The sequence below is a fragment of the Camelus dromedarius genome, chromosome 4 (genome assembly GCF_036321535.1).
Source record: "Camelus dromedarius isolate mCamDro1 chromosome 4, mCamDro1.pat, whole genome shotgun sequence".
In the NCBI taxonomy this organism is placed as follows: domain Eukaryota; kingdom Metazoa; phylum Chordata; class Mammalia; order Artiodactyla; family Camelidae; genus Camelus; species Camelus dromedarius.
In genome coordinates, this window is record NC_087439.1 from 9787587 (window position 1) to 10075944 (window position 288358).

Here is a 288358-nt window from a genome sequence, read left to right on the forward strand (position 1 = left end):
CAGTCAAGGTTTCTTACTGAGGTAGATGGGAGAATGAATCTGAGGGTTAGACTAGTATCTGTCTTACCTTGCCAGGCATGAAACATTTTTCTCATTTTACAGAGGAAAAAACAGAGGTCTGTGGGTGAGGGGCCCCTGACAAGACACAGAAAATGACAGATTCCAGGATGAACTGAGGCCCTGACTTCCAGTTGTCTCCTGCTCACACCAGCTGCCTGCAAGCTCGGCTAAATTACATTTTGTCCCTTGATTCCCGCCTGCCAATTACTGGTACTGTGGTCTCCGTCCCTGCGATGCCAGTTTCTCTGTCAGGAACTTCGCTTTCTCAAGACAGGAGAGTTCTCAAAGGTGCGCCTGCACATTCATATAAAGTCTGGAGTTCACTTGTCGCTCATGCACCGTTGCCTCTTCCTGAAGCTCACCACGGTGGACGAGCAGATTCCTTTTTTCAGGACGAAGGTTTGGAATACAGAAAACAGACAGGTGAGGGTGGAAGGCTTTGCAGCCAGAGAAGCTCAGCCGGGGATGGATGGACAAGACCACGGAGCAGCCTGCTTATGTGTCAGACTCCCCCAGAGGCTGGGAGTCTGGGCGCCATCCCAGGGGAACGGGTGGTGAGGAGCTGCGGTTGAAATCTACGAAGAGCAGCTAAAGCTTCATCCCCTTGCCTTCCTTCTCCACCCACAGGGCACATCAGGGGAGCTGTGCCCCAGGGAGGGGGCGCTGAGGGTGTTTGGCAGGTCTTCCAAGCAGCAGATGTGAGGTGGAGCTACCCGTTAAGTGTTTGATTAGGGACCTGCCTCTGCGTGGGGAATGGGGAGCCCGGGAGAGCCAGCGGAGGGCGGCGCAGACCTGCCTGCCCGAAGCGGGGAGGAAGGTGGAGGGGAGGTGCCGGGCCGCTCCGCGGGAGGTTGGCGGTGCGGCCCGGGAACACCTGCTGCGGCTCCGGCCACATGCCTTGGGCTACATGCTGGGGCCTACAGGCCACACAGACGGTCCCGTCCCCGCAGAGCTGGGGGCTTGATACGGGGAGAGAGACGTGCGGGCACATACGCAGTCCGCACAGCCCGCGGGTCCCCAGGGAAGAGCGGACCCTGCACCCACCGGTCACCGCCCGCCCCCCTCTCCCCACGCGCAGGACCGACGCAGCAGGAGCGGCGCTGATCCTGGCCCTCAGGGACCCCGGAGTCAGATCCGCCCCCTGAGCAGCTCCCCGCCCACCCAGTGTGACCTGGGGTCCCCGTGGGGCCGGGCACACCGCCCACCGGTGCAGGGCTCCCCGGCGACCCGCCCCTCCCCGCTCCGCCGGGTGGCCTCCTCGCTGCCCTCTCCAGCTCAGTGAAGCTAGGATGCCGTCCATGGTGAGACACCCCGTTATTTCGTGGACCAGTAAGAGGAAAGAACTGGCAATCAAACTGTGACACCATGATTTCTTGTCACTTAGAATTTGCATTTGTTCTTACTGAAAGACCTCGTTTCATTTTTCGAGGCTCCCATCTCTCCTGTGCACATAGACAAGAGGAAAAGATCAGCAAAGTAGATCAATTAAGTTACTTCCAGAAGTTCTCTGTTTCAGGGTCAGCCCTTCCGAATGCCTTTTAACTCAGGATTGTCTGCTGTGGTTTCTGCATCCTGCACGTGGGGACGAGCACTGTTTGCTCCAGCACTTTCTTCCAAGCTGCGGAGACGGCGTCTGCACCCTTGACAGAAGCAGCCGTCTTGGGGAGGCTCAATGCTGTCACGACGTTGCCTGGGCAAAAGTACCAACGGAGTCTGAATCCCTGGAGACATCATGAAGACATCGTTTCAGCCCTGAGTTGCCCATCAGATCTTAACTGATATTCATCGGTGCTGATTTGGTACTGGGGCTGCAAGCTACAGAATCCGAAGTTTTTGAACTGGCTGAATGGAGAGGGTGGGGTTTGCAGCTCTAAAGATAAAGCTGGGACAGGCTGGAACGCTGTTACCCTGGGTTACATAGCAGTGAACCTGGTACAGGAAAACGGGGCGGGAGGATGGCCGTGTCCCAGGTCTCGGGTTAGTCCCTGGGATGCCCCCCACCAGTGAGGGTCTTTGGCTTTGCGCAGGAAAGAATTCAAGAGAGAGTCACAGTCAAGTAAAAGTAGATTTATTCCGAGAGATGCGCCCTCCTTAGACAGTGTGTAGTCTGTCTCACTCCTAAGGGAGAGCGGCCACGGGGTGTGGGGATGGTTAGTTTTATGGGCTCAGTAACTTCTCATGCTAACAAGTGGGAGTATTACTCCAACTATTTTGGGGAAGGGGCGGGGTTTCCCAGGAGCTGGGCCATCACTCACCTTTTGACCTTTTATGGTCAGCCTCCTTGGAACTGTCATGGCACCTGTGGGAGGACACACAGGTGCAGAGGAGAGCCAGCTGGCCAGGCTGCCCACACCTTGAACCCTAACGCAGACGCAGGGTCCTGTCTGGAGCCTTGCGGAGTTGAAGAATTCCGCCGCTCCATGCCCCGTGTTCCCCATGCTGTGTAACCACTGGCAAGAAGCAGTCTTCGCTGGGAATAAAAAACATTCTTCCAGCCTTTTGTCTCCCTCCAGGGAGTTTTCTGCCAGAGGAAGGGGCAAAGCCACCAGGAAGATGGATTGAGGGTGTGATTCCGGGTGTTGCCTTCCCCGTCTGAACCTATTGTTTCAAATGACCTCAAGGCAATGACAGAGGAGGGGGGTGGGGGTGGGCCGAGGTGGGTAGGCAGAGGGGGAAGGCCAGAGGGAGTATAGAGGTCAACAGTTACAAAACCCAAAATGTTCCAGCTAAAAAAAAAAAATCCATCCCAGTAAGTGTAATTGTCATGGGATTAGTGTCCAGACTATATTAAGATCTCCCATAAATTAGTGAGAACAAGACAAACCATTCAGTCGAATGATGGGCAAGTCACTGAAGAGGCATTGCTCAGAAGAGAAAACACAAATAGCCCATAAACATATAAAACATTGCTCAACCTAATTAGTAGTCAGGGAAATACACATTTAGGCCATGAGAGGAAATTTCACAGCCTGGCCAAAATTTTACAGTCAGAAACACCAAGTGTTGGGCACTTTGCAACAGCGCTGAGGGTGGTGTAAGCTTACAAACCCTGGAGAAAATAGTCTAGCAGGAAAGGGTTAAAGAGGTGCACACCCCATTCCCCTGAGTATATTCCTGGGAGAAATTCTTGAACTTGTGTTCTGAGGGTCACTTGCAAAAAAAATCTTCAGAGCAACCGTGCTCATAAAAAATTGGAGCAGACTGTAAACTGGATTAACCAATTTTTTTCTTTATGTTTTGAGGAGGGGGAGGTAATTAGTTTTATTTATTTGTTTGTTGTTTGTTTATAATGGAGGTACTGGGGATTGAACCCAGGACCTTGCACATCCTAGGCACACATTCTATCACTGAGCTATACCCTTCCCCTGGGATTACCAATTTTTTGTGAGAAAATGTAACACAGAAATACACAAAGCAGTGAAAATGAAATCAAAACAGTCACCTGCATCAACGTGGTTAAATCTCAGAAACAGGATGTTGACAGGAAAAAGTCAAGTTGCCAAAGAATTTTTTTCTATTTATAGAAAGTGCAAAAACGGGCAAACGAAGCCATACATTGTCAAGAGACACCTGACTATGTAGAAAAATTAGGATTGTAAGGGCCAGTGGGGGAAAAGGAGGTTTGTTTTAGTTTTAAATGTCCATATATGGTACATGCACCCTTTTATGTATGATATATGTCATAATAAAAGCAAAGCAAAAGCCAGTGGGAGGTAAGTTGTCAGGCTGTGATAACTCGCACATAGTTTTGAACAGTCCTTTGTTCAAATATGCCCCACAAGGAAGCTAAGTTACTGCGCTACTAGGATGAAAGGCTAGACACGGGGCCTTGACCCTGAGCTCATGCCAGCAGGAAGCAGGCTGCTAAGCCCGACTTATGGCTTCTGGCTGGGGCACGCCCTCAACACCCACCCCAGCTGGAGGACGATGGCTCCCGAAGAGCCTGGTGGAGGACGGAACCAGGATGGCCTGATGCGCTGGACTTGCGCTTGCTGCACCGCGCCGGCAGCACGACTTCAGGGTCTGGTCACGTTCTGGGTCAGCGATTGCAGTGTGTTCCCGCTGTGTCTTTTCTGAATACCCCATTTTCCCTCCACCATCGTATGTTAGGTGTGTTTGAGACAGAGTTCTTGCTTTTCAGTTTTTAGGTCCCTGACAAGCTCCGTCTGCCTGCCATGGAAAAGACTCTGCTCTATGCAGGGGGCCTGGACTGTGCTCTGGATACAATTACTGGCTGAGACAGGAAGCACTAAATGTGTTCTATAGATGGGAAGGCCATGAGGTGGGCAGTAGGTGGCCAAGGAGAAGACTGGAGTAGGGATGCTAGTTGCCCGCCCATATGAACATCTCTTTCTTCCTTATTCAACAAACACTAATTTTATTGTGGAAACAATGCACTTCATTTCAACAACAAAAATTTCATTTAGCAGGCTTCCAAACAAATGGGTTAACCGTGTGGCAAGGTTTTGGCCCATGAAATTAGTGAAATTTAAGTGGCACTCGAGGGAAAGATTCTTAAAAAGAAATCTGATTCAGCTGGCAATTGCCTTCTTCTCTCGTCTTTGGCTGCTTTCTGTTGCCTGGATCATAGACATGAATGCTGGCATAGCAGCACATATCTTGTGATCATGAGGCACCCCTGAGGATAGGAACTGTTACTCACTAACTGTTTGTGCTGCCTCAAAATGTCCACTTTGAAGTCCTAACTTCCAGCATGGCTCTATTTGGAACAAGAAAGTAATTAAGGTTAAATTAGGTCACAGGAATTGGGCCTTGATCTTATGAGATAAGTGTCTTATAGGAAGAGACATAAGAGACCCCTCTTTCCTGCACACACTTAGAGGAAAGGCCATGTAAGAACAAAGCAGCCATCTACCAGCCAGGAAGAGCACTCTCACTAGGAACTAAACTCTGCCAGATCCTTGAATTTAGGCTTTTCAATCTCCAGAACTGTGCGAAAATAAATTTCTGTGCTTTAAGCCATTTTGCTTATGGTATTTTGTTATTATAGCCCGAGCTGACTAATCAGAAGCCAAATGCTAATGATGGTTGCAAGAAAAGGTTGAAAAATTGAAGAATTTTATGGTGAATCGAGGAGGTAAGAAATAGCTAATTCAATGACAATAGTTGAAAACTTCAACTCCTTTTGCAATAATGGATAGAACTAGGTGGATGGAAGATTCTAGCAACACTATAAATCAAGTAGACCAACAAGACATCTATCAAACACCCCACCCAACAACAGCAGAATACACATTCTCACAAGCACACATGAAACATTCTCCAGGGTGGAGCACATCCTAGGCCATAAAACAAGCCTCAGTTTTGAAAGACTAAATAACTAAACTCAGAAAAGAGGAGACATTATTACCAGCTTTACAGAAATTAAAAGGATTACAAGAGATTACTATGAACAATTGTGTGTCCTCCAAAATTGAAATGACCTAGAGGAAATGGACAAATTCCTAGAAACACACAACTTACCAAGGCTGAATCATGAAGAAGGAGAAAATCTGAACCTGAACAGACCTATAACTTGTGAGAAGATTGAATCAGCAATCAAACACCTCCCAACAAAGAAAAGCCCAGAAGCAGATGGCTTCACTGCTGGATACTACCAAACACTTAGAAAAGAACTAACACTAACCCTTCTCATACTCTTCCAAAAAACTAAAGAGGAGGGAACAGTTCCTAACTCACTCTATGAGGCCAGCATTACCATGATCCCAAAGCCAAAGACATTATAAGAAAAAGCAGACCAATATGCCTTGGGAATATTGATGCAAAAATCTCCAACAACATATTGGCAAACCAAACTCAAAAGAGTATTAAAGAGATTATTCACCATGACCAAGTGGGATGTCTTCCTGGAGTGCAAGGATGGCTTAACACATGAAACTCAATCGTTGTTATAAACCCCATTAACAGAATGAAGGATAAAAACTGCACAGTCATCTCAGTTGACCCAGAAAATGCTTTTGACAAAATTCAACACCCTTTCGTGATAAAAAATACTCAACAAACTAGGAACAGAGGAAACTACCTCAACATGTGAAAACCCACAGCGAACTTCATACTCAATGCTAGAAGGCTGAAAACTTTCCCCGAGATTCAGAACAAGACAAAGGTGACTGCTTTCACCACTTCTGCTCCACGAAGCACTGGAGGTCCTAGCCACAGCCAGTGGGCAATGAAAAGAAGTAAAAGGCATTTGAACTGGAAAGGAATAAGTAAAATTATCTCTGTTCACAGATGACATGACCTTATATGTAAAGAATCCTAGAGATTCTGCCGAAGACCTGCTAGAACTAACAAACTCAGCAAAGTTGCCAAATATGGAATTAACATGCAAAAAATCAGTTTGCTCCTCAAGTAACTTTGTTCTGAAGATTCTGTATGTTAGAAACAGTTTTTGGAGGTTTTAAAAATAACTTAAGGGTGTATTAAAGCACTGCAAGAAAAAAGATATTTTTAAAAAATTAAAGATGAGTTGGTAGAAAATCTATGCAAGAAAGGAAATACGGGGGGAGGGTAGAGCTCAGTCGTAGAGTGCCTGCTTAGCATGCACAAGGTCTTGTACCTCCATTAAAATAAATAAGTCTAATTACCTCCCCACCCCCAAAAAGAAAGGAAATACAAAGTATACTAAATCATAGAAATTATAGTTATATAAACACTTAACACATAGCCAAGAAATGTTATACAAGAGTTTAAAATGAAAACAAAATCAACAATTTCTGTCCCACCTACTAATATTTTCCTCAAACAATTCAAAGTGGAATGACTTTTAACTGATAACCAGCTTTGTTACTGTTATTATCTTTCTTATTCTAACGTGGACTTGGAAGACTGGCAGTCATGTGTACGAGGAGGAATGAATTCACAGATGCTTAGGTAACATAGTAAAGAGCTAACTATTATGCTGTCATTTCCCCAAAATACCCAAAGAGAGGCGAGCTAGTCTGGAACAACTGCAGTCCACCACCCATATGGATCGCCAGGTAATTCATTCATTTTTTTGGAGAAAAATCTGTTAGGCATTTTGGTTTTGTTCGTTTGTTTGATCGGTTTGGAGAAGTTTATAATGTTATATGTGATTTAAAAATAGCCAAAGATAAAGCAAAAGCTTTGAGAGCAGCCTTAGAGAAAGGATGCATTCGATTCGGAAAATCAGTGACAAAAAGTGAGGTTACTCTCTCATCAGTAAAGAGGGGAGCCAAACACAGCGGAAGGACACGTTTAAAGTGCTGGAAAAATATCCAGAATTTTTTATTTGGTGACAATATTATTCAGCAATGATGGAAAAACAAAAATAGTTTCATATAAATGAAAACGAAGACAAAGCACTGCTAGCAGACCTGCGCTACTAGAAATGGAAAGACGGTCTTCAGGATGAAGGGAAATAATACCAGATAGAATATTCAGGAAGGAATGAAGGACACCAGGAAAAAAAATTAAATGTGGCTAAATGTAACAGAATGTTTCGCTCAGTGTCTTTAAAGAGCTTTTGATTGTTTAAATCATAGCATTGTTTCTTTGGGGTTTATAACATACGCAGGTGTAACACATGAAACCAGACACGGAGGACGGGCAAAGTTCAGGCAGACCTCATTTTACGGCGCTCCGCTATATTGTGCTCCTCAGATGCTGCCTTTTTCACAGATTGAAAGTTTGTGGCAACCCTGTGTCGAGCAAGAATCTGTGCCATTTCCCAACAGCATTTGCTCACTTCGTGTGTCTTTGTCTCATTTTGGCAACTCTGGCGATGGTTCAGACTCTTTCGTTACTATTATATTTGTTATGATGATCTGTGATCAGTGAGCTTGATGTTACTCTTACAAAAAGATTACGACTTGCTGAAGGCTCAGATGATGGTTAATATTTTTTAGCAATTTTTTAAATTATGTACATTGCTTTTTGGACATAATGCTATTGCACAAAACAGACGACAATATAGTGTAAATATAACTTTTATATGTACTAGGAAATCAAAAAATTCCTGTGACTCACTTTACTGCAACATTTGCTTTATTGCAGAGGTCTGGAACCAAACCCATATTATATTCCAAGTACGCCTGTAAATGTATCTATATAGTTTCAAGGTTCCTGCAATTTACTTGAAGTGGTGTAATATTACTGATATCTGTTTCCAATGTGGTCAGAGGACATGCGCTGCTTGATTTCAGTCCTCTGTAAAAATTTGTTGAGATTTGTTTTCACGTTCAGCATCTAGTTTATCTTGGCGTAAATACCTTGTTTTCCCCTTAATATCAGGAACTAGGCGAGGCTGCCCACTGTCACTACTTGTATTAAACTTTGTACTGGAGGCACTAGCCAGGGCAACAAGGCAAGTGAAAGAAAGAAAAGGCACACGGAAAGGAAGCATCAAAACCGTCTCTATTCTCAAGTGACATGATTGCGTTTACGCAGAAAATCCTTACCTAGAACTCTGCAAAACAGTTACAAGAATTTGAAAGTCAATTTAGCAAGATCACACGTTTCAGTGTGCCAACAGTTGTAAACTTGAATTAAAATAAACTCCAAGTATGTCATCAAAAGGTACACAATCCTTAGGAGTAAGCTTAACCAAAAGTGTGCAAGACCCGGCCCAGTGGAGAGACATCAGTTTCCTTACGGAGAGACTCAATATTGTTCAAGTGCCTACGGAGCCAATGTAGGCTGAGTCATAATCTCATTTTTATTTTCTGGAAACGGACACAGCGGTTCTCAAGGATCCAGCATATCTAAAGCAGTCTGGAGAAGGACAAACACAGCAGACGGACTTTACGCTCCCTGACCTCAGGACTCTCCGTGTGCTTTAGTGACCAGGTCAGCGAGGTACAGGTACAAGATCACAAATAGACCAGATATAACTGCATCCCTGCTTTGACTCACACTCAGTCACTTGATTTTCAATAAGCCATAGTGTCTTCTGTGAGCATCTACTCCCTTAAGAGGCAAATTTTGCTCTGGTTGAGAGTGAGTATCTGTGGGGTACCAGATGACCATGACGTGAAACTGAGCTGCCCAGCAGGAAACGGAGGTTGTCCGATCACTGCACCATCAAACAGATGGGGTTGTGCTCACGCAAGCCCTGGAGGCACAGGTAAGGTCCAGGAGCGGGGGGCTCGCCCACCAGCACGCTTACTCCCCCAGTACGTCCACCCTCAGCCCTCCCCGAAGACCAGCTGACTGAGGAGGAATGCACTGAGCCCGCTCTCTGACCAAGACGCCGCAGCCGGCGGGTCAGCTGCCCTACTCGGTGCTGCGCTGCAGGACGTGGAAAGGGGAAATCTGCCAAAGCACAGAGCTCCAGCAGTGCGTCATCCCGTGACCCTCTGGGTGATGCGAAGAGAGGCTCTCCCGATTTGTGGGAGGTAGCGGGGTCAGTGCTCGGGAAGTTGGAAGTAACTGGACTGAAAGAGGTAATGAGCAGGTTAGAGAAAGAGTGTGAGGATATCCGTGTCTGTGCGAACGCTCCCCGCAAGGCCACCCAGCGCAGAGGAGGTTTGTCATCACCCCCCTCATTCCCCGACCGGCACTTACTGACACAGCGGTAGGGATGGAGGTTGTGTACTGGCTCACCAGCATGGCATTTGGCTGCAACGGACCAAGTGCCCTCAGTATGGCGCCACGCATGGGGGACCAGTCTGCCACCCGGTGGAGGTTGGCTGCACTGGGCACCTTCCACCATGGGGTGGCAGCGACTCCTCCTCAGTGGGTAGACAATTCTGCAAGTGGACTTCCTTCCCTGTCTGCGTCGTATCTGCTGGGCTTACCAGCAGCCTCAGTCACTCACCATTGCTACCAATCAAGTAAAATCTTATTTCACAACATAAAGAAAGACTATGAGCTAATAAAACCCCTGGGATTCGTGGGTTTTATCGGGTACCTGGTCACTCCGAAGGAGCTGGCAGAACAGAGTGGCCGGTTAAAGATGCCATTACAGCGCAAGTAAGAAACAACGCCTCGCAGACTGGTTTCTCTTCAACGTCCTGAATCCAATATCAATACAGGGCCGTGTTTCCTCCCCTTAGTCAGAATCCATGGGTCCCGGAGCTGAGGAGCTGATCACCTCTCTCATGATACCTCTAATGACTAACTCGCAAGCTGTTCGTCTTTACAGCCCCCCAACTTTGGGCTCTGTGACTTTAGTAGTCGTGGTAACTCAAGTCACGAACGTTTCCACTAGAAGAATTAATTTAAACTAAATTTAGTTAGAAGATGAAACCCTCACCTGGCCATCTGGGGACCCTCATGTTACTGAACAAGCAAGAAAAAGAGAGTTAAAGTGTTGACTAGTGAGATGGACCTTAATGTTTAAGAGGAGATATAGTTACCGCTACACAATGGGGCGGGAAATCTTAGGAAGTTTTCCAGGTACGGCTACGTCCAAAGGTAAAAGTAATGGATAACAAAGTAACCCAGCACAAACAAGATGGCTAAGAGCTCAGATCCCTCAGGAATAAAGTTTGGGTCACGTCATTGTGTAAAAAGCCTTTTGGGTGTGAGAATCAGAATAAGATCTGGGGTCAAAGGCCAGGTGTCCACGTTGGGGTCAGATGTGAGGGAAGGAACGGAGGTCATCACGCCTCACTCCACTTCGTACACCTACCTTCCACCAACGTCTGGAACTTTCTTCCTCACCCACGCCACTGGGCCTTAGCACATACTGTTCCCTCTGCCTTAAACGGTCTGCAGATACTCAAAATTCAGTTCAAGTCATACTTCTGAGGAAACTTCCATCCTTGCCTCCCTACCCTGCCCCACCCCAGGCTGGAAGGCGTTCCCTCTGCAGGTCCCACAGCCCCTGGCCTTGCCCTCCTAGTGCTGCGCTACGTGACACAGATACATCCACGCTCGTCTCCTCCAGGGATGGGGGCTTCGACCTGTCTCACACCTGGTGCCTGCCCGGTGGCCAGCACCGCTCAGTGCTCAGGGGCCAGCTGAAGATGGAGCCAAGGAGGCAGAGGCGGGGGTGGGCCCTGGCGGGGCGATGATGTGGCCAGGGAGCAGCCAGAGCTGCCCACCTGCGAGGCAGACTCCAGCCACACAGCTCTCTGATGCTACCAAACCCCAGTCCCTCATAGAACAAACACAGATACTGCATCCAAAGAGCAGCAGGGAGCTGCTACCTGGAATCAGAGGCCAGGAGCCTGGTAGAAACAGATCCAAATGGGGACAGGTCGGGGGGGAGCACACCTCTTAGGTGTGGTCAAAAGGGGCTTGACATCAATAACAAAAGACACTCCCATCACTCAGGAAATTCCAAGGTGTTTTGAACCCTGTGCCTGGAACTGGGAGAAAAGACCTGACATATATATATACACACACATACACACATACATATACATATATATGATATATATATATGCACACATATATATGATATATATGCGTATATATATATATTATAGATTTATTTTATTTTATTATTATTCTGGGGGAGGAGGTAATTAGGTTTATTTATTTATTTTTTTAGCAGCGGTACTGGGGATTGAACCCAGTGTTAGAGCAGGCAGATGGCTAGATATGAGCAGAGAAAGGGGGACACAGAGCAAATGGCAGACATTGGGCAGAAAGGAGGGGCACAGGCCAAAAGCAGGAAACATACATAAGCACCAGGGGCCGGCCCATGGGCAGAGAAAGAAAAGCAGGAATCTTTGGGCTGATAAGGGGCCACACCTTTTGGCCTGGAGACCAACAAAGAAAGGTCAGAAAAGGCAGAAATTTCCAGTGTCAGAATGCAACCTTCTGTTCTTTTTGCCTTCCTTTCAATAAAATTAGCCTTGCAGGTCAGAAGCACCCATCATGCACTGACGCCATGACACTTCTGATCCAGGCTAAATAAGGACAAAAATCCCTCCCCACTGGGGGAAGGTGGAGTTGGGATGATAATCAGGAAATACAACCCCAAGCCCTTCCCTCCCCAATGAACATTCCGCCCATTCATTTTTACACCCTATGTGACTAACTTGCCAAAGAAACTCAGGGCAGCTGCTCACCTGAACCTGCCCCCTCTCCCCCTGACAGTGTACTATCCATCCTTTAATAAATCCTCACTTTACTTTCTTAACCTCTACGTCTTGTCTCTGAATTCTTTCCGGGACGGGACAAGAACCTGGAACACCGGTTGGATCCACCGGCAACACCAGGACCTTATGCATGCGAAGCACGCACCCTACCACTGAGCTATACCCTCCCCCCCACGTATTTTTATTGCATCACAGATTCATAAACATATGTTTCACCGGGGAACTTTCATCCCACACTTACAATGCACCAACATTTTCAATAAAGCTACAGGGCATTACCACAAGCAAATAACTCACTAGGTCTGAAACCACCAACTGTCTTCCAAGGTGGCCGCACCATTTTGCATTCCCACCAGCTGTGAGAGAGGTCCTGTACCTCCACACACTCACCAGCATTTGGTGTTGTCACTGTTCTGGATTTTGGCCATTCTGACAGGTGGGTAGTGCTTTCTTGTGTTAATTTTTATTTCTTTGATGACCTACGTGTGGAGCATTTTTGGTATGCTTATTTGTCATCTGTATATCCTCTTTGACAAGATGTCTGTTAAAGCCTTTGGCCCATTTTTTGTTTGCTTTCATATTGTCAAGTTTTAAGACTTCTTTGTGCATTTTGGATAATGGTCCTTTACCAGATGTGTCTTTTGCAAAATATTTCCTCCGGTCTGTGGCTTGTCTTCTCACCCTCCTGACATTGTCTTTCCCAGGGCAGAGTTTTAAATGTTAATGGAGTCTAGCTTGCTAATCGATTGTGCCTTTGGTGTTGTATTTAAAAAGTCATTACCATATGCAAGGTCATCTAGGTTTTCTTCTGTGTTATCGTGTAGGTGTTTTCTAGGTTTGCATTTTCTGTTTCAGTCTGTGATCCATTCTGAGTTACTTTTTGTGAAGGGCATAAGGTCTGTGACTAGAGTCACCCTTTTGCAAGTGGGTGACCAGTTGTTCCAGCACCATTTGTTGAAAAGACTACTTTGTTCTGCCATATTGCCTTTGTTCCTTTGTTTCTATTCTATTCCATTCTAATTCTTATTATCTCTTTTCTTCCTCTTTCTTTGGATTTAATTTGCTCTTCTTTATCTAGTGTCTTGAGGGGGATACAGATCACTTATCTTCAGCCTTTCTTCTGTTCTAATATGTGCATTCAATACTGCAAATTTCCCTCTAAGCATTGTTTTTGCTGCATCTCATAAGTGTTGATAAGTTGTGTTTTCATCTTCATTTAGGTGCAAATATTTTTAAATTTCTGTTGCAATTTCTTTTTCTTTTTTTTTTTTTTTTGGACCTATATGTTATTTAGAAGTGTGTTGTTTAACCTTCGTGTAATTTTATATTTTTCATTTATCTTTCTGTTATTGATTTCTGGTCTAATTCCATCGTGGTCAGAGAACAGACAGAGTGTGATTTCTATTTTTTTTTAATTTGTTAAGGTGTGTGTTATGCCCCAGAATGTGGTCTCTCCTGGTGATTGTTCCACGAGCGCTTGAGAGGAATGTGTGTTCTTCTGTCTTTAAATGAAGCCGTGTACAGAGGTCAACTGTGTCCAGGCGATGGACGGTACCGCCGAGTTCAGTGATGTCCTTACTGATTCTCTGGCTGCTGGATCTGCCCGCTTCTGACAGAGGAGTGTTACAGTCTCCCGCTATGACAGTGAATTTACTATTTCTCTTTGCACTTCTCTTAGGTTTTGCCGCACAGTTTGATGCTCTTGGTTAGGTGCACACACCGTATAAGTACAGTTACGTCTTAACTTTAAGATTATGGGATGCCCTTCTTTATCCCTGATAACTTTCCAGCTGAAGTTTTTTGTTGGGGCTTATGTGTCCCAAGGGGCTTCCCATGCGGCCCCTCCACATCCTGCTTCGTAGCAGGCTAGCTGTCCATTTGCCAGGTACAAAACCCCTCTCATAAGGAGTCCCAGACCCCAGACCTGCTTGGTAGTGGCCCAGGGCCTGCCCTTTCTCTGTACCCCATTTATAGCTTGTCACCCTCTCTGTCAACCCGGGATCCAGAGCTGTCCCCCTACCTAATTGTCCTTTGCTTCTTTCTCCTTGTCTCCAGTATCCCCAGACTGCCTTGGTGGGGTGGGCACCAGTCTTTGCACTAGCTGGACCACAGGGGATCGGGTGGGACTCAGATGGGGTCATCTGTTCAACAGTCAGGCGCATGTCAATTAACATGGTCGAATAAGTGAATGGTGAATGGTTGAATAAACGTAAACAACTACATAAAGCACACACTGTGTGCCAACCTGTACAACCTGTGTCAGACGATGGAGCTCAGCGAAAGACTGCAAGAGCAGCAGTTCCAAACGTTCAAATGGTTTGTGACCCAAACACTTATTCATGGAGTTCAAGGAATGTGATTTATCCCTGACCCAGGGACAGGAACGTTATCCCAGGAGTCCCCGAGCGCATGGCACTCACTGAGAAATGAGGCCGTGTCATTGGTAGATGGTGACACTGAGGGCTGGGCAGCCTAAACAGAGATGCTGGGCAGACGTCTGGATCACACTTCCAAGGTAGAGCGGCTCCCTCCCTTTCCTTTCATCAGTGTGCCAAGGAGCAGGCAAGCACAATTTTTTTTTAAGTTGTGTTATATTTTATTTTTAATTTTTTGAGGAGTGAGGTAGTTAGGTTTATTTAGTTATTTAATGGAGGTACTGCGGATTGCACCCAGGACCTCCTGCATGGTAGGCACGCTCTACCACTGAGCTCTACCCTCTGCTAAGCACAATTTTAAATAACAACTTTTGTGATGAAAGGTGGGTTTACTGCTCAGACGCCCGTCTGGTAGGTCGGCTTTGCGCTCCAAGACTTCCATTCACAAAGCTGACCTGTCCTTCAGAAAGGCTGTACTGGTTTACATTCCCACAGCAGGGTGGGCGTGCCCCCTCACACACTCACTCACACCCTCCCCATGGGGCACTGTTTTGGCATTTTAGGTTTTTAAAAAATGAAACTATTGTGCACGTTCATGTCTGCTCGTTGGTGTCTGCAGCGGGGACATCTGGGTACTGCGGTGAGGTCACCCCCTTCAGAACAGGAGGCTTTCCTTTCGGAAATGGACTTTGATTTTCTTTGGGTGGAAACGTGCCAATCGTTTCATGAAACAACCTTCCTCACTAAGACTGTCAGCTCTTTGAGGGCAGGATTTCTACTTCTGTTCCTTTATATCCTTCCTGGGCGATAATTCAGGGCTGAGCTCCCTTGATGCAGGAGGCTGATGGTGAAGAAAAGGCCCTGGGGCCGCTCTGGGTCCCGTTCCTCCTTCTCTGCCCAGAGAGACCTGACCTTGAGAGCTAGAGCCAGGCATATCAGTCTTCCAGGGCTGGCCTGCAAATACCTTAGCCAGGGTGGAGGTGGGGGGCTCAAATAACAGACAACTATTTTCTCACACTTCTGGAGGCTGGGAAGTCCAAGGTCAAGATGCTGGCAGGACTGTTCTGAGGTCTGTCCTGGAGCTGACGGCCACCTTCTTACTGTGTCTCAGCGGTCCTTCCTGTGTACACACACATCCCCGGTGTCTCTTCCTCGTCTTGTAAGGACAGCAATCCTATTGGGTTAGGATCCACACTAATAACCGCATAGTGACTGACCCACCTGTCTAGAGCATTGGCTCCAAATACGGTCAGGATCTGAGGTGTTGGGGTTAGGGCTTCCACGCGTGAACTGAGGGGTTGCACAATTCAGCCCGCAACACTAGAGCAGAGTCTGTCACCCACGGGGACCAAGTGACGTGGGGGTTGGGGTCCGTCTGCAGTCGGCTGGGGGCAGGGGTGTGTGTGGACGCTGGGCCCTGCAGGGAAAAGCCACCTTCTCCAGGAGAACCCAGACATCACAAAATCGGACATGGTGAGACCCTGAGGGGGGCCATCTGGGACACGAACTTAAGAGAAAAAGCATCTCATCAATCTGATTTCCAAGAAACAGCTTCTTGTTGGGACCTCAGGCCCCATCCCTTTCCCTCAGGGTTCTGGGAGGAGAGGGCCCTTGGGGCCCCTTTTCCCAGCTGGCTTCCCTCCACCGCCCACCCTGGGGCAGCCTCCTGCACTGAGGGGTAATTTCTAATTTATTTTTAAAAAATTTTTAAATGGAAGTATAGTCATTTTACAATGTGTCAATTTCTGGTATATAGCATCATGTTTCAGTCATCCACGTACATTCATAGATTCCTCTTCACGTCCATTTCATTCCTGCTTCCCAAAGCAACAGGGACTCCGGAAAACTTAGAAACTTAGAAACGACAGGAAAATGTAATGAAGCAGAAAAACCATCCGTGTCCCCACCATGCAAAGACGGCTGCAAATGAAACTCCGGTGTCTTTCTTTATACATCCACAGAATTTTATAGTTGAGATTATATGGTATAAATGGCTCCTGTCTTTTCAAAATGCACGGAAAAGTGTATAAATCATACATGTACAGGTAACGAACGCTTGTGTGTCCACAGAGTTAACACCCGTGTAAACTGTCCCAGAGCGAGAATAGAGCCGTGGCTGCACCCAGAGCCGCAGCTGCACCCAGAGCCGCCACGCCACCTTCCCAGGTGGGGCCCTTTTCCCGGAGACAACCGCTGTCCTGGTTGAAAGGCAGTCTCTCCACTGACCTTCCCTCCTGTCATCTACTGAGTTCGTCAGTAAACACTATGGGTAAGTTTCACCCATTTCTGAATTCTGTATCAATACCATCGTACCATTTATATTTTGTGCGTCCGGCTTCCTTGGCAAATCAATGGGTGTAGTTTGTTTATTTTTATTCCTGTGACACATTGCATTGCAAGAACACACCGCAGTGTATCCATCCGGCTGCTTGGTAGGTATTTGGATTGTTTACAGGGTTTGGGGTTTTTTGGGTTTTTTGTGGGTTTTTGTGTGTGTGTGTGTGTGGTGGGGGGAGTGTGGAGAATATTGTAAATCTATTTAGTTTTGCAAACTGCTAGCCTGTCACCCATTCATCTTCTACAGTGTTTTTTTCTTATTGATTTTCCAGATGTTCCTTTTATATATTTTGATATTGTGTGCTTTGTGGGTTAAATATATTGCAAATACATTTTTGTACTCTCTAGCTTACCTTATCACTCTTTCGAATCCATTCCTAAGTAATAATTGCCTTGTGTCCTATTTAAGGGATCTTCCCTACCTTAAAGTCATGAAGACATTCTCAATTATCTTCTGAGGATTTATTGTTTTGCCTTTCATGTTTAGGCCTGCAGTGCCCCTGGAATTAATTTTTATGTGCGGTGTGAGGTAAGGGTCAAGTTTCTCTCCCTTTTCCCCACATTTTGTATTGACTTGACCCTGTCTATCGAAAATCCTTTCCTTTTCCCCCTGTTTTGCCCACCACCTTTGTCACGTATCCAGTGTCCAAACAGCCTGGGTCTCTTCTGAGCTCTTTATTTGTGCCCTTCGTCTGTTTGCAGCCTGTCTCTTACTGCAGAATCCCAAATTACTGTGAGCTTTGTAACAAGTCTTGATTTCTGGCAGAAAAAAATCTTCCCCATTTGCTTTTCTTCTTCAAGAATAAATGTCTTGGCGATTCTGTTCCTTTGTATTTCCACATAGTGTTTAAAAGAGGCTTTTCAAGATCCATAGAGACACATGTTGACATTTGTGTTAGGATTGTGCTAAAAACGTAGCTCAGTTGGGAGAGAACTGATAACTTTATAATACTCCATCTTCTGATGAACATCTTTCCACTTAGTTCAATCTTCTTTTTTTTTTTCTCTCAAGAATGTCCTTCTACTTTTCTCCAATGAGGTGTTGCCCATTTGTGTTGTTGTGAGATTTATTTCTAAGTACTCAAAATTTTTATTCTGTTGTAAACAGTATCTCCTGAAAATGTTCATTTTTTTGTTTGTTGCCGACACATAGAAATAGTTTATTCTTCCTGAATTTTATATAGTAAATTTACTGAATTTTATCTATGAGTTTGCTGAACTCAGTGAGTTCAGCAAACTCATTATGAAATGTAAGCATCTATCTGCAAAGTCTTTTGATTTCCTATTTAAGTAGTCAATTCAAGCACAAATTATGACATTTTATTCCTTCCTTTCCAACCCTGATGACTTTAGTGTCTTTTCCCATGTCCTTCTACACTGGCCGGGCCTGCAGCCAGCGCTCATTAGAGGCAGCAGTGTTGTCCACCTTTGCCTTGTCCCGGATCTCAGAGGGGAAGCTTTCAACATCTCATCATTAAGTCTGGTATTTTCTCTGGTGTTTTAGAGCCAAATTTTATCAGATTCAGAGAATTTTCTTCTATTCTTAGTTTTCTAAAGGCACGTTTAATTAAAAAAAAAAACAACCCTTTTTATGGAGGTACTGGGTATTGAACTCAGGACCTGGTGCAAGCTGAGCACGCTCTTTACCACTGCGCCTCGCCCCCAACTCCTAAAAGATATGTTTAAAATCATAAATGGATGTTGAATTTTATCAAATGCTGTTTCTATATTTATTAAGTTGATCATGATTTTTCCTTCATACTCTGCTCATGTGATGAAGTTTGTTAAGAGAAGCTTGAAGTGAACATGACTTGACCACTGCACATTACAAGCTTCGGTTGCTACTATTTTGTTTAGGACTTTCGCCTTCTGTGCACGGAGTGAGGTTGGCCGGTAATTTTCCTCTCTCATGATGTCCTACCAGGTTTGGTATCAAGGTTGTGCCGGCCTCCTCGGGTAGTGTTCCCTCTTGCTCTGTTCTCCGGAGGGGCTTGTCTGGGACTGGTATTTTTTTCCTTCTATAATAAGCATTTGGTAAAATGCACAAAGGCAGCCATCGGGGCTTGGGGTTTCAGTGGTGTGAAGTTTACAAATTGTGTCGTCAACTTAATCAACAGCTATGAGACTATTAATGATTTCTTTTTTCTTGCATCAGTTTTGGATCGTTATATTTTTCTACAATTGGTCCATTTCATCTACTTTTCCCCATAACATTGTTATTGTTATATTGGACTTACTCACCTTTTTTTTTTTAAATTTTTACTTAAATAAAATGAGTGTATGCAACAGGATGAGTATTCACAATGCGGTGGTTTTCAGTATATCCACAAAGTTGTCCAATCTTCACCACTGATTCCAGGATATTTTAACTTTCCCCAAAGAAACTCCACGTCCATCATCAGTGACTCCCATGTCCTCCTTCCTCAGCCCTTGGCAACCACTAATCTATTTTCTGTCTCTACCAATCGGCCTATTTCAGACAATTAATATAAATGGAATTATATGACAGTTAGCCTTTTGTGGCTGGCTTCTCTCATTTCACGTTTTCAAGGTTCGTCCATGCTCATCGTCCATCCTCAGCACATCATTCCTTTTACAGTCAATACACGTTGACTGTATAGAAATAGTTTGCTTATCTACTCATCGGCTGATAGACTTCAGTGTTTCCGCTCTGGGGCTCTTGAGAGTAGGGTTGCTATAAACATTATTTCATGAGTTTTTGCTTGGATGTATATTGTCAGTTCTCTTGGGTGAATATCCAGGTTTGAAATTACTGGGTCCTGTGGTAACTCTAGTTTTTTGAGGCATTGCCAGAATTTTCCAAGGTGGCTGCACCGTCTTCTGTTCCGACCAACAATGTACAAGGGTTCCAATTTCTCCGCATCTTTCCGCAGTGTTATTGTCTGCTTTTTTGACTCTAGCCCTTATGGTGGGTAGGAAGTGATACCTCACTGTGGTTTCAGTGTGATTTCTTTAGTGACTAATAACGTTATCGTGTTTTATGTGCTAGTTGGCCATATATATATTTGAGAAATGTCTACTCAGATCCTTTGTCCATTCTAAATTGACTTCCTTGACTTCCTTGTTGACTTGTTAGAGTCCTTTATCGATTCTGGATACAAGTCTCTTATCAGTTACGTGATTTGCAAATATTTTCTCCTATTCTGTGGCTGGTTTTTTTTTTTTTTCCTCACTTTCATGGTTTGTTTTAAAGCACAAAAAAATTTCTTTTAAGGTTTTAATTTTGGTGAAGTCCAGTTTATCTGTTTTTACTTCTGTTGCTTGTGCCTTTGCTCTCCTGCTGCCCAGTAAAACTCATGGAGATTCAACATGTTTTCTTCTAAGAGTTTTATAGTTTTGGATCTTACATTTGGACTTTCAATCCATTTTCAGTTAATTTCTGCATATGGTGTGAGGCACAGATTCAAATGTATTCTTTTGCTCGTGTTTTGCAATTGTTCCTTGTTATCTTTTTAACACCTATAGGATCTCTGATGTTCTTTTTGTTCCTGAAATTAATCATCTGTCCCTTTTCCTTCTCATCTCAAGTAATTTTGCCAAAGGTTTATTGATTTTGAGGTGTTGTTAATTGTATTAATCTTTCCAAATAGCTTTTTGCTTTATCACAAAAAAATTTTTGTAATAGGTTACATGTTTTTTATTTGATTGATTTCTGTGTTATATTATTTTTTCTTCTACTTTGTGTTTACTTGGCTATTCTTTTCCCAACTTCTTGACATAAATGGTTCAGTTATAAATTTTTCACTCTTCATTTTATCTAACATTTGCCTCCAAGGCTAAAATTTTCCTCTCAGTTTGGTTTTGGGCATTCCACAGATGTTGGTATTTGATATTTCGGTTATCATTTAGTTCAAAATATTTTCTAATTTCCACTGTAATTTCTCCTGTTTATTGGGTTATTTAGAAGTGTATTTTAAATATTGTGCTTGAATGGTATATCTTTTTCCGACCTGATTTTCAACTTAGCTAATACTTAATGTTTAGATGTGCCTCTTGGAAACAACATATACTTGTGGTTTTTTAAAATCCAGTCTAAAATATTTGTCACTTCATTGGTGTATTCTGTTTGCATTTATTGTAATTATTTGGATGTTGGCTCAAATGTCACATCTTATAATATGCTTCCTGTTTGACCCGTCTAATGTTTCCTTTTCTATTATTTTTGCCTTCTTTTGAATGGATTATTTTTATTACATTCTTTCCCCTTTTTCTGTTTGACAGTTAGACCTGGTTTTAACTTTATTTGTAAATTTTTCCTGGAGTTTCAAAATAAATCCTTGACTTTTCAAAACCTAATTTTAACCAGTACTATTTTCTTCCCTAAAGCACTGTAACTATTTGGATCCGTTTTATTGATCCGTGGTTGTTATGAATGTCAATTCCATATACATTTTAAACTTTATGGGACATTATGATTGTTTTTTTTCTGACACAGAATCTTTTAGATTTGCCTTTGTTCTTACCGTTCCAATCGATTTGCATTCCTTCCTGTGATAATCTAATATTTGGGATCATTTCTTCCTGCCTATAGAAATCCCTTTAACATTTTTTAAATGCAGGTCTGCTCATGAAGAATTTTATTGTCCTTTGAAATTGTTCTTATTTCATTACCTGTCTGATTTTTTGAGGGGGTTGTCCAATTCTATTACCTTCTGTTTTCTACTGTTTCTGTGGAAAAGCCAGCTAACAGGCGCATCACTGCCTGTTTGAAAGTCATATGTTTTTCTGTGGCTGCTTTCTCTTTGCCTGGTTTTTATGAAGTTTTATCATGACACACCCACATTTGCTTACTTTACTCGCTCTTATTGGCGGGATCAGGACTAGAGAGAGGCAAAGAGCTGCCTCGGACGCACAGCTTAAGGATGTGTTTAACCCTGGGTCGTGCAAGTGTGCTCCCATCCTGGCCTTGCTTCCTGGATGTCGTTGGGGTTTTTAATTTGCAGTTTGATGTCGTTAGTCCTTTTGGAAAATTGTCCGCCATTATCTTTAATTTGTGGCTTCTGCTCAAATCTCTTTGCAGCCTCTCAGGGATTCCCCTTACCCGGAGCTCACACCTGCTCATGGCTTGTCACTCTCACTCTTGCTTCTGTGTCCCCACCTTTGTGTATCTCTGTGCTTTGTGCTTGGTGTGGGCTCCTGGTCTCCTTCCAGTTCACGAATCCTCTTTTCAGCTGTGTCCAGTCTGCTGGTAAACTTACCCCTAGACTTTTTAGTTGCCGGTAAGTTATTTTTCAATTCAAGAATTTTTTTTTATTCCACTGTATTCCTTTTTAAAATCTGATCTATTGGGAGGGAGGGTGTAGCTCAGTGGTAGAGTGCTTGCCTAGCAAGCACAAGGTCCTGGGTTCAGTCCCCAGCACCTCCATTAAAAATAAATAATAAATAGAAACCCAATTAACTCCCTCCAAAATAAAAACATGATATATTGTAAAGTTTCCAGTTCTCTGTAGAAGTTCTCAATCTTGCCTTTTGTCTCTTTGAACATGTTAGATAAGGGCAAAGTCTGTGCTTGGCGCCCCGGGGGCGTTCATCCTTTGTTTCATCTGTTGGTCTTTGTTCACGTTGTCTTAGCCCTGAGTGTGGCAGGTCAGTATTTACTGTGCGCTGCACAGCAGATGTGGACAAGGGCATAAATCTTTTCGTGGCCTAGCTGATGTGATCTTCTGGAGTTTTATGTTTCTTTCAGGAACCTGAGGCACCAACATTTTGGGTCCTGTTACCTCTACCTGAGGGGATGAGGCTGTGAAAAGCCCTGTTCCACATCTCAGCTGTCTTTGTTTTCTCCTCTGAATCAGCAAACACACCAGGACACAAGGGCCCCGAATACAAGGCTCATCTCTCCAGATTTCCATCTTTCCTGCTAATGCCTGGTAACTCCCAGTAATTTTTCACTACCTTGTTGACTCATGCCTTCAATCAAATTCTCAAAATGTTCTGTCCAGCTTAATTGTTGGTTACCTGGTGCTGAGGGCTTTGCCCTGATTTATCTAGTCAACCATTATTAGATAAGGGAACCCTCTCCATCTTTTCAGTCTCCACTTAACCTGATTTGTGAGCATTCCTCCATGTCTTTAAGAACTTTATGGACACGCTCTTTTCCCTGGCTGGATAGTGTTTCATCAAAACGCTGAGCCGTAACTTCTTGAGCTGTTTTCTCTTCAGTTGGACATTGGAGTTGCCCGTCTATTACTCCAGGTTCCCTGTCACAAGTGGTGGAGTCCCCTCCGGTGGGTTTAAGCAGACTTAAACAGTGGACATCACCTTCCGGAGAGCTGGGGGGCCTGGCTGGGTGCCACTGGGCCAGGAACAACAGCAGACAGAGAAAATTGCTTCCCAGATAAAGGGCTGAACCTCGGTGCCCGGCTGCTGTTTGGTGGTCGAGACCCCGGGGACAATCTGGAACCTGCGTCTGAGCTGCCCCTCCCCTCACCACAAGAACCTCATCACCACACGTGGCAGGGCCCAGCACCAAGGGAGTTGGGCCTGGCGGCAGCGGGAAGAGGATCAAGCACCCAGTCCTTGTCTGACTCTGCAGGTGGGAGGGGAGTGCACTGAGCAGGGGACAAAGCCTCCCTTGTGTCTAGGGGCCCGGGGGCTGGAGCAACCGTGCTGAGGTCTTTGTGCTCCCCTCCCCCACTGCCACATGCAGGGAGGGTATCCTCTCAAGGGGGTGTGTGTCCCATCCGGAGCCTCTGCTCAGAGGCAGGTCTGGTCGGACACCGGGCGGTCTCAGGTAGCACCACGCTCCCTGACTGGTGGTCTACAGACGTGCTCTCAGGGGTCTGCAAACTCTCTGCAAGAACTTACAACTGGGGGGTTTCTATGTCTATGATACTTCAAAGGGTTAACAGGAGACTCATATAAATCACCTGATAATGTAGTATTCTGACAGGTTTTTGTTTGGTGTTTTAGGTCTTTTTGGGGGGGAGGGAAGAGAAGGTAATGAGGTTTATTTTAATGGAGGTGCTGGGGATTGAACCCAGGACCCCCGTGCGTGCTCAGCACGCACTCTACCACTGAGCTATACGCTCCCCATTTTTGTTTTTAAATTACGAACTATTTTAATACTGACAAAAACATACATAACATATATGTTCATTACAAGCTATAAAAACAAAACACTCGTGAACCCACCACCCACATTGTGATCCAAGACACCATCACCACCAGGAAAATGTCCATGGAGGCTGCGGAAATCTAGCTCATGTCACAGACACAAGTGAAACAGCTTGTTGTTTCTTATAAATTCGTAAAAGAAACTCAGGTCATCTTCCAGCAGTGGTGTAGGATGACCACGTTTAACGGACTCCCTGCCGTCTGGGTAGTCCCACTGTAATAAACAATTGCTGTAAAGGTTACACAACTTCCCCATTTTCACGTTATAAACGCCTGTAACACGCCTGCACCACACGCTTCAGATCAGTTTTGGGTTTGAAAGCTCCCAGTTTGCGACCTGATCCTCTGTACACAATAAGCTCTTACTAAACATGATTTTATTGATCTGGTTTCAGTTGTGACTGTCCTGGGGTTCTGACAGCTGCCTCCCCAAACCGCACAACTGCTCTTGGGAACTTGTTTCGTATCTACTTACCTGGTGGAGTTTTACCACACAGGTGCCTCTAAAAGACACATGGTTGTTTGTTTTTGGTTATTTTCATCTTAAAAAGTAAGACTCTGTGCTGTCTTTTGTGACTTCCTCTTTTCCTCCAAAATGGTTTCCCTAAGCTTTGTCCTGCTGGTGACGCGTCTGTGGTGCACGCACGATCATGGCTCAGGACGGTCCTGGAACTGGGGCCCGGCTCCCTGCCCCACTTAGTTGGCTTAACTGAGCACCAAGCACAAAGTCGCGGCCAACACAGCGTGCCAGGCAGCGTGCAGGCGCCTTTATTTTCAGGGATTTAAAATAGCCACTCCTGCCATGGGCGCATTCAGAGAGGACACGGAGGAGGGAGAGGACAGAGACTTGCCCCAGGTCACTTGAGAGCTGGGATCGGAGCCAGGAAGTGAAGCAGTGCCACGGCTCCTGAACAAATCGGAAAACGTCTAGCTCACAAGGGGGACTGCCATCCCTTCACTATTTGTTTACTCACGCAGCACCTGCTGTGGCAGGCACCGGGTTGGGTGTTAGGAACACAGAGGGAAACGAGTCCTTGCCCACAGATGTGGGTGGATCAGACACACTGCACGAGCAGATAGAAAATGTGTGATGAGTGCTAGGAAGGAAAAGTGAAGGGACTGATTCAGACATTTCTCCAAAGAGGTAGTGACCTGGCATTTGAGTTGAGACCTAGAATATCCACACAAGTTAGCCAAGGGACGTGCAGGGTGTGTGTGTGTGTGTGTGTGTGTGTGTGTGTGTGTACAAAGCAGGGAGCAGAGATGCAAAGGCCCTGAGGCAGGGAAATAGTTACTGTGACACGAAACAGAGAAAGAGGAAGGCAGGGCCGTGGGTCGGCCTTGTGGGCCACAGTCAAGATTTTGGAATTTTATCCTAGATTGTGTGTGTGTGTGTGTGTGTGTGTGTGTGTGTGTGTGTGTGTATGTGTGTGTGTGAAGCCACTGCAAATGTAAAGTAGAAGTGATAGATCAGATGAGCGTATTTTTAAAAACATCCATAAACCTTCGGTGGGGGAGACTGGAAGCAGCCCCCGCCAAGGCTGTGCAGGTGGGAAGGGAGGGAGGGAGGGAGGATGGAGGGGTCAGTGGAGGCTTGGAGCCCCACTCCACAGGGGTGTGCAGGGCTGGGCGGGGCAGGATGAGGAGGGCCTGGCATCTGGGCAGTGAAGCTATACCTTCGGAAGACCCGCTCTGAAGCTGGGTGTGGAAACACTCCCCTCGGTGGCCCTGGGGCTCCCACATGGAGTGGAGAAGGAAGCTGGGGAAATAAAACATGGCCATGGGGCACAGCAGGTGTGGGAAGGTGGGGCGGGCGCGAACGCCCTGGCTGGGGACCCGGGTCCTGAGGCTGAGGAGGGGCTGGAGGGTTAGATCAGCAGAAGCGGACGTGCAGGCCACTCTCCCCCTTCCTGTCCCGTGGCCTCTCACAGGCGAGCTCGCACCTGGGAGCCCATGGGTGTGCCCTCTCCCACCAGGCAGAGGAGGGGCAAGGGCTGCCAGGAGGGAGTGTCATTCCTCTCTTTCCTTTTAATTCTGTAGTAAGTACAGAATTACAGAAAAGCTGCAAAGGCAGCGAGTACAGAGATGCCCGTGGGCCCTCCATGCAGCTCCCCTCACGTTATTATCTTACAATTGTCGTGTGTTTGTCAAAACTGAGAAATGAACACTGTGATGCGTCTGGAGGAGGGGCCGGCCTGCGGACCAGGGGGAGCCCAGAGGAGGGGCGCTGGGGTGGGCACACTGGGGAATCTTCCAGACATCCCAGGTGGAGGGGCCAGGCGGTCCTCGGAGGCTGCAGGTGGTGGCACTGTCTGGGCCCAGGGCTGGGGCCACAGCCCTTGCTCCCTCTTTGCCACCCTCCAACCCCCAACAGGGCCCCCGGGGGAGGCAGGGGGTCCCGGAGCCACTGGGAACCTGCCCTGGAAGGCTGCCCCTCCAGAGGGGTCCAGGGCCCGACCTAGTCAACCTCTGGGCCGGGTGCTGGCGGCTGGCCCGGTGTGAGGAGGGAACTGGCGTGGAAGCATTTCAGTATTTTGAATACAACCTCTGAGATCAGGTGCCCATTCTCGTGACCTGGGTCTGCTCTCGCCTGGAACCCCTGAAGTACGAGATAATGATCCTAGAGAAGCTGGAGAGGCCGGCAGGTTGGTCGGGGGCCCTGTGGGAAGTGCTCTCCTGATGCCCTGGCGGCCCGAGATGCCCTGCTCCCTCTGCAATTGTATCCTTTCCTCCCCAAATCTGGTCCAGGGACAGCCCACTGGCTGGGGCACCCTGCCCCAAGCCCAGTTCTGTTTTCTGCAAAGCTTGGGACCAAACCACCTGCCGCTCAGCCCCCTCCCTCGCCCACCTGTCAGCTCAGAAGCAAAATGCTCTACACCAGCTCAGCGGCTCTCCTGCACCGCAGACCCAAGCACCAGAACAGCTGGGAATCTGTCAGGGGGCCTGATCCGCCCTGCCAGTGTGCCCCCCCCCACCCCCGTGCCACTCGCAGCATCAGCAATGTGCCCTGCAATGTCAGAAGAGATGTGGGAAGCGTGGGCAGGCAGGGCCGACAGAGGCAGGAGCTGGGGTCCAGCTGTGGCTCCTCTGTGCTCTCAGCCCCCTCTCTGAAATTGAACATGATGGCTCATCCCTTGTCTGCATTTTGGGGCCGTTGTGAACACCAATAAGATGCTACAGGTTGAGAATTCCTCGAGGGTCCAAGTGCCTCACCAATGCTATTCATGCTGCCAGTCAACGCCTCCTACGCCACCCCAGACCGGAGGGGAAGTGGGCAAGTGGGGAAGTGGGAAGTCCCACAGCTTTGGGACTGACAGCAACACTGTGTGAGGGGAAACGCGAGTTCTTCTGGTGAGACCTTTCAGATCCTCCCATGTCAGACCTCACCCCAAGGCCAGCGGCCCCTCAAGGGCAGGCCCCTGGGATGAAGACCGGCGACTGGCAAGTGTAGACAGCGGATGCAGGGTGCCGGGGCTTTTCCACGTTTGCTACCGGATAACTAATGCCCGACTGCGCGCACCCTCCCACGTGGGCCCCGTCACCCTCCCGGCACCTCCACCGGCAGATCAGATTGTGCTCCAGTTTACAAAGGCAAACCCTTAGGCAGGACGGGCTGTGACTCGCCTGAGGGGACCGGGGAGAGCCTGGGACTTGTGATCGGTGTCACTCCGAGGCCATGTGACGAACAGGGGAGCAGGCGGTGGGCCACAGGGGAAGGGGCTCAGGGTCACCAGGTTGGGATATGGAGATGCACTCGGGACAGAAGGCTCAAAATCGTTCTGACCAAAGTCAGGCTCCTAGAAGCGACCAGTGCCCCCGTGTCCTGGCTCCTGTGTGCGGGCTGTGCCCTTTCCGGAGCTCCCTGACGCCTGCCACAAGCAGCAGGGCAGACCCCGGCTTGTCTCAGAATCCAAGGAGACCCCGGTCCTGTGGCTCCAGGAGAGATGGGCCCCTGGGCACTCAGGGCAGGCACCCCGCCACCCTGCATTCCTCCCTGTCCAACCTGCCGAGCTCTCGGTTCCCCGACACAGCCCCCGACTCCTCAGACTCCTGGCCTGTTCAGAGCTCGGCGTAAGCCACCTCCAGGCACGGCGACATAAGGCTGCGCCAATGCGGGAAACCAAAATGAGTTTCATTTATTCTAGGGCAAACTCAAAAGGTTTTCTGTATTGTTTTCTTTTTTAGCAAATCCTAGCACATTATTAACAAAAAAAAATCTGTACATTTGCCATGATACTTGAGAGTGAAACAAATAAAATATAAATACAGATATGGATGTGACATGAGAAAGCCCCAAAAAACAAAACCAGGAAACAAAACCCAACCTGGGGCGTGGGGACCATGCGTGTGAACACAGCGCGGACAAAGCCATTTTGGGGGCTGACCCCTTCCAGACCACCCTTTTTGTCCCCGAACGTCAGCGTGAGCGCAGTCCTGGTGGGGCCCTGCCGAGTTCTTACCACGGCTCTCTACTGTGTGTGTGATGCTGGGTAAAGAAAGGCGCCGGGAGAGAGAGGTTCTGAGACAAACAGCGGTGGGGCGGCCAAGGCCGGCCAGGCGCAGCACACGTGTCCTCGGGAGGCTGCCAGCCTCCCCCTTGGCCTGAAAGAGGCGACAGCAGCTTGACGGGCAGAAGGGCCGGACGACCTGGCCCCGGTGAGTGATCGGCCCCGGACAGCCGGGCAAACGCGGCAGGCAGGCAGCTCTGGGTGCTTTGCTCGTCGCTTCTGCGGCTTCATCCAAGCAGGAGGCCTGCAGGGAGGCGGCATGCGGCCCTCCTGGGCCCGGAGTGAGGGAGGCAGCTCTTGGGGGGGCGGTGGCGGGCACGGATGGGCAGACTAGCCCCTGGTGAGCACACCAGGGGGATGTCCGGCCAAGTTCAAGGTTCTTCCCCAGCGCTGGGTGGGCTGTGGCGACCCAGCGTCAGGGAGGCAAAGGATAAAGTTCTTCTAAGCGCACTGGGCAGGAAGGACCCACAGCTCCACAACAGGGGTGAGCAACAGGCGCTCTGCTCGCTCGAAGAGGGTGACAGAGAAGTCCCCCTGAGACACGTCCACGCATGGTGTCTGTCAGTGGAAATAAGGCCTGGTCCTGCTATGTTCTGAGCCCAAAAGAAGTTAACAATGTCTAACCACCTCAAATGCACCCCTAAATTCCCTCAGCAGCAGCAGTGGGGTACCTCCCACAAGTGCGAGACCCCCGCCCCCATGCACGCACACGGGTGCAGGAAGGCACTCTGGCTTCACTCATCCTCCACCTCCACTTCTGCGCCTACTCCAAGCTGAGACCTAAAATACATTCCGAGTGAAAACAAGCTACGTTCTGCTACGGTGTCTTTGACAGTGGCCAGCACTGGGGCTGGGTGGTGAGTAGCCACATCCTGGCAGCTCCGTCCGCCCTGGGAGCGCAGACACCTCAGCACCCGGCACCGGCACAGCAAGGAGGCTGAGCTGCGTGAGCTTCCAGGGTCCAAAGTGGAACAGTAGCGGGCGAAGACGCCGTGACTGCACTAAGAATTTCCACCTGGCTTTAAGAATTTTACCCAAAATTTAGTTAATTGGACTCTAAATCTTTTATGGAGCAATGAAACCCTCAACAAAAATTTTAAAGCGGTAATTTTCTCATTGAAGAAAAGGAAAGACTAAAATTGTGTTTCAACTCCTGTTTTTCTGTTTTTTTGCCACTCATAATTATTTTCCTTAAACACTATTTCAACAGATGATCAAGGAAGTGCTTCACTCCCTAAAATTAAAAAAAGTTATTGTGATTCTGGTCTCTCTAGGCTCTTCTTTGATCTCAATCCCAAACTGAACAGAGACATCAAAGTGCAGATGGCAGAGCCACCATTTACCAGATGAACCAAGAACACATTAGAACAGAGCGGCTCAGGCCACGATGGGGAGAGGAACAGACAGCCCTACACCTGAGCCAACACATGCCAGGGTCTCTAGACAAGCGCTGTAAGAACAGTGCTCCCCCAAACCCTCGCAGGGAAACAGACAACTGCTCCTGTATCATCGTGAAATGAAGTGATGCTACAACTGACCTTGGCTTTGTGTTTGGATTTACACTAAACTTCCTCCAGGTGGAAGTCGGGAGTGGGGACGGCGGCAGCGCAGGTGTTCGGGGGGCTGGGAGCCTGTCCTGGGAGGAGCTGGAGAGGGAGGTGCCCTCCTAACCCAGAGTTGCGGCCGTCAGCCTCCAGGTCAAACACTGAAGCAAAACCCATACACTCGCTCAAGGCCATTGTCAGGCTTTTACCCATTTCTTGCCAAGACGTGATTCACTTCTCAGTAGGTCTCAAAACACAGCCTAAAACACACAAAACCCTTTCACGGTGTCAGCTGTGAGGTGGGCTCCGCCCCACACGGGCCCCGATGCAGGAGAAACACAGACACACACCCTCACGTCTGTAGTTAACAGAAGAGAAAACGCTACTTTCTACCAAGAGCGGGCTGCACAGTTTCCAAGCCCGCAGCCTCACGGGCTGTGACCTCAGCAGGCCGCACACGGGGCCAGGGGCTCGTCTGTCCTCGTCCTTTGTTCTGTGCGAAGACGCAACACAGGCCTGGCTTCCTTTATAAGCGCACCAGCAACTCGACGCAACGGCTGGAAGGGGTCAAAATACTGATTGTAATGAGCATCCGCGGGCCTCGTGCCCGGCCGGGCGGGTTGGGGCATCGGGAGGCGCCACACCGGCTGCGGGCCCTAGCTGTGCGTGGAGACGTCGGAGGAGGAGCTGCTGTTGCTGTTCGTGGTCTGCGCCCTCTTGATGTACAGGTTGAGCAGCTTCATCTGCGGAGAGAAGACACGCGGTGAGCAAAGCGGGGGCGGAAGGCAGGCAGCAGGGAAGACGCCAGGCCACGGAGGAACAGCAGCCAGAGGCTGAGGGCTCCCCACCCAACACTCACCGGCTGTCGCTGCTCACGGCCCCTGCCTGGAGCCGGGGCCACGGTGAGCAGACCCCTGCACGGTGGGGAGATGGCAGCCCAGGGCTCCACCATCCGTGGCCCCACGCACTCCTGCCCATGGACGCCCCTGCCGCCTGCACGGAGCTGCCCCACGTGCCCGCTCCCTCCCACAGCCCTGCTCAGGAAGTGTGTCCTCCCAGCACCTCCCCTCCTGCCGCCCAAGCTGTTCACGCTGTCCCTGTCCGTGCACCCCTGCCTTGCCAGGCCGGCCCAGGTCACCCCACTTCCTCCTCCGAGGTGCTCCCTGCCTCCTGCTCTAGAACCCCACACTGTGTCTGCACACGTGGTTGGCAGGTCACTCTCGGCTGCCGCACACATGTCCCCAGGGGCCGGCCAGTCCTGTTCCCTAGCTGGGTTTTATGCCACTTTGGGGCAGGATAAGTCTCTGCTTTTCCCACAGGCCTCAGCATAGTGTGAAGAAGGCAGGTTCCCAACACATATTTGTTGAGTCAAAGAGTTTTTAAAGAAAAAAAATAAGGGGGGAGGGTATATAGCTCAAGTGGTAGAGCGCATGCTCAGCACCCAAGATGTCAGGGGTTAAAGCTGGGTAAAAATGAGTTGCTAAACATTGTTAATAGTTATTTGCACCTCAGAACCCCTCATGTGTGCAGCCAGTTGGGTCAAGAGCACAAGTGCAAGCACAGGGAAGAGAAGGTGACGGTGTGCGCGATGTGTGTGGACGATGCGTGTGCACGTCGCAGTTTACAAGCTCTACACCGAGGATCGTATTTGAGCCTCGCCACGTGCCTGTGAGGCAGCAGCACAGTTCTGCTATTTCACAAGTGAAAAGGCCAGGGCCCAGAGCGCCTGCTCAATGAGCCGGTATGAATTCAGACCAGAGTGCTACTGCTCCAGGAAGAAAACAGCCACAGAACACACACAAAAGGGAGTGAGAAAGAAATTACAATGTTTCAGTACAGAAAGCAGACATACACAAAAGGAAACAGTAATGTAGCAAATGAGGGAAGAGAAGGCTACAAGGCATATAGAAAGGAAACAAACACCAACATGACAGAAGTCGCTCCTCATCAGTGATTATACGTGAATGCGTTAACTTCTCCAACCAAAAGACAGAGACTGGAAATATATATTTAAAGAAATGAAAACATGATGCAACTATATGCTGTCTACAGGAGCCTCACATTAGACCCAAAGACACAAACAGGTGGAAAGTAAAAGAATGGGAAAGAATATTCCACAGAGACAGTAACCAAGAGCACAGGGCAGCTACACTAGGATCAGACAAATGAGAGTTTAAATCAAAAAAGGTTCCCAGAAACAAAGACGGACATTACAGATGAATGAAAGGTCAATACAGCCAGAAATGATAACATTTACAATTACACATCTAATAACATGCCATCAAAACATACGAAGCAAACATTGACAACATTGAAGGAAGAAAGAGTTCTATAATAATAGTTGGGAGACTTCAATATTCTACTTGAGAGAACTTGAACAACACAACAAATCAACTAGACCTAACAGACAGATACAGAACACTCTATCTAAAAATACACATTCTTCTCAAGTGCACATGAGACCTTCCCAAGATAGACTATATGTCAGCCACACATTAAGTCTCAATAAATTTAAAAAGACACCACACAAAGTATCTTCTCTGACCACAACCAGATGAAGTAAGAAATCAGTAAGAGAAAGAAAACTAAAAAATTCACAAATTTGTAAAAACCGAACCACACATTTTAAAACAACCAATGGGTTAAAGAGGAAATCACAAAGGAAATTAGAAAATATCTTGGGATAAGTGAATATACAACATACCAAAACTTATGGGATGCAGCAAAAGCAGTACAAAGAGGAAAATTCATAGCTATGAACACATATTAAAAAAGAATGACCTAGATCAATAATGTAACTTATCTTATCTTAAGGAACTAAAAAAAACAAAACAAAACAAAAAAAGAATAAATTAAACCCCAAGCTAGCAGGAGGAAGAAAATAATAAAGATAAAATGACAAAAATAAAGAACAGAGATAAGTGGAACAAAAAACAGAGAAATGTTAACAAAACCCAAAGTTGGTTCTGTTAAAAAAAAAAACAAACAACTGACGAATCTTTAGACAAGTTATCAAAAGAGAGACAAGTCAAATGACTAAAATCAGAAACAAATGTGGATGAGTCAATTTACTAAACTCAGAAACATTACGGCTGACTGTACAGAAGTCAAAAAGATTATAAGAGAACACCATGAGTAAATGTACACCAACAATTCAGATGCCCCAGACAAAATGGACAAATTCCTAGAAACACAAACACTAAGCCTGAATCACAAAGAAAGAGAAAATCTGAACAGACCTATAACTAGTAAAGAAATTGAGTCAGTAATCAAGAGTCTCCTGACAAAGAAAAGCCCTGGACCAGATGGCTTCACTGGTGAATTCTACCGAACATTTAGAGAATGAATATGATCCTTCTCCATTTTTTCCCAGAAAACTGAAGAGGAAGGAACATATCTGAATTCATGCTATGAGGTCAATACTGTCCTGACTTCAAAGACATCCCATGTTTATGGACTGGAAGACAATATTCCTGTGATGTCAATACTACCCAAAGCTGGATATAGATTCAACAAAATCCCTATCAAAATCCCAATGAGGTTCTTTGCAAAAAGTCTTTTCACATATAAATAGTGCTGGGAAAACTGAATATCCATACAACAGACGAGTGACGTTGGACCCTTACCTAACACCACACACAAGAATCAACTCAAAACGGATCAGAGACCTGCATTAAAAGCTGAAACTATAAAACTGTTAGAAGCTTCACAATATTGGATTTGACAATGATTTTTTAATATGACACCAAAAGCACAGGCAAAAAAACAAAGAGCTTGGATTTTATGAAATTTAAAAATTTTTGTGCATCAAAGGACAAGAAATTAATATCCAGAATATACAGAGAACTTCTACAACTCAATAACACAAAACAAACAGCAAAATTAAAAAATGGGCAAAGGACCCGAAGAGCCATTTCTCTGAAGAAGATACACAACTGGTCTGCAAGCCCATGGAAAGAATCTGAATGTCACCAACCATCAGGGAAACAAAAACTACAGTTAGAGGTCACCTCACAGCAGCCATAAGCAAGGCTACCATCAAAAGGAGAGAGAACAACAGGTGTTGGGGAGGGTCCTTGTGTGCTGTTGGTGGGAATGGAAAATGGTGCAGCCACTCTGGAGGACAGTTCGGTGGTTATCATATAATCCAGCAATTCCACTCCTGGACACATACCCATAAGAATTAAAAGTAGGGTCTCAAGGAGATGTCTGTGCCCCCATGTTCACAGCAGCATTGTTTCTAACAGCCAAAAAGCCAAAAAAGGGGAAACAGCTCACATGTCTGTTACTGAGAAGTGGACATGTGGAATGCTGTATGTACATTCAGAGAGATTATTCAGGCTCAAACAGAAAGGAAATTCTGGCACCTGCTACAGCACAGATGAACCTTAGAGAACTCTACGCTGGGCAAAATAAGCCATCACAGACGGACAGACACTGTGCAGTGGTCACACACACACACACACACACGAAGTCCAAGGCTGGCGGAGGGGGACTGGGGAACTATTAGTTAATGGATTTCAGTTTTCCAAGATGGAAAGAGCTCTGGAGATGGATGGTGGTGATGGCTGTACAAGATGACTGTATTCAGTGCCAGTGAACACTACACAAAAATGGTAGAAAAGACAGAAAATTTTGTTCCACGTATTTTACAAAAGAGAGAAAGAATAGAAAAGAAAGCTTGTTCAAGCTCATACAGACCAGAATCCTGATCCCAAAGCTGGTACTGCGGCCCTGGCAGTGAGACACCCGTCACGTGCACCCCAGAGGTCCTGTGGTAACCCTGTGTCAGGCGTCTCTCTCCAGAGCCTGGTACCATTTGGGAACTTCTATCAATTACCCACTTTGGGGGCTGGGGTGAGGGGGCTGCTGGTTTTAGGAGACGTGCATTTCAGTCTACAAGATTCATATTAAAACAGCCGAGTTATTATATCTACAAACTGCAATGGCTGGAAGAACTGGGGTCCCAAAGCAGAGAGGTGTCAGGCCAGCCTCCCTGAGCCCTCTGAGCGGACTGAAGTCGTGCAGGGGTAGGAGGACGTGGGGCTCCGGCTGTAGAGCAGGGGTGAGATGACCCCCGCACCTGCTCAGCCCCTAAGGAGGGGTCACGTGAGATCACAGCACAACTCCCTCACTCAGGAGAGTAAAAAGGGCCAGAAAAACCAGGCTCTGACCGCTATCACTTTTGGATGAATTGTCCCTCTGTAAATACTGTCTGGGAGGTCCCTGCTGCCACCAGGAATTGCCTACAAGTCCTGATGTAGGCAGGAGAGGGGTCTTCCTGGCCCAGCACAGCACCTGTGCGCACAGTCAGGGAAGGGCCGGGTGAGGGCCGGGCAGGAGGAGAGGAGAGAATGGGCTCCAGGGACACAGCCCCAGTCACTCATGCACACCCTCACTCACTACCGCCCCCAGCTGCTCACCAGTGGTCCCACCAGGGGACATGTGGCCACATGTGGAGACACCATGGCGGTGGCTCCTGGGCCTGCAGGCAGCAGTTGGGGTGCTGCCAACCTCCCACAGCACATGGGACAGGATGGCCTGGCTCACACAGCAGAGCAGCCACAGGCCCCGCACTGCAGAGCAGCACAGCCAGGCTGCCCAGAGCTCCTGAGCTGGGATGCTCACCAACCGTGTTAAAGGAATGTAATAGAGGAACAAATCTGACTCCATATTGGATCTGTTCTTTTAGTTTTAACCACTGTGCCCTGTTGTCTAGGCTAGCTCTGCACTTTCTGTGAAACAATGTTGCCTTTAGCCTGAAATATACAGAAGAGCCTACTCTCCGGGCTCTGACCTTTAAGGATGTTAGCACTTCTGCACTTATGTAGTTGCAAAATAGAGAATAACCTTTGTTTTGTTGGAGGTTTACAGGGACACCATGGCCTGACCTACATGGACGGCTGCAGGAACAAAGAATTCCTACAGCAAGAAGTTTGCAACAACAAACCACACCACCTTCCCTGTTTTTTTGTATAAAAGGAGCCTGTATCCTGATTGGAGCAGGATGGTTCTCCAAGACATTAGCCTGCTGTCCTCTCAGTCTGCCAGCTTTCCAAATAAAGTCGCTATTCCTTGCCCCAACACCTCATCTCCCAATTAAATGGCCTGTTGTGCAGTGAGCAGAACGAATTTGGACTCGGTAACAGGAACAGCTCTCCGTGAGGACGCTGCAGCGCCAACTGACTCCTCTGCTAAGGAGGGAGCTGGGCACTTCCACTTTGGGATGTGCCCTTCCAGCAGGCGCCTGGGTGTGGCCGAGGCCCTGCCTCTCCTGCCAGAGCTCAGGGGTCTCCACCTGCTTGTGCTTGGCCCGCTCTCAGGTCTGAGGTTACTTTAAACCCATAAGCACTCTGGCCACACTCATCTTCAAGGAGCCAATAGTCATGCTCTGCCTGACTCCAGAGCACCCTTGAAAGAACACAAGCAGCCCAGGAACAAGAAGCCGGGCTCTGGAGTGAGACCCGAGGTGCCCTGGGCAGGTCACTCGCAGGCTAACTGTCCCCCTCCCACAGGGACGCTAGCACAGGAGCTGGCAGAGAGCACAGTGCCCAGACCGGCAGGGCAGGTGGAGGGCCCGCCGTGTGACCCTCGCGGGTGATGAGTGAACGTCCTCACTGTCACTGCTAACAAGGATGGCCGCACAGCGCCCCAGTGACTCCCTGGACTGTCGGTCGTCTCACCTGAGAAGAGGCCCAGGAGGACCCGGGCGCGGACGAGGTGGGGGCTGTGACCCGCCCACTGCACATACCTTGCTCCCCGTCAGCTGCGCCAGGTGAGGTTTCAACTCTTCTCCGATCACGGAATAAATTGCCACCAAGCAGAACACGCTGGCCTTGCGTACGCTGCTCTCCGTGTTGTCGTAGCCCTGTAGGCAGAGGGGACAGGAGGACTCGCCCACAGCCTGCGACCACCAACAGTCCCACCAACCCCCTTCTGGCTCCACTTGGATGGATGCGTGGGTGGCAGCGACGGGGCCACACCTGTGCTCCTCCGGGTCCCGAGGCCACACTCAACACGCCCAGGGGCAGCAGCAGGAGGCCGGGCCACCACCAGGGCGTGGCAGCCTCAGCCACAGCATGAGGTGAGACGCAGAAGAGAGAAGGAAAATTAACAGGAAAAACCACCGGCTTCTCTCACACTTCTCCCAGCAGCAAAGCAGTCCGCACATGTGAAAACCCCTTTAAAGCAAGCAGAGAGGCATTGCCCACTCCTGTGGGTAACCTCCCTGCTGTGCGAAGGCCTCTGGGGCATGTCCAGTCCATGGCCAGCCCACGGCCGTGGTCACATCCTCCTCAGCTGGGCCCCTGTCCCCCGTTACCCCACCACACCCCAACAGGCCTCCCGGCTCCCTCCCCACGGCCCTCAGGGCTTTCCAGCCTTTGCACCCTTCCCTCTGCCTGGGACCTCCAGTTCTCAGTTGTGTGTTGAGCCAAGTGCTCAGCAAACAGCAGCATTTATTCAATGTAAAGCTGACTTCCCCCTCTTCCTGAGACCTCTCTCTCTGAGACTCCCCCTGCACCTCCCCAATGCTGACTCAGCAAATGGAGTGTCCCGTGTTGTCTGTCTGGCCATGCTGGGTCCACAGCAGGCTGAAAACTCCCTGAGGAATAGTAGAAAACACCTTTTATCTTCCAGAGTCTATTTAACTCGATGCCTCAGGCTTACAAGGGCTTCAGTGTGTAAATATCTGGTGGACATATGAGCAATTTGAGTCTGTCCACGGCCGCTGTGCCCAGGGCTGGGCTCCCAGACATGCAAGAGGGCTCACTGAACGAACAAAAATGGACGATCAAATGCGTTTACAGTAAACAGGAAGCTCCTTCTGCGAGCCACAGGTCCTGGCTGCCGGGAAGATGTCCCTGTATGCCTGGTGGAGGCAGCTCCCCTTGGGCTCCACCCTACATGGGGCACCCACCTGCAGCAGGCCTGGGATGATGTCCACGAGGAGCTGCAGCAGGGACTCCTTGGCGATCCGCTCAACGACTTTGGTCTGCATCTTGATGGCGGCCAGGTTGATGGGGTAGTCGGCCGTCTGGATGATGGGGCAGAGCACTTTGATGCACTGCTCCGGGTGGATGGAGCTGGCCAGTGTGGACGCGGCCTCCTCTGCAGCCCTCACCACCTGAAACACAGCCCCGCTGGGTGAGCCCTGTGCACTGCTGCCGACCCCAGGCCCAGTGCAGGGACTCCGCTTAGAGCGAGCAGCAGCCGCAGCCTCCCACCCTGAGACAGCCGCAGTGAAAGCAGAGTGGGGGATGGGTGGGGCTGCCCCATAGTCAGACCGTGGGGACACTAACACCTTTCTACGTAGGAAGTCACCGTCCAGGTGTCACAACACACTGGTCAGAAAGCCCAGTGATGCTGACCAAATGAGGAAGTTTCAAACTTGGGGTAAAAATGAAAGGGTCAGAAAATACTTGACGATTTCATAGATATACCCAAGCTGGACAACACTGATGCAGAGGAACTTAAAACACCACTAGGTGGACAGACGGGCCTGGGAGATGGACCGGGAAGTCCCAGCAGCACCACTTTGGTCTCGACAGGAGCAAACCAGGAACCTCCCAGCTGCACAAGGGATGCAGAGGCCACTACCCACCCAGACGAGTGGCCACTACCCACCCACACAGTGAGACCCTCTTGCAAGGTTCCCTCCCTCCTCCATCTCTCTAGGCCCTGTTATCAGCCAGATCACGGTGAGCTGCCGGCAGACAGGTCAGCTCTAAGCTGAAAAGGTCCCCTTACAAAACTCCAGGGATTCTGGGTGTCGCCTGCACGAAGCATTCAATCAGACATATTTAATGTAAGGAGTTTTTCTGCAAATACTGCACTTTGCGGTGGCACGTCTGAGGCCCCTCTCCTCCTAGGGTCTAAGCATGTCCCCCGAGACAGGCACCGTGTCTGGCGAGCCATCAGGGAGGCCTCGACTCCCCCCTGTGGGCCAAGCTCCCAGCTTCTGGCCAGCTGCCCGACTCAGAGGGAACTGCAGGTTTTCCCCGGGTTTCTTGTAACATAAGAAGCAAAGATTACAAACGTAAGCAAACGCAGGGCAAAGTAAACGTGGCGAGGAGATGGGGAGGACACTGCCTGGGAGGCATGCTGGCCACACGCCAGACACGTTCAGGAGGGAGCGTGGGCTCCGGGTCACACTCACTCACCATGAAGTGACCAAAACCCTTCCCCTTCTGTTAATTTTGCTACAGTCTGGTTAAGAAACACAGGAATTCTTCCTTTTCAAAGTCTGCGAAATAACATGTCAGCTCGGAAAAGCACGATTTCCTTATCTAACGCTCTGAAAAATGAGAACATTACTCAGGACATTGATGAATGTTTGCTTAAAGATAGAGTTTCCCTGAGAGCAGAGAACCTGTCACGACCGGGACTCCACGCTTTAAGTTCACAGACCCTGACTTGGCTCTGTCACAGACGCAGCAGACGAGCACAAGGTCAGGAACCCTGGGCCCAGGGGTTCACTCGCCTGCTGTAGCCCCCCAGTCACTCAGGAGCCACGGGAAAGGCCACTCCACCTATAGGAAGACACACAGGGCGGATACGGGACTCACACGGGGACCACGTCTCCGGTGGAGGAGTGGCCCTGCTCTAAACCCCAAGGTGGAAGGTGGGTGGGCATGAGGCAGACCTGAGCCCAGGCCCCGGTCCTGGGGTGGGGTGGGGTGTAGAGAAGCTTCAGGTTCAGAGTCTGTGGACTCAAGTTTCAGACCTGGCTCTGTCACCACCGAGTGAGCAGGACTTGGGGGAAATATCCTCTGTGTCTAGGCCTCAGTTTCCCTCGTCAGTAAAATGAGGGGGACCCGAATTAAGAAGTTTTACTTTATTTTGGATCACAAACCTCATCTTCTACCTGTACTCGATGAGTGCTTTGTCTGAAAAACGCACACATACAGGTTCACAAGGCAGAGCTGAAGGACATGAGTGCTAACAGCACAGCCACCGCACCCTGCCTGGACGGGCAGACCCGCGGCCGCACCACTGCCCCAAACGTGGGACGGTCTTGGCTGGGAGACTCACTCTGTCCTACCCCAAGAGGTAGAATTAGGGCCAACAGGGAAGAATGTCAAGGGGTCCCCCGTCCCAGAGAACGCTGCAGACACCGGGCCAGCCCTTCAGGACCCGTGTGGGAGACAACGTAAGCCTCAGCTGGGCAGGTGGATGGCACACAGTTGGCCCCTCCTCTGCGTCTCCAAAATCCACCTCTGCAAACCCTGAGGTCTCCAGCCTCGGGTGACAGTGACGGCCCCCAGTGTAGACACACATGATCCAGCCAACGCAGCAGCCCAAAGACACAGCTGCAGCCTTACTGGAGTTTTAAAGTTAACTTATCCAAGTTTAAATAGACTATAAAAATTTTTTTATTTTCTTTGGGGGAGGGGGATAGGTAATTAGGTTTATTTATCTATTTATATTACTGGAGGTACTGAGGATTAAACCCAGGGCCTCATGCATGCTAAGCATGTGGTCCAAAGCCTTTTAAAGATACATTTAGAGAAATGTAGTTATATCCACTTTACGTAAAATTCAAAAACCTTGACTACAATTCCATTAGAATTGATCTACTTTCTGAGTGGAAGAGGGTTAAAAAGCACCTTCAGTTTCCAACAGCGTCAGTCCCGCAGGCAGGCCCTCCCCCAGCCTCACTCCTGTAAGAGGACTTCAGACCCCCGGGCATCTGGCCCACAACCACACCGCCAGTGAATGGGCAGGAGCAGGATGCGTGTCAGTATCCTCTTAATGAAGCTGCTGTGGTTCCCAGTAGTGTTACTTCAGCAAACTGCAAACTCAAAGGTTCTGATGTGATGCGGTGGCCCTGTGACTGCTTCCTGCACGTGAGCGGCCTCTCTTTCCATAAGAGGCCCTCTCTGATGCCACCGGAGTCACATCTGGTGCTAGGAGGTGGCTGCCCAGGGAGGGGGACCACCCCCTGAACAATCCTGAGGTGTGAGAGGGACCTCTGACTGGGGCAGTCGGTTCAGCAGAGCCAACCCAGGCATCCTCTGAGTCCGTGCCACCCAGCTGGCTGGCTGCCTCGGCTGCTGCCCACCTCCGGCCACCTCGACTGCTCCAGCCCCTCCGAATGCCCAGTGCCCTGCTCTCTTGGCCACACGTTGATCCTGTTGCTTTGACCTTGACTGAACCACGGTTACCTTGAAGTCTAAAGCCGTGCCCCCTACCCCCCCCCTGCTTCTAGTTAGAAAAACACTCAACAGAGTTTGTGCCACCGGAGTCAGACTGCGGCCAAGCACCTCTGAACTTTTAAATGACTGCATAGGTTTCTGGTTTTGTCTTTTTGTTAAAAAAAGCAAAACTTACAAAGGAAATAGGGCCTCTGGCCAATCCCCAGATTGGGTCCACGGAAAACTGGAGCCTTAGAATCTATGAAGGTTTTGGTTTGTTATTCAATAACCACTCGCATTATCCTGGGGCTGGAGACACACAGATAAGTGTCGAGTCCACTCCCTGGGCTAACAGACAGGAGAACCAAGGTCCAGAGGAGTGGAGTGATTTTTCCAGGTTCACATAGCCCTTGTTCTCCAGAACCAACCGACACGCCCGCTGCCCCGAGAGGTTTCTGGGGGCTGTTCTGACGTGAGGGGTCCGGCTGTGACGTGTCGACAGCGATTCTAACCGCTGTCGGGGGCAGAAGGCCCGCTCGCAGAAGTGCTTTCTCCGACACAACCACTGTCCCGGGGCTGCCAGGCCCGCAGAAGACACGCAGCGCGGCAGGTGGGGCAGAAGCCAGAAAACCAGTCCCCGAAGAGTTCTCTTTTTAAAATAAATTTAGCCTGGCTTTGCTCTTTTAATTCCCTGAAGTTGTAAAAAAAATAAAATTAACTAGAACAGATTTCAAAACAAAACCCCTGGAGACATAAGGACGGCTGTTTCATTTTTACCTAAGAGCCAAACCTCTGCAAAGAAGCCCAACCACCGTGGCCAGGTCCTGGTGCCCGAAACACCAAGACTCCTGGGAGTAGGAGGTGCCCGGTGACCCTGGACAGCGGCACAAACACTGCTGCATCTTTCCCTTCAAAAGGCAAACGTAATAGAATATTCACTAACGTGGCCAAGTTCAGCAAAAGCTGAGCCTAATGATCAGAAAGTCTCAACCACAAAAGATGTTCAGATAAAAAGAGCTGGTGCTTCTCTCAAGTTTAAACAGAACATTTACCAAGTACTTCAACATTTGGGTACAGTGACTGGAAGCAACAGCCTTTCTTACATTAAATGTGTATAAAATGATTAACAATTAGTATATTAATTGTTTGCCAAGAAACGAGTGCCTCTGAAATGGCTGTGTGTTTTACAAGCATGTACTACGTCACTGTGTGTGACTCTCACCAGGCCACGCTTACGCGGGCCACAGAGAGGCAACCACGCTGACAGTTCTGCTGCAGAGGGGCAGGTGCTGGACAGAAAACCAGCTTTTCTGTCTCCAGAGTCACCCCTGCACTGAGCACAGAATCTCATTCGTAGCGTCAACTCTCCTATTAAATCCTATCAATGAAGGAGAGACTGTACCAGCCCTAACAGACTGCTAGTTCTAAAATAAGAATAGTTAAAATTAATGGAATTTCTCTGAAGAACAGAAAATGGCACTAAGACTTTAGAGGGCCACTACCAAGGCCTTAGCCCTTTAAGACGCTTGCTAATGGCCACACTGCTGTAACCCGCAGCAACCTCATGACTGAGCTGCTGACACTCAACAGTAACTTTATTTACTAGAAGGATAAAGACAGACAGTCGGATAATGAAAGAAACTTACTTATTCAAAGAGAGAATACTAAGACACGTCTAGTCTAACATCAACTTTTAAAATAAAACTCTAAATTGGTACCCTGCTTACTACAGATCGCCGTGTTAGCGTAGGATGGATGATGCCTGAGGCAGGCCTGGGGTCTGGGCTGTTCCCACAGTGTGAGCAAAGTGTTCTGCAGGCATGGCTCCTCTTAAATAAAAGACCCTGAGAAACTGCCTGGCCTACAGGTGACGAGATAAGCCGTCCTGCCTTCCCTAAGGGCTTTTGTGACAAACTTCACAGAAAAGGCATTTCAAGAAGTCCCGCAGTCGGAACCGCAGAGAGCAGGATGGCGTGGCCACTGCAGTGGGCAGGGGAGGCCTCTTTCCGCAGCTGTGTCTACCTGTCGGCCATCTTCACCTCCCGCTGAAGCCTGCTTGCCTCTGAACACAAAACCACTCGGTCTGATGAGAAGGCTGTTCCAGGAGTGACTGCCCGGGAGGAACACGCTTTGTTTTTCTGTCTGACTGCTTCTCCCATAGTCTGCCTCTGTCTGACTAGTGACCACTTTGGATCCTCCCCAACAGACGTGAGTGATGTCTGGATGAACGTCGGATGTACCTGACGAGAAAACACAGGGCTAGAGAAAGACTGTGTGTGATGCTAGCCTGCCAACAATGGCCAGCACACAACTTTGTGTGCATCAAGCTTTTCAGCCTTAAAAACAAAATCAAAGAATGGAGACAGATCGGTAAAATAAGAGAAAGCCAATGAAGAAAAATTTTAAAGGAAAAGAGAAACAAAAACCTAAATATACAGGCGCCCAACTCAGGAGCTTCTGGCAAAGCGACAGATAGGGTTTCATAAGGAAAACCACAAGGGCACCAGTCAAGGTGAGCCTGAAAGTATGCAAAGCAGGGGGCCTGCCAGAAACGCTCTCCTGTCAGAACACGTGTTTTCTCCACCTGCTTTATCAGGTCATCAGTGACAGCAGCGTGCAGACCCTTGGGTTACAAGAATTCCATGGCAACTGAGTGCGGCTAAACACGCTTTAAGTAGCAGCAGGTACTTTCTGCTTTTGTCCCTTACGCAATTCAAAGGGCTTCACACCAAACAACATTCTCTCCTAAGTTTCTCATTTTGCAGGGAAAAAAGCAAAATGTCTCAAGAAAACAGATTAAATGAATTATTTAACTGTGGTTAACTTATACTTCTTGGGGTCCACTGTCAAAGTTCTTAAGTTCAAGAACAGGACACCCACTTAAGGACACATCTTCCAAGGGGATGCTCACAGCTGCCACACCCTGGACGGCTTAGTTCCACCTTAAAGCCAGATTCTGGGCCCTCCCCTGTGAAAACCACCGCCATCAAGTATCTGTGAAAGAATGTCAACTTTACTGCGTTTTTTTTTTTAATCATGTATTCTCATTAAGAAGAAGCTACCATGGTTAAAAAACAAACCAAAAAAAGAGTCAGCACAGGCCAGCAGCCTCTCAAAAGAGACGTGCAACCTGGTTCCCACCTGGTGTGTCACCTGACAAACGATGGCGCCTCCTGGACCCTCTTCCCTCGCCCGGGAATGACTACGCTGACTCTAAGTGGAAAGTGTCTTGTTCAGACACGAGTGACTGTCGTCACCAGTGCACAAGTCAGCTGGATTTTGGAAGAGCAAGTTACTGTTGACAGCACACCTGTCACTCGTGTCCCTGTGCGGTGCCAGGACTGCCGGGTGGAGGTGCCTCCGCAGAGCGAGACAGCCTCCCCTGCTGAGCCTATGGTCAGTTGGGGTGGGTGTCCAGGCAGCAGCTCCACAACTGATGGAGAGACCACCAGGATTTAAGAGCCTGATGCTCCTGTGGACACGGCTCTCATCACAGCTTCTTTCATTGCAGTGAGCTCCTAGGGTCACATGGGAGCCACGAGCCTGAACTGAGCCGGTGGCTCCATCTCACCTGGGGCCACGTCCCACGGTGCCGTCCACCAGAAGGGCGCCACTGAGCTCATCTTAACGAGGGTCACCCCTCTTCCCCCCGTCTCTGGAGCTCCAGATGCTCGCAGGACTGGCAGGCAAGTGGGCGAGGGTCCCTGGGCTGCCCCACATCTACACGTGTGCTGGGGCACAGAATGGCATCCGTGCTGCCCTGACAGGCGCCCAGGGGCCGGGGGCCATGGCACGTCTGGAGCCAGTGGGGGAGATCATCAGCTGGTGTAGCATCTATGTTGTCAAGCCGTGGGCCGCACCAGACGTGCACGTGAAGCCGTGTGCTAACGCCCACCTATCTGACACACAAGGGAACTGAGGCTCAGAAGCTGCCATAACTTGGCGAGGTTCTGGAGCAGGAAAGCGCTGTTCTAAGACTTGCCCGCCTCTACCTCCTGGCCAACTCAGCTGCCAGTGGGAAGCACAGTGAGAACCTGATGTAGGATAGCTGCGACAGCAAAGGGGGCTTCACCCTGCCATGCCCCGTGGACTTGCAGGAAAAAGGGACTCCCTTTCCCTGCTGCCCACAGACCATCTGCCCAGCGCGCCGGGGCCCCAGGCCTGGCTCACCTCTTTGTGGGAGTCTTTGTGGGCTTCCAAGGTCTTCATGATCGTCAGCTCGGCATAATTTTTAAACCTTGCAGGCTGGTTCCTCAGAATTTCCCGTAAAACTCTCAGTGCCAGTGCCCGGATGGAATGCTGGAGCACAGGAAAAAAAGATGTCAGCAAACACAGCAGTCGGGCACCTCGCAGACACTGTGACATGGATCCAACGCCACTGGACACAGGCTCTCCAGACAGCCAGCCCTGTGAGTGCAGGCCTGTGGTGACCATCCCAGACCCCACACCTCAGAGCGACCCCATACAGGCTTCCCGAATGAGTCAAAGGAGAGCAACGAGGCCGCCACACCAAAGTTCAAGAGGCTCAGCTGTGCAAGGGACCCTCCGGTAAACCCACGGAAGGACAGGTAAAAGGCATCTGCGTGCTTCACCCATGTGGCCCGGGAGACGTGGACTCTCTCAGGGCAGCTGTAGGTCTGTAGTGACCCCTGACCTCCCACGCGAGGAGTCACGGGGAGGGAATCTGCACAGGCCTCAAGCTGTCTGAGGACCGAGTCATGCATCTGGAGGAGAGCCATTCCAAACACAGTCCTGATCTCGGTAAAAGAGACGGGGTTTACGCCAAATAGAGCCAAAAAGTACATCCTGATTCCCTGTCACTCCCCTGTACGATTCACACGAACACGCCATCTACCTGCCCTCCACCTGACACCACTTGTCCCCCAACAAGCCCGACAGCAGACGTGCTGCAGCAGCCAACGTGTACTTTGTTTTAAGAGTTAATGCAGGTCTTCTGTCACTGCCCCTCCACCTCTGCCCACCCTACACCAAACCATTAATCCCAAGCCAGAAAGTGATCAGAGTCACCATGATGTTTGCCCATCTGCCACCCAAGCTGCCACAGCACTGTGACCCTGGGCAGGACCTTCACCACGGGCATGTCAACCTCCTAGAAACCTGCCTGGCCCTGCCCCTCAAGCTGCTCTCCACACGTAGCTTTGTTTCTCTTTGCCTACGGAAGCCCAGAGCAGAGAGATGACTGAGGGAATCCCAACACCTATTCCTGCTGCCACATGAGGGCCCAGTGGCTCAGGTGGGAGAAGGCAGGCTTCAGCAGAGCACTCACTCCTGCAAGAGTCACCTTAGGTGCGTGTGTACAGTGCAGACCGGGCGGATGCAAATGCCCAGTGCGTCACATCCGAATGTCAGTGTGGAGAAGGTTTTTTTGTTTCACAAATAATAATGGGCAGTAACAGACAACAGTAATAATCTACGCGTCTGGCCCCTTTCACCTGACCAGTCAAGGTTACTGAGCTGTTAACATGTGCAGTGGAACCAAGTCGGACCTGCATGGAACAGTGGGGCCTTCAAGAAAACAAACCTCTATTTCTCAACTGTACATGACACACAAGTAAAACTCGTGAGGAAAAAAGCCCGTCATAAAAACCCCATTCTGTGCTAACAAAGTGGGAGGGAAATTTGTTACAGTGACCTGATGCAGGAACAAGTCTCCCTCAATGACCAGGAGCCCAGTTCCCGGAAAACCTGCGGCTCACCAGGTAGAGGCCTGTCTCTGACAAGGAAGTGACCTTGCTACGTGGTGCTCAGAAAGTCTGGAAGTGTTGGGATGTAAAGAGGAAGCACAACCCAGAAAGGAAAGCGGAAGCCACACCCAGCAGGAAGCGGACTTAGAGGTGGCAGCCTGGGCCCTCACGTCTTTGTCTCCGAGCGTCTCCAGCAGCAGGAGCAGGATGGTCTTGAAGTGCTCCTCCCAGACGCCCAGGCTGTCCTCCCGCGTGACCTTGAGCAGCTCCAGCAGGGCGCCCTTGCGCTCCTCCACGCGCTCGTTGTGGTTGGACAGCTCTTTCAGCAGGTCGGCCACCAGGTCCGAGTGGTCGATGGGCACTTGTCAGACACACAAGACACAGGTTACTGTGGAAGGAGATGCTCAGCCTGCTCCCTGGGCCCCAGCCCTGCCCTGGGGCGCTGGCCCCGCACTCACCCTCGGCAGGGCGCCTCCCAGATCCCGCGGGGCGTGACGACACCAGCCCAGCATAGGCGTCAGTGTCTCAGCCCACCTGACCCCCTGCTTTCCCTCCTACTTCGCACAGGGACCGCTGCCTCCTCTTCCCAGCTCTGTGCCCTGCACATCCCTACATGCACCCTCAGTCAGGCCCCACTGGGAACAGCCTCTCACTCCATCAAATCCACAGGGTGCACTCATCTTCCTCAAGGCCCTGCACCACTGCATCCGATCCATTAATGCCCAGTCCCTCCTTGAAGGCCTGGAGCCCAAACACACACCAATCAGGGGTTCAGGCTACCCCCAGACTGTCTGTTCAGGGCACAGCTGCTTGCAGGGACCTGACTGAAGTTCACATGGCAGAGAGACACATTCTTTCTCTTTCTGTGTTCTTTTTAAGAGAATCCAACTCTGAATGGTAACTTTAAACAGAAAGGATGAAAATACAAAGAGAAATCATCAGGAGCCCCAAATTTATATCTGCTTATTTTTTTTAGCTTCTAAGATTGGAGGCCGTACGTGTGTTAGGGTCCTCTTGTTTCCCTCGACACCCTACCTCTCTCTCTCAGCCTTTTTGTGTACAGCTGGTAAATACAGTACAGCCAGTGCCCTAATCTCTAGTCTGTCCAACAAACAAGTTAAGTTAAACGATGCAGTGATTCCATGAGCAGTGGAAGGAACAGCCCACTCCTAGAAAGCGTGACAGGCACAGCCTCCCTCTCGTCTGTGAAACAGGCCTGGGTGCAGACGGCAGTCCACAGCCAGGGACCGTGCTCTCCAACCCTGCAGTGACTCTGCTCCTGGACGGCTGCAAGCCTCCTCCTCCCTTTCAGGGTCCATCCACCCTGCCCGACCCACAGAGACAGCGCGACTCCTTTATCCTGACCCACTAAGCCTGGCCCCCCCCACTGCTGCGATCGCCACGGGCTGTTCCTGACAGGCCTTGGGCTCTCAGGCCGCCTGCTGCGTCCCTGGTGAGCCACACGCTTCATGCCACACGGCAGACATTCAGTGAGTGCTACCTGTTTACAGCTGTGGTTCGAGGTTCTAACCTAACTCTTCACTCAGAATTGAAATGCAACACGAAATGACAGGCTTGGAAACTATACATACATATGTATGTGATTTCTAAAGAGTAACTATTGAGTGGAAATGAACCAAAATATGTGGACCTTACAGAGAAGTGAAAACAGGAAAACTCAGGTCCGAGATACAGCGCCACCCCAGCAACGTCAGACCCGCCACCACCAGAACCCCCACAGCCCACAGACCCCTCCCATGCGGCCAGACCCTCTGCCAGAACCCTCCCATGTGGCCACAGCCCGCCGCCACCAGACACCCCACCGCCAGACTGACCTCCGCGCAGCTGTTCCATGTCGTCGTCGAACACAGCCTCCTTGAGCGCGCTCTTGTCGTAGGCGCCTGCGGGCTCAGCATAGGGGTACGGGCTGTAGTCCCGTGCCCGCGGCCCCGGGAAGGCGCGTGGGGGCTGGGTGTTGAGGAGGGAGGTCTTGTTGTCCAGGGCCGTCCGGCCTCCCTCCACCACGTCGCTGCTGCCCCGGCCCTCACTGGCCCCGCCGTCGCGGCCCACCTGGAGCACAGCACGTGGTCAGTCCCGGGGACGGTCAGTGACCTTCCCTGCACATGTCCACCCGCGTGTGCGGCACCCAGACACTACCCCTGCAGTCGGCCCCTGCCCCCAGGACAGCCCCCAGTGCCTCAGTCTGTGAGTGATTTATCATAAACTGCAGTCAAGGGAACAGGACAGGTGTGACACCTGTCCATTCACCAGCTTACACATGCTGCCTGGTATTCCTACCTGATGATTAACTGTACCCCCCACGTTTTTTGACAGGTTAGTAATGGGAGACTCTGCAGGGTGGAGGTGGAAGGCTGTTCACCCCATATCCCCAGGGCCTTAGGAACCCCGCTTCTGTCACCGACAGGAGGGTCTTCCCTGAGGCCCTGCCAACAGAACACCAACGGATACACTCTCCCCGACTGCTACCACCAGGTCTAAAGTGGCCCCCCAGTGTGTCCTCATCGCCACAGTGGGGGCTCGGGGCCCCAGCAGGCCCTCCTCCCTTGGGTAGTTCTGACTTCACTCCAAGCCAAAGAACAGGTCTTTAATATTTTCTGAGTATTTTTTCCTAATGTATTCTGAATCTTGTCTTCAACAATTTACAGCTGAGGACCTCCAGCCCTGCGGTCACGCTTCTGACCTTCACTTTCGGGGCCTGCTCCCCCGGCGCACTCTGGCCCCCATGCAGGTGACAGAGCAGGTGTGGCTGGAAACAGCACAATAGGACGTGACCGCAGAGCAGTGGGGGCACTTCCAGGTGGCCAGACCCAACTGGGAGGACCATGGCGTAGTTTTCACTTGTGCCATTCACAAAATCCCTCTCATTTTGTGCTTAGGCATTTGTTTTTACATTTATAGTAAATATATATATATATATATATATATATATATATATATATATATATATATATGTCACTTAATCGTTTAATTTTTAAGTGCACAATTCAGTGACATTAAATACACTCACAATGTTGTGTAACCATCACCACTAGGTTATATTCTGGGTAAAACTCCCTCATATTCCACAACCAAAACTCTGACCCCACTAAATAATAGCCCCCCTCCCAGCCCTGATCACCTCCACTCTACTGTCTCTGACTGTGATGAGTCCTGGGGCTTTGTACACTGGAACCACACACTTCTGTCTTTCTGCGTTTGGTTTATTCCATTCATCACAGTGTCAAAGTCTGCTTATGTTGTAACACGTGTCAGAATCACACCCCTTTCTGTGGCTGAACAGAATTCAACCGCATGTGTAGCCACACTGTGTTCATGCACTTATTTACTGATGGAGACTTGCGTTGCTTCCACCTTTGGCTACCGTGATCGAGGCTGCTCGATCCCTGGTCCACACACACCGGTCTGGTCCCCGGACACACACCTGCAGGGACTGCTGGGATGCATCTGGTTTCGACACCTGCCCCCCCGCCACCCACCCCCACCAAGACTGTTACTAACATAGTTGCTAAGATAAAAACGAATATAACACACATATAGATATGAACAAAGTAAGACTTCATAGGGACTTTTGGTGTAAGATGTCTCATGGATGATTTTAATTTTTTCTTTGTAACTCTCTTCTACAAGTAAAATACGTTATTACTATAATGAAGAAATTATTTGTAAAAGGAGAAAGAGTTTTAAAAACTTCAGACATTTAAAAAATAAAGCTTAACTATCCTCATACTCATCACCTGTAACAACAACAAACTTGCCTTCTTAACCTTGTGCACCACCTGGTCTCTGTGTACGGCAGACTTTACAGAGTGGGAGTCCGAGGACCGAGGATCATGCAGTTTGCTCTCCTCACAGCGTAAGCAAGTCCCACGTTAAGGACGGTTTTTGTCACTATAATGCTTAACCACAGACTATTTCTTGTGTCCTATAACAGTTACTCAACTACTCCCCTTCTGCCGTCTTCCCTAACGTTTTTGTTTCCTGCGACTGTAAGTAACGCTGAAATAAACTACTTTGTGGAAATATCCACTTTCTCCCCTTTGCCGAGTCCATTACTCAGCAGAGGCTGCCCAAAGTTAGACCAACAGACAAAGGACATGGAATGTGGAATCTCCTCCATCAGATGCAGCCTTGCTAAGCATGTCCCAGGCCATCGTCTCTCCCGGGTCCTGAGGTCCCTCCACCTGCCGCTGAGTGCTGTGCCTTCCACTGGATCAGGGGAACGATCCAGAGGGAAGAGGGGCCTCACACGCATAACGCTGCCCACCCTGCTCCCCAGACCCTCTCCCGCCAATGTGTCCGTCGCCCCAACTGGGTCTGCTGGTCAGGACCTCCCCGGAAAGGGGGACACTGGGCCCGACTCTTGTATGTTCAGCGCAGTTTTAGATCTACCCTAGCTTCTTAGTAACACCTGGTCATCAGTGGCGGAGACGTCACTCTTCAATGTCACTTCCCTACCCGGTGCCACATCCTCTGGCGGGAACAGCCTCTGACACACGGTACCTAACTCGCACCAGCCCGGCGGCCCCGTCCCTACAGCGCTCCCTACTTCCTCCCTTTCACCTTCCCGCACGGCATTTTAACTGTGAAAAACTGGAAACAAAAGTAGGGCGCGAGGACGTGAGGATGGTCTGTCACAGAGGAGGAGCTGTCGTCCGTAGGGACGCCGACAGGGAGGGCGCCCGTCCTACACTAAGCAGGAACACAGCATGACTTCTACTTTGAAACACTCCACACACACCCCTACTCTATGGATGTGGAAGATACACCGAAAGGAACAGGAAAACACACACGGAAACGTTAGTGGTGTTACCTCCAAAGACGGTGATTTTTTTCTTTTCGCATTTTCTAAATCTCACATGCTGGCGATATATTGAGTTTTATAATCAGGAAAGTAACAGCTCAGTCATCCAGCTTCTCCTGGGGCCTCGACTGTTCCTGGCAGGATTCTGATTCCCTAATCAGGTCTGCACACCTCCCTCAAAATTCCTCACAGGCACTTTGGAAACCTCCGCTGTCCTCACCACAGCCAGCGCCCAGGCCTCAGGCCCCAGGGCAAGTGGGAGTGGTCAGCAGGAACCCCCCCACTCCCTGCTAGCTACGGCCCATCCGCTCCACCAGGGCCCACAACTCACCCTCCCACGTCCCGAGGGGCCTGTGTCCCCAATAGCCCACCGTCTACTGCGGAGTCAACCCTTTCCTCTCAACTGGCCCCTCAGCCTGCAAATAGGTCAGGTCTCCCCCGTGTCAAAGCCCGAGTGACCCCCACAAGTCTCTCCAGTCCATACTCAAGTCACTCCTCAATGCACCAGAACCTCATTTCCACTCAGCTCTGCTCTGAACTCTGCCCACAAACTGCAACGGACCCCGGGAAAGACTGAGCCTGGAAACTGCAGACTGAAACTGGGTGTAAAGTCTATTTAAGAGAAAGAACACGGAGTCCAAACGGGCCCAACCTCAAAGAAAAGGTCTTGGATCTGCATCAAAACGCAAGTAAGCGAATGTGTGTTCCATGTATTTTGGATTAAAATAGTACATTTGATGCGGACAGGTTAAAAAAAAAGACACACCCCACCCCCATCTGACTTGACATTCCTGCACAGACCCCTGCTGCTGGCACGTCCTTCCTGAAAGTTCCCCTGAGCCTGCGGCCCCACCTTCCTCCCACCACCTGCGGTCCCTCTTCTACCTTCTCCTGCTCTGTCTCCCTCAGGGCTGATGCTCCTTAGGACCCGTCCTCACCTCCTCTGGGCTGGTCTCCCCCACTTTTCCTCAGTCACCACCCCAATCAGAGACCTAGACACAGTCTCTCACCCCCGTCCACAGCCCAAATCACCTGCCGCACCTCAGACTGCTCTACCCACAGGTCGACTGGACATGTCTGCTCAGTGTCACAGGTCCTGCAAGTCACACGCATTGGGCCCCGAGCTCGTCTCGCCCGAGGGCTCCTCTCTGAAGGAGATGCTGTCTCACCGAGCTGCACCTGCACCTACTCAGGTTCTCTCCTGTTTCTGCCCGTGCCCCACTCAGCCCAACTTTCTCGAGGACTGGTCTCCCACTCAGAGTGGGTGTGGCCATGTCATGTCCCTGGTGAAAAGTCCTTCAAAGACTCTCCAGTAGCCCCAGGGTGAGGTCAGGACGTTGGTGGCACCTGGCGGAGTTGCCAACAGGGCACTCAACTCCGCACTTCAGTTACCCTGTGCCATCCTATCCCTCTGCCTTCCCACAGGCCCCTCTTGGCTCCAGCCCACCCTCCACCACCCCCAACCCCCACACTTCAGCTCAGAGGGTGAAATCATCTCTGCGCAGATGCTTCCTGGGCACCAGGACCGGCCCTGACCACCCCTGCTGCACCCCAACTTCCCGCGAACCAGGCCGGGGTCTGGTGTAGACTTACTACTTTTATCTCAGCACAGAACAAAAAATGTCCAGGGTAAGTGAAAGCAAACTGAGAGAAAGGGCATTTAACATTCTTCACCAAGATAGCTGGGGGTTACTGAAATTTCGTAAAATTGCCTTGGGCGTCTGAAAATAATACTGTTCTAACTACAAGATAAAAATAAATTTGAAGTTCAGTAATTGCAGTGGCCAGTGTTTAGAACTATCACTTAATTGACACACAGTTCTCTCAGCCGGGGTGGTTATTATCCTTGATTGAGAGAGACCTCTGTCAGCCTGGGGGTACTTACGATATCACAGTCTTTTTTGCCATCCCTTTTAATTGGCTCGTTCAAATCCTCCTGGCTTCGAAAACTGAACTTTTCAATGGCTTCTGTCACTCCACGCAAAGAACTGTAGATTTCCTCAGAGTTCAGGTTCTCCGTGTCATAGTCCAGCATGCTAAAGGGCAAAGGTACTTTGTCTTAAATTGAGGTGTGGGTAGAAATTACTTCTAATAGTTTACAGATGTATGAATATAAAGACAGTTTCTGTAGGTGACGTGGAATGAAAAGGAGACACCTTTTGTTAAGCCACCAGCCCTGGACACAGGAAGAGCTGGCGGGAAACAGTAGTGACAGAAGAAGGCACGACTCAGTGACCACCAGTGACAACGCACGAGGCAACGACAGTGGAAAAATGACTTTCGTATCTTGAAGATGGAAAAAAGGAGTCTTGTCGTTACTGGTCTCAAATGTACAAATAAATTAGAGGAGGAATGGGCACCTTTGTTTTTTTTTTTTTTTCCACAGAGGGGATGTAATTAGGTTATTTATTTGGTTTTTCAGTGGAGGTACTGGGGATTGGACCCAGGCCCCTGTGCATGCTAAGCATGCACTCTACTACTTGGGCATACCCTCCCCCCGGAACAGGCACTTAAAAAGAAGGCTAGTGTTACAAACAAATTTCAAAGGAGCAAAGCACGTGACCTCAAGGGACTGGGTGGTGTCCCTGCAGGGCAGAGCCCTGTGGCAAGAGATGCCGCAAAGTCAGGCCCTCCCCACCGACAGGCTCCTGAAAGCCCCTGGGCCATCAAACTCTGCCAGTTTGTTTGGGCATTTACAACAAAAACAGACTTTGCACACACGAGGTCCTGGGTCCAATCCCTAGTACCTCCATGAAAAAACAATAGTAAATAAACCTAATCCGCCCCCCCACCACCAAAAAAGCAGATCTTGGGCAGATGAGTCGCATTTCCAAATGAGAATCTAAAAGCACTTCAAAAAGCAAGGAACAGTTTGTCCCTTACAGAAAAGTGACGTCAACTGCTGTTCTTTTAGACACTTAGCACAGCAAAACATGAGGTAAAGCAAAAATCCTAAATAGCCTCTAGGTGTGATGCAGTTTATGAGCAAGTGACCTTGAGATGTCTGAAAAGTCCATGGAAGCAGACAGGAGATCCCACGAACAAAAACCACCACTGTCCCTCACCAAGAACTTAAAAACAGAAGGAAAAGCACGGGGTGGGTACTGTGGTGTGAAGAAACCGGAACATGAAGACGCAGCCAACCAAGGGCAACTTAAAAACCGTGACTGAGCTGAGACGTCACTGGTTTCATGAAAAGATCAGGTGAGCTGCTGTAATGTAAAAGCAGAGTCCTGGGCCACACTGGAGACTTTGGGGGACACTGCCAAGAATTTCTGGCTGTAGGTAGGTAAGCATTCGACATTATGATGGAGGGCTAAAGAAAAGCCATCTTCCTGTTGAAACCAGGCACTCACTGGTGGGACCCTTCCTTCCCAAGGGCAACGGAGCCCGCCTGTGTGTCCCTGTAAGAGGGGGTTCCTGTTTACAGGGCTCCCCCACAGCCCCCCCACACCTGTCCCTTTTCTGGGATCAAGGGTCTGGGTGGATGAGTGAGACAAGATTTGAACAGCCCTCACTTGGAGTGGCCAGGACCCCTACTGACTCGGGGCTGACAAGCCAAGTGTCTTCCGAGGTGGCGCTGGAACTGAATCCGATGTCACTCTCAGAGATGGAGGCTATTTGCCTAAAACCGCAAAACTGGCCCAGATAAGAGCCCACTCTTCTTTCCTGATGAATCAAAGAAAACACGCGCCCCAACTGTACTTGGAGAGCTCACAGAAACACACGCCAACTCAAAGACTGGCTCTGGCATCAAAGAAAAAGAAATGTGAACCCGAGCACGTTTACAGCTCAAATTCCATGCACACACCAATGGGAGGCGGAATCAAAAACCTGAACAGAACTCAGGATTCCAACCCCTTCTAAGTTCACAAGGTCATCCGTCTGAGGCAAGATCCCTGCAACGTGAAGGAAGCACAGCCGAGGAGCACAGGGCTCCCTGACCGCTCAAGAACCCGCACACCAGCTTACGCGGGAGCAAGGGCATTTATACATCCGGCCAGTACGCTGTGTTCGTACGTGAGGACTGACATGACTTAAACAGAAAGTACGTACACAAGATGTAAAAGGATGCCTTAAAACACTTTTCATCGCAACAACCAAAAAGAACAGCACAGCTCATGCAGAAGGAAAAAAAAAAGGAAAGGATGAAGGATGGACAGGAGACGTCGGGTGGGACGTTCAGCTTTTTAAGGGATGTCACAATATTATTTTCCAAGTGTCGCTTCAGAAAATGTCAGCTTTCACAAAATTCATCTCATTCTTAACCTGAACTTAAATCTTAAAGTATTTCATTTCAGTTCACATAACTTTAGCATGATAGCAGCCTCTTTTTAAAATCAGAAAATAAAGGATTCTGCCAGTTAACATTCCTCCTTCTTACTTTCAATTGATAAACCCACTCAGACTTCCAATTTAGAAGTGTAAGACACATGACCCAGAACAATCTGGCAACACTTCTTTCAGACTCTCTAGCTTGAGGTCTGAAGACCTCCTTGGTCTGAAGCTCCAGGAAAGACAATGCTACTCTACTTGCTATTTTGTGTTTTGGCATCTGTGTTCTTTCAAATCGACACCCATGAGCCTTCATTTTGGAAGGAAAAAAGGAACCCAGGTATGCCATCATCAGGCAACCACAGATAATGCGGTCCCGACCAGCAGTACGTGGGGGAACAGAAAGGGACGAAGCCCCTGTTCTCAGCAGAGACGTGGCTGGGTCTGTCACCTGCCCCCGCATTCTGTCTTGTTTCAGCTCCAAGATACAATCCTTCGGGTTAAAGGCCAGGTCCTGGTTGCCTGTAAACACTGTGATTAGACTCAAGAAAGGCTCATAGGGTTCTTTAGATTAGGAAGAGTTGCTCAATCAGCCACTGTTCACTGACCTACGGTGTCACCCAGTGCTGGGGCAGAACGAAGCTCTGGACGTGCCCTGCTGGGAAGGGTCCAGATCACGGGGGCAGGCGCCAGGGAAAGACAAACTGGAGACAGGAAGTTTGCCTTCAGAGACTTTCTTCCTTGTTATTTTCTAGGGAAAAGATACTAGGCATGGACTAAAGGTAACTGTTTCTTGTTGTGAAATCAACAGGGTCTTGGCAGAGACGGATATAGCCTCCCTCTTAAGTTTTCTATAACCAGTAGGTCTTCCAGGTGTCAAGGTCTCCAGTCACCCCTCTGTCCCTCCGCTAGTTACCACAAGTCACAGCTAGTCACCAAGCACTGGCTGGATGACTGCACACACGACAGCTCTGGGAGCTCAGGACCCAGGAAGACACGGAGGCCAGCGTCCTGGGGGGCAGGCAGTAAACTGCTCGTCCGCTCTGGGGCCTGACTGACCTCGTGGAGCACCGCGGTGACGGTGACGTGCCTTACTAGCCCTGGGACGGCAGCCGCCTCACTGCCGCAACCTGGTGCATCCAGACACTCACTACGGGGTCCTCCAGACACTCTACAAGTTACTTCCAGAGCTGAGCTGTGAGTCTCAAAAGAAAGATGCTGTTAAAACATTTTGCTGACTTGTTCACCTTGGACGGTTTCGCTGTGTTGAGGATTCTAAAGCAGAAGGTACATCTGTGCAAAAGCCATCTCCCAAGCTTCAAGACTAACACACTTATGTCGTTGCAACCCCCTCATAGAGGGTACAACCTCATCTCCACTGCAGGAGGCGGCCGGGCCGCTCCAGGCTCTGCCCGTGTAACTAGGGTCCAGGGAAGGGCTTCTCTGACCTCTGGGCCATAATAAACAGCACCTGGGGACCCTCCTCTGTACCACAGACTCAGCGTCTGCCATGACTCCTGCCCCCCCCCCGACTTCCTGACACGGCATACCCGATGGTGTGTGAGGGCAAAACAGCTCATGCTGAGGGCAGGGTTTCCTCTCGGGATCCGAGTCCTTGTGAGAGACATCAGGCCACGAGGCCGAGCACAGGGCTGAGAGCTGCGGGTGCAGAGAAGGGCAAGGCCCCTGTGCCACTGCGTGCGGACCCCTGAGCCCTAAGCAGGACACGGGACACTACCCACGGTGGCCCTGGCGTCAGGCTTTGCCCCAGCACTCTGAGGGCTGCGCGCCACGCTGAGCGGCCTGCCCACGGGCGAGGTGGTCTCCGTGCCCGTGACACAGGCTGCACTCGTGGGTTCGACAGACACCACGCACCTGCTCACACTTCTCCCCAAGGCTCCACCCCGCTGCTCAAGGCCAAAGCAGGGGCCACACCGGAGGCAGGAGAGGCTTCCCAGAGACCTGAGACAACCCTGGAAATGCAATAATATTGTGACACCTCCGACGAGCTGACAGCTGGCTGTTACCTGGGAGAGCAAGAGAGCCTGAATGTCTTGTGGGAGGGAGCAGGGCCGGGCTGAGAGGAGGGAGGCGTGAGCTTCGCCAGCCCCGCGGCGCTCCAGCCCCACGACCGACTGCAGTGGGCAGAGGGCAAAGTCAGAGAGAGAAACGGAGGGCGGGGCGCCACGCTTGGGTCAGAGCCCCGCTCCTCGACGAGGCTCCGTCAGAGTCAGTACCTCACCAGACATAGAGAGAGAACAGACTGCGTTTTACCATTCAGTCCTCAGGGAGACGTCTTCACTCCTTCCCCACCCAGCCAAGCATTTACTCCTCAAATCACACGGGACTTCAAGTGTACGAGAGTGTGTGTGCTTCCATGGGCACAAGTGCGTGGGAAGGATGTCACGAGCACTTACATGTGAAAAGTATGGATGTTTACTTTCAGATACTGCAATCAATTATTTTAGAAAGAACCAAAGAGGGAATTATGGGCCTTAATTCAAAGGGGATGACAGGGAGGACAGTGGGAAGACCAAGCACTCGAGCACAGACAGGTGCCCAGCCGGGACCCCTGGGGCTAGTCCCTTCAGAGAGGACAGCAGCACCCCTGGGGCCAGGAGCCGGGCCCTGCGTCTTCCGTTCCCATCGCAACACAGGGTCAGAGCTCATCCAGATCACCGATCCCCACTTCCACACAGCGCTGATAGGCTGGGCTGGCCTGGGCCTGACTGCTGCTGTGATCCTACAGATCCAGGCACACCGGGACCCGAGGTGGGGGCCAGACCCCGAGCAGCACCGCCACCAGCCATGCCTGTGCCGAGGAGAATAGTGCAGAGGACAGCCCTGCAGCCTGACGGAGGACTGGGTGCCCCAGCCGGACTCTGCGGCCAGGAGGATGGAGGCGGGGGCTCCCAGCAGCCTCCACTCTGGTCCCCTGATGTGATGACTGTGAAATCCAACCCCAAATCACGTTGACTGCAGGGTCACAGAGTATCTACCTACTCAGGGCCCCACAACACGTTCACCGAGAATGTGCCGTGGACCAGAGTCAGGACCACCACCCACTTTTATCTCAAAAGGAAAGGGCTTGCCCGAATTTCTGAAGCCCCTAGCAACCCTATGTTTCATGTGACATAAATCACATTGGGTAAAATGAGCTAAAATAGAAACAGGTGCTTAGTGACCAAACGCCCCAGGCCATGTCTTCTGTCCACACTTGCCCGGAGAGTGTTCACCTGCTGGAGGAGCGGTGATTCCGCCCTCCCACAGAAACAACAGCTGACGGAGCGTTTCACACACGTCTGCCCTCTGAGCTATGGCCTCTCCACTAGTACTGGGTTGATAAAAATGAATTCCTCACTAGTGACTTGTTTAAAAAAAAAAACAACTACCAAATTAAATGTGTCCATCATTTTAGAATATTTTATTACTACCATAATCTGAAGGTAGAATTTTAGTACTAAAAAAAATACTAGTTCTATTTTTGATACTCCAAATTAGATTAAAAACAAATAACTGGCAATAAAAGGCTAACATCACATGATCAAGATGATTCCAAAGAATAGCAGGTCATAGAAGATAAATGTTTCCAGAGCACTGCTCAGAAAAATAGCTGAGATTATATCCAGTAGAATCTATCACCTACTCAGAATGTGGTAACCTAGTATGTTCTCCTCTTTAGTGCAAGAGTTCATTTCTTTTTACAAATCTCCTAGTAGAAACTATGTGGCCTATTTGAATATTCCCAGTGATATGACCACACAAGGCAGCTTTTCCTAATTCTGGACGGTTTCAGTTGTGAGAAAAATCATTTATTCTGTTGAGTTCAAGTTGGCTAAGGCCGTTCTGGCTAGTTACACACTGACTGAGGGTACGTTGTTTAAAAAAAGAAACTATACAACTAATTCCTGAAAGAAGGAGTCACTGATAAAATATTTAGGCTATAGTCGGACTTCCTAATACTGAAAATAATTCTCATTTCTTCCACTGACCTGTGGACCTAAGAGTAAAAATTCAGATCAGACCAGTTAAGAATGACTGGTAACCTGGAAAAATACATTAGATTTTTAATTTGGGGATCCATGAAGATTAATACTTAGCCAGTTGTTACCTCTGATAGATTATGCTAGCAGCCCCCACCAGCCTTTTACTTAGACTATTAGTACATATAATAATAAAACACTTAATTTGAGTTTTACCTTTTGTTCATGACCTAAAGAATGTGTTAATGAAGTAACTAGAAGATAAGACACGTGAGCTGTGTGTTGTGGAAGAACAGATTACTCACATTGCAGAAGCGTCACTTCTAAACAGAAGGAACAATTTACAGAGAATACTGTTTTCCATAAAATTCTCCCCTACCCAGAAAGAGAATGCTATGATTTTACTGGCAACACTGGGGTCATTTAAGACAAGCCATATAATTTATATCCAGATATTAACATTTAAAAGACAGCCGTTTGAGCCTCAGTCAGACTTGGGGAAAGTCGAACATCTTCATTAGCTTCTGGTCTCCACTAATGGTACTCGACGTCCCCCTGCTCAAGTCAGGACAACACAGCCATATCTGGAGACACCACGCCACACTTCACTCCACCTGAATACAGCACCAGGACACCTTAGGAGGTACCCTGGATACCCAGTATATTAAACATAAGGCTATGTTTAAACTAAACATAGTCCACACACACTAGGACACTATAAATACACAAAACAATTTGTTTCTCCAAGAGAGAAATACAAATTTGACACATCCCAAAATATTTATATGATAACTTGAGAAAGGACAGAGGGGTTTGTAAAACCCCTGATCATTTCAAAATCTAGATTTAAAGGCACTTATGTCTTGAAATCCTACTAAAGAGGTAACTCCTAAAGGGATATGGCATACTTGTGGTATTTTCTTACAGTTTTCAGATCCTGGTGTCAACAAATCGAGAGACAGCTCTGATTCTTGTTAGTGGCCCCAAAGATTGGTACTTCCCAGAGATAAGCATGGCTTATATGACTCTGACAGGTGCAGGCAGTGGGCTCTTTCCTAAAAAGTGGGCCTACAGGGCCACGCTCCGCATATGGCCATGGGAAACCAGCACACAGCAGGGGGGTCCGAGAGCTGCTGTACAGGGCCCGCTAAAGGCTCTGGTCTCCAGACAAAGCCTTTCTCTTTTTAATTTGCTGCCTCGGACTCTGAAGGCCAACATTCACATGGTCCCAACAGAAGTCTGCAATGCTGATCCAGTCTCTGTCCTCGGTTCTGAACCTACCCTCCAGAGCCGCATCCTGTGGCCAACGTGACCCCAGGTGACAGCAGCCATGTGTGGGATGGCCACGTGGTGGGAAAGCCACCCCAAACTATGCGTGGGCTGATTACATGATTGCCTTTGATGACCGAAAACCTTCAGGGGTTTCTATCACATACAGAATAGGTGATGAGTCTCTAAATGGTTCCTATGTGGAACAGTACTAAATGTTACCTTAGTTTAAAAATCTTTAAAACATTAGGAAGTGTTTAGAGCTAGAAGAATCTCAGAAACCACGCATTTCACAATACCAGTTACTCGCTTTGCCCAAAATGACAGAGTTCAGATCTGGTGAGGAATAGGACCCATGGCCTCCCGGTGCCACACACTTTGGGGACTAAGCTTGGTCTAAAACCCTAGAAACAGGCTGACGGCTGTTGGGGTGCTTGCGTTTCCCACTCTGTTGAAATGGCTTTACCTTGGAGACAGGCCCCCATGGGAGCAGTTGGTGGGTGAGGTCAGGGGGCTGGTCCTGCTGGTGTGTCGGGACGGAGTCCGGCCGATCGTGCTGCTCGGGGAGCCCTGGGCGAAGGTGGGAGAACAACATCACACAAGGGGTCAGCACGGCACAGCCCCACCTCTCCCGAGCCCTGGGCCCACATGAGGCTAACTGGGCAGAGTCTGCACAATCAGGGTGCTTCCTCCCAGAGTCGTACGGCCTATTTTAAGTGCACACAAACCAGAAGTGGATGGAGAACTGTCGCACAAGCACCCCTAAAGCTGAGTGAGTGAGGCTAGCTGTGCTGGAGCAACAACAGACAGAGTTACCACTTGTATCTTCACAGTGCGACAGAAGAGGTAACTGAGTGACTGAATGACCGAGTACAAGTCCAACTGAACAACCTAACCTGAGAAAAAGGCCGTATTTAACTACCAGGTGTGTTCACTCACTGGGAGAGTGGCAGGGTCAGATGAGGCCCCATGCCTGAGAGCCACCATCACAGAGAGAAGAAGCAAGCCACCACCCATCAGCGTAAGTTCTAGACAAGGGATGGGGTCACAGGGCACTCACCACACTGGTGTTACTGGAGTTCTTGAGGTGGTTATGCAGGAGTTTGGTGGCACCATCCTGGAATGTTTTTGGCAAGGCACCAAGTAACATTGTAAACTCAGGAGTGTTCAATTCAAACAGAGAGATTAGCACGATTTGTGCTGCCTAGAAAAAACATGATTAATTTCTGTTACTACGATTGCAAATCTTGGTCAAACGCTCATTAAGATTGTTTTTAAGAGGAAACTCTTTTGTACCACTAGAATAATAAGAGGGCATCTTCACCATAAGAAACAAAAACAAACCACACCTGGAGAAAACAGTGTCATCAACCGTAACTAACATATAAACTTCAATATGGCAAATAAGCCCTGCTTCATTCAACAGCCTGGGCATCAGGTCCTGTAACTTCTCCTTAGCTGTCAAGTACTCGGAACAAAGCTGGTAAATATGTAAATCAAACAACCAAAGATTTTTAAAAGACTTAAGGACTATTTGCTCTAATACATTAGCACTGGACAAGGCTCCCAGGGTACCCTGGAGAGAACAGGTTTTTCTTTTTGGGGGGGTGTAATTAGGTTTATTTATTTATTTACCTATTTATTTTTAAACAGAGGTACTGGGGTTTGAACCCAGGACCTCATGCACACTATGCACACAGTCTACCATTGAGCTATGCCCTCCCCTTTAGAGAACAGATTTCTAAACAAGCTACCACTGGGTTATCTTGAGAAACCACTTTTCTTAGTGACTGAGAAATAATTAGAAGAAGAGAGAGCTAAAGTACACCTGAAAAACTCGTACTTTTACATCTATGCATTGAGGCAGACCAGATTTATATGGTACTGTTTTTTATCAGAGACAACAGGTGCAGGACTGCTTGTCATCACTTAGCAGCAATGGAGGGGGAAGCAAGTGGCTACAGCGGCAGCACCGAGGAGACGCAGAGCCCAGTGAGTTAGGTGCTGCTGGCGGTGCTCGTGCTTAGGCTGAGGGGTTAGTTATGAGGGCTTCGATTTGGAAAAACTATGCCAAAAGAAAACTTTAGTAACTACTGACAGGCATTTTTTACAAATGTCTAAGAGCCAAAAGAAAGGAAAACATATGAAAATCATTATGAATATTATGAAAACATTTGGAAAATGTTTATTTTTCCAAAGACTGTAATTCTTAGGTTTGCAATAATTATTCTAAATATCTTCCCATGATACAGAATATTACATAAAAACATGTTCGCTGAGAAATGCTTTAGAAATAAACAAAATATTTCAGTATTTTTATAACATTAAAATTAATTCTAGGTACAGTTAAAACAAAACTACTATTGTGTACCTGGAGAAGGGGAAAAAAAAAACCCAAAGACCCAAATGTATTTAACCAAAAATAAAAAGTGATTATAAATTTTAAAATATCAGTAGAATAATATTTTTTCACATTCAAAAACTATCTTCTAAAATGTCAAAAGCATTCATTAAGCACAACATTGGACAAAAGGATCTTTTTCCCCTGGTCATTAATAGCCTTTGCAAAAATTAAGTCATAAGGGCCAGTGTGCCTCCATGACACAGGCAAAAACCATTATTACCGATTGTGCTAAAACACATTTCTATATTTCATTATGGAAACATGTTTAATAAATCATTATCTGAAAACCTGTTTCACCATCAATTTAACACATTGTTAATACAAATTGTGTATTTGTATAAAAGCAAATTCCCCAAATCATGCAAAGTAACCTGTGCATTAAAAAACAAACAAAAAAATAAAAAAGTTTTATTAGATGTTAGAAAAAAATGCATGCAGAAAACACCACACTTCAGAGAAGGAAAGCAGCAGTCTTGAGTTTTGGCAGGGAAAAAAAATCAATGTCACCAATTTAGTAAGAAAGCTTAAGCACTTATTTTTTGTTGACTGAAAGTGGCATTAGAAAATTATACAATGTATTACATTTGTGAATAGTATGTTTTCACGTGGAATGTGCCACTGTCTTTAGATCTAATTTCCTCCCAGAATGACAAGATATCTAACACTACAAACCTCCTTGGGGTTATTCATGAAGCAAATGATAAAACTGGGGATCTTTCAGGAACAAGAGGGCTGCCACGTGGCAGCCCAGAGGCTGCGCTGCTTTGCATCAGGGACTCTGGTCCGATGGGAGGGGGAGCGGCAGACAGCCCCTGCTGACCCACCCGGAGCCTCCTCTCAACAACCCTGAAATCAAATTTTGCTTAGAAACCAAAGAGAAAGAGAGAATTCTGAAAATATAACTAGCTGGACAGATAGTACATGTGTTATTTATATGCAGAAACGACTATAACTCATTTGTGTGTTCTCCAAAACACAAAATGTAAATGATTTTACATAGTTTTCAAAAGTAGCCATTTGGCTTAAAGCTGTTTTCAAAGTAAAATCTTTTTCTAATATGACCCAGAAATGGATAGAAATGCTCATTTGAACGTATTATCTGTAAAAGATCTTACATCACAGTTGGAAAAGGAATGAGATGGTGATGGTCCTAGAATATTCATCTGCAGGTAGACGTTTCTAACGGAAAACTCCAGGGCAGTGTACCTGAAAGATTGGGTGGCGAATTAAAAGGAAATGATCCCCACTGATGCCCCTGCAGTGGAATTTGGGGGTGAGGGAAGAAGTCCTTCCAATCTCACTGCTCAGGTCTGGAAAGGACTCCCAGGGCTGTCAGCCGCCTTGAGTGCTGTGTACCTCAGAGCAGGGAAGAATTCTTCCAGAAGGGAGGTCAGTTAAACTCTGACAAATGCTTCAGTGTTGGTACTAATCAGGGAAAATTTAAAACTTGAGAGGAAAAGGAGTTTTCTCCTTTCATTAAACAACTATTACTGCTCTCTTCAGATTGTCATTAAAATTGCTTTGGAAAATCACCAAAGTGAAGGTATTTTGGAATCTTCCGATGTATCTCTCCTTTGCTAGTTCGTTAAGAATTGGCTAAAATTTGGCCAAAATTTGGCCCACTTCTTTGGGGAGGTAGTTAATCACACGACACACCAAAGCACAGACGTGTACACGGGCAGGCACATGCACTCTCCCTCTCTCACACAGTGTTGTATTAATTTTAGGTTTCTTCAAAAAAACCTCCTCAGTGTCTTCGCAAGGATAATCAGGATTAATAATCTAAAATGCAAACAGTGACGTGTCTCTTCAAATTAGTACACAGTTTTCAATCTACCTGTTTACAATTTTCTTCCAAGTTTCCTTCTCCAGGCCCAGAGCAGGTTGAAGGTGACCTAGCAGGGAAATCGCCACCTGCTCGACCACGCGGGAGGGGGGACTGACAAACAGGAGGGTGGGAGGACTTGGTCAGAGACAAGAAGCAAGTGCTTAAAACCATGGTTATCTGTAAGCTGTGAAAGCATTCAGCTTTGTTTCTGAAATCATATATATAGAGAGAGACTACAGAATCTTAAAGTTCAAGAATAATAACCATAGGAGTAATAAGAAACCACAGTGTCTACCAGCTGTAAACCTCAGTCATTTGCTAAGTCGCACCCTCCCTGGAAGCAGGAGGAGTCTTGCTTTACAGGATGAAACGGAAGATCAAAGACGCCAAGAGGAGACTGTAAGGAGGCAGAGGCATAGTTAAGCGGAGATTCAAATCTCACTTGATAGTAAAACCCTTGGCTTTCAGATTTAGAGCATGCTGCCTCTATAATCAGAGACTTAAAATTGTTTTCAATTAGAAATTTCAAACTTTGAAGGCTATCTGTATACTCCTCCTGCTCCAGGCCACAGCATTTTTATAATTTCCAGTTTCTTTGCCTTTCCTTTGTTTCCCACATTTCCCAAAACATCTGGGGGCTAAACCTGTTATTTCATTTGACAGAATAAGTGCTCAGTGTCGGAGAATCACATATAATAAGGAAATATGCAGGGATTCTGAGCCCTTAAATATGAACAGACTGTTAAAAATTCTGTTGTCACGACCATGTCCCCTCTGACTGGTGGGGAAACCTCTTCAATGTGGGAAAACATGTGGGTCTCACTTTGCTCCACAAACTGCAGCAGCAAGACCAAAGCAACCCTCAAATAAGAAGAGCCGAGGTCACAAGAGCAAGCAGGGTACCATTTACGTTTTAATACTTTATTGCGATGAGTCCTCCCAACAGTGCCCAAAGCTAGTGCTGTCGTTGCTGTTCTAGGTCCTATTTCATGGATGATAAACAAGAATTCAGAGGCAAATTACTTGCTCACACCTCCAACAAGGAGCGCAGGCAGGTCACTGGAGGTCAGACCCAAGAATCCACTTTCTTCTGGGAATGCGCTGTATGATCTTATTATGAACACAGTGCACGAAGAAAGGTCCAGTGTACTTCTGTATAGTTTGGACAACACGACTAGCCAGGACTCCCACACTTAGAAACTGAAAAAGGTCACTTTGGAAAGAGGAGTTACAGTCTGGATGGGGCTTTTCCATCCAGCCCACTCCCTCCAGCCAGGTAAGCACACCTCACCAGGGACTTGGCTAGTGTCTTCTGTTTTAGTTGTGTGTCTTCCCTCCTTAACGTCTTAAATATTTAAACACCCTACAACACTCTAAAATAGAAAACACCCACAACACTGAGACAAAATGGGAAACAAAATATCAAAACTGCTGAAGTCCACAAATCAGAGTTGTATCAGCTTAAAATGTTTCTAAAGTGCTTTCACAAATACGGTCTTAACACTTACGGAGAGTGAACTGCACGCCTGCAAACTTCCCTTGTATTCTTGGCATAACATTAATACTCTCCAAGGATGAGGGTTTCCTGTATAGATTTCTGACTGCAGGGCTCTTCTGGTATTTACAACATAACCTCACCCTATTCTTTTCTTTTTTTTTTGTGGTAATCTTGCACTATTCTTTTTTTTTTAATACCACTTTTTACTGAAATATAGTTGATTTAAAATGTTGTATTAGTTTCTCATGTACAACAAAGAGATTCAGTTATACACACACATACACATATTTTCAGATTCTTTTCCATTACAGGTTATTACTCTCTGTGCTATTCAGTAGGGCCTTGTTGTTTCTCTATTTTATAGATAGTAGTTTGTATCTGCTAGTCACAAACTTAATTTATCCCCCTCCTCAACCCCTGGTAACCATAAGTTTGTTTTCTATGTCTGTGAGTCTATTTTTGTTTTGTAAGTAAGTTCATTTGTGTCATTTTTAAAGATTTTATATTTAAGTCATATCATATGGTATTTGTCTTTCTGCCTGACTTATTTCACTCAATATGATCATCTCTAGGTCCATCTGTGTTGCTGCAAATGGCATTATTTTATTATTTTTTATGGCTGAGCAGTATTTCATTGTACAAATACATCAGAACTTCTTTACTCAAGTCTTCTGTTCATGGACACTTAGGTTGCTTCCATGTCTTGGTTATTGTAAATCGTGCTGCTGTGAACATTGGGGTGCATGTGTCTTTTCGAACTGGAGTTTTCTCTGGATAAATGCTCAGGAGTGGGATTGCTGGATCATACGTATTTTCTATTTTTAGTTTTTTAAGAAACCTCCATACTGTTCTCCAGAGTGGCTGCACCAATTTACATTCCCTCCAACAGTGTAGAAGGGTTCCCCTTTCTCCACATCCTCTCCAGAATCTATGTCTGTGGACTAGTTAATGATGGCCATTCTGATGGGTGTGAGGTGACTGGGGTTGTATTTCTTTTTTTTTCTGATATTGATCTGTAACTTTGTCCTACTCTTAAGAAATTAAATAAGGACACCAACAGGAGGACTTGGTTCATGATCACAAAGTGCTTTCAAATAACCAAGATTTCCCTAGCACGTCATACAATGTTTTAATAACTCTGCAAGTGATAGATGAGGCAAAATGTAAATTTACTTAAAATAGATAACTAAGCATATTTTTAGTGTATTAAATTATCCAGGTAAAAATGGTACGTTTTATTTCTTTACAGCTTCAAAATAAATGGTAACAACAATTCTGAACCTTAGAGAAGAATTTCACTCTCAATTTCTAAATGTTTTCATGTACTTAATACATTCCTTGAGACCATCCTCCAACGCATCTCAAGCTCCTGGGTAAGGCAGTGGCAGCACTGCCAGTGGCATCCATATTTGTATAAATACCTGGTGGACGGAACATCAAAATGGAGCACAGAAGTGGAAGTGACTCTCCTCCTAGGGAGGTTTAATCTGCGGTGCCCAAATGCACAGCTGTGGGAGGTGGTTATGGGGCAAAAGAACACGTGTTTGAACACTACGCTCTAACACCCCATTTGAAGCCAGTTAACAAGGGTGTACTAGCGCCCGCTGTGCTGGATGTGCACGGCTGAAGGTGTCTCGGATGGCAGGAAAACTCACATGCACTCAATACAGAGATGCATCTGCTAAGCTGAACCTCATCACCTTTGTGCAGGCAGGGAAAAGAGCTCCCTATTTAAGGAAGAGCTACAGAATTACCAAATAACTAACTGTGGAAGACTTATGCCAACCCACGGAAAAAGAGACCCCAGGATTCCTTCCTCCTGGTGTCTGAGCCTGGTGTAATCCTCTCCCCTCGAGTGAGGCGGGCTTGTGAATGTGATGAATGTCACCCCCACTCTTCTGCTGTGAGGCAGAAGGTCATGAAAGTGCCTCCAAATCAGCTGACTTCTTGTTAATTCTGGGTGGGTCTGACCTAATCAGGTGAGCCCTTAGAGAGAGAGTAAACCAAGGTCTCCTGCTGGCATCACTGCACTGCCTCTGTCCCCCCCCACCCCGTACGTCTGATGGGGAAGCAGCTGCTTTCAGGATCTCTCCACCTGCGGCCTCCCACCATCTGATAATGACTTTTTTAACCCTACTTGGAGTCTGCTAAGCTACTCAGATGTGTAGATGAATGTTTTTCATCAAACTGGGTAAGTTTCAGGACATGACTTCTTCAAACGTTCTCCTGCTGGCTCTGAAGCAGTAAAGTGCCGGGCTGAGGAGGCCACGGAGGGATTGCCAGGGCCTCCGTGAGCCGAGGACGCCCCCTGCTGACAGTCGGCCTGAGAGCAAGCACCGAGGCCCACCTCCAGAAGAGTGGACAGGCCAGGGACCAGGGGCTGGAAGACAAGACAGGAGACTGAGCACAGAGCCCAGAGGACATGTGCCAGACTCCCGATCCACAACGTCGTAGGACAATAAATGTGTGTAGTCTCAAGCTGCTAATAAGTTTATGGCAATTTTTTAGGTGACAGAAAACTAATACAGAGGCCAAATACAGGGCATGGCTTTGAAAATGATGGCTTCAAAATGTTAACTTGAAATTAAATCATTTCTCCTTGGGTATTTATCATTCATTAACTCATTCAAAACAGTTCTTAAATGCCGACTTTGTTCCTACGGATGGTATGCGAGGTGCTGAGCAGGGCAGGAAAGCGACAGCTGGAGAGCGGGGAAGGGCCCGGGCGCAGCAAGGCCAGGCCTCGTCCTGAAGACACCAGGACGACACCTGCAGTCTATGTGTCTTGAGGCTCAGCCCCAGGGTCATGGTGTGAATCAGGGGCCTCAGCCCTGGGCACTGGAAATCAGCCAAGTGTGGAGGGAACCCCAGTCACACACAAAACAATGACCCTGCTCCCTTCTACACCAAGTCAGTCAAACTGCTTAGGGCAGAGCACAGAATCTCGGCTGACTAACTGCAGCCGGGACTGACAGCGACTGACGTGAAGGTCTCCAGGCTCCTCGGAAGCCCAGGATTACGTCGCAGGGCGCAGGCTGGAGCCGCGCCTGCAGGTGAGGTGTCAGCGGTCCTCACCGCGGGGAGGGAGAAGGGAGGGCAGGCCAGGCTGTGTGACCCAAACAGCTGAAATTCAGTGCTGAAGACCAAACAGTAGACGAGTTAAAGTCACAGGATTTCTGGCAATAACTTCCATGTCCAAACCATATTTGACTGGAGCTGGTACTAAAGAAAGTTGAGTGTTCTGGTGCGCCACACTAGGTACGTCAAGGGAGAAGTTCCTTTAGTGTCCTGATTAGAACAGTTGGGACAATAAGCCCTAGTTCCAGTTTGTAAATGGAGAGAGAGGGCATGTACAGAGAGAGCAGACACAGTGATGGAAGTGAGGGGTCCCACACAGGCCCTGACCATGATGACGTGCACACCTGAAGTGCATCTCAGCCCCACGAGGGCGGGGGGTATCTAAGTCACCCTCAACACAAAACACACGTACACGTACGTGCCATGACTAAGGCAGGAAGCTGCATTTGAGGCTCTGTGCTTATTCTGTGCTTCTGAAAATTTTTCCACAGAAATATCTGCATCTGACTTTTAAACCAAGCAACTCATTCCACCCCTATAACCCCACAGCCCCCAATTCAAAACAGGATTAGTGGCGAAATTACAGTTGCCAGTGAAATGCCCCTTTGATAAATATTAAAAGGTTTTAAAAAGGGTCACAAGTCAAAGATATGAGATAATATTAGGACAATAACTGTGGATGGGTGCTTTAATAAATTGCCCTCGTTCCTTTGGCCTTGAACAACTTAGTCCATACGACATGACGGATGTGAGTCAGAAGGGCAGGGACCACCCCAAAGACGCCATTCAGGGAGCTGGTCCCCCGCCTCAGATGCCACCAGAGAAGGGCTGCGTCTGCAACTACACCAGCTCGCTAACACCCTTGCCCTGCCTGGACCCACGTGGCCCAGGTTACCAACTCTGCCCCGAGGCCTATTTTGGCGGGGATGGCTATGGAAGGCATATAGTGCAGAAGAAAAAAAAAATGCAACGTTCATGACTCTACATAAATATTCAAAATCAAGCACTCTTAGTCTGAAAGCAGACCTGACATCCGGTTTTTAAAAGTAACTTTTAAAGGCCTGTTAGTTTATATATAAAGTAAAGAATGACAGCCATGTGTGGAATTCAAGTGTAGCAGAACATGGCACAGACAGGAGAGAGCAAGAGAAGCAGAGTTGTAACTCACACCTCCTGTGTGCTGGCAGCGTGTCGGGAGTGCCTCACGCTGCCAACATGCACGAGCCCATCCTGTGACGGTCCTAAAGCAGGAGGCTCCTAACAGAGATACAGGACCTGTGCCCCCTTAACCACGGCCCACGCCTCTCAGTGTGCCGTTTCAGGAGAAACCAGCAAATGTTTCTCTCCTGCGGATTAAAACAAGCAACAAAACAGCACCCCGGTACCCGACCCCACAAGAGTTCAGATCCTCATTCTGAACCTCAAAGAAGGGAACCAGTGGAGCGGAGAGCACAGCCCGTGTCGCAGGACAGGGGGCAGAGGTCTGCGTCGCTGTGCAGGCGGTTTGCCAGCTCCCGACACACACCTCAGAACGGTCCGCAGGTGGAGCTGGACTTCAGCTCCCTGGACATACCTTTCTCACGTCCGAGCTCTTTGGTTCTGTCGTCCAGGTTATAATTCTAGAAACAGCGAGCCTTGTCTCACTGGAGTTCACAAAATCTGTCGGGTCCATCTGCCTGGCGAGGGACTCAATGTACTTCAGGATTGCAACTTTGACCTGAAAGAGCCAATGATTACGAATGTTAGGCGTACTTTATCAATCTCTGAGCGGAATTTACCCATAGAGAGTAAGAAAAGACTGCGGAGGGGACACCTGCTTTGTTTCTGCATGGGGGCATGGAGCAGGGAAAAAGCAGGAGATGACAGGTTAACTGTGAGAACAGGCTGGGGTACAGGCTGACCCGCCGTGCACACAGCCGGGCCTGCTCCTCACAGGGGCCGCACGACGCATACAGGGCAGGAGGAAGCACAGCTCTGGGCCAATTTCGGTCCCAGCCCTCCTAGGCCAGGTTTGTGCAAGGCAGCGTTCATGGTAATCATGCTAGTATTTTGCCCTAACTTCTCCACTGACGTCTCAAGGGTTCTGACCTCGGGAGGAAAGGGTGGTTATTTACTGGCCTATCCAAAACCTGCAGAAGTTAATGACCAAAGAACAGACGATGTACAGGATGGAATTCAAGTTAATAGATCCTCCTTCAAATACAAGTCTTGTTATTATGGGTGTGATGGTACAAAATGTGACAATTTTCATGTGTTACAATGTTAGTATTAAAAACATTCTAATGAGACACCTATTTCAACACATTAAAATTTTCTAGTTAAAAAGTTGTATAAAAATGCTCACAGCAGATTTACTCATAATAGCCAAAGTTGTCATGTATAAAAGAGTATATTTTAGGCATACATGATTTCTAGAGGTTAAATTGTAACGATAAATAGTTACAAACCTTGAGGTTAGGAGTTTGAGTTTGATCCACAATAAATCTCATCAAAATGTTAAATTGCTGATCGAATGGAAAGGAGTCCCTAGGTTTAAAAAAAGGGGGGAAAAACATTTTTAAGGAAAGATTTATAAGAAACATAAAATCATGTAAGAAAAATACACTTGCGCATTACTGTAATATATGTAAAAAGCAAGCCAGTTTACACTTTTTAAGTATCTTTTCATTTTCTATAAACACTAAAGTAATACACATTATATATAAAATTCAGAGCAAGGAGATCTGACTGTTAAAGCCCCAGAGCACATGAATTGGGTGGGGGCTACAGAGGGACCCTGCTTGTCCTCTGGGGTCTGACCACCTGTCCAGGCACCTCCCTGAACACTGCTCACGTGAAAACACGTCCAGTCCCAAACCCAACTCCCACATCCCACAAGGCCGTCTGCAGCTGACCTTACTTAAGCGAAGTGCACTGTTCCCTGTGGTCCCAGCTGCGTAACTAGGCTCTCTACTGTGTTGTCACTGCAGCAAGGTGCTCAGGGGACACACACAAGGGACACCCCAGCCGGCTACAGACCAGACACGGAAGTCTGGGGCCCCATGAGCCCATCTCCTGCTCCATTTCTTGACGGCTGTTGACCTAGCTTCTTGTGGTCATCTCACATTCTGGATCCGGTTGAACAGCCCTGAGGGCTCCTGGCTGGTGGAAGTCAGTGCTCCCGCCCCCAAACGCTAAGATTACTAGCAGTAGTTTCAGGTTATGTGACGGAGCCCTCCTGGCTCAAGCAGACGTGCCTTCCACACCAGCAGGAGCGGTAACTCAACGCAAATACCCAGTACAACTGCGGCCTTCTTTAGACACCCCTGGAGACCTTGCTCAGCGTATGCAAGTGCAGTAAAAAGCAAAAGGATGTAGGTACAAATCTATAAAACTCAATAGGACTGATTTGAAATTTAAATGAAACACCACAAGAAAAATACAAAGTGCACAGCAGATCCGAGGCAGAGTAGTACCATCGCTATAATCACTAATAAGAAGGAGCCCGGACCCAGCGGCACATCCTTTCTCCCACTTAAATCTGTAGCCAGGAGGCTGAGAGGAGCACTCCCAGAAGCAAAGCAGGTTCCAGAGGATGGGATTCAAGGGACTCACTGGCTGTCAATTAAAGAAACAAGGCTGGTGCAGCACACATGGAGGCTCCCATCCCCCAGCGGCCAGGCAGAGTGGAGAGCACGTGTGAGCACCTGGTGTCCTGCACCTGAAGGCGGCCCTGTGTTCAGGCGCAGCCACAGAACGGGAAACTGAGGCTGACTCTCAATCAGTAATTGGCCACCGCCGAGGTCCCTCCACTCACTGATGGGTCGAGACAAGCCTAACAGCTACAAATCTCAGCTGCCAAGAAAAGGAATAACCAACACGCTTCAGAGGTAATTAGGTGTGTTGGCTTTATTTTTACTTAATGGAGGAACAGGGAATTGAACCCAGGGCCTCATGCATGCCGAGCATGTGCTCTACCTGAGCTACAACCTCCCCTCAGGATAGGATTCTTAAAGGAATGAAGTATCCAGGAAAATTAAGGAAAATAATTATACCCTCCTATTAATCACCAAAGATGAGAACTATCACCTTAATGTTTCCATCACCCCTAAAAATCTGAAAAGGATCTTACACTCATAAACTCACCCAAATTATAGAAGTGATCTACAAGCTAAGTCTGGTTTACAAATGTTTTATTTGGCTTTCACAGTATCATTTTATAAAAAAAAAAAATCTTGACTGCGTTGCCTTAATGTACATTTCTGACCTTTCTTGAGAAGTCTGGACCACTGGGCCCACATCCCCACATAGCCACAGCTCTGCAGCTCATCACGCAGCCTTCCTGCTGCCACTTGCCAGCCGAACCAGCTCAGCCCATGAGCCAATCTCTGCCTAAACTGTCAGAAGTCCACCAGGAAACTGAACACGGGAATGCTCCATAATCCTAGTAACTAATCATCCAAAGGAGGGATGGTGTATGAAAGCGTTATTGCAAATACAGCATGTTACACTGAGTTCACTGTAAGTTAAAAGGGGAAGTCTATTCAGGTAGTAAATTCTACAGCAGCACAGATTATACAGATCTACAGGGTCAGGGACCAAAGGAAAAGAGCTGGCATCAGTGTGGAGGAACAAATGCATGCTGCGAAGTCAGAGCCATCTAGACACGTGCATGGTGGGTGATGACTGGCAGTGTGATCCCGTCCATGCTCTCCTGCAGGAGAGGGATGTGTCCGCAGGCTGGGGCAACAATGGGGCAGATCACAGAGCAACAATCAGCAATCCTGGGTTCTAGTGCCCAGGCTGCCACCAACAGCAAGTGCGACCCTGGGCAAGTCAAGTCCAAGTCACTGCTTCCTCACCCTACAGAAAAATGAGGAAGGTCCTTTCTTCTAAAATTCTGTGATATCCAGTAATATCCCAGTCTGGAGAAACTGGGCCATATAAAAGTTATTAAGCTGATGACAACTGTCTGAGTGATCTGAGTCATTTGTCTAGTCTTGTATAAGTTCAGTAATCTGACCCATTCCCCCCCATCTCCACCAAGTCACAACCCAGACTTTACACTAACAGAGGCTGTGGATGGGAACCTATGTTACACAGGAATGGAACATTTCTAGTGGGACTTAACAAGACACTGAGGTGTTAAAAATACTAAGGTCTTCAGAGGATGTAAACAGATATTCTAAAATTTTTTTTTTTTTGAAGAGAAGAGAATCTCTCATTTTGTATATTTTTTACAGTTGTCTTAGGCATTCACAAAAATAATGCCAACTCAAGGAAGGCCTGGGCACTGCATCTTGTGGATTGCTGGGATATTTCCACAAATAGCAAGAGAATGCAATGTGGTTATTGAGTAAGAAAGTAGGTCTTGTAATATCGCAATGGTCTAGTTCCCATCCCACCAAGACATCTTCCCAAAGACGACATACAAATGGCCAAGAGGTACATGAAAAGGTGCTCAACATCACTAATTATTAGATAAATGCAGATAAAAACTACCATGAGACATCGCCTCACATCTGCTAGGATGGCCGTTATCAACAAGACAGGAGATAACAAGTGCTGGTGCAGCCACTGTGGGAAACAGCACAACAGTTCCTCAAGAAAATCACAGCTAGAACTTCCACAACATGATCCAGCAATCCCACTTCTGGGCATAAATCCAAAGGAAAGGAAACCACTACCTCAAACAGCTGTCCATGTTCACTGCAGCATTATTTATAGTAAGACATGGAAATAACCAATGTGTATATAGGTGGATGAATGGATAAAGAAAATATGGTGCATACATACACTGGAATATTATTCAGTCATAAAAAAGGAAGGAAATCCTACCATTTGTGACAACATGGATGAAACTTCAGGGCATTATGTTTAGTGAAATAAGCCAGAAAGACAAATACCATATGATATCACTTTTATGTGGAATCTAAAAAAAAGTCAAACTCATAGAAACAGAGGAGAATGGTGGTTGCCAAGGCTGGGGAGGGGGAACGGGAAGATGCCGGTCATAGCGCCCAAACCTCCAGGAACAGCTGTGACATGAGGAGGTTCAGGGAACCCAGTGTGCGGCATGGTGACTCAGGCACAACACTGGGTCACACACGTGCTAAGAGAAGGCTTGCCAGATGCACAGCAGCAATGGTAATCACATGGGGAGGGATGTATAACTAACACTGTAGCGGCCGGTCAGCAACACACACATGGTCAGACATACACATCACACACTTCAGACCCACACCCTCTAAAGTGTCCATCATACCTCAAAAGCTGGGGAAAATGACCCTGCCCCAAACACTTGCCTTGTGACATCGAGAGCCTTCTGAACTTTTGCTTGCACAGATCCGAGTAAATCTGCTCCCATTTTCTTAAGTAATTGTGTGAGAAGAACAAAAAGCCAGTCCTGCAAGTCATCCTTATGAATTATTATAAAATCCACAAGGGTCTCCAAAAACATACTGAAAACCTGGACACAAATGAAACCCAAAGATTTCACATATTTAATTCATCATTTCCTCCAAATTTTCCAAAACAATAAAAATGCCCACATTGGCTTTGTCCAGACTCAGAACTTAGGTTAACACTGTTAACAACAGGACACATAAAAGAAAACAGATAAAGGAGAAAGGACTGGGACTTACTCTCTGTTGTGAATTCCACCGCAAACCAGCCATGCAAGGAAACAGATTCCACGTTAGTCCAAAGTGAATTCATACCACGTTCATGCAGTTTCTTAAAAAGACCTGAAAAGGCTACAGACTGATAAAATACGCTCCCCTCCCCTACATGCCTTTAAAATTCAGTACAGAGAGAAATCAACTTCGCTGAAATGTTAGTTTATTCCTGGAGGCCAGTCTTTCTTTCTTTAAAACTTAGCCATAATTCTATACTATTATTGCTCATTATCTAGCGTTCAACAAATACTATTACAGGATGGGAAAAACAAGTTGTGTATATATGGCTTTTCCTTTTTGATGCATTTACACCTACCATGATGTATGCCAATTCAGATGTTATAAAGTATTATCCTTATAAAAAGATACTATAAAAGCCATACTAATCTTTACAAAAGATTATGGCTTAGAATAGACACTGACAGGAGACACTCCTCTCACACTGCTGTGTACCCATCACTGCTGTCTGCGGGGAGCACAGTGCACAGTGGGCAGCCCTGAACCGACTTCAGAGGGAGAAGTGGCAGCACTTATCTTGGTTAACACATCTTGTTTCGCTGGGACAACCCAGCATCACAAAGCTACTCAGTGCCAGCACAGCAACTATTAAGCACCAGGAGTCTCCCAGGAGACACCTCAGGAAAAAGTCCATGACCAGCTGTGGGGTTCCTGGCTTGGCTCAAAAGCAGCTAGCAAATATTTACTAAACTGAGACCTCCAAACTCACTGTACAAGAGCCTTCTGACGGAAACAAATTTCCTTCTTTATCCTCACATTCTGGGTCTGAATCAGCAATCTAGAGGTGACAGGTAATAGAAATTTCATCAATGTCCAAAACTGTCTAATATCCCTTATGCTATAAATCTTATGCTTTAAAATCTGATTGTGTTTTAACACTACCTTAGAGAAAATCTTGATAATTATATCTCTGGATATCTACATGGCCCTTGAATGCTACGTTTCTTGAATTTTATTAATATTGCTACTGTTAAGGTTGCTGTAAGGGTTGTAACAGGAACTTTAAGACACAACTTGAGACGGATACTGAGGAGAGCGGCTGCCCCAGCAGGGCCCTGCGTTCACTCTCCTGGCTCCCGAGCACCAGCAGCAGGCCCCAAGTGGGTGCAGGAAGTGCTGGGTGGGTCTGACAGCTCGGGGACAACTCCTACGGGAATAGAGGGCAGGATGAGGGAGAGCATGTTCTCGGCCACACTTTCCGGCGACCACAGGTTCCTTCTCCCAGCAGGTCTCAGATAAGGCTATTTTTACTCAGAAAACTATGGCAGGCATTTAAGATTTGCTCATGCTGATTTAAGGTTCTCTCAATTTCTATAGTTTAGTTTCTGCCCTTTACCTACCCTTTAACTTTCCTGGTTTCTTTCTCTAAAACCATCTAATAGCCTCCAAAGGTTTCCCCTATGACAATGGTATTTATTTAAAATCCAGATCCCAAGTAAACTTCTGCCAAGGGTTCTGCCCCCAGTAAGGGCCACGTCCCTCACTTGTGGGTGTCTTCCCTCAGCAGGGGTCCCTTGTCAGACAGGCAGCCCTCAGGCTCAGTGCTCCCCCTGGCCCTAGGAGGTGTGGGCATCGCCTAGCAAATTCTTAGAGGCCGCAATTCTATGTGGTTGCCCAAAAAATTCATTTTATGAATACTTTCATTTTTCTACCTTGTCCTACAGAGACAAACTCTACATGGGATACAAAAAAAATTACAACCTTGATTATTTTCTTCACTACTGTAACTCTTATAATACACTGCTACTTTCTAGCACCTAGCCCACTGTTTGGCTAACAGGAGATACCCAAAATAGCTGCTGAGTGAACGAAAGACTACATCTGGGTCTCTCCATGCTAACTTGTACTTGAAACACGTTATTTAACTTGAAGCTGTACAGACATTTGAAGTTTCTAAGAATTCCATTTTCAAAGGATGCAGCATACAGTATTGCTGAAATTGGCGTTAGACCTGTAAGGTTTCAGCTGCCCTGGGGGAATGACCTCGCACGCGTAAGCAGTATGTGACGCGGCTCACACGGACATGCAGGGGGTCATAAGGACACACAGTTCCCAAACCTTACCTTGCTGTGAGGGTCAGCAAACATTCGGGTGAAAATCTCACACAATCTTTTCAATTCTACTCGACTAGAGGAAATGAAATGGAAATAAACAAACTCAATATTTAATAAGTCAACACTGAAATGAGTTACAGCTTCTTTAAATCCTTTTATTTCAGTCAAGTACACAAGCTTTATATAACTTTTATATCAAAGTTTTGTTCACAAAAGATCGATTTAAATTTTAATTCATGATGAAATTAAAGAGGAATATAAAATAAGATGAAAGTTTTGCTCTCATTTTAAAATGAACCTCAGAGAGTGATTACTAAGTTCATACCTGTGGGCGTGGCAAAGCCACGAGCCAAACCCCTCATGTCATTTCAGGTCAGTTCCCACGGCCACGCTGAAAGGCAGTGGGGTAAAGCAGGACTGCCCGTGGCTGGGGCCAGACAGACCTGCACTTTATCCTCAGTCCTGCCACAGCCAGTCCTCTGCTGCCTCTCTACCCAGTCCAGCAAGACACAGGGCCAGGGACTGGATGAAAGACGAACACCTCCTCCCTGGAGCCGCAGCCAGGATGATGCAGACACCCTGGTACTGGTGCCCTGGCTGCCTCGTCCTCAGCTGAACCCCTGAGTCCCACTTCCACTTCGAGGCTTGGTTAAAAAGTGTCACCTTCTTCCCCAGTCATCACCCCTCATCCACAAGAGACAGCTGGTTCAACGACCCTCTGACATTACAAACGATGAAATTTAGATCAGACCAATACTAATCAATAGATTTCTAGAGCTTGTTCAACTGGTACTTGGTGGACGCTAAGAATCAAGAAAGTGGGACCACCAGAATGAAGCAGGTTCTCGAAGAGTAATGATGGTAAGCCACCTTTGGTGTTTTCTGACAGATCACTAGAGCGTCAGAAGTGACCTGTGTTCCAGGAGTGACGACACCCTCAGGCACAGAGTGGAATCACCGGGGGGCTAAGGTGCAGGGGGCAGCAGGGCCAGGCTGCCTGGGCAACGCGGTGACGCACAGAGCCCACCCACGGCCACACTCATCCAGCCTCACAATGTATCTTTAAAAACAATTACCCAAAGAGTATAGTTTACTGCATTTCAAACATCTCTGTAACTTTAAGATTCATCTGATAATCAATGACTTACTAGTACTGTCATGGTTCACTAAGCAGCCTTTCTTCTTAGTTATGAAATACTGGTGTGTCAATGGTGCCTCCGAGCTGCTGAAATATGGTAAGAATACATACTTTCCTGGTATGTGTAATAACATGCTGGTTTTAGAAAACTGACGAAATATACAAAGAACAAAGCAAAAACAACCAGTTCTAGAGATAACACTGTTACTACTTTGGAGCCCTCCATTTCGGTGTCTCTTTACTCTGCATATTTATAAGCTACAGATACGCATACGGGTATCAAAAACTTCAGACCAACAGTGCTAGCTACTAGCATCTACTCATGACCTATACCAACCTACAGAGTTGCTTTGTTTTTTACCTAAATGGGAAACTGTCCCAAGATTTCTCCAGTAACACTCACTGGACAGACATGCACCGTAAGAGAATCACATGTTTCATAATCCTAAAAGGTGGCAGAGCACCTCCCAGATGCTCCCTGTTCTCCAGAGGCCAGGACCACGTCAGAGTCGCTGGCGAGGTCGTCCGGCAGGAACCGGCAGCTTGGGTCTCACCTCAGCGTCCGCTGGCTCTTCAGCAGGTTCTGCAGGCCCAGAAGCCCCTCCTTCCTCTCGGACCAGTTGGAACTGGCACAGTGGTTGAGCACCTCGGCCACGTCCTCCGTCTGCCGCAGGTAGTGGGGCACGCCGCCGTTCCTGGAGCCGTATGAGCGCTCCGAGCACACGCTCGAGGCGTCGCTGTTAGCGTCGTCGTCTGAGTACATCCCATACGGCTCGTACCTCCTCCTCACCGGCTTCTTCTGCCAGACCCGAGGGGGGAGAATGGATAGGTGAGACCCCTGGGGGATAGCAACAGACCTGCAGGAGGCACACGCAGGCACGCAAGCATGCACACGGGGTGGGGGGCGAAGTGGCAGATCCGGCGGTGCAGGGCCGTGACGGGTGACCCGCAGGGAGGGTGAGGTGGCTCTGGACAGTGTGCAGCGGACTCCTCAGTGAGACAGACCAGCCAGGAGACCCAAAGCCTCCCGATCCTCCTGCTTCATTTCATCCCTGATGTTATGAAACAGCCCCTCTCACGGGCTGGTTGTGAGGGTTGCATGGATTATGTGCCAAGTGACCTGGCGCCAAACCCGGCAAGGACGTGTGCCCACCAGCCCTTCCCAGCCACAGGCCACGGTGCTGAGCATGGCCCATGCGCACGTCTGTCTGAATGTGTGTCCTTCCTTAACAGAGCCTAAAACTGCTACGGTAGTGGCAGAGTGCCCTATGTAAAAGGCTTCTTAACCTTATGTGAACCGTTTTTATTAAGGACTTAAGAGTTTTACAGCACAAATAGGCCCCCTGGACTATGATCCTTGCTTCACTCATTTCCCTGCATGTAAAACTGTAGGTGAGACCCCTAGGTAGTACAGCAACAGCTATGTCAAGTAGGTAAAACCTATAAAGAAGGATTTCTCTAAGAGAAAATAAATAGTTATTGGTTCAAGCCACGCAAATGTAATTTCCAAGACTGTGGCTTGTACACACATCGCAGCTTACTCAGGACAGCTCCGCAGCGTACCTACTGTCCCAGCAGGGTCACTAACAGTACCTTCTCACTCTCAAAAGTATCCTTGTGAGGATGATAAATTATATGATCATCTTACTTACACATCAACTAGAGTCCTAAAACAAGAAAAATGCTGAATATATCCATTCATGAAATAATGATGATATACAAATAGACACAAACAAGGTTAATAAACAAAATGAAACACTAATGGGAAAAGGGGCAGGGATTGATATTAAAAAAACAATACCAGGACAAATGTGAGAGGTGACTGGTTCCAACACTAACAGAAGTGTCACTAGTTTCAACAAAATCACAATTCAGAACAGAATTTCTACACTATGCTATATTTTTTGTTGCTTTTTACTAGCTCCTAAAGGAAATATACTCACAACAGAAAAAAAAAGGTTGTAAAACAAAAGTTAAAGCACTGGTACCTTGCTCCTGGAGTCTCCTAACAGCTGTAGGCAGGAAAATATTGGAGGATGGGGAAAAAGCATAGAGAATTATGTCAGAAGCATATGTGGGGATTGTTCTTGCAACAAAAGTAAACAGCAAAACATATCTTAGCAAACCAAAAACATAGGTTAGCAAGCAATTCACATGAGCGAGCAATAAAGGAAGCGTTCCCACGGGCACGCCCTGCAGCCTGCACCTCCTACGAGACCTCGGTGCTACCCCTCCCCAGGGCACTGAAGTCCACCTCCATGGTCACCGTGAGCTCTGCAGCCCCGCCTACAACAGACTGCCCGGGATGCCCCTTCTGGGAAGCAAGGACTGCACGCTGTCTTCGGGGTGGGCGGCTCACAGACACCAGCGGTTTGGACAGAAGGGGTTAGGGCAGCCCGAGCTCAGGGGAGCCCAAGCCAAGGAAGCCGAAGTCCTCGAGTCCCACTGTGTCTCCTGCAACACAGCCCCTAAGGCAGCCCCCAAAGAACCGGGAGACCCCCCGCCGTAACCGGGAAGGGAGCACCGTCCCACCGTGGCTTGTGCACTGTCACTGTCTACCCCCAGACTTCCACTTCCTAAGGGCTCAGAGTAAGGAAGAAATAGTTCTAAACACTGACACCTGGAAGGAAAAACCATTTCACAGAATTTTGCTCCAGCTCGTGACCCTGAAGTGAAATTATCCCGAACTCCAGCACCTGCCAGAAAAGAGCCTTTCTACACACGCGGCTGATGAGCAGAGCTGGCAGCTGCCCACGTGGGGAGACAGCAGGAGAGTGGAAAACCGCCTGCTCAGGGATGTCTGTCAGAGAAACCCGACAGCAAGAACAGGTGAGACAGAACCAGGAAGGGGTCACGGTCAGTCACTGCAGCCACAGACTGTAACATTTTGATCAGACGAAAAAGGGCTGGATTTAAAACCTCAGGGTCTGAAAGGAGGATGTTATCATGCCTTTTTAATCAGAAGAGAAAAAAATCTTAAAACCGTACAAGCAAGACCAGAGATCAGACAGCTCCAAAGAACGTCTGTTTTAAATGCTAAGCACAGAACCCAGAATATGCAAGAGGCTGTCTTACTACCAGCTGAAATGCATCTTGAAGAAGCAATCTGATCACAAGCAAGTCTCCTAGGAACTTTTTGCTATAACCACAAATTTAAGGACCTCTGACTACTCACATGGATTTTTTAGAGATTACTTTATAATGATGCCAAAACAAATTCCAGGACTCATACCCTCGAAGAGTTCATCTTAAAACCTGGGAAAGTTTCCTCAAACAATGATTTAAGGACTCATTTAAACAAACCAGCATAAAATCATATCGAACAAGTAGTGAGGGTAATGGGATCATGCGAGATTTTCAAGCCACACCCTCTATTTCGTAACGTCACACAATGACACGTCCAGGCTGTGCCAGCAAAGCCTGTAAGCAGTGAAGAGAAAGAAGGAAATGCTGGACAAAACATGGATAAAAAGGAAAAAAAGAAGCCCAGTGACATCAGAACCTCCCTGACCCGGAGCGCAGAAGAAACACCTGGTGCGGGTAATTTCTGTAAGGCTAATTTTCACATACATAGAGATAAAAGTTTAAGAAAGACTTAATAATATAAATTTACCCAATATTTACACAGCTTTAAAAAGTGTCAAGGATGATTTAATAACCTGAGTTGGAGGAAACTTCCTGTTAAGACAGAACATTGCAGGCGAGTCATCCAAAGAGGCTACATACTTTGAGACTCTTACCAAAGCGTCTGCAACGGCAGCTTCCAGATCCGTACTCGTGCTCAGAACTCGCAGGGCGTTCACAGAACTAGGAACTCTTCCTGCCTGGCCAAACCCAAACCGGTCTATTTAAAAAACAAAAGCAGAAGATATGTCATTTTAATTCGAATTTTTCATTTCTTTGCAATGGCTCCTGCCCCAGCCCACCTGCTGGACAGAGGCACTGAACTGCCTCGAGCCAATCTTAATTCAACTACACTTGACCTCTAGTTTTACCTGTACTTGACCTGTTTACCCGTGGCAGGCAGCATCACACTGAATACTCATAGCGCATCCTGATAATGAAATAGTTCTTTAAAGGTGTTTTCTTTGTGAAAAGTGTGGAGACTGGGGGGCGAGGGGCGGGGAGCAGGGGACTTATTATCGCAGGGAACTGGGCTACGAGTTGTCTCTGTTCATCTATTGGGCATTCTCTCCAGAGGCAAGTGGCCCTGATGTTTGGTCAAATGAAACAGAAAGCTTCATGGTTTGTTAAATGAGTTCTAATACAATATAGTAAAGAGTTAAAACTTGAAACAGATACATTAAATTGATCTCTGCAAATCATTAGTATCACTACTGTTTAAATGTTATAAGCTCAATTAATTTTAGGTACTTGATCATGATGTGTCACCAAAGGTTTTCAAAAATCAATTTATTAAAAATCCGTAATCTTCATCATAAAAAGTTAGCATCTTCATGCAAAACATTAATCATTCAGATATTAATTAATATAAATTTTTCCTGAGTCCCTCAAAGGACTTTTAAATGACAATCTTTATACATGTAAGCAAAATGGACAGAATGAAGAAATTTCAAATAAATTTTAGCAGTTCAGACAAATATTCTAAGCTTGTCAACGATCATGGACAGTGAAGACTAACTTTTTAAAGTCCCATTAAGTGAGCCGACCAGCCTTCCTTAAGAAGTGCTGAGATTAACACCATACAGGAGAAATCAGGGTGAACTACACGTCACAAGTGCAACACTAATAACTGGTAAAAGATGCTTATTTAAAATGCTAACGTACAAGAAACCTTTGGAAGACAAATGTTAAGATAAAAAATGCTCTCTCTTCATTAACAAGTAAGACACTGTTTGGACAAGGAAACTCTCTATTAGCCATATTCTAGTAAAGAACCGTTTAGAAATAAAAGCTAGTATCTGCTTTACATGCATTGATCTTTCCTATAAAATGATGTATCTAAAATTTTAGGTATATAGTAAAACATAACCTACAAACTGGTGAACTCTCAAGTGTCTAAAGTGTTATTTAGCGTTTCTAAAATGTCAGTTTTGGAACATTATACCTTCCAGTGTCACAGAAAGGGAAACATTTTAAACACTGCTAATCAAAAAAGTTATATAGTCACAAATTTTTATAAACAAAAATTGTACGTTGTACTATCCCCTTTTTTAATGCACTTGGTCACACTGAATATCTTCAGTACATGTTTAAAAAGTAATTTAATGCACAATGTAAACTACAAAGTACACAAAACAATTATATCTATATGTATATAAATTATCAGTTGAAATAGGAAGCAGTTGTAAATCTGAGATTTATTATGCACATAGTTTTACAAACGATCTTTGTTCAACCTTTTCTTCCATTAAAAAAGGGTAGATAGTAAGGGATTTATGAGTAACAGAATGAAAGTAATTCCATTATAAGCCATTAAAAATCACCCAGCATAAACTTAAATAAAAACAGAACCTAAAAAAAAAAAAAAAAAAAGAAAGAAGAAAAAGAAGATCTCATGCCAGCAATTCTTGCTCCAGGGATAATACTGATTTTTCAGACACAAAATTAAAACTGTAAGAACAAAACAATTATCCTACGCTTTCCAGATGCACACAGCTTTGGAGAGGGAGAAAAAGTACACTTGAGGTAGAAGATCTTGAGAGAGCTATGAAAAGAATACTGTGAAGATTCTACTTTCTAGTCAGGGACTGCAGACCGTGTGGTACATGTCATCGGTAAGTGGGCTTCAAATCTGAGGGGAAAGCATCTGCTGGGTCTTTGTTTTCCCAGATGGGGGGCGCTCCACACCCTCACTGCTCTGGTGCTACTCGTGCTCCAGGAGGTGGACACACATGGCCGGCCAGTGTCTTCGGGGAAACTCACGGAGTATACACAGTAATAAGACGCACAGGTGGCTTCATTGGAGGCAGAACAGAGAAACTAACTCAATAAACTGGTAGCTGTTACCACCTACATCTGTGAATTAACAGTCTGGGCCTTACTCAGCTGATAAAACATGACGTGGAGAGCTGAGACGTCACTGCGTGCTGACTTCGGGCCCTGTGGAGAACCAGGGAATCCTGGTGATGTTCACGTGGGGCTGAGACAGAGCTTCCCATCTGCAGGTTGCAAAGGTGACCTTTGGCCTGACTTGATTATCCCAACCATGATTTGTTTTTCCATTAAAGTTGCAGGATAATCCATTTAGTGTTTTAGATATGAAATTATGTACGCTATAATTTGGGACATTTAGTAACAAAACAGTACCTCCAAATGACTAGAACCTGACCCTAGTAACTAGCATTAATAAACCCCACTTTGTTGGGAGCAAAGACTTCGGAGATGGCAGGCTCTGCTGGATGACACCCACACCCCACCTCCCCACGGGACACTCATGATGCCAACCAGGGCTGTTTTTCTCGGGGAGGGGGAAAAGGAAGGGAAGAAGTGCTTCCCCATCTTTCTGTTGGTTCAACATAAATACGAACACTGGAGAGGTGATGTTGCTAAGCAGGTGGTAGAGCACCTACAGCCTACAAACAGAGGCATCAACATTCAACAAGGTGAAACGTGGGAGCACACAGGGAGACAGACAGGGTGCACACATGCCAAGTGCGGCCAACACATGGGAGCCAGGGACAGGACTGCGCGGGGGTGAGCGGCGGTCATGCAGGAGCACTGTTCACCTGGCTGCCCCGCAGAGTCAGCGGTGGGGAGGGCACTAGTGGACCTGGAATGGCGTCGAGAGGCTGCAGTGAAAGGAAGGGCAACACCCACAGGGTTAACACACGAGCACCAGACAGGAGACGCCACACCTGGAGGGAATGGCTGCTGCCAGCAAGGCCGCGTTTCCTCCCCAGGAGAAATGGTGTTGGACACTGATGGACAGCACACGCCAATCCCGACTCCACGGCTGCCTCAAAGGCACTGCCCTCAGGGTCCCAGGCTCCAGTGACAGTCACGCCATGATGGGGATGTGCAACCCAGAGACCAGCAGGGGTCACAGGGCCGGCTTAGCCTTGGGGAGGGCTGGTGGCAGGATGGGCTGGAGGCAGGATGGCCTGTCACTCAGCTGGCAAGATGCTGGTACATGATGGTATGCCACCATGCGGCCGAGAGAGCGCGGATGTTCGTAAAGCTGTCTGAACAGGGATGGGGATCCACGGGAGGGTCCCTCATCAGTGACCTTGCTGTGTACCTGCCGCGGCTCCAGTTGTAGTCAGTCCGCGGCCTCCGTGCACGGGCACCTGCAGTGCTCAGGCTACGAGCACCGGCCCCGCCGTGCAACTGGGGCAAGTCCTGGCCTGACCAAAATGGGCCTCTGGGCAGAGGAGAGACTCCTGCGTCTCCGCTTCCTCACCTGTAGCCCCCACCTCTCAGGAGTTAAGGAGAATTAGAAGAGATTATACATTAAGCATTTAAAACAGTGCTGGGCACAGAACAAACGGGGGGTAAAGGTTAAGTGTGAATTCCAATTTACACTGAGACACTGAATATTCTTTTACCAGCAAGTACTCATCATAATCACATTAATTCATCAACCTAAGAACATACAGACTAAACTCCATCGTCAGGAGAAGAGAGTAACTTCTAGAGATAATTAGGAAATACAGACTTGGTTCAAAACAGGAATTTACTGACCAGAGTGCCTCACAATGTATGGTTTTTCTTTCCCTCAGGGAGAAAGCCCCAAAGATAACATGCTTCCATCATTACTTGGAAAGAGTGTGGTGGTCAAGTCAGAGGGCGGGGGTTTTGCAGCACTGACACCTGGCAATGCCGCTCTTCCCACCCTCCAGAGTACCGGGCCCGGCACAAACTCTGATACACACGGTTGTTTATTTAAGCTCATGTCTCTTTCTGAAACGTGCATAGCTGTGGAATAAGTGGCTTTAAACAGCAATGGTTAGCTGGTCAATAATGACAAATCTTCACCAGCATGCAAAAGGAAAAGAAAATAGGAAAAGAAAATTCCTAATTCCTCAAGGTGCACAAAAATAAACCAGCAAGCTCTGAGACCTACATATTATAAAATAATCACTTAAATAAGGAAACTGGTAAAATATTTTGTTAAGACTGAACAGCCAACTATTCAATTACTGCACAAGCACAACAGTATTGTATCCTGATAGTGTAAACTAAAAGCAGCGTTTAAGCAATACCTGATCTGAAGGTTCCTCATAAGGTCCGTCCTTTGGTTCTGTTTCAACAAATATTCTACAGCAAACCTGTCCTGCCCTGAGTCCTATGTCACGTTCTCAAGCAAACACCCAACAACGGAATCCAAGGTGGACCCACTTACACCCAGACCTGATTTACAGCCCTTAATTTCACCTAAAAGTTACCACTATAACCATTCAAATGTGCATTCACACCATTAAAATGGCTCAAAACAATTTTTTAAGAAAAATACAAACTTAAACCCAATATACAGTCAGTGAAACATAATTACGCCTAGTCCTTTTCTTTTAAAAAGAGAAGGTTGGCTATGTAAACTGACTCAAGGGAGCGCTAGCATAAACTCTCACTGATTAATACGGGGTTGAGAAAGAGAAGTAAGTGACTGAGAAAGTAAGAAAGGAAAATTCTGATTCTCCGAGGGGCCGGGAAGCTCCCCAAGGGGCAACGACCTCCTGGGATGTCTCTGTGATCCCCGGTCCCAAGGCCACGACTCAGGACCATTGTCGAGCACCTGCTCTGCACCCAAGCTCGGTGAGGCCTCTCATGAGGTGTCCAAGACGTCTTGGAGGAACAAGTGAGGCGGGGATGAGACAGCCTTGATGTCAGCCCTGGGTGACTGACGGCGTGATGGGAGGATGGGCCGCCCTGCCATCTCAGTTTTGTCATCTGTAGAACAGGGATGAGGCTTCCCAACCCGGAGGGTGAAAGGAAGCCACGGGGTGGTGGGCCTCCTGACTGCTCGGAACAGCACCAAAAATGCGAGTGCGGTGGCCATTCTCTTTGGACAAAGCTTTACAAACAGATTTAACCCCAAAGACAAAAAAGCCTGGTCTGAAAACTGAGCTGAGCAGGTGCTAACTCCTGCCCTGACCACACCGAAGACACGTGCTGATGGGGGTTTTGCTGGGAAGGGAAATGTCTGCATCCACACCTCCGGCCTCGGTAGCAGCAATTACACATGTCAACGCTCGGGCTGTCACCAAGACTCTGTTCCAGGGGTTCCACGAGGCCCTCAAGATGCCTGGTCCACAGACCACACGCTGGGCTGCAAAGGCCACTTCCAAGGACAATGACAGAAACAGCAGTGCATGAATGAAATAAAAACAGTGAACTGCCTCTAAGAGACAAAATAGCCATAAACAGACTAACTGTTCACTTGTACTATTTGGAAGGTCAAATAGTGAACAAGGATGCACACATACACAGCCTTAACTTAAAGGAAAAATCACCAGTTCACTCAAAAGAGAAGCATGTCTGCTGCCCTGATCTGGAGGGCTCTGAGCTAAGGCCTCAGGTGCAGTGCAGCAGCTGGCCCGGCCCTGCCGAGGCTCCGGGCTAATTTGGTCAAGTCTCACACAGGTGTCTTCCCACCCAGTCGAGTGACTTGTCCAGAGGCTCCTGCTCATTTACCCGTTTTCCCAGAACTTCATACAGGACAACGGGTCATGAAGAACACAGTCTAGATTTTGATTACTGGTAGATCCTGGGGAGAAGGGTTTGACATTACAAGGCGAGAGAGGCAAACATCAAGGCCTCAGGCCTCTATTCTTCCATCGGGACATTTTTACACTGGAGAGACCAGTGAAGTAATCAGAGTTCAAGCAACAGCTGAGCAGCCAGGCCCCAGTTTCACACACAGACTTGGATTATTAAATGATTCCTACCAGCCACGCTCATCATGAGGAAAATACACATCTGCCCAGCACTTAATATGCCAAAGAACTAGGACACAGTTACTGAAAAAACAAAACTTTCCGTGAAAGTTATCAGTTGACAGATGTCTTTGAGCATTAATAATCTGCAAAAAAAAGGTTTATTATATGTACATTTTAGAGAAAGGCAGGCCTATTAAAACTAAAAAGAAAAGGTAACGTCAATATTCCATAAAGGATACGTTTCTCTGTCTTGTTTTTCTTGAATATTAGAAATTGTTAAAAATATGAATTCTGGCTGCAGGAAAACCCAAAAGGGATGGTATGTCACGCCAGCAGCCCCAGCCGGCACCCAATTGGTGAGCTGAGATTCAGCACTTACAACACCTCATGGCCACCCAACATTGTAAGTTTTAGTCCTGGGATGGCAGGTCACAAACATTAACTGGCCTACTGAGCCCAGGAAGAATGAGAATCTCATTAATTATCAGAGGGCGTCACAGTTTTGTCCTGTGCTGTACACCTAAGCAGTTTAACAAAAAGCCATTTTTAGACTTCTTTAAAGAAAGCACTGAAATGGTTTGTTTAACCAAAGGCAAGCTCACATCCATCTGCTTGCTCCGGTAGTTATCTCCTGAAACTGAGCCGTTAAGTCTCCTTAATGTTGCCATGGCTTTGCCTTTTGTTTCTTTGAACTGAATCGCCTACAGTCTGACTACCGGTCAAAGTAAGAGCAGGCTAGAGGCTGGAGAGCTCCACTCTTCAGCAGCGCTGTCTCTGGCCAAGCTCTGCGGGCTGCCTGGAGCCACAGTCCCAAGTGACGACCGTCAGTGAACTGGTGCTTTTTCCCTCTAACATGTAAAACTGGAACTGCCAAAATTCAGGCATGCAGAGGGGACAATGGAGGGCGACTAGGGCAGAGGGAGGCAGAAGAGGCTCATGGGACAGCGGAGAAGGGAAGCGGGCCGTCCCGCCAGGGGGCGCACAGGTGCGCAGGTGCGCGGGGCGCGCAGGGGCGGGGCTCTAGCGGGGGCGGCGCCTGCGCGTACTCACCGAGCGGAGCGAAGCCCCGCGCAGGGCTGGTATCGCGGCTGCTCTCACGGCTGGTATCGCGGCTGCACCCCTGACTCATGCTGGGTCGAGGGATACGGCTGCTCCGCGCTAATGTGCAGCATGAGGGGTTTCAGAGAAGGTGAACAAGTTTAATGGAGACAGAAAAACTCACAAAACGTCATCACATTCCGTTAATGTAACCACGACGCCCTCCACACCTATCCGGGCTGAGGCCTCACTGACCACGTGCCAGTGACAAGAGCAGTTTGGATAAAAACCCCATTATGCTCCCTCACAACCTGTGAATTTTAGTGTGAAGGTGAAATGACACCTAAATTTAAGAAATGAAAAAAAGGAAGCTTGCCAAAGAGCAAACTAGCATCAGAAAATACAAGATAAAAGTCTTCTAGAGATGGTCTGTTTATTACAGCTTTAGCAAACTTCTCCACAAGAGGATAAAAGACCACAGTCATTTTCATATGCACTGGGTTCTTAGATAATTTAATTTGGGTTAAAAAACAGAACACAGGCTCTGGTCACTGAACTCTGAACTCACCTAATTAGAAGGTCACTTCCCCCAGCCTGGCCCTCTTCACAAAAAGAATTAGGACTCACACAGCCACACTGCCTCCTACTTCAAGTAAGTGTGCGGCTGCTTCAAACACAATTATCTAAGCCAACAGATACCAGGAACGGGGCTGCTGTTCCTTTATTTACTGGTGTTGACAATCATCCCTGCTTTTTCTATGGGAACCTAAAAAAGATCTGCCCGCCATCCCTACAAGGCCCCCGCTAGAACAGCCTTACACCAGGGTCTGCAGCGTGCGGACTGATAAGGATCTACTAATTCTGGACTGGAGAGAAATGTCTTTCTCAGAAATTTTGGAAAAAGCAGACTTGATTCACTGATGTAAAAAACAAACATTGCAATGAGCAAAGCCTATGGTTTCAGAGCAAAGGCAGATTTATTATATGGTCAAACTGTAACAAGAACGTCTCATAATCAAGACCCTAAAACTCCCTGACAGAAGGATATGGAGGTAAAATCCAACCAACCCCCTATGGTCTCTGCTCAGTGCCAGAGGTGAATCTGACCCTAAAGGGACGTAAGCAACGTCCGCATGCTTAGGTCTGCACTAGCAAGCAAGGCAGAGTCAAGCGCAGGAACGCCACCTGAGCTGTCAGTCCAAGCAGAGCCTCGTGTGGAGTTCTCTAGGAATCCCTCAATTCGCCTTCGTTGGCTAGAGTGACACGGAAGCACTGAGCTTTCACTCAAAGTGGCAGTGATGACCTAATCAGCAATTCCTGATAGCGTTCTCAACAGCTCCTACCACGAGGGCGAAATCAAACCCTCAAGACACCCGGAAGTATCACTGACCCCATCAATACACAGAAAGTTACAAAACCTACAAAGCAGTACTACGTATCCTCAGAGGATCAATGCCACACCTCACTTAGGAGGTGCCCTCTCCTGTCTCATACTAACTCACCAGTCCGGCCACCGAGCCTCCATGTAGGAAGGTTAGAAAGAGAGGGTCCCAGCATTTAAATAAGAAAGGTACTGTGAGGTAAAGTAAAAAAGCAGGTCCTTCTGAGCTCCTTGCTGAAAGATGTGTGAAAATCTTGTCTTATTCCACTGCCCACTCCGAAACAATCAGGGGGAAGGTACAGCTCAGTGGTCAAGCGCTGCTTAGCATGCCTGAGGTCCTGGGTTCCATCCTCAGCACCTCCATTTAATAAGTAAATAAATACATAACCTAATTACCCCCCCAACAAACAAAAGTACACGAGGGAAAGATGTACACACATCACGTGTAGAGAAACAAAGACAAACAGATTGTCAGAAACAATGCAAGTAAGAATACAGTGGAATAATGTTTTAAATACTGAAAGAAAAAAACTGTCAGCCTAGACTTCTATACCAAATGAAAATATCTTTCCAAAATGAAAATTTAAAAAGTTTAAAAACAAAACAAATGATCAATAAGTAATAAAAATACTCCTGATAGTTTTCATATGTGCACATGCTTGGTTGACCATTTTCTTATAGTTCTTGCCTAATTATTCTGGGTCCGCACCTAGCTCTCCTTTCTTCCTTAAATTTACACACGTGTAGCAGGAATGGGAAATCTCTGCTGTCTCCCCAAGCTGAGCTTGCTCTGTGAGGACAGTAAAGAGCACGAGAAGGACTAAGCAGGTATGATCTGAAATAACAACCATCACAAATCCTATCTACCCTCCTAGGGTCTCACTCAGGGAGAGGTCATGCACCCATTAGTGCAGAAGGGCCCCTTTAGCATATGGCTAGTAAGAAAACCTAGAGAAAAATAATTGTTTATAGTTCTAATTGTCCCAAGCTTCATTAAAGTATATTTAGTGGTTATATCAACATTTAAATGTTGGATAATTTAAAATACAAGACAAAAAAATACCCACTTACAACATTTCCAAAGACCCATCTACAGGGAGGATTTAAAATAAGTATACAAAGACTAATCAATCAGGTGGTCAAAACTAAAACACAACAAATCAAATCAACCTGTCCCTTTGCAGAGGGCTGAAACCGAACACTCTGAGGATATGTTATGAAGGAGAAGGTGTAAGAGGAGGAAGACACGGCAAAAACAGACCTGCCGTTCGAACTGTTTAAAGACCGCATTCCTGTAAGTCCTGGAGCCCTGGGCTTACACAGAACACAGGGAAGCCTTGAAAACATCACTGGTTTTCATTTCTTGAGCAACACTACCTTTATAGTGTTTTAAGGGAAATTCTGACTCTTGTCTTTTAAGGAAGGGTCCTCCCAGAACTCACATCAGCAGCAGAGCACAAGAAGAAGAATGAAAACTCACACAGCAGTTAAAGACATGGGACATCTCTCTAGTCCAGACATTTTCACGTTTTGGTCTTGCACACAGTTGTCTAGTTTAACAGCTAAAATTGATTTTTTAAATTCTTTTGCAAAATATTTTTAACCAGTAAACCTGAGAATACTTTAAATACATATCCACAGAAGCTTAGGGGCAGAGAGCCTAATGTCTTCATGGCCTTTTCAACAGATGCGTTGGGAGAAGAAGGGAACCAAAGGCAAATTTCCAAAAAGAAACTGCCCAGATGTCAGCTATCCGTGTAACTGCATCGCAAGTCCCAGAATGAAGCCATGTACACAGCTGTTCTCTCTGGTTGGACAGTTTATGAAGGGGTAACTGCTGGGAAAGCACCCAATGGCAGTGTTTTATTGTTTCCTGGATGTCGAACAGGAATTACCTCTGTTTTACTCAAGAAACCTTAAGTGCTAAATAGGAAGAGCTCTGACATTTTTTATCACAGATGAGATGGAAAGATTTAGTTAAAAAATATTATTTCAAACAAAAAAAAGGCATAGTTGAACCACACATAATTTTCAGATAACTAGTAATTAATTCTCAGTGCAAATTTCAAGCCTAGTTTAGCTGTGATTAAAACTATTAATTGGTTTGGGGATTACAGAAAATGTTCTCAAAAGATGCCCCTACTTTTTCTTGAATATTTATATGTAAAGTTGCTATACAATGAACCAGATGTTTAGACACACAGGTATATAGCCAGTATATACTAAACAGTAAGAGAAATACACAGTCTGTTACAGAAAAATGCAAGTATGCCTGGCAGGAAGAAGTGGAAAGATGTACTTTACTAATATATATGTATTTTATACCTGTGTATGTGTGTCCTCACAGTGTATAGGAATTTAGTATCTTCTTTAATCAGAACTGTATCTATGACCTCACAGCGCCACCCATAACTCATCTTAATGAACATCAAGGAAACAACCTTCTTCAAAATAATGTTTCAAATAAGAACTCTTTGGAAGGGAACAGCTCCTACCTGCTTCTTACTGATGGACATTCCATGGTACCTCTTTTAAAGGCTTATTAAATGCTGTCTTTTCAACCACCCACACAGCAGACTTCATCGTTAAAACCAGAGACGACCAGCTGCGAGGTCCTGGTTATGTAAGACAACCAAGGGTGGGTTACTTCCCAATTTCAAGACGAAGATAAAATGGCACCTTTAGTAAACATAAAACTAAAATCCTATAGAAAAGAATTTTTTAAAGCATGAAACTAATCTGGATTGCCAAGAAACATCCTATAAATTTAAACAATTAGCTATAGGAAAGGACAGCTGAAACCTCAAACCTACATCTGAAATCTAATGCATTTTCCAGACAAAACCAGGTCCAAACACACACATGCTACAGCATCAAATCTGAAGTGTAGATATTCCGGTCATGACATTTTTTCTGGTTGTATCCACATTACTCACTACTGTCGGATCCAAATAAACTCATCAGAGCTCAGGGACCACGTTACATAATGCCAGCAGACAGTTGGCATCGTGCAGAATTAACAAAACCACTGCCTGATCACGTCTCTCCCTTGCTTTGGAAACGCTGGTCAAACCAAATTCTGTTGATTCTACCTCTGGAGCACCGGCTTCTCGTCGCTCAGGCAGCCTTCCAGGATCTCCATGAGCGGGGCACCCCCAGCTGCTCTGCCCTCACCTCCCACACTGCCCTGATGGGCTTCCTGCGCTATCAAGTGGACCAGCAGCTCCCCCGACCTGACCGCTTCTGCACAGGCTCCTCTTTGCCCTAGGACATTTTTCTCATATCTCCCCACGCCACCTAAGGCCACCTCATACCTCATCCACACAGGACCTACACTGGGAAGGCTCCCCGAGCAGGACACCTGGGAGGACTGTGGCAGACAAGGGCCCTGAGATGCTCCCTTCCTCCAGTACCAGAGCACCATCCCTGCCAGAGAATCTGTCGACAGTCTCACATCTTTACTTCTCCAACTACACTGCGTTTTTTTTTTTTTTTTTGTGGGGGGCAGTAATTAGGCTTATTTATTTATGTTTTTTTTAAATGGAGGTGCTGGGGATTGAACCCAGGACCCTGTGCATGCTGAGCACATGCTCCACCCCTGAGACGCAACACCCCCACCAGTTCTTCAAAGTCAGAAGTTAACTCTGTGGAGGTTACTCTCCCATCATAAGGTCTAACAATGTGGCTAGCATGTCGTAGTAGGCACTCAGGTAAGAGCTGTTGAGGAGATGAAAGAGTAAATGGGGAAGACAGGCCAACAGGACTGAAGAATACAGCACTCTGATTGCACACTGAAAGCAGGTGAAAATATAAGTATGAACACAGATTTTTCATAATATATTTCAAAAGACTTCTAACTTTTTTATTTAAAAGGTAGCATACAAATGAAATTTTAATGAATGGCTGTTGAACTGCTGAGCATAATTCATATAATCCTACATACTATTACAAAGAAACTAAATACTATAACACAGAGCAAATATTCCATGTATCTAGGTTTCCTCTGTTCTATGCTTTTGTTTGAACAATATTAAGTCAAAAGTAACTGTACATAATCTTTGACCATAAGTTTTACCAATAAGGTTAGAGAAAATCGAAATGAAAATAAATGTGGACCCTACAAATTGCTTTTGAAAATTTATATAGGTTAATGGCTATTTAGTGCTAATTAGTGGAAGAAAAATGAAAAACACCGGTCCCAGCTGTGAAGAATACAATCCTGCCCGTTCCCTCAAATTTTAATTGTTTGCAAAATGACCCTGAAACGTAAAAGCCCACACCGATGTAATTCTTCCCCATCAGTTTGAAGACTGAAGACTGAACATGCCATGATCTGCAGAAAGAAGGCTGAAATGTCTTTTTAACACAAAGTGACATCCCCAATTCAAAAACAGATCTCAATTTCCAACAGCAGACAAAAGCATTAGATTATAATCCAAATTATGATCATGTGGGGAACGTGTTTCAGTCTTTGAGAAACCTTACCTAGTCCTATTCGGTTTGGGCTTGTTTCCCGGCTACACCCCTGACTCCTGGGAATCTTGCTTCGTTTTTCAGAAGAGGGTGTCACTGGTGGGCCTCTTGAGGAGCCCCCAGCAAGGCCGCTGTAACCACTTCCCAACAATTTCCCTGGGGAACTTGATCGGCTGCCAGCTAAAAATGAAGCAAAACAAAACTACATGATGGAGGTCAGTCCAAGAAGAAATTACAGTAATTTCAGAAGCCAGTTTATACATTACTTTGGATCAAGTACTAAGAGAATTTTATATAAAAATAGCTTTCTAGTTAGTATTAGTGTCATTTTTTTTAAACATAGGAGCATAAAAGAACATCAAAATATCATTAAAAATATTTTATACACTTTAAAATTACTGGTGGAATTCTACAAAAATGCAAAATTTCTGATTCAAAAAAACAGGCTCAGGTTGAGCAAAGCCTCCCTGTTCCACAGCAAGTTTCCAAACAATCACAAAGGCAACAAACCTTTATGAGAGACAAACAACATATGAAACAAAACAAAATAGAATAGAGTACTGGAAAAAAAAGATATTTGACACTGATAAAAGAATAACTGTCCTTACAGATAAAATAATCATGAAGCTTTATGCTCCAACTAACACAGCTTTGAGCTATAAAACATAAAAATGATAAAAAAATACAGAGGGAAACTGAAAAGGCCAGAATTACTAATATACCTCTCAGAAAGTCTAATTACTAGTGAAAGATTTCTGTACTACTTAGAAATTGACAGAGCATGCTGTCAAAATTATACAGATATGTATAAACATACCTCCTACATACACACACGTATAGTCCAACAAACAGAATACACATTTTGTTCACATTTCCACACATGAATATTACAAAACCATCTGTGGACTAAGCCTCAAAGGAAATCTCAAAAACCTACAAAACTGGAAATTATATAGTACACATTCCCTGAGGTGTATGCAATAAAATTAGAAATTAAAAAGAAATAATACGATTAGTAATTTTTATAAATGGCTAAGAGGCTGGATACCTATACAACCATTTTTTTGTAGAACAAAATTCTCTCTTAAAAGAAAGCAATGAAATTTTAAGGATTATACCAATATACTTAAATGGCAGTCGTTAATTTAGAGAGATCATCTCACTAAGTAGAGAAGGCAATAAAATCGCACACATCAAGTGCACATTATTACGTACTAGGATGAAATGGTCCAAAGGTAAAAACCTTTGAAATAACACTTACCTGGAAATTAAACACACAAACACACACACCCCACCATCATTCAAATGAATCACTCGGTGACTACTTACAAACATTAGTATTTATAGTGACTGAACTACAATTTAAGTGAAATTCACTGTAAGAATTACCAGCACACACTGCCATGAGGAACCTGTCTCAGAATCTACTAATTTTGCCCATAAAATGAGTGCACAGGTAAACTATTAAGCTATATAAAAGGAGAAAAGAAATCCATTTCAAACTCTAGAATTTGAACATACAGGAAAAAAGCAGAAAGGTTAACTAAGCTCATTATAAAGAGAGAAATTAATATTGTGCAAGGAACATGGGGTGAGGGGGAATGCCCCCCGCCTCTTAAAAAAAAAAAAAAAAAGGCAATTAGCGAGACGGCTTACCACCAGCAGGGTTAGCAGATCTGGATCCTTGATTACGAGAGCGGACCAAGGACAGGCAAAAAGTGGATTAAGAGACAATAACACAATACAGAAGGTCAGCATGCAACACAGCACAAATGTCTATGTTCACAAACACATTAGCAAAAGCACTATTTTTCTAGGTTGTGCTCCTTCTGGTCTACCTTTGTACACATCATCTGTACTAGCACGTACTTCAGATCTGCCCGTGAGACACCTGAGGGCCTCCCACGTGCCAGACACAGTGGGTGCAGGGATGGCAGGACAGGCACCTCCAGCTCTGGGCACAGGGACGGTGCCCACTGCGCAGGAGGTGCTCAGGAAACACCAGCAGACTGAAAGACTGCTGCTAATGGGTTTCATCTCAATGTCTTACGCCAGCTCTCAGATATTTAAATCCTCAACCATTTAAAAAAGGCCAGCTGTTAAGGGCCTTAAATCTAACAGTAATGAAATCTACTTACTGTTAAACTAGAACTATGAATGCTAGTATGTCTAACATTTGTAAAAAAAAAAAATGTATTCATATTTACCTTCTATTAAAATAATTTTTAACAATATTGAATGTACATGCATATGGTTAAGGTCCAGGCTTGATCATTTGCTGCTGTTGTCTCCTTCTTGTGAGTGGAATTTGGTGAGTAAAGTGAAACTGAGGAGTTTTTAAGGTGGAGCCCTGAGGCAAGGTGCATTATTTTTGTAAGACTGAGACATTAAGCCTCTATCACCCCCACCACAGGAGAGCCGTAGTTTCACCATCTCTTAAGCAGAGGACCCAGCGCGGGGCGGGCCTGCTGAAGCCAAGGCCAATGAAGAGCAGACACAAAGAAACGTAAAACTCTGCTCAATCCTCCCTCCCCAGGAAAGGAAATGAGCCCGTACAGCTCAAGGTCAAAAAAACCCCTTTTTTCCCCAACTCAATTTCAACATACTGACCCATATTCAGAGTCTTGAACACTGTTTGTCAGGAAAAATTTCTTTGCGATGAGACCTGACTCACGTGCACGAGCCATGACTGTGGCCCCGGGCATGACCAAGGCGCCACAGGAGAGCCGGAGCCGGGACAGTGTTCCCAAGGTGGGCGCCTCAGGACTCTCCCGGCACAGCCTCTGCTGTGTCACCCAGCAGCATACTGAAGGCACCGGCCTCTGCGTCAGACACGCCTGGGCTCTGCAGCCACACAGCAAGATGACAGGCCTGGCACTTTCCTTCTGGAAAGGCTGGAGCTTGTGAAGATGAGAGTTACCAGGGGGACACGGAGAAGAACCAAACTCAGGCATTCTAGACGTCTCAGCGGGCACCTAAGGGCCGGCCGTAGACAGCTGGCTCCAGGGAAGCGGAGTCCTCCTCCGCCAGGTGGCCTCACATGGGGGAACCTTGACCCCCAGCTCTCCCCACCACAAAGAGAAAGGAAGCAGGGGCCCCAAGGTCACACAGCCCTGTGTAGTGGGGACATGAGACACCAGGTGACCTGAGAGTGACCTGGATGCATCTGTGTCCCTGGCTGCTCACACGGCCCACAGTGACAAACCAAGGGACAACATGTGTAGAGAAGCAGTGGCGGGAAGGAGGGCTGCTGCGCAAGGGCCACACTGGCGAGGAGGAAGGGCAGAACACAGATGTTCACGCAGCAGGTGCCAGAGAGCTGCTGATGGCTGAACTGGGCACGACTGGACAGAGTGCAACAGGACCGCTCGCTAGCTCTGCTCTGAACCCTGGGCTCCCAGCGGCAGAGCGCGGCGCAGCCCAGGGCGTTCAGAGCCCCACACATGGGTTTTCCCTCAAGTCGATGGGAATCCCATCAGCTTTTCAACTGCAGGATGGCTGTTGGATCAAACTAAGAAAACAGAGAGCAAAAAACACGTCTTACGCTGGGACTGTGAAACCACTTTGGCGCGGCTGCGGCCCCGACTGTCGGAGGGCGTGGCGGCGACGTTGGTGGCGCTCCCGGAGCTCTGCCGTCGCGTGCGGATCCGACCTGGAGACACAGCAAAGACAGTGCTTCCACAATGTCTTTAGGACGCACGGCCCACTCAAGAAAGCCACACCCCACCCTGAGCAAGGGGTGCCGAGTAACCTCCTTTGGGGAGCAGGTCTGCCCTCCGTGGTCCCGGCGCCCCCGTGCTCGCGGGTCAGGCAGACCCGACAGACAGGCCAGGAGCGCCCAGCCAGTCATGACCCTCAGCTGCTCCTGTGTCAGTTATTTTCGCACATTCTATTTTCAGGTGAGGAGGTGATAGCCATTTGACGGTTTGTTCCACAATTATTTTTTCAGATTATGTTCTCTGTCGTTTACTATCTATAAACCTGTCAAATTTTCAAAAGCAGAAAATAGTAGCTGTCTTCTTATGAAAAATACTATAGAAAAAAAGAGTAAATGCAAAACCAAAACAAAACAAAGCAAAAATCCTTCTAAACTCAATAATTTAACAAAAGCCTACAGCACCCTGGATGTGTGTCTTGATGTGTAGCCTTGTTTTTTTAAAGCACATTTGCCAGCAAGTTTCTAGGCTGAAAAGATGGAGTTTATTAAAAGAATCAGTATTAGGAGGAACAAGACCTAAAAATAATGCAATGTCACAAGCATTTATTTGCCACTCTAAGTAAAGCAATCTGTTGACTCCAATTATTAAACCATGAGACTGTGAAAATAAAATGAATTCAATAAAAATGAGTTCAAAAATGCAAAATCATTGATGGCAATCTTGATTAAAAATGAAACTTTTTAAAATTTTGCTTTCAAAGGGGCAGAAAATGCCCCACCTGCCAAAATTCAATCAAAATAGCAACCTGACTGGGACACACAAACCAATCTGAGCTCCACTGGCTTCCTACATTATTCAAAAGCATGTCTCCCTCATGAGTGGGGAAGCTTCCAGAAAGACATTACAGAAAAACAAATCCCAAGGCTTGAAAAAGGCTCAAGAAAGGGAGTTAATAAAAGACAGCATTGCATTAAAAAAAAAAATTAAAGCTAGAATCAATGACTTTTAATAGCAGCTGAATGACAGACGTACAGATTCTAGAATCTATAATTAAGAGTATACCATATATCACACTATGAGCTATGTACGTGTGAACTCAAAATTCTCACACCAACACAAAGTAATTACTTGTGTTTTACAGACGAGAAACAGAGAAACAAGGGGGCTGATCCGTGTGTCCAAGGTCACACTACTGGTGCAACCCGTGTGCCTGACTGACCTGCGAGTCTGAAAGCTCACTCTCCTGGGAAGGCACCCAGTGCCATCAGGGCAGTCACCACGGCAGCGTGAACGTGAAGACACAACTCAACGTCTTAGCGTACGTTTATTACACAACATTCAGGTCACAGAATGGTTTTCTAAGGAAACAGCTAAAACAACAGCGTCTTTGCTGACCTGCCGTGTTCTCCCTCCTCCACCACTGTCTGGTGATATGATCCGAGACCCCTGCTCATCACCCCCTTATGCCCTTATGTTTTTAATAAACATAGTTGCACAACCAGGAAACAGATGACACTATTTTGTATTTTTAAGTCACATTACAGGGAATGTACTTTTCTACAACTTACTGTTTGGCTCAACATTTTATTTGTGAGGTCGCTGACAGAAGTGATTTTTCAGCAGTAGGTACAGAAGACCCATTTCACTTCTTCCACAAGACCAATGAAGGCCCACACAGATTCACCTCACCCTCCTGGTTAACCTGCAAAGGCTGCTCCGCAATCTGTGGAGCTTGGATGTTGCGTCGCAGGCCTGCTTCTCAGCGGCCCTGTCTGCCGGCAGCCCACGTGTGCCCCCTGCAACCCGCGTGCCGGCTCAGCTCCGTGCAACAGCACCCCTGCGGGTAGGGCAAGTCAAGCCGCTTCTTTCTCAGGCCCTTCGCTCTCTTGCAGACGCATGTGAAGATACAACGAAAAAGTGTGCTGGAATTCTGACTGGCATTGTGCACTTTGGGCTTAACTTGGGGGGAAAAACAACTTTATGATACTGATCTTCCCATTCATTAGTGCTTTCTCTTTCACTTTCTCAAGATCTGGCAATAAAGCATCATAATTTTTCACAAAAGTCCTATTCAATTTTCATAATTTTTTTTTCCAAAATGCCTTATTTTATTACACACAATATAGTTTACTATATTTTCTGACTTGTTGACAGATAAGAATGTAACTCCTATACTTTGATTGTAACTCTAGGAACCTTGCTAAACTTTTACGACTTCTGCTCATTTGTATGCAATTATTCAGCATTGTCTAAATAGAAAACCAAACTATCTACAAATAAGACTTCAAGTTTTCCCTTCAAGCTCTGCCTTTACCCTGCTATCTTGGACACGCAGTACCACACTAAAGGGAACCACGAGGGGCATTGCTGCTGGCAGCCACGTTGTAAAACATAATTCTGGAATTTCACAAAAGTAGGTTTCAATCAGTTAAGAAAAACTCCTTCTAATTGCTAAGAATTTGTCAAAAGCGTTTGTGGAATTTTTAATGCTTTGCCTCCATCTTCTGAGACAAGAGGACCATTCCCCCAGGTGTGCTGAGTGTAATTACACGCTCACATCACCAAGTGTCCAATTCTGGCCCTCAAGCTGCGCACACCAGTGAGGGAAGCACTCCCTCCCCAAGCACGTGGAGGACTGCAGTTGTCCAACGCCTCCCTCTATGCGTGTGTGGCTGTCTGAGCATGGCAGGAATTTTTCTGATCTCTTTTCTATTTTGAGTAATTAATTAGCTTTTGTAGGGGGTGGAGTTTTAAGTACTGATTCAAATTATTTAGAGTTGTCTTACAACTACTCAGGTTTCTTGTCTGTCTTGAAGAAACATTTTTGTTTCTTCTAGAAATTTGTCCAATTTGTTTTAAATTTAACACAGAATTGTCAGTTTCCTCCTCCCCTTGATCCACACTTGTACCTGCTTTATCATTGTTAACAGATTATCTATACCTACTCTCTACTTCAATCCACCTTCCCAAAAGTTTGCCTATTTTATTAGTATTTTCAAAGAATCATATTTTATATTTCTTAATCCTCTCTAGAGAATGTTTAATTCCTACTTCATTAACTTTTACTCTTACCTTTGTTATTTCCTTCCTACCCTTCTTTGGGTTTATTCTGTTCTTTTTCTAAAACACTAGAAACTAATTCAGCCTCTCTTCTAATATAAACTTAGGGCCATGAATTTCCCTCTGAGCACTGCTTCTGCTTCATTACACGAAGATTAACATGTAGTTCAACATACTGTGATGCTTTTTTAAAGATACACTACAGGATCTCATTTGCTAATGTTGCTTTGGAAAAATAAGTTAGTTCCACACTTCCCACTTTACAACAAGAAAAACAGCCAATGGACCTAAGATTAAAATGTCAAATATGAAACCATAAAAGTTCTAAAAAAAAAAAAGGAGGGGGGGTACTTCCTTTGTAACCTGTAGTGGAAAGGCCATTCTAACTAGGACAAACCTAAAAGCCATTAGAAAAGATTGATAAATTAGACTACTTTTTTTCTCAAGATGGTAGAAAAGAAAGCTATACGCAAATTCAAGAAAATGACAAACTGGGAAAAATTATTTGCAATTCATGTCATAAAGTGCTAATTTCCTTAACATATAAGAAGCTTACAGGAATCAGTAAGAACTTCAACCACCTGCGGTGCTGGTAAATGTTTAGCAGTTGGCAGGAGATGGGTGGAGGTGGGAGGGGGGGGGTGGGCGGGGTGTGTGTGTCCTGCTGACTTGTGGTGTTTCACAATTTCATTGGTGTAAACCTCCCCACCTTGGCCAATCTGACACTACTGGTGTGATGTCAACCAGTTTATAAAATTCCTCACAATTTAACAACTGGCTCTCATAAACTGGTTCAAGCCAGCTCCAACTCACCACTGCCACAACTCAATACAGAATGGTAGAAGGCTAGGAACAGTTAACAGAAGTAGAAATGGCTCTTAAATGTAGGAAAGAATGTTCAGACTCACAATAAGAAAGAATGTTAAAATGACATTAATCTGTTTGTCACCTATGAGACTAGTAAAAATTCTAAAATTTGCTAACATTTTGGCATGTAGGAACAGGCACTCTAATTCACTGCTGGTGGGAGTGAAAATTAATACAGCCCTTACAGAGGGCTATTTGGCAAAATCTACCCCAATTACAGATGAATGCACTTTTTAATTCAACAATTCCACTCTGGCTAATTTGTCCTCCCAATATTCTTGTATCCATGCAAAATCAGATTTTATAAAAGGTTATTCATGGCTCTGGAAACAATCCAAATGTCTATCACTATGGGACTGGCTGGTCAGGTTAGTCCATACAGTGGGACGTATGTAGTATATATAATATACAGATTAACAGCAGTAATAGTGAATGAAGAGTTTCACTACCCTAACACAGAAGAATCTTAAGATACATAAGTGAAAATAAGATGCAGAATAGTGTGTAAAAACACTACCTTTTACATGAAAAAGAAAGGGATAAGTATGATTTTTACATTGCTTCTATATGCAAAGAAACTCTGGATAAAATGAAACTGAGAGCAGTAACATGCTGTGGTTGAGGGAAGAGGGGACAGGCAGGCAAGTGAGAGACAAGACGGGAGGGAACTGACTACTTCTTAATGCTTCCTGCGTTTGAACTGTGTGAACGTGTTACTTCTCCAAAATTTCTGTTTTCAGAGGAAGCAGGATACAGCTCAGTGGTAGAGTGTGTGCTTAGCATACATGAGGTCCTGGGTTCAATCCCCAGCGCCTCCTCTAAAAGTAAATAAATAAGTAAACCTAATTACCCTGCCTCAAAAAAATTTTGTTTTCAAATACTGCCCACTATAAAGATGATTCAGCAAATACTCTTTAACATGTGGGCAACTATTATTAGGGCCATAACAATTTAGGACTATTACATCTTAGTGATTTATTTAATTTGTTCTTATTATACAAAAATCCTCTTTATTTCTAGTGAAGCTTTCTGCCTTTTTTAGTCTGTTAAACCTTCAATAATTTTCTTTTACCATGTATTTCACGCCCTTTGTCTTTTACTCATTTGTAGCCTTATGTAAAGATTTGTCCCCTTATGTAAAGATTTGTCCTTTTAAGTATCACATAGCTAGATCTGTTTTAAAAAATTAAGGCTAACAATCTATTTTAATTGGAAAGTTTCGTTCATTTGAGTCTGTGCTTATTAGTTATATGTAATGCTTTTTGTCTTCATTTCTCAGATTCCTTTTACCCTTTCTTTCCTCCTTTTGCCCTAGCTGTTTCAGAGAGATGCTTTACTCTCTTTAAGGTAACAGTCGCACAGATTAAAATATTAAAACCACAACTTCTACTTAAATCATACTTTTGAGAAGAGGGGGTATTTTAAAGATCCCTTTCTTACAATAAACTTCTTTACCCTGAGATCACTGTAGACTCAGATTCGACTGGAAGACGTAACACAGAGAGCCAGTGTGTGCTCTTCACCCAGTTTCACTCAGCAGTAACATCTTACACAACTATTGTGCGAATCAGAACAGGACACGGACGTCAGTAAGCTCCACCAATCTGATTCTGACTCCCCACTTGTATCTGCATTTACACCCGGGCTTTCTTTTGTGGGTGGCCTCTCCCCTCTGGCGGCCTCCACCTTCAACAACAGTGGAAAATACCCAACCCTAACCTTGTCACATGCTGTCCCCACCAGGCTTTCTCTTCTCAAAATCCAATCAGGTTAAACATCCTCACCATCTTCCGTGGGGAGTAACGTCTCCACGGTTTCCAGCCCTGCCCTTCTGCACCGCTCTCCCATCTTAGTCGTGAGCTGAGTCTGCTACACTGAGTCTGCTCTTCAATTCACCTGCTGAGCTCTCAATGTTAATAACTTACTGTATTTTAATTTCTACAAGATCCATTTGTTCTCTTTCAAAACCTGCTTGGTCATTCTTTATAGTTTCTTACTCCCTTGTCTTTCCAAAATTTTCTTATTTCTTTAAATATTAAGACAATGAAGTGGTTTTTTTCTTGGGGCTTTTGTGGGAATTCTTTAAGGTCCAGACTGAAGTTGAGTTCTTCCAGTGAGGATCTATGTTTGCTTCTGCTCACGGCGTGTGGATGCAAGCAACCCATAGCCACTTTAAAATGATTTAGATGAGGTAAGAATGCATTAATTTTCCCCAGAACTTCGATGTCCATGGTCACCCCTCAGTGTCCAAGGGGACTGGTTCCAGGGCCTGCCAGGGACACCAAATCCACGGATGCTCAAGTCCCTCAGCTGCCCTCAGTATGCGCGGACCAACCAACCGCAGATTGCGCAATACTGCACATTTACTGAGAAACTCCACGTACCCGTGGGCCCGCAGTTCAAACCCATGTTGTTCAAGGGTCAACCGCAACCATCAACTCTCTCATGAGAGGTGTAATAGAGAATATAAATGCTCCTTCTCCAAATCCCCAAAATTACTGACCATAACACACTGAAAGGTAACCTGGAAATAAGCTTTTGTCCAAAAGCTAACCTTTTAGTCCTTTACCAACAATTTTTTTCTGATTAGCCATCAGGGTTAGAAGGGCTACTTGATGTGTGTGGTAAGAAACTCCCAAAGAATATTTATTTTTCTTAACTACTGTGATAAGGGAGTTGCGAGAATTCAAATGAATTGTCCGATTTTTGAATTTAGGAGCATCCAACTACTGACTCAAAACCATGTTTTTGCCGCCTAACGATGAAAGTACCTAGCTCTCATCTCAGGAGCTGGAGAGTGAAATATTTAACAGAATTAGTAACAAATTTTTAAAAGGCTCCTGATGATTCCAAAAATTCAAACAGGAAACTCATGATGAGATGCTAAGTGGTACTTACTGCTGCCTGTTTCTAATGAGCACGCAGGGTTTTCCTGAGCATCCCTGCTGAGGGTCATGCCGCAAACAGAAGTGACGGCTGAGCAGGGCGCCAAGCCACAGGCCTTCCAGGGCCGCCCATATTTCCGTCTCATCACCACACAAGGCCCAAGGCTCCGACTGGCAGACTCTGCAACAGCCTGTGCAGCCCTGGGACGGGGCCAAGGCTCGCTGCGTGCCTCGACACGGTGCCGTTTCTGCTGATCCCGATTCCATACAATTAAGGGCCCACCTTCTCCCCTACCTTCCTACACCAGGGCCAGGACACTTACTGTTCTCAGCCTCCTGCACAAGAATTGAGGAAGCAAACTCCAGACCTTGCTCTGGTCTGATAAGAAGAAAACTTATATGTATGTATATGCAAGACTGGGACATTGTGCTGTATCCTAGAAATTAACACATTGTAACTGACTGTACTTCAATTAAAAAAAAAAAAACCTGATAGGGAAAAAGTTTAAAACCTGCCCTGCTGGGCGGGATAGCAACTGACTTTCGGTCTGTTGTACTGGTATAGGAGAGCAACCAGGGAGTTCTGGAAAAAATACATAATTTCCCCTGTAACGCCCTCACTTTTCACTTCACTACATTGTTGAATTCTGCCCTCCACTTCCCATGCATGTAGGCTTAGGAAATATTTAGGGTCACTTTTTTGAGATGGAGAAATATTTACTTATGCCCAGCCTCAGTCTTCTCTCACAAGCAAAGTCCTCACCATGACATAGGTCTCCTGTTCACTTTTCATTTTGGAAACTGTGACTTAGAGAATTTACCCAGTCCCAAGAATCACCAGTGAGGCTTCCTGAAAATTCCTATTCCCTGGCTCCTTCCAAACTTAATCAGAACTTTCAGGAGGAAGGACCCAGGACTCTGTTCTTTTAGCAAACATCCAAGTAATTTTTATGGTAAGTATGAAGAACACCCATCTTGAGACTATGCTCATCTTTAAAAAAAATTCTGCTCCTTATTTTTCCTGTATGAGTGAGCCCCTTAGGAAGTAAAATCACATGACCTGCACACATCAAGATAAGACCCAGTCTCCTCTGCTAAATAATGTAATGGAGTTTTCTGAGCTATATTCTCCTAATAAATATGATGTTGACCAGGCTTTCGGGACTCTGGGTCCATGAAATCTTGAGTCCCCTCATCCCATCTTTGCTCTTAAAAAAAAATAATAATGTAATGGAGAAATCATTACCCTGAGGGCTGCTGGGCCTAAGCCATCACCCTAAGTGGAAGAGGTCTAACTGTAAATTTCAGTTATCTGAGATGTTACCACACTCACTATCCAGAGACTTTGCAAAGATGATCTTGTCTGGCACATGCTAATCAGAGACCTGTACAGACAGAAACAGCCATGCCTAAAACTCAAATGATGAGTGGACGGCTGAGAGTAAATGAATGAATGGGGATGTGTCAGTGATACAAATAAAAATGTATTGTGTAATTCAGAAGCTTTGGGGGAAAGTAAAGTATTTTCTTAATGTCTAGAAATTATTTGGTAGAAAACCTCTAAAAACCCTTAACCTGAGCAGTTGACACTGAAATTTATTTTCAAAACAGGAAAGGCAAATTCTGGGAGGCCCACAAAAGCACAAAGTCAAGGGGAGGAAACAGAAGCTAAGGTTGTGCGTCAGGCGGGACACAACCACCACCCCGACGACCGTCCACACTCCTCCCCGGCGAGGGCTCTGGGTAAAAACCACGGGCGGAAAACTGGTGCTAGACTCACAAGAACAACTGAATGAGAAAGGAGAGGGGACGTGGGTGTGCAGAGGCCAGAGTCCAGTGGAGATGGAATGGAGAGCGGAGGGGCAGCGTGCAGCGTGTCATGCAGGGACCCCGCCCAGGAGGACAACAGGCGTGAGGACAGAGGACGGTGAGAGACACACCTCGATCACAGAAACAAACCGCTTACCCTCCGCCTTAGTGGTAGTACCATCTTTAAGCAAATTAAAAAACAAGGGAAGGGATAACAGGGAACAGTTAGTAACATTAAAAAAATTAAAAAGCAGAGTGTTATTATTAGCTACTAAAAAAGCAAAAGTACAATTTAAAATAAAATTAAGAAGGAAACAAGTTCAATAGCAAAGCAGAGTCTGCAGCAAGTCAGCGAGTCCATCACCTTACACTGAGACCAGCTCAGCAGAACGTGCTTCAGAGCCCAGGCCTGAAGGGCCACCCAGGGCTGCACCCCGGCCAACACAGTGACTGTGCTTCTGACCTAGCTGAGCCCCATCCTCTAAAGAGGTCCTTTTTTTCTTGGAACAAAGTACCAGCAGAATAAGAGGTGAAAACTAACACACTGAAGAGTCACCCAGAGGACAGAGGCGGCAGGAAGCTCTGAGAAGCGGGCTACACACCGAGCAGCCAAGCCGCATAGCTCGGTACCTGAGTCAGGGCCCGCGGACTCCGCATCTCCCCTCATGGCTCTGGACTCTAGAGGTTTGGAAAAGGGTCATCAGCTGTAATGCTACACTTCTGCACAGACGGAGTAATCCTAACAGCTTCTCAAGGGATTACGTATACTTCAGGGCTGATTTTTTGGGCTATTACTGTTTTGGACATCAGGAAATTCTGAGAATCAGAATACTCCAGTCATGTCCTTAGAAGAGGTGACACCAGGCTGAGACATACCATCAGCGCATCTCGAAGGTCGGTCCTGTACCAGCCAACCAAAGGCCTGAGTGCTCACTAGCACTGGGGGAGCCATGTGGTCCACAATGGAGTCGTCAAATGTGCACAGAGAAATAAAAGTCTTTCTAGAGCTGGCTTTTACTCAAGTTTTCAAGCAATGACACAAATCCTAATTACAAACACTCTAGGTGGATCACAGGCACTGAAACAGCTGAGGAGCAGAACCCGATCGACAGTCAGCAGGAGCGCTGCACACAGCAGGGTCCTGACCTGTCTGCCACTCAGCGACAGTGTGCACACGGGACCACAGACACCTACGTCACGAGACGGCCGCTACACGACAGGACAGGGGCTCTCAGTAGGCGTCTTCCCCACCTAAATGTGTCTACTGCGAGCTATTCCCACTGGGAGAACAAGGCTGAGTTAACAATGTTGCAGAACACGCACTCCACACCTTTTAAATCAATCGTGTTTCTATCAACCAGTTTCTTCCCTCCCAGAGGATAACAGCTTACAAAGGACTTGCACATAATTTCACTTATCCCTACCACATATCTGAATTAGGTGGTTATTATTACCATTAATTCATGGGTAGAGAAAACAAATTCAGAGATAACAAGGTTTAGTCAAGGTCACCAAGTACTAACCACCAGGCCTGTGACCTTCGGTGTTCTCTCAGTATGCTTCTGTGCTCAAAACACTTCCAGAATATTACTTTTATAACTGACTGCAATTAGTTTCTAAACCACGCAAGTTACTCAGTCTCAATGTTTCATCAAGTTTAACCTGTATTCATTTCATTAAAATCCAAAATAAAACTAACCCAGCCAAGTCTCCAGACTTAAGCTTCGATTAACTTTGCCCTAACAAAAATAACGTGAACTAAACTATTAGCCTCAGTGACAGTAGCTGTTAAGTGTCTGCTGAAAAATGGACACACAGACCTGCCACTCTTTGGGGTACCGATTCTTTGAAAATGGTTCCATTAGTCTTCCGGGCTATCACCAGAGCAGGTCCTGCTCCTCCCAGGAGTCGCGTGGAGACCACACTCCTCTGTTCAAGGTGAGGCTGATGACCGGATCCCACACTCCTCTCTCGAGCTGCCCTGCCTCCCCACCAGGCCACACCCGCAAACTGGGGACTACGACCACCATCCCCACGTCTCTTACTAAACCCTGTGGCTCTGCTGCCACTGTGTCAGGAAGGGGAGCCCAGCTCTGTCGACGCGGGAGGGGCTGAGGGGGCAAGCTCAGGGCAGACTTGTCACTAGACAGGGCGATCTCCAGACTCAGGCAGCTGCAACCAGTCAGCACAGTTACTTACACTGAGCTATTCGCCTGCAACAGGGGAACTTCCCCAATGACAGCTTTGACACCTGCCGGATAAACAAGTCTGAGAGAAGGCTAAGCGTCATCTTGCACAGCAGCACTGGGGGAAAGGACCATGGGCGTTGGTTACCTAAGGATGCGTAGGACCCTGGAGGCAAGGCTGCGGCAGAGCTGAAAGGTGCAGAGCCGGGACTCGAGGAGACTTTGGACTTGGCGCTGGCTGCTGCGTTCACATCAATGTCACTTCGAGACCGCTGGAGGGACCCAGTCGTTGATGCAGATTTGGTGCTGACCGTAGAACCTTTCGTGGTGAGGAAGGACATGTTAGTTTAAGGACCACAACAGAGTGTTAACTGTACATCGCTGAGACGTGTTCTGCTTTTCTTAAAAACAAACATCAAGTTTTAACAAAGGCTAGAGCACTGGGCATTGAAGACACTTCAGCCACGGTGAAGGGATCACAACTGACCATGACTGCATGCACCTTTGTAATCGAAGCCCGTAAACCTCAAGAAATGAAACACCCTGTGGCCCCTACAAGTAGTGGCAGTGACAAACTGCTCACATCTGGCCAGTTTCCTCACCATGTGGCACAAAGGTGTCCCCCTCCCCAGATGCCTCCCCTTCAGGAGCCATTCCCCTCTCCCACCGCCAACAGACACCTGTCCTCACTCATCCTCACTCCCACCAAGAGCTCCGGGCCCAGGGCCTCACTGTCTGTGCCGTGAACCCACGAGCTGGAGTGGGGAGGGAGGGAAACTTCATCTGCTGGGGGTGGTGGGAGTGCAGGGCAGAGCAGATACTCTGCAGGCCTGGGAGGGGCCAGAGAGCATGTGGCCAACTGCCAGCAACCCAGCGGCCTGAGCCATGCAGCCCAGCTCAGGTCTGGACGTACACACAGCCCAGGGTAAACAAACACACATGGCCCAGGTTACACACACACACACACACACGCACACACGGCCCCTGCAGTCTCACCTCTGGAGGTGGCGCTTCCAGTGGGACTTCTTTTGGCGGAGAGCGGCCGACTGAAAATAAAGGTTCACATGTGCATTTTACCTGCATTAACACGAGGACCATACAAGACAAGAAACTGCGATAATGAAGTTACTGCGGAGACTGTGGACTCCCACAGGCATCTGGACCCCCAGGTCAGGAAAGCCTCAGCATTCCCCTGTGGACTGTCTCCTAAGTGCGCAGACAGGAGTCTCAAACACGGACAGAAGTGAGAGTCAGACGGTCACATGGTGCCCAGGTGTGAGGGCCGTCCCTCTCCTGCTCACCCCGACTCAACTCCGACATTCTTGGAAGATGCTGAGAGTAATCCACTGACATTACTCCACCCTGTGCCCCAGGAGTGCCACATAAACAGGACTGCGAACTACCTGCGGCAGAGATCAAGGCTGCTGCCTTCTTCCTGCTCCCTGAGGGCCTCTGAACTGAGGGGACCGACAGTAGCACACGCTCTGAGGACACGGGGAGAGCCTGTGTTCTCATGCAGCCAAGTCCCAGACCCCAAGCCTCACACCAGCAAAGAGCACGGCCTCCTTACTTGAGACTCTCCTGCGAGCTAGAAGATGAGAGGTCAGATTGCGGCAGAGACACGATGCTGTCCGAGTTCTTCAGGTGGGACTGCAGGGCCTTCTGGTAGGAGGACTCCAAGCTGTGGTACAGGTGCTCTGCTTCCCGACTGAAGTGACTGTGGAAACCCCAGTAACACCTAGGGAGACATGCCACCTCCTGTCACAGCCAGCGGGCCACACAGCCCTCCCGCAGCCCTGACACCGTGTGACACCACACGCGACTCGCAGGGCCGTCCGGGCTGGCAGGAGTCCTATCCTCATGGCTGACCGGTGCTCTGACCCTGGGGGTGGCTCGGCTCTGCATCTCAGCCTCCTCCTCAGTCAGGTGGAAACTGAAGAGCCTTCCGGCTGGAGTGCGAACACATCTTGGGGAAGACGGAGCTACAATCTCTAGAACTACACTGAGAACCCAAGGGGTCAATCACAGTAGTGTTTATACGACCGGACACTCACTGATCTGAAATGCAGAAAACTGCTTTGGGTAACACGCACAACAGAAAACAGAAGAATGTTCACAGCTACTTGAAATCTGCACTGCGTTATGACTGAACAACTGGAAACAATCGGGGAGGGGACAGGGTGTGAGGTGAGGCAGCTTATTAGCAAATCCGTCCCCGATGGTTGTCACAACCACTAACTATGCCGCCCATTTGGTAGGATCCACTATGAAGAGACTCAGTGCTGAGAGAGGGTCCGCCAAAACTCGAGCCCAGGGGCTGAGTTAGCAGAGGCACAGCCAGAGCAGCGGGCGTGGCCCAGGGGTAAGGACCGACTGGAACCTGTGTCGGTTGGAAGAGCTGGTCAACTACAGAAGCATAGAAGAAATAGCCATGGGCAAAACTGGGCTATTTACCTAAATGCTGCCTGAGAGACAGAGAAAGTCTCAGCATCAAACCTCTGCCATTTACAATTACCACGGCAAAATCACCCCCAGGATGGCAGTGGCCGTGGGGTCCACAGCTCCTCGACTGGAGCACCACCGGTCCTGATGGCAAAGTGAGCCCAAATGCTCTGGGCTGACCCCAGCCTCCCTCACAGGGAGTCACACGTCCCAGGAACCCTGTGGTGCCCACGGATGTGAGCACAGGGAGAACCCGTGGCGGTGACTTTCATAGTAACTCAACAGGTCACTCTGGAAGAACAGAGCTCAGTGAGTAAGAGAAAAAACAGAGCACGCCTACTAGCACTTTCCTGACTCGCGTGATTATTTCCCACAAATTTAAAGAACGTTCTGTTGTCGATCTCAGTCCCATTTATATTCAACAGTATCAACCAGTCTTTCAGGCCTGGGCACTGAACAACCCTCAGAACAAAAAACTAGGGAATATTCTGAAATGGCCTTTTGAGTCATATTTAAAGCCATGATTAACAAAACATGTTCGCGTCACTCAGTGAGCTTCGACAAGGCAATCCGGACCACGCACCTGGGACGCGACAGCAGTGACCCGAGCCGGTGCTGTCAGCAAACACTTACTTTCTGGCCTCCATCCTGGCTTCAGAATCGGCATCGTGTATTCCTTTCTTTATTGTTTCGGCTAACACTGAAATATGTCTAGATATTTGGGAAAGAAAGAAAACAGGTGTGAGAAATAACTTAAAGGCAACGTGGGACCCAGAAGCCTGTACCAGCGAGTCAGCAAACGGGGCAACAAGAACCGCCCACAGACCCTCTGACTCCAGGCGCCCTGGCCCACGCCTACCCTTCCCTGCTTGGGGCCAGATGACCCCACTCTCGTTTTAGGAACGGCTGATATTTCTTATTTGACGTTTCATTCAACGGCTCCACGTTTCTTTCAAACATACTAACTGAGCTCAAGCAAAACAGCCTGTCTCCCAGGTCAGCACCAGTTCCTACAGCAATCAGAAGTGTGATGACAACCCCAGCATTGAGGCTGCTCCTGCATCTCATCTGTGTACTTGAAGAATGCTTTCCAAGCTCCTGTATGTCACCAACACTTCTATGAAATTAAGTAACCATTTTACAGAGGCGTTCCCTTCAGTTATGTTCTCCCGTCGTTGAGAGGGACTCATCCAACTGTCTCACGGGATACTTACCGGTCTGGAGAAAAGGGCCAGTTTACCTGCCTCACTCCCGCATTCACTCTGGAAGCACTCAGGGAGGACCTGCTAAGGTGCCAGCGCTGAGCCGGGAAGTGAACAAACACGTGCGGCCACGTCTGAGCTCTTCACGCTTCCCTGTCCCATCACTGTCCCTGCACTAAACCCCACAGTCCACTTACACCTGTAAGTTCCAAAATTATTACCAAATAAAGGGGATACAATACCTGGGAGATTAAAGAAGAGGAAAATCTTTTTGAATGTGTGACAATCTTCTAGATTCAAAGTATTTTCAGATGAAACTACCTCTGGGAGGCTGGCTTTTCCCTCTCTGACCAGGGCAGCGAGGCCTGGGCTCCCAGGCCAGTACAACCCCACTACTGGTAACACGCTTACCACTATGGCGTCAAGTTCCTCCCACACGACACAATGTACCACTCAAACTGGGTGGCACAATACCCCCATCTAGTCTCCAGATTTAGCTCAGAAAGAACAGGCACCTAAAACTGACAGGAACTAAAAACGGCAGAGAAAGAACCTCAGAGCAGACACAAGCTTCTTCAAGAATTCTGCCACAATCCTACATTTTACCACGATGATGTGACACTCTCCACAAAACAACCCGGATAAAGGGAAAACTGCTGACTTTCCGACATGGAGGGATCAAAAAGAAAACTTTCAAATGAGTGAAATTCTGTCAAGGATGTAAGTTACCCCTTCCCGCTGAGAGCGGTGTTAAACATCCGCCTTGTTAGGACTGACGGGACGTCAGGCAGCAGGACCGGAGCAGCACAGAGCAACGCCTGGCTGTGCCGGTCAGCTCCCCTTCCACACCCCGGACACGCCGACAACACCATCACCACTAACCCTTCTGCCAGGAGGAGGTGCCTCACATCAGGAGAAATACTAGCAGCAGACACGCAAATAAATGTTAGATTGCTTCACTCTTACAGAAAGTGGCCTGGACCCACCACTGAGACATGAAATCCTAAATCCACTCAGAAGGAAAACCCAGCAAATCAGATGCTCACCTTTCCAGTGAATGTGTCTGCCATTCTTGTAAAAGTAAATCTAAAAATTCAAAACAGCGCCTGAAAATTGCAAAAGAAAATTATATGTAACTTGGTCATTTAGTATGTTAGTGAAAATAAAAGCTTTTTTCTTAAGTGACCCAACACTACTTTTTGTAATTGGTAAATTTCCTCTAAGTTTTTACAATTTAAAAAATGGAACATAAAGATGGAACCAGAATTGACTGAAAACCAAAGCAAATTAAAATAACCAAGCATCTATGGTGGCCAAAAAGAATAATCACAAGATACAGGGACGGGGTACAGGAGTTCCCTTGAGATCAGGACCCTGAGCTTCACCGCACTGTTACTGAAAGGGTGTCTGCCCCACGGCTATCTACCACTACGCTCACTAAAATAACACACGACCACAGACGGACACACACAGACCCATGCACGCTAAAGAACCAGGGATCAGTCTTTGTGTTAATTTCAAACAGTGTCTTGCACAAAAAAGGTAATAAATGAACAAACAAATAAACAAACCCTGAAAAACAAAGTATTTAACAAATTTTCCTACCAAGTGTTTACAACAGATTCTTCTCTAGCGGCTCAGCTGTTTTCCTCTCTTCAATCTTTCAACCTCCTTTCTTTCCCAGCCTCTTCGCTTCTGGGATCTGTCTTGGTCTGATTTGTACCCAAAAACAATTCTGGCCTCATCTCCTTTGGATTGTATCACCAGTCTGGGTCCCACCTCTTCATAATTTCCCTTTTCTGGACTCTAGGACGTCTGTCTCCGCAGGACTAGGTCTTACTAGATTTGGAACAAATCTGAAGCCAATCTTCCTCTAACGACCAGTCTCATTCCCGGGATATTCCCAACTCAAAATCTCAGAATCCACATGATTAATCAGTCAGGGAATCTCGACTGAACTCTTACCCTCTGCTAGATGCTGGAGATACAATGGTAACCAAGACACACTCCAGGAAGCAAGACAGACAAGACCAGCTCCCAGGTTCTGGTAGCACGAGCGCCCTTGGAGAGCCCAGTAGAACCCATCAACCCAGTCTCAAGGCTGGTAACGGGGCTGGGGCTCTAAGCAAGCGCTCTCAGGAAGACACTGACTGTGGCCATGCCCTCTCCCCACCGTCACTCCCCCTGCCCCGACCTAGGCAGTGGTCACCCCACGTCCACCCTCTCCCAGGCCACTGCCTGATGTGGGCTTTTCTTGTCTCTCTAACACACATGCCTGTATTTATCTGTTTCTCAGTGAACACCACCATCTTTGGAGCTAATTCTTGCCTTAAATGTGCTTTACAACAACCTATTTAATCAAAAATATCACCTGTAAACTAGGTTTTGCTTTCAACTTTTTGGACTAAATTTACTTTCCAGACAATTTAGATCACAGTCCTTCAATCCAAAGGCATTAATCACAGCAATCTTAAATAAAGATTAAACATTTCAAACAAACATTTTTTCATGAAGGGAAATTTAAAATTTGTTTTGGTTTTTTTAAAAATTCAAAAATAATGAGGAAACTCTTTAAAAATTTACCTTCTAACTGCAACAGACTTGGAGGTGCAGTTGCTCGTTATGACAGGTATTAGCCTGGGGATGTGTGTGTGCTGTGGAAAGAGCAAAGGACAGAGGTGAACACTCGCCTGAAAACACAAAAATAAGACAAGACTGAGATAACGACTTCTGTATTCACCTCTCTAAAGCACCTATATATTCAGACTGGAATTTCACGGATATTGCCGAAGGCCATGACAAAATTTACAGAGCCAAAACAGACAACAGGTCTAAACAAGTCTAAAATCTACACACATTGCTGGGATGAGGTCTAAACCATCTGAGCAGGTGAGACCTAAGTGCCAAACGGAAGACTGTTCCAGGGAAATGTGCAATAGTGGCTATCAGTTTCATGCCTGAAGTAGGCAGTGGAAGCAGTAAGAACTAAAAACAATACAAAGTAAGGCCCAGTCACTGTGAATACTCTGAACAGACTGCAGGTAGCATCAGCAAGCCCCAATTTCTAGGGCTGCTCTGGGGAAATGGGACTTGACGGTGGGGAGAGGTGAGGTGAGGGACTTCCATCAAGCCTTTGTGAACTATCAGGTTTTACTGAAAAATGTGTATGTAAAATACTTGGCTAATTAAATTTAAACAAGTGTTTTGAAAACTGAAGATATTTTGTTTGTAATTAAGTGGGGGAAAAGGCCATACTGTATGTGCAATGTGATTCCATATATGCAGTCCCTCAAATGAAAAATGACCACCAATATTTACCACCTGCTTATTCTATGTATGGCCCCAAACTATACTTACCCGAATGATTAACCTAATAGCTACAACACCAGAGGTGGCCATGACTTTGGCACTGTTTGGGATTAAATTAAAGATGGTTGGCATAATGGCTTCTGCTCCATGGTCAAATTTATTCCTCAGGACTGATGACAGATGCCTGCAATAGGAAACAGATGCTGGGCTGTAGTTACAGTTCTCATAAACGGTGTAGCATATAAATGTCTTAATGTTTTAGAGCCTTTGTGTAAAGTTGTCTAAGGATAAAGGACAAAGGTCCAAGTAAGAGACTTTAAAAATGCTTCCAATGTGCATAAGAGGATTGGCAAATAGCACTAGCCCGAGAGTTTGTTCTTTTTTTTCTTTTAAATAAATGACTTCCAACTAATTACTTTTTCTTCCTTATATAATGTTTTTATTTTTATTTTTTAAACTTTTTTTATTGAGTTATAGTCATTTTACAATGTTGTGTCAAATTCCTAATTACTCTTAAAGTAGTGAAAAGCAAACAAATCGATCACACACTAATAAAACACAAATATGAAAAAGCTCCCTCACGACATTTCTCTTTCATTTTTAGCACATAACATTCAGGCTTCAACATCTGACTGCAGCCCAAACTGTAAGCAGCTGCTAAGCCCCCTTGCCATTGCTGCTGCTTTGAGTGTCTGACACAGAATTCTAGACACTGATACTGGTTTGCTAAGGATACAATTTTACTGCAGTAACGTTACAGCTATTGTACTCTTCTAGAAACAAAAATTCAAATAATCACGCTATACTCTGCCAGCAAAATCAATGAAAGGCTGAGAACAGGAGTTTGTAAAATTTCACGTTTCCTTCTATTAATAACTGCTTCAAGTTTAAGATAGAGGCTTCAGAGCTAAACCACTGAATAAAATTTAAAATCTGTCACACTTAACGTAACTGGTCAGGAAGTACTGTTAAGTCCCAAAAGAACAGTAACAGGAATGGGCCTCGAAGATGCGTCGGCAGTTACACCAGAGACCTGTCGACAGCCCGTGGGCCCGCGCTGAAGCACCGCGAGCCTGGATGCCGTGGTCCTTACCCCAGCGTGATGCAGGCCTCCCGCACCACCTGAGAGCGCAGGTCCTTAGCAGACAGCTTAAAGGCTCCGTCGAGAAGACGCAAATGTTGAAAGAAGTTATCATAGTCAGCAGCACCAGCCAAAAGTAAAGATCTAATCTTTTTTAGCTAATGGGACAGAGAAAATTGAGAGAGAACAATTCTCAAAACAGAATAAAGAGGAGCCAGCAAATATGAAATGAAAGTTAAATTGACACGGCAACAGTTTTCCAAAAAGAATTCAGCCAACTAAATATTAGCTAATATACTGAACAAATCTATGTACTGCAAATAAGAACAAATTTTTAAAAATTAGTATCTATGATAAATACATAACAATTCCATAAAATGTGTTTTTAATGGGAAATGTTTTAACATATTTACAGATGCTGTGATACTAAGATAAAGCTTGTAGAAGCTCCTCCCCTAAGCCTCCCCCCGCCCCCACTCCCACTGCCATTTATTTAATGAGTCAGAGGGAGGGGCCATCCTACTGTCTCTTTCACGGTGCCCCCATCACGAGGTCTGATCTCAAACAGAACCCATTCCTCTCCTTCTTCCTGCCAGCCGCACGATGTGAAATAAGGTGCAACCTCAGGTAAGACACACCCTTCACTCTAATGTCCCTTCTCTCCAGTGCTCACCCCACTGGTTTTCATTAACCCACAATAGAGGGGACAGAGGTGACATGAGGACAGAAAGGAACAGAGGGCACAAAAGTCAGTAAAAGGCCGATCGCTGGCCAGTAGTCCCAGAGTTAAACCTGCACTCAGGTAAGTGGTGGTTCCTACTGGATGTCCCACTGGTAGGTCTTTGTTAAAAGTAGATACAACAGGAATTAAGTTGGCATTTTAAAAACAGAAGTGAGGTAATCTACTAAAAAGGTGAAGTATAAATATGGTAACAAATGTGGTAGTATAAATAATAAATACGGTAATTATGTTTAAAATATTTACTACGTAAAATTCATTAAAGCTGTACCCTAACTTCATAATAAAGTATTTAAATATCTAATGGAAACATGGTCACGCGAAGTCAACAGCTTACAGCGTTCACTCTTTGCTCCCAGTCATGCTTGTCATCAGATAGTATTTCCCTAATCTTGTTTATGGACTCCTCCAGGTCTCGGCTGGAATAAATCTGTAAGCAATGTTAATTTACAATCAATGTAAGAAAATGTACAGAATAAACAAAGATTATTCCCTATTATTTGAAGCCACGAATATTTAGAAAGTACAGTAGAGGAAATTATTTCATTTTTCAGAAGGACCTTTGAGATAACATCTAGATGGGTTTGTCTTAGATTGAGCTTTTTCCCATTGAAAGCACCCACTCACTAGATCTGATGTCCAAGTATGGGGAACCTTGCCTCAAAACGGCTTTACTACAAACTTAACAGATGCTTCACGTACAAAAGAGAATGAAGCCTACTGGGGAACCGTCTGTGATGCACAAGTCATTTACTCCTCTCAGCATTTCTGTGACATTACACAGGCACACCTGTGAGACACTGGCTGCATTGCTGTCTGGAGCCGACCCGGCAGTCACACGCATTTGTCTGGTTTCCGAGACTGTAGTCTATTAAGTGTGCTACTGCACTGTGTCTAAAAAAACAATGTGCAGACCTTAATTTTAGAATAGTTTACTGCTAAAAAATGCTAACCATCATCTGAATTTTCAGCCAATTGTCATCATTCTGCTGATGGAGTGTTTGAAATATCATGAGAATTACCAAAATGGGACACAGAGACATGAGGTGAGCAAATGCTATTGGAAAAATGGTGCCAAAAGATTTGCTCGACACATGGTTGCCACAAACCTTCCATCTGTGAAACCGCAGCATCTGCAAAGCGCAGCAAGGCAAGTGCAATTAAAGGTGGTCTGCCTGCACCTGTGACTTCAAATGTTTTCAAGTTCACCTTCTCACCTATCCTCACGCCTTACTCATCAGACATTTTGGAGGCGCTGGGTGGGGAAGGCCAAGGACCAAGGACGGGACGAGCCCAAGGGGTCCATGACCTGACTACATAGTTGCACGTGGCAGGGCGGGGGCTGGGCAGACCTAGGCGGTTTAGGGCCCCAGCACCAGGGTGCAGTGTCGGCCGAGGACAGGACGTGAGCCTGAACCAACCAGATGACTCTGAGGCACAAAGCAGTGTAAATGTGTGGCTGTCCTCCAGCTTCCACAAATAATCTCTGCTCATCTGTCAGGTACATAACTGAAGCATCAAGTGTTTGCATAAACTAAGATTTCATGAAAACATTCTTTATAGCTTCAGACACCAAAATCCTTCTAATTTACAAATTTGTCTTTCTAAGGAAAATCCCTAAATAAGCATGCTTCTCTGTTCTCTCTTCTAATCACTTATTTCCCCCCTTTATGTGACCTGACCCCCAAGCTCACTGCTAGAGCAACTTCTCTCCAGTTCTTGCTGAAACGTCATCTTGGGCCATGACTTTTGCTCTTCACTGCGGCTCTGAAAGGCTCCGAAGTTTCCTAGTCTGCAACCTCCCGTCTCCTGCAATCTTGAGTCAAAATTACCCTACCCAGTAAGAAACTCCACGTATTGCGCATCTGAAAAGTGAAATTTGCAGAGTAAGTGCATCCTTGTTTTAGCCAAACTAACCTGCCTCACTCACCTGCACCACAGGGACGTCATCAAACGCTTTGATAAAGTCCTCTTCATCAACGGCTCCAGCCCCTTCTTTTGCAGCTATGAAAAGATTTGCTATTTTATATATAAACAGTGTGCACTAGAGGAGTCTGAATATACACAATCAAAATTGTATTTTGGAAGATTTGTAACTTTTTTTAAGTCTTAATAAAAATTTAGTTTTGTGGAATTGACAAACATTAGTGACTTTCAGCATCGAGACAGCAATTTTACAATACAACATTTAATTAGTTTAAAGTCATCTAAAGAGACTACTTGCTTAAGAAGGGCCAGTCTAGACTTAAAGGAGTTAGATGGTTTATGTTATATTAATGTACAAATAGTTTCAAAGATTCCTAATAAATGTATAACAAAAATTCTAATTCCTCCCGTAATAAATGAAAATATGTAACTGTTAGGAATCTAGCATAACAAACTTGTGAAACAATCAAAAAGATCAAAAGTATTTAACAGTTTCACCCCAACTTTATATTAGACTCAAAACATTTTCATTTCCTTAAACTTTCATTTCCTTCAATTTTCATTTTACACATTAGTTGCGAGTTTCCCCCGTAAAGCTGTTTTAAGAGTCTCTTCAACTTAACAGTTAATCGCTATCACCTGGGAGAAAGTCTTCTATTTGCTAATATGAACTTCACTTCACACATGCAAATCCTGTGACATTTTATCAGATGTTTTTACTTCATAATAAAGGTTTCAAAATTGTCCTCCACAGTCACCTTGTGACCTTCAACGATCCATACTGCCTAGTTGAGTGCTTTTCCAGAGCTTCCTGCCAGACAAGGGACCTGGTTTCTGGGGTCCTGACGGATGACTCCAACAGAAAAGGCCTTTAAAGACGACTCCTGGCAGTGGTAAAGCATCAGCCCCTTGGTGAGCACTGTGCTGCACGCACGAGCCAACCGCACACGGGCAGCAGAGCACACAGACACGGTGCCCTGCGTCCGCTGTGCGCTCGGCCTGGGTCCCCTGAGCACCTGTCTCCCCGTGAGACGCAGAACGCTTCGAGGGACCCAAAGACCAAGCACCATCGCTGAGCCCAGGAGCCTGACCAGAAGGGGCAACGAGGAAATCCTTGACTGTGGTGCTAAGCAAGACAGAAAAGATGAGAACAGGGCCAAGGGGCAGCGGGTAGGTATCTCCACGTAATCTACAGAGCTGGGGTCTCGGGGAGGGGAATGGGGGAGAGCGGCCTTGATCACGCAAAAAACAAGTACTGACACACGCTACCACGTAGGTGAATCTCACAAACACGATGCCAAGCACAAAAGACCACATTCTGCAGGACCCCACGTCTGTGGCATTTCCAGGACAGCTCCCTGCACAGACCAACACAGACCAGGGCTGAGGGAGGAGGAAACGGAGGGGACCTGCATAAAAGGGACAAGGTTTTCTTTGGAGGGATGAGACTGTTTCGGAACGAGATCAAGGTGGTGGTTTCACAAGACTGTGAATGTGCTAAATGCCACCAAGTTGTTACCTTTAAAACAGTTAATTTTATGTTGTGTGAATTTAAGCTCATCATCAAAAATATAAATTTTTAAAAAGGAACACCACCACGAGCTTAGAAAGAACAAGAATGACAACAAAAATGGAAGAAACAAGCACAGCTCCACCCTCTGCCGTCAGAAAGCCCCTCTGCCAAACACAGAGACGCCAGGGGACTGTGTCAGGACACCAACGCTCTGGGGCCAATTCAGGGAGCAGGAAAAGGCCGCAGGAGACAGCATCCTGACACCGACCCTGACCGCAGCTTGAAGTCAGCTCTCCAGCCAAGCTCAAAAGCCCAGTGCTAACAGTAAGCATGGTTCTAAAAGCAGGGGTACTTGATGTTTTTTTAGAGGCAAAAAGCAGGAAACTGGCCTGTGAATTTACAACGTGACAGCAAAATGAAAGCTGTGTGTAACAAGGACTCAAAACTGTCTAAATTGGGGGCTGGGTGAAAAGGGATTTAGGGCAGAAATCCTTGTGAATAAACTTTCAAAGCTCCAGGGAGCTAATCCTGACCATTTACTAACTTAACATCCACACTGGCCTCCCAAGAACAAAGCCACTTGTGTAGGAACAACACATTTCAAGGGCAGAAGGTGCAACTTGACATCTGGATAATCAATCATGATACACAGACACTGGTAAAAGGACCCACAGCAGCTTCGGGCATCGCTGGAGCCCAATAATCAAATAATGCCTTCAGCTGGGGGGGAGGGGGGCGCTCTCCCCCTGCCCCTTAGCTATCTGTCGCCCCGCAGGCTCTGCCTGGACAAACTGTGCTGGCCCAGCCCACAGCTTATAGCACTGACAGCAGAGAACACCGGTGGAAACACACAGAACCACCCCATGTCCGCAGGGCACGTCTGTGGGCCAACCCCAACCGCCACCTGGGCTTGGTCTCACCTGCAGATTTGGACCCAACAGTGGATGAGCTGACCCTGCGGGCGGTCCCCATTCCAACGCTTCTCCGTGCGCTTGGTGGGGCTTTGGAGGACGTAGAACTGGCAGAGGAGGGTCTGTTACCATCCACAGAATCCTCATCATCAAAATTTTTATCTGAAGAGTAAGCACAGAAATCATTTTTTTTGTTTTAATTTTAAGTACTTCTTCATCTGAATCTAAAACAGCAACTAGGCTTGGAGATGAATGACTGGCCTGCTCCTGTGGAGTCACAGGTGACGGTCCAGGGTTTAGAAGAGCCTTAGGTGGGTTCAGAGTGCAGCCAGAAACATCTTTGCTTCCACGTACCTACCATGCTTTCCCACCCAACCTTGGAAAACAGAAAACCATAAAGAGGAAAGCACTCACTGAACCACCACCTAGGCACAGGTAACTTAACATTTTGGCATATTTCTGACCATTCTTTCATGCATTTTCTAATAGTTAACATGAGACTATGTATCATTTTAGAATACTGCTAATTTCAAACCTGTCCACTTTACATAAATACCCATGTTAATGGTCACATGGTACTTTGTGATTGGAAGATGCCACAAAGGAAAACACTTCCACTGTTAAACATTTAGGGTGATTCTAACACCTTACTGTTAGAAATAATATTGCAACAAATACCTTTCTACTTGCACTTTTGACTTTTTAATGATTTTAAGGAAAAAAATTCCTAGAAGCAATATTACTGGGTCAAGAGTATAAAGGTTTTTTTATGTGTACTGCAAACTTACCTTCAGAAAGGTCATGTAAGTATGTACTTTTCCTGAAAGTTCAAAGAAGTGCCCATCTGGCTACACCCTTGACAGTAAATAATTATCATTTTTAAACTTCAACCAAAATTTGACAGACAAAAAAGGAAAAAAAAAAAAACCTTCTTCAATGTTGCATTTCTCTTTTGAGTGAGGTCGAGCATTTTTTCATACGTTCATTAACTTCTAAATTTTCTAAACAGCAGTAGATCCAATCAACACTCTTCAAGTTGCATTTGAAATTAAAAAGAAAAAAGATCTTTGGGCTCATAAAAATGAACATATTTATGTACAGCATTTTGAGGACACAAAAATCAAAGCTGTCAGGGCACACTGCAGAGGACCAGGGATTGTAACACATGTGTGGGTCACTCAGGAGCTAAAGAACGAACTCAGGAGTAATTAAAGACAAAAAAGAAAACTAGCATCCGTAGCTGGCAATATTCATGTCTGAAAAAGGGCATTAGATCTTTACCAGTAAGTCTCAATAACTGTGGGCCAAAAAACAGATACAAACAACAACCTGCTTTTCCTGATGTAGTCGCTTCTTGGCTAAACTATCAACAGCCAAGCCTCATGTCTACTCAGGACCCTAAAGTTCCTTACAACTCACCAACAATCCACTTCAAAGTACTTGGCTTCTTTTACTCCACTTAAGAGAGAAAGCACACACTTACAAACACATACCACTATGCAGATTAGCTTTACCCAACCTGCCTTTACATTTCCCAGGTCCCCGGTCAAGCTACGCTGGCTCTCTTAGTCCACGCATCAGTGTCCCAATGATTCAGATGTTCAGTGGTCTGTTAGCACAGACTTCCCCACGCAGATTCAAAAGTGATTCTTAAACTGCAGGGAACACCAACATGGACCTCCCAAGAGTAGAATTTAGCTCAGTATAAAGGACTGGGCGCCCGCTGAGATGGATCCCAGCCTTGCTTCGGAGGGCGCGCTCAGAGCATCTGTCATCACCCACCACGCTGCGACCCCATAACCATTACTCTGCTCAGAGTGGTGACAGCTCTGGGCAGTGAGAAAGGCAAAACCACGAGTGGGGGAGATGAAGACACTCCTATGCTTCACTCAAATTCATGGAAACTGTTTAGTTTAGTTGTTCTAACACCAGCAGGCCTGCCATTTAAAACTGCACTCAGTTACTGAGGATTATTTTTCAATGGACCAATTTCACCGAATTCCTGGGATTCCTGTTTGCAGCAGTGATGGATTAGCAGAGACCTAACCTCTTACTAGAAACCAGACAGAATGTGTAAAACAACTACTTTTAGCCAGTAAAGGAGGCAGTGCAAACTGTGATGCCTCAGAGAAGGGGAACAGTGAGCTAGAGCTATCCCATCACCCCAACTTCCTGCCTGGAGACAATTTCCAGGCCTTCAAGTACAGGGAAGGGGACCCAAATAGAACCTGGCAGCCTTGCTAAGTTGAGAAAATGAAGATCAGAGTTCAGGGACGCCGAGGTAGCTGAAGTTACAGGGCAGAATCCTAGAAAAGAGGAAGCCACCCAGAAAAGAGAGTTCTAGCAATGGACTAGGTTCTAGGTCATGCATGTGTGAGTCAAATTCCACTAGGGGGTTGGGGTGGTGGAGGGGCAGGCAAAAAATGACCAGGAGACTGTAAACTGAACAGCCCCCAAAGTGTACATGAAGTAGGAAGGTGTTTGAACACCAAAGTTAAAGTGTCCTCAGGGGCTCCCCAGAAGCGGTCAGTGGAGACCCCACGGAGGGTGGGCCTCAGCAGCAGGGCTGAACTGTTTCAGGAACAAAAGCTACACCAAACCTGCTCTATAAGAGCTGAAAACAGGCCTCAAGGGTATCAGTCTGCAAGTGACTTAACTGTGTTGCCAAACAAAGCATAACATTCTTTAAAGGAATATAACAAAATGCAGACGCTCAGTAAGGTAACATTCACAGTACACAACAGCTAATCAAAACTTCATTAACAGAGAAGCAGGAAATGTGGCTCCTAATTAGGAGGAAAAAAAGAGAAAAACATCAGAAAGTAGCAGCCAACTCAGGAATGACGAAGATTATGGAACTTGCAGGTAAAAACATTGAAACTGCCATACCTATGTTCAGTACTAAAGGCACATGTAGACAGAATCAGAGAAAAAGGAAGATTTTTTTTAAAAAAGGACCAATAAAACATCTAGAAATTAAGAAAACATAGCTGAAATGAAAATTTCATTGAAATGGGATTAAAAGAAGATTAGACACTGCGGAAGAAAAAAAAAATCAGGGAATGTAAACACAGAGCAGTAAAATTTAACCAAAATTAAAGCATACAGACAAAAAAAAAAAAAGGCTGAAAAAAAAGAAGAGAAATAGCATCTTGAGACCTGTGGGGTGACAGCAAGCATCTCCCAGGCAGGAAAGGATGAGCACCCATGGCGGAATCAGAGGGAGAGCGACACAGACACACTACACAGAGAGGCCGTGGGCGCCAGCACACAACAGAATGACACTCTGAAAACGGTGAAAGCGAAGTATTCACCGAGAATTCCGTATCCAGCAAAAATATCTTTTCAGAATAAAGGCTGAACGAAAACGAACTCAGACAGACAGAAACACACTTCAGCAGCAGCAGAGCTGCACTCCAAGAAACGCTGAAGGAAACCTGGCTTCCCATTATGAAGAGCCTCGGTGACGCTAAATATGTAGGTAAATACAAGACATTGCCCATATTCTTATTACTGTAAAAGTAACCCTTTAAAGCAGAAGAAGACACTCAACCCTCCTGAGAGCGGACACACAGTGAGGGCCCCGAGGATGGCGGTCGGGGACCCGCTGCTGCACTGACACCACGCCAACAACCCGGACAAACTGAAAGAACCGAGCGGTGCAAACACTGTCCTCAAAGAGCTTCTGGTATAAATGTTAAGCTGCCACAGATGTCACGTAGCGGCGTCCTGCACTGAGAAGGCATGTACCTAATCACTAGTATCTGAACAGAAGCACCTCTCAAAGAACGGAGGGGGAAAGGCAGCCAGTGAGGGTTTTTAGTACTGAGCTCTGCTCTGCTGGTCCCAACTCAGGCTTTCTATTCACCCATCGGAAACAAACCCAACAGGCTTCTTTATCCAATTCTCTGGCCAGATGAGAAGTAACTAAACAGAGGAACAGTGAGAAGGGGGAGCAGGAGTCAGGCCAGTGGTGTTAACGAGAAGTGACAGTTGCAAGCCTGACAGCTAATCACAAACTATAAAAAGCAAAAACACACACAGAAAACCCCAAACCCAAACTGTGGAGCCATCAGCACCAGTGCAGAGGCCAAATCACATTCACATGCACAGCGGTGCTCACACCTACAACACCGTGCCATCAAGGTTAACTTACGTTCCCTGTGATCTGTGTACTAACACAGAAAGTAATTCACGTTTTCTAACCAAGTAAGAAATTCAGAACAAGGAAAAGGGTGTATTCATTTTCCAGATTAACAGCTGGACACACTGCTTAAATTCAGAGATATCTGGTATGAAATGGTGTTTGGAGGATGGAAGCTAACTGAGACCACTGTCTGAAAAGTAATGCACCATCTAAAAACAAGTTTACCCCATGTCTTCCAGCTTTGGGGACACCAGGGATTAAGATCAAATTCAAAAGGCAGTTAGGCCCTCAGAATGGTGCTCGGTGTCAGTTAACCGGGTTGGACTTCTCTCACGTGGAAGGTGTGTTCCTCACTGGGACAAGCAAGCTGTGCTCGCACTGCACTAGGGCTGTACTGTGACCCAAGGACCGGTCTGCGAGGAGGCCTCCTGGGTTTCAACTATATCGATCCATACTGAACTCTGCAAGTCACTTAAATTCCCATTTTCTTTAGGTTTTTCAGCTAAGCAGACATCTGTTAGTATACAGCCTCTTTTTCTAGAGCTTCAACTAAGGCAAAAACGTGTGAGAGTTGAGTATTTTTAGCTATGCACGCCTGTGCTATTACATCAATTTAAAACTTTTCACACATTCAAACAACATCTGTTACACAGAAAATGTTCTTAGAGAAGGAAAACTCCCTGAGCCTAAAGAAATAATTAATTCTACCTCCGGCCACCACTGCAAAGACCCCCACCTGAGGGTCACTTATGCCGCATGACAGATGGGGGTGGAAACCTGGAGGGAGCTTACCAGAGCCCTCAGTTCCTTTAATCCTTCAGAAATCCCTCAAGTTCCAGTCCCCCGTTACAGCACTGGGACGAGACTTCTAAAAACAACTCATGAAATTTCTACAGGGTGACACTAACTTTCATCCAAGTCTCCAGTACCCCAAGCCTGGTAACTCAGTCAGTAGGCACAGTGTATCCAAGAACCACGGACACAAAAGAGAATGTAAAACGTGGAAGAGACAGGACCCTTCTGAAAAAACTCAAAGTCCGCAGTACAAAACAGCATTCATGAACTCAACAGCAAACAAGCAGAATTCTTACAGTGGATCAAGTCAGTGAACTTTACTGAAGTCTGGAACTGTGGTCAAGATGCTGGACAAAGGTTGGAGAGGGACCAGGGATGGCACAAAGTCCCCTCAGCAGTCTCAACAGACTTGACTCTGCACATCGTAGGGAGGCCTCCAGAGCCTCAGAGCAGAACTCTCACCAGGCTGGTGAGGGTGGAGGGGGGTGTACAAAGCCAGGAGCCCCAGACAGACTGTACTGGTCCAAAGTCAGCAAAGACCCTTCCATGCCCCCTTGACCACAGGTCTGGGTACGCGAGTGGCAGAAAAACACATCTGTATAAACACTGACATCACATTGGTGTTTAGAACTTGGAATGACAAGTTCTGGATTATACTCTCTATTTAGAAAATGTGTACACTCATCCAGGAGGATGAACAAAATGTCACAGACACTGAGACACGTCTGGTCCCTGTCCACCCACCAGGAAGGCCCTCTCGTCCCCTGGGCAGGATCTGCCAGGGCGAGTGCAGTGGGGAGAACACACCTCGCCTTCCAAAGCAAGACACCCAACTCTGTCCGGGGTCGGGGTCCCTCTGTGGGAGCTGTCGTTCCCAACAGGCTGCAGCTGGGCCCTCTCCCTGACACCAAGTCACTCACAAGGGAGAAGAAACGTGGCGGCCCAGCGACTGAAGCTCGCCCTCCCAAGAGGAGGCTGTGTGGAGACCGGCGACAGGTCCCCAGACCTCTCTCTCTCCAGCTTTCAGGCTAAGCCGTTGCCGCCTGCAGGCGCCGCCTGATGCCCAGCACAGCCCCGTGCAGGGAGCAAGCTCGTCCTGAGACCCACCCAGTACCCAGCACTGTGCACCCGGCCACTCGGGGCCTCCAACCCCTACCTGGGAATTCGCTGTTCAAAACAGAGCAAGCGATACTCAAGCTGGCAGTCCACACAAAAGGTGTCAAAACCTGTGAATGGACAAACTGTCCTTCGTCCACCTGTTTTAGTTTTCATTGCTTTTAAAAAAGCTCAAGGCTTCATTATATAACAAAGTCAAATGATGCTATGAAAACATCTGAGGGAAAATGAAGAAAGGGAGGTAAATACAACCCCACATATTTTTTAACCTTCGTGATTTCCTCCCAGTCAGAAACACCTTTACTTTTTTCTGATAAAACCTACATCTATTTTTAAATTAAAAGTCAAAGTTCTCCTGTATCATCACTCCCCAAAGTTAAACTGCTCACACTGCTATACACGCATCTCCAGACTGTACCGCACTCAGACCTAACATGACACATACATGCACAAAACCTGTTTTGTCCACTATCAGCATTTAATAGATTTTTTTCTGTATTAGTCTAATTCATTTTTAAAGACTATTACTACACTGCAAACATGAACGATATTTAATCAATCACCTGTTTCAAACCTTTCGCCCTCAGAACACCGGGGCAGTCCATGTATTTAAAGGTCACGACCGCGAGCAGGCACCTGTGTGCACGTAACTGGTGGGGTCTGCACACTCTCCTTTGGTCGCCTGGACAACCCCAGGAGGGACGTCTCCTCATCACTCTGCTCCAAAAGTGAGAAGTCTTAGTGCACCCAGATACAATGTGCTGAAGTCACACAGCCAACTCAACGGTGGGGGAGGCCAGGACTCAAGTCTGAGTCTGCCTGACCTGAGATTCTGCATCTGAGCCACAGGGTCACTACCCACTAGTGAACAGTCCACATAAACGGGCTACTACACACTGCACGTGGTACTGTCTCTGTTTTATTTTATTTCATTCTTACAGTAGATGTTTGCCTGCTTAGGAACATTATTTACTTAAGATAATTTCTTACACACAGAATCATCAGTATCTCTTAGGGATACAGACACAGAAAGCCTCAACAAAATACTGGCAAGTCAAACCTACCAACACAGAAAAAGAATTATCACTGTGGCAAAGTAGGACTTATCCCAAGAATATAATGTTGCCTTATCATATAAAAATTAATATATCACATTAATAAAGTAAAAGACAAAAACACATGCTCAGTAGACAAAGTAAAAATATGACAACAAAAATATGAGAAGGGAAAAAAAAACCTTCAGGCTAAAAACACAAAAGGGATTAGAAGGAAACTCTCTCAACCTGATGAAGACCATCTACACAAGACAGAAAGCCTGCTATTAAGCCCATATTTAATAATGAAAGACTGGATGCTTTCCCCCTAAGACTGGACAAGACGCCCACATGCTCACCACTTCTTTACTCAACACTGTACTAGAGGTTCCAGCCAGGAAAATCAGCAAAGAGATATCCAGATGGCACATGAAGACCTAAAATTATCTCCATTGTTCACAGACGACAACCTTTATGTGCAGGAAGTTCTAAGAGTTCACTAAACAGCTCTCAGGACTAACAAGTGAGTTCGGAGAGGTTGTAGGATGTAAGACCAATACAGGATAATCAACTGTATTTCTGTACATCAGCAATGGGCAATCCAGAAATGAAATGAAGATTCAATTAACAACAGCATCAAGAAAAATAAAATACTTTGGAGTAACTGTAACAAAAGGAAGGTTAAGACATGTTCACTGAAAACTACGTAATGTTACTGAGAAACGCGAAAACCTAGTCAATGGAAAGACACCTTACATTCATGGGTCAGAAGAGTACACAAAGTCACTCTGCTCATCATCCAGCCCCGTATCTCTTGCCCGTTTGTCCACATGAGCTTTCACTTTTAACCAAAGCTGGCTGGTGCCTAGAGGTATAAAGATGCAAACTAGCATCCGCATGGGGAGTACGGGTATCCCCCTCAAACCACTGACACCGACCAGTCCTGCCTCACAGCGCTCTGTGAGAAACACCCTTCAACGTCCATATTCTGAAACAAAAATTCCTCTGCCCTGTTGACAAAGTTAAGAAATGCTTTTTACACACTGGAGTTCAAGGAGTTCAGATGTTGTAACCTGGCCGGAAACTCTGGCACACTTCCCAGGACCCCAGCCTCCCCTGGGATCACATCTTGCCTCAGGGAACGGGCAGGACTCCGGCCCAGCCCAGCTTAGAGGCTCTGCCCCAGCCACCCCTGCAATTCATTCTTTCTGCAGGACCCGGAGCCGTGTGAAGGAGCAGGCCAGGGCCAGAAGGCCTCTCAGACACAGGGCCCCAGGCTCCCCTTCTCAGCTGCACACTTGGAGGGAGCTGGGAGACTCCTGCACCATATCAGAGGGACGCTCTGCGGATCAGACACACACAGGTGCAGACGGAAAACCAGGGGCTCTCAAGAGTGTGGGCTCTCATACTCCACCACTGTAAGTTTTCTTAGCGTTCTCATGACAAGCACACAACCAGTTCAGGTCACACAGCAAGAAGAGAGAAACAGAAAGCCTCAACCACCTCCCTGCAGCTGGCTCCTAGCCATAGGGTCCATCTGCCCCTTGTCAATAAGCCTTGGGATGGTCTCAATGACAGTTTTCCCAGGGTCCCAGGAAAGACATGTCATTCATAAGGTAAAGAAAATAGCTAAATTAGGAATCTGCTTCCACCAAGCGGCATCAATATTTTAAATTCTCCCTAAGCCCTCCATGGCTGCCCTGTAACCTGGAGGTTCCAGTCCAGGGCAAGAAGTCCCAGAGATCTGACTTGTCCCAAAATGCTCCCTTGGTCACCCCTGCAGTAAGGCTGGACGGGTGTCCAGAAGCACCAGCCTCCTCTCATGGGCTCCCAGAGGAGGCCCCACCCCGAGGACTTATGCATACCTCGTGCTGCCTCCTGCCTCTTCTCTTCAGTGTTCACTCTTCAAGTACAGCCATGTGCAGGTCCTCTGCTGGGGGCTGGCACACAGACAGGGAAGGCGTGGCTCTGGTCCGGGGGTCCCAGGCCAGTGTGGGACAAGGACGCACAACCAGCAGCAGCTGTGAGCCAGTGTGATCTGTCAGTGTGATGCTCCACTCAAGATGCGCACAGGGTACGTGCCACTGAAGCCAAAAGGACCCAGAGCAGGGTAAAGAGAGTGGGACCACGTGAACTCAGAAAGGGTTTGTTGTGCCCTGCAACCCACCTGCGATGTGACTCTCCATCTCCCGTGTCTGATCCTGGAGGACTTAACACTAACCAGAAGGTGAAGGGCTTTAAATGCGCACACACCATGTACAATTTAGGGACACGTCAGACTGCCATGCTTAGGGAGTACCCAATGAGAGGGGAACACATAAAGACTCCTCCAGGGCAGAGGCAGGAGGGGCAATTTCTGACAGGGGCAGTGAACAAACTAGCCAGCTGCCCTCTGCACACAGACGGTGCCGGGAGCCCACCGTCCTGGGACTCTCCCCACACCATGTCCAGCAGTCTGGGTCACTGAAGCTGGCATCTCTTGACCACTCTGGAGGCCCAAACTAACTGACCCTGTTAATACTATGCCTTCCACAAAGACAGGAACCTACAGCCCCACAGCAGAGCTCAGGTACAGAAGGTCAGCCGTGCAGAGCGACCTCTCGACACACCTCACGGAGATTATGAACCCACCAGCGGACGGGAACACACACACACTGCTACTTCACCGCCCTGTGTGTCCAAGAGCCCAGGGTGAGTGAGGGAGACCGGGTGGACCGGCCCTCCCGCTGGAGCAGCCGCTGAGCTGGCAGAGACCGACAGTGGCAGGTTCTGGTGAGTCACAGAGTGCGCAGCCAGACTCACATCTGGCTTCACTGTTAAAGACCACCGCTCCCAGACATCTGTACGCTAAAGCCTTAAAGTCTGGAGAGATCCAGGGTCCAAGAAATGCAGGAGAGCCTTCCCCAAGAGCACCTCTTTCTCCTCCGGGCTTCCACCGCCTGCGGGGTTCCTCTACAGTGCCCCCACTGGCCACCTAGCCCACGGTCCACCAGCTGGGTGGGGCTGGGCACTTAAATTAGCAGTTACTTGTACGACTCTCGGTTAGATGCCAGAGAGGGCTCTGGAATGAAGACACTCCTCGCACAACCTGGGATCCACCACCTCCAGCCCCTGCACAGAGCCTAGTGGAGACTTAGTTTTACTCACTTCACTACTGACTCCTGTGTTATCCAGCCATGACTTTTAGCTACTTTCAGGCTGCTTCTCCTAGGAAACAAGATTATCAGAGGGATTGTCATGAGATTACACTAAATCCCATGAAACATCGATCAGTCAAGCCCAGGATAGCTCAAAAAGAGACTCTAAGAAATAACTGACCACCATCGTGAACAGAAAAATTGTGGTCTTGTTTTAAGAATTTAAAACAAGATCCTTCCTAGGAAATATCTCTGAGGAAATAAATGTATCAAGAGTATGCTTGATTTTCTCCAATTATTACTGTGTTTTGTTTCTCTGGTACAATTTTCATTCAAGTCTAAATAATTCCAGTTTTACAATCTGAAAGATTAAAAGTCACATTAGAGTTGATGATTTTCTATGGTTTTAATAAAAATAAGGCCTTTGGATAACTATAACACACACACAATTAAAACAAATCTACTACCGCCAAGGCCTTGGTATCTTTTATTGAACTTACTCCCATCGCTACTTGGAGTTCACAATGCTGTAATTATTCGCATAATTAGAAAGCAAACAGTAATATAAACCAAGAATAACTTGTTTCAAAATTTCAAAGTAGTTAGCTTTCTAAAATTCTTTCAGTTCCATGCAGGTCCATTAACTGCTTACAGCACTTGGGTTTGCTGCTGTCATTTGCCTAGAGAATTATCCAGACTGAGTCCCTGCGGGCTAAGAGCCTCCCAGACACCCTGAAGCTGGCCGTGTGAAGCACACAGCTGCAGGCTGAAAACCAGGAGCCAGCAGGGGGCAGCGGGGGGACACCAGCATCCAGGGCTGCGAGCCGGTCCAAGTAGGTACAGCAACACTACAGAAGGTACGGGGATGTCCTCAAAGAGCTTATTTGGTAACTGCCCTTTCATGCCGATCAAGTACTTATTTTCCAGCCCTAAGAAGAGGTTGGATGAACACACCAACCACACCGCCATCACCTTCGCCAACCACCGAGGTCTGCCCGCCATCACCCTGGGCTGCCTGCAGCAATGCCCATGTCCCAGGCCAATGCCCCACACAAAAACACATCACCCAGTTCACGCCAAAGACGATCCGCAGGGGAGACTTTCACACCTAAGTTATGAGCACGGACATCCTGCGCTCCCCTCTGTCTGCCTGTTCAGTCAGCCTTGCAGGGCACTTCCAAGCACACTGGACAGGGGCGCAGATGCTTGTACCCCTTAACAGACCCACAATCCAGCTCAAAACTGTGCTCAGACCCTAGAGGCCACCTTCCAGTAGTAGACGGGGGCTCCTGGAAGGCAGTGGGAAGGAAAAAAGGAAAGAGACAAAAGAAATTGGTGGGGAGGAGGAATAAAAATAGAGGACAGGAGAGGATGGATGCTCTTTGTGAAACCCTGATGCATGATAGAGCACTGGCTGACCTGCGGACAGGACAGCCCCGCCGATTTACGGGGGGATGGCAGGCCAGCTGTCCCCGCTCATCACCCTCTGCCTCCTGTCTGCTCAATTCAGCAACCGCAGGGGATCCACTCCCTTTAGACGCTGTACCGGCCCTGGGGATGCCACCCGCCCACAGGAACTCGCAGTATAAAAAGAAGGGACATTTGTAAACACAAACATGACAAATAACCGGAGATAAGGTGATGCAGGAAAAAGGACTGCCAGAGAGGAGTGAAAAGGCAGAGGGTGGGGGAGAGACACTGTGGCCAATCACAGCACAGGGCTTTAACCAAAGGCAGAAGGCTCCCCCACCCAGGCGAGGGTCCTCAGGCATCTCTGCTGTGAACAGGGAACTCAAGAAGGAGAAAGGGTGGGAGCAAAGTTCCAGTTCACCATGAAGCAAGTTTCCAATGAAGTAAAGGATGCCTCAGACTAAGCAGCAGGGTAGAGCTCACTCCTTCAGCAGGAAGAGGGGTCCTCTATGGAAAAGGTCCCAAGTCTCGGTAATCCTGTGGGCCTAGCCTCGCGGTCACCAGCACGTGGAGGCAGCCGTGGGACAGTGTACCCCACCCGACAGGCTGCAGGTGACTGAACATGGTGAGCCACACTCAAATGCAATGTTCACGTCTGTACGAAGAAGCCCAAGTAAACTAAAGACGCCAAAAATGAATTTTAAGATAGAAAAGAGCGCCTTTCAACTGTTGTTTTCTCCAATTTCATTTTTATAAAAGTCAAATGGACATACTTATCCGGCCTTGAAGCTGGTTGTTAGAGCTCACGGGGCCCATCCCAACTATCTCACCATTTTGTCTGCCTTGCTCAATTCTCTCAATTCCGAAGTCAGTGAGTAGATCTGGTCTGAACATCTGGGCATCTGTGCCACAGGGGCACGTGGTCCAGCCACACAGTGTGGTCAGTGAGGGGTGGGCTGGGCTCCTGTCCCACGCAACCGGGAAGCACCTCTGCGTGCATGCATCACAGTGGGTGTGCCAACGACAGCCCCTCATCTCAGGGACTACACTCCATGCTGCATGCAGGTTCTGGCATCTCCCACACGGAGGGGAAACAGCAAGTTAGTGTGAGGTGCCACAGAGAAGATGAAACAGCTGCCAGGGCTCGATCTTGCCCATGTGCCCCTAATCTTGGGAGGTAGCCCAGACAGTGGGGGAAGTGCAGAGACTCCCAGGGGCTCTTCAGGCTTCAACCTTCTGGCATGATCTCTTAAGTTCAGATGAGTTATTGAGCTTCTCCAAGCCTGTCCCTTACCTGGAGAGGGAGGACCATTCACATATCTGTCACCTGTGTCTTCACAATGTCTTTGCAGCACCCACCCTGTGCCAGGTCCTGAGCCGGACGCTGACAGTTCAGGGAACAGAGCGGCTCCCACTCCCAGAGCTGACAGCCCGTAGCCTGGCAAGTCTTCCAAAAGCAAACTCCGAGGGGCACCAGTGCGCAGGGAGGGGCTCCCCATGGAGGGTCTGCCCCCAAAGAGAAGCCTGAGAACACAGCAGATGCCAGGCTTGGAGACGAGGAACGTGTCCTCGTGGGGCAGTGTGCATGGAGCCCCGGCAGCTGTAGGACTGGCGCATGAGCTGCGCAGGCACAGACTTGCCCGACGGCGCTGGGAACCACCACTCCGCACGCTCAGAGCAGCCTTGAACATCCTCATGGTGGTAATTACAGTAGGGCATCCACACTGCTACTTACTCCTCACAAAAGTACTCAGGAATATGGCAGAAGCATTTATTTTAACATATTTGGACTTAAATTTTTACTATTTCCCAGGAAAGGAGGGACTTTTAGGCAACTTGAAGTGCTGTGAATAAAGTTTGTATATCAATGACTGAAAACTAGAAAGTAAACTTTCATAAATCAACAATTAATATTTCAATGCCTTAGATAATCTCTAAATGTCGTATTAACAAAAATCAGTGTATTCTCTCATTGATTTCATAGTCTTTTCTTCTTTTGATCACATTATGTATTTCACTTAAAAAATTTTTTTAAACCAGTCTTTTTTTTTATGGGGGTGGAGGAGGTAATTAGGTTTTCTAAATTATTTATTTTAATGGAGGTTCTGCGGATTAAGCCCAGGACCTCATGCATGCTAAGCACATGCTATACCGCTGAGCTATACCCTCCCCACTTATTTCACTTTTGAACTTGCCCTAAAAAGGTATTATACTTAATTAACATCAAACCCAAATCCTACAAATACCAGATCTACACCTTGCGTTCTTCTGGAAATGTCACTGTAATTATCACTGTACCAATCCTGACCCAATTCTCCCTGACAACCACTATGCAGGAACAAAAGCAAGTCAGCTGGAAACATTCAGAGCCAAATCTGGAAAAGTTTCCCTACCAGAACGGTATCTCAGACTTAAAGGTGACTGCAAGGGCTGTTAGTCTCTTGCATGAGTGACTGCATTCTCAAGAACTCAAGAGGGCAAATAATCATAGTTTTACAGAAGAAGGCAGAGAAACATGTTAATTTAAAATAAACACCTACATTCTCATCAGTCTTAATCCCCTATATTAAAGCCCCAACTCTATCCAAGAAATAAACCCACCTGAACCAAACCCACACACAAATACAATCCTAAATTCAAGTGTCCACAACCATGATCCTCTCTCTACCCTCAAACCTGCTCATTCTCGCAGACCCCTCCCCTTCAGCTAGTCCTCCCACCACTCACCCAGCCAGCCACCCTGCCCCATGCCCACACACCCTCGTCCTGGCCGCCCCTCCCCACATCCAGGCCCCTGCCTGATCATCGCCAGTGTGGCCAGTGCTACTTCTAGCCACCTCTCATGCCCACACCCTCTCCAGTCCCACGGAGGCTGCCTAATTCAGGTCTTGCTCATCTCTTAGGTGGATTTGTTGCCAAAAGAATCTCCTTACTCTTTGCCTTTTTAAAAAAAAAAAAATAAAAACAGATGTTTTAAATACAAAGGCCATTAACAAATAAAAGCACATAATCCCACCAATCAAATAACCTCTGCAACCTCTTCCAGAAGAACAAAATCAATGGATTTGTAAACATGGTTAAATATTTCAAATATTACCGGAAGAAAGCAAAATGAGAATAAAAAGCTTCTCTACCACCTCCCTTACTACTTTCCAGTTTTGTTCTTAATAAAGTTTTCATTCTGGAATAGTATTAGTGTTACAGAGAAGTCATGAAGACAGTATGGAGGCCCCACAGACCTCACACCTAGCATGAGTGTGGTACATTCACTACAGCGAGGAACCAATACTATGCACTGTCGTTAACGGCAGTCAGCAGTTTATTCATGCTCCTTACTGTTTCCTCCTGTCCCTTGCCTGCCCCGGGCCCCACCCAGGACACCACAGCACACCGAGTCCTCGTGTCTCCCTGGTTCCCCTAGGCTAGGACAGCTTCCCAGACTCCCTGATTTTGACAGTTTCAAGAAGCACTGTGGGGTAGTTGACAGAAAACCCTTCCACGTGGGTTTCCCTGGGCTTCTGTCATGCTGAGACAGGGCGCAGGATTCTGGAGGACGACCACGGAGGTACCACGCCATTCTCACCAGGTACCAAGGCACACGCTATCAACAAGGTTGCAGATGGTGACCCTGGTCACTGGCTGAGGCTGTGTTTGCCTGGTCTCCCCAGTGGGTCTCTCTGAGAGGAAGTTACTGTGCACACAGAGTCAGAAGTCACCCTTCCCACTCTGGGGCGAGGAGGCCACAGGAACAATTTAGACTGGTTCTGCACAGATGTCTCCTTTCCCTAACATTCCATCATGCACTTATATCAGTGCAGGCTCCCAGTATGTTTTATACTCTGGGTTATGATCCAGCTCTACTTTTCTCATTAGCCAAACTGCTCTAGCTTTAGCCGCTGGGAACCTTGTCTCCCGTGACCTTGGACAAATCTGCACTGTTGTTCTGTTCTGTTGGAGTGCCTCCCCACTTTCTGGTGTTCGAGGTGTGCCAGGCCCCCTGTGTGCTCCCTGCTGCAGCCCTGGAACCAGCCAGACTCCTGGAGCCTGCTGGTGCTAGGACTGCAATCTGGGCACTGGGCACTGTCTCCTTCTAAGACAGCTTGCATGTGTCTGATTCTGTATCTTCCTTCTTTTAAGGGAGCTTTCCATATCTAACCAAAACATCAACCACAGCATTTTAACCCTAAATCCATCTTTCACTCCCCATGAGACGGAGTCCCCATGTCCTGCAGGACAACATTGATGGGCAGGTCCTCTACCAGCTGCCTACACACATCACCCCACTCACTCCTCACAGGTGCGGGCATTGCTGGGGTCCCCAACCTGGACATGAGGACATCAAGGCTGACAGTGGCCGCCTGCCCCGGGGCACACACCGCTCCTGCAGCACTCACCCCAAGTCAAGCATCCATTTGTGATACAATCACTGAGACCCAAAACCACTCAAAAGACTGGTGACACTTTTTGGATGACTTACGCCTGTCTGCATCAAAGTGAGAACTATAAGGAAAAACTTGGAAATTTCTTATACAGCTAAATTTATTTCACTTATTTCAGACCAGCCTTTATTCTAAATTTTCTTTTTCATTTTTTATATTGGTGATACTGTTCCTTGTTTTTTGAAATAAGAGACGGTGGGGAGAGGGGTTTGTGCATTATTATTTTTGTTATATTTGGTAAAATTAAGGTGGTCACCTTGTATCAGTCTGTCTATCCGCTTTTTAAAATTTAACTCTTAGAAGCAACGGCCTACAATAAAAACCTCGGCTTCTCGGATGACATTTCCCCTCCAGGAATAACCAACTGCTTTAAAAAAAACAAACATCCTGTTTGTGGGAAAATTTCCGATCCCAGAATCCCCCCTTCCCCCACCCATCACTCGGCAAACAACTGATCAGAGATGTCACATTTTCAGTGTCTGAAACGCTATGTGTCTAAAACAGGCTAGTGTCTGTTTTCATAGTATCTCTCTGGATGCTTTCAGTTTTCACTATTTCCTAAGGCAGCTACTGAAAGCGGCACAGCTTCAGACTCAAAGAAACAAACAAAGCCACGGCTTTATCTCAGCCGCAGGGAGGAAGCGCTGAGCTTGGTGACACAGACGCTGGACAGAGGATTGGCCTAAGGCAGCAAAGTCCGGGGCCACTGGCCTGACGAGAGAACCTGAAACCTCCGTCCCTGCATGTTAAAGCTGCCCTGCCTCCTCCTCGGTCATAAAACAAACAAAAGGCAGGAAAGTGCTCTGAAAACACTCCACACACAACCGCAGCAGAAAACCGATGATGTCACGTTGTGCAGCTTGTTAACAGGTCCCTATTAATCAGGGGCTGGCAGAGGAAGATTCAAACACGCCACTGCTACGAGAAACGCTTCTAATCCTGCTTTCCCACGATGTTCAAACCCAGAGCCATAGGCTTTCTCCATGGCCTCCAACATAAGACAGTCAACCCCAGAATCATTTCCCCCGTTGTTAAAAAAAAAAACAACCAAAATACAGAGGAGGACAAATGCTATTTAAAAGTAACACACTGTCAAATCCTCCAACGAAGGGTTCTAAAAGAAGTCACTTCAGAACATGAATTATTTAACTCTCCTGCCCGGCTATTGATTTCCTTCTGTAACTCAACCTAGACACAGAACACTGTAATGAGGGCTGAAATAAAAAGGAACACCACCGCTATACTATATGCTTTAGACTCAACTTTAAAATACAATTAACAAGCATAAATTCCGCATCTTCCAGCATGACTATCCTCAGCAAACTCAACCGAATTACGTTTAAGAAGATACATACAACTTAACAATCTACTACAAAGCCACACAGAGCAAAGGGGGTGGACGTTGGCCAGTCTCCCCAGCAGCAGGACACAAATGAACACTTGCTACCGTGCACAATTTACCGTGTGATACCTGTTTCAGTTGAAGAGCTTGGAAATACCGTTCAGAGACCACAAATGAAAAGGCTGCCCCTGGGAAAGCAAGGCCATGAGACAGGTTGTTCTCACTGCTGCGACAGCACCCCTCCTGCAAAAAGACCTTGTTCATACCCAACCCTTTCAAACCATTTCAATGCACCAAAACTGGAGTAAAAATTCCGTGGGTATCAGTCATACTTTTGGGAAACAATACTTCTTTCCTAGTTTCCAGTTTCATTTTTGCATTTATAAATCCAAATCTTTAAAAAGGGAAATTTTTTATACAATGATTCATTCTTGAGACAGAAACAGCATCCCTGCTCTACTGTGCTTTATGTGTTTTTTTCTCTACCCACTATTGGGAAGTCTTAGAAATTTCTAGCTGGTAGATTCCTTTCCAGACAGCCTATACTAACAAATGTCTTGTAACTGCAAAATAATTTCTTTTCATGATTCACATGCTGTGAATTCAAGAGGGCAGAAAAAGATTAAAAGCACATAAAACAACAGAGGCTGATGAAAACATAGCTACCCTGAGCTCACTGTGCCCACTTCCCTTCTCCAAGACCGTGAAGGTCAACATTAACGTTAATACAGCTGTAGGTACACAATTTTTCCCTACCTAAATGCCAACATTCATAACAATTATTTTCCTAAGTTTCATACACTATTTTTAGTTACCAAAGCACTTATATCTTAATTATTTTATATCCAATAATTACAAACTTTTCAGAATATATTGTAATAGCCTACCTTTTCCAGCGGTCATGGCTGTCAGTGATCTCAGTACAAATAAAAACACTGCTCTGAAAGCTATACCTCCTCACAGCGACTTAAGCATCAGCGAACTCTCCACCCACACGACTTCTCCAGTGTGATCCAAGCACCAGTGACAACTGCCACCCTATTCCAAGATAAAAGTCTAGACTATACAGAACAGTGACGTGTTTAATGGGTGGTGGTGGGGGGTGACCCTTCTCCATCTGACGTTACCCACATAAGAGAGCCTTCTTTAAAACTGGTACTAAAATTTTCTTTAACCAACTATTGGATTTTCCTCTGGGACAACAGGGAATGTTCTTAACAGAAACTTAAAATATGAATAAAGTCAAAAGGCTCTCTTATTTCCACAAAGATGCTGAAGTTAAGCTGGCATCAGAAACAGCCTCCTCTGGGCTGTTTTGGGTGCTGGTGGTCTCAGCACCGCACCCTTGCCAGTCTTGTAACACATGGTCTCTGCAGCCGTGACTATGGAAACACTCTTCTCAGATACACAGAACCAGAATCTCAAACCGCGCAATATGCAGAGTCGAATAAACAAGCGGGGGAGGGGGTGGGAACCTTTTTCCAGCATCCGATCCACTTACTCAGTCATTGTTTTTAAAGACTACACAAGATCATAATGGCAGCCGGTTTCCTTTTAAATGAATGAATGCTCTGTCCCAGCTAAACTGGGCAACAGTTCAGATCTTAACCTGACAATTCATCATCTGTCTATTTGTTTTCAGACTTGTATTTCTCATTTCCAACAACTTAAATGATACCTAACATTTTTCAAATTATATAATTTCTTAGTAAAAGAACATAAGGCAGGCTGCATTCTGCAGCAAAATGATATCCTAGATAACAGTTATGGATAAGAGCCAGTAATTTTATGATTATCTGTCATCTAGCCTATGGTTTTGCCAGCAAATAAGTACTTTTTCTTTAGCTACAGATTTATTACGAAATTTTCATAGATTTAACCGGCATGATACTTTCATTCTTTCCTCATAAACATGTGAGCTCTGCTTAAGAAACTCCAAAGCACGCACATTTTTAACCAAATTAATATCCATGCGCCTCATTTCAATCACATCCAATTAAAGGTCATTAAGCGGCTACAGATAAAGGACAAAGACTAGTCTATAATTATGGGCTCTTTCATGCTGAAAATCCAATTCTCCCACAAGCACAGGCACATCTGCACCGTTTTTAAAAATGTACACAGAAAATAATTTACTTTTTGAAACCCATAGAAGGAAAAACTGTAATTTTTGCTTCAAGGGGTTTGCTAATTATATGGAGATGGAAAAAAAAGAAACAACATATTCTTAACTCCCATATTCTTGCCATTCAAAGCTGAAAGGCCCTCGGGTAACCTAGCAACAAAAAAGAATCATATAAAGATGAAGTGTTCTGTTATAGATAGGACGCTCCTTTCCAATGGCTACTTAGACGCTTTTCCTTTGCTGTTTTAATCGGAATTCTCACACTTTAAAAATAATTACGTCATTGGAATTTATATAACCAATTACACATCTCAGGACATAATTTTGCACATGTCAAGAAATATAACTCAGTACAAAACCTGCCTTTACAGTAATGGTTTCTTTCAACTTAGCTCAAATCCAGAGCTTTTCTTTATTACTCGAAGGAGCATTATTGCTCACAAATAATAACAACAACAAAAAAGATAATTTGGGTTTCACCAAAATTAAAAAACTTTAGATGTCAAGGAAATCAAACGATAACCCAGAGTGGTAGGAAATATCTGCAGATCATGCATCTGATTAGTCTTGTACCGAGAATACATAAAAAACTCTTACAGCTCAACAACAAACAGACAAACCAATGTAAGAATGGGCAACGGACTTGAGATTTTCCAAATAAGATCTATAAATGACCAACCAACACAGGACAAATACACTCAACGTCACTAGTCATGAGGGAACTGCAAATCAAAATCACAGTGAGATACCACTGCACACCCACTAGGGTAACTATAGTTTAAAAAAATAACTTTGTTTTTTGTTTTGTTCTGTTGGAGAGGACATGGAGAAACTGGAACCTCACACCTTGCGGGTAGAAATATGAAGTGGGGAAACCACCACGGGAAGCAGTTGGACAGGACCTCAGAAAAAGGACTAATTCTTCCAACAGAATTACCGTATGATCCAGCAATTCTACTTCTAGGTCAGCTCTCAAAAGAACTGAAAACAGCCGTTCAACAAAAACACGTAAACCGGTGTTCAGCGCTATTCACAATACCAAAAAGGTAGAAACAGTCCAGCGCTCATGAGTGGAGGAATGGACAGGATAAACAAAACGTGGTCTGTCCACACGATGGGATATTATTATTCAACCACAAAAGGGATGAAGCCATGATGCACGTGGCAGCCTGGACCAACCTTGAGAACATGTTTCAGGTAACAAGCCAGACAGAAGAACGTGGTCTGGTTCCACTTACATGAAATGTGCAGAAGAGGCAAATTCATAGAGAAAGGAGATTTGGGCGGTGGGGTGGCAGAGGGGGTGGTTCGGGAGGTGGGGAGGTGACAGGTCAAGAACACTGGGTTTCTCTTCTGTGGTGTCGAAAATGTCCCACAGTCGACTGTAGTAATGGTTGTACTTGTAAATGTACTAAAAATGACTGAATTATATATTTTAAGCAGACGGTTATACAATATATTAATTATACCTTAAAAACAGTTTTTTTAAAAAAGAGCATTATTGCTAAAGAAAATGTACATTCAGTTTTAAATGTGTACTCCAAATTAAGTCAAACCTCTAAACAAAAACCCAAGTGCACAGTACAAGAGTCACTCTCAAGCAACGTTTTTACTTAACAGGCAGAGTGGGCCACGCAACGGGGCAGAGAGGACAGAGCGTGGGTGTGAGCGCCAGCCCTGTCCCAGGCGCTGTCCCAGACACCGACATACGACATCTCCAAGGGCGCTCACTCCACGAAGGAGCAAACCGACTCTCATGGGGATTACACAGCTCATGCCAAGTCACAGGGCCAGTGTGGCGGCGAGAGAGGAATGGCGGTCCCAAGTCTCACAGCCGCCCCTTTAGCCTCTGACACCATCCACGCTTTCTGTGGGGAAGTGGGCACCCACGCTCCAGTGTGAGCCATCACGCTGCCACATGGCCACCACGTATTAAACGGACGCCTGTCAGGTCCCTCCGCTGTGGACAGACTGTGCACCTTCACCAGAGGGGGTCTGAACAGACACTTGTCAGCTCAGCCTGGAAACACAACTGTGGACACACGACACTAATCACAAAGACAGCCTTCAGCTGAGCAGAACCTTTGCCCAAAGGCTGTCATCATTTTGTCTATTTATTCAACAATATTTATTACATACCTACCACATACCAGGGACTCTCTGAGGCACTAAGGATAAAGAAGAGAATGAAACAAAGGTCTTGCCCTCAGGAATAAACAAAAAATGTTTTTGTAGTAATATACATGAATAAGGAAAACAAGGCGGGGCAGGGCAGAGAGAACCCAGGACACTGGATGTGCTCTTCCTGACGGCCCTCATAGTGATCTGCTCCTGCAGCAAAGACTGAGTGGAATCAGGGCGATGTGTCACGATGCCCAGAGGACAGATGTCTCAAGCAGGAGGCATAAGCACAGAGGCCCTGAAGCAAGAGCAGCTCAGAATGTTGAAAACCGGCCCAGAGAACTTGGGGAAGAGCAACACAAGGCGACCTCAGAGCGGTGGCCTGCACCAGACCGCAGGGCCGGGTGGGGCTCAGTGAGCCGTGGGATTGGAGGCCTCTGGAGGGTTCGGAGGACAAGGATTAACACTGCTGAGCTACACTCTGATCGCTGTGTAGAAAACAGACCCCAGGTGCAGGAGAGAACTCAACGAGTTCTTGCTGGGGGCCACTAGGGTGCAGGCAAACACCTACTGGCCCAACCAGAGCGGCTGCCACACTGTGAGCCCTAAAATCTAGATGTATTTTTAACAATAAAGCCAACAGGATTAGCTAATGGATTCAGTGTAGGTTATGAGAGAAAGTCAACGACAACGGCACCATTTCCAGCTTGGGAGAGTGGAGAATGGAAGCTAACGCTCAAGACCTGGACCCTTATCCAGACATCAAACCCAGCTTTCAGAAATAGCATCGAGCATAAGTATCACTTAGGCTAAAAGTGAACTGAGAAAGCACAAGTAGAATGATTGCTTTTTCTACTCACCATTTGCAGATTGTATCATGTTTCCAGATTTTTGGACTTCATCAAATTTTGTAAAAATTACATTCAACCTGTATGGAAAAATATATATATAAACTATTAACCAGCACTGCTTACAATTACATTACACACTAAAGTGAAGCTGAGTCTCACCAGTAACTACACTAAGAGCATTAACACCAACAATAGGTGAGCACTGACCTAAGGGCTCCATCTGAAAGAGCCCCTATCTTGGGGCAGCTGTATAAGGGATACAGGTAATAACCACCCCCGTTTTACAGGTGAGGAAATCAAATCCCCTATTGAAGCTGACATAGTCAAGGAGGAGATACCAGCCCTAAGAGCAGAACCCAGAGCCCAGGCTCGCAGATGTTCTGTTAAACTGACCAACTTCTCTACACAAAAAGGATGCTCGAGGAAGGTGTGTACTTCTCCTACTTCTGTCTAAGCACAGACTGCTGATTACTGAGGATAAAGATTTCCAAAATGCACTGATATCACAATACAAAGGCTTTTCTGTGACTTTTACTTACTTTTAAAATGCTATAAATAATCCCTCTAAAAATAAATGTCGTGACTGGATAATCTTCAGCTTAAAAATCTGCATGACGTATGTTTTCTATTAATGGATCATTTTCACCTTGACATTTAAAAAGAAACAAAACTCTTTAACTAGTCCAAATATTCCATCCTAGTGACACCAAAAACGAGAGGAAAATTGGTGGTGGGGAGTGGGGGGAGTCATAATCTTACCTTGTAGGAAAAGTCAAGAAAAAAGGACCTTTTGCAAGTGAACATGGATATACTTGTAAGCATGAAGGTGGACATTCCAAAGTCACGTGCTTCTGTGTTCAAACCCGTGCTGCCCGTTTCAGGGGCCAGACTAGACACTTCCACACTTTCTTACAACCAACCTGTCATACAAGCTCCACTGTTCAAACATGTGTGTGTCCCTCCCACCCAGAATGGACGCCTGCTGGGAGCAGGGGTGGGCTCTGTACTGACTGGCATTCTGCACACACCAAGAATTGGGTCACACAGGAAAGTGACACCCCTGTGTGAAGGAGCTGGGACCTAGTCCTGCCCTGCCCTCAAAAATGTGGAAAACGGGAACATGGCACACTCCAGTCCCAGCTCCAGCATCTGCTCATTCATGGGGCCAGCACATGCTGGAAGCGGAACATGCCCACCCTGAGCTCCAACTGACTTCTCTATTCTACTGCACTCAGCATCCGTCTCAGAAACGGGGGGCCAGAAGTACTCCCCAGCACGCGGAGGCTAGCCAAGGGGATGAACCAGCCTGATACCCCACCCTCCCCACCCTCTCTCCACAGCAGTATTCACCTTTTCAACCTATCTTCTTCCATCCAAGCCCAGATGCAGCCTCAGAGCCTTCCTGAAAACTGCTCCAAGCACCTTCAACTAAGTCAGCACTGAATTACCTATTTGTCATCTCAGGACCAGATGAGTAAAACTATCACTCACTTTCAAATCCAGTGGTTACTAAAAATCTGGAAAGATTCCTCAGAACCAATTTCTTATGGTGTTTCCATCACCTTCCCTTTCATAAGTAACAAAAGTCCTCAACGGCTTAACAAGCTGTGAATCATGTCACCGCACAGGGTGCCAGGGCATGCCCTGGCCACGCATCACTTTATTGTGTCACAACTGCACCTCTGATGTGAACCTGCCTACAGATGTGCACTCAGGGACAAAGGATACCTCCATCTGGTGGTTCCTACAGTTACTGGGAGGGTGAGCCTCTCTCCTTTCCAGGAGAGAACTCACCATCACCACAGCGACCACGGACCCTCCATAGAGTCTGCAGATCTCATTGTGGCCACACCGCCCACAGCTGGCAGCTCCAACACCCAGGTAATGAGAACACTGACCTTCACTCAGAACCCTTGGCAGGTGCCTCCCCTCTGCCATCACAGTCCTCTTCAGAGCTGCCTCTCCCGCTCAGTAATACCTAGGCCATGGCCCCTTGAAGACTGCCACCCCAAGAGACCAGTCCCTGGCTTTAGACAGTCTAACACAACAGAACGCTCAGCACGGCCGCTGCCTCCCAGCTCTGAGCACAGCAATTAAGATGCCTCTCTTGGGACCTCTCAATTTGCACAAGTCTAAAAGGGTGAGTTTTATATGATCAAAGACACTGAGGATTACTGAAGCCACCAATTTTTTTGCATTTTTTATTTTAAATTTTTAGATCTCAAATTTAAAATAAATTTCTTTACTAGTTTGACAAATAACCAATACCATTTCCCCCTGGTTTTTGTGAATTTAAGTATTCAACTCTTGAATGCAACTGGTGTTTATTTTACTATAAGATTTAGATCTAATTATCTCTTCCTTGAATATTTTATAATAAAAGTTTAAAATAATTTCCTAAAAGCAAATACTAGTAAATTTCATGGTCAACAAGCCCTGCCCACACACTCAGTCTCCTACTGGCTTTTCAGGCTGCTACCTTTGACCACGAGCAGGCAACAAAAGATTGTAAGATATAAAACAAAGCTTCCAATATGAAAAAGGTGGCCAAAATGAATACGTAAATACCCCAAAATCCTAATTTAGAGGAAAGAGACTATGAAAAGTTTTAAAATATATCATTTATACTTCCAAAGAGATGAAAAAATATTACAATCATGAAAGTAAGCAGGGGAGGAGCCCTTCAAAAACGCACAAGGATCTCTGAAAATCTGCTCCTCCAAAGAAGCAAAGAAAACACTTGCAAAATCTATCAAAATCAAGTCTTCCAAAACTCTGAAATTAAAGAAAGGCTTGAAACAATCCAAGGAGCATTGTTCAAGAAAAAGGGCTGAATCCTGATAAGAACAGCAAGCTCCCCATCACTCTGCGGAGCCCTACTTCCACCCCCACTCACAGGCTCAAAGCCAGCAGCCTCACAAACCCTGGGAAGAGCCGAGCAGGTCTGGAGCCCCATGAAAAACCCCCAGGCCCAGAGGATGGTCACTGTGTGGCTGGTCAGGCACATCCCTAGCCCCACTCCCAGGGCTCGTCCTTACTTGACCCGACTCAGAGCACGCTCAGTGCGAGACTCTGGTCCCTAAGGCCACAATCAAAAAGAATCAGCAACAAGTGTTCACCGTGGCAGCTGCCTGAGACAGCAAAAATAACTGAGCAAAAACTTAGGGGGAAAAGCTGGAGGGTGAGTGTTCTCGGGAAACCCTGGGAAGCGCCCACACACTCCGGGAGTCTGGAAGGTCACAGATGCGGCAAGCTGACCGTGAGGTGCTGCACGGAGGACAGCAACTGTGCGGGCTGCCTCTCCGTGTCCAGAAGGCAAGCCCCACGGGCACAGGGCCTCCAGCAAAGGCCGGGAGGTGCACCGCGTGGCACTCTTGTCCCCACCAGCTGACACTCCCCCACCCAGAAGGGACCACAGCGCTGCACATACACGTGAAGAGCAAAACGACAAACACCAGCACCAAACCTGCAGAGATGGGGAGAGGATGAATCCCAAAGCTGCCTCGATGTAGCATTTTAAATGATCAGTTTCAATAAAAAATTTTGAGACGTGTAAAAACACGCCCATACACGGGGAAAAATCAGTCACAAAAACTATCCTGAAAGGAAGCTCAGACCTCGGATTTACTAGATGAACACTTGAAAGTAACTATTAATATGTTGAAAGAACTAAAGGAAATTATCTCTAAAGAACTAAAGGAAACATTAAGGACCAAAGTCTCATCACATAGAGAACATCAACGAAGACAAAGAAAACGTAAGAATCATGTAGAAATTCTCAAAATGAAACTAAACATTCAATGAACAACTGAAATTAAAAATTCACTAGAAAGGCTCCACAGTGACTGGAGCTGGGAGAAGAAACCAGCAGCAAAGGTGAAGATGAGTGACACGGTCATGTCTGAGAAAAGAACAACGAACAGGAGGGAAACAATGCAGAGCCCAGGAGAGCATCTTCTTATGACCCCAGACGCACGATGGGAATCCCAGAGGAGGAAAAGGAAAAAGGACAGAAAGAACACGCGAAAAAATGATGCCCAAAAACCTTTCAAATTCATGAAGCTCAACAAACCCCCAATAGGATAAACATAGAGACCCAAACCTAGACAGGCAAGAAGCAAAGAGTTCAAAGACAAGACAAAGAGACTACCTTGAAAGCAACAACAGAGAAGCCACTCATCACATGAAGGGCTGAGCTTTCATCTAACACAACGGAGGCCAGACAGCTGTTGGATAACATATTCAAACTCCTGAAATTAGAAATCTCAACTAAGAATTCTATACCCAAGAAAATTATCCTTCAAAAATAAGCAGAGGATGCCCCCAGGCCAAAGATGTTTCAGTCTTTACATGACGTCACATCACCAATGTAATAAAGCGCAGACTTTGGCAGGGGGGGGGGGATGAAGGAGAATTTAAGTCATTTCTAGACAAACAGAAGATAAGACTCCTTTAGACTGAAATGAAAGAAAACAAAGCAAAAACCCAAATCCACATGAAGATACAAAGAACATCAGTAAAAGTACAGTCAACCTTCCACATCTGTGGGTTCCACATGTGCGGATTCAACCAACCATTGACCAAAAATATAAAAAAAAAAAAAATTTTGTTTTAAAGAAACTTCCTGAAACAAAAACTTGAATTGGTCACATCCAGCAACTATTTATATAGGATATACATTGTATTAGGTATTGTAAGTAATCTCAAGGTGATTTAAGTATACAGGAGGGTGTGCGTGGGTTGTGTGGAAACACTACACCATTTTATATAAGAGACCCCTCGGGGTCTCCATGGACTTCTGGCATCCGCAAGGGGTCCTAGAACCAATCCTCCTTGACAAGAGGTGATTAAGACTAAAAATGTAAATATAAAACATAGGTAAAATATAAGGCAGAGTGTAAATGTGTATCTTTGTTGTTAACTCTACTCTGGTCCTACAGGACTTACAAGGAAACTGCATAAAGCAGTAAGTACGTAACAGAGTACACTCCCAGCTTATAACATACGAAGATGTAACTTGCATAACAAGAACAGCAACAGAGAGGAGGGGAGAAAACACAGCTATGTAGGAATAAAATTTTTAATATTAAAATTAAGAATAATAATTCAAACTAGACTGTGGTTAAGGTGTTACTTGAAATCCCCAGAACAAACACTTAATAATTCCAAAAAAAGAACAGTAAAAGAAACAGAAAAGAAATTAAACTGGGACACTAGAAAGTATCTACTTAACACAAAATAAGGCAGTATTAGAGGAACAGAGACACAGAAAAGGCATGACATATAGAACACAAAGAGCCAAATAAAATAGCAGAAATTAATTCTACCTTACCAGTACTACATTAAGCACAAATGTATTAAACACTTCATCTAAATGGCAAACTGTCAGTCTGAATAAACAAACAAGATCTAACTATATGCTAACTACAAGAGATTTATTTTAGACACAAAAACACAAAATTTGAAAGTAAAAGGATGTAAGAAGATACTCTATTCAAAATGTGCTCAAAAAAGACCTAGAGTGTAGACTTCAAGACAGAAACTGCTACCAGGGACAAAGAAGGACAGTCTACAGTGATGAAGGGGTCAGTGTATCAGGAAGATGACAGTTACACAGGCACCTGGGACAGAGCCCCAAGATGATGAAACAAAGCGACAGAACTGAAGAGAGGAGGAAGTGACTCAGCAGGATTAAATGGACATTTTATGACAGACACAGAACACACGTTTTTCTCAAGGGCACATGCAGCATTCTCTAGGACAAACTAGCCTCAGCAAACTTCACAGGACTGAAACCACAGAATACAAAAATCATGACGTATGCCCACAATAGGATAAAACCAGAAATGGTAAAGTCACAAATAACGTAGAAATTTAACAAACAGCTGTAGTAACAAATAGGTCAAACATGAAAACAAAAGGGAAATGAGGGGAAGAAAGGGATAAATTAGGAGTTTGGGATTAACAGGCACACATTACTATACATAAAATAAACAAGGTCCTACTGCCCAGCACAGGGAACTATACTCAGTATCTTGTCATAACCTGTAATGGAAAAGGATCTATGTATGTATGTTCAACTGAATCACTTTGCTGTACATGTGAAACAATGTAAATAGACTACATTTCAATAAAAAATAAAATTAAAAAGAAGATAAAACATTTCCATCACCCCAGAAATTTCCTTCTTGCCTCTTCTGAGTCATTCCCAGGCCCTAGAAGCAATCACCATTCTGATTTTTTTTTTTAAATCAGATTAGTTTGCCTAGCACAGAACTTCATTTAAATGGAATGACAGTATATATTCTTTTGTGAAAAGCTTCTCTAACTCAACATGCTTTTGAGATTTGTCCATATTGTTGCATGCATCAGTACTTCATTCCTGTTTATTGCTGATGAGTATTCCATTGTATGAATATACCACAGCTTATTCATTCTTCTATTGATGGCCACCTAGACTATCTGCAGTTTTTGGCTTTGAGACATTTAATAACCAAAAACTTCAATATACTATACGGATATGTGTCTATGTATGTGAACCTCTAATGTTAAACTTCTTGTATTTCTGGGATAAACCCCACTAACTCAAGATTTATCATCTTTTTAATACATTGCTAGTTTTGACTAGATTTGACTTCCATTAGGGTCTTTGCACTTATGTTTAGGAAGAATTTTATTTAAAACTACTAATTTCTCTTTGAGCACTGCTTTAAAATTTAACATAAATTTTCATATGTTGCATTTTCATTACCATTCAGTTCAAAAATGCTTCTAATTAACCCTGTGATTTCTTTTTGACCCATGTTTATTTTAAAATATTATGTTTAATTTCCAAATACTTGAGGTTCTTCTGGGCATCCTGTTAATACTTGTGTTTAGTTTGGTTGTGCTGAGAATTTACATAATTCTACATAAGTTTTCAATAAATTCTTCTGAGATGTATAGAGACTTTATATATATATATATATACACACACACACACATATATATATATACATACATACATACATACATACATACATACATATACTACATTTAAAAAATATATGGCTTTCTGCTGGAAAAAAGGGGATATCAGAAAATACTTGGAGATGAATGAAAATTAAAGTACAACATACCAAATGAAATAAATCAGAGAAAGACATACTGTGTATCACTTATATGTGGAATCTAAAAAATACCACAAACTAATGAATATAACCACTCCCCTCTGCCCCACAAAAATCCAGGCACACAGATATAGAGAACTAGCAGTTACATCCTTTCATGATAAAAACACTCAACAGACTGAGAATAAAATTTCCTCAACCTCATAAAGTCATACAGAAACCCCACAGTTAACATTATAATTAACGGTGTGAGACTGAAAGCTTTCCTTCCAAGACCAGGAGCAGGACAACGCCAGCCCTTCTTACCACCTCTACTCAACATCTTCCTGGACGTTCTAGCCAGGGCTTTTGGGCAAGAAAGAGAAAAGGCATCTAGATTGGAAAGGAAGAAATAAACTTTCTCCAGAAGAGATGACATATCTTGTATTTAAAAATCCCGAGAAGGCCACAGCATAACCATTAGAACTAGGGAGAGTTCAGCAAGTTGCAGGATTCAAGATCAATATTGAAAAAATCAATTCTATATCTATACATTAACAATGAGCCATCTGAAATTGAAATTTAAAAAAATTCTGCTTACAACAGCACCAAAAGAAAATCCACAGGAATAAATTTAACAAAAGAGGTGCAAGACTTGTCCACTGGACACTACTAAGCAATTGTTGAAAGCAATTAAAGACTTAAAGATGGAAAGACAGTCCAAGTTCATGGACTGGAAGACAATGCTGTTAAGATGGCAATATTTGCCAAATGTGTTACAGATTCAGTTCCTACGAAAATTCCAGCTGCCCTTTTGCGCAGAAATTGAAAAATACACCCTAAAATTCACAAGGACACATAAGGCACCCAGAACAGCCAGAACAATCTTAAAAAGAACAAACTTGGATTTCAAATTTTACAAAGCTACACTAATCAAGACCGTGTGCTTCCAGCAGAAGGGCAGGCGTGCATATCAATGGACTAGAACTGAAATTACACAAAGAAAGCTGTACAGTAGGGGTCAGCTGAATTTCAACAAAGGTCCCACAAAAATTCTTTGAGGATCAAAACCACAATGAGAAACCCATTAAGGACAGCTGTTTACCAAAACAAAATAAAACAAAGTAATAACTGTTGGCAAGGATGAGCAGAAATGTAAAATGGTACAGCAAAACAGAACAGTGGTTCCTCAAAAAACTTTACCATATGATCCAGTAATTCCACTTCTGGGCATATGCCCGAAAGAACTGAAAGCAGGGAATGGACCAAATATTTGTGCACTCATTTTCACAGCAGCCGTACTCACAGTACAAAATCATGAAGATACAAATGGGAGAGAAAAATAAGAAAATCAGAGGGCTAACCAGCCCAAGCGGTCATGGCATTTTCAATGAAACATGCTGAGATGTAAATGACACGCAGTTCCCAACTGAAAGGCCCTCCGAGTGCACAGCACGAGAAACCGAAGTAGCCTCCTGGCGTCAAGTTTCAGACAGACAGTGTGGACAGAGTCGAAGCTACGGACCCAGGAACTGGAATGACTGGGCTTCTCACTATAGGCCCTGAAGGTTGGATGCCCACGGGGCATTCGCGTCAGGACTGGGTGAAAAGGCCTTCCAACCTAGGCTTCTAAACCCTGACCACCAATGTCAAGTGGAATAAATATACTCTCAGACTCAAAGCAATGTTCCTTCTCCACATCTTTCCTCAGAAAGCTCCCAGAACACAAGCACAATGAGACACAACAGCAAGAAAGACACGGTCCCCCAGAGTGAGCAGGTTCACCTGCAGAGGAAGGAGACATGAACGTCAGGATGGTAAAGGGGCAGCGGAGGTGGCCAGTGGGACGAGGACAGGCCCAAGGAGAAGACATCACCGGGCAGGACGTAGACGACGACACAGAAGGAAGGAAGGAAGGCAGTCTCCCGGGAAAACACGGGGCAGGGGGTGGGTCACAGTTCACCAGCACAAACAGCAAGCAGGAACGCAAACCACATGCTGTCCTAGTCAAAACCAAGACAGGGCCCTGCACGGGGGAGGAGAAAGCATGAGCAAACGAGGAGGTCAGGAGGGAAGAGATGACATCCACCCTGCACAGTGTGGAGTGAGGTTCTCATGGTGACAAACCGAAAAACGGCAGCAGGAGCACAGAACTGACAGACAGAGCAGCAGATACAGAGCATCCACATCAACAGCGACAGCGACAGCGTCTGCCTCTGACATACGGGACGGCCTCTTCCCAGCGCACCTCACGAACCCAGCCAGCTCTCTGCACAAACGGCTGACAGGAAATAAAATTTACAGACAAGAGAGGGTATTCAAGAACACACTTCTCATCTGCCTTTGCCCTGGGCCCTCCCTGGAACACTAAAGCTTTAACAAGCAAACTGTAAATGATAAAGTTTCCATTCTTCCCTCAACAATACAATCGTTAGATAATCATGTCTTGTCAATGTAAATTTTTTATAAACAAGTATTATGAGCACTAGTCAAAACTATATGCTCACAGGGACAGCTTACCAAGTAGGTACAACCATCCGCTGTCTCCACAAACTAAATTACCTTTGGTTCTACACCAGCCGTTGTGTCAGGAGCCTGGTCCCCACAAAATGGTTTCAGAAGAACTTTAACACCAGTGACCTCTTTACCAAAGCGTCACAGACTAAAACACACCACACTGAATGAGGCATCTGCCGGCACAGCGGGCGGCAGCGCACGGCCACTGGGCCGAGAGCAGGCGTCTACGCAGGCAAAGCCACAGGGAGGGGGGCAGGGCTTCATTCAGTTTCCTCGGTTGCCAAGAATTTTTCACAAACCTCATACGGCGATATGGCATCTAACAACAGACAGCTAGAAGCTAATCGTGTAGAATTTGCTTTCCGAACACATTACGTGTGTGAACTGTGAAAACACTTTGTGTACAACCATGCAAAACGGCCAGATACTACCCCGACTGAAGCCCACTGCTCAGCTATACCGAGACCCCATGGGGTGGCGGGGGACCCCTAAGATGAAGGAGGTTCTGTTGAACATCCTCACTCTATTCTCGGGCTCAGTATGATTTCAGCCACCAGAGGACACACCTGAATAACAACTAAACTCAGGGCCCCGCAGCATGATTCCAGCTTCTACAAAGTGAGGCTCAAGACGTACACGTCTCTTCTGCCAGCTGAGAGATGGACACAGAAAACTGCCACTTAAATCAGATGACTGCTCTTCCTAGGTCGCTAGCTGGGTATTAAGGCACCCGCTCCATCGCCGGTCTCTTAGAGATGTAATCAAGCCTCTCCTCAAACAGCTCAATGAACACACTCTAAAGAGGACATTTTTTTCCCAGAACTAAATTCAAGTTTTAGCAAACATAAGCAAATTCTACAATATTTTATTAGTGGTGTGGAATCTTGCTGAGCTGTAGAATCTACTATCTTCACATAACAACAAAAAAACCCTGTCACGATGTAATTAAGTCCAGAATATTCAAGCATTCCAGTCAGCCCCTCGGAGACACACATACACTTAATTTCCTGAACAATGGTAGGAGAGCTTTAAATAAATGTCTTGTTTCATGCAGACGTATCTCCAACCAAATCAAGGTGGCGGCCTTGTGTGGTCAGATCTTAGAGTGCTGCATCTTAGGTAACTGTCTTGTTAAAAACACAGAAACATGAGGTTTCTGTTCCTTTCAGTAAAGTTTCTGAAGAACTAAGCCTAGTTTACCAAGCACTTGTGTCTGACTGAGTTTTATATCAACGGCTATAATGGACATGGGTCCGTTTCCCTAGGACCACCCTCTCCTCTTGGACGAGAATCTGTAGGAAGGATTTCAGGTTACATGGCACAGTGGAAACTCTCATTTTTTTTCACAGATGTCCAAACTCTTCTGTACTTTCTAGTATTTTTTTAAAAAAGGGTGGAGGTGTTGCTAGTGGGGAAAAAACACATGCCCAGGAGTCTGGAAGAAAAGGGTCTAACCCAGCTCTGGGGGCTCACCTAAACCCCTCCCAGTCTGCACTGGGGCCCCAGACCAGCCCCAGGGTTACCACGCTCGGGGAACTCACAGTGCGAGCATCACAGTACACAGATACAAGGGAAAGTCAGCAAAGGGGAAAGGTGCGTGGGGAGAGCCTGGGCAGCGGTGGACTCCATCTCCCGGCGTGAAGTCACACAGGTTGCCCGGTTCCCAGCAGCGAGAGGCCAGCGCGTGTGGAGTGCTGCCCACCGGGAAAGCTCGCAGGCTCTGAGTGCAGGCTTCATCGGGGTGGCCACACTGGCACCTCTGCCACAGGCTCCCAGAAGGAGAACAGGTGTGCAGCTCAGAGACCCACCCCATCCCACCCTGTGGAAGCGGGAGGAGGCCCCCAAGATCCATGTTCCCAGGAAGCACGGGCTGACCCTGCAAGCGCGCCTCGGGGACAGCGGACTGGGGCCCGCGTGTGGCCGCTCTTCTGTGCCCACCCCTCTGGATCTGTCTCACCATGTCATTCCCCCGCCCCCTGAGCTGCAACCCCCACATACGACACATGGCTCATACCACGGACAGTGGTCCATCCACGGCCGGGCGCCACCGTGAGCTCCGCAGCGCGGTGACATCCCTGGAGCAGGGAGGGTCTTACTGCTTTCCCAACGATGATGTGCTGTCATACTGAACCACCTCTGCCTCCGGCCCTGCTCTCCCCGCTCACCTGTGCCCTCAGCTTCCCTAACAGATGGGTTAGGACTCCTCAGCTCACTTCCTCCCACCTGTTCTCACCATGTTCAAAGGCCACAAGGTGCAGGTTTATAAGATACAGGAATTAAAAAGTCCTCTTCTTCAGGGGGTGGGGGTGAGGGTGGGGTGGAGCTCAGTGGCAGCGCTCACACTTGTAGGCACGATGGTCCTCCATCCCAAAAAACAAAAAATCCACAAAACTGTTCTGGGTGAGGAAGTCCTGCTTTTGTGGAAGTGGAGTGAAAGGGGCCCCAACAAGTGTGATCTGGACAAGATCAATCCTCTAACTGTACATTCCGTCAGTAAAGTTATCACAACCAAGTAAGTTGTGCAAACCAAGACGGTAACTGAAAAAGAGCAGGGGAAAGAACAGAAGAAAGGAAAAAAGTCTGAACTCACCGGGACTGCGGCAATCCTTTTTTACTGAGATCTGCCCTCACACGTTCTCCTACATGTCTGTAAATTTCCACTAAGCTGTTTATTGCTGCATCCCGAACCTAGACGTAAAAGAAGACATCTTACAGCTGCACCTCCTGCTGTGGACACCACAGGCTGTACAACACCCCACGTTCACCACCAATTACCAACGCAGCTGTGCGCACAGCCCCTTACCGACGCTGGGCTGGTGAAGCCACGTCTGACAGTGCTGACTCTGTGGGCACAGTTCTAAAGAGCAGAAAATTTAGGTCCCAGCCCCATGCACACGTTCAAGTCCACACCCCTTAATGCTCTCCCTCCTTTAAGATGATGCTAGAGACTAGAATTTTCAAACCATCTCTCCAAAACAGAAAACACTACAAACAAATGAATTATTCTAAAAATAAAACATCACGTAAAGCATTCAGGATGTAAGTCATTTAAACAAATATTTAGTGAGCAACAAAAAAGGGGTATATAGGCTACACCCGGCCTATTTTCAAGAAGCCCACAGTCCTAAAGGGAGATGGGAAAGTCCACGAATTCTGCACTGAGCACAGGGCAGGATGTGATCAATGTTACACAAGAGCAGAGAGAGCTCACACAGCTCAGGGGAGGGGGCAGCAGACCAGAGGACACCAAGAAGCACTTTATGGAAGAGGAAGGAAGCTACAACTGTGCTTAGAAAGACAGCATCTTACCAGGTAAAGCTGGAATGAGACAGGTTCCAAAGAAAGCAAGTAAGCAATCTGGCCAAACACAGATATGAACTAAGAAAGAAGTAGCAACACATAAGGCTCAAGGAACAGAATGGAAAAAGAGACAGAGAAACAAACAAACCTGGGGAAATCTGAATACAGACTGTGTGCACCACACATTACCGCTGTGTCAGTGTTACGTGTCCTGGGTGTGAGAAAGACATGTGACTGTATCAGAAAGTATCCTCGTTGTTAGGAGATATACACCCAGGTATCTAGGAGTAAAGTACTTTCAAGTGATCCAAGGAGAGAAGTCTGTCTCTGTGTGTGTGAACACGTGTGTGCACTGCTGAGACAGAAAACAAACGTGACAAAACGTTCAACAGCAAACGTGGGGTGCACCCCTCTTCCCATCTTTCTGCAGGTCTAAAATTCTGCCAGTAAAAAGGCGGGAAGAAAAAGGTGATTAAACACAGTGGGCTCAGGGCCAGCCGGGGAGGGCCGAAGGGTGGGGAGGAGGAGAGAAGCGCACTTAGCGCAGGAGGCAAAGCTGGAAGCGCAGCAGGACCTGAGGTTTGTTTCAAGCAATGAAGTAAAGAGCAAAGGAGAGAGGAAGAAGCAGGGAATAAACAATTTTCAATTCCAAGCGCTGCAAGCTACCCCTTCATTTACCTGTGGCATATGACAGGTGATTTTCCTACAATTTTCCCCCTTAGGATAGAAAAAGGCAAATCCTAGGTTCTATTACCCTCTCATCCCCAACCTTATGCTGTGGACTGAACCATATCCCCTCCCCAAATCTGTCTGTTGAAGCCCTAACCCTGGGTGTGACTGCAATCAGAAGAGACAGGTCTGTAAGGAGAGGAGATGAGGTGGAATGAGGTCCTGAGAGCAGGCCCTGATACAACAGGTTTGGTGTCTTTATGAGAAAAGACATGGGGAGTCCGAGAAGGCGTCTGCAGGCCAGGAAGAGGGCAAGGCCCTCGCAGAACCGATCGAGCTAGCCCCGACCCGGAACTTCCGGCCCCCAGGCTTAGGAATAAGTCTCCGGTCTGAGCTGTTTTTGTCACGGCCACCTGAGCTGACTGACACAGGCATCAGTTTACTTTGTAAAGGTAGTAAGCGCTGGTGTTAGGACACATCTTCATACTGAAACGTGCACACGTTACAAAAGTAGCCAGCGCCACTGTGTCCTGAGGATCAGCACGAACGCATGACCTGTGCTGGCTTCTGGTGCTGACATCTGCTCCAGGCAAAGCAAACCGCCCCAAGGAGCTCCTCACAGAGCGCCTGACGCCCTGTCTGCTCCTCAGAAAGTCTGGGCTGCGAGGATTTTAAGAGACTCAGGAGGAGAATTACTAGCCCGAGAGTCAGTGTGGCCCAGGGTATCTACCTGTCTCTTAGGAGCTGTGGCACCTGGGACAGAGCATTTAAACTCTCTTAGTCTCAATTTCCTCCTCAGGAAGTAGAAAGGTTCTTCGAGGTTAAAAAAAATAATTCATTCAACAAACATTTGCCTGCCTGCTCAGTGCCAGACTGAAATGCCCTGCGGCCCAGGCAGGTAGCATGATAGCGAGGGGCAGGCACCTGTGAGGGACCTGCTGGCAGAGAGAAGAGGGATGTGATGGCTCAGGCATGGGGGCTGCCACCACTCAGCTTTGTCACCTCCTCCACTCTTGAGAAAACCCAGAAGAACAAATCTCCCCCATGTTAAATCACCCAAACTCCAAATGTAAAATTCGCCCACTCTGCAAACACGTGAATACGTACCCTCACCGACACACAGGCTGCAGCTGACTTCCAGGCCTGCATGTGTGACCTGTGTCTACTCAACACGATGGCCAAAGGGACCAGTGTTACTCTGTCCTCTAGATCAACATCCTCTACCCTTAAGTAATTACTCCTTGGGCTTGGAAGCTACAGGGTCAGATAGCATTTAGGGTTTACACTGCCCCAGGTTCCAGCCTCCAGGACAGCAGACTCCCTGGCACTGCCAGTGTACAGTCCAGGTGAGAGGAAGTTCCACTGGAAACAACCCGGTCCAGGCTCGCCTGCTTCTGTGCTCCAGGTTCACTACGCAGAGGAACCCCAGCATCTCAGCAGCAGACAAGAGCCCTGTAACGTGAGGTTCCCCCTGCCAGACTTTATCAATGAGGGCTTTATGGAACCTGCCACCTTCCTCACAGGCCACTGCTGACTGGGACACGGAGAGCAAGGAGGCTGACCAACCCCTGAACAAACAACACACAGGGTGGGGGTGCGACCCTCCACCCACTGAAAACCCACACCTGCCAGGGACCAAGCAGCACTGTCCCTTCAGGCTAGTGAGGGCTCACTCCATGCAGAGAAGAGAGCAGAGGGGCCACCACACTCCCGAGACGTGTGCTGTGGGCCACTGGGCACTGGTGCTGGTCATCTTACATGATGACCAGAGCTCTACAAAGATAACCAAAGTCCCACCCACCCGTCAGAGACACACAGTAACGCCCAATGCATCTCAGCTGCCCACACCAGTGATTCCCCTCTCACCAGGACACTCACCTGGCTGTTTGGGTCTCCCAGTAAGTTACATATGTGGGGCACTATCTTGCTTAGTGTCAGAGTATGTGCTCCCGAGCTGAAAACAAAAGGAGGGGGGTGAGAACAGGAAAGAAAGATGCTCCTCCACCCTCTCATGCCTCCCTCTTCCCCTGGCCCAGTGCCACCACACACCAAGGCTCCCGGTCCAACCACCCCACCTGGTTCCAATGCAGACACAGACCCCTTCCGCCCCTTTGCACAGAGGTCACAACTGTCAGTGCTCTTCTCTGGCGAGTCTCCCCCTTGGCACTCGGTGCCCTCCCTCCCCGCTCCGCCTGGCCCCAACCTTTCCCAAGGCCTCGCCTGCCTCACACAGGCTGTCCTGGCACTACTGTCTTGCCCTGGTCAACTTTAGTGTCAACTAAACTGCAAGTCCCATGGGTCCTCCCCTAACTCCCTGTGCGCACAGCTCTCTGTTGAACAGACATTCAGTTAACAAGCGCTCAGTGTGAGAAATGGCTGCAGAGGTTCCGAGGGAACACCGTTCTGCTGCACCTTTTCACCACCATCCACGCTGTCACAAACATCCTCTGTGAACACAATGCTCTCTGGTTACTCCCTTAGGATTCTCAGAAGTGGGACGACTGTGATCAAAGGCTCAAGCATTTTTTTTAAAAACTTCAGATACATGTGGCCAAATTTCAGGACACTGAAAAGGCTAGCACATGAAGAGGAAAAACTTTACAAGGTAATATAAGCATTATAATCTCAGTTTTGTTTTTTGAAAGTAATAAAACTCTAAAGGCTGGAATAAAATGTTAACATGTTAAGAGTGATTAGCAGAAGGTGGTAGGATTACAAACAATGATCATTATTTTTATGTAAATTTCTGTGATATACACAGTATTACTTTCATAACCAAAAATGGCGATTCATAAATTTTAAGAAAGCCTCTCCTACAAATAAGAACGTGAAAAATGTCCAACATCAACAGTTATTAAAGACACACTGATTAAAACCACAATAACATATCATTACATACGTATGGTTAAAATTAAAACCAGTGATAACATTTGACACAAGCAATCATATATTGCTGGTGGTAATGTAAAATGGTACAGAAAACTCTGGAAAATAGTTTGGCAGTTCCTCTTAAAACTAAAAGTGAACTTACCAAATGACCCAGCAATTGTACTCTTGGGCACTGACCCAAGAGAAATGAAAACTTATGTTCGTGCAAAAACTGATACATGTGTGTTCATAACAGCTTTCTGTGTAACAGCCAAAAACTGGAAATTATTCAAATATCCTTCAATAAGTGAATGGTTAAACAAACTACCATGTCTACACCAGGGAATTCTACCCAGCAACAAAAAGAAATGAACTACTGTTCACGCAATGAGATATACACAACCTCAAGGAAATCAGGCTGAGAGAAAAAAAAAGTCGACCTCAGAAGGTTACATTCCACATGATTCCACTTACAGAACTTTCCTGAACCGAAGCACAAATGGGTGGCCAGCAGGGGCGCGCGCGGGGAGTGGGGTGGGGATGGGGCATATGGACCCTGTGGGCAGCAAGGCTCCTTGGACGCGGTCAACACCCACTTCTTGGCAGGACCCTGCCCCAACACGGGGGCGCCCACACCTCCCCACACAGCTCCCCACAACCCGCCCAGACTTACGCATTGAGTGTGGCAACGAGGCAGAGACAGGTGCCTTCCCGGGTGCGGAAGTTCTTGTGCTTGAAGCCGCCCAGCATTCGGTCCCATACGTACTGCGGAGGCAAGTGTGTGGTGAGCGGGGGCAGGGGCCCTGCAGCCCTCACTCAGCACTCAACCTGGACTGCAGGGTGGTGGAGGGGACCACAGCAGGGGCCAAACCAGCCCAGCCTCCCTTGGCCCCTCCGTCCTCTCAAGAGCAGGCCAACAGATGTATGCCAGGTTGGGAAAAGTCAAAGCACCTTCCTTTACACACCTGCACTGAATTCTCTCCACCCCAAACCCACTCACTTGCTGGGTGAGGAAGTGAGACCAAACCAGGCTGGGGGAGACTTGCCCAGGATCCCAGGCTCACTCACTTTTCGGGCCTAGAGCAGCGGAGCCCACCCTTCCCACCAGAGAAAAACCTGCTCAGCTTTGAAGGCCATCTGGGAAGGCTGCTCCTGATACCTCCCTACCCACCCAACAGTGGCCAGCAGGACCCCATCCCCATGCCTGTCATCCCAGTGGCCCCAGCTCACAAGGAAACAGGAATGAGGGCTCCTGCCAGGCCCCTGATTGCCCAGACACCACAGCCACACCCTCTCAGAGATGCAGAGAGCTCGCATTTAATGGATTAAACCAAGTGCTCAATACCCATGTTAAGTCCACCCATTTATCTAGAATATACCTTTTGCTATTTATTATTTACTGAAACATCCTGCGGGGGGAAGAGGGACCACATGAAGTGCTCTGGAAATTTTCCTCTGAAACTCACTGACGTGACGTCATGCAGGACCGAGCACTAGCTGGGCCCAGAACCCCCTGCCTTACCTGGGGACTAGCAGCTTGATCCATGATCTTCAGCAGCAGAGTCTGGTCTTGCTCCCTCACAGAGTCCTTAGCATCTCCCAGTCTGTCTATCAAACTCGGCAGCACTGGAAATCAAAACACAAACTGACTGATCAAAAACAAAAACCGCAAATTGATCAAATGAAAACTTATTTGGGGGTCTATGGTCGACTAAGTTACTTCAATCAACAAGACACCTCAAAATCCTGGCCTACAGTATGACGCCTGTCATTCTAAAACCACCAATCCTTGTAACTCTATACTCCTTGCTCAAATCCACAGGAGCTATTGTAAGAATCTGCAAAAATCCTGTGCGTGGACACACCATTTATTTTCTTCCTCACCCCACCTTCCTCCAGGCAGCTCCCAACACATTTTTAAGCTGATGAAATGCTGTTAAAATGGATGTCAATGGAAGAACCTGGCAGGAAAGAGTCGTACAAAAGGAAATCCAGGTAGAGAGGGGCTCCCTCTGAATCTGCTTGTTGGGAGAAGAAACAGGCACTGTGGCTCAACATCTCTTTTACCTACACTGTGTTTCAATGTTGCACAACGCACATGCACCTCATCAGACAGAGTGCAGCTTCCCGCTTCCTCCCCAAGCTGCCTGGGGCCCCTAGCTGCTGCTCCAAGGGCACTTCCTACCAGATGTCAATTTACTCTGCTTCCCCTGAGAGTCTACAAACATTTCTTTTACAAGAGGTAGCCCTGAACAACTCAGCTCATTTAGGAGGAAAATAGAACACTAATAAAATACCAAATTTCTAAAAGTAAGGGGGATTTTTATTTGTAGATGGAGTTTGTACCAGGGTGGGAAGAGTTCATGACCTTATCTAAAGGCACACATTGACCAGAAAGTTGGCACAAAGGAACAAATACAGGTGTACCAATTCTATACGGAAATATCTGCACAAACAAAGCCCCTTAGTGTTTGTATTCTCATTATGAAATCCCAGACCCTGGGAATTAAGACATCTCTTAATATGTGAAACTGCAGTTACTTTCATTTCATTTTGCCAACATACTGATTTCCTTAAAAAATAAAAAGTGATCATTTATGATGACATTTACAATCAAAGTGAAAACAGTAATACCAAAAATAACCCGGAGAAAACAGAACTGTCGGATCTGCAGGGCTCAGGGACAAGGGTGACTTGGCTGACAGGAAAGTGATAGCTAATTCGTGTAAGAAATGAAAGAATTAGCAGTAATGATTGTAGAACAGGGAGGTGGAAGCAGCCAGCGGTAGGTATGAATGGGGGAGGGGTCGGGCCGCTAAGGCTGGGAGCGAGGGCAGCCCCAGCAGGCAAAGCCCGTGTGAGGCGGCGGGGTGGGCTGGGCTGGGCTGGGCTGGGCGCGAGGGTACAGCCAAGCGGAGGGTCTGGGGAGACTGGGGAGAAGGCGGGGATGCACACCTGCGCGAGCTCACCTGTGCCGATCTGCGCCTTGAACCGATCCTGCAGCCGGGTGACCAGAGCGGACAAGATGTCCATGCCCAGGAGGACCACCTGCAATGGGAAACCCGGCACTGTGAGCGGCCGGCCGGCCGGCGGAGGTGGCCCCCAGCTCCCAGGACACCAGCGCCTCGGGCTCCGTTGCTGCGCTAGAGCCCTGGAGTCAGCGTCGCGGCCCCGCCCCCTGCACGTATGCAAATCAACCCGCGGCCGGCGCGTGGCCTGCTGGGTAACACCGAATGGCCTGTCTGCGACCTCCAGAAGCCTCAGAAAAGGCGGAGCTGGTGGTCTGCTGTGGGGGCTGCGGTTCGCACATGTGTGCCAGCAGCCAAGGGCCGCGGCAGGGCTCCCCGGCTGGTCACCACAACCGTACCCCAGATTGGTGCTCCCTACCCGCAACGCAGCCAAAATTATCACCAACCATCCTTTTCTTGGGGTTGCGCTACTGCCCGATGAGCGCTTGGCGAGGGTAGTACTGCTAACGCCTAACAACACGCCCGCGTCGGTAGGGCTCTGCTCTTCTCGGCGCAATTTTTGGAAAAAAGAAAAACCTCTTTTCCACCAGCTCAGGGTCCAAACGATAGTCTGACAAAAAACGTGGGTATTACACGAGGCCCGCAGAGGGCGCTCCAAGCATAGCATAGCAACACGTATTATCACCGCAGCTCGAAGTTCCGACTCATATGTGTTCAGCTCTACAGTGTTAAGGCCCCAAACACTTCTTCCCTAGGATAAGCACCAAACCGACAGGATCTGGGCGGTATCTGCCCAGAGAACGCCGAAAATGTAGACTTCTCCACTCAGCTTTGAATCCACTGCTTCGAAACTGAAGTCAAAATTTGATCAACATCACTACAGTACACAAAACATCTCTACAAGTGATTAGGTACTTGAAGATATTACAGGACAGAATTGTTTTAAACTTGTATAAAGAGAACGTTGGTTTGTGGACAGGTGTGTTTCAATGTTATGGTATGAAACAGCTGAAAGTGACTTTACTTATGAGCTACAGAGGATTCGGTATCATGCTTTAACTTCCCTCCAAAGAGTACAGTGTGGAATTAGACCGGGACAATTTTACACTGGAAAAATCTCAACAGTCATACATCATGTTGGCGGTATGTATGCTTCGTAAAGTGATCAAAGGCACTTTAGGGCTGTGATCCTTTGCCTCAAAACATGTAAGCCCAGTCTAATTAGAAGAGTAACATCCAATTACAATAGAGAGACACACTACAAAACGCCTAACCCATACTCCTCAAAACCAAAGTCATCAAAAACAAGGAAAGTCAGAAACTCTCACACAATTAACTGTAATGTGGTATCCCGGGGGGATTCTGGAATAAAGTACATCAGATAAAAATTAAGGAGACCTGAATAAACTATGGACTTAATAACAAACATTGGTTTATTAATTTTAACAAATATACCATACTAGTGTTGGCTGTTAATGATATATAATGGGAAACTGGGTGTGGGATACATGGGGGGCTCTGTAATACCTTTGCTATTTTTCTATAAAACTAAAACTGTTCTAAAAAATTAAACGTTATTTTTTTTAAAGAGCAGCCTATCAGTTTGGAATTGGCTTTTCCCCAATGAAATCTTGAGCATCAGTACAGCTGCACTACTGGTCCGGGTGGAAGTGTCCTTCATTACAGAAATAGTAACAAGTGCCTTCAGTGCTCACAGTCCCCTCACAATCACTCAAGACTGAGATGTAAGAGGCAGTGCTTTTTCAGACATGACAGCCATGTCGGGGAACCCCACCTGTGGAGTCAGGGACTGACCAGGGCCGGCCAACCTATACCCTAGACAGTCAAGTTCCCCAAGTGTCACCCAGAGAGATGGAGGGAGTCCAGAGATCGTTGGGACAGGGCCGGGCACGCAGGTCCTGAACATGCAGGTGGGGGGAGGCGGCTGAAGAGCTGGGGGGTGGGGATGCAGCGAGGAGGTGGTAGGGGTCTCAGGCCCACAACCTTGGCTAGGCCAGGAATGCTGCATAGCCTGGAGCATCTCCTCTAACGTTCTACTTAATTTCCTGAGTGTATGCTGGTTCTTCCAGCTAAACTCCTTGAATGGAAGGAATAGGATGCTTTGTATTTTCTCGGAATTCCTATTACGTATATATATAGCACAATACTAGGTAAATGGTAAGTGATCAATAATCCCCTACTTTACTGACTAATAATGAATTAGTTTGGAACAGATGTGTTCCCAAGTCCAACACAGTTCCTTCACCCTACAACTTTAAAAAGTCGTGATAATGGCTAAGTAACTCCGACCAACCCTCAGGCTGAAAACAACTAAAAATGCTGGACTATCATATAAAGGGAACACTTGCTTCAAAACATCAGAGAACTAAAGAGGCACAAAAGAATTACCAGGTCATGAAAAATAAGAAAACTAAAATCCAGAGACACAAGCCTGGAGCAAACAGTCTACTTTTGCCCTGGGGCCATTTATACACTGCAAAAGGGCAAAAGACACACTGAGAATTACTTCTGATAACTATCTGAATCTGGGAGAACAGAGGTTCCAGAGCCCTCAAAGACTGGTGGCCCAGAAATCCCCCTACAACTTGAGTTGGAAATCCAAATAGCTGTACCTTTGGAGAGTGAACTGGAAATAAAACGGCTTCCAGATATACAGTTTCCTACAGACCAATTTCCAAAATCTGGGTGACCCAGAAAATACCAATCTCTAACAGCAGATGTAAATGATCTTACTACATTGCTGGTGCCCTAAAGCCCCTGGCAAACCATTTCTGGATGGAGAGAGCATCCTCCTACTTTAGTCATCAATTTACTTCTGTAAACAATTCCCAAATACAATGTCCAAAACAAAACCAAAGATAACCAGGCACACAGGACAAGTATAACTGAAGTCTAGAAACGATGCATATAAGAGTAACTGCAAACAGATGTTAAAATAACAATTCTTACTCTGTATAAGAAGACAAAACACATGAGTAAAATTTGGGGGTATGACTACTTTTGGAAAGTGATATAAATATTTTAAAGAAACAAACAATATAATGTCCAAACTAAGTACTCAATGGATGGGCTTACAAACACACTGGACATAGATGAAGAGGGAATTAAAAAGGAAACTAAGTCTGCAGAAAAAAATCCAGAATGAAGCCCAGAAAGACAAAAGACTGAGAAATTCAAAAGGGCACGCAAGAGACAAAGGATAGAGAGACAAGAACTAACAGAAGTTTAAATGGAGCTCACAAGGAGAGGTCAGCAACAGTGGGTAAAAAGCAATCACTGACACCCATTTAGATTACTATTACACGAAAAACAAAGCCAAACATAGAAAGAGAAAACAAGTGTTGGTGAGGATGTGGAGAAACTGGGACTCCTGTGCATTCATTGCATGCTGCAGTCACTGTGGAAAATGGCATGGTGGTTCCTCCAAAATTAAACAGCGTTCCCATATGACCCAGGAACTCCACTTCTGGGTATATACTGCAAAGAAGTGAAAGCAGGGATTCCAACAGATTCTTGTACACGCAACACTCCAAGCAGTATTATTCATAATGGCCAAAAGGGGAAACAGCTAAATTTTGATACAAGTGTCAAACCAAGCATCATGATTGATTAAATGCTGGAAGCTTTCCCTTTGATATGGAGAACAAGACAAAAATTTACATTTATAATTTCTTTTCAACATTGTATTTGAGGTCCAAGCTAAAGCTTTATGGTAAGAGAAAAAAATGAAAAGTATAAAGCTCACAAAGAAGAAAAATTGTCATTAATGGAAATTATAACTATCAGTAGAAAATCAAGAAGACCTACAAGTGTATTATAAAATTAATGTGAGTTTACCAAGACTGATTAATACAAAGTCAATATACAAAAAAAGCAATTAAATTTCAATACCAAGCCCCCAAAAAGGAAATTTTTAAAGTTTCCAATTTTAATTGCAAAAAAAACTAACACCTAGGAATAAATCTCTACCCCAAAAGCTATGGAACAATAAAAATAAAAAGACTAAAATGAATTGCGGGGGAAGGTATAGTTTAGTGGTAAAGTGTGTGCTTAGCATGCACCAGTCTTGGGTCCAATCCCCAGTATCTCCGTGAAAAATAAATTAATAAATAAACCTAATTACCTCCCCATCCCTTAAAAAAGTTAAATGGAGCGATCAACTACAGACTGGAATACTCAGTATTGCAAAATTTCCATTTTTCTGAAATTGATCTACACATTCAATAAAACTCCCACTGAAAATCCCATTCAATAAAACTCCACTCAAAATCCCAACTATAATTTTTCTTTAGGAACTTAACAAGTTGATTACAAAAATCTATGTGGAAATGCAAAAGACAAGACAAAAGGTGATAAAACATGCTCCCAGCTGGACATCAAGATTATAAAACAGTAAGAATTAAGGCAACGTGCTATCAGTTCAAGGAGAGACAAATATAGCAATACAACAGAATAAAGAAACTGACTCATGCATAAAGGGGCATTTTCTTTCTGACAAAGTAGGCACTACAGAGCAGTGAGAATTGGACTGCTCTTTTAAATAAACACTCCCTGAGTTAACTGAATATCAACATGGAATAGAAAAGAAATTGACTCCTATTCACAACATATATACAATGAATTCCTGGTAATAGATGTAAGTGTGGAAAGTAAAATAATAAAGCTATTAGAAAATGATGTAGGAAAACAGCTTCATGATCCCAGAATTGGGGAAAATATCAGGATTCGATCAACACAAACCAGAAGAGAAAGACTGATAAACTGGACCAAATTAAAATTAAGAACTTCGGTGTACAAAAACACCCCAGGAAAGTAAAAGGCAAGTCACTGGTAAGAGATATTCATAAAACAAATTTGCAACAACAAGCTTGATTCTAGAATATATACAGATCTACAAGCCCATCAACAGGCAACCCAGTAGAAAAATGGCCGAAGTATTTCAACAGGCATGTCACAAAAAATATCAATGTTTATAAGTACACGACAGTTGTTCAATCTCCATTAATCATCAGAGAAATGCCAATTAAAATTATGAGACAGCACTACTTACTCCCCTGAAAGGCTAAATTAATGGCTGACAAGATCAAATGTTGACAAGAATGGGTTACTACAGAACTTTCACACTTGCTGGTCGGAATGTAAACTGGTACAACCAACACTTTAGAAAATACCTTGGCTTTATCTGCCGAATTTGAAGATACACATATACAGCTATTTCGCTGCTAGAAATATGCCAACAGAAATGCATGCATGTGTACACCAGGTGAAATGTACAGAAATGCTCAGAGCAGCACTATTCTTAACAGCCAAAAACTAGAAATCTGTGTATGCATCTCCTATATGAGAAAGCTGTTGTTTTCATACCAGGGAATTCAATGATCAGTGAATACAAATGAATCAAAGCTACACTCAACAATACACATAAATCTCATAACAATGAATGAAAAGGTCAGATACAAAGTATATACACATTTGAGTAAGTTCAACTACAAGCAACATTCACTGTAATTTCAGGGTGCATATTCAGATGTAAACTAAAAAGAAAAGCAAGAAAGTGATTAGCAGGCAAGTCAGGAGAGTGGTTACTTGGGGGAGAGCCTGCAATGTTCCAATTCTCCTCAGAAGCAATTAAACAGCTGTTAGCTTTACAACAACTCATTACACTATGCCTTTGGGTTTTATGCATTTTCTATATATAGTTCACAGTGGTTTTAAGGTTTTAAAAATTACAAAAGTGGGACTGATCCTGGACCACTCACCTATAAGCCTGTGACAAGTGGCTCAGACCTCATCTCTGCCTCACCATCCAAACCACAAGTAAAAGCACCAAAACGGAAGCCATGACAGTTCTCTTTTCAAGGCAAACATCTATCTGCTCAGTGATCAAAGAAAGACTAAATCTTCCTAGAAAAAAGTCAGTAAGGACAAGCTACCTAAAGAACAGGTCATTTCTTGAGCCTTAGAAGACTGGATTGGCTGAAGAAAAAATGGTATTTTGCACTCATATTGTACTTTATTGTTTTTTATTTTACTTTTTAATTGAAGTATAGTTGATTTGCAATGTTTCAGGTGTATAGCAAAGTGATTCATTTATACTTATATTCACATATATTGTTTTTCAGATTCTTTTCCATTATAGGTTACTATAAGATATTGAATATATTTCCCTGTGCTGTACAGTAGGTCCTTGTTGTTCATCTGTTTTATATACAGCAGTGTGTACCTGATAATCCCAAAGTCCTAATTTATCCGTCCTCCCTCCTCCTTTCCCCTTCCGTAACCATAGTTTGTTTTCTGTCTCTAAGTCTATTTTTGTTTTGTAAATGAGTTCCTTTGTATCATTTTTTTTCCAGATTCCACATACCAGTGACATCATATGATACTTGTCTTTCTCTGACTTACTTCACTTAGTATGATATTGTCTAGGTCCATCCATGTTGCTGCATATGGCATTATTTCATTTAATAGCTAAGTAGTATTGTGTGTGTGTGTGTGTGTGTGTGTGTGTGTGTATCTCACACAACTTCTTTATCCAGTCATCTGTCGATGGACATTTAGGTTGCTTCCATGTCTTGGCTACTGCAGTGTTGCTGTGAACATTGGGGTCCATGTGTCTTTTTGAGTTAAGAGTTTTCTCCAGATACATGTCCAGGACTAGGATTGCTGGATTATGTGGTAATTGTATTTTTAGTTTAAGGAACCTCTATACTGTCCTCCATCGTGACTGCACCAAGTTACATTCCCACCAACAGTGTAGGAAGGTTCCGTTTTCTCCACACCATCTCCAGCATTTTTTATTTGTAGGCTTTTTGATGATGGCCATTTTGACCAGTTGTACTTCACAGTTTTTAAGGCACTTTGGGATGAATTTGAATAATCTCACAATAACCTGAGATGTGAATATATTATCCTTATTTTGCAAATGAGGAAAATAAAGACAAAAGGGGTGAAGAGTTTGTTCCTTCTTTCTGAGAGCAGATCTTTCCTCTGCCCCCCACCCTAAAGCTACTGTTTACGTGAGGAGAGAAAGGAACAATCAGAGTAGTGAGCCCAACTTCGGCAATCATTCAAAGGGATCAAACACAAGCACAGAAACACAACAGGCGACCTTCACTTAAACTGGGCTTTGTCCTCTGGGGTTCTGCTGTTGTCCAAGTTCTGTTTTTAAGTTCTAGCTCCCAATAATGTGGCTGGGCTCGGGGAAGCTCCCTGCCTTTACTGGATTCTGTTCCCTTCTGGCTCTCAGACTCCTCATCGGCTGTAAAATGCCTGAGTTGCTGAAAGCACCCTGCATCACTGAAAAGACGCTGGTAAGAGCAAGGTGATTTTATCAGAGAGGAGGCAGAAAGAATCCGTAGAAACTGCACTTGCGGGTTGAGCCCCCCTCTTCCATTCTAGAAGTTCATTCATGCTCTTGAATACACAATGCATGGTAGCCTTGCCAAAAAAAAAAAAAAAGAAATTATACACGCCTACACACTTAATGAATTCACTTATGAAGAATCAACCAACTTGTTCCAGTGTAGAAAGCTTAAAGGCAGGATAGAGAAATCAAAGTAAACTCTCTAATTTCTTCTAACTTCCAGCCTCTCAGAAAACAAAGAGGCGTGGGAACTGGGCGTGAATTCTCGGTGCTGGGGAAGCCAGCGTCTTCCGTACTGCCTCCTACTCACACCCAATTCTGATTTCAAATTTCACAAGCAGGCAGGACCACACTTGGGGGAAACAAACTAGAAAGGGTGAGGGATGAAAATGAAAGTTCACAATGGAGTTCTTTCAAATGAGGAATTCACTACTGGGCCAAAGGCACTGATGAAAAACAAAAGAAAGAGAAAACCTAACATTCATCCATTCTTCTGTAAATGCTCCATTAGGGTTCACATCCTACTCTAAGATTATCAATTAATTTGACACCATCTCTTACTGAGAACTAAAATGGTCTAACTTCTATAATTAGGGCTTCTTCCTAACTCAAAATCACTGAAGAGGAATCATTGAAGGTTTCAGGCAGAAAGGACTCAGACATCCTCCTGTGCTTGGCTTCCTCCACCTTCATGACACTCTGACCGCCCGGACTCACACCCAGGTCTGAGGGCCTCCAAAGCCCCACTCTTTCTAAGGTGCTGTGGAGGGACGGATGTAGCTATCAGAGTCCAAAGGTACACCAAGCTGAGGACAGGAACCCACGCACACATTCCTCTCCACCTGGACTCCTGAGAACCCATCAAAATTACAGTACAAAGATTCTTTCCAAAACAACCCAGAGAAATGGGGGTAAGGCGAATTCAAGTGGCCATCAAAAATGAAAATTCTCCCCAAACAGAATTCCAGAAGAAGAAAGGGGGGAAGTGCACCCCAAAATCTGCTCCAAAGGGGCCCCGTGGGGATGAGAGCTCACCGGCCTAGATCCTGAGTACATCCGGGCCCTGTGGGCAGCCACAAGGCACAGAGAAGCCAGGACAGCGGGATAAGCAGGAGGATGACAGGTGGACGAGGGGCCACCAAGGAAGGGGAGGCAAGCGGTATAAGCAGGGAGGGCAGGGAGAAGGCCTAGGAAAAGGCCAGGCTGGGCGCCCTTTGCACAGCAGGCTCAATTCTGTCTAACTCCATGGTGAGCATTACATATTTGCCTCTTGCCACTGGACTATGAGTAAGGTAACCAAGTAATTTATCATTCACACTGGGGAACTCTGGGTTTCAACGGGAGTGCTGTTAATAACAACGTCTGGACAATAGGAATAAACGGGAATGATCCAGGCAAATGGAAACGTGGCATGCGTCCCTCAAGGCAGGAACTAGCCTTAATCTGCTGTCCTCCCCAAACCAATCAGTCATGTTGGCTGAGCAAGTGACATGACTACTTTCTCCAGTAAGTCAAAATGTGCCAAAAGCCATTCGTGAATTGTTCCTATAAGGGCCACGCTGCTGAAAATTGCAGGAGGCACCATCACAGCCATATGTGGCAGGTGCAGTCCTGAAAAAGGAGGTAAACTTTTTAATTAAAAAAGCAAAAACCTCTCCAAATGATCTTTGACATGAACCTTGTCCACACCCACAGCCAAGTGACACTCTGCTCAAAAGCCATGTCCCCTTCCCCTCCCACCCTGAGCTGGCCCTGTCCTGGCTGGGCAGGCCCAATGGCTGAGGCCTCCTCTCCGCAAGGCCGCCTCTCTGCCATCCCCCCACCCTCCATCCTCCAGCTGAGCAATCAGACAGGAGACCTGCAGGCTCCGGTCTGAGACTTAGAGCCATGCTGAGAGGCAAGTGCATGAGAACAGGAAGGTTCTAAAACCTGTTCTCAGTCCTTCCTTCCCCATCTTGGGGTCAGCTTGTCCTAAGGCATCAGCACGGAACGGACTAAACAACAGCCCAGGATCCGTTTCTTTTCTGAAGAGGAAATGCCCAGAAAGCACAGTGAAGGTCTCCGGCAGGGGTGTTTCCGGGAAGGCCAGAGACCTGCCTGCGGGAGGGCTTGGCACCGGGTACCAGAGCCAATGCTCCTCTCGGGGCTGACAGCTGGGAGCCTATTCATGGACCTCCAGCACTCTTCTCATATTTCACTGGTTTAATCCAAGCTACCAAGTAATGCTCCTCAGAGCGGCTCATAAACTAGTCAGGTGCCTCGGAAGCAACTTCTCGGCCCTCCCACCACGAGGGCGGGGAGGGGCCACACAAGAAGAGAAATGGAGAGGACATCTCTGGAATGTCTGGCCAGACCGCAAAAGGCCTTGCATTTCTTGGGTCCTGTTATCAGAGCACGTGTTACGGGTATCAATCTGAATTCTCATTCTCATAAATCCTAGAATTACTTTATGAACAATACAATTACACTGTGTTGCAACATGGTCCAGCCTGCGCTATACTTGGTGTCAAAAGTCTGTGAAATATAAACATTTAATGGAAGTGACCTGGGCCTCTCCTCTCCCTGTTCTGAAAGGCTCTGATTCCCAGTGGAACTAGGATAGAGCTAACAAAGGCACCGTTCGTAAGCCTATGCCTCAGGTGTCTACAGACAGGGCATCCTTAGCTCGGGAGATTCAAAGTTCCACAACAGCAGGCATGCAGAGAAAATGAAATCAGTTTTTACCTTAAGGACTTACTGTGTACAAAGCACAAGCTCAAGTTTAAGTCACTCTGAGATGCCACTGCTAAGTTTGGTACTAACATCTGCATCCCAGCGCCCAGCGCTCAGGCTATTCCTCGACTTTCCCCAAATCCAATACCCGACTCCAGCCTCAGGTCCTCTCACCACACTGAACTGCGTTCTAGTCACCATGCCCGGTGCCCAGTATGCTCAGACACCACCACAACTGCTAACAGACACCCCAGAAGCCTGCTCAAAATCCTTCAGTGCTTCCTCATGGTTTGTTTAAAAGCCTGCCAGACCCCTCGGTGTGGCTCCTACACTCCAAGGCCAGGCATCAGTCTACGTTCCTGGGAGGGGGTTACAACAGGAACCAAAAAGATGGCCGTGAGGATGAAGGGAAATAATCTGCCTAAAAGAGCTCAACACACGCCTATGGCAGAGAACCATCCAACAAATGTCAGCCTTTCCCCCGTCCCCAGCCGCCTCCTCACACCGACAAGTCCCTGAGCGCCGCAGGGCCGGGCCCTGCTCCAGTGCCGGTTCACGGGGCAAGCCCCACGAAGACCCAAGCCCCAGAACTTCCGTGGACCCGGGAGGGCAAAGGGGAACCTCCCCTAGTCCAGCCACACAAGCTTTGCCCTTAGATGCTCACATCTGCCTGCCAAAATCCTGCCTGCCTTTTAAGAGCCGGCTCCAGGGCCACCCCGCAGGGAGGGGAAGCCTGGCTCTGTGGGCGTCTCTCTTCACGAGTCCCCTGTACCATCAACACGAGGTCCTCATCCACTCTGCTACCATCCCTTGTTCGGAAGCAGGAGTCTGATGTTCTCTCCTCAAGCTCTGCCACAACTCACGTTCTCAAAACAAATTTGTGAAGTGGGCAAATAAATCTGTAACCTAATTATTCTATCATCATCCTATGATTCAGCCAAGAAACCTAAATAGAAATCTCGATTATAAAAAGCTATTAAGAAAAAAAAGACCAAAAGACACCTGCACCCCAATGTTCATAGCAGCACTATTTACAATAGCCAAGACATGGAAACAGCCTAAATGTCCATCAACAGATAACTGGATAAAGATGTGGTATATTTATACAATGGAATACTATTCAGCTATAAAAACCGACAACATAATGCCATTTGCAGCAACATGGATGGGCTTGGAGAATGCCATCCTAAGTGAAGCCAGAAAGAGAAAGAAAAATGCCATATGAAGTAGCTCATATGTGGAATCTAAAAAAAAATTAAAAATAAAAAAACAAACAAACAAAAAAAAACAAAACAGAAACAGACTCATAGACATAGAATACAAACTTGTGGTTGCCAATGGGGAGGGGGTGAGAAGGGACAGACTGGGAGTTTAAAATTTGTAGATACTGACAGGCATATGTAGAATAAATAAACAAGATTATACTGTATAGCACAGGGAAATAAATACAAGATCTTGTGGTAGCTCACAGTGAAAAAAAAGTGACAATAAATATATGTATGTTCATGTATAACTGAAAAAATGTGCTCTGCGCTGGAATTTGATACATTGTAAAATGACTATAACTCAATAAAAAAAGTTTTAAAAAAAAGAAAGAGCTACAGAGCCCCATGCAGCACCAACAGTTCAATGATTTATCTCAGCTAAGATGTCATAATGGCCCTTTCCTCACGTGACCACCCAGCCGTGACTCCTTAGATGGGTGGGTGAACTGGAAAAGCCTCGAGGGACTGATAAACTCCTAAGAGTGCTGTGCTTTTACACCAGTGAAACAAGAAAGAAAGACCAAGGCCTTCTTTTTCTCAGTACAAAATGCTCACTGAAAGGCATGAAGGAAAAGGCCAGAAGGGTCTACACACTTGCTCAGAGAACTTCACGATGGGAACTTGCTCTTAGGTTTGTGGGCAACAGGGGAGGGGGGCTCATGAAGCCCGGGTCAAAAAGTTCAAGTGCTGTCTCTGCCCAGCAGGGTCGGAAGTCCCAGTGTCCCTCCCTCGTGGACCCCTGGGGGCCAAAGCACCAGAGGAGGCAGCCGGCAGAGCCTTGCGGCCCTCTCTGTCAAACAGTCCAGTCCATTAACGACTGATCCTAAGAAAACGCACAGTGCCTCTGATGGCAGGTGAGGAGCGTGTCACTCTGGGAGACACCTCTTTACCAATCACACAGCTGAGCCGAGACTCCCCAGCATGAAGCCAGAAGCAGGCCCACAGCTGATCAGAGGATAAGTCTGCCCTGAAAGGTTTCTCAGGTAACTGAGGACTCAGCCCAAATGTCTAACTTCCCATTTAGTTCACAGAAGTCTCCCAAACGTCACGGACATGTTATCACAGAGAATATTCTGGAACTGAACCTTTCTTGAGGTCTCAGGGTCACTAGTACAGAGTCATTGTGCTGGCTCAAGTCCAAGAGCTCCTTCCCAGGGTCCTACGAGGCCTGGCGACAAACCACAGGTCCCTGGCTGTCTCCTGCTACTGAGACACTGCAGGAGATCAACTTCTAGTTGTAGTCCGGGAGGCAGCAGAATTTGGAGGGACAGAGTTGATCAGGCAGCCTTCTGGTGCCTGGGGCTGGTGTCATACACCCTTTAAGACAGAGGATCTGAAAAGGCTGCTTCCAGAAAAGCCACGGGCCTTCCAGACACATAACTATTCAACTCCTCACAATGTTCATTTCCCCAGTGAGTCTGCCTGCAGAGCCATCATGTCCTGAGCATGGTTTCAGGCAGTGCAGACTCTGCAGTTGAAAGAGACAGGAAAATACATCCGAGCGGAGGGACCTCAGAGACAGCGGCAGAGTGTCCGGCTTCAGACCAGTTGGCTAGGGAGGGTGGGAAAGGTTTCTCCAAGGGTGAGATCTGTGCTCACAACATGACCACGGAGAGGAGGGAAGCCAAATGGCCACCAGAACGGCCTCAAAAGCACGTTCTGGAGACAGAAGGGCCAGCATGGCCGCAGCAGCAGGGTGGGGATAAGGCCGAGAGACTAAGGGGCAGCGGCACAGGGTCACTTACATCCTAGGGTACAGTTTTTAGTTTTATTCTAAGTATAATGGGAAGATACTGGACAGGGCTGGGATGGTAAGTGATAGAATTCAAGTTATGATTTAAGGATTATTCCCAGTGCTGCACGTACTAGAGGCTCATCGCGGCCAATCTTGTATTTGAACATGTTGACATGACAACACTGCACCGTGGTTAAAAGTGCAGACTCTGGACCTGAACCCTTCTACTTAAGCTGCGTAGCTTTGGGTAAATCATTTCCTCTGTCTGCCTCGGTTTCCTCATCTGCAAATTGGAGATAAACATGAACATCTCGAAGTTGTTGTTTTAGCTGCAGTATCAAGGACAAAAGGAAAAAAAAAACGCATCCAAGTACCCAGACATCACTAACAATGCAAGTGCTCGCCCCCAAGAAGCCTCTGGCACGTCGGTCAGTCTCTACACGCTTTCCCTGCGAGAGGAAACCGACAGCTGACCCTGTCTTGTTAACAAAGTAGAAAATGTCCCTCCTTTTTCTTGCTGAAGCCACAACTCAGGCAGAAGTATGCCCAACATACGAAGGACAAGTCATGTCACGCTTAGCAGGACAGTGTGTGTTAAAGCTGAAGGCGGTCTTCTCTTGGCTGGGAAAGGTTCTCCTTCTCTAAACAAAAAATACTCTGTGGCTACAGTTCCTCACACTGGGCATCTGGGCAGAGTCCCACATGCCTGGCGGTTCATTTTCTAGCAGCTGCAGACAGGATCTAAGGAACTCTTAACAATGCAGGGGCTGCCAGGCCTCCTCTGTCACAGAGCAGATGGAGCTCTGAGTGCAATCAGGAAGCCCAGCTCCCCTGCAGTAGGGGGCGGGGTGTGAACGTATCCATATTTCTTCTACGCTGTCAAGACTAAACTATATTTCTAGATTTCCTTCAGGGTGATCTTCTATAACACTTATGATTTACTGGTTGGAATTTTCTGGCAACAAATCACAATATAAAATCAAGTTGTAAATTACTAACAAAGGTTAGAAAGGGTGCCAAGGCATTCATCCAACCAAAACTCATTTTCCAGATTTATTAGAGAGGAAGGAAACAGGACGATTGCTGGCTAACCCCCGGGTGTCCCCTCCTGATGCCCGTCCCCACCTCCCTTCATCCTCACGGGAAATGAAGGTCACCCAAGGGCTTTGGGGGCCCGTTAGAATCCTCCTGCCTTGCAAGGACATTCTACAAACAGCCCCACAGCTAGTCCCTTCCCCAGAGCTGTACCACACCAGGGCACAACTAAGAGAGAGGACGCTGTCTTAGTGACTCTTCTAAATGGCAAGGCAGACTACACAAAATACAAAGGAAAAGAAAAAGCCATTCCAAATATGGACAAGCAGGAGCTACTTATTAACAGTTGAACAGAATTAAATTTGACAAGAATTACTATATGCTAGGTCCTTCTGTGCAAGCAAGGGTTCAGAGACACAGAGAAGTAAAATAAGGCCCTCACCTGCAAAACACTGACAATATAATTGACACAAATGTGCACGTGGCCACAATTTAAGGTAAAACATGGTCTGGCAAAAATGAAATGTGGTCTATGTGCTGTGGGAGCACCAACCACTGAACAAGTCGTCTCCACCGAGAACTCAGCTCCCTAGACACCACAGCACTTCATCGGAGCCTTCAAGCAGGCGAAGGAGTCTGACAGGCCAAGAAGAGGCCGCCAGACAGAGGACAGTCAGAGCTGGAAAGTCACTAACTCGCAAAGGCCCTGGGGGGAACCATCACAAAATTAAAACAACGAAAACGGCAGCCTTGAGTTGCAAAAGCACATCTCAGGGAGTCCTTGTGCTCCGTGCCAGGCTGGGAGAGGGCCGGGAGGCTGAGCTAGCTTCCGTTTTCCTTCCGGTACCTGGTGCTTCCCCTGTGCTGGGATGTCCGTCCGTCTGCATCTCATCAGCAGGGCAAGGTGCCTGGTGAGCCTACTCTGGGTGATGCTGAGACTGCCCACTGGGTCCAGGTGTCCTCACTGCTCACGGCTTAGTAGCAGTTGATGAATGTTGCCTAGATTATTTCACCAGAGAGCAATAGCACAGTTTTCTAATTCTGTCGTTGCCTTTAATTCTATTATTTATTAGCTGTACAGAAGAACTTTGCCTCATCAACTAGCTGGTTACTCTGGAATACATTTGATATAAGAAAGGCAAATTTGCTTTATTCTTTCCTTCAGTTTATCAATTCTCAGAACATGAGTTGGTGCCTCCCGGCCTCCAAAGATGTCCAAAGAGGGTCTTTTTAGTAATAGCCTAAGTAATGAATTTAAACATATTTGTTGTGTTCATTACCTCACATTTGAGCATCTTCCTGATGTCCCATGAGCCCTTTCACGTCATGTCACAGGGGCACAAAGCAAATTTCAAAGGGCTGTTTCCCAGTGGAAGGAGTGGGGGTGCCTTAGAGAAATGGCTGAGTGCAGGGCGAGGCGGGAAGCATTCAGGATGGGCTGGGGCGGCTTGTCAGACGTGAGAGCAGGAGGCACCCTCCCCGCTTTCATCCTGTGTGTGGCTCCCTGCTGGAGGGCGGGCTTCTGGGCCACAGGAACTGTGCTCTGTCTGGGTGAAACACACTGGGTACCACTGCTCTTCGGGGACTTCTTCCAAAGGCATTCACACATACAATTATAATTTTTTAAGGGAGAAGTGGTAGTAAATGTTTCATTTTTAGTTTCCCAAATTTAAAATAGGGTTGAAAATATGGTTTTTATGGTGATTAAATGGCGTAAAATATTGAAAGCAATTATCATAAGATTTGGCATCTAACTATACATTCAAAACCTGTTAGAGCTCTTTTTACTTTTTCCCCATTTGAAACCCACAATCAGCAATTAAACAACCCTCACTCCTGTCAGTCCCTCCCTTCTCTTCCTTCATTTAGTTGTTTGTTTACACCTGACACGTTTGTTTCATTTTAAAGTCTAAAACAGAATGCAGTCTTCACGAATACAGCCCCATAATGTTCCTTTTGAAACAGATCTTTTGTATGTGCAGAATTATCCATGTCCTCAGATGGTAACACTTGGGCTGTGACTGACGTTTTTCACTCTTGTCAGAAAACTCAGCATTCTCCAGGCCCAGGCTTCTCCATAACCTACTGTTAAGAGGACTGAAGGGGTTGGTGCAGCATGTATGCGACTCCTTCATACATGGAATCCCTTCTCTTCTTGCTGCTTTTGAGAAATTCAGACATTGTTCACACACCACAGAACTCATCCTCTTAAAATGTACAGCTCAGTAATTTCCAGCACATGCACAAGGGTGCCCAGTCACTACCACTATCTAATTCCAGAACATCTCCATCACCTGAAGAACCCTGTTTCCCATCACAGTCACCCACCACTCCCCCCTCAGTCCCTGACAACCACTGAAGAGGCTATAACTGTGACTACGGCTGTTTCATTAGGAGAGGGCACAGGGAGATTCAATTCCTTCTCGTTCAAAGATCTCCATTCTAGTGGCTTGAAGTACAAAAAAACATGCTTCAGCAACACGTGTCACTATGAAGTGATGAAGACAAAGAAGCATTTTCCCCTTGAATTATTTCTCCTTTTATGATAAAGCAGAAATCAAATCACACAGCCAGCGTAATCAACTCTGAACATTTGGCCATGGCATATTTCAGTCTTCTATCTCAAAATTCTGACGCAAAAACAAAATAAAATCTAGTAACCACCAAAAATAGATAAATGTTTTCAAAAAGGCAGTAAATTAAGTCATTAAGATGAGCTAAATTCATACCAATGTGTGCTCATTTAGCTGGCAAAACTTATCAAAACAGTTCAGGTACTGAATGCATAACAGATTTTCTACAGATTTTTATCTTTTTAAAGCAACTAGATAAAATGTTACGGGAAGACTGTAGGGCTGACGCAGTTGAATATGCTTAGTGCATTCTTGATTCTAACAGCAATACTGCCTGGGTGTCAGCCATATTTTAAATATGAAAAGTTACTTTATTGTTACCATAATTCCAAGAGCAAAATTAAGGAATTGCTATAAATAGTGATTCTCCTTAATTGTGGATGTGCAACTGTGTACCAACCAGACACTGCTTTTTGCCACAAATCCAGCCTCTCTCCACCTCCTTATGTAGCAGACGATACAGTCAGTACACCATCCCTATCACCTCCTAACATCTTCTCAGAAGCGGCTGTAGAAGGAAAGCTTTAAACTTCTGTTTCCAGGGAGAGGGCACAACTCAGGGGTACAGCGCGTGCCTAGCATGCAAGAGGTCCTGGGTTCAATCCCCGGTACCTCCACCAAAATAAATAAGTAAGTAAGTAAACCTAATTGCCTCCCCCTGGAAAATAAATGAAAACAACCATTAAAAAAAAAAAACACTTCTGTTTACAAAAACAATATATACCCATTGTGGAAAATTTAGAAAATACAGAAAAAACAGAAAGAAATCTATCATTTCATGGTCTAGATTAATACCCCTCAAATTTTCACATGGCTCTTTCCAGATTTTTTTCTACATACTGAGTTGAGTAGAGTTCCTGCTGTATATAAATTTTGCACTGCCTTTTACATTACTCCATCAGCATCTCCCTGTGTCACAAGAAGTCTCTACAAACTTCTGCACGGAGTACACCACCTTCTGGATGAACGTATGGAAATATACACACACATATTCTGATGCTGGGTATGTGAGATTTTCCCCAACAGATGATTTGTTATTCACCATGCACATGTTGCTTTCATGGACACACAACACAAGCAGGGGCGACACATTTTCATGGTGGTTCCAAAGGACTTGGTTATTTCCAAATGACTGTGAGGCAGAGTCACCGCCAAAAACCACACTCCTGTCTGAGAAGAAACGTCACCCACATCACCGGGACTTTGGAATGAGCAAACAGTAGGTCACAAATACTTTACACCACTTAGAAAAGAAAGGCCATGCCCTTCTCAGTCAGAGACATCCTCTCCTCAAATGTGCAGGCAGATCCCTCCCAGAACTCCCATTTCTCACCCCAGGAAAGTGAGGAAAGAAGATGCGTTCTGTTTGATGGGGTCACTCTGAAAAGGGATACCTTACACGACTGGCCTTGAATTTTATCTTGAAACTGTCTTCTCAAGGCAGACCAGCATCTCACAAAGGATCCACTTGGGAAAGAAGCCAGCTCCACGTTGGTCAGACAGCAGGTCAGGACAGAGAGGAGAAGTCAAGACTCCAGGCCCACCTGCAGCCACTGACCCAGCCAAACGCATACACACAGAGACCTACCTCTCTGTCTCAGCCCAAGCGCATATTAATTTTTTAAACTAACATTAAGACAGAACTTCTCTGCCGAAAAATTTCAAAGAGTCCAAATCAAATACTAAAACAAAGCCAGCCAGAAAAAGTACATGAACTTCACCCCTGCAGAGTCTTCACTTTAAAAATGAGATTGCTTATTTCTTTACCTGACCTGCTGTTCCACTATTACCAAGCTAGTTTCGTCAGGTTGCAGACCTGCTAGTTACTCTCTCCCCCAAAAGGCCCTTTTGTTCTCAGCAAGAAATAAATGTTTTCTTCCTAAACTGGGCTCTAAGGTAATCAACATTCTTCCTCTGGCTGCTGGGACAGAATGCTCATCCCCCTCAAGTCCTCACCTGTGGACAGCAAGCCATTTCCCAGTCACTGTGTGGAGAGGCTCCCAAGCACCTTCTGAGCTGCCCCTGAACAAGTGAGTACAGCCTCAGATCATGGTGAGGCTGAGTGAGGGGCTGTAAGGCCTTGCCAGCCACACATCCCCATTCACGTTACAGTCCTATATTCTGTCCCGAACCCTGAGGAGCCCCAGAGCTCATGAACCTCTGAGAAGTGGGTAAGAATAATGCACTGGAAAACCTACTACTGCTTCTGACACGGGGTAGGGGGTCAAACACCTGGTGACTCTTTGTGACGTTCAGTTCCACAACAGCATTCATTCATTTTAGCAAGACGTGCAAAGCTAACACTTCTAATCCACTTCTGACTTCACTCAAGCAAAACCATCCTGCTCTGTTCAGAGTGCCCCCAAGTGCCCACGTGGAGCCCAGCAGGCCAGCAGTTCCTCACCCAAGTCCCTTGCTCTTCCTGCTTGAACGGACTCTCCTTTGTTCGATGCTCATCTGAGCAGTGTCTTCCAACACTGAAAACCTTTTCCAGTGTTCTGGGCTCGCTCAGAGTCGCACGTGCGATAAGGCGGACTCCTCCCTCCTACAGCCTGGCTGAGAACCAACTGCCTGAAGCTACTTGAGGTTTTAATGGCAGGAGATTGCATGTCCCAGGTGATTCTTTATGTCCCACCAGAGATAACTGCTTAGTTGTTTCCGAAATAGTGGAAGGCAGGAAGGTAGGAGGCAAAGAAAGAAGAGGTGGTCATCTTGTTAACGGACAGAAACATCCAATCATCATACTGTGCGCCCGGGACTAACACAGTGCGGGGGTCAGTTACACATGCGTGCACGCATCCATCCATCCACGCACGCACACGTACACCCATGAGCGCACACACATGTGCATGGTTAAGTCCTAGGGATGTAACGTACAGCATGATGCCTATAGTCAACAACAGTGTATTGTATACTTGAAAGGTGCTAGAAGAGTAAATCTTAAAAGTTCTCATCCCAAGAAAAAGAACAGGTAATTATGTGAGGTGATGGATGCTAACTAGGTGTGCTGTGGTGATCATTTCACAGATCCCTCCTCTGCATACCTGAAGTTCACACACCGCTGTATGTCCCTTGTACTTCAATGAGGCGGGGCGGGGCGGGGGGTAAGATTCTAGAACACGGCCCCTCAGAGACCATGCAATGGAGCACTCCTGTCGGCGCTCCATTTCCAGAAGTGCGTCCCCGCCCTAAGCTGGGGCACCTAGTTTTGCAGCTGCAAGAGAAAGAGATCAATTTTTCCTAGAGAAAGAGCTCAAGATCTCAGTCTACAGAAATAAACTCTTCTCCCAAGGCACAGAGGTGTCTCTTCACGGCAGAGGAAAAACATGAGCTCTTCTAGATGGTTCCCTGCTCTCCACTGACAGCCTGACCACTGCCCCTGCTCCTTTATTAACAAAGTCCTGGGCAAAAATGAGCATCTAATTCGAATAAAGCTGACTTGTGTAGAGAACTGACACTTCTGAGAGCCCTAAGTAGTCTTTAAAAAAAGAAACTGCTGGTGGGAATGCAGTTTGGTGCAGCCACTATGGAAAACAGTGTGGAGATTCCTCAAAAGACTAGGAATAGACTTACCATATGACCCAGGAATCCCACTCCTGGGCTTGTATCCAGAAGGAAATCTACTTCAGGATGACACCTGCACCCCAATGTTCATAGCAGCACTATTTACAATAGCCAAAACATGGAAACAGCCTAAATGTCCATCAACAGGTGACTGGATAAAGAAGATGTCGTATATTTATACAACGGAATACTACTCAGCCATAAAAACCGACAACATAATGCCATTTGCAGCAACATGGATGCTCCTGGAGAATGTCATTCTAAGTGAAGTAAGCCAGAAAGAGAAAGAAAAATACCATATGAGATCGCTCATATGTGGAATCTAAAAAACAAAAACAAAAACAAACAAACAAACAAAAACAAAGCGTAAATAAAGGACAGAAATAGACTCACAGACAGAGAATACAGACTTGTGGTTACCAGGCGGGTGGAGGGTGGGAAGGGATAGACTGGGATTTCAAAATTGTAGAACAGACTACACTGTATAGCACAGGGAAATATACACAAAATGTTATGATAACTCACAGAGAAAAAAATGTGACAATGAGTGTGTATATGTCCATGAATAACTGAAAAATTGTGCTGAACACTGGAATTTGACACAACATTGTAAAATGATTATAAATCAATAAAAAATGTTAAAAAAAAAAGAAAGTAGTATTTTTAAATGCTAGATGTCATAAAAAAATTTTTTCCAACAATGAAAAATTTACTGAAGTAGAAATTAAACATTCCCTTCTCCCTTAAATGCTCCCCTCCCCCTTAAAAATACTTCAGTAAGTTTGGCACATGCCAAACCATATTCTTTTACTAAAATTCCAGTGTTTTTATGGTATAATGCCACTTGTTCTGTATCTTTAAAATGTGAAGTCTGAATCATTTATGTACTGATGTACACAAATGTTTAGCAGCATAAAACTCCCCACATCCATCAATAAACACAAGGTCTTCCTCCGGGCTCATCTCCCATTCTGTATTTCAAGCCATTTTCATCCCATTTCTCTGGATTCTTTGCCATGGTCGTTGTCATAGGCTCTCCCTAACCTAACCTGATAAGAAGATAACGCAGCGGGCTTGGCCAGCTCTTGGTCACCTATTCACCCCAGATGCCATCTGACAATTTCCCCTGTCCAAAAAACTCAAGCTGGTGAGTTCTGTCTACAGGAACAGTGCAGCCGAATACCTGCGTCTCACTCTGCGCTGTCTTCTGTTTCATCCGCTCTCCATGCTCTTGGTCCCTTGCAGAGTGTCCTTTAACACCCCGCTAAATCCAGGAAGACATCTTGTTGTCTGCCTCTGATACTCCTCTCACAGTTGTTACAGAAACCTACAGGCAACCCATCTCTCCACTTCCGCTTTGGCTGTTCACATTATTTTATATTCACAAACCATGTTGCCTTAAATTCTTTATGAATATAAATGTACCGAAATAAAACTAATTTTAAACAGTGTTTTCTTTCTTCACAGTAGTTCCCTTTGAAGATAACTGTCAAAATACACACTTAATTCCTGCTATACATATAGACAAAGGATATACAATTCAAAAATACATGGAGCTTCTCAAAAAACTAAAAACAGAATTACCTGGCAATTCCACTCCCGGGTATATATCTGAAAAAAACAAATACTAATTCAAAAAGATTCAATCACCCCAATGTTCATAGCAGCATTATTTACAATAGCTGAGATGTGGAAACAACCTAAGTGTCCATCAACAGACGAACGTAAAGATCTCGTGTACATATACAATAGAATACTACTCAGCCATAAAAAAGAACTATATTTTGCCATTTGCAGCAACATGGATGGACTTGGAGGGCATTATGCTAAATGAAGTAAGTCAGAGAAAGATAAATACTGTATGATATCACTTATATGTGGAACGTAAAAATACAACAAATTAGTGAACATAACAAAAAAAGAAGCAGACTCACAGATACAGAGAACAAACTAGTGGTTACCACTGATGGTGAAGGGAGAGATCAGGGAGTGGGAGGTACAAATTACTGGGTGTAAGACAGGCTCAAGGATATATCGTACAACACGGGGAATTCAGCCAATATTTTGTAATAAGTGTAAATGAAAAGTAACCTTTAAAAATCATTTAAAAGTAATATATATATATATATGGAGCCAAGTAATAAAGAAAAAGTGATGGAATTAGAAAATTACCCTTTGGCATCCCAATAATTATTTTAGGCAAGAATGATCAATGGATACTAAAGCTGTAGGTGAAAGTCTGACGACAAACAGGATATTTACATAGTCCCAAAATATCTCCCCACAAGATGCCTACTAATTATAAAAGGGAAAAATACCAACTTTTGGAAGCAAACTGGGAAACATCTCTTTCACCAGCAAGAGTAGGAGGCAATGAGGACACATCACTCCCTTAATCCAGTCATGAGAAACAGCAAACAAGCTCAATGGAAGGACGGCACAAAATCAAAGTGTTAAGTCAGGAAGACAAGCCCACCCCGCTGATGGCCTGCTCCAGGGGAAAGGAGACAAACCAACGCAGCCTGCGACCTGGTCTGCCCTGGGACCAGGGAAAAGCTTTCTTTCTTTTGCTGTAAAGGACACTAGTAGGACAACAGGTAAAATACACGTAAGATTTACAGATTAGGTATTAGTGCTCTGTCCATCCTCATACTGATTTAAATGCTGGTATTAGGATTATAGAAGTGAATGTCCTTGTTGCTAGGAAACACAGGAACATATAGGAAATAGAGCCCCGTGCCTACAACTTACTTTCAAACAGTTCACAATGGAAACAACACGCACACACAGAAGATGAAACGAACAAGTGGTGAAGTACTAACACATGGAAACTCTCTGCACTGGTATTTCTGGGTTCTTTTGGCTTTTTCTTTTTCTTTAAGTATAGTCAGTTCACAGTATTGTGTCAATTTCTGGTGTACGGCACAATGCTTCTGTCATACATGAATATACATATATTTGTTTTCATATTCTTTTTCACCACAAGCTACTACAAGATATCGAATATAGTTCCCTGTGTTGTACAGTATAAACCTGTTTATCTATTTTATATATACCAGTCAGTATCTGCAAATCTTGAACTCCCAATTTATCCCTTCCCACCCACTTCCCCCATGTTAACCTTAAGTTTGTTTTCTATGCCTGTGAGTCTGTTTCTGTTTTATAAATAAGTTCATTTGTCTTTTTTTTGGTTCCACACAAGTGATATCATATGGTATTTTTCTTTCTCTTTCTGGCTTACTTCAGTTTTAGAATGACGATCTCCAGGTCCATCCATGTTGCAGCAAATAGCGTTATTTTATTCTTTTTAATGGCTGAGTAGTATTCCATTGTATAAATATACCACATCTTCTTTATCCAGTCATCTGTCAGTGGACATTTAGGTTGTTTCCATGTCTTGGCTATTGCAAATAGTGCTACTATGAACACTGGGGTGCAGGTGTCTTTTTGAATTAAGGATCCCTCTGAATATATGCCCAGGAGTGGGATTGCTGGAACATATGGTAAGTCTATTTTTAGTCTTCTGAGGAATCTCCATACTGTTTTCCACAATGGCTGCACCAAACTGCATTCCCACCAGCAGTGTAGGAGGGTTCCCTTTTCTCCACAGCCTCTCCAGCATTTATCATTTGTGGACTTTTGGATGATGGCCATTCTGACTGGTGGGAGGAGATACCTCATTGTAGTTTTGATTTGCATTTCTCTGATAATTAGTGATATTGAGCATTTTTTTCATGTGCCTATTGGCCATTCATATGCCTTCATTGGAGAATTGCTTGTTTAGGTCTTCTGCCCATTTTTGAATTGGGTTGTTTTTTTTCCTTATGAAGTCATATGAGCTGTTTATATATTCTGGAATCAAGCCCTTGTCAGTCTCATCTTTTGCAAATATTTTCTCCCATTCCATAGGTTATCATTTTATTTTGCTTAAGGTTTTTCTTTGTTGTACAAAAGCCTGTAAGTTTAATTGGGTCCCACTTGTTTATTTTTGCTTTTATTTCTGTTGCTTGGGTAGACTGCTCTAGGAGGACATTGCTGATCGGCTATTTCTTTGAGGTATAATTGATATACAACACTGAATTAGTTTCAGGTGTACAACACACAGATTCGGTGTCTGTATACACTACAATGATCACCACAATAAGTCTAGTTAACATCCATCACTGCATACAGTTACAGAATTTAAGGTTTACTCTCTCACCAACTTTCAAATATGTAGCATAGTATTACTAACTTCATCCTGCCAAATGCCACATACCTCAGACTTATTTATTTTGAAGTCAGAAGCTTGTACTTTTTGACCCCTTCACCCATTTTGCTCACCCCTAGCCCCAGCCTCAGGCCCCCACCAATCTGTTCTCTACATCTGTGAGCTTGACTTGTTTTGTTCAATTCAGATTCCACATATAAGTGAAATCATACAGTGTGTATCTGCCTTCTTTTGTCTTAGTTCACTCAGCATAATGTCCTCACAGTCCATCTGTGTTACAAATGACAAGATTTCATTCACTTCTATAATGAATAATATTCCAGTGGATATGTGTGTGTAAATATCTTCTTTATCCATTCATCAGTGATGGACACTTAGGTTGCTTCCATATCTTAACTGTAAATAATGCTTCTTTGCACTGTTTTCTGAAGCTTTCCTACAGGACTATTTTCCAATATAAAGTTTAAAAAGTGTGTATTTTCATGATTCTATTAGAACCAAAAAACTGTTTTAAATACAGACCTTAAGTATTTTTTTTATTAAAGTACAAAATGAGGTACTGATGTCTCACTCAGGACCCAGTCTCCTAAAGTCATCGTTGTGAACTGTGGGGTATATTCTTACACTCTTTTCTTTCCGCTCTGCTGAATATGCTATTAATATTGTGGCAACATTATAAAAGTTTCTTCACGTCCATCAAGTGGTTCCCAGCTGTAGAATGAGGCTAATCACAGGGTTATGCAGGGCGCATCCCTCCCGGTGAAGAACAGACCTCGAGCGGTAAATGTGAGCACACAGCAGCTACCCATATCCACCTCAGGGTTAGCACCAGAATCCCACCCCTGCTGGTTCTTTCTCCTTTGCTTTGACATTCAATTTACGGTTTCTACTATTATGTGTATCCTTACTTAAATTTTAGCTTTCTGAAATAAGGCAAAGCATTAGTGAAACCCTCCTACCACAGGGGTCCTTCCACCAGTATTTACACTCTCCTTCCAAGTCCCGCCCACTGCTCTGCTCAGGGCTTTATTATCATCACAGTTCAAGGAGTCAGATCTCATTACAAAAGACCCCAGGCCTCTGTTCCAGGGTCCAGGCACGCAAACACAGGCCCACAAGAAAGTCACTTTCCACAGGCCTTGTTATCATTTGACCCAACAAACACGTATCTGCCTTGTCTAACTTCTACTGGCCACACAGTACACACCTAGCACTACTGGCCCCCATGTACCAACAACGCTATGCAGCAGGTATCATCAGCCCTGTGTTACAGGTGAGTAAAGTTACTTCCTCAACAGTTTAAGTGGAAGAGCCAGACAGGGATCCTGACTACACTCCAATGTGAATTATTTCCAGTACACTTTGCTGTCTTTGCATAAACATACACACGTATTTATAAAGAAATGCCATTAGATTACACACATTAAGGACACCACTGTTATGTCACAAGCCACATACATTTTCTTGAAATAACTTCTCCTGAGGTTGTTGGTTTTGTTTTTGCTTGCTTTGGCTTAGTACTGCTCACTGTAGCTTTCCTACTTACAAGAAAGGCACTTGTCTTTTTAAATTATACCCAGAAAAATTCACCTCTTGCAACCAACAGGCTAACCCTGCAGGGCAAAGCTGGAAAGAGTGACCAGCCCTGACTCACTCCTTGACAGCAACAGCAAGCAGACAGCCAGGAAAGAAAGAGAAGTCACTTATCTGAACCCAGTCCTCTTTCCTGGCTCTCCTCACAAGTTCACAAGGTGGGAATAACAACCTCAATGAAAGCCAAGGTTTTGGAGATAAAGGGAAATGCAAGGAACCTCCTTATCTCTCCAGACCTTCCCCTCCAACCCAGAAAGGGCTCCTCACCGGGGCAGGGGTGACTCTGTGCTCTCAAAAGAAGCTGAAGGAGAGCCTGGCCCTCCCCCAGCCTATACAGAGACCCAGAAAGGGACCGGCAGGAAGGGATGAGGCTTCTCTGCACCCTTTGCACTCATTCCCTTGGCCTCTTCACGGCCCTCTGTTCAACTCTGCTCTCCAGCCAGGCCTCTCCAACCAAGCACACTGTGTAACATTTTTGATTCTGGACATTTCAGCATTTCCAGACACTCCTAGGATGCAGCTCAACGGGTATTATTTCCTATCCTACTCTGCGCACTGTCCTCTCATCTGCCTGGCCGGTCCCTCCTTAGACACTGAAGACCTAACGGTCTAGGGCGGGGACGAGGAAGCCCTCGGGTAATCAGGAACCTAAAAATCTCAAATACAGCACCAGGATGGAATCCACACAGATCAGATCTAGACAGCCCTGGGCTGCCCAGGCACTGTCCAGACACAGTGAGGGAAGGGACGAGCCTGTCTTTCCCCAAGGGACACCCAGCCCCCAGTGCCATACCCAGCACATGGCAAGTGCTTAGTTTACTGTTGCATAAATACCTCGGTTTAAGTCCCAGAAACCTTAATTACTAGCTCATTGCCTTAAACAAGTTACTTGATTTGAGCATCTATCTCCTCATCTGTTAAACAGTATCTCATAGGGTAATAAATAGTAAGTTAAAAATGAACACACATTTAGCACAATTTCTGGTACACAGTAAAGTCCCATAACCATGGGCCACGATCATTACTCTACAATATTAAATACAAGTCCACAATCACTTCTCCAAACTCTGGCGGCCAGGTATGTTTTGGTATACAGAATTTTCATTGTAGAAAGACAAAAATAGTGCACACAGTTTCAGACAAACAGATAGGGACAGAGATATTCCCTTGAGCAGAAGCTGGGCAGCAATCCACAAACAAATATATTAACATTTTTTTCAGCAAAACACGCCCTAAGCAGTAGCCTCATATCAGTTTACTTCAGGTTCAGTGAAAAATGAAAACCCCTATGTTGTGGATTTGGGACCCACACGCGGTCCCCACCAGGATGCTGTTCCCACCGAGCCCACTGAGTGTGCGAGTGACGCCCATGACACCTTTGAGGCCTGCACTGTGTGAACGGGGGAGCCGGGAAAGTCTCGTCGATTCCCTGTGGCTGCCATGGCCAAGGGAGCAGGCTCTCACATCCCATCCCTTCTCACCTGGGGGGGGGGGGGTATGAGCAACAGGAGGTGTATCTGGAGTTGACTCCATCACCTTTCCTCTTCATCAAGTTTTAATCAAGAAAACCAGGAAGATGACACTAGATCAGTGAGGGCAGTCATATTCAAATTTTTTGGTTGTAATTTGTATTTTCAGTAACTAAGTCATCTCGAAAAGAAGCCTTATAAGCAAGAAGAGCACCTCCCACCCCCAGCCCCCACTGCTGCCCACAGTCACTACGACAACACAGAACACTTACTTCCAGCAGCACCCTGGGGGCTGAAATGCACCCCACGGTGCAGCCCTGGGTGTTCTGGCTGTAGGAGGTCGTTACCTAAATAACCAACTCCTCATCCCTGAGAGGACCCAGGAAAGTCCAAAGCCAGCTTGCGGCAGACAATCAGTGCCCACTGACCCAAAGGAGTGTGAGTGACGGAGCCAAAAAGGCAAGTTTTCCTGAAATACCACAGAAGAGGCTGCAAGAGGAAACCGCATTCCATTCAACCTAAATGATGCTCCCCACCCCCCAAATGATCCGCAAACTATAAGCCTTACTCCTCTCCCAGCTGAAGCACCACCGGTTCCCACCAGTGAAGAAAAGGTAGGTACACAATAAGCACTCAGCGCTGGTGCTGGGTCGGGCAAAACTGACCCTCCACCCGTTTATGTAAATTGAGTCTTTAACCAATACAGCCACACTCATGGATCAACATGTCTGTGGCAGCTTCCACATTATAATGGCCCAACCCAGTGGGATATCTGCAAGACCATATGGCCCTCCAAGCCTAATATATGTACCATGTGGCCTTTACAAAAGTTTGCTGACCCCTGTTCCTATGAGAGGAACACTGGCTAGGAAGTCAGAGACCTACATGTACATCCCTGCTCCGTAATCACAAGTAGAAATTACCTCATAGTTCTCGGTGCTTACAGTTACTTCATGTCTAAAATTAGGATGCTACCATCTACCTGGAAGAGGTGTTATGAAGAGTAAATGAGACATTAAATGCATACAGTATTAAATAAGCAAGAAATAGTAGCTATTGAACTGCAATCAAAACCAAATACAAATCTGTCTACCATGTTAATACATACTCAAATGTAAAAAAAAGAAAAATTCTCCAATGTAAAGTAATTCAAGCTCCAGCCAATGATGTTTTAAACAAGACCTTGTGCTGACATTCAACAACACTCCCTGTTAGGAAAACGAGTAACAATTCCAAGCACTGTTGTTTTGGGAAGCCAAAAATTTCTTCCCCTTTCTCTTCTTTTTAGTCCTTAATTTAAAAACTTTCTTTTCCAAGAAGCCAAGCTTCAAAGTATTGTTCAACATTATAGTGAATCCCTTTGATCTGTAATATGTGAAACACATCAAATAAAATCTAAAACAGAGAAGGAGGACATAGCTCAGTGGTAGAGTGCGTGCTTAGCAAGCATGAGGTACTGGGTTCAATCCCCAGTACCTCTATGTAAATAAATAACCTAATTTCCCTGCCTCCCTCCAAAAACTGGGGGAAAAAACCCTAAAATGTACCCCAGGCTCTGAATAAGAAATCTTGATCTATGATTAAGGGGGAAAACAGGTGTGGTCCCTAAAAGACAAGTCTCCAGAATTGAGCAGAGCAAAAGGACCTGCGAGCAGCCTCTCGAGTCCTGAGCCCCTCGGAGCCTGTGCAGCAAGCAGGCTCTGGGCCCCAGAGGCAGGCAGCACACAGCAAGAGCTCAGAGCATGGAGCTCGGCGAGATGAGAACCCAGATCTGCCTGCAAAGCTATCTGTATGAAGCCCTATAAGGTATCGGAGCGTCATCCAGTCACAAGGACCGGTAAGGTGACTTGTTCAAACTACACGGAAGAGGTAGCAAACCTTGTCTTCCTGTCTTTCCTTCCCACCAAGCTACCATTCTTAGAAACCACTTCATAAAAGGTCAGGTCTTAATCTCTGACTCCTTTGTGACGCTGCAACTGTTATTATTAAAAAACTACCCAGTCATCAGATTCCTCCAACGTTCCAAGTTCCGACTTCCTTCATCCACGCATCTCTCTCCTGGCGCCCACCCTACGCTGCACCACCTGCTGTGCCAGAGCCCGCCCCCAGACCCTGAGCACCTCGAAGACACAGCCAGTCTTGTGATGACTGCTAGTGTCTGAATGCCTGGGACACGTAGGCAGTGATGACTGCACACAATCTCACTGAGCCCTTACAGTGCAGCAAACTGTGGGTTACTTACTCAGCATCCAAGTTTTACCTCAGTCCCACCCCTGTCCCCACGGGAGTTTGCTACTGCTCTAGTTTCCCTCCTTCTTGTGGCCACATGCTTCCTTCAGGGGAGGCTGGAACACGAGATTAAGCATGACAGCTGAAAGCCACCACGGACACCAGTCTGTTTTTCAGCAATGCTGCGGTGGACGTGCAAAGCCATCCTGGCCACTGTGACGTAAAAAAGACCTGCTGGGGAGCTTCTGAGAAGCTGGAAGGAACAGGTATACACTTTTCTTCCCCGACACTGCCTTAACCATGTGGACTTCCCAAATGCTGAAAGGAAAGGATGCAATCTCCTTATAGTAACTGCAGGTGAGCTGACTCAGCGTTACTCTCAACCAGAAGCACCCTAACACGCAGAGTTCCGTGCAGCTGTGATTCACACACAGACAAGGTGATGTCACAGGCCTCCAAACGCAACAGGTCTGTCACCTCTCCCTGTGAAAACACCGCCCTGTCCAGCACCTGTACCTGGCACACAGGAAGCACTTACTACCTTCTGATAAATGAATAAACAGATGAATGAAATAGATAAAATTTAAGCTCAGCTTTCAAAGACAATTAGGATAAATTCTATGTCCCGTTGGTCTTTGGAACCTGAAGCATCACCTCCAGGCATCACACAAGCCACAGAAGAGTCCTTGGCAGCCCACGCTGCTTCTGGCCAGTGGTGCCTGGGCCGACTTCAAACAGTGACCCAAAGTGAAACGCCAGTTCCATCCCCCAGAGAAAACTCTTAAAGGGCCACTCACCAAGGTCTCCTGACCCATTCGCTGCAAGACACAACATTCACTTTAACTTCAAGGCTGCAAATGCCTGTAAACTCTCCAACACAAAAGCGTCTCTTTATCTATTCACTCGGCCTTCACTCAAGAGTGCTAAAGGACCAGGATTTTTTGATCTCCAACAAAAATCAAAGAAAACTCTTACTTGCTAGAGAATGAAACATCCAAAAAGCCACAAGATGACCGAGTGTCTTACTGGAAGTGAAGGAAATCATGCTGACTGCTCACAAAGGAGTTTTCTGAGGCCCAAGTGTGATCCACCAGGGCACCCCGGCCACCTCTAAGAACGCCTTCTAAAGCACGCTTACCTTGTAGTTGCTAGAGTTCACCCAAGAGGTAGCAAGTCCGTCCACAAGTTTATCTAATAAGGTCTGGTCGTGCTCAAGGTCAGCAGACCTCTGTCGGTCTGAAAAGTGGTCTATAAGTTCTTGGCCGACCTGCAGCCGTTTCCCCACGTCCTTCTGCAACACCTGTGCCAGGCAGGACTCCATGCGGAGCTCCATGGCGGAACTCGAATCCAGGTGCAGCTGAAGCTAGAGGGCAGTCAGGGTGACACCCTTGCTGTACACGTGCCCGGAGGTCGCCTCTTTGTTTGCTGTAGGTTCCTGAGAGCCCTGCGTCAAAGATGCAATCCGGGGAATGGCAGCAATGCACCATGTGTGTCTGAAGAGCAGCTGGCAGGATATTAAAAGTCCAACTTAAATAACTAGTAAGAGACGGAGAAGCGGGCGGCAGAGCGGTGTCCCACGACCGGGTCTGAAGTCCTTCATCATCCAGCAGTCCGTTCTGAAGAGTGGGAGAGGAGAAGAGCACATCAGCACAGGTAACCACACACTCTCGTGTTCTGAGACACTGAGTCCAAGATAAAGCAGTTCACGCTGCGGCATCACTTGTATTTATAGTCACAAGTGGCGTGAGAGCATGAACGCTTGGCACCATATCAGAATAACGTAATCATTATTTTTATCAGGAAGAACATCGAAGCCCAAAGCAAAGAGCCACTGAGTGTCACAGTTGGTGGGTTGATGTTTTTTTCAATTTTCCAGCTTGTAAATGTGCCAGTCAGGAGAGCAATCTTCTGCTTTAGCTAGAGTATTTATTTGTAGCTTACACTTTGCCTCCCACCAAAAAGCTAACCTCGCTGTGTCTGAATCATGTAGGCTCTGGAGCTCTCTGCCTTACTCTCAGGGTCCTCAAGAACCCCGTGCCGAAAGTGAGGCGGGCCCACAGAGACACCCCTGACCAAGGTGGCGTCGGGTAACGGTAACCAAAGTCAAAGGCAGCACTGACATCAAGCTTCCCGAGCAGCGGCTGCACAACAGGATGAGGGGGCAGGGGTCCCTGCCGCCTCCTCCAAAGAAAGGAGTGACAGAGGGAGAAAAGGAACCAGGCTCACACTCTGCTCAGTGACACAGGTTCTCCACTGACAACAGCACCACTTGGGCTGGCTGTTCTGTTACAAAACCAGGAGGCCTTAAAATCATGTCTGTGGCAGCGCAAAACATAAGACATGGGAGAACTGAAACCACTTTCATCACACAAATCCAACAGGCCGATCGCTCCACCTACAGCTGCCGGAGCAACCGCACACATCTGTCTTTTCCATTTCTTATCTCAATTCCTTTCATGCTGACCCAAGAAGACTCACAGAATACCTGTCTTCAAGATGCCGCACCTCCATGACATCGTACTAAACAGAAATAGTCCTCACGCCAACAGGAAATCTGAACTCCTGAGTCAACCAAGATTATAATTCAGTGCAGGGTAGCTCTTCATCTAAGCACAGCAGTTCTCTGCCCTTCTAGCACCACCCCACCACCCTCCACATGACAGTGCCACGCTCCTCCCAAGTTCTAATGAGAGACTTCTGACCCCACGTCAGTCAAGTCCCTCAGAAGGGAACCTTCCTTCAAAGTCCTGGCACATGGCCACCCTGCTCCACTCCCCCTCCAGGACAGCGACCACTGACCACTCACCAGCTCACGCAGCTGCTCCTTCTTGTGTGGGAGTGAGATCTGCTTTCCAGTCATTTCCATACCCTGGAGCTAGCCCCTCCCTCATGAGAAAGACCCTCAAACACACAAAAGCAGCTATCACCCTTCACTTCAAATTTTAGTCCAAACAAAATATCCCAGGGTCTTAATCAGGGCCTCTGCCTGGATAAGGAAGGTGCCAGTGATACAGGAAAACCAGAGGACCAACAGAACCTTTTCCTTCTGGGCCCAATAGTAGCCCAAGAAGCAGATGAACAATATCCAGCTGTAGTAGATTAAAAATGGCCACCAACTCTTTGCTTCTCCGCCCCCACCAAGGTAGGGTCTCAGTTCCCAACCCCCAAGAAATCAGCCATGGCAGAAGCCTGGCTCCTGGAGTGCTGGCCTGGGCCACACCACTGTTGGGGAGCTGATGGTGCACCCTGGATGTGACACGAGAGGCTGCCGCACGCAAGACGTGTGCGTGGACCCACCGGGGTCCACTCACCCTCTCACATCCAAGGAGACAGTGGAAAACCACCTAGTAAAACCACAGGAGTATGAAAAACAATTCACTGTTGCTCGAAGCCACCAGGTTGGTGGTGGTTTGTTCCACACTGAGAGGTAACTGACCCACTCCTTCCCTAAGCACCGATAGTCCATTCTCAGGGAGGAGAACCCACACCCTTTATTCCTTCAAGTCCACACTAATCTGTGATGGTGGTAACAACGCCACTTCCAAGCATCACCACGTGGTGCCCGGTTCTATGTTAAATGATCCACATACACATCTCTAATTCCCCAAGCAACTCTGTAGAGTCGCTGTTGATGTGCCCAGCGGACAGAGGACAAGCTGAGGTAACGAGAAAGTTGCCCGGCCAAGACGTTTACCCTCCCCACCTCCAACCCTCGTGAGTACCAGGCCGGCCTAGTTCTGTTCTGACTCAGGGAAAGGAGGTCAGACTTCATGCTTAGCTAAGAACGACTTCAGACAGTAACATAATTATACAAAGCCTTCAGAAAACTCGGAAAATAAACAAACAGGAGGAGGAAGCGGAGGGGCACTTGGGGGACTTGGAGAAGGAAGAGGAAGGCTTGGAGGAGGAACAGGAGTAAACCTCTTCCCTCCACCCACATCCTGCCCAGGTCCCCTCCTGGGGGGTGGGGGGTGACATGGACACTGAGGCCTGAGGTCCCCTGGAGCCTGTGGCCACGGAGTGTACCTGTAGCTGAGCCAAATGCAAGCCAGGTCTGCGGTGAGCGAGCAGTACTGGACGGCGCTGGGCCACAGGACACACAGGACTCAGTCCTCCCAGGAGCCTCCCACCCTCCTGGGAGCCAGTCCCCAGAGGGGCCCACACCCAGAGCCACCTGATGGTAGGGTGATGTCAGAAGTCACTCAGAATGGAATGCTAGTTCGTAGTTTAAAAAAAAGTTCAACTTCCACATATTTTGCCAAAATAATAAAAGAAATGTAAAAATGACAGAAAGGAAAAGGCAGGTGAGGTTCGAGTAGCCAAGCACCTTTTCTCTCCTCATTTACGTGGGGTAAATTCTTCTTCTTAAGTGCTCTCTTTTAGCAAAATTCACTATGAAAGCTACAGGGCACACTAAATGTTACTGTATCAGTCACCTGGAAAAAGGGCACATTTCCAGTATTTCTGGAAAACGCCCCACTGCTCTCAAACTTTGTCAGGCCCTTCCATCGCTCCCTGCCACCTGGACCTGGTCTCTAGGACAAAGCAACAGTAGGTCGAGATGATGGTCCTTCGGCCACTCTCCTTCATAGCACGCTGGAAGGCAGAAGTTAGCAGAGTGACCTTCACCAGAAGGACAGCCCGACCCTGCTGCAGGCCCACAGAAGGGAACTGAAAGTGCCAGGTCCCAGGAGAATGAAGAGACTCACAGTAAGAAGCCTGATGTAACCCATGCACAGAAGACGGCCTCAGTACCGACTCCGCCACTTAAGTGGAAACAGGGAAGATGTAGGCTCCACTTACAGCAAACAAGATTAAAGGTGGGAAGGGCTTGCACAGGGCATCTTTAAAAACAGCTCCTCTCTCCCCTTACGTATGGCAACTCCTCCAGGACACCTGGGTACACAGCCACAGAGTGCTGACGACCGAGGACGGGGCAGAGAACGGAACCCATTGTAAGCGCTGAACTTCTCAGTCTACTCCACAAGACAAGGTAAAAGGAGGACCTAAAAGTAGGTCTTAGGGACTGAAAATAACAGTGAGTGAACATTTCTTATATGTCTACGGACGGCTGGGCTCGGCTGGGGGGTCCTTCCGCTCATCTCACCTGGGATCATGCACACAGCTGTCACCTGCCAGCCCGACTGGGGCTGAATACGCCACCACTTCTGCGGTGGCAGCACTTGCACATCTGAGGCGCCGATGCTGCTGGTGGCTGGCCCTCCTGCCGCACGTAACCTCCGGTACTCAGTAACACTGTCTCCTACGCCTTCTGTGTGCTTGGAGCTTTCCAAGATGGCAAAGGGTCACATTAAAGGGCCTCTCAAAGCCTGGGATCCAGAACTTGCAAATCACTTCAGCCACATTCTTCTGGTCCAAGCAAATCACGAGATTAAAGCCAGCCCAGATTAACAGCGTGAGGAAATGGATCCTACCAATTACTAGGAGCCCCAACATATTGTAGCCATGTGTTTCCACCTAACATTTATGTATACAATGGGTATTTGTAGAGTGAAGAGATGGAATGAGTAAATATATTTGTATTCTGTTTATCCATTATCTCAATTACTTTTAGTTACTCATCTTTTATCACATCTTACCACAAAAGATACAAAAGAAATAACTAAACTCTATGACTTGACTTGAAAATGCTGCCAGTTTTCTTGGAGAGAGTAAGATACACATACTCGCAGAAGCTTGTTAGTGTAAGAACGATACACAAACACGGGACGTACAACCAGTAGGCTTCACAGGGAGAACGCTGACCATGACAAACGAGTACTATGAGTAAGTACCGCAGGAATTCAGAGACAGGATGGAGCAGGGAGGCCTGCAATGACCAAGTCAAAACTATTCAGACGAGACGCAGTCTGAGCTATGCCCTGAAATGTGCACAGTGCAGTGCTGTGTTCCCAGCAGACAGACAGGACGTGCACACAGGGAAGCAGAGGAGGGCAGGGGGCTTGTGAGTGGCTGAGGGAAGAGGGGGGGTAGAGGCAGAGCGGCCGGGAGCCTTGGGAGGCAGGTCAGCATTATCGCTCCCACTCTGAAGCTCAGGTAGGTCAGGCTAAAGAAACAAAAAACCCACCCTGCCCAAGATTTTAAAGCTAATAACTTGTCAGACAATAACTGAAAACCAAACCCGCCTGGCCCCCAGGTCTGTGTCCTTTCCAGTGGACTGCAATACTATGCTACGGCCACACTGAAAGTCCAAGGCATGGGCACTTGATAACTGAGACAGGAAAATCTCACGGAGCTGCAGCATGCGGGGCATGAGAAGCAGAGGGTTAAGACACAAGGAAGAAAATCACAAAGGACTCAGGCAGTCTTCATAAAATCACACTCCGTATCGTGGCCTCGAGAACACAATTCAAATAGCCACATCACAAATCTCCCCAGAAGATATGTAGAAAGCAGGCGTAATACGTTACCAGCCAACTTTGAAAGCAGGAAACCAGCAGAGCTTATTCAGCCTGAGTCAAAAGGAGTAGGATTCTATCACTAAGACACATTTTTTTTTGCATTGTAATGGTTTCTGTAATTATGGTCTGGTCTGAAAATTTAAAATGATGCCCCACCAGCCCAAGTCTGCTCCTCCTCTATCTCTTTCCCTGTTCATCCCACTTCTCTCTCCTCTCCCGCAGCCCCTCACTGGTAATTCACCCTGTGAGCCAACGGGTCCTGGGTCTTCAACAGGACAAACACTGTGCTAGGCTAAGTCCTGGGAGTCAGACTTAAGACCTGGCCCAGGCTGAGGAGATCACTGTCCGGAAGGAGGAAAGGGCAGAAACGCACACAGTTGTGATGGCACTGGGACAAGGGCTGGCTGGGGCTGGGAGAAGGCGTGGCTGGGGGGAGGGGGATAAGATGCAGCTGGAGGGCACTCAACTGGGACTTTTGGGAGAGACAGGGCACCACGTACAACCCCAGCTTCCCCCCAGCCTGCAGGTCACCCCTCACTCACTGCAGACACAGCCTCCAGCCTCCCAGTCGCCTCCCCTGCCCGTTCTCCTTTAGTGAAAACTTCAGCTTCAACACCCCCGGCTGAGCTCTGCCCTCTCAGTCCACCTGTCTCTCCGTTCCCTGACACATCCCGCAGTCACAACTTCCCATCCTCCCAGCTCTTCTGTTCAAACATGTTGCCCTAAACTCCTGACTCCAAAACCCCTTCCCCACTTCACTTTCCTTTTAGTCTGGATTAAATTTCACAGGGGTGTTACATCATTAATTGTTAGAGAAACACAAATCAAAACTATTGATATCCCCTCACCCCAGTCAGAATGGCCCTCATTAAAAAAAGCCACATATGATAAATGCTGGAGAGGGCACGGAGAAAAGGATACCCTCCTACACTGCTGGTGGGAGTACAAATTGGTGCAACTATTACGGAGGACAGTATGGAGGTTCCTTAAAAAACTGAAACCAGACTTACCCTATGATCCAGCAATCCCACTCCTGGGCGTATATCCGGAGAAAAATATATTTTGAAAAGACACATGCACCCCAATGTTCACAGCAGCACTATTTACAGTAGCCAAACATGGAAACAACCCAAATGTGCATCAACAGATGACTGAATAAAGAAGCTGTACTCTATTTATATAATGGAATACTACTTAGGCCAAAAAAAGAATGAAAATGCCATTTGCAGCAACACTGGAGATTATCATTCTAAATGAAGCCAGAAAGAGAAAGAAAAATACCATATGATTATCACTTACACGTGGAATGTAAAAAAAAAAGACACAAATGAACTTATCTACAAAACAGAAAGATTCACAGACACAGAGGCCAAACTTATGGTTACCAGAGGGGAAAGGGGGTGGGGACAGGATAAATCAGAAGTTTGAAATTTGCACCTCTTGGGGAGTGATGGAAATGTTAGCTATCTTGATTGTGGTTGTGGTTTCATGGGTATACATCTATCAAAATCCACAAAACTGTACATCTGAAATGTATAGTTTACTGTACAGAGATCATACCACAATAAAGGTATTTAAAAAAAAAAAAAAGGACCATAAATGACAAACGAAGGCCAGTGCCCAGGAGTGTTTTCCAGAGGCCTTTGTCTTTGAATATCTAACAATTTCGGTGGGAGCTAAAACATGGTTATCTTCCTAATGTTGATAATCTTTCTTCATCTTCATGGTTCAAGCAAGAGCAAAAGACATCACAGGGAGACCTCAAATTTCTAGACAGTATTCACCCTTAGTCACAGCAGTAGAGATCTCACATTTCTTGGTATCAAAGTATATTACAAACTACAGTAATCAAGTGTTGTACTGCCACAGTGACAGATACAAAGGCCAGTGGAGCAGAGCAGAGGGCTCAGGGATAAACCCTTGCCTATATGGTCAAATAATTTTTGATAAGAGTGCCAAGATCATTCAATGGGGAGAGAACAGTTTTTTCAACAAATGGTACTGGGAAAACTGGACAGTCACATGCAAGAGAATGAAGTTGGACCCGCACTTAACGCCATATACAAAATTAACTCAGAGCAAGTCAAAGACCTAGGCATAAGAGCTAAAACCATAAAATTCTTAGGGGAAAAAAAAAACACGGGGAAAATCTTCATGGCACTGGATTTTGCAATGATTTCTTGGATTTGGCAGTAATTTACTGAACATGACACTAAAAGCACAGGCTACAAAAGGAAGAATAGATAAGGGAGACTTCATCAAAATTAAAAACTTTCATGCATCAAAGAATACTATCAACAGAGTGAAAAGGCAACCCATGGAATAGGAGAACATCTCTGCAAATCATTTATCTAGTAAGAGACTGATATCCAGAATATATGAAGAACATCTACAACTCAAAATACAAAACAAAAACCCTCACGCACCGACTTAAAAATGGGCAAAGAACTTAAATATATTTCTCCAGAGAAACCGTACAAATGACCAATAAGTGTATGAAAAGATGCTCAAGACTGCTTATCATTAAGGAAATGCAAATCAAAACCACAGTGAGATATCACCTCATACCCATTAGGATGGCTGTTATCAAAAGAAAAATAGCCCATATGTGGAAAAATTAGAGGAAAAAACAGAGTATTTTTTTAGAGAGCTTCATTTACAGTTTCATTGTCCTGATAGAATAGCTATTTTCCCTGTTTGTTTACTAAACTAATGGAAAACACATCACTAAACCTGAACAACCCCTTATATAACTTTTAGTAACAGCATTATAGAGATATAATTCACTACCATTACAGCTACCCTTTTAAAGGATATGTAATACAGCAGTTTTTAGTATATTCACAAAGCTGTGTAATCACCACCACTATTTAATCCTGGAACAATTCTATCACCCCAAAATGAAATCTCGTACTTTTATAGGTTCACTTTATTTTTTTATTTTGTGCATTATGATGTGGGTTTTTTTTTTTGCAGGGGGGGTAGTTAGGTTTATTTATTTACTGGAGGTACTGGGGATTGACCCCAGGACCTTATTGTGCATGCTGAGCACACGCTCTCCCCCTGAGCTATACCCTCCCCCCAGTACTCCATACCCTTTAGCAGTAACTTTCCAACTCCCTTCCTAAAACAATGAAAACCATGAACAGATTTGTCTACTCTGGACTTTTCATATAAACGGAGTCATAAATATGTGGTCTTTCATGCCTGGCTTCTTTCACTTAGCATACTATTTTCAAAGTTTATCCATCTTATACCATGTATCGGTATTTTATACCTTTTTATGGCTGAATAATACTCCATTGTACAGTTAGCTATACCACATTTTGTTCACGGTACCCATTTTGCTGATGGGTATTTGGGCTGTTTCTACCTTCTGGCTATTACACATAATGCTATGAACATTCCTGAACAAGTTCTGTATGAACAGATTTTCCACTTTTTTTTGATATACAAGTAGAAGTGTTGACTAGAATACAGGACATGGTAACTCTATGTTTAACTTTCCAAAGTACTGCCAATGTATTTTCCAAAGTGGCTACCCCATTTTACATTCCCAATACTTGGACAGTAAGTAGCAGTAATCTTAATGATGATAATCTTTTCTATTGTAACCATCCAAGACGGTATGCAGTGGCATCTCAAGGAGGTTTTGCTGTGCATTTAAGGACTAAGGATGCTGTTGAGTTTCTTTGCAACGACTTGTTGGCTATTCGGACAACTCCTTTGAAGAAATGTCGAATCAAACTCTTTGCTTATTTTTTTAATTGGATTGTCTTTTTAATTTTTATTTTAAGAGTTTTTCTTATTCTGAATAAAAGTCCTTTATTGGATATATGACTTGTAAATATCTTCTCTCATTCTGTGGGGTGTGCTTTCATTTTTTCGATGATGTTCTATAGATGTCTGTCCCCTAATGATTTAAGACTCTATCTGCATCTAGACCACACATTTAGACCACACTTAAGAAAAAAACTATCAATTACCTAAATCTTAAAGTTTTCATATTATCTCCCACTTTTTATACTGACTACTTATTCCACATACATAATTATACATATATATATACACACACATAAAAATCAGGTCTCCCCTTGAAAAATACTAATATCAGTTTCTAGCATCATATTAAGTGTTGGTTTCTAAGAGTGAAACCTACTAAAAAGATAAGCAGAAAAGAGCATATATGCCCACATGAGAACAGGTTTCTGAAACATGAAATCTCCAAATTTAGGTGAACAAGAGAAGAGAACATCTGATACGTCATTTGATAGCCTGACAGCTGACATAGCCATCCCAAATTTCCCAAGGGAGCTGGGTTACACCCAGTTGGAAAAAAAGAAAACCCTATTAAGTACCGGTTATTCAATGTGAAGACAGAAGGTGTAAAAAGCCTTGGGATATAAAAGCTGGGAGAGTTTTTCTGTTCCTGAATAGAGAAGTCAAGCTATAACAAAGTAAAGCAGTGGAGTTTACAGTTGGGGTTTCATTTCAGCAATTTAAAGTAAGCACAGGTACTTCACATCTGAAACAGCATTTCCAGCTCACTAAGCAATCACACAAACGCTGCCTTCTTCATTTCCCCACAAAGCCTCTGGAAGACTGTTACTGTCTTGCCTGTTCGATGGATTCAGAAGCAAAGTAACTTTCAGGGTCACATGGCAAGAACGAAACAGAATCATTATTTGAACCTGGGGTTCTAACTCCAAATGTGGGGCTATTTCCACCATGTCATAGCCAAGAATACACAAAGGCCTCTGAGTACTTTAGCCCTGTGTACATATAATTTAGGAAAAAGACCTACAAAGGAAGGACATAGCCACACAGTTGAGAAAGGAAGAGCCTGAATGGGGAGGAGCAGCAAGCCTCCGTAAGTGGAGAACAAATGGAGAAGGAGAACCGTGCACATGCCCACAAGTCAAATGAGAACAGCAATCTTTAGTTCAGAGCTTCGGTATTTCCCACAGATGCCAAAGGCATGACCAAATATAAGAAATGAGACAGAAAAAAGAGTGATATGTAACATGGGGGAAAATAGGTAAAGGGTGAACAGAAACTCCATACTATTTTTGCAACACTTGTGACTCTATAATTATTCCAATGAGAAGAAACAAGTGAAAAGATGCACAGGAGGTGGACAGGCCCTTGGTTGTACTTCCTAAGTTCACTGAACACCCAGTGTGCCAGCCCATCTGCCAGACAGCACCCTCAGTGAGCTCCAGATCCACGGGGGTGGAAAGACACACGGACCATCTATTCCAACACAGTGTATCAAGGTGCCTTCCTGTCTGGTGAGCTACTTGTCTGGTGACTCTTAAGCAGATGGAGAAAAAGGCAAGAGCACAACAGTGAAACAAATGTCAGGGCACCAGAGGGGAAGCCGTCTGAGGTGTGCACTGGCGTGAAAACGCACACTCTGCTTACTGTCACGTCCCTCGCTTCCCTTCCTTGCTCTAGCAAGACTCATACAAATGCTGAGGAACTAGGAAACCTATAGTCACAGAGCCCTCAAAGATAAGGAGTCCAGTGCTTGCTGAAGGAAGAAAACCAAAATGAGGGCTTTAGGGATCATTTACTCATTGACAAATCAGATCTTATTAGGACTGGCTACAAGTCCTCTCAGTGCCACACAGTGGGCTGGCAGAGGAAAATACTTCATAGCATCAGCTGAGCAATGACAAAGACTCTGAAAACACAACGTTACACACTGCTTCCTACCCACACCCATTCAATCACACGTAAAGCATACAGACTTTAAATCTGTACTTTACGAAGTGTACACCCAATAGCTAGGGAAAAGCCGCTATGTTTCTCAGATCAACAATAACAGAACACTGCTGTTACTAAAATGATGTTTTTATATTCATGTTTTATAGATTCTGGTAAAAACTCCAAAAGAAAAGCACAAGAAGAGATCCACGCCGGGGCTATGTTAGTACATACTGAACTGTACATACAGATGCTCAAAGCAAGCAAAGTGAGCCGTGACTGCCTCAATGTGTGCCCAACATTGACTGTTCCTATTCATCACTACCGTGGTTTTCTTTACAGTACCAAAAAACCCTAACACTCACTCTAATCCTACATTTAAGAATGTAAGTGAATATAATCAAATACACATTTTAATACTGCTGATGAGAATAAAGTTCATAACTACCTAGGACAAGTTGGAAACATCTATCAAGAACTCTTAAATATACACTTTGACCCAACAGGTCCAAATCTAAGAATTCATCTAAGGAAATCATCTGTCAAGTACACTAGAATGTATAAAGTTGTTCACTGTAGCTGTTTGTGAAAAAATTTTTAATGAAACTAAATGTTCAAGAACAGGGAATTAGGAAAGAAATTACAGTACATCCAAGCCACATACCATGCAGTCACTGAAAGCCAAAGTAAAAATATATTCTTACTGGCCTGGAAAAAAAAATCTACCATCAGCTTAGTGAAAAAAAGCAAACTAGAAAACAGTATTCAAAATGTCCTTTTTGTTTATAAAATAAAAAATAGTCACATATTCTTCATGCATAGAAAAAATATGGGGAGAAATAAACCAAAACAGTAACATTCTATTTTCCGCAATGAAAATGTACTATTTATATAATTTTTAGAAATACATGTCAAAAATAGCAGTGGTGCCAACAGAAAAACGCTGCAAGCCTTCCAGATTATCTGGAAGACCACTTAAGAACAAGACACAGCAGTCGCCTCTGGAAATGGGGTGTGGAGGAAAGATAAAGAGAATAGAGGAAGACACATTTCACTCTCTATTCTTGTATACTTTTTAAACCATGTACACAGTATCTATTCAAAGGAAATATAAATTTTAAAACGTTTTAAAAAATGTTAATATTCTTTCTAGCAGCATAAGCATACTGTATTCAATAAACAGCAGAAAGTTACCTGTAAATTCAAATACAACTGTAATCCTGAAACCATAGGCAACATCAAAGAATTGAAAAAAGTTGAAAAAGCCAGTTACTCAACGAATTGTCCATTTATAGTATACTCATCTCTAGAAAGCAGCATTGGTACTACCACCAGGGAAACAAAGAGTAGTTCTAAACCCCCTTCAGCCATCAAATTCTTGCAAAGCCAAAAACAGAAAAACAAGTTAACGAGAAGACAAGAGCTCAATTCATCTTCATTCATTAAACTATAGCCATGTTTTAGTTCAAAAATAAGTGTATGACAAGACAGAGTCATATACTTCTACAAATTTACATTTTTAAGTGCATTAGCTATAGGATCCTCTTATCACAGGCCAGGTTTTGCTAAATCCTCTAAGAATGGATAATATCAACTTATAGTTATTTATTTATTTGTACACATACAAAATAAATTATTGTAGCATTAGTCTTTGTAGCATGGTTTTATAAATGGGAAAGATTAGAAAGAATGAAGTGTTCCTCGAGAGGCCTGGGGAAGTCATCGAATGCCACGTAATAGCACTGCTCAGCCAGTCATCATTTAAAAAAAAAAATGAGGAAGCCTTTAATGTACTGACAGAGACTGATTTCCAAGATACATTAAGAAGGGAAAAAAGCAAAATTCAACAGTCTACCATCTGTACAAAAAAGGAGAGTAGGGGGAAGACAGACAGATACTGATATAGACATGCGTGTTTTCACATGTACAACTAATAACACTGCTGTCTCCAGGGAAGGGTACTGGCTGGATGGCAGGGCAGGAGGAAACCTAAATTTTAAAGTCATGTATACGTATTATCTGTTCAAAAAATAAATACCTTATAACAAAAATTTAATGCATTTAACCTGCAGTTCTAGTTCTTTCTGGGTAGCTTAAACAAGATGAAAGGAACCTTCACTTACAACTACAGCAGATTTAAACTTGCTTATAGTAAAAAGGTTCACAAGATTACCCTCTAGGTATTTTTTTTTTAAATTACAGCCAATAATGCATGTGACTACAATAAAAATCATGTAATTTGAGGATTACCATCACTATCCAGAAGCAATCTCCATAGCAATTTCCCAAACACACAGTGACTAACCCCTCCCCACAAAATTCCAAAATTGAATCACTGATAAGTTGATGATTCAAGTAAAGATCTGAAAACAGAAAAGCCCTAATTTTATTAAGGCCTGGGGTGCCTACAAGATGTTAGTTTCAACCCTCTCTCAGCAAGAGTGCTTTCTTGGCCCTCATCTGTGGCCACTTCACACAAATCAGACCACGGGGTTAATTCGGTCAAGAGTCAGGCCCCTGGTCCTGTGGTCACAAGCTAAGTCTCCACCAAAACACCCCTCTTGTAAAGGCAAGGCAACAAACAGGCCCCAGAGTGCACAAGAAGGGGAGTGTGTACCCAGTTCAGGGCCTCACACCCTTCAGATCAGAACAGGAAGGGACACAGCCCTCCCCTCTTCAGTCTCCCACAGCAGCACACTTACCCTAGGATCATAACCATCTCCCTCCTGGCCCGCCTTCCTTAGGGGCATAGTTCTTTGGGAACAGGGCTAAGAGACTCCCTCTGTTCTTAGGCACAACTGTAAGGTTTGCTGAAGAGTCCGATCAAAGTACATAGTGCAGAGGGGTGGAGGGTGGGAAGGGAAAGACTGGGATTTCAAAATTGTAGAATAGATAAACAAGATTACACTGTATAGCACAGGGAAATATACACAAAATGTTATGATAACTCACAGAGAAAAAAATGTGACAATGAGTGTGTATATGTCCATGAACGACTGAAAAATTGTGCTGAACACTGGAATTTGACACAACATTGTAAAATGATTATAAATCAATAAAAAATTGTTAAAAAAAAAAAAGTACATAGTGCATTTTCTACTAATTACCCATATACACCCTAAAATAACTCTTATTTTAACGGCAGTGGTTTTCATTAAAGGTTCTCTGCCTATTCTCTCTGGTCCATTTCTCATTAACGCCCATGTGTACACTCCCTGTACCCCCTCCAGCCACTCATCCCACCCCAAAAGACATCTAGCAATCAAATCACTACAAGATGTTCCTAATCTTCCCTTGCTCAGTCATTCATTCATGATTCCTAAAATTACTACTACACAATTCACTACAATACTACACAATATCGTCACTTTGTCTAAACAAATGTCTCCTTGGCAATTTCAGAAATCTACTCCCAATTCTGAAATGAATGAGAGAATGAAAAGCTTTCCATCATGCTCACTTTACAAATGCAGTGACAGGCCAAAGGCAATCTACACGGCACCTCAATCACTACCAATGGCATGTTCGCTCAGCAGCAGGCCAACATACCCACCATTTGCCCAAATCCACTCCACAGACAACAATGTGGCATCCAGACCACTTCTTTTTAAGGGGCCACCATCCTCAGAAGGGGATCCCATGTTGGGAATGTCTCATGAATGATAAAAATGCTTCTTAAATCAAATGTTTTAGATAAAGGTACAGATTCAGATACATAACAGGCCCAAATTCCCCTAAATAGGGCCAGAGGCAGCAAAGAAAACAGCATCTCTCCCTCCCTGGCATGAGCCACTACTCCTGAGGGAGTTCAAGCTCTTGCTGAATCACTTTGTTGGCTGGCAGTTATCTTGAAAGCACCTTAAATGTTGGATTTGCTCTGGCCTCTCTGATGTTACGTTGTTTAGAACTAGATAATTAAAAAATAATTCCTTTGTTTTCACTGTTACTAATAAGGATCTACTGAAATAAGCAATGGACGAATAACCAGTATTTCAAAATTAAAGTGTTACTATAACAAGATGCTAAGAAATACCTACTTTGGAGTCATAATCTGCTAGAAAACAAAATACCAAAGGCCAACTTTTAAGCTGAACCTTCCCTTCACTGACATCTGGACAGTAGATTACAGAACAGACTCCCAAGGGAGATCTGATTACTCAGGACAAGTAACATAAGACCCTACTGAACACTAGAGAGAGGGATGGAGGGAAATCTGATAACAAGGACCCAGAGAGATCAAATACTTCACTAGTTAACTTTTGGGATTTCTAGGCAAAAGAAGAATTTTCTAATGATATTTAATTTTCTTGTTAGAAAAATAATATACACTTATTGTATAAACGTAATAATTTGTAAAATTTTTTTTACATTTTATTTTTTATTACTATTTTTCCACTTAACAAAGACACTGGGGATTGAACCCAGGACCTTGTGCACACCAACCATGCACTCTACTGCCAAGCTATACCCCCACCTTCCCCTTAAAATAATTTTTAAAACTAACATTTGTCAAAAATGAAAAGGCAGGGTCTGGGTACACAAAATTCGCACCTAAAATGCATACAATTCCCAGGTGAAAACTCATCATGATCTTAAATAACAACTTAAAATATTTTGATCACCATGAAAGGAGCCCCGTGAGCTGCAACCTAAGTGAGGCTTATCCATAAAGCTTACGTCACAAACAAAACAATTCCTAAGGCGCCAGAAAGACCCAATACTATTATCAATCCCCACATTTGGAAAAATGATGTAAAAAGACGTGAATTTAAAATCTTAAAGAACTTTATGATATACTGATCATTAATCTTTTAAGAATAATTTTGCACAATTACACAAATGTATTCACAAAGATCTATGTTTAGCTTTACAATTCAGCCAATAGAAGTTAAGCACATTGCCTGCACAGCACTAGACTAGGCCCTAGCGTGCCGGGGGCACAAGAGAAGGGTGGAAATCGAGAAGCAAATCTAATATACCGTCTACCCTGAAGGCCCTTACAATCTATTTCTGAGCACAAGACACTTGAAAGTAACCATACAAAATGCAAAGAAAGAAAGGGAAGTCACATTTACTAAGTATGACCTCTGTGTCAAGCAGCAAAGCTGTCAGACACACAAAGCATCCAGGTATACAGCTTCAAGGAAGACGAGACGGTGGGTCTGGGGGGTGCAGAAGTTGAGGATGGTAGGCAGTGAAGTCAAAAACCCAAAGAAAGATATAAATGCCAATGAGTGATACGGAAAACAAATAATTAAAGTTTTTATTCGTCTTCAACAAATGGTGCTGGGACAACTGGATATCCACGTGCAAAACAATGATGTTAGAGCCCCATCTCAAATTATTAACAAAAATTAATTCAAAATGGGTCAACAATCTAAATAAAACTCTGAGGAGAAAACACAGGAGTAAATCTTCACAACCTTGGATTTGGCAATGGATTCTTAAAAATGACACCAAAAGCATGAGCAGCAAAACAGATTAACTGGACTTGATCAAAATTAAAAACTTCTCTGCACAAAAGGATACTCAATTAAGTGAAGACAATCTACAAAACGAATGAGAGAAAATACCTGCAAATCACATATATCCAGAATATGTAAGAACTCTTAAAACTCAATAACAAAAAGACACACAATTCAATTCAACACTGGACAAAAGATTTGCATAGATATTTCTCCAAAGATTCACAAATGGCCAATAAGCACATGCAAAGATGCTCAAAACCTTAGTCATTAGGGAAATGCAAATCAAAACTACAATGAGTTACTAATTCATACCTACTAAGATGGCTATAATTTTAAAAATAGGAAAATAATAGGTGTTGGCAAGGATATGGAGAAATCGAAACTCCTGTGCATTGCTGTTGGGAGTGTAAAAAGGTACAGCCACTGTGGAAAAGTTTGGCAGTTCCTCAAAAAGCTAAACATAGAATTACCACATGATCCAGTAATTCTACTCCTAGGTATATACCCAAAAGAACTCAAAACAGAGACTCAGAAATCTGTGAACCAACATACATTACAGCATTAGTCACAAGAGTCAAAAAGTGGAAACAACCCAAGCTCCATCAACAGATGAAGGCATAAATACAAATGTAGTACATCCATACAATGGAATATTGCTCAGCAATTAAAAAGGAATAAATTCTGACACCAGCTAGAACATAAATGAGCCTTGAAAACATGCTCAGTGAAATAAACCAGTCACAAAAGGATAAATATATTATTAACTCCACTTATATGAAACATCCGGAATAGGCAATTTCACAGAGAAAGGAAATTAGCAGTTACCAGTGGCTGAGGAAGAGGGGGGATGGGGATTTACTCCGTAGTGGAGCTTCTGTTTGAGGTGATGGAAAAAATGTGGAAGCAGTTGTTTTGTGCTGATGCACAATGTGAAGGCCATTAATGCCACTAAACTATATTCTTAAAAGTCGTTTTAATGGCATGTTGTAGATTACATGTATTTTAACACAATAAAAAATCAGAAGAAAAAAGTTTATATAAGGTCTTCAGTAATCTGGATTGTCCAAGGGCAGATTTCGAATAAAGGCCTCAAATCTAAAAGGGACTGCAGGGCACCTGATCTGACCCTCTCAGAGACCCAAGCAGGAAGCTTGCATCTCCACCTCCTTCCTGACTGACCAAGAGGCATCTCCAGATGCTGCCGGGTGCCCACTGACCTTTCATGCAGGAAGAATAACCTTGCTGCAAAAAACAGAGATAAATGGAAAGGAAGCTGAGGAATCTGAGAGCCACCCTCTGCTACTCTGCAGCTGCACGACGTGGACAAATTATTGCACTTCTCTGTGGGAAGAGGGAAGCCCCTGCTTCCTCTCAGTATAAAAGGAGAATAGCACCTGCCTTTAAATGCTGCCGTAAGATCCTGCAAAAGTTCACTATCACACCCAGCCTAGGGCCTGGCAGATGTGGGTGTTCAGTCTAGGACGCCTACTGTCACCCTCCAGCCAAGCACAGGCTGAGCAGGACATGGCTGTGGTCTGGAGAACTCTGACTTATCAGAACTTAAATAAAACACAGCCACAAGCACAATGGGGAGACTTCAGAGAAGGACTGTTTTTATGCAGTTCAGCTCCTCTTAGAAAGAGTGGCCCATTGTTGGCAGAATGAACAGCTAGTCTCCATTAGGAAGGCGCTGCTGCACGGCTCACTCTGCACAACAGGCCTCTGTTAGCACGTTCAGAACAGAGTCCCGCTCCACCCACGGGAGAGACATGCTGGGGGACGACACTGGGCAGAAAGTCAGCCTGAGGTGGTCCTGCGGCAGCTCTCAAACTTCCGTGGTCCCAGAATCACTTGGGAAATCCATGAAAGATGTAGATGCCCCAACCCCACCACCAGACATTCTGATTAGTAAATACCTCAGGCAGGGCCCTTGAGCACAACTGTTTAAAGAACACTTGAAGGAGGGCACAAAGATATTGTAAGATTACATTCCAATGATGACAAACCGACCCCACAAAACAAAGGCTGCACCTTCCTCCACGCCCGTTGAGAAATGCAGCAGCTCTGTTCTGGAGGGAGCAGAAACCATCGTAGAGAGATCCCCTGTATGTTACAAACCGCACACAGGTGGTTCAAATAAAAGCCTGTCATTACCACTTACTCTTTTTAAAAATAATTACAAAATAAATAAAAACAAAAATAAAGCACCATTCTTTGCCTCTCATGGTAACAAAAATATGTACTTAAATTATATTACCAGAAGTTGGTAAATTTTTGTCAAACACCCTTAGATTGATGGGAAAATTAACTGGTACAACTTTTTGGTCAGCAATCAGGCAGTATGTATCAAAAGTCACCCAATAATCTCACTTCTTAGCACATATCCTAAGGAAACAATAGAAAAGCTGCAAACTACATGCAAAAAGATAGTCACCATTAGAGTATATGTAATATATTTAAAAAAAAAAAAAAGGTAGCTGCACATCAAGGATCCTAGTTAACCAAAATCTGCTCTATCAACTCAAATGACAAAGCCAGTAAAAGTGAAAATGATGTGTACTACATCACTACACGGAATCTATTCATAAAACATTGAAGACCTAAACTTATAAAAAGCAAGAATGTACAGACATCTTTAATGGGAGATACACTAAGAAACAATCTTGTGCTGGGGTGCCTTGATATGGTCTTCCCCCTGGCCCCTCACTTTCCTGTATTACTCACTGTTAACAGAACCATGAATAAATTTAACTGATTTCGTCTACAAAGTTAAGTGGACCACAGTTACACAGAGGTGGAAAGTGGATTCACTGAACTCTGCCACTCTGAATGAAGATAAACTCACCCAAATGTGTCATGGTACAAGATGGCCACAGGCCAGTCCTAGATCTTTTTCACAAAAAGATAAATTTTAAAAAAAAATTATAAATCTTAACAGATATGTTAACTATTAAGCCTTATATTTACATTTTTTAATAAGCAAGTATAAACACACCAAAAGATAGGAGGAAACCTGGTTGGTCAGCTATTCACATGGCAAACAGATGAGAAGACATCACAAACCACAATTTCAGTACGGCGACAAAATTATGCAGCTCAGAGACAGTTTACATGAAAAGAACATGAGGCTGAGAAACAGAAGGCCCAGCTCTCTTCCCAGTCAGTTCTGGTCCCATTCCTGTGACATACTGGGACTTAACTTGCAGGTCTGGGTTTCTCATTTGTAAACTGATAGGATAATGGACTGGAAGGGAACAAATAAGATTATGAATGTAACAGTCCTTTGAAAATCCAGGGTTTTTCCCCCTTAAATCTGGCTGTTAGTATCATGAAGACAATTCTATATACGTAGCTATGAAAAAGTGTACAGTGTTTAGGCAATAACTCCAAACTGGTAATGAGTGAGTGCGCCTCCCAAGGGGCCTGGGTCTGCAGCCAGGCCTTTCCCTTTAACTGCACTGTTCGAGTCTTTTAGGACAATCCATTCATCTACTACTGGATCATTTCTTTAATGTGTAAAACCGAATATAATCACTGATAAAATACAGAGTGTGGTATTCGCAAACTGAGTTTTTAAGAATTATCTGGAGAGTGTGAAAACTGTGGCTGCCCAGGCTCCACACAGACTTAACGAATCAAAATCTCAGAGCAGTTGCAAGTAAGTAAGGCCCAGCCATTTGTACCTTAAGAAGTTCCCCCAAGTGATTCCCATGGCTTGATTACCGTTCTTACCATCACACTTATTAATATGAACTCCCACCATGAACACGATGGGAACACCACACATCCACTTAGCTTATACCAGCCAATATTCTCAGCACCTTACACACACTATCTCACTCAACCCTTACACAACCATTAACACCACCCTCCCTTCATCCTCCTTTTATAGACAAAATCATTAAAATACGGAGACCAAACAGGCCCATAGCCCAAAGCCACACAGGGCTAGTAAATGGCAGAGTCACAATGCACAACAAAGTTTGAAAATCCTCAAGTCCAATAGTAAGCAGAAGATACCACAGTGTTCTTACAAACTCCCAGAGCCTCAAGGATGTAGACAAGAGTAAATCACCAGGTGAATCTTCAAAGGAGGAAGGTAACGGGTACAGAGAAATCACCACAGACGAGACTTCCAGGCAAGAAACAAGGGGGAAGTCAACAAAGGTGTTATGGAAGAAATGCTGCCTTCTGAGTGTAGCTGAGCTACATCTTTAGGGATCCTTGAAGGGAGAGGAGGGGGCTGCCACAAGAATCTGGGGAGGAAAAACACTGAGGATGGCAGTAGGGTTCTGAGCACAAAAGAGGCAGGAAAGCCCTGGGGTGATGAAGACAATCAGGAAACAATCAGGAAATTCTGCGCTAAAAAGAAGAGGCCTTTAGGTCAGTTAGTCAAACACACACTCCTTATGTAGGCTGACTTGCTTGCACTGGGTAAAGAAAGGTTAGTTTACTTTCTTAAATTGTATTTTACAAACCAAATACTGCAGCACCAATGATTCTGTTTTTAAACACTTGTTATTTTCTGCTACAGTCTACTCTTCACTATTTGACAACCAGACTTGCAGTTACCAAAACTGGCAGTTTCAATAATTCATCTCTGAGCCTAATGTTTATCATCCTTTAAATGCTTACAATATTTACTAGTACTATGAAATAAACGTATTAATAATCTAAAAAACTACAACTTTCTAAGTGGAACATTGTCAAGAACAAATGGAGTCTCAGGTCTGAAAAACTCTCTCACCCAACTTAGAAACTGTGAGACTGAGCCACCTAAAAAAAGAAAATTAACAAAAGACTGAAGGAAAAAAATCTAAATCCAAAACTAATTAACAAAATATATAACACATGTGAATGATAAACTTAACAGTCTTCTAGCCATTCATTTCTCAACATCTCTGTCAAACTATTTTAAGGATCTGAAATGTTGCTCTATAAAAAGCAAGTTCCCATCATCTGAACTACACTTAAGAGATTCTATCACAGTAGTTACTGAAGCTTAAAACACGAAGCCTCAGATTTTTGCTTCCTGTTAGCATAAAAAAAATGCCCAACTCTTTCACGTAAAGTTGAGTCTGTGGCCAAAATCCTGCCACACAAAGAGATCCAGGTTTTCAGTTTTAACACTAATGTAAAGTGCAAAGGCCTTTTTCTTACTTACCACTTAGATTGTAACATGGAGATACAATATTTCACACCTCCACCACCAACAGTCTCTTCAAAGGATTTCTCACTTCGGTTAACTTCAGCTGGAAGAATACAAAGCTATGGCTGAAAACTCCTTAATAAATATAAAACTTCAAAAATCTAAAACTGCTACACATTAGCTGATAAACTATGAATTACAGAAACAGATTTAAGTTAACAGTTGCTAAAAAAAGGTGAAATGACACAATTTTACAAAGATGAGTAAGCAAATAGCTCACCCAAATTTAAATGTTCTTAGCAAATGGAGAAGATAAAGTAGTATTCAGTAAGTCTGGGGCACTGTAGTGTCATTTTTCTTATCTATACGGTCTCTGCATCAATGTTACTATTCTCCACTCCCTTGATGAGAAAAAGGAGCCCACTGCCCAGGATCCCTCAAACCAAAAGCACAGTAAACGTCACAGTAATAGTAAAAGCAACAATTTCTAAAGCCATAATTGGCCCGGACTCTGGCTCCCAACAGGCATACGGCAGCTCGCAACTGTTTTCTCGCTTCTGACTCTTCTGCACCACCGCCTCCCAAAGGACGAGTCTGAAGCTCTCACCGCCACCTCTACAACCAAAGTATCATGTTCACGGTTCCACGAACGGTCATTATTCAATGTACGAAATCCCGACGGAGAAACTCACCAGGTGCAACGAAACACGCCTTAAGGCTCCACCTAGTATTTCTAACTGTGGAAATAAACAAGTATTTTTAAAGCATTATGTAATAAGTTAGCCTCTGGAAAACCCCACACTCATCCGAGCGGCTCGGAAAATGGAAGGAGAACGCGGAGCTCCATTGTACCAAGCAGTCTAATGTGCCGGACCGCACACTCCTCCCCGTCTCGGCGTCCCTCCTACACGGAGAACAACAAAGGCAAGTTGAGGAGGCTGCCCACGGCTTCTCTCCGCGCGGCCCGCGGCCCCCGGCCCCCGCGCCCGAGGAGCCCCCAGGCCGGCCCGGGCCCCGCCGCCCTCGCTTTTGTCCGGCCGCCGCCCCCCGCGCCCGACTCCAGCCCTTTCTCCTCCCCGCGCGCGCCCGGACCCGCTGCCGGGGTTCCCTCCCTCGCCCCTCCCTCGCGACCCCGGGCCCGCGGGCTGCTCCCCGCTGCCGGGCGGGGTCGGGCACACAAAGCCGCGCGTAGCCCGGCCGCCGCTCCCTCCGTAAGCGGCCTGGTGCCCGCGTCCCAGCCGCCGCAGACAACCTCCGCCCCGCTCCTCGGCCGGCTCCCTCCTCAGGGCCAACCCCTCCCCCAGAGCGCATCCAGGAGCCCCTGACAGCGCCGGGCCTCGCGCCCATCCAGACTCGGCGCCCTCACCCTAGGGAGGGGCGGGAGCTTCGGGACAGGGGTCTAACCACACTCGCCCTAGCCGGGCACTTACAGCCAGAGTACAGGCTGCCGGGCCGCTGCAGAGCGGGTAGCCACCGCCTTCTCCTCCACCCCAATGAGGTTAAGCGCTCGGTGCGGGGATTAAAAAGAAGACGCCCAGAGCGCCTGCGCAGTGCGGTCCCCCTTTTTCCCCTTACCGCCAGCAACCCGGCCGGATCATAGAGAGTGTAAGCCGAGACCAGAGAGGCGGCTGCTTCTCTATGGTAACGTCCCGCGCAGGAGCCGGCCTGGCTGCGCGGGCGCCAGGAGCCGCTGCCCCAGGGACTTTGGGCTCCGGGGAGGACGTCAGTTGGCCCTGAAGCGGACCCGTAGGGCAAAGGTTCTTTAAGGAAAGGGGGCCCCTCGGGAATGGCTCGGTGAGCAGGGCGCGAAAAGGCAGGGCGTGTAGAGCTGAGGAGGACCAGGAAAGCCCAGGTGAATGCCGGCCGGCCGGGACGCCCTCCGGCAGGGTGGAGGTCTCGCACCTGAAGGAGCAGCCTCTCACTTCCGGGTTATCGCGCCCCGTAGGCCCGCGCGGCCGTGGTTCGCGGATTGTGCCTTTCGGCTTCCCGTACCGTGGCTTCCGGCCGCTCGCTCCCAGTCCCTAGCCGGCGCGTTCGCTGGAGCCGGAAGCGCAGCTCTGTGGTGGCTCTTGGCCCTTCTTGAGCCCTGCTGGCGCCGTGTCGGCCCGGGGACCTCAAGACGCAGCCAGAACACCTTTTCTACTCGTGCGCTTCCACGGATCCCGCGGCTTCCGAACCCTCCCGCTTCCCCTTGGAGTACGTGTGGGGGAGCCCCGAGGGTTGACCCCGCTTGTCGCAGGGCTCCTGTCAAGGGTCCCAAGGGTCCCGCCGTCTTGCCGCGTCCGGTCCCTGCGCTCGCGTGGAATGTGACGCTGAAAGTTTCTGTGAGATTAAAGACTGCTTCGCGGAAAGCACTCATAGTGTGAGTTGGCTTCCCTCCGTCCTTACACCCGGGGCGCTGAACTGGGTGGGGGCTCTGGGTGCCGAGCCCCGTGTTGCTAGGGTGTGTGAGTGGGGAGGGGGCGGGAGAAGCGAGGCTTGGGCCAGGCCCGCCGGGCAGGCTGCGGTGATGGTTGGGGGCCGTGCGTGGGCGCCTCCGTCTGAGGCAGAAAAGGGAGGAACTTGGTGTGAGGAGTAGAGGTGACATGGGGGTGGGGCTCCTGGTGGGATCTAGAAAAGGTGACGTCTTTGGGGCTAGAGCAAAGCGCCTTTTGAAAATGGATGGGTGATGATGAAACAACATTCCGGAGACACACCGTGAGGCAGCGGCTCGGGAGGGCGTGGACGTTGTACTGGGAGTACAATGGACGGAGCCGGCTGAGCGAAATGCAAGAAGAGAAAACAAACGGGACGAGTGGGAAGTACGGTTCATAAAGAGGATGGGGAATTTTTTATTTTCAGTTGTGGTGAAATACATATAACGTAAAATAAACCATCTTAACCAGTTTTCAGTGTACAGTTAAGAACATTCACGGCGCTGTGCAACCATCCTCAGAACTCTACTCATCTTGGGAAACAAATTCTACCCATGAAACAACTCCTGGTTCCCTCTCCCCCAGCCCCTGGCACCCACCATGCTACTCTGAATTTGTTCAGGTTCTTCCTATGATTGGAATCAGAGTATTTGTCCTTTTCTCACTTGCTTATTTCACTGAGCATAATGTCTTCAAGGTTCTTGCATGTTGAAGGATGTGTTAGGCTTTCCTTCCTTTTTAAGGCTAAATTGGAGGAGGGTGTAGCTCAGCGGTAGAGTGCGTGCCTAGCATGTATGAGGTCCTGGGTTCAGTCTCCAGTACCTCCACTAAAAAGAAAAAAAGTAAACCTTTTTAAAGCTAAATAATATCACTGTATGTATATTATGTAGGTATATTATGTGGTATACACACAGTGGACCTTTCGGTTACTTACACCTTTGGCTACTGTGAATAATGCTGCTATAAACATACGTGTACAGATATCTCTCTTGAGACTCTGCCTTCAATAGGATGGGGGATATTTTGAAACCAAGTAGGTAAATCCACATTGTTTCTGGACCTCCATGAGGGTAGTAACAAGGTGGAAGAGTTATTTTAGAAAGTGACCCTGGCAATGGAAACTTGATACATACTCCATTTATAAGAGGCATTTGTGGAGGCTTTAAGACATGCAACTAATGTAAATTACTGACATGTCACTGAATCCATCAGAAACAGCCAGTTGTTATTAACCACATATTAGAAGTGAGAAAACCAAGGGTCTGGGTTACCATTGAGCTGAGGGGAAGCTCACCAACCACAAGTGATCAGGAGCTTGTCAGCCACGGGCACTGGCCATTCACTGGTTTGGACAAAGATGTTGAAAAAACAATTTACCTGTGTGAGAGAGGCTTCACATGAGAGAGAACAGGCTGACACCAAGGACTTTCATTCTCAAATTACTGATACACATAAGGGCTTAACACAGCAAAACTGCATCTTCCAAGGTCCCTAAAAGGACACTGGAGTTTGATTCCAAGTCTGTTCATTGCCTTTAAAAAGTATAAAATGCAAGGTAAGCATATCTTTGTATATAATAGAGAAATTAATGACACATCATGCCCTACTCAACCCTTCATCTTTCATATTGGATTCTCCAAAATCCTGGGGAACCATTTAAAGCAATGATCTTTTGGCAGACGAAGAAATCAAGGCCCAGAAAGGAAAAATGATTGAGCCGATGTCACGTGGCTGCAACTAAAACTGGAACATCCAGAACGCCTGCTCTGTGCTTGGGCTCCCGTCTGGTAGTCTGAGTGAGCAGACAGCCTTTATTCAACAGGTCATCTTCCTCAGGGATCCACACCCAGACGCCCACGAGGCTGGTGCCAGTTCAACAATAAGGCAGAGAACAGAACTGCATGATAAACAGCAATCATTCACTCAGAGACACTGTGTACTAATGTACTAACTGTGTGCCAACCACTGAGCAAAGCAGGAAAAAAATCCTTGTTCTTAGAGGAGATGGAGAACAAAGTAATAAAGTATATACTACGTTAGTATTATGGGGGGAAATGAAGCTGGGAGGGGAATAGGGAGCTCTGGGGAAAGGGAAAGAGAAGTAAATGGAGCGAAGTTCTGAAGGCGGCAGAGAGCAGGAAATGTCCTTTCTCCGGGAGGTAGAGAGAACAACAGGCACAGAAGCTGTTCTGAGACAGGAGGGTGCCTGCTGCACTCAGAAGTGAGCGGAGGGCCATGTGGCAGAAGCAGAGTAGGGGAGGGGAGTGGGAAGTGAAGTCAGAGGTGAGAGGATGCCAAATTGCGGCATTAAAGGGCTTACGTGAGTAAGATGAGGAGCCACTGGGAGGTTTTAAGCAGAGAAGAAAGATGATTTGACTTCTATTTTTAAAGAATCAGTTTAGCTTCTGTTTTGACAGGAAGGGCATGACTTAGGAGGCTGTTGAAATACTGCAGGTGGGAGAAGGATGGTGAGTTGGGAAGAGCGCAGGCAGTGGAAGGGTTAGAAGATTGTATATTCAGAGAGGATGGCACATGGGATTTGAGGAATCCATTGATGGTAGGGTGTGAGAGAAAGGGGGATCAAGGGTGACTCCTAAGATTTTTGGCCTGAGTGTTTGAAGAATGGAGTTGCCACTTACTCAAATGGGAAAGACTGGGCAGAGCTAGTTGGAGTGGGAAGAGATAGGAAAGTCAATTTTGGAGATGTTACGTTTGGAGTTCCCATTAAATTAACACAAGAAATTATCCGGAAGAAAGTTAGCTGTGTGAATCTGAAATTTAAAAGAAAGGTCCAGGCTGGGTATGTAAATTTGGATGATATCAGCATTTTGATATTAAGTGTAGGAAGAAACTTGAAAAACTTACCTAAAGACTGAGCCCTCTAGCTTTTAGGGATTGAGATGGTAATGAAGCTAGGAAAGGACAGAAAGCAGCCACTGAAATAAGAGGAAACAAGGAAGAGCAACCAAGTCCATTAACAGTCGACCCTTGGAGCGGGGTTGGTTCCAGGACCCCTCAGATACCAAAGCTCAGGGCAGTTAAGTCCCTTATATAAGATGGCATAGTATTTGCACATAACCTAAGCACATCCTCCCATATACTTTAAATCATGTCTAGATTACTTAAAATACCTAATACAACATAAATGCCACGTAAATAATTGCCAGAACATGGCAAATTCAAGTTTTGCCTTTTGGCACTTTATGTAATTTTTAAAAAATATTTTCAATCCCTGGTTGGTTGAATCTACAGCTGCAGAACCCAAGGACCCAGAGGGACTACTGCTCTGTACAGAGGATGGGCTGTAATTGACTGTTGGCTGTAACTCTGCAGTGGCAAGGAGGAAAGCCTGATTGGAACTGGTTCAAAAAAGAATGGTAGGAACGGAAGTGGAAAGAGAGTATAGATAACTTGGAAGGAGTTTGGCGGTCAGGGTAGTGGGGCAGAAAAGTGGGGTGATAATTCAAAGTGATAGGTGGGGGCAAAAGACTAGTTTTTGGGTTTTTTTAATTTTATTTATTTATTTTATCTTTTTTTTTTTTTAAACGGAGGTACTGGGGATTGAACCCAGGACCTTGTATATGCTAGCATGTGCTCTACCACTGAGCTATACCCATCCCCACCCCCAAAAGAGTAGTTATTAAGTTACTTAACATCCACAAATATTTTAGTATTTCTAACAGATAACATTCCTTTTTTTAAATAACCTCATTACTATTATCACACTTAAAAAATTAACAGTACAGTCGTCCCTCGGGATCCTGCAGCAGATACCAAAATCCACAGATGCTCAAGTCCCACAGTCAGCCCTCCAAATCCGAGGTTCCACATCCATAGATTTAACCAACCTCACATTGTGTGATACTATATGTATTTACTGAAAAAAAAAAACAAACGCTTAAGTGGACCCATACATTCCCAACCTGTGTTCCTAGTCAGTCTTCATATTTCCCTAATGTCATGATTTTTTTCTGTTCCATATGTATTGGGATATAATTCACATACCATAGACTTCACCCATTTAAAGTATATAATTCGATAGTCTTTAGTACAAATAGTTGTACAATCATCACCACAACCCATTTTGGAACATTTTTATCACCCCAGAAAGAAACCCGATACTCAGTAGTAGTCACTATGCAGCTCTAGGCAACCACTAATCTACTTTTTGTCTATAGATTTGCCTGTTCTGAACATCTTACATAAATGGAATCACGTAATATATATGACTGGCTTCTTTCACTTAGCATGTTTTGAAGGTTCATCTATATGGTAGCATGTTACATTCCTTCATTCCTTTTTGTCATATAAAATTCCATTGTATATACATATATAATATACATATATGCCATATTTTGTTTATCCATTCATTAGCTAATAGACATTATGTTGTTTCAAACCACTTTTTGGCTATTTTACGTAAGAGTGTTCTGAACATTCTATTACAAGATTCTGGGTGGAGATACGTTTTCAGTTTTGGGGGGCATGTACTTACGAACGGAATTGCTGAACGCTATGGTAACTCTATGTCTAACTTTTTCAGGAATGGCCAGACTGTTTTCCAAAGTGAAGGTGCCATTTTACATTCCCACCAGCAGTCCCCATCCTCACCACCACTAGTTACTATCTGCCTTTAAGATCCCCATCCTACTGGGTGTGTAGTGGTATTTCACTGTGGTTTCGATTTGCATTTACCTAATGACTAGGTGTTGACCATCTTTTCATGTGCTTGTTTGCCACCTTGGATGTCTCATCAGAGAAATGCCTATTCATATCTTTGCCCATTTTTTAATTATGTTGTCTTTTTTATAATTGAGTTGTGCAAGTTCTTCATATGTTCTGAATTGAAGTCCTTTATCATATATATGATTTGCACATATTTTCTTCTATTTAGTGGGCTGCCTTTGCACTTTCTTGAAAATGCCCTTCAAAGCACAGTTTTTAATTTGATGTCCAATTTATGTTTTTTTTGTTGTTGTTGTTACTGTGGTTTTGGTATCTAAGAAATCATTATGTAGTCCTGTTTTCTTCTCAGCATCTTACATTTGGGCTTTGACCCATTTGGAGTCAATTTGTATATATGCTGTGAGGTAGGGCTCCAACTTCATCCAGTTGTCCCAGCACCATTTGCTGGAAAGCCTATTTCTCCCTTGAATTGTCTTGGCCCCCTTGTCAAAAACCAACTGGCCCAAAATGTACGTGTTTATTTCTGGACTGTAAATTCTACTGCATTGATACGTGTAATCTTATGCCAGTACTATACTGCATTAATTATATTACATTAATTATTAATTACTGTAGGTTTGTAGTAAGTTTTTGAAATCAGGCAACGTAAGTCCTTCAACTTTATTTTCCGTTTCTGATTGTTTTGGCTATTTGGGTTCCTTGAATTTCCATATAAATTTTTCTATCAGCCTGTCCATTGCTGCAAAAAAGGTAGTTGTAATTTGTATAAGAATTGCACTGACTCTGCAAATCAGTTTAGAGAGTATTGCCACTTAACAATATTATGTCTCTGATTGATGAACATGGAATGTCTTTCCATTTATTTAGATCATCTTTCTTACTTTCAACAATGTTGTATCATTTTCATAGCATAAGTTCTTCAATTCACTTGTTAAAACTATTCCTATATGTATAAATGCTATTATAAATGGAATTGTTTTTGTACTTTCATTTTCAGAATGTTCACTGCAAATATATAGAAATATAATTTTTACATTTGTTTATATTCTTCATTCTAGTCTATGAGCATATATTTTTGTAATTTTTCAAAAGTCATTCTTAGAGGTTTTGATAGCACACGTCTGATAGCATGCCCTAACAAAGAGAAATCACCAACTCTGAGTAAGATTACTCTCTCTTCCAGTGATTCAGTCAGGCAGTATCTTCCAGTCTAGGTTAGCCTAAATACTTTGGTAATAGGTACTTACATCTAAATAGACAGCTGTACTTAATCTTCTTCAATAATCTCAGTGAAAAAGAAAATATTTAATGCCTACAGAAATTAAAATTCAGGAAGAACAGCAGCAATATCTACTGTCCACATCCGTGTCGGAGCCCACATGGAGTCTGGGTTCGCAGTGCTTGGGGAACAGTAGCCTCTGTGCTGGAGAAGTGGTGTGCGAGGCAAAGGCAGGCGTCTTTTGTATGTGATGAAAACCGGAGATTAGAAACAAGTTTGCCAAATCCTGCAGGTAACCACTCCCTGGAGTGCAATTACTCTTATTACCTGACTTACAGGTAAGTGTCACCCACTGGCGGAGGCAGTGCGGGTGTCTGGCTTACCTCTCCCGGGTTTCCTCACCTGGCAAGGTGTTCTGCCTCTGCCCTGCCCCTCTTCAGACACCACATGACAGTTACTGGAAAACTGGGAGAGTCAGGGGAGCCCTCACAGCTGTCCACTCACTGTGTGACCCAGACAAGTCACAGAACCTAGTCATAAGCCCCAAAGTCATTTCATCTTCAGTGGAGAGGATAGTTCTAGTTTCCAGTGTTGTCACAACTAGAGAAACTGGTATTACAAAAAGCCACTTCTCAGGACCAGAGGCAGTGTGACAGTCAGTGTTCCCACCGTGAGACAAATCCAGGTGGTTCTGTGGGCAGCTCGGATGCAAAACAAATGCTCGAGTAGCCCTTTAGACCTCACCTGTTGCCCAGGGTGTCATAATCTGGATCTGTTCAGGCTTTTCGAAGACCGTTCCTCACACCTAGTAGGGACAGAGGGCACATTCCAAAAAGTAACCCAACATAGAGTTTTAGTTTTAGGACTCCCTTTTGAACTGCCATCCATGAAGCCTCTCAGGCAACATTGGACCATGCCAGTTTACAGATCGACTCTTGTGCCTGCAGCCCAATCAACCCATCCTACTATAAAGAACTGTGTAGAGGCATTCAAAATCAAATGAAGGGGCAACTTGCTTTCATTCATGCGTGATCCATTCACCTCTCCTTAGTCAGAACTTGACTGGCCCTGGGTATGCACAGCTGAAAAGATACAATTTTTACACTCAAGGAGTGAGTATAGTATGAAAAACAGAAATCACTAGACTATACTGTTATTACAATTGTGGACCATAAAGGGGGCCGCTTAGCAGGTATGGATGGGTCAAAGAAAGCTGAGGGGGAATAAAGGGACTGTTCTTGAGCTAAACCAAACAAAACACTGAAACTCACCGTTATGACCTGTTCAGATTCTCAGAACTAGAATGATGATTTAGACTAGTTCCCATTTGGACAGGGTTTATTTATTCTAATCATCTCAAGCAGCTCTAAATATTTCCATTTTAACAAGTCATTTAGAGTTTTACAGATACTATTTCCAAAAACGGGATATTTTGACATGTGGACCATCACACACACACACACTCTCACGTTGTTGTCATGCAGCAAAGTAAGAAATGAGTCCATGAGCTAGAGCAGCGTGTGAAAGAAACTGCCCTCCTTTGACTGCTTTAGTAAAAAGAGCAGATCCTTGTCTGTATTTGTTCACTTATATGAAGAATAAAATAATCCCAACCATCTACCATAAATCACAGGGTATTACCTGACTGCACACATGGGAATCTTTGACTTGAATTACACAATCGTGTTTCTTCTGTTTTTGTTTTTGCCACATTACATCATGTAGTACTTGGAATAGAGGTGGGGTCTGTCACTCTGCCAGCTTGCAGTTTAAAAAGTTAAGTTATGCCTTAAGAAATTAGCAAATTTTAAAATTATTTAGAAGATTTGTGTCTGCCGTATTTCCTACCTAGTCCTATTTCTTTAGAGTTTCCTATAACTGGATGAAATTCTCTTGCCTTCGGCTTGCAGTAACTCAAGTCCTCTTTCTTCTTCTCAGATAAGCTACTTACATTCATGTGTGTTTTCTAGTTTTCATTATTACCTCATCGAATTTTTAAATAAATCATAACATACACAGTATTAGTCTGTTCACAGTCACTAAACTAATATGCTCAAATGTACTTTATCAGTCCTCCAAACGGGCCTTTGCTGTGCGCAGTCTTGCTACGGAACTTCCCTAGCTCCATCCTCTCTCCTGAACTTGGCCCCACTGCCGTCCTCTGTGCCGCTTACCGCACTGCGCTGACCTTTGAGTCATCTGGGATGGGGCGCCCTCCCTGCCCGTAAGTGTGTGGTAGTGAAACGCCCCTTGGCCCTCTCCCTCTTCTTTCTTTTGAATTCAGACATCACACGAGTTCAGCTGACCTTAGTTGCTTTCAACCTGTAATTCCTGACTCCAGTGGGTAGTTGCCAACTCTTAAAACTAACAGGTTTGACTAGAAGCTGTCAGATTTTACTCCCAGTGAACTTAATATTTTACGTTCATAGAAATTCAAAGATAAGATTATACTTTTCTTATCAATGGACCCTCTTTGCCCATTGATAACAGTATCCAACTTAAGCAAAGAGTATTTGTACCATACCTCAGAAAATAAATTCAATTCCTCTTAGTGCCAAGCAGGGGAGAAACAGGGACATTCTGCTGCGTAGAGAGTACACACCACTTCAGGGGGCTTATGAGACAACTGCTGGTGTAAGTTAAGGGGACAGTGCTAATCCACATCTCGGGGCACGTGGGGTAAATTTGACTCTGCTCCTCCAGCTGGGGCACGTGAAAAGTATGACATCCTTACATGTTGTCCAGAGATTTGGGATCACTGGTATTTATCCAGCCAGCTTGATGGGAGTAATAGAAGAGAGAAGTTTCAGAGCCAAGGAATTTTTTGACGGAGCCTCAGATTCTGCCTTAGAATCGTGGAGAGGTAGATCAAGACAGTCCCTTAAAGGTTATTTAATCCACTAGCCTTACTTGACTGAGAAACTGAAGCCAGAGCAGTTAAGAGATTCCCTTAAGGTCTGCTGGTTAGAGAGAGATTCATAACTGGGACTGGCGAGTCCTGACTCCATTCCAGGAGTCTCCCAGCTCGCTGGTGGTCACCCTGACAGCCCATACTCTGAACCCACGTTCCAAAAGTTATCCTGTACCCAGCTTGTGAATGCTCTTTTCTTTGAGAATTAGGCAAACAAGTTGGAATATTTTAAAAGGAAAACCCTGGTTCTGAAGTGGGAAGAGGAGATTCCTGTACAGACTTGCCAACTGGAAGCCAGTACTTGGATTCCCCAAGACAAAGGAGAGTCTTAGTCATGAGGTTAAAGCTGCAGACTCATTGCATCAGCTGGCTGAGAGCAGACAAGCTTTTCTGGGAGCAGTACACTGAAACAGGGACTGAATAAACGAGTGCATGGAAAATTGAATTGGGAGTTATCTCACAACACTGGGAGTTACAGTGTTTTTGTTTGCTTGCTTTTAATGAAATCTTTGAGGCCACAAAAAAGAATAGGAACTATGATGAACCCTTTGTCTAGCCTCCCCCATCTACAGAATTTGTGCTTTTATTTCCAAACCTGTTCTTGTGTCTTTCCCATTCATAAATGTACCCATCAGTGGTACTAGTATTTTTATATGTTAAGTTTTATGTAAATGCTGTCATATTGTATATACCTTTCCACAACTTGCTCCCTCTTCTTTTTTTCACCCAATACTATGTTTTTGAGATTTACACTGTAGATAGTAGGACAGCACTAATTAATTTATTTTAACTACTCTATAGTATTCCATGATATGAATGTTTTAACATTTATCTAATCTCCCATGAATAGGCATCCAGTGAGTTTTGACAGGTTTTGTTTGTTTTTCAACCCTGCCACTGTAAACATTTTTATAAAACTCTTCTGATACATGAGTGCAAGTTTCTCTAGTGACACTTATGAGGTCTTGGTGTGTGCACCTCCTCAACTTGACAAAAACACCTCAGGAAGAACGAACGGAATACGAGAGTGCCCAGCACTAGCACTGCACGTTTTCACTACTCACTAATTTTTCACTAGTATTTTTTGCCACTCTGAAGGGTGTGAAACAGTATTTCCTGACGGTGTTAATTCGCGTTTCCCTGCTCGCTCATGGGAGCGCTGGTGATGTGGGTCTCCTTTCTTGCCTCGGCTTCTTTTTCAGGCAGGCTGCTCGTCTTTTTTATTACTGATGTTTAGAAATGTTTTACAGTCAGGTTAGAAATCCTTCATTAATTACACACAGCCAGTATCTTCTCCCAGACTAGAACTTGATTTTTCACATTTATAATGGTGTCCTTTCATGATCAGATTTCTCAAGTCTTTTCTTTTTTGATTTACGCCTATTGTTTCTTCTTAAAAAAATCTCTCCCCACTTAAAGGTTATAAAGATACTCTCCTATATTTCCTTCTAGCTTTTTAAAATGTATTTATTTATTTATTTTGGGGAGGTAATTAGGTTTTATTTTATTTATTTATTTAAATAGAGGTACTGGGGTGAAACCCAGGACCTCATGCATGCTGAGCATGCACTCTACCCACCGCCTAGCTATTTTAAGTTTTGTTTTTTACAACATTTTTTTAGTCACCTTTTATACACCTAGAATCTACTTTTGTGTGGGGTGTGAGGTAGGAAATTAATGTTATTTTTTTCCAAATCGACAACCCACTGTTCTGCAACCTTTCCTTGAAACTGCATCCTTTTCTCAAAGAGGGGGTAATGCCACTTTTGACAAATATTCAAGATTCTCTATTTGTTCCATCAGGTTATTCTTCCTTCCCTGTGACTTAATGTACTGTCTATATTGTTATATTTTTATAGCGAGTCACCCTATCTGGAAGGTAGGCCTCTGCCTGCCCAGGAAACACACTGGGAGCTGGCTGTACTTGAGCTCTCACCCGAGTCCCACCCGTCCAAGAGGACGCACACTGCAGGGAGGAGGACCCAGAAAGAGGCTGTGGAGCATGTGAAGCGTGTCATTAGGCAGTAACTGAGTGGGAGGTTGGAATCCTGAAACTGGAGATGAGTATCCAACAGCAGGGAACTGTGCTCTGTGGAGACCTGCAGGTTTTCAGAGAGTGCACACGTGTGTCCCATGAGAGATCCAGGCCTTGCGTGCCTGCCTACAGAAGGCCCTGTCCTCAGTCAGTGCCACCAAGTAAAACAGCAGCAACCGGGAGAGGAGTCCAGTTGATCCCAGTGACCTTTGCTCTGATAGATAATCAACAAGGTCCTACTGTGCAGCACAGGGAACCATATTCAATATCTTGTAATAACCAATAATGAAAAATAATATGAAAAGGAATACATAAACATATGACTGAATCATTATGCTTACACCAGAAATTAACACTACATTGTGAACCGACTGTATTTCAGTAAAAAACAAAACAAACAAAAAAATTTGCTCTGAAAACGAAGACAGCAATTCCATTTATAATACCACCAAGAAGAATAAAATACTTGGGAACAGGTTTAACAAAATAAGTAGAGAATTTGTACAGTGAATATTGTTGAAAGAAATTCAGGAAAGCCGAAATAAATGGAAACATGTTGCATGTTCATGGACCAAAAGACTTAATATCATTAAGCTCCTCTCCAAATTGATCTACAGATTCAGTGCAATCCATATCAAAATCCCAACTGACTTCTTTGCAGAAATTGACAAACTGGTCCTAAAATTCCTATGGAAATGCAAAGGATCAAGAAAGATGAAAACAATCTTGGAAAAAGAACAAAATTGAAGGACTCGCTCTTCCTGATTTCAGAACTTACAACAAAACTACAATAATCCAAACAGTGTGGTACTGTCTTATGGACAGACATACAGAGCAATGGAACAGAATTAAGAATCAAGAAAGAAACCCATACATCAATACTCAATTGATTTTTGACAAGGGTACCAAAACAATCAGTGGGCAAAGAATAGTCTTTTCAACAAATTCTCTCCCATAGACCCACGGTGACATCAGATCATTTCCTCCTATGCTGTCCTCCTTCTCACTCAGCTGACTGGGCGTTTCCCCCCTTCACACGCCCTTGGTCACTCAAGTCTGCCCTGATCACTGGGCATTTCCCCCAAGTGTAGAAAGGGGTGAGGCGGGCCCAGAGACCCTGTCCTAGGGAGACAGTAGTCACTCTGGGGGGGTGGTCACCTCCGGCCAGCTCTCTGGGTGCCAGGCACTGCTCCGTGATGGGGGGGCGAGGGGCATCATACCGGAAGGTGCATTTACTATGCATCTGGGAGGAGCACAGACCACTCAAACAGTGAGGTCTCTAGTCTCCCATCACCAGGGCAGGCAGGTCCAGTGAGCATCCATGGTGGACACAGATGAAGAACTCTTTAAGTTGGGGCAAGGAAGACCTGGGAGACTGGCCAACTCCATGCCTTCTTCCCCTGATCCAAACACCCAGGCTTCTGGAGAGGAAGGGCTGGACCCTGCAAGCCCATGAGTTCCTGCAGGGCCTGAGAGGGCCCAGCTCCCCTACTCGCTTCCCAGGGCTCCTGCCTCCACCACCGGGGCCCTGGCTTTATGCAGTTAGTGCCTGTCAACTTCATTTCCTGGGATGGAACAAAATTAATCCAGTGAGAAAAGAAATAAGAGCAATGCCTTTGTTGACAGAGCAACGTCCCCCAAAGAGGAAGATGAGCTACTGAGAAACATTTCCATTGCACAAGTAGAGGAAATAAGACAGTAATAAGTAGCTAGTGTTGACTGTAAACAATAGGGTGCCAGGAGCTAGGATAAGAGATGGAGGCGAGTGAGAGCATACCCAGCAGGGGTGCCTACAACAGTGTGGGCGCCTGGTGCGGGGAGTGCATGTGCCAGCATCACAGTTCAGTGAACCTCAGACACCCCATTATTTCCTGCACCATTCAGAAAGAAAATGCTTGGCCCACCGGATTTCAACACACCATTGATGATGCCTGTGGTCAGATTCAGCCATGGGGATAGAACTGCCCGAGGGAGAGAGCCAAGCATGGGAGAAGAGGGGAGCGTCTTCACAGCACCCTCTGTCTCCTCGTCTCTCCTCTCCACACCTCCCTCTCGCCACCTGCTCGCTGTCTGGAACACCTCCAACCATGGCCACCTCAGCAAGCTCCTACTTGAACAAGGCATCAAGCAAGTGTACATGTCCCTGCCTTTGGGTGAGAAAGTCCGAGTGTGTATGGCTGCGTGGACAGTACTGAAGAAGAACTGCCCTGCAAGGTCCTGACCCTGGACTGTGAGCCCAAGTGTATAGAAGAATTGCTGGAGTCAAATTTTGATGGCTCTGGTACCTTTCAATCTGAAGGCTCCAACAGTGACATGTATCTTGTCCCTGCTGCCATGTTTTGGGACCCTTTCCACAAGGACCCCAACAAGCTGGTGTTTTGTGAAGTCTTCAGGTACAACCGAAAGCCTTCAGAGACCAATGTTAGGCACACTTATAAACAAATAATGGCCATGGTGAGCACCAGCGCCCTGGTCTGGAGTGAAGCAGGACTACACTGTCAAGGGCACAGGTAGGCACCCCTGTGGTTGGCCTCCCAGTGGCTTCCCTGGGCCCCACGGTCCACACTACTGTGTGGGAGCAGACAAAGCCTATGGCAGGGCTCACTGCTGGGCCTGCTTGTATGCCAGCATCAAGACGGGGGCATGCATGCCGAGGTCATGCCTGCCCCGGGGGAGTTCCAGATAGGACCCTGTGACAGAATTGACGTGGGAGAGCATCTCTGGGTGGCCCGTTTCTTCCTGCATCATGTGTGCGAAGACTTTGGAGTGATCGCTACCTGGGGTCCTAAGCCCATTCCTGGGAACTGGATTGGTGCTGGCTGCCACACAACTTCAGCACCAAGGCCATGCGAGAGGAGAATGGTCTGAATACACTGAATACACTGAGCAAGTGGTAGCATTACCATATCTGAGCCTATGATCCCAAGGGGGGCCTGGACAATGCTCAGTGCCTAAGTGGATTCCACAAAACCTCCAACATCTACGACTTTTCTGCTGGTGTGGCCAACCGTGGCACTAGCATCCGCATTCTCTGGACTGTTGGCCAGGAGAAGGGTCACCTTGAAGACCATCGCCCCTCTGCCAACCGTGACCCCTCTGTGGTGACAGAAGCCCTCATCCGTACATGTCTTCTCAACGAAACTGGTGATGAGCCATTCCTGTACAAAAACTAAGTGGACTAGACTTGCAGCCATCAAACCCTCCCAATTCAACATCCCGCTCCCGCTCTCGCCCCCTCTCAACTGTCATAATAGGTGAAACTCAGACGGCGGAATATCAAGGTCTGTTTTTATTCAAAAAAAAAAAAAAAAAAAAGAACTCCTCAAGGGAGAAGGGCAATAAGGACCAAGCACAGATGAAAAATGCACAGTCAACGGCAAGCCAAGGGCGCAAACAGGAGGAATTTATGTTGCACAAGTTTGGATGCTAAGCGTGACTGGAGAAGTTTGAGACAGGCTCCCAAGTAATCAACAGCAAATTGCGGGGATCTCTGAGCCTGGGTCCTGTTGTCTTGTTCCCACCAGTGGGGTCCTCTTTCTTAACTTTGTCCATGAACGTCTCAAATATATAATTATTGATTAGAGGAGTGATGCTTTTCAGACCAATAGCAGCACAAAAGTATTTAGGAGGAAAATAAAAAGAATACCGTATGGGAGTGTCAAATTTTTCCAAAGCAGAGCAGATGATGAAGGAAACTGGTTTGTAACTTCCAGAAGTTTTAAGGCAGAAAACATCTTGCTCTAGAAAGAAAAAAACAGATAATGAGGAGACAGACATTGGAATTAGACTAACAGGTTTTATTACATTTTTTAAAGTTTTTGTCATTTTCTTTTATTGAAGGTGTATAGTTGATGTATAATGTCATGGTAGTTTCTGGGGTACAGTAATGTGACTCAGTTATTTATATATATATGTATGTATTTATACATATATAGGTTGTTACAGGCTATTGAATATAGCTCTCTGTGCTGTGCAGTAGGACCTTGATGTCTACCGGGCTAACCAGGGTTTGAATCCTGACTCCAGTGGCAAAGCCCAAGCCTCTAAGCAGAGTGAATGTCATACAGGATCATGGGCTTGGAGAACAGCTGGAGGACTCCAGGGTTCCTACCCTTGTTCTCCAAGATGAAAAGGAGCAGCTTTGGAGGAAGGATCTGACTCTCTTATTATTTAAAATGTTTAATGCAAAATAGAGTAAGTTGCAAAAACTAAAAGGGCAATTGTAGAATCTCAGGGCCGGAAATGAGCTTAGTTAGATGACCTTTTGCAAGGTCACTGCCACACGGGAAAATCTAGGGGTCCACCCTAAGCTTCCAAGGGTGTGGCCCTGTGTGAGAACACGCCCTGCTGGGTCGCCCTCTCTTCACCTGAAGCCAGGACCCTCCGCCCTGGATGGCACGTTTTCTCCTTGGTTTGCTGGCTCCTGCGCCTTGCCCTGACCACACACCAGAGTGCTCCAGGCCCCCTGCCTACACCTTCTGAGCTACTTACTCTCATGGCTGTAACCTGAGTTCAGGCTCCCGCTCAGAAATGCAGCCAACATCAGGCTTGTATCTCTAGCTGCACCAGTCCCTGCCCTCCCGGGAAGCATCTTAATGCAGCTCTGTTCTCCCAGCTGCTCTGGGCAGACGCTTCGTGTCCGACTCAACCCCTTTCCTCTCAGCACATGGCACAGTCAGAAGCAAGTCTCATCCACCTTCAGGGCACATCCAAAGTGTGGGCACCCTCTCAAGGCCACCCCACCACCACTGCCAGGGCGTCGGCCTCCTCCTGGGTGGCTTCACAGACTGTTCTCATACAGCAAACCCACCAGGGCTTCCCCCTCACTCATGGTCAAAGCCACCAGTTGACAGTGGCCCCCAAGGACCTGCCCCATCTGGCATCTCTTTCCTGTCCCTCTTTGCCAAAGACCTCATGTCCCGCCACCCTCCTCGCCGGCGCTGCTCCAGCTAACCCTAACCCTAGCCCTCAGAGCAAGAACTACCAGGCCTGCGCCCACCTCTCGGCCTTTCCACTTGCTGTTCCCTCTGCCTGGAAAGCTTTACCTCCAAGATCTCTGCATGGCTTCCTCCCTTCATACCTGAACGGGTCGCTCTCCAATGTCAACTTCTTTCTTTTTAAAAAATTTTTTTTCTATTTTTTCCTTTTTTGTTTTGTTTTTTTCTTTGCTTATATTCCAATGTCAACTCCAAAGTGAGGCCTTCCTGAACACTGCCCTTAAAAGGGCAGACCTACTTTCACCCCTAGAAGTCCCCGTCCGCTCCTTTTTATTTTTCTCCGCAGCACTTACCACTCTGAGCCACAGTATAGCTTCCTTTACTTCTTTGATAATTGCTTGTCTCATGAAACTGATATGTCAGCTGCAGGAGGACAGGGATTTTTGCTGCTTTTGTTGACGTCTAAACCCCAGTGCCTGACACAGGGCAGGGACTCACCGGTGTGTTCTGAGTGGGTTAGTTAAGGAAACGGGTGGGATGTGCCAAATGGGCTCAGTCCCCGGGGCGGGAGGGTACCTAGAGCCTGGGGCGGGCGGGGCAGACAGAGGAAATGAGGATATGATAAACACACAATGCAGGGGAAACGAGCAGAGGCTCTTTCTTCAAGGGCCTCGCAGCTCTTCCAGGGGAGACAGCACCCACTTAGAGACCCCAGCGGAGGGACACAGCTGCGAGACCGAAGCGCAGGGAGCCCCTGAACAGGACAGACCGACCTGTCATTCTGTCACTTTTGCAACCATTCAGATTTCTGTACTTTTTGCATGTATTACCTATTCAGGCAATAAACTGGAAAAAATAAAAATCATAAGTAATGAGCCAAATGAGTAACCTGTGCCTTTATATGGTTGGTTCTACGTTAACATCAAGTCAGACACCTGGGTAAGTACAGATTTGCAAGGTAGGAAACACTTAACGCAATTTGCATTTATAAAACCAACTTGTTTGAATTTTTTTATACCAGGCATGCATCCGTAGTGACTTAAAAAAAAAAACAAACTCATTAGAAAAAAGCTGCAGTATTTATCATCCAGCTAAGTGTTAAAGCAGAAATAGAAGAAAAACTGACACGTTCGGTCAGAAGAAAAAATTGCCAGTGATTATCCTGTATCAGTGCCAAAAACCATCGGAATAGCGTCTCCCTTGGACAATTAGGATCGGTTCCTTCCTGCAGAAGTCATCCTCCACCCCCGGCCCCCTCAACGCTGTAGCACTTCCCTGTGGAGCTTAAATCCCAGAACAGCCGCCTCACTCAGGGCACATTTGCTGTGGAAACTATGTTTGGAAGTATCAGGTGTCTGACTTCTTTTCCTGGGCACACGGGCACTTATTTATAACAGGGGAGATTCTAAACTTGGCCCCTTGTCAGCACAGAAAAGTAACCACCATAGCACAGCTGCTGACTCGCCTCCTCCATTCTGTGAGCACAAGCTGAGGCAGAGCAGGCCGCCCAGACGCTGGGAAGCAGTTTATGGAAGACAAGTCCGGTCCCAGGACAGGGCACACGTGTAGACGGACCTGGGAAATACTCTAACAGGGTCAACAGGACATTAACTCCCCATCTGATGGGAGCCCTAACTGCCCGGTTATGTTTATTTACTCATTCACTTATTTATTTTGGGGGGGGAGGTAAGCATGTGATCTACCTCTAAGCTCTACCCTCCCACCAAAGCGTTATGTTCTGTTTTTGTTTCTAAGGGGAAAATGGCCAAAAATATATCACCTACAGCTATAACTTGAAAAATAATTCCAAATGTTGAGATTTACTAATTGAAGTAGAAAAATGCCCCCAATCCTAAGTCCAGTATTTACTTTGTACTTATAATTCGAGCCTCATGAATAAAATATAAGACCTAAATGAGCACAGAAAGTGGAAAAGAGTAAAGACTTTGAGCAGTCGGGGCAAAAGATGGTGTTTAGAGTGATTCTGAGAGTAAAGCAAAGTTCTCTTTTACGAAACTGTCTTTGTAAATGCAGCCCCCGGGGAACAACGGATCATAAAGCCACTTGCCCATGATTATTGCATGACTGCCCCCAGCTGTACTTGTTCATAACTGCCACGCACCTTTATGAGCTCAGTGTTGTCATGGTCCCCGTCATCGGTGTGCTGCACCACTGGGGATCATAAGTCCTTTGGCAAGTATTACGCCCAGGACACTTAAGCACCTTGCTAGGTCATTTCAGAGTGCAGTGTCTAGAAATGGGTGCCCAGGGTGCACATGTAAAATGATGCTCCCAGGGAGGCCTTTAAAAAAAATGTTCACATGAGGGTGGGTATAAAACCCTTAATAATTTTGCATTTTTTTGCCCATCATGTGAAAGAGTGGACTGTGTAGATTTTAAAGGCTGGGATCTGCTGCCACCTCGTGTTAACATTGCTGTCAGTCATTTCAAAGCTGAGCTCAGAAGAAAGGAACTGTTTCTTCCTCCTCCCTCCTTGTCACCCGCCCCAGTCACTAGGCTTTGGCATCTTTGCTTTTCCCCCTGTCACTGCAGTCTAGTTCTCATGCACGTCCTGCAGGAGGATCAGCTTGGTTGGCTCATATCCCATCTCTGGGCAAATTATTTAAGCTCTCTGGGCTTCAGATCCTCATTGGTCAGATGGGAACAGTAGTATCTGCTTCACAGGTTGTTCCGATTAAATGAGCTGATATACTGAAAACACTTCTGAGAGTATCTGTCGCGTGCAAACACTCCGTAAGTGTTAATTGTTATCGTGTAGCTCATTCCATGCAGAGTCCTTAACGGGAATACAAGTGTAGAAGACAGTCTATTTCACTTTCCATTTTGTGGTCAGAAGGCAGAAATTAGGTTCCATACAACAATTTGCGCCGATTACTTTGAGAAGTCTATTCTGGCTAAAAAATTCTTTCCAAATATTTTCACCCCGTTTGTAGCTTATCTTTTGGTCTCTTAATTGTAGAATTCCATGCCTCTCCTGCTGACATGTGCTAAGACACATCACTGCAGTCAATCATCTTCAGCCCAAAGAAGCTGGAGGCCGTGTCATCCCACAGCAGTTAATCCGTTCAGGATTTTGAATAGGAAATTTCCTTTGCACTTGTATTGAGGTAGCCTGAGGCTGGAATCTGCGTGGGTGTGGAGGTCACTGCACCCTAACTTCGGACATCACAGCATGCAAAGCGACACATTTCCTATACTCAGACATTGGCTGTGCTCAGTGACTTCAGCGCCACACAAGTTTCTAATATACGCAGTGCTTTGACTTTTAATTCTTGGTTGAGTTAATTGACTTAAATTCATTAAGAAACATCAACTCTGCAGCAAAAGCTCATTTCCACAGCCATTCAGTGTTCAGTGACTGTTGGAGGTTCTCCTCATTCAGGAATCCGCAATTTTGGCCCTGAAGCCAGGTCACCACTGCTAAAGCCAGCAAACTGCTGTGTGGGAGGGCAAGTCAGGATTTTGGCTTCTATTTCTCCCCCGAAATTCCCGGAACTGATGATGGCTAAGCCCACAGCAAAGAAAGTACACCAGCGACACTCTTGGTTCACTAACACATGAGAGGCTTACATGTATTTTTTTTTTTAATTTTAGGAATTTATATAGTTTAAAAAATTAACATACAGTAAACTTAGCATCTTAGGTTTGTATATTTTCCAAGTACTTGCTGTTGAATAATACCAACAGGCTTTCAGCACCACAAACTCTGCATTTGTCTAAGCGTTTCTCTGTTCTGCAGTTTTACCACCATCAATTGCAGCACATCTTGGAAGATTCCACTCCAGGTTGTACTGAATTTTTTCTCAACTGAAATTATTTTTGCTTGTAGTTTTCCCACACAGACCATGCAGAGGGCTAATTCTGTCATTTCTAGGGTGACAAGCCACCTGCGTCGGCCTGGGACCAAGGGGTTCCCGCAACATGGGACTTCCAGCACTCAGACCAGGCTGAGTTGGTCGTGCTTGCCCATCTGTCTTAGCACTGGTTTTCTGAATAATCAACTGAGCGGTATTGGTAACATCTTTCAACCCATCAAGCGCCAAGGAAAAATATTTAGTATCATTTGCCTCATTTTTAAATGGACTGTTTGTGTTGCTTCCTTCTTCCAAGCAAATATTCTTGCTCAAAGATTGCCTCTCTAAAAGTTTTTTACCTGGACATCTCTCTTCAGCTGCTGCAATCTAACAGTGTAACTACCTCATCACTGGCAGATGGCTATCCTTGCTTGGCCATCAAGTAAGCCACTTGGAAACTGTACAGCCTCGTTCTCGTTTGGGGGCGTCAAGAAATCGTGTGCTGAGATAACCCATTTAAAATTCTACTTCTTCCAGCCTTCACTTCCCTGTGAGTTGGGGACACTGTGATGAATGCTTGCTGAGTCGGGAATGTCATTGTATGTTGTATTTTGTAGCACAGCCAGAGGAGGGTCACTGCAAAACAGACACAATGCTTTGCCATCTAATTTACTAAAATACTCCACACCCCACTGTGAGCTTAAGTATGCTGTTTGAAGCCCACTTTTTCTTGTTTTGATGTAATGGGTATGGACTGGTAATAAAATACATAAAATTCATGGTACCACGACCCTTGGGGCAAAGTATGTCACGCTGGAAACACACCACTGCAAATCCCAGAGCTGTCAGTGGCAGGACTCAGCTCTGAGGACCACACGTGGTCTCCATTGCAACTAAACCACAGCACCAAAGCAGCTGGAGACAGACAACATGCCAGTAAACATAGCCGTGGTCTAACAACCCTATATTCGTGGACGCAAATGTACATTCCATACCATCTTCACGTGCCATGAAATTTATTTCTTGACCTTTTCAACCATTTAAATACGTGAAACAAAACTCTGCAGTGAGTGAGGCTTGGACCACAGGATTGCTGGTTGCCTTGTGGTTCATAAGGTGACCCGTGATGTAGTCAAGTATGGGCCACATGATGATTTCCACCTCCATAAAATGCAAATTACTTAAGGTTATCACCTGTGGGCTTGCACAGTGGTCACTGGCATCACAGCCACCTCACGGGGGCGGCTGCCCTAAGTGCCCAGCTTATAGCAGTCTTTGAACAGCTGTTGTACCAATGAGACTGGGATTTACATCAGCACAAGCCTGACCTAATGTCCCATCTCCTGTGAATGGCCAGCCAGGCGGCCACTTCCCGTCACAGCAAGCGGCTGCCTGGAGGCCAGCACGAGGGGGAACGTCATTTCACTGTGTCGCTGACTTACTAGCCGCCCCACCTCACGGCAAACACACAGCCTGTAAACCGCCCGGCCCCACCTGAACCTTGTCTGTGGAGTAGTTCCTTTTTCTTTACAGCCGTTAGTAATGATCATATAGAACTGCAACACACACTCACGCCTCCAGGATATTTTAACTTCCCACTTAAGAATGCACTTTTACATAGCTGTGGTCGTCCTGATTGTACAATTTATCTTTTCACCTTATTTGCTTCATATTACTGCATAACTTGCAAATTTTATTGGCTGAGGGGGCCTCCATTTGATTCCTGCCTGATTTCCTCCCTACAAAATCTGAAAATCAAACCCACTCCATCTTAACAGATTTTCTTCTGAAGATCCTATTCTAGTCCACAGGAAAACATTCTTTATACATACTTCTTATAAGAAGCTCCATTTCTTAAAAGAAATACCCATTGCCACGATACATGCTAAAGACAGAACCACTCTTCCAGGGAGTGAAATCCCCTGGGGTATATTAAACCTCCCCTGCATGTTACGTTCAGTGATGATGGCGAGGGAGGGGGGTGTACCCTGTGTAGGTGGCCTGGCCAGCTGGCAGGTCCCAAGTCCCACCTGCACACTTGCAGGTCAGGGAGGGGGCACTACCAGCCCACCCTGCTGTACATGTGTGTGTGACTGCACGTGCCCCTCATGGGATAAAACATGACCAGCTGCACGCAGAAGCTCAGCTGGTGCCTTCCCGGAAGGGTAAACCAGATGGCTTCCAGGTCAAGTCCAGAGATGGTTCAAAGAGAGAAGAGGAGCTCTGTCACTCATTCAACAAATACTGAACATGTTCTGTGCCAGCTACTCTTCTCGGGGTAAAGCACGTTCTCTGCATATACGTAAAACCAATTGTTTCACATGTTGTATCAGAACATCTGGCTCAGTATCTTATAAATTAAATATTTAACAAATATTACATGAAAAACTGGTGGCGATGAAAGTTTTTAAAGAACCTGAATGGCCAATACAAAAGCACACTTCAAGGGCATCAGAAACTTAAAGTTTTGCCCAAGAAGGCGAAAACCAACTGTTTTACTTCAAGACTCCCAAGTCCCACCTTCACACTTGCATACAAACAAAACATAGAAAAAGTTTATTTGGCGGTCACCGCTTCAATCTTGAAATACAATTCCAGACTGATGAGAACTGACACAAAATGGTGGTTATTAATTAATCCATGCCAGCCCACCCCAAACTAATCGAACATCAGTAAAAATGATCATATATACATAAGTGATCTCTGTTAACACCTGCACTGCCTTCTCACTCTCCACATCATTTAACTTCCAGCTTCAGCCATCTGATGGGTTAAATGTCCTTGGCCTAATAGAGAACCATGTAGATGGTCAAGCAAGATTTCACTTTATTTATTTGATGGTAACAAAGTTCAGTACTTAAACTAGTGAACTTCTATTAAGGCAGAGTAGCCAGACAGCTAAGAAAGATGCAAAAAAAAAAAAACTATAGAGGAGACCAGCACAAGGCAGTGTGGGCCTGGCTCTAAGCTGGCAGGCACCCTGGACCTCAGCAAGGGCAGGTAAATTAAGCTAAAATTAGACTGTCTTTCTTGTTGACTTGAATCAACAGTTTTTTCCTCCAAAAATTTTGTTACTGGCTGCATTCCATTTATCTAGTTAAATGCAAGTAAAATTACATGTTTCAGAAGAACTACATTCAGAATCACTGATTGGCTTTTCTTCGTCTTTTCTTCCTTGAACCTTTAGGTGTCTGAGCCGCTGGTGTCTCTTCTGCACCAGACACGGGCTGCTTGAAGACGATTTCGTCATCCTTATCATCAGTCATTGCAGCTGCTTCGGATTTTCGTTTCTCTAAAAATGTTGGTGTACAAACTGGTGTGGGGCCCTGGATTCAACAAGTCAAAGGTTACAACACATAAATGTGGGGAGATGCTATGAATGGCCCCCTCAGTACCTCTCCTCTATTTTTACAAGTCATGCATGCTATCTCCATGTTTCAGGGATACAGCAGCACAAAATCAAGAGCTCGGGTGCTTTTCACACTTGATGTGGAGAATCACAATTTAGGAACACAGTATGCTCACGGTCAGGCATTGGGTCGAAAGCCCTAACCCTACTTTCATAAAGACAGCAGCCGCATTTCCCTCTGCTGACTCTTTCACTGTGCTGAAAAGGTAAAGACGGCAATAAACTTGTATCTCCTGAGTCACCAGTAAGGATTTGCCAGAAAGTCACAAGATTAAATGTAATTTCAACAATGTGATAGCAGAAACTGCTTTTCCTCTTTCAAACTGCAATATCCAATATGCCCAGAATACTGAGGGTAGTTGTACCTGGCTATCCACAGTCTTCTCAGGGGTGTTGGGAGTGACTGAAGCCTCTTTCTTCTTCCCGCGTAAAGCCTTCGATAAATTTTAAGAGACTTCATCAATCTGTGTTACTTATTGCCTATTGAATATATCAGCCTTGAATATATTTCCCCATTTATCTTCCTCTAATATCTGACATGTAATACGAGAAATGAAAAATTTACCTGGCGCTTTCTGGAATTTCGAAGATCTGAGTTGGAAGCATTTTCCTCATTTTTATGTAAAATCTTAAGGAAACATAAAGAAGTTATAAACTAGCAGTCTCATATATTTACATTTTAAAACTCACCACTGCATCCTTGTACTTACTATCCGTAAATCCTCCCTAGATGACAGAGCATTTCAATTTAAAGAGAAAAATCTAGAATGATCCTAAGTAACGGACAGCATCCTGGAAGGGTGGATCTGGGAAGAGGGTGGAAGGCAGGCCCTGGAGGTTGTCCTGGCTGGTTTAGTCCAACCAGGCGACACATGGGCTACAGGAGGCAGTTCTTGCGTGCCTGCCTTTCCAGCTCCTGAATGGTTCACCAGAGGGTCAGGGCCCAGGAACTATGATGCAGGCATCTGTCACTACCAGGCCATACCTGTCACCTCACACTTGTCAGAATGGCCACCATCATCAAAAAATGCTGGAGAGGGTGCAGAGAAAAGGGAACCTTCCTACACTGTTGGTAGGAATGGAAAGTGGTGCAATCACTATGGGAAACAGTAAAACAGTAGTTCTAAAAACAGAACTACCACATGACCCAGCAATTCCACTCCTGGGTACATATCTGAAGAAAATGGAAACACTAGTTTAAAAAGATACACGAACCCCAATGTTCACAGCAGCACTATATAGAATAGGCAAGACATGGAAGCAACCGAGATGTCAACAGATGGACAAAGAAGATGTGGTACATACACCCAATGGACTACTACTCAGCTGTAACAGGCTCCCAGATGCGGAGATCAAACTAGTGCTTACCAGTGGGGGGAAGGGAAGGGGGGCAAGAAGGGGGTAGGGGGTTAAGAGGTACAAACTACTATGTATAAAATAAGCAAGGATACAGTGTACAGCAAAGGGAATATAGCCAATGTTTTATAATAACTATAAGTGGAGTATAATCTATAAAAATACTGCATCACTATGTTGGACACCTGAAACTAATATCGTATCATAAATCAACCACACTTCAATCAAAAAGAAAATAAATCAATACAACCAGGAATGAGGCCCAAGGACGGCAGTGCAGTCTTCTAGCTTTTGGATGAGGTTAAAAGACTGAATAAACTCGGGAATAGATACCATTTCTCACCAACTGAGTAGCTTTTAGGAAATAAGCTGATAGGGTCTATGGAAGACCCAAAACAATCTCAAGATTTAGTCAAGAAAACAAATAGGGTCTCCACCTGTACTCCCCACACCCTGATGACCGCGTTCTTGGTTTGTGGCAGAAGATGCAGAGCTCTCCTAACTGCGGAAGACCCAGCATGGTCTCCTTGTTGAATAAGCAAGGAAATAAATGGGATGAAAATCTGTTACTCATTCATGTAAGCAGCTTTGCTATATTTCAACTATATTTAATTCACAGAATTGAAGCCTACTGGTTAATTCTGACATAAACTTTAGCAATCTTTCTAATTTAAAAGAACAGGAAACAAAACCTAACTAGGATGGCATAAAAAGGATGGTCAATTTAGTCTTGGTGTTTACTGATAACAAATAATAAACCAAACATTTAATTCTGGTAATAACACCTTTACTGGTAATCTTCAAGCATTATGGGTTTTGCTTAAACAGGATTTAACTTCAATAATCTAAAATTATTAAATCAGGAAAATTTTAGAAATCAGCAAATTTTACAAATCAGGAGTTCCCTTTTCTGTATAGTGGAGAATAGGATCTGCTCTGACAAACTTACAAAGAAAGACCTACAATGTAATGTTTTAAAGATTTAGTCAAAATCTAGTATGTTAGATACTTTATACATAAAATCATAAACGTTATAACTGGTGAGGTACAAAGCAAGAGACACTTGGTAAAGAAATACTTACTAATGAAGGGAAATCATAATTAATTCCCTTTTTAGCTAATTTCTTCCTGAGTAATTTTTCCTTTTGTTTAAATCGCTCCTCCATCCGCAGCTTTTGAAGAAGTGTCCGATTCTGATTATACCGTTTCACTGCTGGGTATGACGGCCTTTTAAATGGCATATGCCACTCTCTAAAAAGCTCTTCATGTACTTTTTCAGGTGGTAAAACATGACCTAGAGTTTAAAAGAAAAGAAAAAATTTTTCAACCAAGTAGGAGGGAAAGGATTTTAATGTTACCTTTAGAATTCCCCGTGTGATTCCTCACAGCGTAATCAAAAGGAGGCATCTCCTATTTAAATGGAGAGAAGAATGAAGCAGGTACCCAGAGGAAGGTCACACAGTCAACAATTATTTACCAAACACTCCCTGCGCACCAGGACCCGCTGGCTCCAGGAGCAAGGATGCAGAAGTGGACAAGACGAGCGTTACAGAGGAGTGTTGGTGCCTCAGGTCTCCAGGGCTGCTGAAGCTAAGGGGCCCAGTGTGACAGAAGCTCCTCCCTTCCAGCTCCAATCTTCTGGGCCCCTGCCTGGGACTGAGGCAGCTCACTGCTTATTAGCATCTTCCTGCTTAAGGGCCCTTTCCTGGCTCTGGAAGGATGCTGGGTGTGACATGCAGGGAGCCAAAACCCACGGACCCAACCCTCCACCTGTGATAGATGGGGAGCTGGTAGACAAACACCCCAGGGCCCTGTTGTCAGCTGGAATAACTGTCTCCCAGCATTACCAGCAGGAAGTAGCCCAGTTGCGCAAGTGGTAACCTGCCTGCTAACATACCCTTTCCTGACTTCCTTCCCCTGTCTCACGCCTCCACTCCTTGCAAATATTTTCCTGGCATGACCTCTAAGATAAACTATTCTCATAAAGAAAAAAAAAAAGGGAAGACATGGCTAATCTCAGTGACACGAGAGTTCAGAACCTTTGCACCACCTCTCAAGAGTCAGCTACAGCAGCACAGCACTGATCTCTCATATGTGGCCCCTGATACCTGGGTCATGTACCCAGCCTGCTTCATCCTGGCCAGAGCCATGTTTCTAACGTGTGAAGGAACTCAGGACCTCAACGAGGCTCCTGGGACTCTCACAGCAATGGGAAGTGAGCTAGAGAGGCTACCTGGGCAGTTCTGCAGTGCGTGAGCAGATGCGTGTGACCTGGGCACTAGGATGGTCACCCATCACAAGCACAGGGAGGCCAGAAACTCAGCTCTGCCTCCGGAGGCACCAGCTCCAGACGGGGGTGCTCTGGGAACGCAGCGTTGGTGGGCAGCTGCACTCTCTGCAGGAGGAACCTCGAATCTGGTGCCGCCACTCCTCTCCTCCCCACGGCTTCTCTTGTGTGCGAGCTGCAGCCAATGCCACTCAGTCGGACTGAAGTGTGACTCTAACCCCGCGTGTTACCTGTCTAGACCCCATGAACCGTCTCCTGCTGTCCTCGGGATATGCTCCGAACTCCCAGGTAGTACGAGGCCTCTGATAACCTGACCTCCCTCCGTCCACTTCTGCTCCCCGCCCCTCGCAGCCACCACTGCCGTTCATGCAGCCAGGACGGTCTCAGCCTCCACCCCCACCGCTCCACCTGGCCCCACTGTCACTTCATCTTCAGGCCTCACCTTAATCCTCACCCTCAGGATGCCCCCTATTCACCTGAGTCACCTGTCCCAGTTCCGTCTCAGCATAAAAACAGAGCCCTTTCTAGAAGATTCAGAAATCCCAACCAGAACCTGTCTGGAAAAGGCACTCACCCCAGGAGGAAGTGGGACACCCACGGAGCTGAGCAGCGTGTCCCCCCCCTGCCTGCCCCGATCAGCAGCAGCGTCCATGTGATCCCACAGGTAAAACATGAGAACTTACACTTCAAGAGTCTTTCACCAAAAAGGTAGTTGTTCATTGTTTCAGCAGCTATTTTGGCAACATCTTCAGACTCAAACTCCAAGAAGCCATAGCCTTTGCTGTTTCCAGTCTGCAATGGAAAGTCCACCATAAAAAGCAGAACAACTACATTCTAACGTGTCATTAAATTTCTAACATGTCATTAAATTTCTAACATGTCATTAGTTTATACGACGTACGTTAGACCCCTTCTCAAATAACATTATGGCATTTTAATTCCAACTTCAAACCACAGTGTGGGAAATGATATGGGGAAAACTGGATCCAAAATAGTCTGAACATGCCACTGATTAGGGGGTATTCCCAGAATTTTGGTTACATACAATAAATACATAATTACACTGGGGATTTATACCACAGCAACACCCCGTCATGAAGGACATGTGGTTGACCCCACAGTCCTCTGCCTGCTACCCTTCTCACTGGTAGGCATGTTATCTGCCTATCAACAGTACCAGGAGCCAGTGTAACACCTCACAAAGAAAGCAAGTAATGTAATTCCCATTTCACACATAACGACTGAACTGAAATTAACTGCTCAGTGTCTCCAAGCTAGTCAGTAAAGTACTGCACTCACTTTCATGTTTACTAAGTAGTAACTGGTTGTCTTCATAGTTGGGGGCCAAGGACCAGTGCCAAGATTGTCTGAAATGCGTGTCCTGGGTTCCTGGCCTCCACACCACAACACAAAGTGGATTTTCTCGCCGATCTTGGTGACACAAATTCGAGGGTCTGAATGCCCAGGTGTGGGTCCTGCCTCTGACACTTACTTAGGTAAGGAATGTTAAGCCCCCGTTTTTCTTTCTATGAAATGGGAGTAAACTAGCCACTCTCACAGAGTTACTGTGAAGACATGAACTAACCCGCGAGTGCCCCACACGCTGTTGTCAGGTGCTCAGTATTCCTGCAAGACGGCAGGGAACACCGCTCCAGACCTGCTCCTGTGGCCCAGGGTTACTCTGGGTTATTCTGGGTTATTCTGAGCTGAAGACCACTGGGAAACATACAAGAGTTCTCTGCCCTGCCCTTATTTACCAGCAGGACCTCAGTTTACAAAGGTGTCTTCCTTCCCGTCTAGCAGAAAGGCAAAAGTCAGCCTGCACTACGAAGGCTATGAAGCAGACCGTATCCATCACTGGCCTCCATCGACGTGCAGCCCAACCAACCCAAAGCACCTCCCCCCTGGTTCCTCCTCCAAAACTTCCTCGCTCCATTGCTAAGCTGCTGTGGAGGCCCAGGTTCTAACCAACCCTTCGGGTCACTCATCTCTGAGCGCTCCTATGTGTAAGCGTACTTTCTCGGGGTCTGTTTTACTCTCATTAATCCATCTTCTGTCAGTCCAGTTTACAGGGTCCCAGCCAGAGAATCTAGGAGGGGAGGAGAAAAAGTTTTCCTCCTCTGCAGTTCCAATTCTCAGTGATGACAACTAGAAACACCTCCCAATCCTGTATTAAACAACATACTCTTGGATATGGATCAGAATTGCTGATGAGATTCTAGAAGAAACCACATAAGAGGTGCCTGGCTTAACAGGGTTGGGAGCCAGTGGGCTCATTTCTGCACCAGCTGCACCACTAACAACTTGGTTGTAACAAGTGTCCGAGACTCAAGTTTAGTTTTCTGCAAGAGGGCAATTTTGGTAAAAATTTACATGTCTGACAATCCTTCTAAAATCCCACCTCTCAATCAGTAGGGAAAGATGGAGTGTAAGAGACACTATGAAATCCAGTTCAATGTACCACACTGTGAACCTTCTGAAAAGTGATATGAAAATACTTATCAAGTGTCCAAAAAACCAAAACCTTTACCCAGGATTCCCAGAATGTTGGAAACACCATGCGAATAGTCAAAATTGGGGTAAGTGGGGAGGCGGGAGCTGCAGCGAAGCTGGAAATGATACATCAGAGTGCATCTCATCAAGGAGCAGGCTTTATGTAAGACACCTGGCCAGAGCTTCTTTTCAAAGAAGCCAATGACAAGAATAACAGAACAAGCAGAAAGAGCCACAGACTGTTCTAGTCAGGATGAAGAGCTTGGACAACTAAACACCACACACACACCTTGACAGATCCCAGACCAGGGAGACTGCAGGGGACGGTGGGGGAACGGGTGCGTCATCACACTGTGATTACGCAGCGGATGTCCTTGTTCTTAGCAGGGTTACCCCGATGCATTTAGCATCAAAGCATTATGGCTGCCACTTTCCTCACAGGCTCAACAGAACGAAGAGGCGTGCATGTTTCTCTAGATGTGGAAAGCGGTGACGCTAACATGTCAGGACAGTAACAATGGGTGAATGCAGGGGAGGGGTGCTCATTACACTGTTCTTCTGGGCACCCTGAGACATTTTCAAAACACAAAGCTGGGGAAATGGCAACTATACTGCAACACAGGAAAACATTTACAAAATAACACGCGGCAGATGATGAGGGAGAAGAGCTTTCAAAAAAGGTAGCAATAAGGGCAAAAATATGAACAGGCAGTTCACAGATGGCGGATAAACCAACGATACTCAACCTCACTAAGAATAAGACATCTAAAGACCACCAGCATTCTAGTCTCAGTCATCACAAAGATATGCTGTAAAGCATTATATTTCAAACTCAGAGTCTGACCTTTTAGAGGGCAACAAAATCAATTTAGTAGCTCAGAAAAATATCTTTAAAAAAACTGAATAGCAAAGTAAAGTATCACCTCACGGGACTTTTACTTCAGTTACGTTTATGTACATATACATGTGTGCTGGCTTGTGCTGTAAGACTTATTTCTTAGTGTGGATCAAAAGTCTGAAAAATATGATTCTAGAGCAAGGTGCCTACACCTGCACAAAGAATGTTCCCAGCAGCTTCACCTGTAAGATTGAAAAACTGAAAAAAAAAAAAAAAAACCCTCATGCTTGACTGGAGGTGGTAAAACAAACTTCAGAACATCAAGCAGAGGGGCACAGCAATGACAACACACCAGGGGCACTTAAAATTCTCTTTAATGCTGAGACGTTCTCGATAACATGAAACTTAATACCTAACTAGCAGATGATGGATGCATCCTATCCCCTTACATGCCAAATCAAATCTAAATTTAACTCTGATCTGTTACAACTCAAGTGGGAAAATGTGGAAAAACTGTGTTAATGAGATTCCTATAACAAGAGCGCTATGGTTACAACCAAAAAAAGTATGTGTGTGGGAAGAAAAGAAACAAACCACACAAACCTTTAGTAGGAGGTAGGTGTGATATAACCGTAACATTTACATGTTCATTACCTCATTTCATCTTCTGTTTGATACTCCTAGGAGGTCGGTGCTATTTTATTTGTATCATACAAATCAGAAAACTGAAGTATGGAAAGGTATGTAAGCTGTCCAAATCACACAACCAGTAACCCATAGAACCAGGCCTCAAACCAGTGTCCTTGTTCTTAACCACCCACTCGACAGACCTGTGCTGCCCTAGGGACACCAGACATCAGAGCAAGAAGAGTCAACCAGAGGAAGACGTATGAACCTGTTCCTGAAACTGAAGTTCATGCACACCTGGAGTAGCAGCCACAGGATGAGCAAGATTAATTTAACAGGATTGTCAATTTAATTTGAGGACTTAAGGCAATAACCTTTTTAAAAAAAATATATATAGTGGAACAAACATTTTCAGGAATACTGATTTTGCTCTTGTGGCCACTTCAGGTTCTAGACCTGATCCAAACCCTTTCTGGAGCGAAGTATGATAAGTGATAACACGTGAACACATTCCATAAACTGTCAAGGAGGAAATACTTTTGGAAAATAAAAACAATCTAATTCAGTACAGATGTCTTACCTTTTTACTCCTGGACAGTCTGAATCTTGTAACAGTGCCGAACTGGGAGAAATACGCTCGGATCTGGGTTTCGTAAAGCCATGGGGGTAAGTGGCCCACATAGATTACTCCAGGAGTAGGTTTTTCTTTCACCTGTCGCTGAAAATGCACACCAGACAAAGTGTTTGTTCAGGGTTTTTTGCAGGGGCGGGAATTAGGTTTACTTTCTTTTTTAAAATAGAGGTACTGGGGGTTGAACCCAGTACCTGTGCATGCTCAGCAGGCGCTCTACCACCGAGCTATTACTCTCTTCTCCCAAATTTTTTAATAAAAAAAATTACAACAAAACTTGCAAAAGTCCTTGTTCTCAGTATAAGACAAGAGATCCAGAATCTACCCTGTATTTCCACTTACCACAACAGCAACTAAAGCATTAGCTGTTTAAGACACAGAAAACAAAGTTATGGTTACCAGTGGAGGAAGGGAGTGGGAAGGGATAAATTGGGAGTTAGAGATTTGTAGACACTAATTACTATATATAAAATAAGCAAGTTTATACTGTATAGCACAGGGAATTATATTCAACATCCTACAGTAACCTAAAATGAAAAAGAATATGAAAAGGAATATGTGTATCTGTATGGATGACTGAAACATGATGCTGTACACTGGAAATTGGCACAACATTGTAAACTGACTATACTTCAATAAAGAAATTAAAAAAAAAAAGAATTAGCTGATTACTGTCTATTTCCCCACCAGGACAATGTCAAGCAGTGGATCAGAGCCAGGGCAGAGTAAATGCTCAGTAACTACACGCTGAACCGATGGATGAGCAAGGAAATCGTTGAACACGTGATTTAAATTCCTCCGGCCTAGGAACTCCACATAAACGCGCTCTTGAACTTTGTACGCAGACGTCGTTCACTCTCACCCACTAACCCAACGCTTTTAAACGTCTGTCAACGTTCAGGACGCCGACCCACCTTCCAGCATCTCAGTCCCCGCGCCCGTCCTTCCACATAAGACTGTCTAAGCTCCCCACACGTGCGTCTTACGCTAAAACCCGGGCAAATGTAACTTGGTGTCAAGGCCCCTCGGCAGCAGGTATTTCAAAACCGCTGACCCGGCAACAAACCCCCAACTTGGGGGCTCGGCCGCAGCAGGGCGGCTGAGGTCTGCCGAGCGGCTGTGGGGCCGCCCGTCCGCGGAGGACGCTGAGGCCCGCACGGCCCGACCCCGTCCGCCGCCGCCCCAAGGCGTCCTGGCCGCGGCGGCCGCTCACCTTGGTTGCGCGCCGGCGAACCTGCGCCACCTTCTTCTGGAACTTGTCGTCCTCCTGCGGGTTCAGGGACAGGAGAGGCTTGGCCGGGCCAGAGAAGGCCGCCATTCTGTAAACTCCCAAGCCGACGCGTTCCACGCGGACGCCCGGAAGTGCTGGGCCCTCAGCTTCTCCAAAGCGGAAGTGAGGGCGGAGCTTGGAGCGCGGCGCGGAGGCGGGGCCTGGATGGGGCCGGGCGTGGCCTGCGAGCTCGTGCGCCCCCTGCCGGCTGAGTGCCTGGCCGCGCCCTCACACCTGCTACCTGCCTGAAATGACAAAAGGTAACTTGTTCACAACTCCTTGCGGCCAGCCAATTTCAAGGAGGGGTAGAGATTAAAATAAACTCCAAAACAGTGCTCGTGCTAACCGTTCTTTAATTCTTTTTTATTTTCCTTCTTTCATCCACTGTTCCTGTGCTGCTGCTCTTGGGGACTTTCGACTAAGGGGGTGGCTGGCGCTGTGCGTGGGGGAGAAGAGCCAGTGGGGCAGAGGAACACTCTGGGAAGGCCTGCGGAGGAGGTGGTGTAGGAGCTGAGGCCGGAAGGCTGGAGGGGGCGGTGTGTGCAGACCGGGAGCCCGCAGAGCAGGCGTGAGAACCCGGGGACACAGGGACAGTGTCCTTAGGGCTGGAAAGAAGGAACTGGCCAGTGTGGTCGCAGCTCTGTGAGGACAGAGGACCAAGGGTGCGGCTGGACCGCCAGGGCTCTGCTTATCAAAGTGTAAGCTTGGGTTTTATTGTATATACAAGGAGGTGTCGGGGTTTTAAGCAAGGCTGTGGCTGTTTAATACCTTCAAGTTCCGTTCTAGGAAGGGCGGGAGGTGAGTGGCAGAGGGCGGGAAGAGGAGGCAAAAGCGCTAGTTCAAGCTGGCTGATCTGGGGAGGTTGTCGACTGAAAAAAATGCACAGCCGAAAGTTGGTAATTAATGCTTTATTAGTTGAATTTACGGAGGACTTAAGCTCAGGATACAGCCTCTCAGACAGCTCTGAGGGACTGTTCTGAAGAGGTAAGGGAGGAGAAGGGATGTACAGGAGTTTTTGCAAAACAAAAGCAAACACACACACAAAAAAACCCAGGTTGTCAAACATCAAAGGATTACTGTTAATTAAAGAAAACCAAACATTTTAAGTTAATGAATCTAGCACTTTTGCATGTACGGGAAGATGCAAGAGTCTGGACTATCTGAAATTATTCCTTTGAGATGCACTTTACAGGTAACTATATTCAACAGCTTGTAGTAACCTGTAATGAAAAAGAATATATATGTATAACTGAATCACTATGCAGTACACCAGAAATTAACACAACGTTGTAAATCAACTCTACTTCAGTTAAAAAAAAAGGTATGCACCTTAACTATCTAGGGCCAGTATCCGGTCCTTCTCTGTCCTGAATCCCCTGAGTGTGTGTGGTTGGGGAGGGGTGGCTGCAGTGGCTGATGGCTTGATGGTCATCATCCCTTGTTTACTGAAGTGATGGATGACATTCTTTGTCCACACAGTGTTCTGGGACGGATGGAATTGGAGTCAGGCTGGGGCCTGGGTGTGTGTGCGGGAAGGGTGGTGCTAAGCCTGAAAGTAGCGTGGTGGGGATGGCCTGCTCAGATGGGCCAGCCTGTTTCCTCTGGGAGCTACTTTGCTCGCCTTCACCCCAGTCGCTCTGGAGGACTGTCACCCCTCAGGGAAGTCTTCTGTCCCCGTAGCCCAGGTCAGCTCTTTGTACTAATTGCTGTCTTACAGCTGTTTCATGAATGGTCTGGGTTCCCAGGAGTGTGGGGCCAGAGCAGTTCTTTCTCAGGACCCTTTTCAAGGGCTTCTTCCTGCTCCTTTATAGGTGAATTCTCGGCGAAGTCTCCTCAGATATCAGTGACTAGAAGCCTTTCCAGATGTTCAAAATCTATGTACCAAACATCTCCCCCCACCCCAGCTCACAGCTGACGTCCCTCTGGGCTCCACTTTCTGCCATGCATCTGTTTCTGTCTCTGGGTCCCCAGCACTTGAAAGGAGAGAGGGAGGAAGGGGCTCCTAGGTGGGCAGGTGCCCTGTGGTGCGCACCCGGGGTTGCGAGCTCTATCCCTCCCAGCGCGCTTTTTGAGTGTATCCTTGCTGCTGCTCAGCCTGCCTACCAGCGGCCCCACCCACCTGCTGAGGGCCGCTCTGGGTCCAGGTGCTCCCCTTGGAAGGGCCTTTGTCAGTGGACCTGATCCTTTAGGAAGGGCCGCATCTTCTGTCTCTGCTGCAGGAGATGCACTTTCCTCTTTGCATTGTTGCAGGACAGGCCTCTTGGCTGGTCTCAAAGTTAGATATTTGAGTAAGGGGTCAGGTAGTGGTCTATGTGTCCCCCAGTTCCACAGGATACAGACCAAGTTGTGTGGTTCCCTGAAAACTCCTCCCTTGGCACACACACATACATATGTGTGTGTGTGTGGACACCCCCTCCTTTGCAGGATGAATCCTTGATGGTTCTCCTAGATCCTGGGGTTGGAGGGGAGGGGAGCCAGGAGGACAACACACAGACAATTTTGGGAGAACCTGTCTCCAGTTTTCCTAACCCCCTCCACGAATTCCTGGCCTCCCCTCACATCCCCCAGAGGATCAGGTGGTGACCCAAGGCTTCTCAAATGGAGTGAGCATGAGCATTGCCCACTCCTGGAGCCCGAAGTCCACCAGATGTATTCAGACTGGCCAGTCCTGAGCTGCTTGGCCTGCCCTGCCCTGCCTGTCCCTGGGACACACAGACACAGGCTATGTCTTCAGCCCTACCCCATGCCTGCCTCTGCCCCCTGACCAAACTTGGTGCTCCCCCACGTGCCCCGTCCTCCTAGGAAATGTAGCTAACAAGTCCTTCTTTCAGTGGAGCTGGCCCATCCAGCTGTCATTCTTGACATCTGCATAAATTAAAATCCTGTAGGTACACAGCCCAAGATCCGTCTCTCTCTTCTCTCTGCACTTGGACTCTGTAACCCCCACTCCCCTTCTCAGGCCACAGCCCCCAACCAGTCTTCTGTGTCTCCTCTCTCTTGCCCTTCAGGGAACTTGCAAAAATGTACCACGGACCACAGGTCTGCAGTGCTATTAAATGAGCTATAATTTCACCCTTGAATTAGCCCAAAATGTCCACAGTGTTGATATTCACTCTGGGGAGAGTGCCCCCCAGCCATCTCCTTCAGGCCCTGTGTCTTCTTTGGAAAACTGTATTCAGTTCCTCTGCTCATTTTTAAAATCGAATTGCTTGGTTTTTCGTTTTTTTCTTTTTCTTTTTTTTTTTTTTTGCTGTTGAGTTGTAGGAGTTCCTTATATATTTGGGTGTTAACCCCTTTTCAGACATATGATCTGAAAGTACTTTCTCCCCTTCAGCCTGTTGCTCTGACCTCTGCTTTCTGGATGACAGGGGTCCAGGCACTTAGGAGTCTGCTTCTCACATGTGTTTCTAATAGTCGGGGGTGGGCCTGTGTTCTGATAAAACTGTGTGTGGCCATGGTCACTAACCCCTTTTCTAGGAGGCGGGCTCTGAGGAGTGCTGTATGGGCAGGCATAATTTCCCCGAAGTCATCATTCGAATGATCAAGCTCTGGAACTCACATCTCCCAGCCCAGAAGTGATGGGGAAATTTGTAAAGGGAGGACTTGCAGCTAAAACATTGAGCATATGCGCTTGTTCCTTGTTGGAAGGGCCTGGAGACCAGACTGTGTGGAACAGGGAATCCCCCACAGAAGCTCAGCTTGGACTGCTGGGATGCTGAGACCTGCTCTGAGCCACTGTCTGAGGGGGAAAGGCATCAGGCAGGAAGGAGGAGCTGCTGGATTGCACTTGCCCTGCTTGTCAGGGATCAGCTCTGGTGATGTGTGGCACATGGGCTTTGCTTTGGCACATAAGAGGAAAGGTTATGTTGGGACGACCGGCTTTTTCCTCTGGTAGAGGTCCTACTGTGTTCCAAGCACAGCGGTCCTGAGTCAGGGTCGGAAAGCTAGGTGCAGAGAGGTTGGGGAAAGTTTCCAGGTCACACAGCAGTAGGAACAGGGCTGGGGTCTGAGGCAGACCTGATGCCCAGCCCACACTCTCCTTTCCCAGGACCATCGTGACCACATGTCAGCATCCCCCAGAGAGGCCCAGGTAATGGCGCTCATGCAGTCAGCTCTACCGGTTTTCTTATCTTTTCTTCTCCCCTTTGCTGGATGAGGAGTAGACCCAGCGGGGCCCAGCCTTGTCCCGATTCTCACCCCAGCTCAGGGTCCAGCAGGGGGTGGTGCCCAGGCTAGACTCTGTCCTCTGCCCCTCCTGGGCATCCTTATTCCTCGAACCTTGGCTGCCTGGACACTGTCTTACAGGGCACTCTCTGTGCCTCCCCTTGCCCACCCAGCATCCCCCCACCCTGCGTTACTCCAGCGCCCTCTGGCCCTTGGCCCCAGCTTTTCTCCGTGTTGGGTGTAAGTGAGGTGATAGGCACGCTGGGCCTCCTGGATGGTCTGGGGGAGCCCGATATCCCCGTCCTGCCCATGGCCCCGAGAGCCCAAGGTGGAGAGAGGGTTTGTCTCCATTCGTGCTCTGATTTGCTCGGAGATTCTTAGCACCTACTTTGCTGGGTGGATATGGGGGACAGAGAGATGACGTGAATGCAGGAATGCTGAACAGAGAGGGGGTGTCAGAAGAGCACGAGGAGGGGGTGAGCCCAGGCTGGAATAAAAGGTTGGGGGTCAGAGGTCAAGGGTCAACAGCCAAGACAACAGGTTCAAAGGTCAACGCAGTGGTTGGACAGATGTGTCTGGCCTGGGAGAGGGGTCCGGGGAGGAAGGGGAGAGGCCTGATGGGGGCAGTTGGGTTACAGCAAACTCCTTGCAGGGGACTGCAGTCCTGATGGAAGCAGCTCAGAGCCAGAGAGGAGTGGACGTCAGGTGATCAGCTTCACTCTCCTGTTCCTTTGTAAAGCCGCTGTGTCAGAGCTCAAAACACCACCAGAAGACCCCTGAGCCCAGCGCCGTCCTGGCTTCATCCAAGGAGCTCAGGTGGAAAACAGAAACACTGCAGGCCCCGTCCACATCCCCAAAAGGAGTGAATCCCATCAGGGCACCGGGCTCACAGATGCCAGGGAACCCCTGCCCTCAGGACTGGTATCCTCCTTGCTGCCACCTGCTGGTCAGACCCAGGTGCCTCATCCTGGCTCCACCCTCCAGGTCCTGGATTCTGGGACAACTTGTGGATAGTGCAAGACCCTCATGCTCCTTTTTCTGCCTGGAGGGAAGAATGTCTTCAAAGCTGCATTGCCTGATTTCAGAGATGTGAGTGTTTCCAGCAGGTATTGGGGGAAGGAAGGGTGTGAGGTTCCTATGTCTGCAGGGCCTTCCCAGGGTAAAGATCTGTGCCTTCCCCTGGCCAGTCCACTTCCCACACCATCTGCCCAGGAAGCTCAGATCCAGCAGTATGAGGGCCAAGGCTCTCCCCTTGCTTATTTGTGACTTCCCACTCCCACAGCCAGGAGCCTGGCTTCCACCATCTGCCCTTTATCAACTCATTTCCCTTTTGCAGGTTACCTGCACAGTGGTTTCAGAATTGTTAGCTACTACACCCTGGGAAGAACTTTATAATATAAAGCTCACAGTTTAACAATGGTCCATTTTGCCTTTGCAAAATGATTCTGTTCGTTTCCAAAGTTAACTTAGGTCAGCACCTTTTGCCCCTCCACTGATTGTGAGTTTTTTCCACCCATTTCTAATACAGTTAGATTCTGTCACATTGTGTATTCCATCCTGCGACACTGCTACACCCTAAACAACTGAATTTGAATAGATTATGGTTGAACTTTGGGCTGTACAAATGTATGGGTTTAGACACATGCATAGTGATGATGCAGGAAAAATGAATGTGGGGCAATGAATCTTAGTATAGCTTACTCCAGTCGGCCAGACTCCAAAGCTTTGCCAACAGCGCCCTGGCCCAGAAGGTAGAACTTATAGCTCTCAAAGAGCCCTGGAACTCGAAAAGGGAAAAACTCTGATCACATTTAAAACACTGATCACTCTAAATATGCCTGCACTACTCCATCTTCCCTTGGGGCAATATGGGAAGAAAGAGGTAAACTAACCTCGGAATAAGCAGGTTAAGTATGGCCCCTTGATACTCAGACGCGTGCAGGCTGCACCGCTTCCCCAGCAGGTGGCAGCAGTGCACCGCAGAGGACACCAGAGGGCTGGCGCAGGAGCCGTTAAAGGGCACATGCAGTCGCCAGGAAGGTGGCTCCAAAACAGGAAATTCATCAAATGCCACTAATCTCTAAAAAGCCTGACCCTTCAACATACTATCCAACATCCATCGAGAAGGAAATAGAGAGGAAGTTAAAGAAATAGAAAGGACCTCAAAGATTATGAATAGTATTCCAAGCAATGTGGCCACTTCCTCATCCCCAGGGCTGTGGCATATCACGCAATTAGGGAGGCTCATCAGAGCACTCACTATGGGAAGGAGGCTTTGTATGGTTATGATTGGTTCACTGAGGTCATGGTTACCACCAAAAGGAGGGGTGTGATAAACCAAGTAACTAAAACCCGCCCTATATATGCGGCCGACAATCCAAGCACAGGCCTCCCCATACTATTAAAATAAAACCGGTACAAATGGGGGAAACGTTTCCAGGAGAAGATTGGTAAGTAGATTTTACTGGGATGCCCAGGATAACGGGAAACTTCAGGTACCTCCTGGTATTAGTTGACACCTTTTCGGGGTGGGTGGAAGCCTTTTCAGCGAGGATAGAAACCTCAGTAAAGGTAACAAAGGCTCTGTTAAAGGAAGTAATTCCCATGTTTGGTGCTTCTCAAGTCTCTCCAGAGCAACAACAGACCAGCACTTGTGTCACGAGTGACAAAGTCAGTTTCTAGGTGTGACATCGAAATTACACTCCTCCCGGAGGCACCAATCCTCAGGGAAATTAGAGAGGGCCAAGCAGACCCTTAAGAGGACTTTAGCTAAACTCTGCCCGGAGGTTCATGAAAGCTGGCTAAACCTCTTTAGCTGTGGTGCTGCTCCGCATTTGCCTGTAGCCCCCAAAGAAACTAAAGTTAAGTGCATGTGAGCTGACGTATGGAAGACCCATTCCCCAGGCCCCAGGAAGAAAGGCCTTCAGTCCTCTGTGGAGTGGAATGATTGCAGTATGTCGTCCAGGTCAGAGAAACAAGAAAGGCCCTTACAGCATATGGAAACCAGGTCGTACCTGCTCCCACAGACTCGGTTCTTTACCCCTTGCAATACCTGGCAATACCTAAGGACTCAGAAGGCTGGAAACCCACAAAGCTAAATGACACGGGCCATGCTTAGTCATTTTAACCACTCAGTCTGCCTTGAAGTTACAGGGAGTCACCCCTTGGGTTCATCATACCCAAGTAAAGAAAGCCTTGGAACCTGAGGACTTGCAAGAATCTGGACATCCCGAATTCTCCCATGAACCCCTCTCAGACCTGAGGCTTCTATTCCACAGACTTAAAAATAAGTAATCCTTGACTAATTGGCTACCTGTTAAAGTGTTAGGACTTGCTTTGCTATTCCCCCAGATAGTTGTAATCTGCTATCTTCTGCTCTCCCTGGAGCGCCTTTAGCCAATTACCTTCCTAATTAGATTCAGAGATAAGTAACCCTATTATTCCCTCTTCTTTCCCTCTTCCCCTTGTGCACCTCCCTTGGGGAATCTAAGATCCATCACCTCTAGCCTCCTGCCATCCAACAGATGGCCCAAGTTGGAAATGTCTCTAACTATTGGTTATGTACAAGGTACAGCCACATGGGGGAAGGACCTCTTCTGATAGCCATTCCTATAACTCTGAGCACATTTTAAAAAATTGAAGTATTGTCAGTTTTAAATGTTGTGTCAGTTTCTACTATACAGCATAATGTCCCAGTCATACATATACATACACTTTCATTTTCATATGCTTTTTCATCATAGGTTACCACAAGATATTGAATATAGTTCTCTGTGCTCTACAGCAGAAACTTGTTGTATATCTATTTTATATATAGTAGTTAGTATTTGCAAATCTTGAACTCCCAGTTTATCTCTTCCCTCCCCTTTCCCTCTGGTAACAAAAGTTTATTTATTCCTATGTTTGTGAGTCTGTTTCTGTTTTGTAAATAAGTTCATTTGTGTCTTTTTTCTTTTTAGACTCCACATATGAGTGATCTCATATGATATTTTTCTTTCTCTTTCTGGCTTACTTCAGTTGGAATGATGATCTCCAGGTCCATCCATGTTGCAGCAAACAGCATTATTTCATTCTTTTTATGTATAAATTCCATTGTATAAATATACCACAACTTCTTTATCCAGTCATCTGTCGATGGACATTTAGGTTGTTTCCATGTCTTGGCTATTGTAAATAATGCTGCTATGAACATTCGGTGCATGTATCTTTTTGAATTAGAGTTCCCTCTGGATACATGCCCAGGAGTGGGATTGCTGGATCATAGGGTAAATCTATTTTTAGTTTTTTGAGGAATCTCCATACTGTTTTCCATAATGGCTGCACCAAACTACATTCCCACCAGCAGTGTAGGAGGGTTCCCTTTTCTCCACAGCCTCTCCAGTATTTATCGTTTGTGGACTTTTGAATAACAGCCATTCTGACTGGTGTGAGGTGATATCTCATTATAGTTTTGATTTGTATTTCTCTGATGGTTAGTGATATTGAGCATTTTTTTCATTTGCCTGTTGGCCATTTGTATGTCTTCATTGGAGAATTGCTTGTTTAGATCTTCTGCCCATTTTTGGATTGGGTTGTTTGTTTTTTTCTTATTAAGTTGTATGAACTGTTTATATATTCTGGAAATTAAGCCCTTGTCAGTCGCATCATTTGCAAATATTTTTTCCCATCCTGTAGGTTGTCAATTTGTTTTGCTTATGGTTTCCCTTGATGTGCAAAAGCTTATAAGTTTTATTAGGTCTCATTTATTTATTTTTGCTTTTATTTCTATTGTGTGGCAGCCTCTTGGCTGACCCTGCCTCCAGCCTCCCGACTCATCCACTTCCCATCAGCAACCAGGACTCTTTCCAAAGGAATTCTCCGACTGTGTCCCACCCCATTGCCTCCAGGGTATTTTCCCTGGGGGCCTGGACCCTGCTTCCCTTCAGCGTCATCTCCAGGATCTCACCCCTTCCCATCTCACAACAGGCCTTTCCAAACCCCCAGCGCTGTTCTGCTGTGACTGCAAGGAAATCTCTGCTTGTGCTGTTAACTATACACACAGCCCCTCTTTGAACCTAAAATTCTTGCTCTGGTATTGTCGCTCCTGTGAGGAAACGTATTCCTTGATGTGCCCAAGTCCCACCCCCTCTTTTCCGATCCACCCGTGTGCCTTCAGCCTGACCCTGTCACCGCCCAGTTCACACTCCAGGACGATCCCTGTTTGCAGGTCCTGTCTCCTCTCCCAGCCGGTGAGCTCTCCAGAGAGAGGACCAAGGCCTACCTTCATCCTGGTGTTTGGAGCACAGAGACCCAGGTCCTGCACAGACCAGGAGCTCAGAAAGTAGCACCGAACCTAAGACTTGTCACGTGAGCCACGCGGGGGCCACAGGCTCTGAACTCAGCCAGACACAGACACGCTGGGGGCATGGGAAGAGCATTGCCTTCTGGGCAGTCCTTAGTCCAGGGCAGAATCTGAGGACAGCATCTCCAAGATCCCTTTCCGATGAAGCAACTACACAATGCTTGACTTCCGAAGCAGCGTGTGTCTGCTTGCGCACGTGCAGGTGTGTTAAGCTTTGCCCCGGTCGGTCAGATGAGCTACTTTTAAAATGCCATTTTCCTTGTTCAACAAACATTCATTGCTTGCCCACCGCTCTCCAGGTGCTGTTCTGTTCGTTGGAGCCACAGCAGTGAACCAGATGGACACAGTCCCCGCCTGCAGAGGGAGGAGTGTCACTGCATGTTTGCAAACCTAGAGATTCTGCAGAGATGTGCTCTGAGCACCTGGGATGTTCCAGGCCTTGAGAGGGAGAGGAGACTCCATGAGGACTGGAGATGCTCCAGTCCTCACCACTGCCTGGCTGGCTGTAATGTGAAGGAAGGAGCACTAGGCGGTGACGTTGAGCCACATTCAGCTTCAGCTCCTGCCTCTCACTCCAGACCCCCACACCTTCAAACTCTTCCAGAGTCTCAGGCTTCCCAGACCCCCAACTCCCAGACGCTTTTAGATTTCAGACCCCAGAATCCCTGTTCCCCTAAACTCCCACATCCTTAAATTCTGGAACCTCCAGATCCAGTGACCCCCCCAGACACTAGATTCCCAAATCTAACCATCCTAGAGCCCCAGACAATAAGTCGCTGACCCTTTAATGGCCCAAGGCTCCATAAGTTCCTGCCCCCGCAAATCCTCAGATCCAGATCCCCAGGCCCCCAGACCTCCCAGTTTCCCAGCACCTCCAGCCTTTCCAAATCCCCATCCTCAGACCCTAAGTCCCAAGATCCTCAGATCCCAGATTCTACAAACCCTTACAAACTGTCCCCCATCTTCAGATCCTTCTAGACCTTTTAGAGCCCAGTTTCGCAGAACCATCAGACCCCCCAGACACGTCCCCAATCTCCTAGACTTCTAGACATCCACACCTCTATAAACAGTGAACACTTGCTTCTTCAAACTTACCCGAACCTACCAGATCCCCTAGGTTCCCACACCAAGATCCAGGTCTCCTAGCTGTTCCCCAATTGCCAACAGAGGCTCTCGGGGGAAGATTTGTGCTGGGGCAGTGGGTGCTGACCACCCCCTGAACTGGAAAATGAGGTCTCTCCCTCACTTAGTGAGGGTCACGGCACCTAAGCTCACAAAGGCCACAGCCACAAGGGGTCCCGGCTTGCAGAAATGAGCAAAACACGGCCTGGAAAAGGGAAGAAACTTACTCAGTACACCCAGGATATGAGTAGTTGGCACCCAGGCCCTTGGTTCCCGGCTCCTACAGTGCCCGGCACAGAGTAAGTGTGCAGAAAAGCAGCCCAGGAGTCTTACTGTTACCACGGGCCCAATCCCCCGGGCCCTGGCCCAGCCCGGGCCGACCCCTCCGAGGCCCAGTGTGGGACCATTCTATCTTCCTGGGACTGAATAATCAGAACACCTCCCAATTTAGCAACATCTGCAATTTTAATTAACAAGCTGTTTATCTTCCGGGCCGAGCGATTAATAAAGGTGTCAGGCAGAACAAGGCTCTATACAGCTCCCTGCAGTGCCCTGAAAATGGCCCTCCTCTGTGCGAGGGGCCTGGCCATTTATCAGAGGGATGGGGCAGCATGCGCTTGCAAAAACCAGAGAAGGGGGGAAGAGAGAGGAGGAGGGGCACGAAGCAGAGAGTTACACTGAGTCACCCCCAGACATCCTGCCCTCGCTCAGCCCTTCAGCGAATGGGCATCCACCCCCTACCGTGTGCCCAGTACTGTGCTGCACATATGACAAACAGCCGTCCCACCAGAGTTGTGAGCAGCCCAGGGACAGGTGCCTTATGCAGGCTGAAGTTGTCCTTTCTGATGTTGAATTTGGTCAGACACATCGCTCACCAACCATGGCCAGCTCTGTCCCCATTCCCAGGAAAGGGAGCTGTTAACCAGTGGATGCGCTGCCTTCGGGAGCTGGGAAAGCTTTTCAGGGAGGAGTCCCGAAAGCCACCCACTCTGCTCTTGGTGGTGATTTCTCACCAGTCCGTGTAAGTTGAAGTTGTGGAGCCACAATCCTCCCAAACCTAATGGATTCTGGTTTTTCTGGGAGCTGCTCCAATGATGGGAAGAGCTTCTGTGCAGGTGCCATCAGCACTGTTTCTGATGAAAGCTGGGACGGTGTTTGACCGCTTTGTCTGTGTAGCTTAGCGTGGTCTCCGAGGCCCGCAGGGTGGAACCAGGCTCAAGTAGCCCAGGCACGTGCCTTTGACAGGTGAGGAGACAGAGGCACAGCTAACGGGCCGAAAGTGGCTCGTCCATGTTAGAAGCACAGCCAGGACTACATGTGACCCCAGATTCTCTCTACTGAACAAAGCTGCACCCTGAGCCTCATGACACACCACACTGCGCAGCCTGACCCCCAACCTGGGAATAGCCTTCTAACCGGCCCCAGGAGTGTGCCCACGTGGGTGGAGCAAGGACAGAGCAGCCAGAGGAAGCCCACCTCCCACTACCAGGCTGGCCGGATCCTCTACGGGCCCTGTGGTTAAAGTGGATACGCCCGTCCAGGCCCCCGCCTGAGACCAGCCTCCTTCCTTCTTTAGTGCCCCTACGGCACAGCCGCCGCCCTCCCGGCTGCCCTCCCACCCCTGCAGCGCCTCCTGGTCTCCTTTGCTTGTTCCTCCTCATCTCAACCTTGAGGGAGCTCCTGGGGCTCAGTCCAGAGACATTCTCTTTTCTCTCCTTAGGTGAGCTCATCCAGTCCATGGCTTTTCACGTGGTCCTAACTTTGTGTGCGCAGCCTTGCATCTCCTGCAGGACAGATTGGTAAATAGACATCCTGCTGTGACTTCTCCTCTTGCAAGTTAATCTAAGCCCCTCACGTTTAATAGGGGCCCCCTAACAAACTTTCTCTGCTCCCACCCCTGGTGAACCTGCCATCACCCATCCCTTGTGCCGCATGACAGGTATCCTGTTGCTTTGGTCACCTTTATACGGGTACAGGTGGATAGCACCTTGCCTCTGGTCCACATGGGGTAGGGGGTGTGGGTGGAAACTTTTCAGCACCAAGCCTGAGGCCCCTGGAAGTGTGGGGGAAGCAAGCATCCAGGGGGCCACCTGTGGCTGCATGAATCCTCCCCTCCTTATCCCCCGGCCGTGGGTCCTAGGTGCATCTCGTGATGCCCTTCAGGAAGCGTCAGACCTAAGCGCCAATGCCCACAGGGTGACCACCTTCACATAGCATCCGGGTCATGGCCCTTCTTCCCTCCCAGCCCCCTTCCCCCTCCCTGCACAAGCTGTCTCTGCTCTATGCTCTGCACGGAGCCCCCTGCAGAAAGCACTGCTGTCACCCCAACTCCTGAGCCCAGAAGCAGTGTTTAGCGTACAGCCTCTAGCTGTTAGCTTTCAAACTGAAGTCCCTCTAACTTGGGGTGGCTCCAGCGATGACCGACCAAGGCAGCGGTAGTGGGGCCGGTCCTGTCCCCCAGGGCGAGTCTCCTGTGATGGTCATGCTTTGCTTCAGCACCCACGGCAGGCGGACACAGGTCCCTTGGGCTCTGCCCTCCCTGCTTCTTCCCTCTGCTTTCATAGGTGAGACTCCCTGATAAGCTTTTGCACCTTAACTTCCTCTCGGTGTCTGCTTCCCAGACAATCCAACCTGAGACACAGTCCAAGGAGCTGGGAGGGGTGAGAATGGCAGTGAACTGAACAAGGTGGTCCCTGAGAGACTGGAGGGGGAGAAACTGAAGATAATAGTTAATGCCGTAATACTCTTATTGGGTACCCCGTTCAGCTGTGCCCAGGGAAGGTGGAGGCCAGACTTCAAGCAGCCAGGATTTGGGAGTGTTGAAGAGACACCACGGGCGGCAGGGAGACGGGCAGGGCTACCCAGATAGGGCCCAGCGAAGGTGGCTCTGCCCTTGTGCCGACCAAGAGACAGAGCAGGGCAAGTGCTCAGGCTACATCTGGACCACACCTGGGAGTGCACAGTCGCTCTTGTCACTTTACAAAAGAAGCAGGCACTGTAGTGGGACTTGCCCAGCTAGCAGGGATGGACTCGGAGCACATGTGTCTGCAGGTGAAATGCTGCGCGTCTTCAGTGAGGTGGCTCCTGAACTAGCTAACGTGCCTCTCTGCTTCTCCAGGGCATGTCTTACAGCAGGTGATCATCCCTGTGCTGGCAGGATGCCTGTCACTGGGCAGAGGGAGCTAGTGGACGTCCCTGTGATCAACCCAATGCAATATGATTTACTAGATGCCAGCTGTGGGCCAGCAGGCGTGCGGCAGAGTGAAGAAGAAAACAGCTTCTGTGCCAGGGAGCCCTTGGTCCTGGGGGAATGACAAAAACAGGAACATAGAGGTCCTCTGCCATGCCCAGCACAGGAGCCACATCCAGAGACCTCACGGGAGGAGACCTGAGAGGGCTTCCTGGAGGAGGTGACACTGGCCCTGAGTCCTGCAGATGAGCAGGAGCCAGAGGAGGTGGCAGGCGAGCTAGAGGAGGACACAGCATGTCAGGCCTTTTGGGGTGGAGTGGGCTCAAGGAGGCCAGACCCAAGGCAGAGTTTAGTTTTGGAAGTGGGCAGGAGGGGCTGGAGGAGGTCTCTGGAAAGGCTGGAGACTGGGAAATGTTGTTCTTTTTTTTTTTTAATTGAAGTGCAGTCAGTTACAACGTGTCAGTTTCTGGTGGACAGCACAATGTGGAAGTGTTCTGATTTGCGTCCTGGAGCTTCTCGCTGGCAGCTTGCAGAATAGAGAGGGTTTAATTGGGCAGAAAGTTGGCCAGGGGACAGTCCGGAAACCCAGGGCCAGGCAGAGGTGGACGCAGAGGAGAGGAGGGAAACTGAGGGGCGGAGACGGCTAGAGGGGCGGGGGCCGAGGGGGAGGGGCGGGGGTGCTGTGTCTCCTTCCTGGCTTGGGTTTCTCCCCACACAGGGGTGGCGGAGACTTTTGTCCTTGGTCTTAATCAAAGAAGAAGAAGAGGGGGAGAAAGCAAGACCTAGCACCTCTCAGTTTCAGAATTAGCCACTATCTTTTTCAGTTAAAAAAATGGATGGCGGGAAGTGGCTGGAGAAGTAAAGATTTAGCCTTCCAAAGAGGCCGCGTGGAAGGAAGGCACCAGCAGCGCTTCCACCGGTTCATTTGCATTTCAAACAGCCAGTTTGTTTTATCTCCTAATTAGCATACTCACCCTCTGCTGAAAACGAGTCCATTAAAGGAGACTCTGCTCCGGGCCCAGCTCCTCCTTTAAATATTTTTAAAGTGCATGATTAATACACTCGCCCAGCGTTGCCTGGGACTGTACTGGGGGTCAGGGGGCAGGCAAATGAAAGAACAAGGCTGCGCTCCTCGCTGACTGGCTGATTAATCACGGCCTCTTTTCTATAAATCACGGCAGATGGCAGGAGCGGCTGCAGGCCCTCTTGGGGAATGAGGTAGTGCGGGCAGGATGGAATGGGAGTCCGAGGAGACCCCAAAAGGAAACCCCCGCTCGTGGCCTGCCTACATGGGCACCTTAAGCCTTGGGCCCCACCCCCTCTGCACTCAGGCATCTCCCAAGTTCAAGAGGAGCTGTGGCTTCTGGGAGAACACAGGAAATCTCTTCTTCCTCTTGTAAGTACAAGCTTCAGGATCCAGTGACAACATCAATTTGGGGAAGAACCACCTTTGGGTGGTTTATTTATTTGTACGTATGTGGTCCTGAATTCTTCCAACAGCCCCATTTCCCAGATAAGAATGTGAGTTTGCAAAGACAAGGCTCACCCAGGGAGTCAGGTGGCCACAGGCATTCTCCTCACTGGCCAGTCTCATCCCAGAGCCTGCCCCTCGTCTCCCTCCTTCCCACCGTCTGGAGGAGGGGACACCATCCAAGCCAGTGCCCCAGAAATGAAGGTCCTAGGTGCTGGCTCAGGCTGTCCCCTCCCCCAGGACCTCGACCCTGCACAGGCGGCCTCCCTCTACACTCCCACATCCAGCTCAGATGTCCTTCGTTGGGGGCCATTCCAGGCTTCCCCTTGCCCAGGGACAAGTTTTCCACATCAGGTCCCGTGGGTCCTCACTTCTTGAAGTGTGTATTAACTAGTGTTTCACTTGTCCTTCTTCCCAAGGGTGATGGATTCCCTGGAGAGGGGACCTCTTCCCTGGAGGTGGGACCAGCACAGGGTCAGGCTCCAGGTTGATGTGATGGATGTGTATCCAGTCACCTTGGCTAAGATAAAATGCCATTCCCAGAACTGCCTTCCCTGCATAGTTCGGGTTAAGGTGGACTCCACGAGAGAGTCTGCGCCCCCTGTGAAGGGGGAGAGGGTTGGCAGCCATATCCCTCTGACCTTCTGAACACGGTGCAGCATGAGGACCTGCCAACCTGCTGGGATGGATGTGGTGCTGGGGCAGCCAGGCCGCAGCTCCTCCAGCTCCTGCCAGACACGCCTTGATCCTTATCAACTCCTGGGCTGGGTGTGTGCTTAACTCGGTGAGGTGCCAGCTTCTTCTGCAGCCTACCCCATCATCAAAGGTGTAGGCTCGGAGGCAGGGACAGATGAACTTGGAGCCTGGTCCTTCCTCTGGTGCTCCAGCTCAGCCTGTCAGTTTCTGCATCCCTTGCTGCAGCCCCTCCCCCCCCATAGCTGTCTTCCCTTCCCTGTGTCTGCCCTGCCAGCTCCGAGCACCACAGTGTCCTGTGGGCTGGTCAGTCTGCTGTCACACACACAAGCGAAGGTTTGGGAGCAACACTTTCAGAGGAATGGTGAATGCCCAGGTGCTGGGGTGGGGTGAGCTTGATGCTTGAAGAAGGAGGCCCAACTGGCTGAAGCAGAAGGAGTGAGAGGGGACCAGTGAAGAGAGGTAGGCCGGGCTACATCGTGCAGCGCCTTGTGGCTGAGGGATGAGTGCAAGGTGCACATTTTAGAGCACTCCTCTGGCAGCTGTGCGGACCATGACCTCTAAGAGGACAAGAGAGCGGGTGGATGGACCAGAAAGGTCACTACAGCCATCTAGGCTGAAGCAGTGGCTGGGACTGGGATGGAGAGGACACAGGAGAGGGTAGAGAAGGACACCCCTTGAGGCAACAGAGAGAGGTCTTGCTAGTGGCGCTGATGTGAGGAAGAAGGGACATGCCAAGGTGACTCCAGTGTATGGCTTGGTATCTGGGTGGGTGATGATTCTGTAGATGGAGATGGGGTGGGGAAGAGATGGGCATAGTGGTAACAGTCATGTGAGATTCCAGATGCCCATTTGACATCCACCTGTGGAGGCAGAGAGGGCTGAATGGAGAATGTTATCTGCACGGTAGATGGTATTTAAAGCCCTTGGGATGGATGTGAGAGTGACAGGAGGAGAGATGGGGAGGCTGAGCCAGGGGTCCCAACATTTAGAGGTAAAGGAACCCATGAAGGAGACCTAAAAGCCAACAAGGCAGGAGGGAAACCAGAAAGGTAGGTGTGCCTTGTGTAGAGGTTTGCCCTTTATTTACCGACAAATCATCTGAAAGAGTATAAAAGTCAAGAGCAATTGTTGAAAACCTGGGACCTGGGAGGGGCCCACCATCCCCTAAATGATAAGAGTGGCTCACTGAGTCTAACAGTCTGGGACTTGATGAGTAACCAAGGATGAGACAGAATCCCCGTGCCAAGTCAAGGAGAGTGGAGCACTCGGGGGGGGCTTCCTGGAGGAGGGTGGCTGGTCTGCACTTGGCAGGACAGGAAGCATCCGGATCTGGACAAGAGACCATAGGGAATATTCAGAAGAGGGGCCTGAAAAAGGCAGTGGCTCTGCAAAGAAAGTCGTGCCAAACTGTACGCTCAATTCCTGCTTCCCCCTTTCCAGGGGGTCTGGAATTTGGGTTTGTGCCTGGCAGAAGTTCCAACATGATCAACCCACCCCCCCCAAAAAACTCCAGGAGCTTCCCTGGTGGACAGCATTGAACACGTGTGGTCACAGCTCGTGGCTGGGGAATTCAGGGTGTCCTGTGAGACTCTACCTGGAGAAGCTCCAGGAAGCTGGAGTCTTCCCCAGGTTGATTCAGTCTGTATCCTTTTGCCATTAAAAAAAACAAAAACAAAAAAACTTAGCCATGGCTACAACTCCTGCTGAGTCCTCCTGTGAATCATCTAACTTGGGAGTGGTCTTGGGAACTCCAACAAATATGAGTCAAGTAAAATATTCCATTTAAATAAAAAAAAAATCAGGTGACTGACTTTCTTTGCAGAGCCAGTTCCTTTTTCAGGCCCCTCTTCTGAATATTCCCTGTGCTGTCTTATCCAGATCTGGATGCTTCCTGTCCTGCCAAGTGCAGATCAGCCACCCTCCTCCAGGAAGCCCACCCTGAATGCTCCACTCGCCCTGACTTGGCCGGGGGGTTCTGTCTCATCCTTGGCTACTCATCAAATCCCAGGGCTTCTGAAGTTCTGTGGCCCAGGTCGCTGGTGCCTTTAGCACTCCCCAGCTGAATGGCTCAGGCAAGAGTCTCCTCAGAGCCCTTCTCTCCTAGGCTGGGGTGAGGATCAAGTGACAACAGCCATGTCCACTCTGGAAGCTTCCTCTGTGACCTAGGAGACAAGCTGCTTTCCCAGCCTGGCCTCGTTTTTCTCCCCTGTGAGGTGTGGAGGATGGATCAACAGCTGGAAATGGGTGAAGAGGATATGGACGCCTTTGGGATGACATCCTGAGCGATGGTGGGGAAGCCTGATGGAGCCTGGACGCGCTGACACGGGCGAGTGATGCTGTGGCACCACCACCCTGCCCTCACCAGGGGGCGCCGTTGGGCCAGCTGCTGGACCCTGTGTCCCCACCCCTCCCAGTTCTGTGGACTTTTGGAGTAAAAATCATTCTCTCAGGATACGTTTTCAAACAGACTTCGGAAGAGCCAATAAAGCTTTAACTTTGGATTTGAGAACTATATTAGGAGTCAGGGAAGGTGCCAGCCACCCCTGCTGACTGCCCAGCCTGGGTCTCTCCGGAGACAGTGTGGACCCCTGGCTCCCTGTGGGCTGGGCTCTCCACTGCTGTGTTTCAGTCAGTTTTGATAGACACTGTCCTCCACCTTGCCCCATGGGCTGGCCTTGAAACCCCAGCTGAGCCAGAGCTGAGGGAACACTCGGTGAAAGATTTAGTGAGCTTTGGGGACAAATTCAGCTGCTGTTGGGGCTGAGGGCTCTCAATGTGGGGTGAGGGTGCCTTCTTCACCCACTCTTTGTGTCCAGCCCCAGTGGATAGCACATCTTGGGGGAAAGGTGGAACGGGACCCACCCAGGTCTGGGACAGCCATTGCATCCCATGACCCCCTTCCCAGCGTTCCCAGCACAGTGGCAGTTTCTCCTTCAAGAGGTCAGAGGCTGGGGCGGAGATCTGCTTTCTGGCCACCCAGGACCCTGAGGGCGGGTGCGGCTTGGCCCTGGTTCCTGGCTGGCACTGGACAGCAAAACGGTCCTAACCAGAGCCAGGCCACCTGCAGGTCAGAAGTGAGCCAGCCCTTCCTCAGACAGATGCTCTTTTCATGGACCCCTTCGTCAGACGCAACCCATCTAGCCCAGAGGGGCCTGGCCTCAAGGTTCAGGGAGAGGAGCAGGCCCTGTCCACCAAGGAACTCAGCATTTCCTCAAGGGTGGCAGCAGTTTGCATCCTCGGGAGATGCCTCAGCAAAGAGGGAGATGGGAGCGCCTAGAGAGGGCAACAGAAGCCACTTGGAGAAGGTGGGGGCTAGCCGGCCAAGGAAGAGCAAGGTTGGGGGTTGGGGAGGGACCTCAGGAGGCCTATGTCCCTGAAAGAGAAGGGTGCCTATGGCAGGAGTTGGGGGGAGCATTAGCTGGCATAGAAGCAAAGGGGCCTGCCAGATTATGGAGAGGCTTGAATGCAAAGTTTAATTTGATGTGAGAAAAAATAGGGAGCCATGGAAATTTCCTGAGCAAGGGGGTGGCAGCAAGGGAGAGGTGCCTAGGTTGAGGATGGGCTGAGGAAAGGGAGAGAAATGAAGGAACTGAGCTATGGCTACAAGTCTTTGCACACATCCATGATGGGTCTTTAAGCCACTGGACCCGCTGGTTCTGGCTCATTTCCTAAATTAACCTTAGACAATACCATCAAAAATCACATTGTGGTATATCTATACAATGGACTACTACTCAGTGATAAAAAAGAATAAAATAATGCCACATGAGTGGACCTAGAGATCATCATTCTAAGTGAAGTAAGCCAGAAAGAGAAAGAAAAATACACTCATATGTGGAATCTAAAAAAAGAAAAGAAAAGAAAAAGAGGACAGTAATGACCTCATCTACAAAACAGAAACAGACTCACAGACATAGTAAACAATCATGGTTATCCAGGGAAATGGGTTGGGAAGGGATAAATTTGGGAGTCTGAGATTTGCAAATGTTAACCACTACATATAAAACTAGATAAAAAGTACATTTCTTCAATATAGCAAAAGGAACTCTATTCAATATCTTATAATAACCTTTAATGAAAAAGAAATGAAAATGAATACCTGTGTATATATGTGTAACTGGGACTATATACCAGAAATTGACACATTGTAACGGACTACAATTAAAAAAAAATCACACTTTTAAATGACATGAGAGAACGCTCAAAGTGTAAATCTGAGTGAAAAACTGAGAAGCCATTGAGCAGGTACAGTACAGTCTTGATTTTGTAAAAGAAGTGTGTGTGTCTGTGTTTGTTAGTACACAGTGGCTCAGCTTGCTTTGTGATGGGGACTTGGTTATGGTAGGGTTTTACTTTTTCTCCCTCTTTGCCAAATCTCCTTCACCGCCTGGGAGAATTGCTTCCTTAGCCCCACCCTACCCTTAGGGCAAAGAAGAGCTTGTTTCTGGTCACAAATGATTTAGCCTCTGGACTTCCTGGTCTTCTGAGTCCATGAGGAAAGGATAAGGGTAGGGGAGGCATGTGGCAGAGAGAAGTGGGAATTGGAAGGGTCTCCCCACCAAAGAAAGGGGAGATTCTCTTGGCCTGGGCAGGGTTGGGGGAGGTCAGGGGGCCCAGAGGCCCCAAGGAAGACTCTAGACATCCGTGGTCACAGGGTCCTCTAGAGGATGCTCCACAGAAACCAGTTTCCAAACTCTCCAAGATCCCCACGTGCAAGAGCGATGTACACACAGCCACAGAGCCCCTGTCTCTCTCCAGGGTTACGCATGTGGACAAACAAGTGACGGGTGACCCAAGGCCCCTAGACAGCCCTCCCCATTCACACACACCTTGGCACTATGTGAGCTCCAGACCCAGGGTGACAGCCAGGGCTTGGGGAAAGCTCGGAATCCACTCTAAGCTGACTTACAGCCCAACGTGACATGCTCTTTCTTGCAGACCCATGTTGGTGGCCTTAGAGGTCCCCATCAAATATACTGAGAAAAGAAAAGGCAAGAAAGAAAAGAATCTGGAGGGAATTTACCATCTCTTACCAGCAGCTCTCTCTGCAGGTGGGGTTACGGTAGATTTTCTTTCTTCTTAGTAGTGAACTATGTTTTTCTAATTTTTACAATGAGCAGTTGTGAATTTTAGAATCAGAAGAAAAAGTAATTCAATCAGGAAAACTGGGAGGCCAGGCTAAGAGGACAAGGACAAAGCGGTGTCACTGGAAAGACAGGGTCCCAGGGGGACTTCTGCACTGGCCCGGAGGCAGAGAGACCCGAGGCACCTGTGCGGCGTTTGCACACCCCTCACTCCAGCCTGACCAGCTGCTGCCCCTCCCCCTGCTGTCACTCACTCCTGGAGGCCAGATGGTACCGCCACTGTGTTTCCAATTAGAACTGCCTCATTACTGGCCAGCTGCGGGGAACTGGAGACCGTGCAGTGCCCACCAGTCTACCCCACACCCCATACGTCAAAGAGTGTTCAGAGACCAGCGTTTCTACTAAGACAACAAGAACATCCTATGTTTTTCCAACTTCTCTCCCTGACCTCTTCCCCATGCTTTTGGATCTCCTGTTCCTATAATTGTACCTACATCTCAGTATCCTGATTATAGGATTCATCTCAATCTTGCTCTGTTTCAACCATGATGATCAACAAGCCATCAAGTCCTAAGAATTTGACCTCGAGATCTCTCTCACCCTCCCAAATATTTCCCTGCTTCTTCATTCCCTGCTGCGTGTTCCCATTTCCAGCCTCCTCGTGTCCATTGCAGTGGCCTCTTCACTGGTCTCCCTGTCTCCTTTCTTTTCACCTCCCACCACACTGCACCACAGAAGAGAAAAACACTAAGACTGTGTTTCTCTATTCAAAATGAATTTGATGGCATTTTCTTCCCTCCCACCAAAGTGTACAGAAAGATCCAAGTCCCTTTTCCTGCAGCTCAAAGCCCTCTATGATGATTCCTGGGATGGCAGGATTCACGGCACACACGTTGCTTATTTCCCGCCGTTGTTCCCCTGGCAGACATTACTAATGGATCACAGCACTTTCCTTCTGCTAATCCAAGATGTGGCTTCAGAGTTCTCTTGAGGACAGTGTATCAGGTACCACAAAACAGCTGATCAAAGTTGGCCATCTTTTGTCCACTCCTCACCCAAATATCTATGCTGATCTCTTTTCCTATCCCATTCTTCTACTTTCCAGCCACATGGGATGTGTGGCCTTCTCACACTGGGATAAACAAGGGGACTGACTACACAGGTGTGGGCAGGTGAGGGTTAACCCAAGGGCTAATATGTACTCCAGAACTCACTACAGGAGAACCCCTCCACCTAGAGAGGCAAGAAACCCCAAAAGAGAGAGTTGCATTGAGTGGTGACCTCCAGTTGAGAGACATAGCAACTGGGATGGAGGGAGCAGGGCAGATAGACACCTGGCCTCCTCCTGCCTCTGTCACATCATATGCCTGGGGTCTGGACTGCCTGAAGCCAGGAAAGCCAGAGGGTGAGAGAGCCCACTGAAGTAGACTCTGTGAGGTAGAGCAGGGCTGAGTGTGGATCTGGGGACCACAGGAAGGTTCCTGCCCACAGGAGGGTGTGCCCTGCTCAGCTCCCTAGAGAAGAGGAGGAGGTGGCCAGGCTCATGGAGAGACCCCAGTGTGCTGCCCATTCTCACGCCTCCAGCCTTCAGCTCATGCCTCTGCAACTTTCCCACCAGCTTCACCTGCCAGCTCCCCCAAGCTGGGGGTACCGTTTCTTCCTCTGTGGTCCAACTAGGTGGTGTCTGCAGAAAGGAGCCTGCATAGCAGGAAAAGCAGAGCATCACTCCCATTGGCTGGACAGGGACCTAGAAGCAGACAGGGCACTTTTGAGCCAGCATCCCCTCCACACCCCATCAGCTCCGTCTTCAGCCCAAAGTCTACTTTTTTTCCTCTCCCTGTGTGGCTTCACAACCATTTCTGCCCCAGAGGGGCAAAGGAGAAACACCTGTGCCCTGCTGGCCAAATAAAGGGAGCCAGAATTGTGACATTTCTTGGATGTTTCACACTCTGTCTAAAAAATAGTTAAAATATGTACCTTACTTTGTAATCTGTCTGTCTTTTTTTGATATCAAAAAAAAAATGATTTAACACTCCCATCCTTGTACAGAACAGGTGCTCAGGAAACCGTGACCCGCCTCTCTCCAGCATCTTTGTGTACCTGGCTATAGGCACACCTCTGCACAGTCCCACCCCCAAGTCCTCCCCCAGCCCTGACTCGATCCAGGAGAGTAGGTTCAAGAAGTGTCCTTTGCATGCCTGGGACAAGCAGACTTGCATCCAGTCCCAAGAATCACTTGTCTTCTTTTGCCTTTTCTGGATCTTGTCCTACCTGGTCGGTGATAACTCGCAGAAACTCCTGGGGAGTCTATGTGGGCTGGCTCTTGGTGAGGCAGACTCTGACACCATGTGACTGTCTATGGACTTTCGTCCAGTATGCTCATTTGGGCTTCTGAAGGTCTGCCTGACCCTCAGTCTCTTCTTTTGCTCTGTCTTCCTGCCTCTGTCCCCTATGTCCTTCCCTTGAACAGCCGGCTATGCCAGCAGAAGTGAGTGCCCCCAGCTCCAGTCAACTCTACCTAATAAACATCTTGGAAATTTAGTATGTGCATGAAGTGTGCTGGGCACTGGAGGTATGAAGGTAATCAGAAGTCAGTCCCTGCTCTCTGGGTCCTCACAACTGTCTAGAGAGACTGGCATGTGACAAGTAAATAACACTAGAGTATGCCAAGAGCCACCCTATTAGTAGGTACACAGACAGAACAGAGCAGGTAGATGTTAATTTCTGTGTGTATCAGGGAAGTCTTCCTGTAGGAGGTGAGGGTAGTTTGCAGGTTTTCAAGCGAAGGGAGTAGTCTCATTCTGTAGCTGCTTAGGTCATCATTCAGGATAATGGTTTCTTCTCTCTGGATGGGCTGGGTGGCCTAGGTAATGCCCTCTTTGGCTCAACTGCATGGAGAAGAGAGAAGATACTGGCAAGGTTCATAGATGGGGCTCCCACCTGGGGTTCCCACCTGCAATCCACATGGGACATCTGAGGAGGGTCCCAGAGACCAGGGCCTCTTTCCTCTTGCACTGCTGAAGGGAAATGGCCCTGAGAGTGGATTCCAACCAGCCTCCCCACATCACAGCCCTGATAATGATAATAAATTGTAGCAGTGCAGAGCCCGAGCCCAGAGGCGGCTGGAACGTATAAACAAGAGCCTTAGCAATATGCTGCCGCGAAATACAAGTGTAGCTGAAACCCCGCTGCACCAACCAGCAGCGCCCCGTTTTTTTTTTTTTCCACTCCTGACCCAAGCCAACCTCATTAGTCTTGCCTAAATACATTCCCCTAATGATGCTCCAGCAGAGACGGGGGCCCACGTCCTTATGGTCTGGGCAGCCGGGACTCCTAATAAAAAGTAATAATAATAATTAAGAACCACCTATTAGGCGCCTTTCCCCTGCCCCCTATCGCTCCAGCCCGTCCAACCTGGCTCAGAACCAGGAGCACCGGCCCTGCAGCGACGCCAACCTGTCAAATGCTGAGCGAGCCGACCTGGCAAATGGCTCCGACCTCCACTAACGAGCATCTGCTGGTGGTTCCTGGGAGTTCAAGGACTTGGGGAGGCTCTTGGAGGTGGTGTAATGAGAAACCAAACACCGCTACCACCTCTGCTCAGGAAAGCAGGACCCAGCCCACCTCTGTGCCTTTAGTCCATGTTCTTCGTCCGGGAGAGCTCTTCCTCACCACCTGCCATTCACCCCTCCTCGCACCAAGCCCTCTTGGCCCCAGCCCTCCGCTCTGTGCACCCTCATCTCAGTGCCTTTCCTAACTGCCCCCCACGGCCGGGCAGGCCCCTCCCTTGGGGTCCCCATCACAGCCTCTCAGACGCAGTTCTCCTGTCTGTTTGTTTGTCTCTCTGAGGTCAAGGGCTCAATCCCAGGCATCAAGTCGGCCTTATTAAGAGTTTGTTGAATGAGTCTATGTTACATGTAGGATGCTTGGAGAAGGAAATTTCATAGATAGTAGAACGCTAACATCTTAATGACTTCCCTTTGGCTAAAAGTCCAGCTTGTGGAACTGGCAGGCTCGAGGGTGGTCAGTGGTGCCCCCTCCTGAAGACATCAGCCACATTCAGCCTGTACCTACAACAGGGACATGGCCAAAGGCTTAGTGCCACCGTGACCGTGGCCACAGCCCAAGGGTCGCTGTTGCAGCGGAAGGTGGCTGGTGATGTTCCAGTCTTCCAGGCCTGGGGCAGCAGTGAGGGTGGGAGCAGAGTAGCCGGGGCTCTCTGTAGAATTTCGATGTCTGTGGGATCTTTGAAAATGATCTGCTGGCTTGTATGACAATAGGTGAGGGTGGGACAGGGATGAAGGCTCCCCTCACTCAGGACACCTCAGTTGGAGAGGGGAAGGGTTGGATCCTTCCCTTTCCCTGCCCAAGGGGAGGGCGATGGGGAAGAGTCTGCTGGTGGGGATTTGCTCTCTGAGCCAGGAATGAAGATGATGATGTCTTCAAAAGCCCGGCAGGGTGGTTGGGTGCCAGGGGCCAGGCTGGTCCCAGGTAAACAGAGCGCCCTCCCTGCTCCAGGGAATGCCAGGAATGGCAAGAATGCTCACCATCTCTCTCCTCCACAGGGTCATGCTTCCAGGAGCAGATGCCAAGGATGTTTGCTCTTTCTGTCTCATCTCCATCCAGAGGTCCGGGGAAGCACATGTGCATGGCCACACATACGTGCACACACACAGAGCAAGAACTTGGCGACTAAAAGCATTTTTAAACCTTCAATATTACTGCGTGACAAAGGACCTGCCCTCTCAGAAGACAAGAAGAAGTTCCTGCGTTCATCAGCAGGCATTTTCTGAGGGTTCGTCAGGGGCCAGGCCCAGGCCCAGGGCTGATGCAGCACCAAGCAAACTGTGCACTGCCTCAGCCTTTATGACTCTCCCTCTCTGGAAAGAGATGGACCTTAGAAAAACTCTACACAAATCAAAGTGTAATCACAAACCAGGACAAGCAGGAGAAAGGGCCGGGTGCTACAAGAAAGTCTTGTCTGGTTCAGAGAAGGCATCCTTGACTTTTTTGTTTTAAATTGAAGTATAGTCAGTTACAATGTGTCAATTTCTGGTGAAATAAATAATGTTTCAGTCATACATACACATACATATATTAGTTTTCATTTTCTACAAAGTGACTTTTGAAGGAAGGGCTGAGGATGCATAGTGTCCCCTGCATGGGATGGGGGTGGGCAACGGGAGCAGGGAGTGAGTTTCCAGGAAGAAGAAACTGTCTGGGTCGAGGCCCTGGGTCGGCTGGAGACTGATGTCACGGAGAAGATCCACATGATGGGAAGTGCGGTGGGAGCGGTGCCCAGGGAGGCAGTGGGCCTTGCAGGTGACCACAGGATGTTGGTAGTTACCATGGATACAAGGGAAGCCTGATCAGGGTTGCTGACTGTGAAGTCGAGAACCATCAGAGGGGGCAAGAGCAGACTGCGAGGACAAGTGAAGACCCTCTTTACCTCAGTCCTGGTAAGAGGTGAGGGCGGCAAGTAAAGAAATTTGGCAGAGGTGAGTGGAGAGTTGGCCAGGGAGTTCCAAGAACAGGTGGAGTCAGGAATGCTCTGATGGTCTGATTTACATGGAGGGGCGAGTGGGAAAGCCGGGTTGAGCCCAGGTTTTAGGAAGAGGCTGACTGGTGTTCTCTAGGCAGAGGGGCAGGGGCCTTAGTATTGCCCAGAGAGTCCCTGAAATTGAAGCTGGAGCTGCGGGAAGCTGGAGGCGGGTGATGGAGCGGGGGACAGGGTCCTGGGATCTGTTGTCTGGCTGGGCTCCAGGTACACCACCCTCTCCCTGGCCCTCACTCCACCTCCCTCCTGAGCACCATCCCTTCCTCCCACTGATTCCAGGAGGGAGAGGAGCATATCCCAAACCAGTTCTAAAAACAAGCAGGCCTGTTTTTAAAAACACGTACACGAAAGACAATCCTTTTTTAGCTAAAATATGAGGGGTATTCAAAATAAGTAACAAACTATGAACGTAAACATGAAATGAGATCTTGAAAGGGGAATAAACACTAGCCCCATATTATTAATGTGAGGCAGTTGATAACCCCCATGAATTTAGTGTCATGCAGGCTCTCCTGTGACCTCCTGCTAGCAGACGGCTCCATCGGAGGCTGATCCAAGCTGGGGCCTCCCAGACGTTCTGGGTTACCTCCTAGGGAGTCTTAAAGTGTGGTCCAGGAATCAGCAGCCCCTGGGAACTTGTTAGAATTGGTAATTCTGGGCCCCACCCCAGACTTCCTGAATCAGAAACGGTGTAGGTGGGGATTAACAAGCTCTGTGTGTGTGTGTGCCCGCGCGCATTGAGGTGAAATTCACATAACATAAAATTAACAGTTTTAAAGCATACAATCCAGTGATGTTTGGTAAACTCATAATGTTTTTGCAACCACCATTGCTCTCTAGTTCCAAAATAGTTTCATCACCCCACAAGGAAACCTGTACTAAGCAGTTACTCCCCATTGCCTCTCCTCCAGCCCCTGGCAACTACCAGTCAAACTCCTTTCTGTCTCTGTGGATTTGCCCATTCTGGATAGTTTGTATAAATGAAATCATGCAATGTGTAGCCTTTCGTGTTTGGCTTCTTTCACTGAGCATCATGTTTTTGGGGATCCCTCCATGTTGTAGCATGCCTTAGTGCTAGATTCCTTTGTATCATTGAATAATATTCCATTGTATGGTTAGACCGCATCCATCTGTGTTTTAACAAGCTCTCCAGGGGAGTCTCATGCACACCCAAGTTGGAGAACCACCATCCAGCTGTACCAGGGACAAGTCTCCTGGAGCGGGGGGGGGCCTTACCTCCCCTAGCATGCTGCCCGCCCCACCTCCATCCACCTGCTGCAGACACCTACAGAGCCCCACCTGACGGCTTCCCTGCAAGGCTACGCCCAGAAACATTTCGGATGGGTTATGGTTTGAGCTTAAATGCATCCTTTTGAAAATATTCTCCTTGGTCAAGCCACTTGTTAGTTCAGAGCGGAATGGCTTTCCCCTTAAAGACAATTAAGCAGGGGAGGTCTCCAGGCAAGGCAGCGGGGGCAGGGGTCTGACAGGCTTTAGTGCTGCTACTCCGGGCATGAAGCCTGCCCCAGTCACTAACTAGCACTGGGCGACCCTGGCTGCCCACCCTGAGCCTCTCTGTTCCCCTGCCTGTGAAGGGCTGCGTTGAGGAGTAAATAACGAGGAACCAGGCTCAATAAGGAGAAACTGTTCTTTGATGGACTGCTCTGGAATTGCCATTTGGGTAGCCTGAACAAAGTGGCAAGTACACAGGGACAAACCTGGGTGGGTTAAGAAGCTGGCATTTCATTCTGAATTTAGAGGAGGCTGTTGGAGGGCTGTAGGCAAGTGAGTGACAAGAGGCAATACACTGTATTCAAAGATGCACTTTTTTTTAGAAGTCGATGCACTCTTTTAAAGAAACCTTTGGCTTCTGTGGGGATAATAGATCAGGGATGCTATTCCCTTTTCCTTGGGGTCACTGGTAGCCTTCATCCCCACAGGGTCATTTGACCTCCCAAGAGAAGTCCGACTCTGGGATACTACCCAGCTGAGAACCACATGGGACCTTATTCTCCCTGAACTGGCCATCAACTCTGTGAGCGTATGTTGCTCTCATCCCCATTTTACAGGTAGAAAGACTGAGGTCTTCAGAGACAGATTCAAACCCATCTGGCTGCTAATCTCGTGTGTTTCCCTGTCAGCATGCTGCCCTGGGCTGTGACTGTGGCAGACGGTACCCAGCATCTCTGCTATGGGCCCCCTGCTGTCCAGACTGCCTCGAAAGTGGAGCAGCCTGACCCTGCAGTCCTCTGGGTCACTGTGGAGCTGGTCGGGTACTTGATCCCACATCAGAGAGAGACACGGGGGCCAGGGATCCCCTCGGGCACTTCAATAGCTATTAAATGTTCTTGAGTATGAACCCTTTTTTGACACCTACTAGCCAAGTGTGACCTTGGCCAAGCTGCTTACCTTTCTGAACCCCGACTTCCTCACCTGCAAAGACAGAATAATAATAGCTCTTGCCCCTAGGGGCCATGGGGAGAATTAAGCATAATGCATTTTCTGCTCCAAAAGGCTGGCGGTGGCAGGGTCGCCCCCTCCTGTCTCCCTCCCACCCCACCTCTCGGCCCCTTCCAGGCTGCCCAGACTGATGCTGGTCTCTGCACTCACCCCAGCTTGGGTGCCTCGCACACGAGGAGATGAAGGTCTGCACCCGAGGAGCTCGACCCAGTCACTCTTACCAGGCAGCCCCCTCGCCCCAGCAGCCCAGCTGAAGGGCAGGCCTTGACTTGAAGGGGAAATTGTCCTGCTCACTGTCCTCAGGACCTCGAGGATGCCGGTGACACAACAGAGTGTGGACATTAATGCAATCGAAGGGTAATTCAATCACTTTATAGAAGTTGATCTGTCCTTTTTATTACAATTACTGTCGGCTGGGGTGTTTCGTTCCATCATGGAAAATAAACATCATTTATCATACTTGTAAAGATTAGCCCCCGACAGCTACAGCTCTTGCTTTGCATAAATGTGTATTAATGTCGGCCCTGCCCGCAGTGTGGGGAGAAGTCTATATTTCACAAGACTGATTAGGCCCTGTCACCACTGCTTTAAGTAATGTCTTATCATGACTGATACACCCCGACTGCAAAACAGCAGCCGGGGGAGGATGGGGGCTGCTCCGGGCAATTTATGGTGGCGCTGGAATGGAAGACAGGCCTAAGAGAGTGGGCATCTGTTTCCTCCAGGCTCAAGCCCATCCCTGATCTGGGGGCCACCCTCGTCTTGAGATCCTGCCCAAGAAGCAAAGGCTGCCCACAGGGAGGTCAGGGCCCGGGATAAAGAGGGGAGGCCACTCAGGGCTGGGCTGGGGGCCCACCGGCCACTGCTGGACCCATGGGGGCCCCTAACCTAGCCCGGAGTGGCCTCCCCTCTTTATCTTCATTTTCAAACTGGGGGGGCCTGGCTGCCCCTGGCAACCATCGCTGATGCCCAGATAGGTCTCCAGCCCAGGCCTCTCTCTTGGGCTTAGCCTGGCATCCAAGACCTCCCACCCAGACGTCCCACCATGGCACTAACCTCCTACCTTGTCCGTCTTCCCTTCTGCCTCCACATTGCAGCCGACCTGGTCCCACTAAACAGAAACGTGGTCACAGTGTTCTGGGGACTCCAAATGGCCCACAGAACAATGCCCAGGTTTCTTGCAATCAGGCTCGCCAGGGACCAGCTGCCGTCTCCTCCCCTCTTCCTGCTGCCAGACCCTCCTACCCCAGCCATGCCGAGCTCACCCCACTGGGCATCTCACACCTGATTTGGCGCCTTCTCCCCAAATCCATCTGTTGAACCTCAGCTCCTACTCATGCCTGTGGCCTCCCTTCAGGGCCTCGAACCCGCCCCGTCCCAGGGCCAGGAGAGTCTGTCCTGTGAGTCCTCTGACCTCAGCGCTTCTTCCCCAGTGACGTCATGGAGCAGGATTTGGGATGTAAAATGCGGGGGAAGAGCTGACTTCAGAGCGCCCACACTCACTGCAAGTCAGAACCTAGGTGCAGAAAAACGTTTACATTGTTATTGGCTTTAGTGTTTTATTTCTATTACATTTGTAGATTCATTTGAGGGCTATGGTTCTGTAAGAACTATAAGCATAAGGAGTTTATACCTAGTTGTATGTGCCCCTATTTAAGAAAAAAATATAATAAATATAAGGTATAAGACAGTAGAATTTTTTCTTTTTTTATTTAAATTCTTTCTTTTTTGGGGGGGTAGTAATTAGGTTTTTTCATTTATTTTTTAAATGGAGGTAATGGGGATTGAACCCCGGACCTCGGGCATGCTAAGCATAAGCTATACCCTCCCCGCTAGCATTCTTTTTTTCTTTAAGTGAGTCTGTTTATTGCTGAGAGGGCAGGGATTTTGTCTGTCCCACCCACCTGTTCTCTAGCACCTAGTAGGTTGAGAAGAGTGAATGAAGTCGTGAGAATGAGAGTGTCTATGGGGGATGGAGGATGGAACCCTGGAAGCACAAAGTCGATACCGAGGGATATTTGCTAAGTGAATGGATCATTGAACAAACAAGCAAGTGTATGAACGTGAATGAATGAGGATGGCTCAGGGCAATCGGGAGCAGGGTTGAGGCAGGTGGGGCAAGTCTCAGTCAGGCCCCCATCTCCATCCAGAGCCCCCCTGAACTTGAGGCTGCAGCTTGGGCCTGGACCTGAGCACCCTCTAGGGTCTGGGGCTGCCGGTTCCATCTGGTCCTCTCCAACCCTGCACACCCGCCTATTCCCACCCCCACGGGGCCTCCTGTTGGTTCTCAGGAAGGCTCCAGTCCTGTTCTCCCCACTTACGCCACCTTAAGGGAAAGGCAGTTGGGAGGGGCTTTACTGAGATTCTCACACCATACAGTTCATCCCTTTAAAGTATGCAATTCAATGCAATGGTTCTTAGCACCTTCGGAGATACCTACAACCATTACCACAGTCAATTTTAGAACATTTCATCACCTTAAAAACAAACCCTATATCCATTAGCCATTACCTCCCTATCTGTCCAATCTCTTTTCTCCCCAGCCCCTGACAACCACTAGTCTACATTCTCTCTCTACAGATCTTCCTATTATGGATTTTCATGTGAATGGGATCCACTTCCTCCTCCTTCCCCTCTCCCCTTCCTTCTCCTTCTTCCCCTATCTGCTCTTCTTCTACCCCACACCTCCTTCTCTTCCTCCTGCCTACCTTCCTGGAATGTGGACATGAGGCTGGAGAGGTAGCAGCCATTTCACCACCATGAGGCTACCTCAGGATGAAAGCCACACTCCAGAGATGGTAGAGCAGAAAGGTAGAAGACACCTGCCTCAGTCACAATATAGTGGAGCCTATAGGCCAGATCTGGACTTTCTACCTTCAGATTCCTTGTTCTGTGGGGGAAAAAAAAAGAAAGAGAAAACCTATTCGGTTGAGCCACTGTAGCTCAGTGTCTGCTTCTAGCAAATGACTGTGGTCCTAACTGAAAACATAAACTAAAGCTCTGATTAGTCCCTTCCCTGCTCAAGAGGCAACACAGGAACTCCCATCTTCTGTCAAATGAAGTCAAAACTCGTGGCCTTCTGCGATCTGTGCCCATTCCCCACTGCGTCCCCAGGTTGGAGGACACAGAGGGTCCTCTCATTCCCAGTTACACTCGGCTCCTTTTCCCCTCTGGGAGCTCCAGTTCCTCCTTGGAAATCCCCCTTCCTTGCCCTAGCTTCAAGGTCAGCTGTAACAGTGCCTGTCCATGCAGCACCCTGGCTCCCCGACCCCCATATACACCCCAATACATGCACCCTCCCCAAGCAGTCTTGGAGTCTTGCCCTGGCACGTGGCACTTTGTGTTATCTGCCTGGTCTTAGTGCTTCACTACCCTGTAGGAGTCTTTCTTTTCTGCACCTGCCCCCTCCCCTGGGTCCAGGACAATGCCTTGTAGGTATGTCAGCGGTGCTCTGCAAATGTTTTATGAATGAGTACATGCCAGTCATTTTTAATAATATACTTTATATCATATGGAAACATATTTCATGCAACACATAAATGTAATAATAAGTGTTATTTATTTGGCCATCTACTCGCTGACAAACACTGTGTTAGATGCTTAATTTGGAAAAAGAATGTTTATTTTTTTCTTTTGTGTACCAAAAAAAAAGGTCTTTGTTGAATACAGAAAAATACATTCAATCATCTATAGTTCTATCTAAGTCCTTGCACGGGTAAGATTTGGGTGAGTGTATTTTATGATATATACGGCGTATTATATACAGACAAAGGAGGAAGGGAGAGAAAAAGGATCACTATGTAATCAGATTTCGGGGTTCATCTTTAAATTGCTGGTTATTCTTTTACTAGTCATTTTAAATTTACTTCTCAACTTCATGCATGTCCACATTTTATGCAGAAGAAAACTGAAGCCCAGACAAGTGAATTCACATGCCCAACATCAAACAGCCAGGACCATTAGCAAGTAGAATTTTAACACAGATCTGTGGACTGCAAAGCCTGAGTTCTTTCCTCCTCACTCAGTGCACATAAACTTACAGATTTCTGGCTCTAAGTAGTCCTACACAAAGTAAACCATAGAATGCATAACGCATATTTTGTATATGAAAATGTCTGTCAACGTGGTGTTTGTACATCTGTATTCACACACCTGTGTGCCTTCAGTCTGTGGTCTTAACCTGGATTTGGTGGACCTCTAAGGAGGACATAGACGGACTTTGGTGGCTAGCAAACCCCTGAAAAATCCTGTGCAAAGTTTTCTGTGTATGTCTGAATGTCTAGTTTCAAAAGGGAGGATTTACAGCTTGAAGGAGATTCTTAAAGGGCCCTGGGACCCCACACAGGCTGGGAGGCACTGACGTGTTGCGTGCACGTGTCCATGCCAGGCTATCTGCTGCGTAAACAAACTCACTCCCCCATCACCCACGTGCACAGCTGTGCTCTCTGGCTGACGCAGGCCTCCCAGCGCAGCCTCCAGCCCCCACGTCCTCCCTGTGGTTCTACTCTGGGAGTTCCAGGTGGGACTGACCTGGCTCAGAGTGTGGTGTCCAGCCCAGGAGAAGTTTCAGGGTGGGCAGCCAGGGAGCACCAGCAGACTGGGGGCTGCCAGTAGGGACCAGCAGGGTCCAGAGGTGGGGGCATGGGATGAAGAAAACAGGCCTTGCTGTGGGTGAGACCCAACTCTGAAAGGAGGGCTCTCTAGAGGTGGAGCACTGAGGGCACATGGTCTCTGGAAAGAGAGAGGTTTTGCTTCCAAGTCTCCCTGGGCCGCAGAGAGATCAGGGCACCCAGGCTGGGGCGTGGGGGCCTTGGTACCAACTCTGATTCCAGCACTAACTCACCTGATCTTGGGCAAGTCACTTCAGCACCCCCTCAGTGTCCCCATCTAGAAAATTAGGAGCCTTGATTAGAATCAGAGCAGGACTAAAAGAGCAGGCTCAGAGCTAAAGAGCCAGAGGTTCTGGCCCCTGGGCCAGGACCGGCCGTGACGGTTGGGTGCAGTTGGCTTGGCAGTTGGCTTTTTAACCCCAGAGCACTGAAAGCTGCTGCCCATCCTTCCCCCAGAGGTGCTGAAGGAAGAGGCTATGGGAAGACAGGAGGAAAGAAGCCCTGAGAGAGGCAGGGCAGAACGAGAGGCTCTGAGCTCCTGGAGGACAGAGGTCAAGCCTCTGCCTGCCCCTCTGTGACCCCAGCTCCCAGACTATTGCCTGCTACTAGGGCTGCCATAACCAAGACTATAAATCGGTTGTTTGAAACATCAGAAATTTATTGTCTCACAGTTCTGGAGGCTGGAAGTCCAAAATCAAGGTGTCAGCAGGGCCCTGCTCCCCTGTAAGCTGTAGGGAATTTTTTTTTGCTTGCACCTTTTTCTAGCTTCTGTTGGTTGCCAGCAAGCTTTGCTGTCCCTTGGCTTGCATCGCAAGACTCCAGTCTCTGCCTTTGTCTTCACAGGGCCATCTTCTTATAAGAACACTGGTCATGGTGGATTTGGGGCCCACCCTACTCTAGTATGACCTCATTTTAATTAATTACATCTGGAGAGACCCTATTTCCAAATTACGTCACATGCTGAGGCGCTGGGGGTTAGAACGTCAACATTTCTTTTTCGGGCGGGGTGGGGGGAGTGGGTGTGTCACTATTCAACCTACAACAGTGTCCA

General features: G+C 46.4%; 2 protein-coding genes, 1 long non-coding RNA gene, 1 other non-coding gene and 1 pseudogene across 4 annotated transcripts; 3 read left to right on the forward strand and 2 right to left on the reverse strand.

Moving 5' to 3' along the window:
• Window positions 1-28055: 28055 nt before the first annotated feature.
• On the reverse strand, window positions 28056-220245 carry CLASP1 (cytoplasmic linker associated protein 1). Its single transcript, XM_064484683.1, has 42 exons — window positions 220115-220245; window positions 219377-219588; window positions 218700-218787; window positions 197075-197552; window positions 166108-166186; window positions 164661-164764; window positions 163812-163903; window positions 162149-162224; window positions 158892-158989; window positions 146706-146773; window positions 124189-124341; window positions 121760-121833; window positions 120167-120259; window positions 119103-119248; window positions 118058-118193; window positions 117284-117354; window positions 115747-115806; window positions 114132-114209; window positions 112627-112794; window positions 112053-112102; window positions 111205-111375; window positions 109501-109548; window positions 109028-109051; window positions 100135-100242; window positions 98247-98273; window positions 96603-96770; window positions 90749-90856; window positions 83600-83703; window positions 80414-80658; window positions 78731-78794; window positions 76278-76441; window positions 72441-72519; window positions 71567-71710; window positions 62246-62389; window positions 61652-61755; window positions 53544-53694; window positions 48672-48906; window positions 47007-47197; window positions 45302-45430; window positions 37915-38121; window positions 36748-36864; window positions 28056-30739 (listed from the first exon to the last, which is right to left on the reverse strand). Exons 4-42 carry the CDS (start codon window positions 197267-197269, stop codon window positions 30653-30655), a joined length of 4560 nt encoding a protein of 1519 aa, XP_064340753.1. The 5' UTR covers window positions 197270-197552; window positions 218700-218787; window positions 219377-219588; window positions 220115-220245; the 3' UTR covers window positions 28056-30652.
• LOC116153180 (U4atac minor spliceosomal RNA) lies at window positions 166552-166674 on the forward strand. Its single transcript, XR_004136973.1, has one exon. It is a non-coding gene; the product is annotated as a U4atac minor spliceosomal RNA (small nuclear RNA).
• Window positions 220246-233486: 13241 nt separating the features above from the next.
• LOC116152978 (glutamine synthetase-like) lies at window positions 233487-235783 on the forward strand (annotated as a pseudogene).
• A 7451-nt stretch (window positions 235784-243234) lies between these two features.
• Window positions 243235-253718, reverse strand: NIFK (nucleolar protein interacting with the FHA domain of MKI67). Its single transcript, XM_031451250.2, has 7 exons — window positions 253556-253718; window positions 252292-252429; window positions 248437-248545; window positions 246549-246760; window positions 244676-244738; window positions 244476-244544; window positions 243235-244027 (listed from the first exon to the last, which is right to left on the reverse strand). The coding sequence occupies exons 1-7, from the start codon at window positions 253658-253660 to the stop codon at window positions 243845-243847; spliced, it is 879 nt and encodes a 292-aa protein (XP_031307110.1). The 5' UTR covers window positions 253661-253718; the 3' UTR covers window positions 243235-243844.
• Window positions 253719-254259: 541 nt separating this feature from the next.
• On the forward strand, window positions 254260-264524 carry LOC135321203 (uncharacterized). The gene is made up of 3 exons (XR_010380768.1): window positions 254260-254310; window positions 262983-263319; window positions 263417-264524. It is a non-coding gene; the product is annotated as an uncharacterized LOC135321203 (long non-coding RNA).
• Window positions 264525-288358: the final 23834 nt, after the last annotated feature.

Excerpts from the sequence above, each read along its gene's own strand:
- CLASP1 (XM_064484683.1), bottom strand. The coding sequence starts at position 197,269 with ATGGAGCTCCGCATGGAGTCCTGCCTGGCACAGGTGTTGCAGAAGGAC. Across the intron at positions 80,659-83,599 it reads CTGCCGTTGCAGACGCTTTG|AAGAAGCCGGTGAGGAGGAG; the intron begins GTAAGAGTCTCA and ends CGGGTCTGGCAG. Across the intron at positions 62,390-71,566 it reads AGAGCTCGGACGTGAGAAAG|GCAGCACAAATCGTGCTAAT; the intron begins GTATGTCCAGGG and ends TGTTTTTTCTAG.
- NIFK (XM_031451250.2), bottom strand. The coding sequence starts at position 253,660 with ATGGCGGCCTTCTCTGGCCCGGCCAAGCCTCTCCTGTCCCTGAACCCG. Across the intron at positions 248,546-252,291 it reads GACTGTCCAGGAGTAAAAAG|ACTGGAAACAGCAAAGGCTA; the intron begins GTAAGACATCTG and ends TTTCCATTGCAG. Across the intron at positions 244,545-244,675 it reads GAAATTCCAGAAAGCGCCAG|GCTTTACGCGGGAAGAAGAA; the intron begins GTAAATTTTTCA and ends AATTTATCGAAG.